Source organism: Brachyhypopomus gauderio, chromosome 1 (genome assembly GCF_052324685.1).
Source record: "Brachyhypopomus gauderio isolate BG-103 chromosome 1, BGAUD_0.2, whole genome shotgun sequence".
NCBI lineage: Eukaryota > Metazoa > Chordata > Actinopteri > Gymnotiformes > Hypopomidae > Brachyhypopomus > Brachyhypopomus gauderio.
Window position 1 is genome coordinate 9,855,088 of NC_135211.1, and position 288,358 is coordinate 10,143,445.

Below are 288,358 nucleotides of genomic sequence, written 5' to 3' on the forward strand. Positions count from 1 at the left end.
TCTGATACTGGGACTAAATAGATGATTCTTCACAAGACAGATTACAGCTGTTCTGAAGCAGAAAGTGCAGATTCTGTCTAAAAATGTTCAAGTAACATAAAAACAATTTTGGATAAAGTTTTGTCCTACCTGGGCCATAAGCTCGTGCTTTTTTGGGATTGAGTTTAGGTTTAAGGGGGGCTCCAGGTTTCAGCTTGGCTTTGGGGAACTGTGACAAGTATGTCATGACGGACTGCTCATCCACACCTGGGTCAATGATCTCTTCAGGTGCAATCACCTGAAGACAGCGGTTGATAGTTAGTCTGCAGTATTAACATAATTCAAGGTACAACATAGGCATTCTACTATGCATAATCAATCATCTGGAAATGAAACTAAGGGCAGGTGCAGTGTGATCTCCCTGTGCCATAAAATCTCTGTATATACAAGTAATAGGGTTCACAAATCTAAAGCATTTCACACTCAAATATCACGTGTTATGACAGACATGACATGTGTATGACATGCCCTCTTAGGTCATCTCAAACATCAATTACCTCCCTGACTGCTATCTGAATACTTCTGATAAACAGCATGAACAAAAAGATTCCAGAACCAAATATGCTTAAACAAGTGTTGTGTAAAGTCCAGCCACTGGGTGTATCCTCAGTTAATTTGACCTTCCCACCTTCCTGTTTGCAGAGGTTTGATTTGGGTGTGAACATTTGTAGCTCATTAACTGAACTGCCTCCTCTTGGGCAAATACAAACGTTCAGTGCAAATAAACATGGAGAACCAATGTTGCATTCTAAACTCAAATATGAAAACTTGCAGAATGATTAAAAGGTTTAGACGTGATAAAACAACTTCGATTGGTCAAAAACATGCTGATCACATTATCCACAACACATTTCACTCATCTGAAAGCTTCTGCCATATTACACGTGTACAGATACAAAAAATAGGATCAAAGTAAAAAAGAAAAAAAAGGTACTAATCACCTGAGGAATTCCAAGCCAGTCATCAGCTAGTTGCATGGCTTCTGTAGCATTTTCTACTGGTTTTACTGTATCCCAGGTCTCCCAGTCAGGACACAAACCTAAAGCATGCGCGTGCACACACAAAACTGTTAGATTAGCAAACAATCCAAAAAGTCACTGTTAAATCCAAATCAAATGTCAACATGCTTTCACAATACATTCATTCTCCTTATGCAAGGAACTCCCAGAACGAACCAGCAGGATCTATAATGAAAACAGCCAGCAAGCACTCACCAGGTGCACAGCTGTCCACCAGAGCTCCCAGGGCACGGCCATCCCGCCAGTCTTCGCTAAAATTGGTGATAGGCAGATCAGACACTTTGTTCTGGATCCAACCCAGCAGTCTTTGCTTGGGGGTGGCCTTCTTGGCATCAACCACCTCCTCATCCTCCCACACAGGCATGGAGATGGAATAATGCAGGATGAGTGTCCATACCATGCCCAGGATCAGCTTCAGGTTCCCATCCACGATGGCTTTGCTATCTGAGCAAAACAGAGAAAGAGACCAGTGTGGACACTAGGGCTGCACGATTAATCGTATTTTTATCGTTATCGCGATGAAGTTTCACGATAAACAAATCGAAAGAGCCACGATAACTCCTTGAATAACAGCAAACTCAAATTGCATTATCCTCGTCCAGCAATAGAGGGAGCTATTCGCACTGCAGACTATGATCACGTGACGTAATTAGGCAAGAGGCAGAGTTGCCAGGTTCGCGGTTTTCACGCCAAATTGGGCTTGTTTGAAAATCCAGCCGCGGGTAAAAATTCTGGGGCCGCGGGGTGCAGTTTTTTGGGCTACTTTTGAGTTGGGCTACTGCGGAAGTTACAAGTCAACACTAAGAATCGATCGCGATAATACATCATTTGTCTCCATTTCACACTCGCCGCCACCCCCCCAGCGCCAACAACTTACACTCGCAGATTTTGTGCGTAAAATTTTTGTAGGACCTGGCAACCCTGGAGTGAGGTGAACACGCTCAGACACGCGATTTGGTTTAAGCCTGGTTTACACTTGATGCGGCGCGAGGGTCCGGGAGGCGAAAATAACGTAATCGCGGTGGCTTCGCCCGTGTGCAATAGCCTCGCGTGCTGTCGATTCACGAGGTCATGCACCTCTCGAATTTTGTAAGTTCGCGCGCGCCACGTCTCAGCGCAATGAGAACAGTCATGTTTGCAGGGTTCATACACCTATACAAGGTGGAATTCAAGCACTTGTACGTCACTTTCAAGGTCCATTTCAATAATTCCCAGCACGTTAAACTTAATTGAATTAAATATTTATACATATACTCGAAATGATTCGAAATAATTCGCTTTTTTTAATCACATCATTTAATGGATATTTATTTTCAAAACGCCCAATCTTAACGTCTTCACGTTCTCATGTTTCGTCCTGGAATTACAAGAGGCTCGTATTTATTAACGTAATACAAGAGAATTGTTCAGTCAGACAGATATTTGTTGTGAAACGAAGTAGTTACAATTTCAAGCATTTTCAAGTACTTTAGCCTAAATTCCAGCACTTTTCAAACCTGAAACACAAAGCAACATTAAAATTGGTCAGGTAAAAGTTCATTCCCCTGTATTTGAGGGGTGTTTTTTTATACTACTAGGCCTACATATCGTTTCGGACAACACTGCAAAGAATGTGACACGGCAAGATTAAACGCTTCCGCCGTTCGCGGAGGTTAACGAGGAGTGCGGAGTCGCTCACTCGTGAAAGTATAAACCTAGATTGAATCTATTGTTGAATAAACCGGCAAAATATTTGGAATTATTCTGGATTCATTACACAGTATAAAACAAAACAAATTAACGTGCTGCTGTTCAGAGCGACACTACATTTCTGTATTTTAATCTTAATTTATCGTGGTTCACATCGATATCGGGATATCCAACAATGTTATCGCACATCGCAATTCTAGTCCATATCGTGCACCCCTAGTGGACACACTGAGTAAAATGGGTCATGGTTGAATAATGCGCTTCGAATCCTAAGACACTCTGGAACACAGGAACGCTGGACTAGCTGTGTTACGTTAAGGGTTAACAGAAACGCAAGACCTGGCAGAACTCATGATGGCTAAACTTCAGACACATTTCTGGTAAAACCAAAACTGTGGAAGAACTAAACTTAAGTCTGTGAAAAAAATAATCTTTTATGTGAACAGGATGGCCTAGTGTTTAATATGACCTGTATAAAAGCTACTTTAATCCCAATATCCTGGGTGTAACTGAACCGGCATTTTGGCATTAGACTTTTCTGTACCAGTTAGGGTAACGAGACATCATGATTCATAACAAGGCAAGTCAAGGTGGTTATGGCCAATTAGGCTATATAAAAACATTGTTAAAGCTTAGACGCTCAGAATATCTGGCCATGGCTTCAATTAGAAAACAATTGAAACACAGATTTAGTAGTAAAACACATTTCTATTAAATAATTTATTGCACTTAAGTAAAAAATAATAATAAATCCTGGTTGTGGACAAGGACGCAAGGAGAAAGTTGTTTAACACATCTCAACATCTCTAGAATGTGACTTAATATTCCTCAGAGGGGCAAGAACACACACTGAGCATTATACCTATGGACAAGTTGGACTCTTTATTGATCAAGACTATTGGTCAGCCTTGAGGCTGGTCTTGCAACCAGCCACTCAAACCTTTGCACCTAAGCCCACTGATATGGCCCACTGGCAGTGCGAGCGAGTGGCACACCTTTCCCTCTTGCAAACATCCTCTAAGCAGCAAACAAACAATGACTCCACAAATGAGTCCACTCACAGCAGAGTAGAGGCACAACACAGAGCCACGCAGCCTGAGGTAGGGACTTCACTCATGTCCTTGCATAAAGACACTAATACTGAAACAGAGAAGGGACACTACTGAGGTCAGCATTGCCTGCATCATGTGGTTGCACAACCAAACTGCATGTTAACTTCAATAAGTAATAAAACACCAATAGTCATTCCCAGTAGGCCAAGCTGTATTCGATTTAAACATCATGGCTGCACTACCAAACGGCCCGACAGCTTGACTGGGTCATGAGCCAGTCTGGAATGCTTTGGCAGGGCTTGAGAGGTCCACGTAGTGCCTGATGGGCTGAGGGTAGGCCAAGATCTGGAGCAGTGGATACAGCCAAGCGGAACTCATTCATACTTACTCCCCTGGGCTGCTTGATGGAATCTCCATCAGGCACTGCCCAGTTACAGGACAGGCAAAAGAAGGAAGATTCACAGTAGCGCTTGTGCCATTGTTGGGTCTCACAGGCTGTGGAATGGAGGACTCCGTGACAGCCAGACATGTGTAAAACTGACAATAACATTTTCTCCTTTGAAGTGGAAAAAGGCTGATGCATTGTATAAATGTTGAGCGTAAATAAACAGGCTGGAGGCTGAATATGTAAAAAACTGTTCGTTTTGGTTCATCATGTTAAGTGCAACTGAAAGATACAGAAACGGCATTTGTTTCCTCCTGTACATGAGGTCAAAAAGATCGCTAGGCTGTGTGAAGGGCTAGGCCTCAAGGCCTTGTTATACAGTATCACTTTTCCTAGCATAATGCTTTTACCTTTATACCCAATGCTTTTTGACCTTTAAATGCAGCAGTCATCAGACCTCTGAAGGAAATTATTAGTTACTTATTTTTTCTCCCCTCAAAGCGTTTTGTTGTCAGGCCAGTGTCTGACAGAGTAGCAATTACAGCATATAAAAAAAAGAAAAAAAAAAGCTTTATTCTCATTCCCAAAATACAACATTTCATATAAAACCATGAGATTAAAGAGTAATAATGTAATAATGGCAGCCCATTGTCTGAGAGCACAGCTCAGGAATGCCAGAAAGAGGAGGAGGGAAACAGGCAAAGGGAGGGGGAGATAGAGGAAGGAAACAGCACAAGGCTCCATTTAAAGATGCCAAACAAAGCAAGGTCACACTTTAAGATGACAGGAAACTGACTATCATTTGACCCACATCTATGCATGCATGTCTAATGCACGTGAAGCCAACTGAAGTCAAAAATGCAATGGAGAGGGGCATCCATGATTAAGTCCCATTTTTGTTTACTTTGATTCATAAAGATCTCGTTACATTTAGTACCGGAGACAGGGAAGTATCATAGAGTCAGACATTCATCCTTACACTAAAGTAGCCTAAAGGCTGAAGTCAAAGGCCTCTTGAAATAAAACAGGGAATGCAACAGAGATCATGGTCACTAGCATAGGCTAACTAGCATTCATGTTCATGTGGTTGGGGTGGAAAGTCAGTAACCACCTCTGGAGATGGCTTGGGTTACCAAAGAGCCTGAGCTGCATAGCACTCTATGGCCGCAACAAACTGCAGCAGCAGCCTTTCAAATCTTTGGAGTAATTCAAGGTTACAAAAGCAAATAAATTGGAGCAGTACAGTGACTGGACTTCTAGGGGCAAAGCAATAATGTCTCTTCCCAAAAAAAAAAAAAAAAAAAAAAAAAAAAAAAAAAAAAAAAAAAAACACACCTATCACCTTTGTTAGAGCTGGGGAACAGGCAGCCCTGGTCAAAAAAATAATTAATTAGGACTAAAAATCACCAGCAGGCACCTTCATCACTGCTAGACTGGCAGCGGTTGGGGGACCTTGAAAGGCAGCTGATGTTCCCCAGACATATTGCAGTCACTGCCCTTCGACCAATACATTGTCATGTCAGAATCGATCCAAGCAAGCTGTGGTGCTGGAGCAGAGAGGCCCATGGGAAGACTGCCTAGAAGAAGCGTTCGAGAGTACGCTCTCCAAGTACTCGGGACTGGTCAGTGACCAGTCAGATGGAGAGCAAGATGACTCCCAGTGGAGGTTGGATGCAGAGATTACACGGGCATGCTCCTTAGCCAGAGGCATTGAGGGAGAGCGAAAGAGAGCCATCTGCAATATCACTGAAGTGGCAGAGAGGGCCTCAAGGCTGTGGCTCAAGAGGGGAGAACCATGGAGTCACGGTAGCCCAAAGGGCACTAGCTGGGGTCTGATCAACCCCAGCTGATTCACCTGGACGAGGGTGCACAGAGATCTGAACTGCTGGAAATCCAGCCATATTCCCCATGTGTTTAGCAAGAAAAAAGTGCTAATGTATGATGAAACGACCATGGAACACAGAGGGCAATACTTAGTTTCAATAAACACACACAAATGAGGACCGATCTAAATCTAGGCAAGGTGACTGTCCAAGAGACTGAAAAGTCTCAAAAAAAAAAAAAAAAGGAACAGTCTCGTCAGGTAAAACATCATTTGGTAAATGGGCTCTTAGGCAAGAAACCCATCTGGAAATGTATTCCAGCAAGATGACTATGCAAATGCTAGACTCCACCCCATGACCGCCCCCCCACCACACACACACACACACACACACACACACACACACACACACACACACACACACACACACACACACACACACACACACACACGCACAAGTGAAAAGGAATTCTAGAAGCTAGGAGAGAAACCAAATCTCTTTCCAAAAAAAAAAAAAAAAGCTTGAAAGTATTTGATGAGCATAGTACCTGATTGACCAACTTGTCATGCGAGTTAAATCTGGTATCACTGAAACTGATAATCTATGAATAGATTATTAAATAAATAAATAAAATAAAGTGGGGGAAAAACCCTCATTATACCAAAGGACTTCTTGGTATTGTAAAGAATAGAATGAAATGAATTCCACCATGTTTTTAAAGCCCATAAATCCCTATATTTAGAGGAAGATAAATGATTATAGGGGAATTTCAAGTGCATTTGTTTGTTGCCATAGAGACAAAGCAAACTCTACAACAACGAAACTCCAGGCGCAGGAGGAGGGCAAGACCGGCTCTTATCACCAAACAACCTTTCCCAAGGCCAAAAAACAGTTTCAGTGCCAGGAAGCATATCGTTTGGAGTTCCATCACCACCTTAAATTCATTTTAAAAACATCAATTTGAACTTTGCTCAGGTTACTGCTAAGGCCTTTACAGAATCCTTGAATACAGAAAGCCTAATAAATAAACTGAAAGCACCATAATGCTCTAAAGAGAGACAAACATCCAGTTTAATAACACTCTGAAGCAGGACATGAGGCTCATCCTCAAAATATGGTTGTAGGAATTTACACAGCTAAGAAAGAGACTACCTCCAAATTAGTGTTGCACGGTATACCGATACTATAGTATTGCGATACTTCGTCATTAAAAACGGTACAAGCATGTGAAGACGGTAAAATGTCACACGCTCAATGCGTGAGACTTGAGAACACTGCTGTACAGTATTGCCAAATATATTCGCTCACCCATTCAAATAATCGAAATCAAGTGGTGTTCCAATTACTTCCATGGCCACAGGTGTATAAAATTAAGCACCTAGCTGGGCTTGATTCGAATTTACAGTTAATTTGAATTTACAGTTGAGGACAATGTTTTTATGAAAATCGATTTTCAGAGTTTTAATTTTCACCACCGACGTTGCACTGTGGGCTCCCGTAGTTCAGTGAGCTTAGCCCCTCCCACCCATCCACCCTCAAAAACACACACAACGGCGGAGCTCGTGCCCAAGAAAGGAGCAACTAGCCGAGGCATAATCACTGGCATGACACGCTGGACCAGCATCAGCAAAACAAAAAAAAAAAAAAAAAGCGCGATCCTCCAATTGAAATCGCTCCTCAACGCTCTGCACTCAGCTCCCGCCACAGACCCATTTTTAAATAACCATAAGGGCTACACGGCGCCGCATCAAGGCTGGATTATTTATTTTGGATTATACTTTCGCGAGTTACAACAGCGCGCGGCTCCGCACACCTCGCGCGAACCTGCACAAACGGCGGTGGCGTCTGAAACGATATGTTGTAGTATAAAGAAACACCCCTCAAAAACAGGGGAAGGAACATTTACCTGACGAAAATTAATGTTGCTTTGTGTTCCAGGATTGAAAAGTGCTGGAATTTTGGCTAAAGTGCTAAAGTGAGGGCAGCCCTGTTCTTAATCAGAATATAGACAGCGTGACTGTCAGTACGCAACATGCAACAATTGTTAAATTGTATTTGTTTTCCATTTTATTAAAAAGGGCACCGTTTTATTTATATCTAATTTTTGAGGGTGTGTTTATTTTAAGTTTGAGGGTGCATTGTGTCAGTGCTTAAACCATGTTGGAGAAAGCCTTCTAAAAGTTACTGGATGTTCTCACTGGTTTACAGTTGTTTTTTGCTTGTTTGTGGTTGCATTTTAACCCCAAAGGGGAAATTTAAGTGAAAAATAAAAACTTTAACCATTCCTTTGTCATCTGTAGTTTTTTTAGTAGAGGAAAATAAATCAATTAAAATCAAAAATCAGATTAAAAAAAATTAAAATTCAAAGATTTTTTGGGGGGGCCATATCGCCCAGCTCCAATTGAACCCTATGGATTAGGAATGGGATGTCACTTAATCTCATATGTGAGTGAAGGAAGGTGAGCGAATATTATTGGCAATATAGTGCATCTTAAATGTATACATTCTACAAGTGGACTGAACTGTACAGCACAACATCGGTTGAATTACTTATTTGACCAGAAAGAACAAGTTTCTATAATAATTTATAATAGAATAGAATAAAATATAATAGTTTGTTTCTATAATGACAAAAGCTTCTGGCTGCCACTTATGCAATCAAACGTTCTTGTCCCAGAAGCAGTAGAGCATAACAAAATGGTACAAACAGTAGCACCGAAATGTTAATCAAAATACAAGGATTGGATAAACATTTAAGCCAATAAATGACTCAGAGAAATGATATAACACCTCATTCTAAACTGACCAAATCTGCCATCAACATTAGCGTGATGGTTCTCCTAAATGCACCTGGAAGTTGTAAACAGGATACAACCATGATCTTGACTGAGCGTAAAACAATGGAGAGTAAAAATAGCTCAGATTAGTTCATATGTTTGCAGAATTGCATGCCAGGTCTCATTTCTTTAAAAGGTGCAAGAAGATTACAAGGCAATTAAAAGCCAAAATATGTTTGTTCTAAATCAGTGAATTAATTGCTACAATGTAAAGTTTGGATACTCCACACAATCACTATTAATTCTGAGATGCACCTGCAAACCACTTCTGAATTTGAAATGACTTCAGTTCCTAATTAAACAGGCCAGGATTAATCCACATTAATGCTGCTCATTTCCTGGGGTTTTGCACATTGTCTCATCGCTGATGTTATAAACCAACAGCTGCCTACATACCAAGAAGCATGAAATTACTACTTTTGGTAATTATGGAAGCGTTAACTGAAAAGGTTTCATAGGTCAGTTTGGGTAATACTACTGAATTTGTTAACCAAGTTCATTAATCTAGTTATTCTTTTACACTCAAGATAAGCACAGATGAACAAGACACTGAACACAGTAATTACTACAACGTGCCTCCCCCACAGAGTCCTCAGACAGTACTTTGAAACCACAGCATCTCCACTATTAAATATGTCAACATGTGAAAGCAACAAAAACCAAGATCTTCCTGGAGAATATAAAAATCACCTACTTGGACCAGCAAACACAGTCACATTGACAGATTACTTCATAAAGTTTACTTTCCTTCTGCTCATGCATGCACTACTTTGGCAGAGCAATTCTTATGAAACTCCTTTACATCACAGCTGATGAATGATATGTTTATGAATTTGTATGTGAACAGCATTTTTCAGTTATACAAAACAAGCTTGTAATGTTCTCAAGGGGACAGGGCAATCAACACCATAATGATGAGTAACAGCATGGATGTGTGTATGCGAATGAAAAAAAAAACCCCTGCGGTGCGCCTGGCTCTGGCAGCAGCCAATGCTGGTAAGGTCACGGGTGCGTTATCCTCCACCCCTGGCCTCCTCCTCGTACCTCATCGTCTGGACTCCCGATGGTGACTTCATCGGCAGCCATGTGTAACTAGGGCATGTGGGCTTTTACCTAGTGGAGGGCATTCCTCCTCTATGAGATCACCACCATCCCCTCCATGACAAGCCAATGAGAAACGTGGATGAACAAAGTCTTGTGCTAAACTCCCCATTAACAGTCCAGTCAGGTCATCCAGAGGGAGTCCATCAATCCAACAAACCTACTTCAGCTTTCATTGACTACTTTGTCACGGAGTTTTATAATGAGGCCACTTAAGGCTCAATGGATGAAAATCATTAACTACTACACTGAAACAATTAAAGAACAAAGTGACTCAATGAGATCTGCAATGAGATTTTCAGCAATAAGTGACACACACACACACACACACACACACACACACACACACACACACACATATAAAAAGCACATCAGTGAAAACAGCTTGCCCATGGGCACTTATTCGACCAATAAGTTATTCAATACAGGCAGTTTACTTTTGCAGAACGACATCATGTAGAAGAGACTGAAACATCCCATAAGCAGAGTCAGAATAAAAAAAAAAAAAAAAAAAAAAAAAAAAAAAAACTTAATCCTTATACCCAGGAGAACCAGACAAGTGCACCTCATTGTCCCCATGGGCAACACTGGTGGCCTCAAGTCACTTGGGTAGTTTACCAATTACTTAGGACCTAGTTCTAGTTTAGGCTTGCAACATCAAATTCAGAAACTCGACCCATAATTAAGAATGGAAGACAAGGGATAGGAAACTTGTGACAATGCAGCTGAATGTATTTAACACTGTGGTGAAACCCTGTCAAACTTGGCTACTATGGACCAGTACTAGGTGTACCAACGTTTTCTCCTGCTCATAATACTGAGGAGCCAGTGCAAAACCCCAGGCTGGTTACAAGACGTCCACCTCCTCATCCCTGGCCATGTGGCGCAAGAAATGACAATCTTGCAGACCTAATTGACTCCTCTACCATGACCACCACCCCCATTTACAACATGCTTTTGCATATTCATGCAAAACAAGAGCTTTTCATCTGTGCTGGAGTGCAAGGAGGCTCTTTGGCGTGCCCCCCCTCCCTCCCTCCCTCCCTCAGATCCTCATCGTGCCTTTATTGTAGCATATGCTTTTTTCCCAAAAGAATGACCTCACTCTCCTAGTGGAAGTGCAAAAGATGTTCCCACTTAACCAGTGGGAGGTCACCATATGGTTTATACAGTTGTGGCATAAATCTCAATTACACAAACTCACTCTGAGCAGCCAAGAAGGTTGATGAGGTGGAGGAAGACAGGACCCACACATGCAGAGGAATCCGTTGTGGGGATGGAGGTGTCATGCGAAAGTTCTTCACAGTGATGTGTGGATTTTTAGGGCACGAAGGACACCATCCAAGTCAGCAATTGAGGCTGCTTCCGCCATCGCTTCCCGCCACTGGCCAGGGATAACAGGCAGCTGCTCAAGTTCGGCAGCCATCCAGAGAGGAGTGCTGGAAGCAATCTTCAGAGCGCACGTTTATGAGGACTATAGTCATTCAAATACGTCTAAACACAAGGTAATGGTTTGGGGGTGGGTTGCTTGCAGAGATCAAGAACAGACCAAGCAGGTGTCTAAACCCTCTCCTGGAGAGCCAGCCTCCTGCAAAGCTAGTGAACACACCCAGGACAAGCTCTTCTTTAGTGCGTTTGGATATTAGATGGATCCCGGCTCTGTACCCAAATGCTGTGTGGGTTTCCTAACTGCCCAAGGAAGATGTGCTGTCGACAACTCAACTACTTCCTATAGTAACAGAAGCAGATAGTGCTGATTGTTTAGCTGCTTCCTTTCAAAGCAGTTCAGTCGATTAGCTCTGGAAAAGGTGCATGGTCACTACAGTCTTCATGGTGAAAGCATCTTACCATACTAATCTTGCAACGTAAACACCACCACATGGCAGAGTGGAACAGCAAAACCTACCTGGCTCGGGTTACCTGTTCTCCAGGACAGACAAAGCAAGCCTGTATGTAGTGTAGTATAGTGTAATCTCAGAACGACCCTTTGTGGAGGGAGGGAAAGAAAGAAAAAAAAAAAAACCTTCAGACTTCAGTAACACTCACAGGAAGAGCATACTGAACACCTTTGTGTGACCAAGCTGACTAAGGCACAAAAAAGCTTTTATTTATTCACAGCCAAGCAAACAGCCTGTGAACAAATCAATGAGAAGCAAGCAATATAATTGAGTAAGCAGAGCTTTCACATCTTGGGTTCTTGGTTCCAAGGTGTAATTAAATTCATACAAGCAGTCATTTTTCTGTTGAATCCGATAAGGTTTCAAGTTGTACAAATTAAGCAAAAGGTCAAGGACTGAGGAGCTGTGTGTATCGTAACAAATTGGATAAATCTGAAATACCTCTTTACAGGATAAGATCTCTTTACAAGCAAACAACAAAATGAAGCTTTTTGGTAGAACTACAGAAACAAAAACGGCCCAATCCATAACGATCCTGGTCAATTCATAACTTCAAAATGCTGCTTTATAGAACTTTGACTAGAAGGCCAGAAAGGATTTTAAAGTTCTTTCATACATCTGCAGTCATCTTGGTTGGCCAAAATAAACACAGAAGGCAGGAACTGTGTGTATAAGCACTTGCAAATCTTTTGAATTACAGCTTTTAACAAATAGGTACAATACACATGGTAATAGTGAGACGACTACCCTTTCAGCTAAAGCTCCAAAAAGGGGTTCTATAGGTCTGCACTTTTGTTCTCATCGCGCACACACACTTCCAGTGCATTCAAGCACAGATTAAACGTGGGACAATTCCTTAAAAGAACATGATTCCTTAATGAGGACTTCGTGGGTGAGGCTTGAGTGATTTGAATTCATTCTTCCTCAACTATTCCTTCTCAGGTGTGTTTCTGCCATCATGACAAACTCAAAAGATGCCATAAAAAGTCAAGACCTCTTCAAATACATCTTGACCTCTGAAAATGTCCATTGTAATAGCTATAAATGGCTATAATTAAATTGAACGTTAAATGAATATGGCAAAATGTCTCATCTGTATGCAGGTTTCTACCGAGAATTACCTCCCCAGGAATTACCCCCTGCCCCTCCCCTGAGACATACTCAGAGGATAAACATTTGAAAAATGTGTGCACTGCAGCTTAAAATGTAGGTTTAGAGAGCAGGGTGCGATTGTGTAATGTGAGGCAGAGATGAGATCAGAACGTGTGCTTTTAAGCACTGGGCCCAACACAGATGGTGTGTCAGGAGATGTAAAACATTAACGTTAATCTTATACTGGTCCATAGGCCTGAAGAACGGCATGACTGATTGGTTTGTTCAAGCTGGTGAAAGAATGCTGTAACCTGGGAGACAGACCCACAGAAAAATGATTTGCAACCCTTCAATTTGGTGCAGAGACTTCATATGTAACAATACTTATTTCAGATGCAAACCACAGATCTTCTGGCAAGAGGATCAATATTCTTTATATATTATATACATTTATTCATTGGACATGCATTTGTTTTATGGGTCTCAAAGTACACCTATTGCTTTTGGCTCAACCATGAGCTTAGCAGTGATGTCAGCACTACAGAGGGCAGGAGTTTCCTGTGCCTGCAGCAAAGACCCAGACTTCTCCAAGGTCATTCCATGCAGCATGAACAACTTTGGTTGCCTTGCTGACAGTCTGAGCGTTTCCTGTGCCGACGGTAGAACATTACTCTTAGTTGGGCAGGGACATGGCCAAGGAGAACAAAGGACAGGCCTACCAAATCCTCCTCCCCTGCAGCAAGTCCTACAACAGGCATGAAAATGGGTCAGGGGTTAAAAAGGTGAGAAGACCGGGGGGCGGGGCATGTGACGTCATGGGGATACGGCGACGGGGGGGGGGGGGGGGGCTGTTGGTGTACGGGGATACAGCACAGGTGATGCCAAATATTACGGAGCCCGTAAGGTGACATCATGTAAAAAAATATAATAACGAGTGGCCACGACTTACTAACGCGTGCGAACAAGATAATTAAGTATTACTTTATATAAAGCCAGATCCTTAAACGCGAGAAGCGGCTTTCGCCATTCCAGATGGGTCAGTCAAAAAACCATTACGTCTTAATGAAACAATAAATACATCAGCGGCGAAAATGAGTGTAAAAATACCAGGTTCACGTGTTTTTATTTTCTAACATGGGCTAAAGCAGAGGGTAGACTCAAATGACAAGCGTTTACAACTTCATCTTCAACGTTTTCAGCCCTGTCACGAATGTTATCCTCACCCGTCCCTGGATTCACCAGTTACAACTACAGACACTACAAAAAAAATCTCGTTTCTTATTTTGTCACCGTTAACTACACGGGGTTGACGCGAACTTAATAGAGTTCTATCTATCTACCTATTTATCACAAGAGCTTGTGGCTCTGACAGTATTCAACGCTGTAGCGAACGGCAGTAACTTTGTTTTATCGCAAAATATGAAAACGATTGAAACCATTAATAACCCAATTAAATCCACTGGTAAATGTACGATCTGGTAAATGTACGCTCTTCTGACTTGTCCCGGTGTAGCACTAGGTCCTGCTTCTCGTCCCGCTTAGCAGTAAATGAATAACATGAATGAAGAACGTTGGTATGATTGAAACGCTATTTGGCCTCTATGATGGTTCTGGGCGGAAACTGCTGGCCACTGTGTCATTGAAATTGCCGATTTCGGAAGTGTTCTGTTTGCTTATTAAGTCAATATGATAATTAAAATATATACATATAACCTCCCGACCCCCCCCCCCCCCCCCCCCCCCCAAAAAAAACAAAAAACTCCTCGGATCTACACGATTCACGTAGGTCACCCTTTTCAACTTCAAAACGGCGAATTTCGCCGAAAGGTGACAGATTATCATGCCTGCTACAAGGTTAAGAAACGCAAAAGGAGCAGCTGAAAGGGGAAGGGACGGGTGACAGAGCTACAGTCCACATGAGAAACCACAAAAGTTTCCAAAATGAAATGCTGTAATGCAGGAAGGTGGTGGGGAGAAACATTTTAGGCACGCTCTCTCGCACTTGCCTTCTGTGTGCAACAGGACTTTGAATGATGGATATTGAATGATGAATAAGAACACTATAGCAATTCAAATATTGGGTCAAGAGCTCAAGGGATTGAGACTCACTCACTCTGCCTTACAGGCAGGCTGCCCTGTGGCTTTCTGAGGAAGCCAATGTGGGGGAGTGTCTCTGCACACTGAGCGGAGGATCAGACATACCAGGTAGCACCAACATTTGCCAAGAAAACACGTGAGGCAATTTTGTGGGAAGACACAAAATTAAGTACAAATGTGCCATTCAGAATGAGAAAGACTAGAAGGATCAGTTCAAGTGACGAGGTGTGGAGACAGAAACATGAGGTCAACATTCACGTCAAACTGCCTGAGTTGACCTTTTTGATGAATGCCAGACAGGTGTGTTACAAAAAAAAGTAGTCATAATTCCAGCCTTCTGGCTTTCCGCTGCAGCGAGCCAGGTGTTCCCATGCATTTCCGCATCCAGACATCGCAGCGCCTGGCTAGTTAGCTCAGGCATTCCCACCTTCCAGGTTTCCTTCCTAAAAATCCGTGTGGCTCTTCCTGTGAACAGCTCAGTCAAATCAGGTGGGGCCCCCGTCTGCCCAAGTTACATTCCCCACTCAGACTATGAGAAGGCTGAACCCCCCCCCCCCCGAGATGGAGTTTGTGACCAGGGCAATAAGAAGCAGAGAATGGAAACCCCTGAAAGGTATTTTAAATACTTCCACAATGACAAATTCTTATTTACAAATAAACCAACCACAAAGAGCTTCATTTAATTCAACATAATCATTCAGCCAGACAGCAAGGGACAAGTCAGCCCTAAAGCTAAAAGCATTTTAGTGGAGCAGAACTCTGGTGAGCAGGGTGAAGCTGCCACCTCCCCAAGCTTTCTGGTGGTCTTTTGCAGGGCTTCCTATAATGAGATGGCCAGAGTTCCCAGTCCTGGACATAACCGTGTTCTACTTTAAAGAGACCAAAGAAGGTAGAAGTGTGTGCGCGCAAACTCTCACCATAGGACAAACCGTGCACAACTACCAAGAACAGACATGACAATCCTGTAAGACAAGTTTTGAGGGACTGGCTTTGAGTAAGAGCAGGGGTCATGAAGTGGATCAGAAGGAAAATCACCCAAAGTCTTTAAAGATTGTGTTTCTATAAGCAAACTAGAAGAAATAAAAAATCATTACTTGAATAAATTCTCAACTAATTTCACCATCAAGATGCACACTGTATCTGTGATCCAACTCTGATCAGATACAGTTCATTTAAGTAAAAGCAATTCACAACAACTAAAGCAAGGTGTCAAATTAAGTGTCATAAAAACCCAATGCAGTATTATACAAGAACATTTTGTGGCCCTTCTGGATCATTATGCTATTCACATCCCATTCTCAAAGTGAAAGAAATGAGTCTTGCACAGTTGCAAACTTGCAGGGATTGGACAGGTGATCAGAACTTCAGGAGTTCCTTCTTATCTGCCATATCGGTCCCCACAGCTGAACAGAGCCATAGCCATGTTCTCCAAAGCTTGGGCTCCAAGTGTTTGAAGCAAGGCCTCAGTGATTTTGTGATAAACTGACCCATGCATCTTTCTTTTTGCAAAAAAAAAAAAAAAAAAAAAAAAAAACTATTGTAAAAAATATTTTTTTTACAAGAAACCAAATACATGAAAATAGCTCACCCAACACAGCACTCAGACATTCAACGTGTCATGTCCAACATTACATAACACTACAGCTAGACCCTCTTTAAAATAAAAGTCTTCAATATGTAAATATTAGTGAACCTTGGATAACCATATAACCTTCATGTAAGCTCAACAGGCATAGAGCCGTTCTATATTCCGTTCTGATCCCTAGGGCAGGCACGTTGAAGACATGAGCATCTCTCTCAAGCAGCAGGAAGGGCAGACAGAAGAAACAGGAGGAATGCTCAATCTAGATCTTCTGCTTTAAAAGCATCCAGCTCTTCGCACTCCGATGTGACATTTCACAGGTAGCCAAAGGCTCTGGACACACTGTAAGCTGGCTCTGTTCTGGTTAAAGATCACAAGGAGTTGGTGGTGGTGGGAACACGAAGAAACCTGCAAAACCACCTTGACTGGTCACAGAGAAGCTCTACAACAGTCAGGAGCACAGAGGTAAGAATAACACAAGATACTCCTACCAATGACCAACATGTGAAGCATTACAGAAGAGCAATTATCATGGTAAGGAGGACAAGAAATGTACAACAGCAAACAGTCTTAAAAAAAAACAGTTGTAACTGACAACAATAATCAATTTCCAAATTTCACTGAAGTTAATCACAGACGATGGTCATCAATAATTTAGGGTATTGTCTGATTTATTGGACTGATTTATTGGATTTGTTTTTAAGCTTAGCTAAACTACATTGATAGCTGTGATGGACAATCAACTTTAACAAATACATAATACACCAGGATTTCTGCTTTTTATCTGCATGTATAACCTAAGCCTCTCTGATGTTCAAGAAGCTGTGTCATTAAGCTAATAAATAAATACCCCAAATCTCAAGAATCTTGTTCAAAGCAGTGATCCCAATATGTTAAAAGTTTGCATGCCTCAGGAATATCCACAAATTCATAGTCATCCCATAAAAGGTGAAGTCCAATCTTGCAATAAAAAACCTGCATCCTCGCACCCGAGAACTTGCCATCAAAACGTGTTCCTGTAGCTCTAGCCTTCAGGATTTGATGCCTTTTCTTTGGGAGATTACCATTTGGCATTGTCTGATTTATTGGACGCCTGGCCACACTGGTTCTGTGATGGAGGCCTGTGGTGGCTTGTGGTCGTCATGGTGATCAACATAAAATACAACAGCAAATTCCATAAGTATTACTGTGCTTTCTGAAGACGTATATTTGTTTTTAAGTTGAGCCCAGAAAATGCAATGAGGAGAGAAAAGCTTTTAACTAAATTGTGATGCTAAGCACAATGGAGGTGTAGACTTGTGCCTCTCCCTGCAGCTGTGTACACTACTGTTGGGGTACAGCGATTTCAGACCATCGCAGAAAAGATGTACAAGAAACATGCTGTTCCTCATTCAGGTGGATGAGTAGCAATCTGGAGCAGTAAAAACAAAGCCAAAGGATACAAAGGCTGAGAACTACAAACACACACCAGTGTGAGGCCTGACTTCAATCTGACCACTACATAAAATCTGGACACTTGTTTTAATTAGTAGCACCAAGTGACAGCCATTTCTCTCCAAATACAGGATAATATAGCTGCAGAACAGCAGTGGAATGATCGAAATGAAAATAAGAATACAAATGGTGCAAACTGCAGAGCAGGCACTGGTTCAGTGCTGATGCAGCAAGCACACCTCCTGTCCTCTTCCCCTCTCCATGATTACAGAACAGCCTCCACTACGTAGGCAGCAATAAGCAATCTGGGAACTTCAAGGAGGTCCATTGGGTCTATTTTGAGATCTTGAGGACCTCAGCAAGATAAAAATCCATGTTGGAACAAGCTCAAGACCTTGCAAATGTTTTTTTTTGAGTGGCGCTTTTGTAGCCTTGTGGTAAAACCGCAAACAAAAAAGTATAATGCAAGTTGCTTGCTTCCTATTCATAAAAGTTAAATAGAATATGCAGTTGTGCACAATCAATATTCGTATTGAACTGCAACATGCATAGATATCAGACGACTTCAAGACATGAAGTACTCATAAGCTGTACAGCTCCCTGGATTCTTCAGGTGTCCCAAGATCAGTTATCTTGCAATTCCCATCCTTCACAGACACACTTAAAAAAATGTTTTGATAACAGCAGTTTGCTTTGAGCACAAGCAGTCACAAGTATTCCTAAATAGCCATTAGGATCACACATGCAGATAGGCTATGGACAAGAGGAGCATCATTCAGGATGTGTGTGCGCAAATCCCACCCATGGAGCTCCATCCACTTCCTGTGTAAATACGTATGATAAGAAGCACAGTGCAAACAAAGCTTTACGCCAAAGAACCCTGCTGGAACAATACATGGTAAGGTGGCAAGCTCATGTGAAGAACCTATTACACTAATGGATACATTTTCTCTCTCAGTTGTGTGAGAACACCATCACATTTTATACATACACACACAGATTGAGTTGCTTGCAACATTTCACACTTTGGGATATTGGAAGATATTTATCCCATGTATATGTGCAATTCAGACATCAAAAGATACTCAAAACCAAGCCCTGGAAACTCCAAGTGCTGAAATCAAAAGAACAGAATTCTTAATTTGCCATGACAGTCTGACCATTATTGGGGGAGTGACCCAACTACTAAGTCCTGCATAGATAAAAGACATGATTCAAGACAGTTCATTCATTTCATGGAGTGAATCTCTTGCTGAGCATAAAAATATGAATATTGGATAGACCACACACTCATAGACAATGTGCTTCCAAGGATAATAAAAGAGCAAAAAGCACATTTATGCTGATGGACCAAGCTTGGGAAGCAAAGTGTTTAAGTTTTCCTTATGAAGGAAAGTACTCCAGTTTCATGCTGTCTTTTGCTTAAAACACACTCATCTGAGGGGCATCTTGACCAGGCAAACAATTTACTTCCAATAAAAATGTTTAATTCATTAACAGCTTAGACGGTGCCCAAGATCTGTGTTAAGGAGGACAGATTAGTACGAGATCTCGCTCATCCCAACAAACTGCGTTATGAAAACTCAAGATAAACGGGCATAAATAAACGAACAAGTGAATAAATTTTTGGTTCGGTGTATACATTTACTAATCCACTTACATTTAGTGGCAACTTAATCTCAAAAAAGATATAGGGAAAACTTAAGAGTGAGAGGCCAAAAGGCTTTGTAGTTGTGATTTTCAAACGGCACCGGCGAACTCCTTTAAAACTTTCATACCTTACTATTTTGGTTAATGTTTCAAAATAGGTTTTTGTATGCAAGGGTGGTTGTACTTGGAATGGGCCTAAGCGCGGTCCTAGAGGTGTGTGGTGTACGCAGATAGTGGAGCAAGACCAGCAGGCAGGTGTACTTCAAAAATGTTACGCAACATGAATCATTTTAGGTCAAAACGTGGACTGTCAAATCAGACCTTCCTGATGGGTAGAAAAGTCTTCCTAAACACTCAGTTAATTCGAGTGGGTATAGGTCAGGTGCGAAAGATAAATGACGTTCAAAACGTGGGAATAGCTATGGAATGGCATATTTTACAGAAAAAAGTTAGCATACCTATTGAAACAAGACGAATGTTCTCCCGATCCAGAAATTCAAGCGCAACTGACACATTCTCCAGTTTCATCTGTCGAAAGGTGGGCCGTGGGTGATATTTTCTGTACATTTTCTTTTGGCTAAGAACCTCCAGCAAGGCGATCAGTCTCAAGCCATCGCTCAGGTCTAGCTGCAGGTCAGCTATCCGTTTGTTCACGCACTTCAGGTGTTCATTACACCAGCGAGTGAAGGTGTTTTGCTGGATTTTCTTCCATGGCGCATCTTCAGCCAGATCTTTCTCTGTTGCTGGCATCTTGTGTTCCTGTCGCTAAACTCCGAGTTCAATTCTACTGCCGTCTAAGCTGCGTGTGTCCGCTTCCCCCGAGGAGTGTATGAGCTCTCCGACCTGCAGTCCTCAACCTTTTCCCTTAAAAGGTTGCGCATGCGTAGTGTAAACGAAAATGACGCCACTTGCGTGTACTTTGGAGAAGCCATGAGTCCGTGTTTATTCAATCACCTTTGAAATGAATTACACCTGACTTTAGTTTAGTTTAATAAACAAAATTCGGCTGAATAGAAAGACTGTTGTATTCATCAATTTAAATGTGATAACCTTCACGCTTCATGTATTATTTTATTTCAAAACTTTTATTATTAGTTAGGAGAATTAATCTCAGCACAGCTTTAACCACTTCAGTCACACCGTTGCCCTGCTGACAGAGCTTCGTGTCATGAAACCAATCATCACAGTATCTCAAATAACTGATCTCCCAGTCCCATCTCTTCTCTGAGATCTGACATTTAGGACTTTGCCTTTCAAAATTGCACTGATGACATTATTTAGCTCATCAAAGATAATAAATAGGCCAGAAGGATTTGCTCAAAACGTCCCAGCTTTTTCGTCTAAGCAGTGTGTCTCACACCACAGATTACCTCACCAAGGTGCTCACGTATGTGTCTCCCCCAGTTTCTCTCTGTCTAGACTTGTCCTGTGCTGATTCGTCAAGGGAGCTGAGTCAATTGCCCCCAGCGTTATGATGCACCTGTTGGCCACAAGCCCGCTAGGTAATTAAATTACCGCTCATCGTTTCCTCCTCCCAGTGATAAGATACAATACAGTCCATAGGTATTTTGGCATTGACTTTGTTTTCCTTGTACTCCCACACCATTGTATTCAAAATGAAATCATACATTTCACACTAGCAGATTAAAGTCATTTGTACGTACATTTATGCATTACGGCCTTTTAAGTGTAGTTTCTACTTTTTCAAGGCCTGAAAGTTGGAAACTCTATTGTAGCTGCATCGGTTTATGTAAGAGCTAGTGACATTTTTAAGTTCATTCTCTATGTGATGAATCATGTCTATTTTTTCACTGTAGAATACTTTACCAGTTATGCAGATATGCTAGAAATTACTGTGGAGAAGCAAATCACTGGTATGACGCAAGGACAAGAAATGCTACAGTTTGCTAGTAAAATAAACATATAAAAAGCCTGCAAAGCTATGGAACATATGGACAAATGTCAATATTGACATGTACCGCAGTGATGGAAAGATGTAAGTGGAGCTCCTTATGATGGTCAACTGTGAAACATGGTGCATGTCCTTTAATAGTTTGTACGCATGTGTCAGAGCACACTGACATTTCTATTTATCTTGATGAATTCTGCAATGTGGCTGTCAGAGCTAATGACACAGCAAGGCTTTAAGAAAGAAGCCCCTAAACGCGCTGAAAATGCTGACACTGTTGGCCACTCAGATTTTCACCAGGGAAAATGTCTATTTACATTTACAAATCACACACTTCATGGATTATAATGCATAAGGAAATCAAGTGCTAAGCCTCAATTTTATATATTGACAATTTGTTCACATCAAAATTTATTTTGGTACACTGAGACTTTATTTTAAAAGGTTTCTGTACAATATGCAGTCTTTTCATGTGGAATCACATGATGGTGTACAGAGTAAAACATCAAAACAAAATAGGCCCATCCAAGATTTTTTTAATTGTACAGCACATCATCTTTAGTCATGTTTACAATTTTTTTCAGTATACAATTTTTCTGACCCCTCATTTAGATTAGTTAGGCGTCATATTTACTTTAAAGAGAATTATGATTAATTTACCTCAAGCTTGTTTTCAGGGTCAAGTTAGAGACGAAAGAAGAGATAATTGTGCAATAATTCTGGTTTCTTACCGACTCCACATCAGCCATCTCCTGACATGGTACAGACTATAATTTAACTGCTTACGATGGATCTTTGAGACATACACAGCTCAAATCTCAGTACTTGGGTGTGTCAGCATGCCTGGGGTGTCATCACAAGGGACAGAGAACTTCCTGTTAGTAAAAGTGACCTCTGACTCAGCACCAGTGTTGCATTCCTCTTCACATTATATATGACCATTATAGGAGGATAGATGCTCTTGTTGAATCAATTGTGCTTCTTGCCTAGATACAAGAAACTAAGCCTCAACAACTTTTTGTGTACCTGATGAAATGTGGCATTTTGAATGTTCAACCCTCTTAAACCACATGGCAACATCATTATTTCTTTATTTTGGTGACAGTTGGGAAGTAAACAAACACCACTACCACCTGACAATTTGTGATGATTATGGTGTAGGGACTGCCATCTTGTGACCATCACTCAACACAGCACTGGCCACAGGGTGATGACTTCAGGATCCAGGTTTTTTTTTTTTTTTTTTTTTTTTTTACCATTTTGCACAACGACCAAGGTTGAGGAAAGGCACTTTTTCTGAGGATCTTTTCTGAAAAATCTGTTGCCAAACTGATCCTTAGATGCAAACTCATATCTGGAACGTTTCATGTAGGCTATTGCCAAAATCTCATACAGTGAAACAAATATGGGCCATCATGTTCTCCGCAGATGGCTTGTGAAGTAATTCACAAAAATTAGGAAATGACCTAATTTTCCAAATTACTAAAAGTAAGGCCTTCCCATTAGCACACAAAAGAGCATCTATAAAGAAAGCTCAGTGGAAGTGTTGAGTTGAGATCTAGTCAATGTGTTTAATTTAATGACATTGTTTGTTTACAGCCTAAATGGCCTAAATTAATGAAAAATTAAGGAAACCGAGGAGAGTAAAAGTTGTTTTATTAAAACATGCACATCACGTGTTAGTGCAAATTCTTATATCTGTTTGCCAGAAACTATTGTAACTTTCCATACTCTTTACAAAATAGAATTTGAACAATTAAGAAAAATTAATTTTGAACTCTTGCTTCTTAAAACAATATTTGCAAATAAAATTATTTACAGGCAGAATGCTGTGTACCACTGGCTTGTGTAATGAGACTGGGCAGTGTGTAGAGACCCCACCCACATTTGGCCTGATAGTTCTGGAATATCAATATGGTAGTTACATTGGTTGCTTAATGTGTGCAGACAAAACTCTACAATACTATGATTAAGCTACATACTCCAAAATCAAAAAAAGGTAACATTCCAGAATTACGCTGCTAACACTACAACCTAATTGTCTGAAAATGAAGGACATGTAACTTGTTAGCAAATTTAGCTAGTGTACTACAACACATGACCATTCATGTTAGCCTGACTTAACAATTTATAAACAAAACCCCTGTTCAGCAAACATTTCTAGGTGAATAACAAACATGCATTGGGTGTGATTGAATAGAAATAATATTTTCTTTGAAAATTCAATATAAGAATTGGTTGACTGAAAACAAAACCACATAAGGTGGAGGAAAACCAAAATAAATTGGTGACAAAAGCAAAAGATTTTGTGTAGATTTCTCAACCCAAATGGGTCTTGACTAATGGCCTATTCATTCAAAACTGAGTGCAGCAAACGCTGGATGGGACCAGTGTCACCAGTATTCAACTTTATTTTGTGAATATTATGTATTTATACACATACATTCATACAAACATTTACAGACAAAACACCTAGATGGATTCTTCTTAGCTTGCTTTCTAGCAGTGCAGTCAAACTATGTGAAGAACATTAAAAGTCCACATTCACAACAAAAGCTCAAGAACGTGTTCTGCTTAGAGAAACTCAGTTAACCTCTGTGCTACACCATGCTTTGCATTTTTGTTTCAATTTCTCAAAGTTTAAGTTAGTTGTGACTGAAAAAATAGCAAGAACTTTACTAAAAAGGTGAAGAGATTAAGCCGTTTGCTCCATGACTGAGTTTATTTACAGCGCAGCAAAGTGAACCAGCAAAACACACATCATTGATTATCTCTCCAACACACACACCACTCATTTCCTTTCACTGATTCCAGTCTAAAAGCAATTGACAAATAAACCTTTCCATTTCCTTCACCATAAAATGAAATAAGTGAACATGTGCTTCAAGTAGTGACAAAAGTACTATCCACAGTTTAGCACGTTTTGCCCAATCAAAGCTTTCACATCCAATTTATTCTGTAAGATAAAGAACCCCGTGTTACAGATAAGGCAAGAGTGCGGAACCTTGATCAAGAGGGACTGCAGGATACATCTGTTTACAGTCAAAGTACTGCAGCGCTCTTGGATGGAAAGTTGTTCAATGATGAAATATTCCCCAAATATTCAAAACTTTAAGTGCCCAACTGATCAGTCTAAGTCCAAAAGGCTGGAGAGTGTGTTGGTAAAAGCTACAATAAATCCCAAGTCAATGCTTTATACCATCTTGCATTGACCAGAGTTCTACATCTCAAGAAATTTGAATGTCAAAATTACTTAAGTACTGTAGTGTCTGACAGGAACATTTGTTTTTAAACTACACAATGCAAAGTCAACAATAGCGTACAATGACATTACTGTGCTGGTCGTCTGTTGGAACATGTCGGTTGGAACACAATTACAGCACAGAGAACTGTGAATGATTTGGAGACGTTTCAGTCGAATGAAATGCCACATTAGTGGAGCATGAGTGGCACTTCACTGAGGTTAAGAACGTCTGGGTTTGTGTGAGTGTTTACACGCATCTAGTAGTAGTAGTTAAATCAGGCACTTCACCTCTATGTGCCCCATCATTTATAATTTGGCTTTTACATCTACTTGGAATACCACATTAACATCTAACATGGCAAACCACAGAAAACATGAACTAAACAGAAAAATGTTTGGTACCCATCAGGAAAGAATAAGCCTAGTTTAGGCCACTTTAATAATAGAGATTCCCATCTAACTGAAAAAGCAGATCATTTTTTTATCTATAATAGAACTTACACTTTGTATTCCCTCTCTTTCTATAATATGTACATTTGCATTTTTACAGACACGGCAGATACCCTGGGGCTGCATTTCTGGAACTGGAGGTAATGAAACTGGAGTAGGTATGGCCTTACAGACACTGGGTCTAGGTGGAGGGTTGCACCATTGTCCAGGTCACAGGAGGTGGTGGTAGGAAGGGGTGTTGTGATTGGTTATTTATCTCAAGAGGTGCTCTTGGATAAGCTGGGGTACAGCACTACCACCGACACAGCGACCATCACAGCAACCACGGGCATCCAGGACATCCAGCCGGTCTGAAAAGAGGAGGCACACAGATCAGCAGCACCAGGGTCAGCAGAGACCTTTGAGAACACCAGAGCAAGCAGCTCAACAGCTCTGGAGCTGAGGAACTGAGTGCAGGGACAGAAAGAGAAGAAAATCAAAACTAGGAGAGCGACAGAAAAAAGCTTAGAGAAATAAAACCCTAGATGAATGAAGAACAGAGGAACTCACATGAGTAAAAACTGTAAGAACAACATGGAAGAGAGGGCAGAAGCAAAGATCTGTACAAGTACCAATTAGCTCAAAGAAATTTGAATAGTGTGGGAATTAAAAATAAAACGGCACTTTCAAAATCAGAAAAGAAAGAGAAGCATTTCAATTACCTCACAAAAAGAGGAGCAAAAGCCAAAAGAGAGAGAGAGAGAAATATATATGGAACAAGATTTTTTTTTATCCACAATGCCTACTGCAGGGATTTACTTACACAGCAGTGGTCCAAGCAAGACAGACACATAATGGGTGACTGATTAGTATCATTGTGAGGACGAGGAAAATGTTAAGACTTCCCCAACTGTTGCCAAGCACCAAAAAGGGATTTTGGGAAAGCACGAAATGGCTCTTCCATGCACTTTAGCTATACAAGATGGTGATTACAGAGGGCAACAAAGAAAAAAGAAACCAAACCAAACCAGGAAACAGACACACAGGACAAGAGCGCTGGGTACCTTTCTACCACAACTGGCCGAAGCACCAATACAGCAAAGCCAGGATAAGGCCGATGAAAATGGCTGGGACAGGCTGCAATATGGATGGCTAGAGGAGGGAAGGGATATTACAATCATCAATCATTAGCCTAATCAACAGAAATTGGGTTTGAAGTGGCAACACAAAAATAAATTAACTCAATAAAACTCAAATATAACTGGTATAAGGAAGAGTGTTTGTAAATCAATACAAACATAAAATCACTGAATGCTCAACAGCCACAGATATATTTTAAGGTCTACAAGCAAGACACAGGGAACAAAGACAGTGAGAGGAGTTAACAGACCACATAACAGAATTATCCATATTAACTACTGCCAATAGTTGGCAAATGCTGTTAAAGGGGCCGTCCAGCACTTTTCACCATGATCACTCCATGTGGTCATCATGTCACCTTGTGTGAGCAATTTCCTTTTGTGGTTAGAATAAAACAAAAAGGAAAAATTAATTAAAGACTATTCAAAATATACTGGTATATTGAGACTTTAGTTTTACATATATTTTAAAAGTATATAAAAACCTAATATCTCTAGGAATTCACCTTAAACATCTCAATGCAACTTCTGCCTCATGCAACACCTATTCTAACATTAGCATGATGGACCACGTGGAGTTCATGCTGGGAAGTGATGGGAGGGGACGTTACATGTCCAGGTTGAATGGTGCTGTGGGATTTCCTTCATCATTTGTGAAGGAGTATTGTTGAGAGGGAGTCTAGTGATGTGGGTCCAGTGTTAACACTGTAAGCCATGATCACTTTGTGTAGCAAAGCCTGCTGGGTCACAGTGCTTGGGTCTCAGTGTAAATGGTGGAAACAAACAAGCAAGCAAACAAACAAATAAATACACGTATGTGCAGATGGGGAACTGGGGACAAATGCAAACAAATACAATTCTGTAACCAAGTTCCAGAAGCCTTCAGAAGGAAAGCAAGACAAGTTTAAAAGAAACTAAGTGCAGATGGTGCATCCATCACTCATTTTACTCCTACCTCTTATGTCTAATTAAATATTTAAGACTTGTCCATGAAGCACAAACTGGTTTTCTACAGGGGGCTTGATCTCTACAATTCCCTGTGCCATGAAAATTAAGGTGTCAGGATGTCAACTTTCTGCTCACTGTAGTGATGAGAAAATCTAAGAACCCAGAAGCTAATTAACAGAGTTCAAGCAAACAGCTTCATGTTGGCAGAAATCAATCCACTGCTGAATACGTTAATGTTGAGCAAACATAAACGAAAATACTTCATGTAGGACATATAGCCATATACAAAATAAAAGTAAGGTCAAACTTTGTAAGGCTACTTTGACAGCCCCCAAAGACTTTTATGCAAATCAGCCTATGCCAAACCATTAGAATGAGAGAAAGAAAGAGAATCTGGATTTGCTGTGGTCTGCTCTGCAACATAGACATGCACCAGAGGCCCAGAGGGCAGGCGTGCACACTCACATTCTGGCCCTTCTCCTGCAGCATCTTCAGGCTGACCTTGCACTGCTCCAGCTCATCGTGAATGGAGCGCTTCTCTTGCTCCGTGCGGTCATACCTTTGCCGCAGGTCCAAGAGCTGGTTCTGAGTGTCCTCATACTACACAGAGAGAGAGAGAGAACGAAAGGGGGCAAAGAGTGAGAGAAAGAGATGAAGGTTTGAGAAGACGAACACATGTGAAGCTATAGGCAGAGCTACAGAAAGGTTCAGGCGGGTGTAAAAGGCAGCACCTCTTTCTGTAGGCTCTTGGTGCGGTGCTCAGCCTGGTTGAGCTGGACCCTCAGCCTGCAGGCGTCCTGCTGGTGCTCGTCGTGCATGGAGCCCAGCTTGATCTCCAGGGCGCCCTGCGACTTCTCCAGAGCATTCAGGCTGCTGCTCAGTGTAGCACTCTGCTCTCTGGTGCTGCAGCAGGAAAATATTAGTTGGACGCATATTATTAAAAAACGAAGAGTTTGATTTTTGATTTATATATATATATAAAAACATCATGGAGAAAAACATCAAGTTTTTGATCTAGTTTAACTGGTCTTTGGGTTTTAGCTACTCGAGAACCTCTTGTAGCAGCAGAATGAGCTGCACATGTTAGCAGTGTTACTGCAGCAGTCATCAATACTTGATGTTGGAGCGTAATGTGCAAGGCACACAGTCAGCACAATAGGAGCTTTCTGAGCTCCTGCATTCTCAGCTGGGATCAGTAAGCATAGACTGACAAAGTAATGGCAAGCCAGAATTTTATGTTTTACTACATTTGACAAGGGGTGCAGTACCCATTGTGAAGAATGGTCTGAATTAGGGATGCAAATTATCGATTAATTCATTAATCGTTAGTTGATTGATCTTATCGATCGACTTTCGATTAATCGATAAGCGGCGTTTTCCACCTGAATTTCATTGTTTCAATAGGGCTTTTAAAAATATTAGCTAAATATACTGCTCAAAAAAATTAAGGGAACACTAAAATAACACATCCTAGATCTCAATTAATAAAAATCTTTGAAATCAGTTGAAAATCTTTCATTTCTACCCGTTGTCTGTTCCATTTGCACAAGAGCAGTTGAAATTGATTCACAATCAGTGTTGTTTCCTATCTGAACACGAAGTGTGGATGACTTGGAGTTACATTGTGTTGTTTAAGTGTTCCCTTTATTTTTTTGAGCAGTGTAGTTAAAACACTTTGGTCAAAAAGTATATATTATATTATGATAATTATATTGTATTATATGATATATTGCTCAAGTAATTATGCATTAGGAATTTTTTATGGTATAACAAAATACATTCTTTCATTTAAAAAAGGAATAAATTAAGGACTGGCTCCGTTCTTGCATTTGAAACATTAGACATTTTTAAAAATGTAAAAAAAAAATTTAAAGAAGAAATTAAATAGAGAGCCAAACAGAATATTATTGAGCCTATGCTTGGACAATGTTTCTAGCGTTGTCGTGAACACGCGCTGTAACGCGACCGGAGAGTGCCCAAGTCTCCACAACATCATTGAGCTTGTCAGCTAAATTGTCAGCGGTGTGTCTGTCCGACATGTTCGTCGTAATCAGCACTGCAGATTTTAGCTGCCAGTTCTCGTCAGTGTAGTGGCACGTCACGGTAATGTAACTTTATGTTGTTAGAGTCGTCCAACAATCTGTTGTAAGGGCTACAGCAGTAGTGGTAGCTAGCTTTGTTTTAGCTCACTCTTCATTTTTCATAGCGAGCTTCGAAAACGCTCGCCTTCCCAGTGTAGCTGTGATTTTAGCTTGACCAGGTGCACTGGTGATATGCAGGACAGCTGCATGCGCGGTGTTCAAATCATAATTGAGTGAGCTAGTGGAACTGTTGTACTTCAATACCGCATTACACAGAGAACATTTGACTTCTTAGCCTAAATTAACAATGTTAAAATTGTAGCGACTACTACTCCTCGCAGCGAATTCCCTAACAGATAGGCACTTGGCCCTTTAAGTGACACTGGGGGAGCGGCGCCTGCGCGCGCCAGGGGAGGGGGAGAGAACAGTGCTGTTGTTTGAGTTGCGTGGAAAATAAAGTTTCCCTCCTCGGGATTTTCTAGATTACGCAGTTTCTGCCTCGTTTCCCGAACCCGCTTCAAAATAGTCCCACACCGCACATCTTTTCGCCCGCTTCATTTTGTTTTCCACTCTGGTCTTTCGCGACACGTGTTCACCTCTCGTTCTTACACTCTGTTCAAGTTACTACAGGAGCGCTCTCTAACGATTAATCGTGATTAATACATTTTGATCGAGTAACGTCTTAATCGACAATTAATCGAAAGTCGATTAATCATTTGCATCCCTAGTCTGAATTCACACAAATTGAGACTGGGGTAGACAACACAAACAGTTCTAAATAAACATTTGGACATTAACATTAAACATTAAAACCCAGAGTGGGTGAGCAGGTTTTTGTTTGTTTTGACTCACCTATCCAGCTCCGCCTCCAGATTATGTAGTCTGTCCAGAAGGACGGCCCTCTCTGAACGCAGACACTCACACTCCCTCTGTAGGCCCGAGCTCTCTGCCTGCAGATCTTCCAGCTGGCCTGTAGCAGTGCAGCGAGGGCATGGTCAGCACAGCACATCCAGCTCACACTTTCATTTGCTTATTGCTTTTCACAGCAGGTGCAGTCACAAAAACAGCTTTAGATAAATTTGGGTCAGGCGTCATGAATGCTTACTGCTAAATTCAGGGTTTACGGGGTTTATTTCTCAAAAATTCTTCAGTAAGGTTGGAATTCAACACATTCACTTTGGTCACTCCAAATGACCTCCAGCACCAGTGGGATGTGCATGACAACACTCCCCCGGCCCAGTTTGCTTCCATTGTTGTGTGCTTACTTGAATTACTAAAAGAACCTCAGGAAATCTTAAAATGACCTCCAATACGTCCAGTAAGGCAATTAAGTGGCCTTCCATTAAAAACAGGGATAGACTATGTTACGCTATGGGAAGCAGACCCCCTCTGAGAAGGCCAAATCTATGCCAGGTGTGAGCATGTCAGCCCACATTGCAGAACCAGGCCGACAAGTCCGAAGACAGGGCCCAGGGCTTTGCTTCGGATACAAATGTATGCTCCCGCATTTGACATGTGCAGTCCTCTGGGGTTTGGACCAATGCATGTGTGTGTAAATAATGGTGGGTTTCCTGATGACTATTTGCATCACAGTTGCAAAGATGAAACAAGAGGTCCCGTCATGTGTTTGTGTGGTGCACTTTCTCAATCCAAAGGGCAAACAATGAACCATGATCACCCGCAGTGACGCAGTCAAGTCACTCTTGTTTACAATTTTTCAAAGTGCCTCACAATATGAATTAGGAAAATCTGAGGCATACTTTTACTGTTCTCTACGGGATTGCGATTCTTGCATATAAATGTTTAAATCCTGTGGATTAGTGGTAGGCAGAAGGTTAAGCAGCTCTCCATGTAAGACCATGAAACTCCATCCCTAACCAACTCTCATTACTTTAGATGAGGTACATAAAACAAAACAAAAAAAATCCAAATAAAGGTGTTCATAGCAGCTGTGAGCAGTACCATGAGCAGTACCTTGTAAGTGGTTAGCACGCTCCTGGTGCTCACTGTGGAGCCGGACACTGGCCTGCAGGACACCGATTTCCTGCTCATAGTCAGCCGCTGTCTTGCGCCACTTCTCGAGCTCCGCCGTAACGGTGCCCAGGTCTCCCTGCAGGGCGGCGATCTCGCGTTCCCGCTCTGCGGCGGCAGCTTCCATGGCGTGGCGCAGGACGATCACCTCCTCCTGGGTGCTGTAGAGCTCCTCACGGGTGCTGGAAATCGTGGTCTCGCGCTGCTCCCGCAGAGCCTCCATGTCTGACTGCAGCTTGGCTAGCTGACCTGGTGGACAACATGGGGAGAGACACTGACATGCTGCACCCCAGTACCATGTCTCAGATGGGCTGCCATGTAGGCAACTTGAAACATGCAGCACAAAATAAAGTTGCCACAGTCAACACAGGCACATTAGACATATCGGTGCACCCTCAGCAGATACGCATGTCTATTTAATGCATTAGACTGATCTAATTGCTTTTCAGCGTGTGGCGGGGAGTCTGTGCTGCTTACTCTGTAGGTACTGGATCTGTTTGGCAGATTCGTCAGTCTGCTGTTGATTGGTTCTCCTCTCTTCTTCCAGTAGAGCTGGGAGGGTAGAGGTGGGTCGCACAGGAGTTAACATCTCATTCATTCACAAATTTAGTCTTGACATTTCTTCGCAATAATAGACAATCATAGTGTCAATTATTTCTAACTGAATTTAGGAGATCTAGGAGTTTCCTCCTACACCAGATCACCAGTCAACTAATATCAGAGCAAACTAAATTAAAGCTGGTAAGAGTATTCATTTATGGCATTGTGGGTATTAAATTATGGCTGGAACCAAACATGGCAAATAGCAGCAGGACTGAGGCTACAAAGCTTGTCGCATGATAAATGAATTAAAGGCGTTACGTGGTAAATGAATCCATCTACAAAAACGTGCTTTGTCAGGATGTTATGCACCTTGTAGCTCCAGACATTTCTGCTTGCCGGTGTTGGCGAGCTCCTGAGCCTCCAGCAGCTCTCTGTGTAAATGATGGATGACCTGCTCCGTGTCTCCAGGCTTCAGGTTAGCACTCTGCAGCTCATCTACACACATCAGATGGCATAATCAATAATCAGAGAACACAGCTGGAAGAAACAGTATGCAGGACACACACACATATCTCAATAAACTAGAATATCATCAGAAAGTTAATTTATTTCAGTAATTAAAAACAAAAAGTTAAAACACATTATATCGATTCCTGACATGGTGATCCATTTCAAGTGTTGATGATCATGGCTTACAGCCAATGAAAACCCAAAATCATTAACTCAGAAAGACCAACTGAAAAAATTATTATTAATTCAGAAAATGTTGACCTACTGAAAAGTACGTCTAGTAAATTTTTACGTCACGTAGGTCCCAGAGTCTGAAGGAAGAGTGGAGAGGCACACAATCCAAGCTGCTTGAGGTCTAGTGTGAAGTTTCCAAAATCAGTGATGGTTTGGGGAGCCATGTCATCTGCTGGTGTAGGTCCACTGTGTTATATCAAGACCAAAGGCAGCGCAGCGTTCTACCAGGAAATTTTAGCGCACTTCATGCTTTCCTCTGCTGACAAGCATTTTGTAGATGGAAATTAAATTTTCCTGCTGGACTTGGCACGTGTCCACACTGCCAAATGTCCCAATACCTGGTTTAATAACGACAGTAATACTGATAGGCAGCTATCAAAGCAACTTGTGTTTCCATAAGACCCCAGCAGTGCTACAGGCTGATTACCTCCATACCACACTACACTGTTGCAGTAATTCATGCAAATGGAGCTCCAACCAAGTACCGAGTGCACTTACTGTACATACTTTTCAGTAGGACAACATTTCTGAATTAAAAATCAATTTATCAGTTGGTCTTATATAATATTCTAATTATCCAAGATAATGATTTGGGGGTTTCAATGGCTATAAGCCAAAATCAACATTAACAGAAATAAACACTTGAAAGAGATCACTAAAGATTCTATGCATATAAAAAAAATGAAAATATGCATTTCACTTGTGTTGAATAACTGAAAAATTACCTTTGATATTCTAATTTATTGAGATGCACATCTCACACACACGTTCCAAGTTGTATGTCAAGATAGAAAGTGACCTTTACACATTGATCCACCTAACCAGAATCTATCTAGAGTGACTTACAATTTCAGACATGCCACAGGGTAGGAGCAAAAAACACACAAATGCCATTCAGGCTGGATAAGCGTGATCAGCTGGTAATGACAAAAAAATGATTAAAAATAGGAACAGTGATCAGAACACAAGGATCTGATCTTCCACAAGGCCATAGAACTGAAGGTAGCTGCATATACCTTGCAATTCTCCAATCACTCAGAATCCATGCAGCAGACACCAGACAGCTTTTCGTAGGTTAAAGGGAGGTGTTCCAGTATCAGTGGAACAGGAACGATAAGATCAAAGCCCAGCCAGGCATCAGATACCCAGCAGGCACAATAAGCTGGCCAAGAGAAGCACTGATTCAAGACCAGAAAACTCTTCACAAAGCACGAGTCCTTCGAACCAACATCCAATTAAACTGGAAATGTGGGGGGGGGGGGGGGGGGGGGGGGGGGTCCACAAAAGTGAAAGATGCACTGTCCAGGGTGAGACTCAATATATCCTTGAACACATTCCAGCAATGACCTCCAAGGATGAGCCGATAGTGGAGTGCCTGGCACATTTTGCCAGATACAATCAGCTAGAAATAACTCGGGACTCATAAAAGGGACAGCAAAAGGCAAGTTTTGATGGTGGTTTTAAAATGACCGCCTTTAAAACTCCTAACACTTCCCCAACATAAAGCAGAGAGGGAGGATCTCCAACGGAGCTGCCACTGCTTACATAAGGCATGCTCGCCAGCGAGGCTATTTTGAGGTGAACACTGCTGGGAGCTGACCACACCCTGCTCTCCGACAGATTCAGCAGGGGGTTCTGGGCTGAGAAGCTCTTCCTCCCCACTTCTTACTGGTTTCCTACAACTTTCATCATCTGGAGTGTCCTTGCCTTAGGGGCCGCTGTGCAGTGTAGAAATGACAGGCTCCAATGAAGCCTTGGTTACATCAAACAAACAAATAAATAAATAAATCGAACCGAATGGACGCCACTTGTCTGAGCTCGGCACTGATGTCATGCAGTAATTTTAGCTGGAGTGACTGGCCTATACATCAGCAGGCTGCCAGGGGAGGTTTTTCACTGGGACTGGGTGAGTTCTCCAGTTGAGCAATGATGTCAGTGCCACTCCCCCTCCTCGCCTCAAGAGTCTCTGATGTGCTGCCACAGAGTTAGTGAGAAGGAACCCACAGGCTACAAGAGTCATCATCTTTATCATTGTGTAGGGTTACTGCCAAGGCCAAGTTACAAAGCTACGAGACCAAATGCCATAATTTCTTTACAATTACTCACTTTACTGCAATATGTTTGGAACAGAAGGAACTTTGTCACTTTGACAATGAAACTGGGTCTCAGATGTAAATTGTGTGAAGCAGTATACTAGTATGTTAGAATCTTTAACTTCCAACAAGCTCCTTTTCTCAGCATTTTCATTTAAAGCAAAAAATAAATAAATACATTTTAACAATGTTAAAGAAAATACAAATCCAAGGACTGTTAGAAATTCAGCAATAAACAGTTAAGAGGACAGTGATCCACATGTGTCTCCCCTCAACTCAACCCAACCCTGCTGCCACGTGTGTTATATTAAAATGTAGTATATTGTAGTATAATTGTTTTTTGTTGTTTTGCTTTGTTTGTATCATAACTAACTTAAACACTGTGTTATATCTATTTTATTGCTCTTTTATATTTGTGTTGTTCATTGTAACCTCTTATTGTTGGTTTTTAGGTAGACAATTTTTAGATCTGTCCAGGGACTACAGATGAAAAATAGCCTTTAGGCTAATTCTGGTACTTTTACAGTTATGTTAATTAATGTACACTGTCCCTGTCAAATAAACAAATAAAAATAAATAAATAAACATTCTGTACATTTGTGTGCATGGAGAAACTTGGCGTAGCCAGGAAAAAAAAGACAGTATTCTAACAAGCCAGCAAGTCCAACAAGGCAGGAGTGAAATCAGACTTGAGGGGGAGCAACAGTGAGAGAAGGGAGGGGGAGATAAAGTCTCAGAGAAGGGCCTCCTGACCTTGGTGATAAAGTCTTAGAGAAGGGCCTCCTGACCTTGGTGATAAAGTCTTAGAGAAGGGCCTCCTGACCTTGGTGCTTTAGCAGAGGCACAAATCTCAGTGATGTTTAGAACAATGACAATAAAAAAGTAAGATGAAAAGGAATCTGAAACAATTAGATTAAAATGTAATAAGATGCACAAGTGAATTCCTTACATATGAATGCATGCACTTCAAAAGCACCCTCTAGTGACAAGCCTTCACAATTAAGTGCACTAATTGAATAGGGATGTTTCAGGTCTGATGGTTCTGATTTACAAAGGCTAGGACATTTTAGCCTGCATTCATTTCACATTCCAGTAACTGGACTGGATTAAATTGCAGGTAGTTTATATGTACTAAATTTCTGATGTTTTACATGCAGCAAACAAATGTTCATGCACAAATCTCATTCACAGCTTCCAGCAACATGAAGCGAGTCCAAACAATAATTTGGACAAGAGCAGGACTACTGTAAAGCCCTCACCTGGACACAAGAAGCAATCCAGTACATCAGATTAGTCGGCTAATGTCTATTCACTGAGGTTTCAGAGCACTGTAAAACAGGTCACTGAAGAAAAATAATACATGTCTAATAAAGCGATCTAATAAATCCTGAAATGAACGAGTGCTCAGGAACATTTTAAATTTGAATGAGCTTTAGTGGCAAATATAGTGCAGAGGCTGAATCGGGTCACAGCCCCAAATCAAAATTTGCTGCTCGATATTTGAATGAAAAGTTAAGATTAAATTAGATTTCTGGGAGGCTCAAATGAGCATCAGTCCATTATATCCATCATGTTATTGTATTATTAAGTTCAAAGTGTATCCCTGTTATACCGGCGTCATGGCAACCAGCCTGTTCCACTTACATGGTCCATCAGCACAAAGAAAAATAAAATATAGCCGCAAGCGGCGATTGGCGGGTTCACACAAAAAAAGGCAAAAAAGCCCAAAGGGTCTTTTAGACCAACAAATTGGCCTCTTGGCCTCAATAGGCAAAAAGAAGCCCAATAGGTCCTTTAGACCCAAAAGTGAATAGAAGCTGTTTGAGTGGAAAAAATGCATAAGTAAATCAATGTGACAAAACATTCAATTCAACTGAGGCACTAAAGGCCCAAAAGGATCAAAATAATGTGTATTGGCAAAATGATTCAGATCACAGAACTAAATCACATGCTGAGATCAGCTTTGTGTGCGTTTGTGTGGTGTTTCATGTGAGCAATTGTTTTCAGTCAGTTTCGGTGTTTGGCCACTAGATGGAGCCCAAGTACTATCATACTGATATCTCATTAATCTCAGTAATGCAATGACATTTTGGTGAATTAAAAGGTTCATTTCTGGTCAGGCAGTGCACTTTTTGTTATGAGATGTAATTGCAATCTTATAGATCTCATTGATCTGAATCATACAAGCCCCATTACTTGTCTGTATTCTGCATAACAAGATTGCTGCGTGAGTTTTTATGATTTCTCAGGTTTTTGGGTACTGTAGCGCCTCCGACAGGCCAATTTGAACCAAACTTGGCATACCTCACAGGGACCTCAGTGTATAAAAGCCTTTCAAATTGGGAGTTGATCACTTACATGGTTTATGAGTTATAGCAATAAAGGTCATTTATGGCATGGCCAGAAGGATATAATGGAAAAATTGACCAATCAGACAAATAAAAATGCAACATTTTTTCCATATGTAGTTAACTACAGTGTCTACCGATTATGCCTATGCCATTTTTGCCATCATTGGATCAAATTCCTAGGACTAGTTCTTAAAGAGCTATTTTCAAACAATTGATAAATGTGACAAAAGTATGCATTTTTTAATAGGACTTGTAATTGCAAAGTTGTCAGGTCTACTGCAAGGAATAAAAAGAAACAAGTTGCATGTTCCTAAGTGAAAATTTGGAGGAGTTATGCATGATTTTCACAAATAGCGCCACCTAGTGGCCAAATGTTTTAAAACTGCACAGCATGACACATAGTCCTGAGATATGCACAGTGGTGAGGTTTCATGTTGATTGGCCAATGGTAAGTCTGTCAAATGGCCAATTAATTCAATTAAAAATTAATTGGCTCATGGCGGCCATGTTTTTTGAGTGATGATGTCATCATTGTGTGTCTTGATATCACTTGGGCCCCTGATGATGCCTGTAAAGTTTTGGCTTGATGTGACTAATGGTTTCTGAGAAACAGTTTTTCCCATGTTATAGCGCCCCCTATTGGACAATCGTGGCCAGCTTTGACCTATGACCTCGGAGTCATGTGCCCTAACAACTGTTAAAATTTTATGAAGATCCGTCAAAGCGTTGCTGAGATATAGCTGTTTAAGTAAATTTGGCCACGCCCCAGAGCTATTGATTGACATGTCACAACGACACTGTATGCAAATGTCACAATTTTTTCCAGGAATATTGATAATGAGATTCTTCTGAACATTTTGATACCAAACTTGTGGTGATCGGATGAAAAACCAGGGACTAGTATAAAAAAGTAGGTTTTGCATATTATGCAAATTAGCAAAAAATCTAAGTAGGCGGAGCTTAATGGTTCTTGAGGCTTTTTTGTTTGGCTTGAACCAAGGAATCCATCAGAAGTGGAATTTTGTTTCTAGGCCCTACGGTTTGGGAGATATGGACCAAAACGCAAAATGGTGCGCTATAGCGCCACCATCAGGCCAATGTGGGTCTCTGTACTTTAGCACGGTCTCGCAAAGAGACTACACCATTCTGCCAAGTTTGGTGTCTCTGGGCCTTACGGTCTAGGCTGCAGTATGCGTTTTATGCGGAGAAAAATAATAATAACTAGATGGAGCCCAAGTACTATCATACTGATATCTCATTAATCTCAGTAATGCAATGACATTTTGGTGAATTAAAAGGTTCATTTCTGGTCAGGCAGTGCACTTTTTGTTATGAGATGTAATTGCAATGTTATAGACCTCATTGATCTGAATCATACAAGCCCCATTACTTGTCTGTATTCTGCATAACAAGATTGCTGCGTGAGTTTTTATGATTTCTCAGGTTTTTGGGTACTGTAGCGCCTCCGACAGGCCAATTTGAACCAAACTTGGCATACCTCACAGGGACCTCAGTGTATAAAAGCCTTTCAAATTGGGAGTTGATCACTTACATGGTTTATGAGTTATAGCAATAAAGGTCATTTATGGCATGGCCAGAAGGATATAATGGAAAAATTGACCAATCAGACAAATAAAAATGCAACATTTTTTCCATGTGTAGTTAACTACAGTGTCTACAGATTATGCCTATGCCATTTTTGCCATCATTGGATCAAATTCCTAGGACTAGTTCTTAAAGAGCTATTTTCAAACAATTGATGAATGTGACAAAAGTATGCATTTTTTAATAGGACTTGTAATTGCAAAGTTGTCAGGTCTACTGCAAGGAATAAAAAGAAACAAGTTGCATGTTCCTAAGTGAAAATTTGGAGGAGTTATGCATGATTTTCACAAATAGCGCCACCTAGTGGCCAAATGTTTTAAAACTGCACAGCATGACACATAGTCCTGAAATATGCACAGTGGTGAGGTTTCATGTTGATTGGCCAATGGTAAGTCTGTCAAATGGCCAATTAATTCAAATAAAAATTAATTGGCTCATGGCGGCCATGTTTTTTGAGTGATGATGTCATCATTGTGTGTCTTGATATCACTTGGGCCCCTGATGATGCCTGTAAAGTTTTGGCTTGATGTGACTAATGGTTTCTGAGAAACAGTTTTTCCCATGTTATAGCGCCCCCTATTGGACAATCGTGGCCAGCTTTGACCTATGACCTCGGAGTCATGTGCCCTAACAACTGTTAAAATTTTATGAAGATCCGTCAAAGCGTTGCTGAGATATAGCTGTTTAAGTAAATTTGGCCACGCCCCAGAGCTATTGATTGACATGTCACAACAACACTGTATGCAAATGTCACAATTTTTTCCAGGAATCTTGATAATGAGATTCTTCTGAACATTTTGATACCAAGCTTGTGGTGATCGGATGAAAAACCAGGGACTAGTATAAAAAAGTAGGTTTTGCATATTATGCAAATTAGCAAAAAATCTAAGTAGGCGGAGCTTAATGGTTCTTGAGGCTTTTTTGTTTGGCTTGAACCAAGGAATCCATCAGAAGTGGAATTTTGTTTCTAGGCCCTACGGTTTGGGAGATATGGACCAAAACGCAAAATGGTGCGCTATAGCGCCACCATCAGGCCAATGTGGGTCTCTGTACTTTAGCACGGTCTCGCAAAGAGACTACACCATTCTGCCAAGTTTGGTGTCTCTGGGCCTTACGGTCTAGGCTGCAGTATGCGTTTTATGCGGAGAAAAATAATAATAATAATAAGAAGAAAAAAGAAAAATTCGAGCAATTACAATAGGTTTCCCACACTACGTGTGTGAACCCTAATAAATATAGCCGCAAGCGGCAATTGGCGGGTTCACACACGAATGGGCTTCTTGGCCTCAATAGGCAGAGGTCCAAAAGGTCCTTTAGACCCCAAAATGTGAAAAGAAGCTGTTTGAGTGGAAAAAATGCACAAATAAATCAATGTGCAAAAAAATGTTCAATTGGGGCACTAAAGGCCCAAAAGGATCAAAATAATATGTATTGGCAAAATTATTCAGATCACAGAACTAAATCACATGCTGAGATCAGCTTTGTGTGTGTTTGTGTGGTGTTTCATGTGAGAAATAGTTTTCAGTCAGTTCCGGTGTTTGGCCACTAGATGGAGCCCAAGTACTATCATACTGATATCTCATTAATCTCAGTAATGCAATGACATTTTGGTGAATTAAAAGGTTCATTTCTGGTCAGGCAGTGCACTTTTTGTTATGAGATGTAATTGCAATGTTATAGACCTCATTGATCTGAATCATACAAGCCCCATTACTTGTCTGTATTCTGCATAACAAGATTGCAGCATGAGTTTTTATGATTTCTCAGGTTTTTGGGTACTGTAGCGCCTTTGACAGGCCAATTTGAACCAAACTTGGCATACCTCACAGGGACCTCAGTGTATGAAAGCCTTTCAAATTGGGAGTTGATCACTTACATGGTTTATGAGTTATAGCAATAAAGGTCATTTATGGCATGGCCAGAAGGATATAATGGAAAAATTTACCAATCAGACAAATAAAAATGCAACATTTTTTCCATGTGTAGTTAACTACAGTGTCTACAGATTATGCCTATGCCATTTTTGCCATCATTGGATCAAATTCCTAGGACTAGTTCTTAAAGAGCTATTTTCAAACAATTGATGAATGTGACAAAAGTATGCATTTTTTAATAGGACTTGTAATTGCAAAGTTGTCAGGTCTACTGCAAGGAATAAAAAGAAACAAGTTGCATGTTCCTAAGTGAAAATTTGGAGGAGTTATGCATGATTTTCACAAATAGCGCCACCTAGTGGCCAAATGTTTTAAAACTGCACAGCATGACACATAGTCCTGAAATATGCACAGTGGTGAGGTTTCATGTTGATTGGCCAATGGTAAGTCTGTCAAATGGCCAATTAATTCAAATAAAAATTAATTGGCTCATGGCGGCCATGTTTTTTGAGTGATGATGTCATCATTGTGTGTCTTGATATCACTTGGGCCCCTGATGATGCCTGTAAAGTTTTGGCTTGATGTGACTAATGGTTTCTGAGAAACAGTTTTTCCCATGTTATAGCGCCCCCTATTGGACAATCGTGGCCAGCTTTGACCTATGACCTCGGAGTCATGTGCCCTAACAACTGTTAAAATTTTATGAAGATCCGTCAAAGCGTTGCTGAGATATAGCTGTTTAAGTAAATTTGGCCACGCCCCAGAGCTATTGATTGACATGTCACAACGACACTGTATGCAAATCTCACAATTTTTTCCAGGAATATTGATAATGAGATTCTTCTGAACATTTTGATACCAAGCTTGTGGTGATCGGATGAAAAACCAGGGACTAGTATAAAAAAGTAGGTTTTGCATATTATGCAAATTAGCAAAAAATCTAAGTAGGCGGAGCTTAATGGTTCTTGAGGCTTTTTTGTTTGGCTTGAACCAAGGAATCCATCAGAAGTGGAATTTTGTTTCTAGGCCCTACGGTTTGGGAGATATGGACCAAAACGCAAAATGGTGCGCTATAGCGCCACCATCAGGCCAATGTGGGTCTCTGTACTTTAGCACGGTCTCGCAAAGAGACTACACCATTCTGCCAAGTTTGGTGTCTCTGGGCCTTACGGTCTAGGCTGCAGTATGCGTTTTATGCGGAGAAAAATAATAATAATAAATATAGCCGCAAGCGGCAATTGGCGGGTTCACACACGAATAGGCCACTTGGCTTCAATAGGCAATAGACCCAATAGGTCCTTTAGACCCAAAAGAAGCTGTTTGAGTGGAAAAAATGCACAAATAAATCAATGTGCAAAAAAATGTTCAATTGGGGCACTAAAGGCCCAAAAGGATCAAAATAATGTGTATTGGCAAAATGATTCAAATCACAGAACTAAATCACATGCTGAGATCAGCTTTGTGTGTGTGTTTGTGTGGTATTTCATGTGAGAAATAGTTTTCAGTCCGTTCCGATGTTTGGCCACTAGATGGAGCCCAAGTACTACCATACTGATATCTCATTAATCTCAGTAATGCAATATGACATTTTGGTGAATTAAAAGGTTCATTTCTGGTCAGGCAGTGCACTTTTTGTTATAAGATGCAATTGCAATGTTATAGAACTTATTGATCTGGACAATACAAGACCAATTACTTGTCTGTATTCTGCATAACAAGATTGCAGCATGAGTTTTTATGTTTTCTTAGGTTTTTGGGTACTGTAGCGCCCCCGACAGGCCAATTTGAACCAAACTTGGCGTACCTCACAAGGACTTCAGGATATAAAAGGCTTTCAAATTGGGAATTGATTGCATACATGGTTTATGAGTTATAGCAATATAGGTCATATATGGCATGGCCACAATGATATAATGGGAAAATGGACCAATCAGAAAAATAAAAATCCAACATTTTTTTACTCAGTTTTTACCTACAGAGTCTACTGATTATGCTCATAGCAATTTTTCCATAATTGGATCAAATTCCTATGACTAGTTTGTAAATAGCTATTTTCAAACAATAGATGAATGTGACAAAAGTATGCATTTTTTAATAGGACTTGTAATTGCAAATTTGTCAGGTCTACTGCAAGGAATAAAATGAAACAAGCTGCATGTTCGTAAGTGAAAATTTGGAGGAGTTATGCATGATTTTCACAAATAGCGCCACCTAGTGGCCATAAGTTTTAAAACTGCACAGCATGACAGATAGTCCTGAGATATGCACAGTGGTGAGGTTTCATGTTGTTTGGCCAATGGTAAGTCTGTCAAATGGCCAATTATTTCAAATAAAAATTAATTGGCTCATGGCGGCCATGTTTTTTGAGTGATGATGTCATCATTGTGTGTCTTGATATCACTTGGGCCCCTGATGATGCCTGTAAAGTTTTGGCTTGATGTGACTAATGGTTTCTGAGATACAGTTTTTCCCATGTTATAGCGCCCCCTATTGGACAATCGAGGCCAGCTTTGACCTATGACCTCGGAGTCATGTGCCCTAACAACTGTTAAAATTTTATGAAGATCCGTCAAAGCGTTGCTGAGATATGGCTGTTTAAGTAAATTTGGCCACGCCTCGGAGCTATTGATTGACATGTGACAACCAGACTGTATGCAAATCTCAAAATGTTTTTAAGCAACTTTGATAATGAGATTCTCCTGAATATTTTGACACCAAGGTTGTGGTGATCCGATGAAAAACCAAGGAGTAGTAGGAAAAAGTAGGTTTTGCATATTATGCAAATTAGCAAAAAATCTAAGTAGGCGGAGCTTAATGGTTCTTGAGGCTTTTTTGTTTGTCTGGAGCCAAGGAATGCACCTGAAGTGGAATTTTGTTTCTAGGACCTACGGGGTGGGAGATATGAACCCAAACGCAAAATGCTGCGCTATAGCGCCACCATCAGGCCAATTTGGGTGTCTGTACTTAAGCACGGTCCCGCAAACAGACTACACCAGTCTGCCAAGTTTGGTCTCCCTGGGCCTTACGGTCTAGGCTGCAGTATGCGTTTTATGCGGAGAAAAATAATAATAAATATAGCCGCAAGCGGCAATTGGCGGGTTCACACACGAATAGGCCTCTTGGCCTCAATAGGCAAAGGCAAAGGTCCTTTAGACCCTAAATGTGAAAAAGAAGCTGTTTGAGTGGAAAAAATGCACAAATAAATCAATGTGCAAAAAAAGGTTCAATTGGGGCACTAAAGGGCTAAAAGGATCAAAATAATGTGCATTGGCAAAATAATTCAGATCACAGAACTAAATCACATGCTGAGATCAGCTTTGTGTGTGTTTGTGTGGTATTTCATGTGAGCAATAGTTTTCAGTCAGAATATGGCCACTAGATGGAGGCCAAGTACTACCATACTGATATCTCATTAATGTCAGTAATGAAATAGGATATTTTGGTGAATTAAAAGGTTCGTTTCTGGTCAGGCTGTGTACTTTATGTAAAAAAAAAAGATTCAGTTGAGGCACTAAAGGCCGAAAAGGATCAAAATAATGTGTATTGGCAAAATGATTCAGATCACAGAACTAAATCACATGCTGAGATCAGCTTTGTGTGTGTTTGTGTGGTGTTTCATGTGAGCAATAGTTTTCAGTCAGTTTCGGTGTTTGGCCACTAGATGGAGCCCAAGTACTATCATACTGATATCTCATTAATATCAGTAATGCAATGACATTTTGGTGAATTAAAAGGTTCATTTCTGGTCAGGCAGTGCACTTTTTGTTATAAGATGCAATTGCAATGTTATAGAACTTATTGATCTGGATCATACAAGACCAATTACTTGTCTGTATTCTGCATAACAAGATTGCAGCATGAGTTTTTATGTTTTCTTAGGTTTTTGGGTACTGTAGCGCCCCCGACAGGCCAATTTGAACCAAACTTGGCATACCTCACAAGGACTTCAGGATATAAAAGCCTTTCAAATTGGGAGTTGATTGCATACATGGTTTATGAGTTATAGCAATATAGGTCATATATGGCATGGCCACAATGATATAATGGGAACATGGACCAATCAGATAAATAAAAATCCAACATTTTTTTAATCAGTTTTTACCTACAGAGTCTACTGATTATGCTCATAGCAATTTTTCCATAATTGGATCAAATTCCTATGACTAGTTTGTAAATAGCTATTTTCAAACAATAGATGAATGTGACAAAAGTATGCATTTTTTTTTAGGACTTGCAATTGCAAAGTTGTCAGGTCTACGGCAAGGAATAAAAAGAAGCAAGTTGCATGTTCCTAAGTGAAAATTTGGAGGAGTTATGCATGATTTTCACAAATAGCGCCACCTTGTGGCCAAATGTTTTAAAACTGCACAGCATGACACATAGTCCTGAGATATGCACAGTGGTAAGGTTTCATGTTGTTTGGCCAATGGTAAGTCTGTCAAATGGCCAATTAATTCAAATAAAAATTAATTGGCTCATGGCGGCCATGTTTTTTGAGTGATGATGTCATCATTGTGTGTCTTGATATCACTTGGGCCCCTGATGATGCCTGTAAAGTTTTGGCTTGATGTGACTAATGGTTTCTGAGATACAGTTTTTCCCATGTTATAGCGCCCCCTAGTGGACAATCGTGGCCAGCTTTGACCTATAACCTCGGAGTCATGTGCCCTAACAACTGTTAAAATTTTATGAAGATCCATCAAAGTGTTGCTGAGATATGGCTGTTTAAGTAAATTTGGCCACGCCTTGGAGCTATTGATTGACATGTGACAACCAGACTGTATGCAAATCTCAAAATGTTTTTAAGCAACTTTGATAATGAGATTCTCCTGAATATTTTGACACCAAGGTTGTGGTGATCCGATGAAAAACCAGGGACTAGTACAAAAAAGTAGGTTTTGCATATTATGCAAATTAGCAAAAAATCTAAGTAGGCGGAGCTTAATAGTTCAAATTTATTTTTTATTTGCCTTGACCCAAGGAATCCAACAGAAGTGGAATTTTGTTTCTAGGCCCTACGTTGTGGGAGATATGGACCAAAACGCAAAATGCTGCGCTATAGCGCCACCATCAGGCCAATGTGGGTCCCTGTCTCTATTTCTCTCATTGCACACCTGCTGCACCTTGTTGCCAAGTTTGGTCTTTCTGGGCCTTACTGTCTAGGCTGCAGTATGCGTTTTACAGGGGGAAAAATAATAATAAGAAAAACTTCAGCAATTACAATAGGTTTCCCACACTGTGTGTGTGAACCCTAATAACAAGCGGCAATTGGCGGGTTCACACACGAATAGGCCACTTGGCTTCAATAGGCAATAGACCCAATAGGTCCTTTAGACCCAAAAGAAGCTGTTTGAGTGGAAAAAATGCACAAATAAATCAATGTGCAAAAAAATTTTCAATTGGGGCACTAAAGGCCCAAAAGGATCAAAATAATGTGTATTGGCAAAATGATTCAAATCACAGAACTAAATCACATGCTGAGATCAGCTTTGTGTGTGTGTTTGTGTGGTGTTTCACGTGAGCAATAGTTTTCAGTCCGTTCTGATGTTTGGCCACTAGATGGAGCCCAAGTACCACCATACTGATATCTCATTAATCTCAGTAATGCAATAAGACATTTTGGTGAATTAAAAGGTTCATTTCTGGTCAGGCAGTGCACTTTTTGTTATAAGATGCAATTGCAATGTTATAGAACTTATTGATCTGGATCATACAAGACCAATTACTTGTCTGTATTCTGCATAACAAGATTGCAGCATGAGTTTTTATGTTTTCTTAGGTTTTTGGGTACTGTAGCGCCCCCGACAGGCCAATTTGAACCAAACTTGGCATACCTCACAAGGACTTCAGGATATAAAAGCCTTTCAAATTGGGAGTTGATTGCATACATGGTTTATGAGTTATAGCAATATAGGTCATATATGGCATGGCCACAATGATATAATGGGAAAATGGACCAATCAGATAAATAAAAATCCAACATTTTTTTAATCAGTTTTTACCTACAGAGTCTACTGATTATGCTCATAGCAATTTTTCCATAATTGGATCAAATTCCTATGACTAGTTTGTAAATAGCTATTTTCAAACAATAGATGAATGTGACAAAAGTATGCATTTTTTAATAGGACTTGTAATTGCAAAGTTGTCAGGTCTACTGCAAGGAATAAAAAGAAACAAGTTGCATGTTCCTAAGTGAAAATTTGGAGGAGTTATGCATGATTTTCACAAATAGCGCCACCTAGTGGCCAAATGTTTTAAAACTGCACAGCATGACACATAGTCCTGGGATATGCACAGTGGTGAGGTTTCATGTTGTTTGGCCAATGGTAAGTCTGTCAAATGGCCAATTAATTCAAATAAAAATTAATTGGCTCATGGCGGCCATGTTTTTTGAGTGATGATGTCATCATTGCGTGTCTTGATATCACTTGGGCCCCTGATGATGCCTGTAAAGTTTTGGCTTGATGTGACTAATGGTTTCTGAGATACAGTTTTTCCCATGTTATAGCGCCCCCTATTGGACAATCGTGGCCAGCTTTGACGTATGACCTCGTAGTCATGTGCCCTAACAACGGTTAAAATTTTATGAAGATCGGTCAAAGCGTTGCTGAGATATGGCTGTTTAAGTAAATTTGGCCACGCCTCGGAGCTATTGATTGACATGTGACAGCCAGACTATATGCAAATCTCAAAATGTTTTTAAGCAACTTTGATAATGAGATTCTCCTGAATATTTTGACACCAAGGTTGTGGTGATCCGATAAAAAACCAGGGACTAGTATAAAAAAGTAGGTTTTGCATATTATGCAAATTAGCAAAAAATCTAAGTAGGCGGAGCTTAATGGTTCTTGAGGCTTTTTTGTTTGGCTTGAGCCAAGGAATCCATCAGAAGTGGAATTTTGTTTCTAGGCCCTACGGTTTGGGAGATATGGACCAAAACGCAAAATGGTGCGCTATAGCGCCACCATCAGGCCAATGTGGGTCTCTGTGCTTTAGCACGGTCTCGCAAAGAGACTACACCATTCTGCCAAGTTTGGTGTCTCTGGGCCTTACGGTCTAGGCTGCAGTATGCGTTTTATGCGGAGAAAAATAATAATAATAAATATAGCCGCAAGCGGCGATTGGCGGGTTCACACACAAATAGGCATATTTTGGCCTCAATAGGCAAAAGGAAGCCCAAAAGGTCCTTTAGACCTAAAAGTGAAAAGAAGCTGTTTGGGTTTGGCCAGTGTGTGCTCTACAGATAGTGTGTGATGACATCTGCGTGTGTCAGAAAGGGAGACACAGAAATAGCACATCTGGCTAGGGCATGGGTTAAAGTTCTCCGTCACTACGACGGATTTCCGTCATTTGAATTTTTTGGGGAAAAAATCCGTCAAATCATAATAAACCACACAGGCGTGCTATCTGTTTTGTGTCCGAAATATGATCCTCTCACTGGATCGTCAGCGCTGGATGGATGACGGCGGTGGCTACTTGGCGCGTCGCATTCTTTGCAGTGTTGTCCGAAACGATATGTGGTAGTATAAAGAAACAGCCCTCAAAAACTGGGGAGGGAACATTCACCTGACCAATTTTAATGTTGCTTTGTGTTTCAGGACAATAAGTGCTGGAATTTAGGCTAAATGAACATGCTTGAAATTGTATCTACTTCGTTTCACAACAAATAGCTATCTGACTGAACAATTCTCTTGTATTACGTTAACAAATACGAGCCTCTTGTAATTCCAGGACGAAACATGAGAGAAGACGTTAAGATCGGGCGTTTTGAAAATAAACAACCCCTAAATAATGTGAATAAAACGCGAATTATTTCGAATCGTTTCGAGTATATGTATAAATATTTAACTTTATTAAGTTTAACGTGCTGGGAAATATTGAAATGGACCTTGAAAGTGACGTACAAGTGTTTTAATTCCACCTTGTAAAGGTGTATGAACCCTGCAAACATGACTTAGCTCATTGCGCTGAAGCGCGGCGCGGGCGAAGTGAAGTTACAAAATTCGAGAGGTGCACGACCTCGCGAATCGCCAGCGCGCGAGGCTCTCGCGCACGGGTGGAGCCACCGCGATTACGCCATTTTCGGCGCGAGGGCGACTCGTCAAGTATACAGGCTTTACTTTGCGTAGTGTGGGTGTTTGCTTTAACCAGGTTTTGTCGGAACAAAGGTACATACTGTACGCGAATAACGTACTGCACGCAGTTATCCTATCCTGACGCCGTCCTCCTGAGGGGTCCTCGGTCTCGAGCCGCGCACACCAAACACCAAGTTCCGTGTACGACGCACGACGTCGTAATAACCCGGGGACCGCCTGTATTTCAGACATCCGAAGAGCTTCAGAGGTAGATGTAAGATAAATTCAGTATTTTATCCTTATTCTGATAAAGTAAAATTTTTATCAGAAATATAAGAGTGTTTTTTTTTGAGCCGGTACAGGTGGTCAGACCGTAAGGCGTAATACAAAATCACATAATTTATGTCCTAATAAACCAACACGAAATATTTATAAAATATTTTATATATTTAAACTAACTATAATCATAATAGTTGCAATACTTTTAAACTTTATTGACATAATTTCTTTGAGTTGTCTTGTATCAGATAATTTTAATAACAGTAATAAATAAATAAATAATGAATTAATCATGCCTACACGCCTGTTTTTATCATATTGTGTCTTAATTGTGTTAACAGAATCTTTAGGTTACAGCGTTTTCTCAGAATATTAATAGAAATGTAGTTTTTTTTATTTCACCATAATGATTACCTGACTTATTTATTAATTAATTTAAAGATTAATCATTAAATATTCATTTGTTCATTCATTTTGAATATTATACTGTCATGTCCATACTATAAAGTGACTACATTTCAAATTTTATTTGAATTTGTAGTGAAATATAGAAGTTATGGTTATTTATACTGAAGAATCTCTCCACCGATCACAGACTTTTCTTCGTTTAGCTTTAATAGTCGAAGAAAAAAGGCGCATTTCTTCCATTTGAAATGTCAACTTTTTTATTTCTAAGCCAGTTTAACATGGATGGTGTTGTTCTGTTTGTATTTAAAAGCTCCATCCAGTGGTGCGATTTAATTTGCCATTTTTGGACATAAAATTTTTTTGTAAGATAAACCAGAATCTTACTGCTTATGTTTTTGCGATAGTGAATCTGATAAAAACAAGAGAGCTTCATACCATTTTAAAACTCACCAGGATTCACTAAATTTGACTTGATCTTTAAACAATGTTCTGGAAGAGGACCCCCAGATAACTCCATTATAAAAACATTTATGTACATTTATAGCTCAGGTGTTGCATTTTGTCGCTTCATAGATTCTCTCTTCTCTCATTACACAGGCTGTTTAGATAAATATACTTTATAAATGTGTTTATTGTGTAGAATTAGACAAAAGAGGCTACACCACATTTTCAGTAATTGCTGGCATTGTCTTTTGCCAGGAAAAATTTTCAGTCAAATGAAAATTTCTTGCTTTAACCCATGGGCTAGGGCTGCATCTATGTGAACAATATAGGAAGGCCTATATTGTGTCTATACATGATTGGGCCTGTATATTACAGACAGAGAGAGATTGAGGGTGCCAGAGACTATGCTTTGTTAATTCACTCCTTGCACACCTTGCACGCCTAACATGACTGCCCGTGTATTCAAAGTATGAATGTAGTCTGCAAAGCCTGGCATTACATGACTGACATGACTGGCATGACTGACATAACTGATATGACTGAAATGACATCACTGGCATGATGAACAAAAGTAATATGACTGATATGACTGACATAACTGGAATGAGTGACATGACTGGCATGACTGTAATGACATGACTGATATGACTGACATGACTTATGTCTGACATGACTGGACTGACATGACTGATATGACTGGACTGAAATGACTGACATGACTGGACTGACATGACTGTTATGACTGGACAGATATGCATACAAACTATACATACATTTAGGTAGAAGTGTGTGTGTGTGTGTGTGTGTGTGTGTGTGTGTGTGTGTGTGGTAGTGTATGTACTGAAACTATGACAACATATACTAATACATACATACATAAGTATACATAGAAACTATACATACATATAGGTATAAAGGTGTGTGTGTCTGTGTGTTTGTGTGAGAGAGAGAGACAAAAAAGAAGCCAAATATCAGTTTGTATGAGCATGTGTTAGTCACTGAGATATGGGTGGGTATGGCTAGGGAAGTGTCATTGTGAATGCTATAGGAAGGCCTGCTTGTGCCTGTATGTGTGTGTGCCTGGTTAATAGACACAGAGAGATCTAGGTAGCCAGAGCAATGTTTACTTAGGGCACAGAGATGGGAGGGGGAATGTGGGTGAGAGTGTGAGAGAGACTGAGTGTGTGAGTTTCAGCTTGCGTGCGTGTGAGAAGGAGAAGGTGACAGAGGGACTTTACATGCATTCTTATGCATTGTATATAATACTGCACTGTAGAGCCATACGATAACCGATTTAGATGAAACTTGACAAATTTGTTCAGGATGGGATTCTGAATGGGCTTGTGCATTTTGGTCAGAATTGGGTAAAATATGAAAGAGCTTTAAGAATATGAATATTATATGTATCGATGCTGTCCATTAAAAAAATATTTAGCAGGTATAAGTGTCCTCAAATTCAAAATCTTTGGATTGTTTTTTGATTTCACACTCTGTAGAGTATTATAAGACTTTGCTTGACATGATAGTATGAAAATCCTAGGAGGAGTATGAAAAATGATGATTTCAAACTATTATTAACTGTAAATAAACTGTGCATTTTTTAATAGGACATGTAATGGGAAAATTGTTCGCACTACTGCAAGGAATCAAAAGAGTCCAATTGCATGTTCCCAAGTGGAATTATGTAGGGGATACACTTGCTTTTTTTGCAATAGCGCCCCCCAGTGGCCAATCGACACCCGGCTGGATTATGTCATAGGGGGCGTGCACTTGTCCACACCCAAGAGGTTTCGTGCAGATCGACCAATGGTAAGCCTGTCAAACGCGTGCCGATCACTGATTGGCCGATTACGTCAGCCATTTTGGAAGTATGGCATGTCTGCTTTAGGACCTGGTTTCCAGAGGCCCATAGATGATGTCTGTCAAGTTTCATGTGGATCGGCCAATCTGAGTGCATGGGGCAAATTTTTGCATGTTATAGCGCCCCCTAGCAGGTGAGGTATGGCAACCACTGCGAGCTGCCCCAGACCCTCACACGGAAGCTGTCTGTGAAGTGCCATCTCATTACATGCAAGTTTTCTTAAGTTAGAGTTCCATATGTGCAAAATTTACTATTGAATTTACGCCCCCTCATTTGATTGGCTTATACTGACTAGGTAGTGAAGAAATTAGCATTTTTGTTGGATACATTTTAAAGTTCAGACTCTTCTGAACGTTTTGATACCACATATGTGCACGTATGTGAAAAATCCAGGGACTAGTTCGCGCTCAAAGATGTGTGTGATTTTGCACATTATGCAAATTAACTCGAAATCTAAGTGGGCGGAGCTTAATGGTTGTATATTAATTGTCCTATTGAATTTAGTCAAGGAATGCATAGGAACTGGAATTTTGGTTCTAGTACCTACGGTGTAGGAGATATGGACAAAAAGTCAATATGGTCTGCTATAGCGCCACCATCAGGCCAATTTGGGGTCCCTGTATGGGAATCTGGTCCTTGGAGGTAACTGAACCTTTTTGCCAAGATTGGGTTTTCTAGGCATTACGGTCTAGGCTGCACGATGCATTTTATGTCAAAAAATGGGCAAAAGAATAAGAAAAATAAGAAAAATACCAGCAATTACAATAGGGTTCCCACACTATGTGTGTGTGAACCCTAACTAGGGCTGCATTTATGTGAACAATATAGGAAGGCCTGCATGTGTCTATACATGATTGGGCCTGTATATTACCGACAGAGAGAGATTCAGGGAGCCAGAGACTATGCTTTGTTAATTCACTCCTTGCACACCTTGCACGCCTAACATGACTGTCCGTGTATTCAAAGTATGAACGTAGTCTGCAAAGCCTGCCATAACATGACTGACATGACTGGCATGACTGACATAACTGATATGACTGGAATGACTTCACTGGCATGATGAACAAAAATAACATGACTGATATGACTGACAACTGGCATGACTGGAATGAGTGACATGACTAGCATGACTGTAATGACATGACTGATATGAGTGACATGACTGGCATGACATGACTGATATGACTGACACGACTTATGTCTGACATGACTGGACTGACATGACTGACATCTGCTTGTGTCAGAAAAGGAGACATAGAAATAGCACATCTGGCTAGGGCTGCATCTATGTGAACAATATAGGAAGGCCTGCATGTGTCTATACATAATTGGGCCTGTATATTACCGACAGAGAGAGATTGAGGGAGCCAGAGACTATGCTTTGTTAATTCACTCCTTGCACACCTTGCATGCCTAACATGACTGTCCGTGTATTCAAAGTATGAATGTGGACTAACATGACTGATATGACTGACATAACTGGCATGACTGTAATGATTTGATTATTTGACTTATATGACTGACATGACTGATATGACTGATATGACTGGACTGAAATGACTGGCATGGCATGCCTGATATGACTGATACGACTGACATTGCTGGCATGAATGACATATACTATACATATACTATAATAATATGCATACAAACTATACATACATTTAGGTAGAAGTGTGTGTGTGTGTGTGTGTGTGTGTGTGTGTGTGTTTTAGTCAAAGAGTAATGGGTATACATGGCTAGGGCAGTGTGTATGTTAAACCTATAAGTAGGTGTGTGTGTGTGTGTGTGTGTGTGTGTGTGTGTGTGTGTGTGTGTGTGAGAGAGAGAGAGAGAGTGTGTTTTCAAAAACAGAAGCTAAACGTCAGTTTGTGTGTTTGTATCTGGGTTACTCATAGCGAAATGGGTAGGTATGGCAAGGGCAGTGTGAAAGCTACAGAGGCCTGTGTTTTTGTAAGTGCATGTGAAAGAGAGAGAGGGGGGGAGGTAGAGCCCATGGGTTGTAAAGTGTTGGAAGCAAGGGGGAGTGTGAGGGGAGTGGAGGAGGGGGGGGCAGAGTGTGTGAGAAAGGCACGTGCGTGTGTGGCTTAGCAGCTGTGTATGCCTCCCTCCACTGCTTTGTATGGAAAATGAAAATATTCACTGTAGAGCTGTTTGTGGACGGATTTGGCTCAAAATTGGCACATCGCACCACAATGGTCATGTGAATGTGGATTTCAATTTCCATAACAATCAGACATACTATGGCGTAGTTATTGAACTGGGAATTTGATTTGTTATGATGGTAGCATTGTGATGCATATGAAAAATATTAATTTGTCAAAAACTTAGGATTTTCTCGCTAATCTTAGCATTTCAAAGTCTGCTGAGTATTACAAGGTGTGATTTAAGGTGATGGAGTTAAAATGCTAGGACTAGTATGAAAATGACAAGTTATATATATTTGATGATAGTGAAAAAGTGGTACATTTTTGCAAAGCACATGTAATTACAAAGTTGCTAGGAATTCTGCATACAATCATATGAGTCCAAGCATTTCTTGATAAGTGAAAATATGTAGGAGAAATTCTGGATTTTCTAGTATAGCGCCACCTAGTGGTGCAATTCCCTTCTAACATGAGTATGTCTTAGAGGGTGTGTACATGAACATACCATGTCAGTTTCATGTGTATGTACCTATGGTAAGTCTGTCAAATGGCCAATAAATTCAAATTAAAATTAATTGGCTTATGGCGGCCATGTTTTTTGAGTGATGAGGTCATCATTGTGTGTCTTGATACCACTTGACCCCATGATGATGCCTGTAAAGTTTTGGCTTGATTTGACTAATGGTTTCTGAGAAACAGTTTTTCCCATGTTATAGCGCCCCCTATTGGACAATCGTGGCCAGCTTTGACCTGTGACCTCCGAGTCATGTGCCCTAACAACTGATAAATTTGCATGAAGATTGGTCAAAGCATTGTTGAGATATAGCTGCTGAAGTAAAATTGGCCACGCCTCAGAGCTATTGATTGACATGTGACAGCCAGGCTGTATGGAAATGTCACAATGTTGGCGATAAGTTTTGATAATGAGATTCTTCTGAGTAGTTTGATACCAAGATTGTGGTGATCAGATGAAAAACCAAGGAGTAGTAGGCAAAAGTAGGTTTTGCATATTATGCAAATTAGCAAAAAATCTAAGTAGGCGGAGCTTCATAGTTGTATATGAAATGTCCTATTGAATTGAGCCAAGGAATGCATAGGAAGTGGAATTTTGTTTCTATGACTTATGGTATGGGAGATATGGGCCAAAAAGTCACATAGTGTGCTATAGCGCCACCATCAGGCCAATGTGGGTCCCTATAAGTGTGTGTGGTCCTTTTGACCTAGAGAACAAGTTTGGCAAGTTTGGTGTGTCTAGGCCTTACGGTTTAGGCTGCAGTATCATTTATAGACAGCAAAATGGGCAAAAGAATAATAATAATAAGAAAAACGCTAACAATTACAATAGGGTTCCCACACTATGTGTGTGTGAACCCTAATAATAATAAGAAAGAAAAAACCCGACAATTACAATAGGTTTCCCACACTACGTGTGTGAACCCTAATAAAAATAGCCGCAAGCGGCAATTGGCGGGTTCACACACGAATAGGCCTCTTGGCCTCAATAGGCAGAGGCCCAAAAGGTCCTTTAGACCCTAAATGTGAAAAGAAGCTGTTTGAGTGGAAAAAATGCACAAATAAATCAATGTGCAAAAAAATGTTCAATTGGGGCACTAAAGGCCCAAAAGGATCAAAATATTGTGTATTGGCAAAATGATTCAGATCACAGAACTAAATCACATGCTGAGATCAGCTTTGTGTGTGTTTGTGTGGTGTTTCATGTGAGAAATAGTTTTCAGTTCGTTCCGATGTTTGGCCACTAGATGGAGCCCAAGTACTACCATACTGATATCTCATTAATCTCAGTAATGCAATATGACATTTTGGTGAATTAAAAGGTTCATTTCTGGTCAGGCAGTGCACTTTTTGTTATAAGATGCAATTGCAATGTTATAGATCTCATTGATCTGAATCATACAAGACCAATTACTTGTCTGTATTCTTTATAACAAGATTGCAGCCTGAGTTTTTATGATTTTCTAGGTTTTTGGGTACTGTAGCACCCCCGACAGGCCAATTTGAACCAAACTTGGCATACCTCACTGGGACCTCAGGCTATATAAGCAGTTCAAATTGGGAGTTGATCACTTACATGGTTTATGAGTTATAGCAATAAAGGTAATTTATGGCATGGCCAGAAGGATATAAGGGAAAAATAGACCAACCTGACCATTTAAAATTCCAACATTTTTTAGTCAGTTTTTACCTCCAGACTCTACAGATTATGCTCATACCAATTATTCTATAATTGGATCAAATTCCTAGGACTAGTTCGAAAAGAGCTATTTTCAAACAATTGATTAATGTGACAAAAGTATGCATTTTTTAAAAGGACTTGTAATTGCAAAGTTGTCAGGTCTACTGCAAGGAATAAAAAGAAACAAGTTGCATGTTCCTAAGTGAAAATTTGGAGGAGTTATGCATGATTTTCACAAATAGCGCCACCTAGCGGCCAAATGTTTCAAAACTGCACAGCATGACACATAGTCCTGAGATATGCACAGTGGTGAGGTTTCATGTTGTTTGGCCAATGGTAAGTCTATCAAATGGCCAATTAATTCAAATAAAAATGAATTGGCTTATGGCGGCCATGTTTTTTGAGTGATGATGTCATCATTGTGTGTCTTGATATCACTTGGGCCCCTGATGATGCCTGTAAAGTTTTGGCTTGATGTGACTAATGGTTTCTGAGATACAGTTTTTCCCATGTTATAGCGCCCCCTATTGGACAATCGTGGCCAGCTTTGACCTATGACCTCGGAGTCATGTGCCCTAACAAGTGTTAAAATTTTATGAAGATCGGTCAAAGCGTTGCTGAGATATGGCTGTTTAAGTAAATTTGGCCACGCCTTGGAGCTATTGATTGACATGTGACAACCAGACTGTATGCAAATCTCAAAATGTTTTTAAGCAACTTTGATAATGAGACTCTCCTGAATATTTTGACACCAAGGTTGTGGTGATCCGATGAAAAACCAGGGACTAGTATACAAAAGTAGGTTTTGCATATTATGCAAATTAGCAAAAAATCTAAGTAGGCGGAGCTTAATGGTTCTTGCGGCTTTTTTGTTTGTCTGGACCCAAGGAATCCAGCAGAAGTGGAATTTTGTTTCTACGACCTACGGGGTGGGAGATATGGACCAAAACGCAAAATGCTGCGCTATAGCGCCACCATCAGGCCAATGTGGGTCTCTGTACTTAAGCACGGTCCCGCAAACAGACTACACCAGTCTGCCAAGTTTGGTCTCCCTGGGCCTTACGGTCTAGGCTGCAGTATGCGTTTTATGCGGAGAAAAATAATAATAAATATAGCCGCAAGCGGCAATTGGCGGGTTCACACACGAATAGGCTTCTTGGCCTCAATAGGCAGAGGCCCAAAAGGTCCTTTAGACCCCAAAATGTGAAAAGAAGCTGTTTGAGTGGAAAAAATGCACAAATAAATCAATGTGCAAAAAAAGGTTCAATTGGGGCACTAAAGGCCCAAAAGGATCAAAATAATATGTATTGGCAAAATTATTCAGATCACAGAACTAAATCACATGCTGAGATCAGCTTTGTGTGTGTTTGTGTGGTGTTTCATGTGAGAAATAGTTTTCAGTCAGTTCCGGTGTTTGGCCACTAGATGGAGCCCAAGTACTATCATACTGATATCTCATTAATCTCAGTAATGCAATGACATTTTGGTGAATTAAAAGGTTCATTTCTGGTCAGGCAGTGCACTTTTTGTTATGAGATGTAATTGCAATGTTATAGACCTCATTGATCTGAATCATACAAGCCCCATTACTTGTCTGTATTCTGCATAACAAGATTGCTGCGTGAGTTTTTATGATTTCTCAGGTTTTTGGGTACTGTAGCGCCTCCGACAGGCCAATTTGAACCAAACTTGGCATACCTCACAGGGACCTCAGTGTATAAAAGCCTTTCAAATTGGGAGTTGATCACTTACATGGTTTATGAGTTATAGCAATAAAGGTCATTTATGGCATGGCCAGAAGGATATAATGGAAAAATTGACCAATCAGACAAATAAAAATGCAACATTTTTTCCATGTGTAGTTAACTACAGTGTCTACAGATTATGCCTATGCCATGTTTGCCATCATTGGATCAAATTCCTAGGACTAGTTCTTAAAGAGCTATTTTCAAACAATTGATGAATGTGACAAAAGTATGCATTTTTTAATAGGACTTGTAATTGCAAAGTTGTCAGGTCTACTGCAAGGAATAAAAAGAAACAAGTTGCATGTTCCTAAGTGAAAATTTGGAGGAGTTATGCATGATTTTCACAAATAGCGCCACCTAGTGGCCAAATGTTTTAAAACTGCACAGCATGACACATAGTCCTGAAATATGCACAGTGGTGAGGTTTCATGTTGATTGGCCAATGGTAAGTCTGTCAAATGGCCAATTAATTCAAATAAAAATTAATTGGCTCATGGCGGCCATGTTTTTTGAGTGATGATGTCATCATTGTGTGTCTTGATATCACTTGGGCCCCTGATGATGCCTGTAAAGTTTTGGCTTGATGTGACTAATGGTTTCTGAGAAACAGTTTTTCCCATGTTATAGCGCCCCCTATTGGACAATCGTGGCCAGCTTTGACCTATGACCTCGGAGTCATGTGCCCTAACAACTGTTAAAATTTTATGAAGATCCGTCAAAGCGTTGCTGAGATATAGCTGTTTAAGTAAATTTGGCCACGCCCCAGAGCTATTGATTGACATGTCACAACGACACTGTATGCAAATGTCACAATTTTTTCCAGGAATCTTGATAATGAGATTCTTCTGAACATTTTGATACCAAGCTTGTGGTGATCGGATGAAAAACCAGGGACTAGTATAAAAAAGTAGGTTTTGCATATTATGCAAATTAGCAAAAAATCTAAGTAGGCGGAGCTTAATGGTTCTTGAGGCTTTTTTGTTTGGCTTGAACCAAGGAATCCATCAGAAGTGGAATTTTGTTTCTAGGCCCTACGGTTTGGGAGATATGGACCAAAACGCAAAATGGTGCGCTATAGCGCCACCATCAGGCCAATGTGGGTCTCTGTACTTTAGCACGGTCTCGCAAAGAGACTACACCATTCTGCCAAGTTTGGTGTCTCTGGGCCTTACGGTCTAGGCTGCAGTATGCGTTTTATGCGGAGAAAAATAATAATAATAATAAGAAGAAAAAAGAAAAATTCGAGCAATTACAATAGGTTTCCCACACTACGTGTGTGAACCCTAATAAGAAGAAAAAAGAAAAATTCGAGCAATTACAATAGGTTTCCCACACTACGTGTGTGAACCCTAATAAGAAGAAAAAAAAGAAAAATTCGAGCAATTACAATAGGTTTCCCACACTACGTGTGTGAACCCTAATAAATACATTTTAACATAATGTTAAAGAAAATACAAATCCAAGGACTGTTAGAAATTCAGCAATAAACAGTTAAGAGGACAGTGATCCACATGTGTCGCCCCTCAACTCAACCCAACCCTGCTGCCACGTGTGTTATATTAAAATGTAGTATATTGTAGTATAATTGTTTTTTGTTGTGAAAACACCACCACCAATGCCCCAGCACACCCCAGCAATGCGAGCACACTCCCTTCTGAACCTGCCATTACAGGCATGTGCTCACCATGACACTGCTCCATCACCAGAATGGACAGGCAGTGACCTCAACAGTGCTCACCAGCAGCAAGAACCACAGCCCTCCTTCAGCTTGGTTTGGAGGGAAGACCCAAATGGGTTTCTCCTGATGGCAGGTTGAGATCAGCAAGAGAAGGCGAGTGGTCTAAAGTAATACAGCGCTAACTGAAACATGTGCACGTTGCTGCAGGTGAGAGTGCCTGCTGAATGCTGAACATTATCACAGCCTTCAGAAAGCAGAGCCAGGATTAGACATGCAGAGTAAATGGATCTAGGCCTCTACTATCAGTGTTCTCAAATAGAGCACATGAAATACAGCATCAGCTGAAAGCTTCAGGGAAGGACGTCATCCTTACCACCAATTCTTCTCTGAAGTAACCAAAACCAAAAAGTGGTATAGGGTGTGTATTTTTAAATTGATAGCACAGCAGGTGGACAGCAAGGGGCCATAACTTCACACCACAGTCGTTGGGGAAGAGTCATGTGACGGGATTCCTCGGCAGCATAGATACCAAACACCTGAATTAGACTGGGAGTAGGGGAATGGGGCTCTTTAATAGAGAAGGTAATGTGCAATGCAATGTGATGATTTCAGGCTCAATAGACCAGTCTTCAAATAGTGATCAGATAGTGGGCTTAAATCCTGCTGGTGACCACAAAACCCAAAATAGGAGGGTTTAGCCTCCTCAAACTCATTAAATTCCAAACACAGTGAAGTCTTCAGTGAAGCTGTTCAGGTATTAACTGCATTGAAGCAATGTGATCAAGACCATGTACAGTGTGGCCAAGCCCATATATAGCGTGACCAAGCCCATATATAGCCCCACATGGACGACACCACACCCGGTAAAGTCTTGCTGGTATGCTACATGCCACTCCACTGACCTCAAATGGGCAATAGAGCATAGTGTACAGAACATGACTAATACACCTATCAGTCTCACACACACACTTAAGAAATAATAAAGTACCTTTGAGCATAGAAACCTTGTTCTGAGGCTCATTAAGATCGTGTTCATCCATTTGTCCGTCTAAGACAGAATAACAAAATTACAGATTAGGTTAAGAATTCTGACATGCTGGGACTGAAAAAATAAATAAAAGCAGTTGGAAAGCACTCATCTACACACTGTTTATTAACATCTGGGACAAAAAAACCAGAGTCTGAATCAGGGATTTTATCCCCGAGTATAATCAAAACATCAGATAAGCGTACAAGTGCTGTCGGAGTGCTTACAATACATGAAAAGTGCAATTAATATTATACTGTAAACACAATGAGTGAAATCTTACAACGTTAGCTCATAATATTTTGACCAAGTATAATTCAACATTTCAGTGTTAATATGTTTAAATTCAAAGAACAAACATCCACATCTAAGATTCAGATTCAAACAAACAAACTTAACAAAAACCAGAAATGCAAAAGGTACCTGAAGTGTCGTCACTGCTTCGGTCCTTGCTGGGGCTAAGCGTATCTGACATATCAGACTCTTTAGCATCAATTTGATTTTCTGTGAGGAGATTGGAAGGCACCATTTAGATGGGGGTGGGGGAGATGCAATACAGAAGTTCAATACAACAATTATAAAAATCAGTCTTCAAATCCATTCTTGATAACGATTTTATACTAAAACAAATAATTAATAGTAAAATAGTTAGAAAAAATGTAAATGGCGCATGCATTTATAACATCTAATTGTTTGAATCAACACCTCCGGTGGTAGACTGTTCCAAATGCTGATGGCTATTCACCACACATGGTCATATTTCCAACCATATTCCCAGAGGTGGGTGGGTGGGGAATGGGGCATTTGAAAATAGTTCAAGCTTTTGTTTGGGGATTGGTACTGTTCCTCTACCCACCATACTAAAAGCAGGCAATTTGTGTAATGGACAACTGCAGTGGCAGGTGGTGGCTACATGGGACCAGTGTCTGACACCAGCAGCTCAAGGCTTGGCGGTCGGTCCGTCAAAATGTGAGCCACATGTCCCATCTCTTAAAGGAAGCAAATTAGAGGGAGGGGAAGGACATTTCTGATGCAGATTCACCAACCCAAAATAGATGCGTCATGCAACTGGAAGGTGTCCTTACATGCCCTCTCTACATTCAACACTAACATAACATGTACTGGGGCTCCATTTACAGAGGGTGAGAGAAAAACAATGGTGTAATGAGGACTGGCACAAGCAAGGTGTAGTTATTAGGCAGCAGTGGAATTGGCCTAATCTGGTTTCTAGGTTTTGAATCCTAGATGATGTCAACAATATGGTGCCAAATGACATTAGTTCAGACCACACACACCAGCAATCACCTGCAGAGCCATCACCTGCAGAGCAATCACTATTTGAGCGTTCATCTTTAGCCTCAAATAGTCCATGCCTGTTATTTAAACCTTGAGCTACATGGTATGGTTTTAGGTTCAGATGTATGCATGTGCACACACACATACAGGTGATAGTGGTACCCGTTTTGTAGCAGTCCTACCACATGTAGTAAGTCTGAGGCAGTCAGTAGTCACTTAGCACTGAGATTTGATTGACAGGTCTGACTCTACATATGTAATTTAACCTCAAATGTAAAGTACGCAAATCCAGAAACTCACCTTTAAGTTTCTCTGGACTGGTCAGGCTGTTGTCATCTGTGGTCTGGTTATTTTGAAGATGTGCGTCTATAACCTCTGGAGAATTTTAAAAAATGACCCGCATCATTCACACCCCATGTTCTTATCATTTAAATAAAACAGGACCTTAACACAGGTACCCATATTCAGTGTAATAATTGGCTGGATTCATTCCCAGCAAATGTAAACTCTGCGTTTATTATACTGCGTGTGACCAGTCAAGGCCCACAAAGAATTAGCAATAATCCAAAAATTTTACTTTATTTTATTATAAATTGATTTTAACTGTACTAACTATAAGAAGACAGATGTGGAAGAGTCATCTTCCACTTACCATCAAAGTTGGACAGCCTGTGAATGGAGGAATCCACAGCACCTTTCAGCTGCTTCACAGCTATTGAGGGAAGAGATACACACAGTTCAGGAGAATGTGTGTAAATGAGACATAGTTAAACCTGATCAAACAATGCCAGGACCAGTCAGTAAGGCATACTTTGCAGTAGCCTCACTGATACAGCTAGAACATTAAGAGGCAGGTGAGCTGTATGGCAGTGGTTTTTCCATCATATAGCACATTACAAGGATGCAGGACTGTCATTCATCTCACACAGCATAGCAAAATGAATCTGTGTTGTAAGAAGCTCATGTGCCTTGAAGGTGTGCCGATAAGAGGCAGAAAGCCACAAAGGAGAGAAACCAAAGAGCCAGTGGGATAGCATGCAAGTGTCTCCGGGGATGCCCGTTTACAGGACAGTCACATGAAGGACACAGAGGGGTTATGGGGGCCGTAAGAATCTGAGTGGCTATAATATAATACTTCCATTTACCAGAGATCTACTGGAATCAAAATTTCAAAAAGACTGAATGCAGAAAATTAAAAAAGGTCCTATATTTAATGCATTTAGAATGAAAAATATAACTTGCAGTATAAAAAATTACTTCTATACTGTTAAAAGAAAAAGAAAAAAAAAAGCTATCCAAGTTCATCGGTTGCCTGCAGCTTCCACGGCTAACTCTTTCACAAAGGAGACCGGAGGGTCTTTTCAATGTCTATTCATAAAGGTTCACCGCATTCTTAATCCACTCCAACAGAAACAAAGCATTGTGCATATTGAAGGGCTACTAATCAGCATTCATTACACTATGAGAGACAACATGGAAATTGGTCCTTTTAGAGATTGTGGCTGTGCAGACAATCAAAAACCAAAAAGGCTGTACAATGTCTCAATTGTTGACCCTTTTTAACCAATGCAAATATAAGAGTATACATTAGAAATCAACATGTATTTGTGTAACATGCTCAACAGTACAATAACGCAACCATAGTTTACTGGCTTGTATCTGGACAGTCAAATAAATGTAATCAGTTTAAAAATTGCCACTGATCAAATAAGTTTTATAAATATTGCAAATATCAGAAATCAATTTGCAACAAAAACCACCCAACCAACTTATTTAAACTGTACCAAACGAAGCATTTTCTGAATCTTGAAAATACTGCAGATAAGGTCAGAGAATGGACAGCGCACGATTCTTTGCAGAGTCCTACAATTTCCTCCGCAAGGTAAGAACAACTGCAGGTTGACGGGTGTGTGGCCCATTATGTGGGCATGGAGCTGTATTAGTGCAGCTGTGGAGGTGGACGAACGCTGTGTACTCACGCTGGCACTCAATGAACTGCTGGATTAAAGTGCAGTCCCCTCCACTCTTTAAGAGAAAGTGGTCTAACAAAGACAGAAAAACCCACCATTAAATAATAATAAAATAATAAAAGAATAAAAGCAACTTCAGGTCAGGAGGTGATTTGATGTAAATCAATATACAATTAAATAAGAGGAAGAAAGAAATCCAGCTCTACAGGGGATGAAATGAGATGGAACCTGACACAGGAGCAGAGGGCTGGACAAAGACACACATTGAGCTACAAATGGCCTTGGACACAACACCTCTCCATCAGCACCGTAACCCCAACCCCTCCCCATCAGCACCAGTACCCCAGACCATCCCATCCATGAAAATGTCACTCATGCACTTCCGGGTGATGCTCGAGTTAAGAGTAGACGTGCGATGCCTCTGCTCCCACAAATTGAGCACATTTGACCTTAAATAAGCATATTTAATTTATTTGACCCCTTTGTGCAGAGGCCATTTTCAGAACATTTTGAGCCATTTGTACTAGTACACTTTAACACTAGTTATCTCAATATGTATGTATAGGAAAATGATCATTCAGGGCTGAAGTAGACAGTTGGGCCAACATATGGATTCACCTCCAGGCTTATATTTCCATAATTTTTGTTCCATTTGAGAGCTTCTAATACAAAACAAAATGTCAAAAAAAAAAAGCAGTTTTGATTTTGGGGATGTGCAGTGTGTATATGTACACTGGTGATGTGGATTTTTTTCATTAGATCATCTATGACTCATCCTTTTGTAACAAAATTTAAAATATTGCGCACATACATTCAAGTACTGAAGAGTTACACATCGCGCATTAAATGTCCCAAGGAATGACCATAGTACCACACACTTGTCCAAAAACAAAACACAAACATTGGACATCTTACAGAAAGACCACAGAATTCCAAATGAAGTTACAATATAACAAAAGCATAATACAACCCCTGGCAAAAAGTATGGAATCACCAGTCTGGGATGAACTCTCATTCAGACATTATATTCTGTAGAACAAACTCAGATCAAAAAACATGATACAATAATAAGGTCATTCCAAAGTGCAACTTGTTGGCTTTCAGAAACACTAAAAGAAAAAAAGAATTGTGGAAACAAAGTAAATGTTACTTTGAGTCAGAAAAAATATGGAACCACTCAAATTGAAGGTAGAAAATAAGGACACACCCAGTCAATTTCCTTTCCCTAAATGGACATCTGCCTCAGATTAGATCTGCTCGTTACGATGCTCGGCTGATTTTCGCGTTTAAGTCCATGATAAATCCTCTTTAAAAGGCATTCTTAATGGAACGCAGATATAGTTACGCGTGAACGCGCTTCTGTCTGAGTTTGTTAACCCCGCTTTCTCGAATACCCCCCAGATCTCAACCTAATTGAAAACCTGTGGTGGAAATTGAAAAAAATGGTCCACAAGAGATTGTATTATTATTATTATTATTATTATTATTATTGAGACAAAAGATGTCCAAGAGGCTAGCTAAGCTAACCATGCTAGCTAAGACCCTAAAAAATGCTAAGTACTACAGTACTTAAATGCTCCAATACTGTTTATCATCTAATGTTTGGTGATATTTAGTATGAATTCTCTTATATACAATTGTTTATTTATACTCAAACCCAAACGAGTCCATAGATCTTCGTAGCCGTTTGTCCTTGCTAACTTACAGTTCAACACTGTACACAAACAACCCGACAAACTCCAACCAAAGTAAGCCTTTTCTTTTTTATGTAGACAGCTAAAAATTGGTATGCATGTAGATGGGATAGGAAATTTAAATTTGATCTGGTTTGTTTGAAAAGTTTGATGTTTAATATGTGATTTGACGTCAAATTCATGCGCTTCATGGATGGCATTGGGCAATTTGCTTACCAACCCAAGGGCCATTAAAAAGGTTTTGAAAAATATTACTCTATACTGTACAAGTCAGAGAGTTCTAATAATGTTGATTTAATGCACTCATTTATAAATAACCTCGTAATTCCTTCCTTAAACCCGCTTGCAACCAGTAATCCTCAAGTTCAAGAGTTAATTGTCTCCTTGGGTGCGGAAAAAGTATTTGATGGCATTGAATTGAATAGACATGTTCTGTGTTTTAGCTACATTTGGGTTTGGTAAAAAGTTTCGTGGGTTACCTTGTATACCACTCCACAGGCCAGTGTAAATGCTAATTCGGTCCACTCTCCATATTTTCCCCTATTCCATGGAACTCGTCAAGATTTGCTAATCAGAGCTTCTGCCACTTTATTCTTCGTTTTGTGGTAGAGCTGTGGAACTACTTTATCGCTAAAAAAGTTACGAGGGTATAACGTACCTTGGGTCCAACATATTAACCATAAACCTAAACCCCTCGCTTTCAACGGAGCTGTATGGTTGTAAATCTTTTGTAATATAACGAGCAATGAAGCTGGAGATCTTCACAGCCCATCAGCCCATCCCAATTATCTGGAAATTTGTCGTATTGTTTCAGAGTTCTCTGGTCTGCTGCTTTGGCCACTTTTCAATGGGACCGAGCATTTATCGTATTTCCAAAGTACTTCAATTTCATTTTATACTCCTTGCAAACAATTGTACTCATATCGAGCTCTTTTCCCTGGGGCATTATAAAATCCAAAGTGTGCCCAATCACTGGCTTTTAGCGATGGTGGGGCACGTTGAATCATGCTCTCCTCATGCTCCATGCTACTTAATTCAGACAAAGAGTCTCGATTCAGAATTGCAAGGACTAGGAATTGCAATCCTTTAAAGAATAAATATTTTCTAGCCCCCCTACTCAACATCTCACACATAAACAGAGTCCCATATATCCTGATGACATCTGTCCATCACCATTCCCGACAGTAGACAGTTTTATAACAGACAAGCATACAGCAATTTTCTCACTCTAAAGATTCTCGCAAAGATATATTACACAAAGTCTTCTTCAGTGTCATAAACCAAGAAGGGTTTCACCTCACATAGCTAGTGAAGGACCTTGGTCCCAGAACATTATGCTTCTTTGGAAACCTTGTGTGCAAGTTTTTACAGGAGGTCCTTCATCAGATGTGCAAGCAAACTGCAAAGTGTAGATCAGCTTTCTCTCCTTGCATAAACTGTATCCCTTTTAAAGCACCTCTACTAAAGCTTTAAGACATTACAAGACAAGACAAAAACAACTGCTTGAGATGAATATATAATTAACACAGGCACTAAAATAACCAGCCCAAAAGGATTAACATTTAACATCCGTTCTTCCTTGTGTAAAACTGCAGAAGCAGTCTATCCCTTGTAAAAGATGTAAAATGACATATCAGTTAAACTAAGAAGGCTCATCATTTCGTTGAATCAGACGTTTGATCATTTTCAGTGGGGAGGCACTGCAATAAATGTCTTTTTTATGCTGCATTGGTGATGTAGCCGTTTGCATTGCCAGTTGCCACTATGACAGCAATGAAGTTGAAATCTTGAGGGAAAAGAATTCATCTAAACTCAAAACACCCCATGGAATTAATGTAATTAAACAATATAACTCGAATAAAAACTTCAGAAGTACATTGCTTGGACAACTGACGATGAATCTTGGCCCAAAATGAACAATTCTAAAATTCAGAATTTTGATCTTTGTTGTCTGTGTCTACATCATGAAAGTTCTTTTCTGTGAACTCAAATTTATGAATAGTCATAGTTAGGGATGCACCGAAAATTCGGCCACCGAAAATTTTCGGCCGAAATGGCTTAAATTTGCATTTTCGGTTTTCGGCCGAAATACTTTCATCACCGAAACAACACGGCCGAAACGATGTGTTGTGATGACGCAAGCAAAAATCGCCACCTGCACGTGCTTATTTGGATTTTTAAAAAGTTTCAAAAGCAAAAAAGTTTCAGTGATGCAGAAAGCAAAAAAGTTTCAGTGATGCAGAAAGCAAAAAAGTTTCAGTGATGGCGCCAAGGCAAAGGACATTACACCAAAAATTATGGAACTCGTTGCCTTAGACGATCAGCCGTTCTCTGTCGTAGAGGATGTGGGATTTCGTAGGCTAATAGAGCACATTGAGCCCCGTTATGTTTTGCCGAGCAGACGACATTTCTCAGAAGCGTGTTTACCTGAGCTGTTTAATGTTGTTGCAACTCACGTCACGTTTTTATGAGAGAATTTATATTTATCTTTCAGGCCAGTCAGTTATAATAAAATTTTACTCGTATAAAATACATATATTTATCCTCTCTGATAAAAACGGTCTGCAAGCGAGTTAAATTTAATTAGTGGTCGTCAGTTGTCAGCGTTATCGCCGTTAACGGCCCACCACTAATTTTATTTTATAATATGCATTACTGTAATGTCAGTGCTAAATAAATATTTTCAAATCAAATTTTGTAGTTGATTTATTCTTTGAATAGCAATGCCTTGATTTTAGTGAGGTTAGCCATAAATCCAATGTTACTAATAATTGGCATAATGTATTTCGGTGTTTCGGTTTTCGGCTTTCGGCCTTGGTTTCCTCATTTTCGGTTTTCGGTTTCGGCTAAGAATTTTCATTTCGGTGCATCCCTAGTCATAGTTCACTCAGGAACACACTTCTGGAAGGCTGACCTACAAGAACCAAGATTCCCGTAGCCCTCTGACTCCCCTTGTTCCATTCAGCAAGCAGTGGCTCGAACTGGAGGTCCAAAGCAGTGTTCCTACTACTTTGCAGTGCTTTGGATCCAGTTAGACTATATCTGCTTGTCACAGAAACCCATTTGGACATGAAACAAATTTAGGTGCTTTCTGAGTTGCTATGCAGCTCCTTTGCAGCCAGAGGCCTATGTAGTGTGTGTAAAGTGTACGCTGAGGGAATGTCACAGCCAGTGTCTCGTTCTGCCAAGGGGCTGGTGTGGTTTGTGGTTCATCACATGCAAGTAAAGGAATGACCACACAGAGTGACGCATGTAACCCTGTTAATTTCACATGCGTTTTCCACTGAGCTCTTACTAACAATGGCGGAGTAAAAAAAATAAAAGTAACTCCCATTATAATAATAAACCACCATTATAATATTGCTTAGTAAAGGCCCATTCAGCCATGTACAGCAGTAATGTAGGTAAGAACAGATCTCAGGCAGGAATAAGTGAGTCATTTTAGCAGTATAAAAAGACCTGTAATGACATCCTGGTGCATTTACTCATAAAAGCAGTTATGGTTGGCATGTTTACCATTAGTCATGGTGTATGATTGAATGATTACCTCAACACTGACTTGCTCAAAATGTTAAATAAAACATTCACATCTATAACACTACCTTCTATTTAAAGTAGAAAAATGTACCCCCCCCCCCTCCTCTTTACACAGTTGTTGTGTCCAGCAACCTAACAAAAATGCAGGTTGGAGTTTGAGGAATCCCTCCCTCTCTACTCTCCCCCAAATCAGCAATACAACAGTACTGAAAACCCCTCCATGCATGTGTTGCCTTCCTACCACTTTTAGCATGTTCGAAAGTTGATCTTACATGACTGCTATTTAATGCATAGAAAAAACACGGCATTGCTGACCTTACTAGCTACCTACTTTTGGACTTGGAGTTTAAGATAGCTGAGCATGACCAGAATATTCACTTTTTGCTCACCTATCCCATCTTTTCCACTTAAAACTATGAGATACAGATTATGTATTGCTATTTATTACATTATTAAAAATATGAAATACTGCATTGTGTACATTTTTATGGCCTACCTTTTAGACTATTATCATACCATTAAACTTTTAAATCGCAACATCCCTACAAAAAATGAGTTACTACAAATTTTTATAATCAGTGTCAAATTAATTACCTTCAAAACCATGATCTGCACTACATGGTAAAACATAAAATTAATAATTTTAAAATACTGATGAAGTAGATGCCTAGCAAGTGCGTGGACTTGACAAACATATTCAAATAAGACATATGGCTACCTTAAACAGACCCGAGTAGAAGTGGGGACACTGAAGATAGACAACAGGGAAAAACAACCAACAAAAGGTAAATGTTCATGCCAAATTAGTAGGAGAGGAGATGCAAAGTTAGCAGAAAACACTAAGCACCACAGGCAGCCCAGACTCACCTAAACTGTTGTTTTCCTTTAGGCTTTTCTCCTGCAGTTGCTCTAACCTGACTGAAAAACGATAATGAGAAGATGTTGGATGACCAAAGGAAAAGAGGTCTCAACTGAAGAGCTTCAAGCTTTACAGTATGGGTTCAAAGCTGCTACTCTCTCCCTTTACAGTATGGGTTCAAAGCTGCTACTCTACAGTGTGGGTTCAAAGCTGCTACTCTACAGTGTGGGTTCAAAGCTGCTACTCTTTCCCTTTACAGTATGGGTTCAATGCTGCTACTATCTTTTGCAAGGCTGCAGAATAATACTAAAGTGCACAATTAAATACTTCTGCAAGTTCCTTAAATCATGCTGTGGTGGCAGGGTCAGTGTATCCCATGTGGTTTTGAGCTCCTCCCACCAGGTGTTGAAATGTGATTACAGCAAGCATCTGTGTGTGCATCAATGCCCATGTGGGCGCCCACGTGGTCATCCTACCTTGTAGGGCAGCAAGTCTCTCATTGGTGAAGTCATTGTCAGCCTGTAAGGCCTCGATGCGGGCCTGTAGAGCCTGCTCCTTCTCCTCCATCTCCTCGATGCGGAGCTGCAGCTCCTTCTTCTCGTTCTGGCCCTTCTGAGTGAGCTCCTCCTGCCTCCCTTCTGCCAGCTGGAGAAAAAAGGAGATTGGGAGGGGAACAATGTTGACAAACACCGAAGTACTGGGCAGGTGGCTGAGGTCAGATGAAATGTTTTGACGGCGGCTGCTGAGCAACCCGCAAAGTGATATGTTGAAGCGATATGTACTCTGAAGGGAAAAGGCACCATCTAGGCTGTGTATGGAGGAAGGAAGGCCATGCCTTGATCTTGTCAGTAAGGTCCTTGATCTCATTCACGGCGCCATTGTACTTGTTGGCGAGCTCCCTCAGCTCCTCCTGCGTGCGCTCATTCATCTCTTTCAGGTGTGTGCACTCGTCCTCCGTGTTGCTAAGGCTCCTCTGTAGAAACACAACAAGCCAAGTCTTAGTATGTTCTTAAGGTTTTTTATTATGCTAATGATCTCATCATACTGAGGGCGTGATCCTGCACACCTGAGGCACGGTAGAGCTTACCTCAACTTCCGATAGCTTGCGGACCACCTCAATCTTCTCCTGAAGAACTCTCCTCAGGGACTCTTTGGCTCTGGTCTCATAATTCAGTTTGTCTTCTGTTAAGGCAACAAGCTCCTTTCGAATGCCATCTTCGGTTTGGTTCTGGAGGAACAGTTGCACATTGAGGCATTTCAATGAAGAGAAAAAAAAAAAAAAAAAAGACAGCTAAGGTGACACGCACTGTTTAAAATAAATGAACAGGAGCTCTTACTTTCGAGTACGCCTGCAACTGATTCCCCATCACTTCCAACCGAGAAAGTAACCGATCTTCATCAATTAAAGCCTACAGGAAACAATGAGCCTGCTTCATTTCTCATGTATATTCAACCCAATTCACCACATAAGAGCACATAAGATCAAGGGAAAATGAACCACTCTCTAAAGAACCGTAGTCTTAAAATTATACTGTATGCAAGACATACAAATAATGATGTTTACAGAGTGAGCTTGGATCTCAGGTGAGCACTCCGTGTAAGTGCAGAGATTGGAGGACAGGGTCCTACCTGCCAGCTGCTCTCTGAGGCCTCTTGTGTGCTAGCCAGCAGCCGCTGCAGCGTGGCCAACTTCTGCTCCAGCATCTGCTCCCTGTGCAAGGCCTCCTGAAGAGGAGGTAAAGACACCCACAGAAAAAGGCAGAGGAAGAACGGTGTTACAGGATCAAGGATGGCAATGTCACAAGATATGATGTGGCATTACAATTTAAATTTGTATTTATGTAATTTCAGTTTATGTAATTTAATAAGCATTCGAGAGTAAAACATAATTCTTTGCTTTTGTGGAGTAAATTGTGCATCCCTCATAATGGCCACCAGAGGTCAGTGTTGAAGCATACCTGCAGGTACTGGGAGAGTTGAAACAGTTCCTGAGAGTACATACTGGGCGCATTTGCGGCAACCTGCAGGGTACATGGGAATTCAATGTAAAACAATGGCGACCTCAAAACAGACCCGAAGACACTGCAGGCTGGATGTCCTACCAAGTACTTGCCAAACAGCTGTTAAGAGGCCATGCTTTATACAAGAGATTAACATGCATAGTATAGGGAATTTATCATGGTATCAAAAACATGAACCATTTTATAAATGAATTGCAGGAGGAAAATGCTGGCTTGTCTCTATAACACATGAACCTTGCAGCAGCTCAAGCACCCTCTTTAATGTTTATTTGGAGATGACTTAGCTAAGAAAACTTCTATTAAACTGGAAATCAAAGCAAAATATCAAGATCTCAGTGGCTAAACATCCTAATTGATAATCTCTCATTATCTAAAAAAAAAAAAAAAAGCTACCCACAATCATCAGTTTAACAATTGGAACCGTATTGTGAAATCTTTAGCATTGCCAATGATCTGTTTAGACAAATCTCAATAAAAATTAAAATTTTTAGAATTAGAATCTTCGATCAGTTATTTTGTGTTTACATGTCCTCCCTCTTGAATAATGTATTAAAACGGAATATAAATGGGAGAAGCAGAGAAATTACCTCTGTAAAGGTAAACATCTAAATGTAACCATCAACACTAAAACATCCCTGAGATTGATATGTGGTGCACCAACTGGAGATTGCACAGATCATTTGCATGGGAGGAGTGAATTCAACAAATCCAAAACCCTCTGAGAGGGTAGACCCCCAGAGCCATGTTATGGTTGCCTGCTGGACACAGCACAGACAGGCCTATGTTGCCAAGGTCTGAGAAGCCAGGCAAACCACAGACCCAATGAGGTAAGTGACTGGTCAAAGGGGAGCACGAGTTGGTGTAGCTGGCTTCTTGCCCATCACAGACGTTCATTAGGGCCACACTTTCACAACAAGAGCACAGTTTATTACTGGTTTAATTATGAAAACAGTAAACAAATAAAGGCATACAACTAGCATACAGTGTTTGCAAATTCTCTTGTTTAGAGAAGTCTTCATTGCATCAGTTGTTCAGATAAGTGGTCACAACCCAGTAGGTGACTGGCTGCCCAGGGGATGACCCGATTTCAACAAACGACTCTTAAGTACAGCTAGAGGGCGCTGGGGAAAGACTAAAGCCGACTGGTTTGCTTGCTAGCGAGATCAAGATCATGATTTCTAAGATGTGGTACTTTGCAGGTCGAGCTCTGTCCACTGAACCCCTGTCCAACATGCAGGAAAAGGTGGGGGGGGGGGGGGGGGGGGGTGAGGGCATGATGACTGCATTATTTATCTTCACCTGGACCACCCATGGACCACTCCCAAAAATTATGCAAGAATATGTCATGTTATCAGCAGCCTTAGTAAGTTTGACTTAGTAAACTCACACGAGAATGTCTTATCAAGAATTTGTCATTCTTACAAAAGAAAACAAATACTTATATTTTAACACACCATGAGGATAACACTTGGCACAAACATTTAAATGAGCAAAAGCTTGGCAAATTCATTCCATCCATGTGCTGTTGGCAATTTCTTCTTCTAAAAAGTAACAACTTAAACTGGACAACGGCTGGAGTGCAGGCGTGACTCGTGTTCTGATGTGTCTCACAGGCCAACAGCACAGATGTCACACTGAACATTCAACAAAAAGGAAGCACCCTGAGGAGTGAGGAAGGAGAAGCCCAGAGCCTTAATCTTACTGGGATTCACCTTCTCACATATATTTACAGGACACCAAACGTGTAATAAGAAGTACAAACAAAAGAAGAAACCAGCAAAAAAAAAAAAAAAAGAAAAGAGGAACTGTCCCACACTTAACACACCTAAAACATGTACAAAATAATAAGACTGAGCTTACCTTATCAACAGGCAGTGGTAGTGGTGCTTGAATAACACTGAGGAAAGAAGAGGGAATAAAGAGAGAAACTAAATGGATCAACAATGACTGATCGAACCTCACAGGCCAAACCCACGGGAGTTCACGCTCACGCCAGCCAAGCCCGTCCCAGCCCTTGGTTTGCAGGCACACGCAGCGTAAACGGGCCTCACTTTTTCTTTTTTTTTTTTTAGGGTTGATCATTAACAGTGACGCAGCTGCATATGAATGTGGCCGAGGAACCGCAGGGCCGTGAAGCTCCCTCCCAGACAAACAGGCAGAGAGGCGGCTAAGGTGCAAAGTGTACTCGTACTTACGAGTGTACTTAATGTATTTGCTGATTTTCACTTCTACTTAATGCGCCGTGAGCAGAAGTGGTCAACTCTTCTGGATTCTTTACTTTCCAGTCATTTTAATGTTCGCTCAAACTGAAGCACACAAAGGTTCACACTAAAGAGTTTGCAACGGACATATGTCCACAATGCGAAGATACAGGTGTTTTTCCTTAAACATAGAACATAAAATGAGCAAAAGCATTTAAGAAATACACTTGCCATCAAAACTGTATACTGGGGGGGGGGGGATCAATGATGTTCAGGGCTGTGGCAAATATGAAAAAGCAAGCCAGCAATATATTAACTTGATCATCTTCGGAGATTTTCTGCCTTTAACATTGAGAGGATACAGTCATTGTATTCTGATCATGCTACCAGCTGTTACATGAGCAGTTGCACAATCTACAATCCATGCAGCAGTCATTTGACATTAAGGGGACTGGTGGGGTGTAATCTAAAGGCTCGGTGCACCAGCACTCTGCTTCCTACGTCCAAAAGAGGGAGCACTGGGCTCATCAACACAAGAACATGCTCTCAGAGTTTTTTTTTGCATTCCTGTGCAGCCATTCTCACAATTCACCCACGTTACATCCCTTTCACCCATATGAATGGCATGCCACTCTACAATCATTGATTGTAACCACCCTCATCGTACAGCCAAGCAAAGAGATACGCACAGTACCTTCAGCACACACGCTCTGGTGATCACCACTGATAAGTAGTTCCCCAGGAGAGTAGCTATCTGTAAAATCGGGTGATCATCATCGCTTTCAATGCCTTAACCCCGTCGTTTCCTTTTAGTCTAAATGTATTCTGCCATTTTTATTTATTTTCACTCGGTTTGTTTTTAAACAGACGCGCAGCTATTTCTCCATGTCTCCTTCTCGGAGACTCTTGACAAGCGAGGAACAAGCCAGTTTTAGCCCTGCCTCTCCTCAATAGCTAGATAAGGCAGGTTGAGGGGGTTCATGCCTGCTATATCAAAGCAAGGCAAGCCTATCCTCTTCCAAACAAAGCAGTATGACTTAAGCCACTCCCTGTGCTGAGGGTCAAAGATAAACTTCAGCACAAGATGTTTAGATTATTGTACATTTAAAGATATACTCTTAAGCCCCTACTAAACTCACGATAAAACTGGTTATTTTCAGAAAGTTTCAAACCTTTTCTGAAATTGTTACTAAAATTGGGTTTCAAGCAGACATATATAAACTTGGCCACGCAAGCCAATCCGTAATGCTAAGCTAACAGCCAACAGGGCTAATGGTCTGGCGAGCAGTGAACACTTAGGCTTGAAATGAGAATTATGAAAGTGCACGTCAGTGTTTTGACGAGGGTGATAAAATGATAATGGAGCCTAAAGGATAAAGATAAAACGGCCCATACATGACTGATTTTCTTAAGTGACAGAAATGTGGCTAGTTACTTATGTGATGTCCCTGATATTTAAAAACCTGAGCTGTGTGAGGTGCTCTATACAATTAAGGCAGCCTTAAGAGAAAACATTCATATATATTATATGTGAAACAAATGCATAAATTCCTCCAATTTCCCTGCTTTTCACAGAAAATTAGGTATTTCAATTTTCACAACCGTGACTTTGGCAGGGTTCCACACATATGACTTAATAAAGAAGAGCCCAGTTGTCACTTTGCGCAGAACTCAGGCCAGAACGATGGCAGAACCTGATCCCCTAGCTGTGGCTCCCATGTCTAGCACTCTGGAAAATATGCAGCAGAAATCAAGGGAGCAGGTCAGGATGCATTCCAGAAAAAAAACGCAAGACCTACAAGAATCTGCATTGTTCTACATAAATGCACTCACTCCAAGTTGAGTCATCCATGGAGTAGATCAAGATCTATGGGGCTTTCTCTATGTGATAAGGACACCTCACTGATTTCTACTTTTAGCGTCTCAACTTCAGGAAACTGTTAAACTGTTTACATGTTCAGCAGAGCAGCAAATGTGAAGCGTTTTTGTGGAAGACATTGGTAGCTATATTCCGCCACACATTATAACTGTGTATATGCCTAGGCACTCTGTCTACTCTGTGTGAGGGCATGTGTGTACACACAGACACACACAGACATGCGTGCATGCATATCTACTCAGGTTTATGTAAGCCGGTGATGAGTCACAGCAGCAGTTCTTTGCCAAGCCTGAAGCAACACACGCTCTCCGCAATTGTTTGGGGAGGCATCTTAAAGCCACCTGGCCACCATCAGCAGAAGCATGCTGTGTCATGGACTCCCCCAGCAATCATATGTTCACTCATCTTTAGTTACCTCAGACTTTCTGGTTCCCACTGAGGAAGCACTCAACGTTCTTCTTCAGAACAGTTTTGGAATTAGGGGAAGAATTTTTCAGTACTGATTTTATCATGAACAAAAAGGGCTTTATTGAGAGGCTCCCACGCGGATGGCATCCACTGAACCAACTCATTCCAGCACAGGCTGAGCCTCTCAGCACTCAAAATAAACCACGTCAGTCTCGGTATAGCTACAGAGATCCTCAAACTAAATACATGTATTGCCACAGTCAACAACATTAAATGAACATTCTTTGTTTTATGGGTTTGGATGGTTTTTCTGTTTGTTTTTAATACAATACCATTTCAGATAGAATACTACCAGAGGGGTTCGACTTGTAAGCATTTCAAGTCTATTTTGCCACGGTGACAATAAATGGGGACAGGCTCCAAAAGGGAAGAGCATGCCATAAAAAGCCCGTGTTCTGAGCAGACTGGAAACATGTCAACTCTTGGTTTCTAGTTTTCTCAAAATCCGCTCAATTAGAGGACAGCGTGCAGGGCGCAGAGCAAAGATGCAGCAGCAGCCAAGATGAGGTCCAGGCGAAACATCACCTGTCACCAATGTCACCGCGCTCAGCCTCACAGCGCCGTTTCACTTCTCCACTCCCCGATATCCCTCCGCTCTCGAGGGGAAATGACCCAAATCACACAGGAACACACTTGTTCCTCCCCAAGAGCCGTGCCTGTTTTTATGTACACTTTTATATAAAAAGTGGAAAATACCTTTAGCAGATGTTTAGACAGCATGCTAGAACGTTGGCGGACTAGTGAAGAACCACACGGGTGGCGAGGCCTCAATCCTCTAGGCCAGGGGTACTCAAATAGAAATGATGGGGGGCCACAATATATTTTTTTCAATGACTCAAGGGGCCATTTATTGTGACTGTGTATGATAACGTATCATAACAATATAACGTCTAAGCAGGGTTGGCAACTTTTCAAGATCACTTGGAGTGAGATTTGAACCATTGTGGGGTGAACATAAATTCATAAATTGGGGGGTGTGTGTGAACATAAATTGATTTTTTTTTTGGGGGGGGGGGGGGGGGGGGGGGGCATACGTATTTGGGGGCAATCCCCAGCCTCGTCTTGAGATCGTGGTGCGCGATTTCAAAATAAGAGCGGATAGCACGATTGAAAAAATAATCATAAGGAAAAAAAAAAAAAAACTACAAAACAGCTCACGGGCCAGAAATAGATGTCCGGTGGGCCTAAAAAGGCCCGCGGGCCGCTATTTGAGTATGGGGGCTCTATGCTCTCAAGCCCCTCAACCAATCTCGCAACAAATAACCACAAAAAAAAAAACCACCACACAGTGATCACGTGTGCAGTCACCCACCCCTTACACTGCAAGGCGTGCATTGAAGTGCACACACTCACAATCAAGAGGAGCCGCGGCTGGCGTCTCGCCCTGACTGGACACACTCCAGGTTGGAGCTCTCCGCAACAGCGTGTGGCATCTATAAATACCTCAATTAACACAGACCCAGCCTGGGAGACGAGCGCGAGAGCATCGGCAACGCGAGAGCTCCCGTTTGGAAGCCTGCTGCAGCTTCTGGACACAATGTGTGTCCGGTCTCTCTGAATGACGTTCCTGTGGGTGTGTGGCACAGAGCAGCGAGCCCACAGTGAGATGGGAAGGAGCGTGAGGCTGAGGAAGAAGTCAGCTTGAGACTAGGCTCAAGTGAATGTGCAAGGTCACAGTAAAGAAGGGATGAAAGAAAAATAGACCAGCACAATATGAACAAATCAATTGCTGCATCTCAAACACAAACCTATCGTTTTCTGTAAAACCAGCTTACACTTTTCTTACAAAACATTTGACACTCACCATCCATTTACAGTGGCATAGACATCTCAGGGCAAAGCTAGCTCAGGCACAGTTAAGACCTGAATCTCTCCTAGAAGGAGAGGGGTCACCTGAGAACCATAAAAGCAATGTGTAAAAGTAAACATTAACAACGCTTCCAAATAAAGAAACAACGCGTTGTTATTTTTTAAGGGTTGCTTTTGGGGGTTTTCTGCTGGGGGGGAGGTCACTTCACTGCACTTGAAAGACGGACCTACAAGGTTACACATTAATTTAGCTGTGTTCACTGCCAAGTGTTGGACTAAATGGGGAGAGCATCTAAAGCTGGCTGCTGGGTCAGAATTAGCATGGATGCCAGTGTACAGTACATAGTGCATTTCCACAGGCCTTGCCAAGGCTGGAGGCCAGAGGCACAGCCCAAGGAAGCCTAGCTCAGCCTGGGTCTGAACCCTGGGAACAGAGTCCTGTGTCCCTTTAGTACACCGTCAGGATATCTCTCTCATCACAAAACAAACAGAACTCGGTGCAAAGTATTGAGACACAAAGTCAAACAGAACGCAAGGGCGAGATTTCGTCTTTTTTCCACCTGGAAAATTTGACAGACATTTATAAACAGTTATTCATTGTGCAATTAATGCTTAGTACTAAAATTGGGATGTGTTTTATTTTTAATAAAACACAATTGTCTACAAAATCATTGCAATATACTGAAAAACAATATTCTTATTCAAAACAATTGAGTGATATCTCGTGGACCCCTTATATCAAATTGTATATTGTAAAATATACAATTAATGAGATGCAGCTTCTACAAACTATTAATTAATAATGACCTACATCTAATGGTGTACACACACAGGTTTGAAAGGGAAAAAATATACTTCATAGGGTTAACAGCACAATTATCAGCAGAACCTCAAGCTGATTTACATGAAAATGCACATTTACATGAACAATCTGAGCATCGTTTTGTAGATATTTGGAGATACATGCCTATTCTCCACATATTCAACAACCTATCATGATCTTAAACTCAATTAAATTCATAAATATCACAACTATTTAGCATTTTATTCCTGTCTTGTTGAGTAACCTATCCAATTAAGCAGAATCAAACAGAATGGCATGAACAATGGTAAATTGTTTAATTAAATCTCGGTCACTATCAGCAGGCTGAGCTGCACTTCAGAGGAAGGCGGCGTTGAGGGGACTCGCATGCAGTGCACCATGTGGTGATGTATGACCATTAGGGCTGAACGATTAATTGCATTTGCAATAATCTCGCGATATTTGAAAACGCAATTCTCTAATCGCACAGGCTGCGATTTAAACTGGTCACGTGACTTGGGAGCGAGCCGAGGACGAACGGAGCAAACTCGAGCAGGAGGCAGGGAGGTGGAGAAGTGAAGTTAACACAGCGCACTTTAACTTGTTGCACAATGGCTTCAGGCTCGACAGAAGCTGACACAACTGAAAGTCTAATACCAAAGAGGGGCAGCACATAAGTTGTGTGAAATTACTTTGGCTTTTAAAAAGATGCTGCTCAACGTCAGGTACTGTGTAAAACGTGCCTTGCTACTGTTACTACGACGCGAGGTAACACTACAAACCTTCTTCAGCATTTAAAAAACACCACAAAGCCTCGTATGATATTTGTAAGGCTAAAATGCCAACGACCAGTGCTGCATCTTCAAATACGCAAAAGTGTTTCTCTGCGCTTATACAGGTTTAGTATGCGGTGAGCAGCGAAATACCGTAAAATCACGCATATAGGCGCAATAGGATTTAAAGCGCGGATGAATCGCAAAAGCGCGGATAGCTTGACCGCGGTCCAGCAGACAGGGTTCACTAACCGAACCGTTTGAAAGTGTATCTCCTTATTGATGTAATTCGAAGCAGCACGCTGAAATAACTCGGGCAGTAACGGAGTTCATAGTGAAAGACATGATGTCCGTTAATATAGTGAACAAGCCCGGCTCCATGGCTTTGTTAAACACACTGGATGTGCGCTACCAAATGCCCTCACCCACATATTTTAGCCAGGTTGCTATACCTGCAGGGCTGCCAACTCTCACGCATTGAGCGTCTTAGATAAAAAAAAGTTACTAGTTCGCTCTGGCGCCAACCACAGGCGATCGATCGATCACAATATAATAATAATACTTAAATTTAGTCAATTTTACACCCCCCCCCCCCAACAACAAATTACGTTCGCCACCTCCTCCAGGTTCAAGTATCACTCCAAGCGATCTTGAAAAGTTGGCAACCCTGTATCTGAGCTGTATAAAAAAAATGCCGAAACAGTTTCCTGAAAACAGTGGGAAAAAATCGCGATTTTAAATCGCAATCGCAATTTATAGATAAAAAATTGCAATTAGATTATTTTCCAAAATCGTTCAGCCCTAATGACCATCACATTTGTAGGCCATAAACAAAAAAAGCTGCCCCAGAATGTCTCAAGGCCAGTACTAGGAACATGAAGGTAAGGGTAAAGCCCTAAGCCAAGTGTCAACTGTTGTTGGGGGGAAGCACTTTGTGTGCTGAGGTATTGTGGTACTGAGGTGAGATGAGTGATCCGAAAACAGCTCTTACTCTGATCGGCGCCGAGCTTCCATGCCATCTGGTAGGAAGAGCTTGATGGTTGACACTATACAACCATGAGTGACTACAGACAAAAAGAAAGCAGGAAAACAAAGTTAGGACAACAAGTTCGTCATCTGTACTACAAGCACTCAAGTACAGATGTATTTGACATCGACCAACAGCACCCCACAGTTTACTTACATCACAATTTATTATGCAAAATAAATATTATTCTGGTGAATGGTGTAGTGGAAAAGTTGATTTGAGGCACTCCCTTGTATAAGCTGCCCAAGTATGAAGCTGACAATATCTAGTCTAACAGCTTCACAAGCCAAGTTTCTTTAGCTACAACACACCTACATGGCACGTAGCTGCCAACACAACCTCGAACAATCAGTGTTCCCATTTTAGTAACGAGGCTCAAAATTCCATAACACCCAGAAGCCCAACACAAAGTTACAGCGAAGAATGAAGCCAAAAAACAGCAACACAGACTCACTTCAAACAAAAAAAAATCTTAATTCACCACTCTGATGAGCTTAGAACCTGAAGCTGGTCTTCTTACAGCTTTTCTCCAACTCTGACCATGTTCTCACTGATCCTGTCTGCTGCAGCAGCATTTTTTCTTAATACGTTCTGCATGACCGAGTTACTTTGCATTCATATCTGATGGTAAAGGCTTCACTTCAGCTGCCATCATTACAACACCTTCAGGGCAGCTATCAAAGTGCTCTAGGGTTTCGAAACCAACATTCTGCCAGCAGGCTTACATCATGCAGCCAGAAAGCCATTTCAAATATTTCGCCATCCTCCTAACAGAGCATCTTCATTTCACGCGCACCAACACAGCGCACAAACAAGCACAACCACAGAAAAGCATGCTTACACACACACACACACACACACACACACACACACACACACACACACACACACACACACACACACAATCGTGCGCACACCCATACAGAGATGCGTGTGCGTGAATGTAAACACACTAGGGTTGTCCCGATCCGATATTTGGATCGGATCGGCCGCAGATATTAGCAAAAAATGCGTATCGATATCGGATCGGCAGACACGAGAAAATGCCGATCCAGACTCCCGATCCAGTTTTTTTAAGTCCGATCCCGGTTTTCCTGCGCACCCATTTAGATAATCCATTCCAGTTTTTGCTAGTGAGAGTAAAATCCGGTCCGCATTTTCCAGCACACCTTCAGCACACGAGCGTAGTTTCTGCCCCAATTTAGCTCCGTGGCATCTCGGACCGCCGTGTTAATTTGAAGTTATCGGTCAGTTGTGTGGGATTATTTTACCTTAAAGGATGACAAAGACGAAGAGGTAGAGTGCAATATATGCCACAGTAAAGTCAAGCGTTGTGGTAAGGCTGTAAGAACTTTTAATACCACCAATCTAATCAAGCATTTAGCGAAATACCACCATAAACAACATGACGAGTTTCTAATGAAAACCGAAGACAAGAAGAAAGGTCCTACACAACTAACACTGGCAGAAACGTTTGAATTGAAGGGAGTGTAGCCTATAGATGGGGATGGAGCAGCAAAGTGTGGAGTAGAAGGCATTTTGCTTTTAATTTGTTTACGATATGTGCACGGATTTTTTTTTAAGCTTTGGTTTACACTTGTTCAAGAGCACTGATGATGTTAATGTTAATAATAGACTATTTTCCACTCAGGTTGTGTGTTTTTTTTTTTTATATAATTTACAATATTATTTGCACTTGTGGCTTTTTAATCCTTGGTTTACTGATGCTATTTCTGTTTGTTATTTAATATTTTGTCTATTTTGAGTTTATTAATTGCTAAATAAACAGGTCAGTTTCTCCTTACCAACCATTGTGTATTATTCAAACACACCTAATTCAGCTGGCTACTTGTTATCAAGAGTAAAACACTTTTCAACATGAGTTTGACAACAAAGTAAGTTGGCTAAATAACTTTAAACTTTAATACATGCTCGGATAGGCCGGTATCGGCCGATATCGGTATCGGATCGGAAGTGCAAATAAATATCGGTATCGGATCGGAAGTTCAAAAAGCTGGATCGGGACATCCCTAAAACACACACAATCATGTCCAGAGGCATGCAAGCTAGGCCTACATGATGAAGAAAATGTGAAATGTGCGATAACATTGTACAACACTAGGATGATGTGACTTGCAATAAAAAAACTGGATAATGTCACTTCTGCACACACTACTTCATGCATATGAAAACACTTACACCTACATTAAACATATATAAACATACTTGTATGCATGTGTGTATACACTACAAACATTTGTGCATGATAACTTACACATGCATATATAGTACTTAATTATGCTTGTATGCATATATTGCCAAATGTGCAGGTTTCAAAAAACAAATAAATAAACTTGGCGTGCCTAGAAGTCATTTGATTTTGATGGTAGATATGCAACATGTATATAGCATGCTTGGAAAGATAATAAGTAGACAACATTTGGAGGACACTGAGAAGCATTCGATAACAACATTCTGCACCACTGTGCTGTCTTAGTCAAACAGTCCAGTAGATGAATTCCACAAAGTAAATGATTACCAATTTAATGTCAATATCCCAAACACCACTTAATATGATCTTTCTTCATCTTAAAATAACAAGCATGCTTTGTACATGTTAAATATCTTCCTTTCTGTTAAAATTAAATGTTTTCTGGGTGCACTGAAAATTCATCAACACAAGCTGCCACACATTAGATAGAAGCATAATTAAACTCAAAGGTTTGCATACTAGTGAATGAATGTACATACTGAATGTACAGTTACAATGCTTAAATCCATTGTGTGCAGGACCTTCACATACACACTCAGGGCGCGGTGTTGATGAACGCGGTCATACCTTTGCGGGTGTTCTCAGTCACGTCCACTCCGAACTGGATGATGTCACCTGAGAGCACTTCACATGGGGGACTCTCCTCAGAACCCCGACTCAGACGCTGGCTGTTTATGAAGGTGCCATTGCTGCTCTTAGTGTCCTGGAGATAGAACTGTGGAAAGTAGCGAGGGGGAAAAAGTTAGGGACAAGCCAGCATGGGGAACGAGGAAGTGCTTGAGCCTTGAACCAAGCCATGATCAGGAAGTACATGGACTGCAGGCCCACCACGGTTAGTCTCAGCACTACACCTTACTACACAGGGAGCCAGGATGTACACTTGAGGCCTTGAGTGCCATCTTTGGGAACCGTTAAAGTTACTGTGCTTATTTGCTTTCATTATACCTTCAGTACAATAGCAGAGTGCTCCAGTTCAGTTCCTACCCTGCCAAGTAACATTTGCCAGTGTTGGAGCCTCAGCATGACTGGACTTGGCTCACCCGCCCGCTAGCCCCAGACAACGGCCATCCCACAGAAGGGCCAAATACAGCTTTACCTCCCAACCATCAGCCTCACAGCCACCCTCTGATACACGAGGGCCATTCAATGGCGGAAACATCGCCCCCAACATAAGCGCTGCCTCTTACAGCCCTGCAGTGTGTTGGCACACGGGCAGAGCTGCTACTCGGCCCTGGTGAGGGCAGTGCTGCTTCAGCATCTGGAGTGGAGTGGTTTATTTACACAGCAGAGGCTGCAGGTTTCAGTTTTATTTTTAATACTTGAATCCCACACTATTAACTAACAAGATAATGTTAATTATTGATTTTACTGTTAAGCTTGTGGTCATTTCAAATGTGGTTTTTCCCTTCCACATAAAGTGCACAGTGCATAGTTAATGATTTCCAAGTTACATTTCACATTTCTTGCATAGTCTGGTCAACAGCATTGAACACATCACTAAAATAAATGAGCACAACTTCATTTTCAGTATTATCTTTTCATTTTAAAGCAAAAACCTACTGGACAACACAACTTGACTTACCAGCATAAAAAATGTCAGAGTAAATAGTTTTTGTAATAATCATTTTGGCTGCCGAATATTCGGTGCATCTCCAACTTAACATTGGGGCTAATATGTTAAGCAAGCAACCTGTTGATAATAAATTTGAGATACTGCATGTGCATAACAGTCATTATATTTAGAATCTGAAGCATCGCATGAGGTCTGTTCTACAATCTCACTAAAATAGGTACATACTGCTCAATACCCGCTACACGCCCCACAGCCAAGCATTTTTAATTAAAACTACTTTTCTCACAAGAAAAATGGACCCAGAAAATGCACTCTGTACTGTGAGGGCAAAGAGTGTATAGCTACCGCCTCATTATTTGAACACCATTACAGGAATGCAATGAAACCAGCCAATCAGCTAGAGTTCAGAACGTAAGCTGAAGGAGGGGGCAGCACTACATCAGGAGTTCTGGTGAGGCCTCAGCCACCGCTTCAGCTGAACCTGTGTTTCATTAACAGCTCAGAGGCATTCCACGCAATTTTGGTTAGACAGCAAAATTGTGGAAGCTCACAAAGCTGAATGTAAACTACACATAACCTACTTTTCAAGCACTAGGAACTAAGATGTCAAATGTATGCAGCCAAATGACTATGGCCTGATATCTGCCAGCATTTTTATGCTAGCTAGCATTTGGGGACTTCTAGAGTCAGTAATCTAATTAACCTAGATTTCTGTTCATAATACTACAATAAATTAGCCCTCACATCTCGTCAAATTTCTAGGAATTTTGTACCCTAAATTTATTTATACAAAATTACAAAAAAGTGTAGGTTACTGTACTGAAAAAATGAATATTGAAGACTAGACAAGAGTCATGCACCTACGTGTTCAATTATATTTCCCTGTTTTATGTCACAGAGACACATGTTAAAATAAACATATCTATATAAGTAGTTATGTCTTATTGGAGTGCCAGCCAGAACAATATTGGCAGTGCTGAATAGCCAACTAAACAAAAGGACAACCAAAACGCAAGTTTGTTGAAATTAACACACTTAAAAATGCAAGTCACAGCACACTGCATGAACCGCAGAGTTCATCACTAAGGAAATTTAAGCAAAAGAAACTGGAAAAAGGAAAAAGCTCTGGTTTAAGTTAGTTCACTACTGTTTAACAATCACAAACTGTGAAACAGCTTAGCATGTACAGATATGCTACTTCTGCAGAAGACAACTGGTGAAAACGGTTGTGAAGTCCACCACTAACTAGTGCTTTTCAGCAGCGCTAGCATACTTGGGGGAAAATAAAGTTATTGTACTCTGCAGAATCATTTCAAATGCTGAATTTAAAACAGGCTACGTCTGGCTATGGGTTACATCTGACCATTCAAGTTCTTATACAGGCTGTATTCTATTATACCTATATGTATGTGGGTAGAGCACATTTCTATGATTTTCTCACATCATGTTTGCCCAATGATCTGGAGTTTGCAGATTTGAACCCTGATGACATCCATCCATGGTTATGAGAGCAAGAGAGTCAATCTAGTTCTTGTCTCCTGAAGGGGAATTATGGCATTACTCACTGGCCTGTCTATTACAGCTGCAGGTGAAAATTGTGGATATTTGTGTCTGGCGCACTTTGCTTCAGCATTGTGAAGTCACTGACAATACCTACAACAAATGGAAAATGCTGATACTGAACACAAGCTAGCATTACAGATGTAATGACACATCATGAAACAAAAATGAAGCAGTGTGTGTCGTGGAGGTGGATTCTGCTTATAATGCAATGTAACTAGGGATGCAAATGATTAATCGACTTTCGATTAATTGTCGATTAAGACGTTACTCGATCAAAATGTATTAATCACGATTAATCATTAGAGAGCGCTCCTGTATTAACTTGAACAGAGCGTAAGAACGAGAGGTGAACACGTGTCGCGAAAGACCAGAGTGGAAAACAAAATGAAGCGGGCGAAAAGACGTGCGGTGTGGGACCATTTTGAAGCGTGTTCGGGAAACGAGGCAGAAACTGCGTAATCCAGAAAATCCCAAGGAGGGAAACTTTATTTTCCATGCAACTCAAACAATAGCACTGTTCTCTTCCCCTCGCCTGGCGCGCGCAGGCGCCGCTCTCCCAGTGTCACTTAAAGGGCCAAGTGCCTGTCTGTTAGGGAACTCGCTGCGAGGAGTAGTAGTCGCTACAATTTCAACTAGGGATGCAAATGATTAATCGACTTTCGATTAATTGTCGATCAAGAGGTTAGTCGATCAAAATGTATTAATCACGATTAATCGTTTTAGCGTGCTACTGTAGTAACTTGAACAGAGTGTAAGAACGAGAAGTGAACACGTGTCGCGAAAGACCAGAGTGGCAAACAAAATGAAGCGGGCGAAAAGACGTGCGGTGTGGGACCATTTTGAAGCGGGTTCGGGAAACAAGACAGAAACTGCGTAATCCAGAAAATCCCGATGAGGGAAACTTTATTTTCCACGCAACTCAAACAATAGCACCGTTCTCTCTCCGCTCCCCCAGTGTCACTTAAAGGACCAAGTGCCTGTCTGTTAGGGAATTCGCTGCGAGGAGTAGTAGTCGCTACAATTTCAACATTGTTAATTTAGGCAAAGAAGTCAAATATTCTCTGTGTAATGCGGTATTGAAGTATAACAGTTCCACTAGCTCACTCAATTATCATTTGAACACCGTGCAGCTGTCCTGCATATCACCACTGCACCTGGTCAACCTAAAATCACAGCTACACTGGGAAGGCGAGCGTTTTTGAAGCTCGCTACGAATAAAGAAGAGTGAGCTAAAAACAAAGCTAGCTACTGCTGTAGCCCTTACAACAGATTGTTGGACGGCTCTAACAGAAAGTTACATTACCGTGACGTGCCACTACACTGACGAGAACTGGCAGCTAAAATCTGCAGTGCTGATTACGACGAACATGTCGGATAGACACACCGCTGACAGTTTAACTGACAAGCTCAATGATGTTGTGGAAACTTGGGCACTCTCCGGTCGCGTTACAGCATGTGTTCACTACAAAGCTAGAAACATTGTCCAAACATGGGCTCAATAATATTCTGTTTGGCTCTCTATTTAATTTCTTCTTTTTTTTAAACATTTTTTTTAATGTCTAATGTTTCAAATTGAACTGAGCCAGTCCTTAATTTATTCCTTTTTTAAAATGAATTATTTTGTTATACCATAAAAATTTCCTCATGCATAATTACTTGAGCAATATATAATATAATACAATATAATTATCATAATATAATATATACTTTTTGAACAAAGTGTTTTAACTACACTGCTCAAAAAAATAAAGGGAACACTTAAACAACACAATGTAACTCCAGGTCATCCACACTTCGTGTTCAGATAGGAAGCAACACTGATTGTGTGCAAATGGAACAGACAACAGGTAGAAATGAGAGATTTTCAACTGATTTCAAAGATTTTTATTAATTGAGATCTAGGATGTGTTATTTTAGTGTTCCCTTAATTTTTTTGAGCAGTATATTTAGCTGATATTTTTAAAAGCCCTATTGAAACACTGAAATTCAGGTGAAAAACGCCGCTTATCGATTAATCGAAAGTCGATCGATAAGATCAGTCAACTAACGATTAATGAATTAATCGATAATTTGCATCCCTAAATGTAACAATTGCATTTCTTGAACACCAGGGGAGTATCAACATTTTGGGAAATTGTTTCCTCGATCCTTTTTGGTTAGGGGTATTAGTATTCATATATGTATTTGAAACATCTGAATCACGTAGGGTTTCTGAGAAACAGGCAACTAAGCATTACCTATTGTTAATTATCTATTGGTGTACACTAGCTTTTAAGCACCACCAACAGGAAGCAATTTTTTTAATGTTTTGCCACAGATTTTCACTTGTTACCGTCTGATGCCTCACGTATAAGAGTCCAACAAAAGTCAACCAGCATATATAGACTCCACTTCCCATGGTACCACTTCTCCATCTCCCCAATGTCTTGGTCGAGCCATTTGCATTGTTTGTTACTGATAGGTCCAAGAGTCAACAAAATCTGTACACAGTCATACATTTTTCATATGAACTGCATGTCCAATGGGTTTGGATGTGTAGACATTCTGTTTGCAGTGTGCAGCAAAACAGCCTTTAAACTTAAGACAGAGGAGTCAGTAAACAGACTGTTTACACTACAGAAAGTTTATCAAATTTGTAATATAACACTTACAAATCAAAGCTGTCAAGATTACAGAAACTGTTCTGTATGTAAAAACAAGTAGCAATAAATAAATAAATAAATAAAATAAAAAAACAGATAACATATGTCCCGCTAAGTCATAGGTTTGATGCAGAAGTTAGCATTAACTTAGCTGAGAAAACAAGGTGTATTTTGGACGTAAAATCTGTCTGTCGGGTTCTAAGTGTGAGCCTCTGCATTTACGTTTACCCTATAAAAAACACTACACTATAAAAATGGGCACACGATTAGTTAGCACGAAAAACACGCATTACCGTTGCTGAAAACACAACTCTGCAAGATATCGCCTTTGTGATTGCCAGTTAATGTTAAGTGAATACTGCAGCGAGTAATGAACATAATTAGGTGAGTTAGTTAAGATATCTAACCTAACTAGAGCTTACTAATACTGAAATATTGAAAATGGACATTGAAAGTGCCATACAAATGCATGAATTCCACCTTGTAACTTCGCCCGCACAAAAATCGAGTGGTGCATGACCTCGTGACGCGACCGCACGCGGGGCCAACGCGCATGGGCGGAGCAACCGCAATTTTGTCATTTTGCCGCACGTACCCATCAAGTATACCTTATGAAGCTCAAGTGTTCAGTGAAGACAGACAGCAGAGTAAAAGGCGGGACGCGACCGGAGCATGCACAGTTTTCTCATAAGACAGCTTAATCGCTTGATCCGGTGACAGCACCAGCTAACGTATCGAAGTAAAAGTATTAAACTAATGGAAGTTAGACTAAACTAAAAGTGGAAGTAGGAGAAAGAAAATACTCTAGTAAAGTACAGATACAGCATTTTAGTACTCAAGTACAGTAGTGAAGTAGTTCTACTTCGTTACTATACATCTCTGGACACTGGACTCCGTGGTCTCACTGGTTGGGGCAAGGTTTGGATATTCAGTGTAATTCCTGATACATTCGTCACAGAAGTAACAGTAAATCACATCTACTCCGTCCATATCATCGGGGTGGTAAAGGGCATGGATGGTGCCTTCAAGCCAAGATCGCAGAAGCAGCACAACTTGCGCAACATGTATGAATATGAATATATATATGAATGTCTTATCCTGATCTTCTATTTGTATCAGAAGTACAGCTCATACACCTTAATTAGTGCAGTAAAGTTCCTTTCCTGTGCCTTCAGGGTGAATTCACCACATACGAAACACAGCTATTACACAACATTGCCGCAACATTTTACAAGCATGTGGACGCAAAGGTTTTAACGCATTATTGAATAAAAAACATTTGATACTCTGACGTAGAACTCATCAGTGCTGCTGAAATTAGGTTACATTGTCATGGCAACGGTCATAGGCGAGGTCAGGTTTGCCGGAGCATGTGCAAACAAGTTGCTGCATGATCAGACGGACCCATTTAATTTCTCAAAAACTCTACACGACAGGTATTGCCATGAAGATTACAGGAACGGCATTGAAATCATCCTATCTGGCACACCAAGAATTATAAAGGAAACAAAAACCTTGTAAACCAGGGTTTTATCCACACAAGCACATCACACGTCATGCTCCCATACACCACAGTATCTATCCTCCTTAATGACTTTACAGCTTCTTCTGTTCTACAATAGAAACTGGTGAATTAAAGATAGAGGTTGCTCCATCTTTTAAATCAGACATGTAGCAACATTTTTGGCTTCCCCGTTTCCTGAAACAAGGTAGCTGAGAAGCCTAAAAGAATGTTCAAATATTGCAGGACAACCATGGCCTATACCAATGACAAACAACAAATATGATGAAGCATTTACAGTGCAAACAATGAAAAGCTTCAGACACTGCCTATGAGGGGGAAAAAAGTGCTCAAAGGCCAGACAGCTGTACAGAGTGCCTTTATAGCTTCACTTATTCAGACTAGTACAAGCCCAAGAAATAACCAAACACAGTGGTAACACTCTTATTGAAAAAGGAACATGAGGTCATTTTCTGTAGTTGATGATGGATTTCAGCTTCTAGTTAACACAGAGCCCAAGAACAGCATTCAATCACATCTGAACTTCAGTTCAGGCATGAAAATGGGTCAGGGGTTAAAAAGGTGAGAAGACCGGGGGGCGGGGCATGTGACGTCATGGGGATACGGCGACGGGGCGTTGACATGTGACGTCATGGGTATACGGCGCCGGGGGGTGGCTGCCGGTGTACGGGGATACAGCGACAGGTGATGCCAAATATTACGGAGCCCGTAAGGTGACATCATGTAAAAAATATAATAACGCGTGCGAACGACTTACTAAGGCGTGCGAACGACTTACTAACGCGTGCGAATGAGATAATTAACGCGTGCGAACGAGATAATTAAGTATACCTTTATATAAAGCCAGGTTTACCTTCCTTGGGCAGTCAGTTCGCGAACATCCCTGGGATCTCCTTGCTTTGCTGTGAAAAAGATAAACTTTGTTGCCGCGTGTGAAAGGCGACATTAGTATCTCGTTCCCACGCGTTAATAAGTCGTGGCCACGCGTTATTAATTTTTTTACATGATGTCACCTTACGGGCTTCGTAAAATGTAGTTTTTTTTGACTGTCATGTCAATGGATTCAATGTATGGAGCCAGATCCGCCATTCCAGATGGCTCAGTCAAAACCATTACGTCTTAATGAACCAATAAATACATCAGCGGCGAAAATGAGTGTAAAAATACCAGGTTCACGTGTTTTTATTTTCTAACATGGGCTAAAGCACAGGGTAGACTTAAACGACAAGCGTTTACAACTTCATCTTCAACCTTTTCAGCCCTGGCGCGAAGGTCCTCACCCGTCCCTCGATTCACCAGTTACAACTACAGACACACTAGAAAAAAAATCTTGATTCTTATTTTATGTCACCGTTAACTACACGGGGTTGACACGAACTTAATAGGCCTATCTATCTACCTATTTATCACAAGAGCTTGTGGCTAGATCTGACAGTGTTCAACGCTGTAGCGAACGGCAGTAACTTTGTTTTATCGCAAAATATGAAAACTATTGAAACCATTAATAACCCAATTAAATCCACAGGGAAATGTACGATCTGGTAAATGTAGTGGTAAATGTACGATCTGGTAAATGTAGTGGTAAATGTACGCTCTTCTGCCTTGTCCCCGGTGCAGCACTAGGTCCTGCTTCTCGTCCCGCTTAGCAGTAAATGAACATGAATGAAGAACGTTCGTATGATTGAAACGCAATTTGGCCTCTATGAAGGTTCTGGGCGGAAACTGCTGGCCACTGTCATTGAAATTGCCGATTTCGGAAGTGCTCTGTTTGCTTATTAAATCTCCCGACACCCCTCCCCCCGCCCCCCCAAACAAAAAACTCATCGGATCTACACGATTCACGTAGGTCACCCTTTTCAACTTCAAAACGGCGAATTTCGACGAAAGGTGACAGATTTTCATGCCTGTCAGTTGCATTGTTTAACAGCCCTGTACAATGAAACAAAAGCAAAGGTGACGCTAACTTTGAAAGAGGCAGACCGTATAGCTATAACAGACGGTCGCACTTCGAGGGCTACCCCAAGCGATATCACTAGAACAGCACATGACCACCGCAGAGTGGGAAATGGCCAGCTTCTTACTCCAAACCCACCCTATTTTCAAATCGCACACCAGTCTAAAGAGGTAATAATATTACTATTGTTATGGACAATGCACGCAAGATAGAGGTAGCAGTGAAAGTGGCTGGGATAGCTCCACAAATTAATTGTTTGCCAACATTTTAAATCTTACATGTGCACCACTTCAGTCAATTGCTGGGTCAAGTGAGATGCAGAGCCACCTTCTTCCACAGAGGTGCCACAGCCACCACTGTTCTCATTCTAAAAAGAAACAGCTACAGATCCCACCGCATAAACTCACCATGGATTTGATACGCCGGAATAGCTCGCTAGAAATGCTATTGTGATTACAGAAATGTGTAGAAATGCCTGTGAAATTGATGCTCTGTATGGAAACCAAGTGTCGCTCATGATGCAACTTAAGTACACTTGGAGTATGTCACTTAAGAGTATGGAGCCCAGCAAGGAAAACTGCTAATGTAGCTAATATTAAGAGAGCTACACTGAAAGGACACTGGGGGACAATTATCTGCTAGAGAGCTTGGCATTAGATCCCAAATTTCAAGCTCTACCCCATCTACTCCACAAGAGGAGTACATTTTTCTTTCTAAAAAGAGGTAGCTGTTTAATTTTCAGTTCTCTGTGCATACTTATTTGAACTCAAGATAAAAAACTTTGATGTATATTCTCTAATACACCAAAACAAACAGGATAACCCTGCATTTATTATTTATTTAAATTACTTACTTTAGTTGAAGCTGGGTTTCACCTTTGTATATGTGAAAATGAGACTGCCTTGAAGATGCCTTTCCATCTCCACCCCTAACCCAGGTTGTGAAGGAATGAGGATTAGTGGGAGCTAGGACCATTGATGGAGGACCCATCCGACAGAGCACACAGAACTGACCAAGTACAACCTCCAGTTAAGAGAACAGCACTTGAAGACCTACATGGGGACAGTCTCAACAGCAGCTCAGCCCAGTGGGATAGACGCAGAAATTCAAATGCACGGAAGAGAGACTCCTATTGAACTGACCAGCTATCCTCTTAAATGGTGGAAAGAAAATGCTCGGCTTTACCCCCTGCTCTCCCCTCTGGCCAAAGCACACCTCTCGATTCCTGCTACTTCTGTTCCAACACTTAACAAATTTAAATAACTAATACTTAAGTTGCAATGTAAAATTTTTAAAATAGCATTATTTCCATTTCCACTTTATTTAACTGAGATTAAAGAGTTTTGTTGTTTACATGTTGATGCCGATATGATGACTGTTGAATTCAGATCGTTTTTCCTTGAGTATTTTTTTAAGATGTGAAGCTACTTAAAAGGGGGAAGGTTTGTGCAAGAAAGCATGCATAGTTTTTTGACATTTCAGAAATAAAATAAGGAAAGGCTTTGATATATTGTGACGATGTAACGTTACATCCCTACCTAGCATGCTATTTTAGGCTCTATGGTAATGCATTAAATTCTCCATCAGCTTCATACACATTATGAATTCAATATGAAAGGATCAATCACTTTTGCCAAGTTTTTCCATTTGTGTAGTCATGTTTGGATAAATTACGGCAGCTTGACTACCTCATAACCACACCATCCTGGCTGGTGTATGGTAGAGCCAACAACAAAAGTGACATAGTATCTTGTGTCAGATTAAATAAAAGACACAGACCAGAATGGCAGTTTGCCTTAAACCAAACTGCCTTCTAATACCTTTGCTCCAGTTCACTAGTATTGCACATGTCAGCAGTAACAAATGACTTCTCAATTAGCAGTCGTCTTCAAGGAAGAAAAAAAAAAAGGGGGGGGGGGGGGCAAAACATCCAAGTACATCATAGGTTTGAAGCCTTTAAAACCTGTCGATGTGTCCAATGTGCCACTTTCTGGACAACAGAAGTGACTACCTTAAAAACCGCAAACATCCAGGAAGTCACTAGATGATTGCAAGTAGCACCCTAACAATGGCTGCAGAATGCCCTCTGTTTCTAAACATGAACATTTCCCCTGCCTTTCTTTGAAGACGTGGTCCCAATTTGAAATTACAATGTTCAGATTTTTTAAAAATCAATACAAAAGCACAACGCTGCAATGCAATAAGTTGACCATGATTATGTAAGAACTGCTTATTAAAGCCAATTTTTTGACACACTGGGTGAAGTCAAAAACAAGCAACTGCTACATACGGTCAGTGCTTTTATAGTTTCTAGTTAGTATGTCAAAACTAATGCCTTACTAGTAAATAAGTACATCTCAAAAACTGAACATAAAAACATAAAACAATTCCACTAAGCAAGTTACATCTTGGTTTCCTTTTAAAGAAATATTTTTTATGTCAATATGCAGTGAACGTGGTTATGGTGGCTTGACTCGGAGATGAACATGGATAGGAGAGACTAAATGTGGCATGTATGGTGTCATGTTGGCTAAAGGCAGACTAACATATCAAGAGGAAGGAGAACGCAGTCATGAGCCAGGTCAATTATAAGGCTTATTGTAAAGTCAGAACAGAGTTTGCAAAGTAAACTAGACTACTGAGCTGGTGTGCACTGCAATTGGGATTTGCATTTGAAAATAACCCAATACTTGTACCGACCATTGTGGAGGTATAGTTTAGATGTTTGGGGTAATCATTCTGTGTGACAAATGTGTTGTTTATGCATCTTCATTTATTTACTTTTTAAGAAAATATAAGAACATTTTTTCCTTTGAATTCTCTTACATTTAATGTCTCTCTTAGACAGATGTTTGCCTTGGTCACCACCTGCCTGGTTCTCAGTTTTACAAGTACACACACAGTCTCTTTGGCTGGCTGACTGTCTCTGCTCAGTACAGCTGCCTAAACAGAATTTTAATCTGTTAATGTTTACAAGATGGTGCTTCCTAACTAAAAATGTAACACACACACACACACACACTACTGACAGTTGAAGTTAACTGATTCAGCTATTTGGATACCAAAATTTCAAAGGGAGGTCGTTGCTTCATCATGCTGTTTGTGCAGTAATTAGCTGTGCAAATTTAGAAAAGTAGAGTATTTATTAAGTTATTATTTCTCCTGCTTATTTTTCTGCTGCTCTTTCTCCAAACTTGCATAACGGCTAAACTGTAAACATCCAGCTGTTATCATGTGACCTGCTAACCTGACCGTTATTGCTGCATTTCATCTTCGGGCTGTATTCATGATGGTATCCGATTAGCTTCCTTAATTTTTCATTGATATTCAAGTCGGTGTTTTTGCCAATATCTGTCTGATTCGGATACATGATATAGAATTAGTGCTCTCTATTTGACATTGCAACTGCTGGAGCAATTTATCCATTTAATGCAGGAGTGGTTAACGACCCCCAACTTCTGGCCAGGACAATGAAACGCCATCAAGCAGCATATTCGAACCAGGAAAAAACACCACATTGTAAATATTGCAAAATTAACAGCTTTAATGTTTCAAATTTCAAAGAATTTCTCTTTAATAATATAAAATGTATAGAATTAAAAAGTCTCCAGAAGCCACCACATCACTACAGAGACAAGCTCAATAATCAGAATGCTTTTCACAAAACACAATTTAGTTTTTATTTTGCCCTTTTCTTTAAATTCTTATGTGCAGTAAGCTGTTCTGTATATAAAGCAAAATGAAAGAGAAGTTCTGCTTTTAACACCAAAAATAAGTAGAAAAGGGAGTGTGGTTAGTGTATATACACAGTTGCTTAGAATACAAAAAGTGAACTTGAGGAGAAAGTCATGCTTAGAATGGCCTGACAGTTTTGAAAAGTAAACACGGGGACTTAGTAACGAACCTACAATTGAGAAAAATACTAAAGTACTTAAATGTCAACGGTAAGCATACTTGACAAAATGAAAAGGCATCTTGTGAATTCCCAAGCATGTTCTCACTAAATCTATTTGTCGGACAAGTGATTAGTGAAAAATTGTGCAGTGCTGGGTATGAAGGAACATCCTGCCATGACTTCTGGACTGCATCACCAAGATGGCTTGGGCTCTCACCTTGCCAATCTTGTTCAGAATTAGAGCAAAGCTAACTTATGCCAGTAAGGTAATTAACTTATTTACTACCGTGCAAAATGACCATTGCAACCACACTTACTGAAATCCGCAGAATAAAAACGAAATTTTTTTTGCGAATTACCACCAATGTGCGGTGGTGAACATGTCTATTTACACATTAATGGTGGGCAGCAGATTTCAGATTCTCTAAACCAGTGGTTCTCAAACTGTGGTACGCGTACCACTGGTGGTACGCAGAGCACCCCGCGGTGGTACGCCAGATGAGCTCGGAAAATAAAAGATGCTTTGAGTTTTTTTTTTTTTTTTTTTTTTTTTTTTTTACACAACACATTTTTTTAATTAAAACAGAATTATGACAAGTCCTGAAATTCAGAAACTAAAAGGGATGACTCGTATTATTTGCGGAGAAAATGTCGCTAAACAGCTCGATCTGGTGCATCTTTCAAACGACACAGTCACTCGCAGAATTGATGAAATGGCGAACAACGTCAGACAAACATTGACCGAGAGAATTAAAATGAGTAAATGCTTCTCACTGCAGTTAGATGAATCCATAGATGTCGCAGATTTAGCCAACTTGCTCGTTTCCGTGCGATATGAGTATGAGGGCATGTCGCACGAAGACTTTTTGTGCTGTAAACCCCTACCAACACGAACTACAGGAGAACTACATTATAACATATGTGTGTAATGAGCAGGGTTGCCAACTTTCACGCATTGAGCGTGAGACACACGCATTTGACCGTCTTCACACGCCACACATCCGATTTCTCACGCCGACAAAAAAAATCTAGTTTATTTACCTCTGATCCACATCTATGATTCAATGAGTTACTAGTTCGCTCTGGCACCAACCACCGCGATATAATACTTATCTTGTGTCCATTTTACATCCTCCCGGTAACAATTTACGTTCGCTAATCCCCCGTCAACAACTTAAACTCGCCAAACAGCTTTTTCTTTTTTTTTTTTTTTTTTTGGGGGGGGGGGGGGGGGGGTACGTGGAGGTTTTTCGTTTGACAGTTGGTGGTACTTTGTGTAAAAAGTTTGAGAACCACTGCTCTAAACAATTGCAGGACAGCAACTGCTCATGAAATAAATCTCTAGCTGCACTAAAATCAGATAACCCACAGTTTGTTGCCATTTGATTGTCATTAATAGTAGCCCTTCAAAAACTGTAGAAGTTAAGAAGGTAAGATGTGATCATTGTAGTATCATTCATTGTTTTTGGAGGGTAATGTGAATCACCAGACTGCCCTACTGAAGTGAAGCAGGGCTGGAGAAGTAGGAACTGAACACGGCATCCAAAATTCATTGGAGTCATCACGTTTGTATGGGTGTGACAGGAAAACGTTGCTGCTACTTATTCAAGTGCCTGGAGCGGCACAGAGTTTCTCAGGAATCATAGCCTAGATCAGTCAGTTTAAACAGACATGTGGCTAGCAGCAGCTTGTTTTAAACACTGATGCAGGTCCACGTCCTGGGCAGCTGCTCCTAAACTGCAGGACAGGGTGTGGGTCCCCATGAGGGGCCCTGTGACCTGGGGGCCGATCTCAGCTGCTAGACAGTTGTCCCCTGTCAGAGCTGCTGATAACATGGAGAGGCTACACATTCCAGCTGACTATTTTCAGCCTTGACATCAGAACTTCTACTTTACTGGGAAAACCGGTAGCAGTCAAACGTTGTCAGATAATCTTTACAGCACCTAGGATTAAAAAGATGGTCTTTGTGTGAGGGAAAACCTATAAAGGCCGATATACAATGAAAATCCAATTTAGAGAACACCACACAATTTCCTAAAAGACAAGGTCATTGTGTAGTCCTATGTGAAATTATCCTAACAGGAGTGAACGAGCAGTAGCTTAAGCTTATTTAATAAATTGTATATATTATAAAGCGCAGCATAAACTTAAACTAGGGGTCCACAATATGACGATATAAAATCGTGAATGGCGATGACGAGTGGAGAATTGCAGGCGATCTACCAAATTAGAGAAATCGTATAGATCGCCTTTGCCAATCAGCGCAATGACTTTATGCTGGTTCCCACCGATGCATCAGACGTAGGGCGTAGGACTGACCAATCACAGCGAACTGTGCGTCTTCCACGCCTCCATGTTGTTTGTAAAAACTAAAAACTGCGTGGACAACGACAGCTGTCAAGTGCTGGAATTTACGCCAAGTAGCCTACTTGAAAATGTTTGAATTTGTAACTACTTCGTTTCACAACAAATATCTCTGACTGAACAGTTGTAACTCTTGTAATTCCAGGACGAAACATGAGAGAACGTGAAGACGTTAAGTTTGGGCGTTTTGAAAAGAAACCACCATTAAATAATGTGATAAAAAAGCGAATTATATTGAATCATTTCAACTATATGTATAAATATTTAACTTTAAGTTTAAAGTGCTGGGAAATATTTAGTGCAATAGTGCACTTTAACAGTTTAAGGAACTGTGTGACGCAGAGCAGGGAGGCGGACACAAACGCTGAGGAGAGCGAGATTTATTGAATGGAACTCCAAAGGTAGAGTAGTAATACCGGGCAGGGGTCATAACAGGTAGGCAGTCCAAACATGAAATATAAACTGGCATGGTGGCACAAAGAACAAAACAAGGCAGGGGAAACAAAAACAGTTACGAAACAGAAACGGTTAAATCCACTAGAGCACGAACGAGGCAAGAGAATAAACAGGTAAGTAGCACAAAATAACAGATACCGACATGGGGACTATAAATACATTGAACTATACTAGAAACAGGCAGGGTTGCCAGGTCCTACAAAAATCTCCCAAACAAAGTCAGTGTAAAACCCACCCTTCAGCAGCCTAAACTAGCCCAAAGTAGTTGACGGGGGGGGGGGGGGGTGTTTAAAATGGAGACAAATTAAGTATTATATTGCGATCGATTCTTTGTGTTGACTTGTAACCCCCGTGGTGGCCCAACTCAAAAGTAGCCCAAAGAACCGCACCCCGCGGCCCCAGAATTTTTACCCATGGCTGGATTTTCAAACAAGCCCAATTTGGCGTGAAAACCGCAAACCTGGCAACTATGGAAAGAGGTAAAGACAATAACGACATGGGCGTGGCAGACGTGGGGAAACCATAGAAACACACAGTGTCACGTGTGTTGTTTAAATTTTTTGTTTACAATGTTTGCACATGGAAAATTGCAATATCATTAATTAAAATCAGCTTAAAAAGAAAGCTTTTTTTTTGGATGGAAGATCCGTGATAAAAATTGAAATCGTGATTTTATGAAAAAAATCGTGATACTATTTTTTTCCCCATATCGCCCACCCCTAACTTAATATTAGGGGTGGGAATGGTTTACTATCTCACGATTCGATTCGATTCCAATTTTGGGGGCCACGATTCAATTTTAAAATCGATTTTCGATTCAAAACGATTTTCAATTCAAAAAACAATTTGATTTATAAAAATGTCTGCTTCAGTCTATAAAATCTGCATGATCTACTACAGTCTGCTTAGCAAGACAGAATGACAAATACAGAAAATTAAGTGTCTTTCACATTTAATTAACAAAAAAAAAGTGCTTTGGTAAAATAAAATGGTTTTTGTTGCGTTACCAAAATTCTTGAGCTTCATTTTGCGAGCTGTCAGGGATGATGCAGTTCCCCCAGCCGTTGCTAGGGGCACCAGTCCCAGACTAAACCTGCGTAACCGTACACAGCCAGGTCCTTGCTTTCTCTGTGATTGCTTATCTCCTGCCTCGCTTCCTGACTCATCTCAAGTTTTCCCAATCCTGTATTTCTTCCTATCCGTTTTGCCTTTATTTTTGGGAAGGGTTTTATTTTGCTGCGGCGTTGTTTGCCAGTTACTTCTGCTGCTGTTTCATTTTCACGTTGCATTTATCCGCGCTGTTTTTTAGTTACTGTTGTTATTTTGTTTCTTCCTACCGTCTCACTACGGTTCAGTGTTATTTTTCACGCGTTGTATTTTCTGCGTTGTTTTTTTGTTTCTATTTACTCCGTGCCCACACGGTTTTGGTTTCCATTCTTTTGCGCATCGAGTCTTCCGTGCTGTTTTGTTTGTTCGTTCTGGGTCGCTGTGCGCGTTTCCCTCTCGCTCATACATGTGCCAAGTGTCAAACGTCTTGATCTTGCGAACCGGCACTTGGGTCCACCATTCTCTATATTATTTCTCACCCTTCTCTATATTATTTCTCACCCTTCTCTATATTAACGCTCCCGTGCTCACCGCGTTACACAAGCCTTGCACACAAGCTACATTGTGTCCAGTTTGGTCTTCCCCAGCATTCGATAAAAACCAAAATGAACCCGTATTTTTGCCTGAAATGAAGACGGGGCAGGTTGAATATCTCTTTCCTCCGTCTGTTTTGAACCTTTTCCGCGCATGAGTGTGTCCCAGAACCTGCTGCGTAAAGTCTCGCGTAATTTTGTAATTACATAACGCGAGACTTCACCACGACCTAGAATCGATTTTGGGACATTTAAAATCGATTCTGAATCGTAGTAAATGAGAATCGATTTTTGATATATGAATCGATTTTTTAGCACACCTCTACTTAATATAATTTAAAAAACCGATCAAGATTAGTGAAACTTCCAGATACCTGCAAGTTATTGGTATTAATCTGGCACCTTGTGCTAGTTTCCTTTTTATTTCAGTTTATTTATTTTAGTTTCCTAATTAAGGATAATTAGTTTCCTTAATTATCTGACAAACCCTATTTTAGGTAACTGGCAGTCTAGCTTTCCGGTTTTTGCTGACTTTGCAAAAATGGTGAGCCGTTCCAAAGTGACTGACACATTCTGGATGCAGGTTGTCCAGATGAAGGTCAAACAATCAGCCATAGCAAGAGAAGTTGGTCATTCCAAGTCTTTTATTCCTAGAATATTTACATCACAAACTCATTCAAGTCCCACAAGTGGGCTGATCACCCACAAAATACAAATGCAAGACAGAACAGGATAATGTGGAGAATCTCCATGGGTAATCGGTTCAACACTGCAGCTAGAATTGCTCGCCAGTTCAGCACTGAACAGGGTGAGGATTCGTCTAGTCATACAGTGTTTTGCTGTTTAAGAGCATTTGGACTGAAAGCCCACTCTGCAGAGACCAACCCTCTCATTAGCAGAAAGAATCAAAAAGCTAGACTCACCTTTGCTGATAATCATGTCAGGCTATCTGCACATTTTTAAATTTCAAATTCAGTGACTTTTAAGACCTTTTTAATACCTCTCACAAGAAAAAAATAATACTATTACTGGGGATGCAGGTGTGTTCCACATCGTTGACGGGGGGGGGGGGGGGGGGGGGGTTGTTGGCGAACAAAAATTGTTGAGGCCGTATACTCCCAACGCTAGGAATCTAGCACTAGGACCCTGGAGCGGTTATTTTCTGCATGGACCTAGCGCTAGATTCGGCAAAGTTCACATCGCGCCAGAACAACTGAACACACACTTATAATAATTTAATGCCTCCCCTCATAAAATTCCAGACATTTTAAGACATTTTTAGGCCTTGAATATGGAAAACTAAATTTAAGACATTTTAAGACTTTTTAAGGACCCGCGGGTACCCTGCATGTTGTGTGGACAGAAGAGAAGTGGTACATAATTAATTTCAGTGATGTAAGCAAGTTTAATTTATTTGGGTCTGATGGGAAACATTGTTTGTCAACAAACTGGGGGAAAACTCCAGAGATGTCAATGCCCACAGTCACACAACAAAATGGGTAAAGCAGTTCCTTGAAACTGAAAACATTTCAACAATGAACTGGCCAACCCAGAATTCTGATCTAAACCCAATCGATCTAAACCCCTGGAAAATCCTTGGTGAAAAAGTAATGGCCAATAAACCCACAACAGTCACAGAACTGTGGAAGAGACTGGAGGAAGAGTGGACCAAAATCACACCAGTGCAGTGTGAGAGACTAGTGATGCCCTGCAGCCACAAATGTGCTGAAGTCATTCAAAGTAGTAGTCTTACTCTGTGCTACAGTCATTGCTGTCCTCCGATTCAAATTTTTTGCTAAATCAAGGTATTATGTTGATATTCTTTGGTTCTTTTGTAAAACACTGTTCTAGTAGCATGGAGTAACCCTTAAAAAAGTCCTCCAAATCTTGATCAATGTACATTACATTATTTATAAAAAAATATCAAGTGATCATTGTAGCTACCATGCTAAACCAGCAGGTGGCAGTACCACTGGCAACACATTGAACAAGCTTGCTTTGACGGAAGTAAGGGTGTGTACAGTTCAGGTGTTTAAACACCCTGAACAGCCATTCATCTCTCTCTCTCTGGTTTGACCAACACGAGGTTAGACCTATTAAAGAGAGGCTTCGTAATATATCTCTCTCTGGTTTGACCGACACATAGGTTAGACCTATTAAAGAGAGGCTCCGCAATATCTCCCTCTCTCTCTGGTTTGACCGACACGAGGTTAGACCTATTAAAGACAGGCTCCGTCATTTCTCTCTCTCTGGTTTGACTGACACCGAGGTTAGACCTATTAAAGAGAGGCTCCGTCATTTCTCTCTCTCCGGTTTTTCTTTGAGAACACGCGAACTTTGCAACGACTAACAGCAAACAGCTGAAAGTCGTACTACTTAATTAACGAGCCTGAGTTACGGTGTAATCTAACCAGCAACCGATCAACGTTACCGCGACAAACGATTCACCGAACGACTTCAATCAAGCTTGCTAACGCGGCCACACGGACTGAAACAAAAGGCGATCAATTCCCTGTAGTTAAACCGTGAACGAGACTCTCATTCCTGGACTTCATATCCAGAAGGACGTTTCCCAGCACACCTGGACGACATCGCTTTATCAACGAGGAGCCTGCGGTGGAAATTCCCTCCTAATTCAGGGAGGACGACGACACTACCCCAAATCCTCAACACGCGAGACTCTTAACGCTGGGCATAGTTTATAAAAGGGCAAAGTTATTTGAACTGTTGAGTTAACCAAGCTTTCTGTTAATACATTCTGAATGTGTTTAACTTTATTTTCATAATCTTCATCAAGATTTGTATACACAAAGCTCTCTTTGCTGTGCATGCCACCATCTTTTATTTATCTGATTAATGGACAACTTGTAGTCTTCCCCATTCTCAGACACACCACATAAATTTTTAGTTATTAAGCCAGCTCCATTACTCTTTGTTCTGACCACGTTGGAATAAACCAGCTGAGCTCATCAACACAGTCGCGCTGCTCTACCGTTTAAACTCTGCGCCATTTTAGTTGCTTTGTTCTCTATAGGAGAACTGAGATTACAGCTCCGTCTCCCCACACGCGCACAAGCGCGTGCACACATTACACTCCTCCCCTTTTTACACACACACACACACACACACACACACACACACAAAGTACCCAGTCTTCACTGTAAATATACTGATCCTTGTTGATGCCGTTTGTTTTAGAGTAGTTGGTTTTAAATAAATGTATTTATGTAAATGTATCATTTATTTTCACCAAATTGTCTGTGTTGATGTCATTCAAAAGTGGTTGTTGCCAAAACCTCCAAAGAATTCATAGTTAAATCCTTCAGATACCAAACCATTAATTACCCTTAGTTAATAACTAAATGTTATGGTTCTGGTATAATTAGAATATGAGACTGATTAATAATTAAGGTAAACAAATTATATCTACTTTAAAGGATTAGTAGGTGAAACCCCTACATCATGCATTGTTCATTAATTGATGTTCAGCCATCTTCTTGAAATACAGTCAGCACACAAAACTATACAAAAGGACTGTTCACAAATACTTCAACACATACATGCTATAATAAGATCTCAGGCATTCTATAAAAACATTAGGCCTACCAGAAAAATTCCCATGTTGTCTATGTTTATCTTATTATAATTAGCAGCATGGCATGTGCCATGCATCATAAAATGTATTGATGCATCAGTATAATGCTAGAATTCTACCAAATTCCAAATTACTAGTTAAAGTCCAGTCAATCAATTGTAAAAGAAATTCCTAAAATAATGATGTTGCCCTTTTGGGCCTCTGCACTGAAAGAATTGCACGAGAACTGCACGATGATTGAAAATAAAAAAGGACAAGCTGTGTAGAATCAAGCTAATAATTCAAGAACCATGTGCCAGCAATGGCATAGAGTGGAAACACCTAAGCCTGTGTTTCAGTAAACACCACTGCTTTCTTATTTACAGTTTTTTTTTTTCTAATTTGTTCTTAGAGTTTTTTATTTCTCATTTCATGTAATTTTCGATATTCTATGTGGCACTGCTAAAATAAAGCTGGCATAAAATGAGACGTTTCATTTAATTTTTTGTATTAAAACTTTTAAAGTCAGTGGGGGATCAAATACTTATTTCCTCCACTGTAAATGTCAACGGTAAGCAAACTTGACAATATGAAAAGGCATCTTGTGAATCCCCAAGCATGTTCTCACTAAATTAATTTGTCGGACAAGTAATTAGTGAAAAAATATGCAGTGCTGGGTATGAAGGAACATCCCGCCATGACTTCTGGACTGCATCACCAAGATGGCTTGGGCTCTCACATTTCCAATCTTGTTCAGAATCAGAGCAAAGCTAACTTATGCCAGTCAAGTAATTAACTTCTTTACTACTGTGCAATATGACCATTGCAACCACACTCCACACTCATTGAAATCCACAGAATAAAAACGAAAATTAATTCACCACTGCTTTCTTATTTACAGTTTTCATTTGTTCTTAGAATTTTGCACTGTGCAATTTTGGTCAGTAGAAGCAAAATTATGGAACCTCACAAAAACACTGCAAGCAACTAATGCAAGCTACAGTTAGCCTTCCATTACAGGATTAGCAATCTTTCAGCATATCCCAAATACGCACCCAAATGAGCATGATGTCTGCTGGAGTATTATGCATGCTAGCTAGTGCTAGTGTCAAGAACATATAATTAAATGTCATTAAAAACACGTTATACGTTATCCATGAGAGTAAAATATCTTTGTTGTCACATTTCTAGAAATTGTGTTAAAATGTATTTACAAAAATACAAAAAGTGCAGACTACTGTACTAACCAAACATACTGATGGTGAATGACAAAACCATCATGCACTCCAAGTCCCCAATAGTTTTATTAAATTTCCCAATTTATTATTAAGGAAAGGTTAAGTAGCATGATTATGCTGAAAATAACAATTTTCCTATTTAAGTAGCTTAATTACGTCTATCACTATTTTTGGCTTTATGGATATAGAAATAACATTTGGATGGTTTGAACCCTTCTCAGATTTTAAAGAAGGAATAATTGACCATTTTTGGGTGATTTTGCCAGCTCTAGGATTTTACTTAAAAATATAATATATAAAAACCAAGCGACTTTACTTTTAAAAACATTTTATTCATATTACAGCAGGAAAACCAAAAATACATAAATTCTAGAGAGATAAAATGGATCTAATAGACACACACACACACACACACACACAGGCCCGTTGACAGTCTTGCTGGGGCCCAGGACAAGAAAGTTTCATGTGCCCCCTCCGCCCGCTTACGTCATTTGAATTTCCTCTGTAGCAGACAATCCTTGTGTTAGGTCATATATAGTATATAATATAGCCACACATCAAAGCTGTTTCTGACAGCTGACTGGTTTATACTTGACGCGACGCGAGGGTCCGCGCGGCGAAAATGACGTAATCGCAGTGGCACCGCCCGTGCGTGAGGGCCTCACGCGCTGTCGATTCGCGAGGTCGTGCACCTCTCGAATTTTGTAACTTCGCGCGCGCCTCGCTTCAGCGCAATGAACAAAGTCATGTTTGCCGGTTCCATACACCTTTACAAGGTGGAATTAAAGCACTTGTACGTCACTTTAAAGGTCAATTTCAATATTTCCCAGAACGTTAAACCTAATTAAGTTAAATATTTATACATATACTCGAAATAATTCGCTTTTTAAATCACATTATTTAATGGCTGTTCATTTTCAAAACGCCCAAACGTCTTCACGTTCTCTCATGTTTCGTCCTGGAATTACAAGAGGCTCGTATAACGTAATACAGGAGATTTAGTTTTAAAATACAAGTACTTTAGCTTACTTTAGCACTTTTCAAACCTGGAACACAATGCAACATTAAAATTCGTCAGATAAATATTTTTCCTTTCTTTTCTGCGCTACAGATTTCTGTTTACTTTAACTATCCGCCACTGTATTTCCCGCTGTTGGGCGGGTACCAGCCGGCTACGATCGGTGCTGGATCAAACCATTTTTCAGTGGGAGGCGGGGGTGTATGCACTTAATGGAAAATATGCAGATAGGTAAAAAAAAACATATATTTTTAGCCATTGAGCTTATTTTAAGTACATAATTTTATATTATTGAAAAATTTCAAGATTATTTAAAATTATAGACTTGAAATAAAAAATAAATTGCTGGGCTCTTTGATGGGCCCCCCTGGCCCTGGGGCCCGGGACAACAGACCCGGTTGTCCCCCCCTGTCGACGGGGCTGCACACACATATACACATACATACATACACATATATATTATATATACATATACATATATACATATACATATATATATAGACTAATAATGACAAAAGAGCACTGTAAAATCTTGTTAATCACTAATCAATTAACTATTACTTTCAATCTTAAACAACAGATAATGTTGCCTTCATCTGGCTGTGGCTTAATATTACAGATCTGATGCCAAGGACCTTACCAATTAATACTCTGGTTTAGACCTGCAAAATGGGGCAATTTCATTAAACTAAAAAAAGTTTTATTAAACAGCTCACAGTGATCATCCTCCACACAAGGAAGCAACATTTATGCAGCATAGATGCAAACCTGAAGCTGTGTTTAAATATTCCCCCTGTCTACTGGCTGTCACAAAGCAGTCGTCTACAGGATTTACCAGTATGTAAACTGGGGGATGGTTGAACATGAACATAAACTGCTCCACAGCAGTTTCTGCCTGAAAGTGCATGTACCTGTAAAAGCATGCCGATGTCGATTCATCAAATTACTGAATACCTGATGCTATGTCTGCCCAAAATACCTGGCGCCAAAGACCACATCAAAGATACTTGGCCACAGTGAACTTAAAAGAAAGACTTCCACATAAACCAAGACGCACATAAAAGCTAGCATGTAAACAACAAACAATTCATTTCTACCATGTAAACAACAAGTAATCAATTTCTGGTTTTTAATTTCAAATTCAAACCTGTATGTATGGACCAATTAAGTTTTCTGCATGGCCAGCCACAACCAGTGAATCTCATACTAGATTCTGTGCCAGTCACAGTTACCCTTGCACACGAAGGCAACAGCGGCACAAACGCAGCCACACGAACACCAAAGTGTATTTTACTAACTTGAATCCAGAATTCAGTTCATGTATACGAGGCCGATGCTAATGGATGTGGATGAGGAAGTGCCAGATTTTAGTAGTGTTTTTAGTGCTTAGTAGACTTAGTAAACTAAATGGTCTGTCCCAATTTAGCACAATTCTAAACAACATCTGTCATGGCCATGTCTTCAACATGGATGTTCACACAGAGTGAAGAAAACTTGCCACTTGTGACAGTGAATCAGGACTTTAAGAGTTCCATACTAAGGCAGACAGGTGGTCATAATGGTATGTTCAAACTGTGTCTGAATACTAATTCTTGACTGGATGGCGGTCTTGGCACCTCAGCGAAGATGGGAAAAATGGAGTCGTTCCTTTTATGTCACCAGCACCATATGCTATCAAAGACACTTCACCCTCTACAGAAAAGGGGGAGGACAACATTTCCAAACCCAGACACCCAGGTGCTGGGGTACAAGAAACATTTCAGTAAAATAGTCACTTGCAGTCCACACATTTGCCAAAAAAATATGTTTCTGCAAGAATTTCAATCTTAGTTGTCAAGTGAAAAAAATAAAAAATTACTTAATACGCTGAACTGTTTTCAGTTTTTTTTTTTTTTCATTTGCATTGGATTTTATTGGAACTTTACTAACCATGACATAGCCCAAAACGCTACAAAGACTATCCTTTGTATTCTTTGAACACAATAACTTCCAAGTAGTAGTACCAAAAAAGGTCCAAGCTCACTACATTACAATTTGTTATATTATAATAATGTTATACAGATTTTTAAAAATTGTTGTTTCAAAAGTTTAGATGTACATAAAGGTCCTTAACATGACTCTGATGTGACATGTGCCTTTGTCTCTACAAAAGGCACAACATTTACAGAATCTGAATATTCAGAACTGTAGCAGATGTTAGATGCCCAAAGCATGTAACTAAAAGCTACATTTCATACCTACAAAAAATGGTTATGCATACACTGCTTGATGGCTGACACACTCTTTTGTGATAGTTTAGTTATAAAGTTTGAGCTAAAATGTATTTTAATGTTAACAATTATACTGCTGCTGGCGTATTAGTTCCATATTAGTTCCACTGATATTGATGTATTAGTTCCATGTTACCTCTTGAAACCGCATCATCACCTGAGACTGATGTGCACAAGCAAACAAGCTTTTCTTGTTACCAGCCAGCCTGTGGCTACAGCCGTTCAACATGTCTTTCAACAGCAGCCAGTTTGTTTACAGTTTGTTTGTTGTAGTTGTGTTCTTCCCCCCCCAGTGTTCCCCCACCCCTTTTATTTGGAAGATGACAAGACTTCAAGGAGGTCTGTTTCCAAAACATGACTGTTATCATGCACCATACTGTAATCTTAGTATTTGGGGTTTAGCATATTGTACAGTATTTAGTATATTTTATTTTTAGTTTTGTATCCTGGTTAGATTGACAAACTTTGAAGACCCACATACTGATTGTTTTGGATAGCTGATACAATGGCTATAACTGTAATGCAGACATCATGATAATCTTAATGACTTTGTTTATATCTAAATCATTTAATGATGTAAAACAAGATGCAAAACAAAATGGTATAAAAAAAAGTGTTTACACCGATTTGTGAAGTCAGTGGAGTCCCCCTCCTCTTGATCATAAAACTACTCCAGTCAGTCTGGCATGCAAAAAATGTTTTACCTACCATAAGGACCAAAGTGAAGCCTTTAGTGTATAGTCTGGTCGAGAAAAGATACCATAAGAAAGTAAAGACTATGCTAAGTAGACAGATGTTTGTACAAAATGTGTCAACAGTACATTATCTGGACTGTATCAAAAAACCCTTGGTACCCTTGGTATCAAAAAATTCAAAACAGTCTAATCCACCATTGCACCATTTAAACTTTACTTCTTCTCAATCTGCTAACATGCAAAGATGAGTGTTCAAAACGTAAAGTGTGCAGCTTTTACGATTCACACAAAAGAACACACTCATTTGTAATCTGTACGTTACACTGTTAGGAAACCTACCTGGGCACAGTTTCCAACAAACTTCCTTTTTGCCAGATTGTGTAAAGCATAAATGCTGCAAGTAAACCTAAAATGTTTCCCAAATGTGCTTAACTGCCTCACCCAGTTCTTTCTACATCTAGCTATATGCTCTCTAAATATCAATGCCACACCTTATTTTCATCAAACTATTTCTCAATACCCATAAAATCCTTTCTCCGTGGTTAATCATGTTAATTCATCTCAACAATAAATTAATCTCTCAGCAAAAACACAGTTATTTGGTGATCTTGAATATGGTGCATCAATTAAGTTGTCTTATTTGCAGTTAAGAGACAATTTCATATACATTTTCTTCTCTATATTTACAAAGCACTTACTTGCAAAAGAGGTACTTGAGTACTTAAAAGTAAACACAAAGCTGCCCATGAAACTTCAAAATCTTAAAATAACTAGCCACTTTGATAACCAGTTGCACCAGCATTGTACCACGGTCCTGATGTTCCAAGCGGGGCAATAATACAAGTGCATTCTGCACATGCTTAAATATTTTGAATATCTTATTATGAACTATGGCACAGAAAGTCAACAAAATAACATTCAATGAACTACAAAAACTTTTGCATCTTTGCAAAGGGAAGCTAGTAAAGAGGGAGTCCAATAAGACACACCACAAAGACATTATATCAAATTGCCTAGGTGTTATAACGACGTCAGCTTGCATATTTTTGTTATTTCATGGCAATGAAAAAGCATAAGATATTAATCTTTGACTGTTAATCTAATGAGAGACCAGAGCTGATCATAAAGACACTAGAAACTTGGAAATTGTTTAGAAAAAAGACTTGATACGATTCTTAGATTTAATTATTGAGCCCAGCTGTGGAATCAAACGAGCAGCGTTGAGAAAGCAAATAAGTTCTAAACACACGCAAATTTATATTTCATACACGTAGCTGCGGCATGTTCCCGCTGGACCTGTTCTGCGTGGTGTCTCGACATGCAAGCAGAGCATGACTTACCTTCCCCGTCTTGTGGTCGAACCAGACAAGAGCGTGGTTTCTTGACAGCACCTTGCAGTCGAATGTTGCGTTGTTTTGGGCAGGGCGACAGCGAGCCACAGATCGCCCAATCTTGACAGGCTCATCCAGGTAGACATGGCGTTCCTGAAATGGGTGTGAATTCGGGCGGCAAGTAAAAACGGCCAGCGCTGAAGGCATTGATGATGGCTTGGGAGTATTACTCCAACCAGAGACGAAAGGCAGTGTTTCTTGATCCAGAATGACAAACCTTGCAAATTCCTCTTTTAATGAAACAGTCGATGTCGTATTTTGTTCGAGGAAAGCAGACAAATGCACATTGTAATAAAGTCAATTTAGAAACCAAGAGGCGCCATTTCCAAACTGACTACATAATGTTCAAAAGACCTTAACTACACGCTACAAGCATCTGACGTCTTGCAAATCCACCATGATGTCAAACAAAACCAAAGGTGCAAGACTGTAGCTTTACACAAACATAAAAATGCATCACTTTTGCTTCAAATGCCAAGCTAAAACCATTGGTCAAAGTGACGCCCCTGGTACAATCCCCCCTCAATCCGCCCAGACTATTCAGACTAGTTAGCACTAGTAACCTGTTGGGTCAGGGAACCTCGCAATAAATCGGCATTCCAACGACACCTTGCCAGCTAGCTATCCTAAAGCAGTTAGCTAGCTAGCTAACAACACAGCCCTTCTTTGGCGTAAAGCGGTTCCTCGAAATGGAGCAGCACGAACCATTGAAGTGCGTTTCGTGTCCTAAACGTGCCACCTCTAAATATTTACGGCCAAACTGCACGTCGCCGCTCCCCTCGCACAAAATGGATATGTATCCTAGCTAGCTACTTAGCTAGCTAGCTACACACCGTCATAAAACCCCAGCCCCGAGAACATAATTAGCTAGCTAGACGCTATCCCCAAGACCTGCTGAGTAGGGCTAATGCCATTTACTGACCAACCAATCGTACCAGACACAGTGTTTGGTCACCATACCAGCTTGTTAGCACAACCCGAGCCTGGCTGAAGTGAGTGACTCGGTCATTAAGAATATATGCGCGCTAGATAAACACAGCTGCTCGGCTCGCGAGGTAGTGAGTCCGTTAAGATTTGTCTCACCAAGTCTATTAGTCAGCTAGCTAAACGTCTAAACAAACTCCGAGTTTCCTAGCCGTACACCTACGTGACAACTGTGCCGTATTGTTTAACTATATTGAGTCCAAGAACTTTCTGGAGCTACTCACACAAACTTACAGCCCGTCGAGTTAGCCGAGCTGCGTTAGCCTCGCAGCTAGCCAGCTGGCTACCTCGCTAACGGACGCGGAACACCAACCGAGTCGACTCTAGTCGCCGCAGCAGCCTCGCGCATCACCTGTTTACCAACGTTTTCCTCACAAAATACAGATAGAGCCAAAGGGTTTACTGGCTCCGGCTTCACAAAAGACTAAGCATATTAAATAACGTACTCCTGTCGATCCAAGTGTCATCAGGGACAATTTAGAATAACTTGTCCTCCTCCGCAACTAATCGTCGCCATAATGGAATGAAATACGCAAACCGGCCCCTACCACGCATGAGCCTTCCAATAGCGACCAAGGGGCGGGACTCTGGAGACTAACCAATCATTGATGAAGGTCGAACCACGAAGTTAACCAATAGCAACAAAGTTAAATTCTGAACCAGGGTTTACTTGTGACCACTTAACCACTGTAAATAGATACTATTATATACGTTTGATTAAATTACACCTATTAAATGACATGGTGTTTTGTTCGGCGAATAACAGATGAAGATGGTTTTATTATTATTATGTCAGTATATTTAAATGTAAGGAGGATTTCAGCAAAAAACTACACAAATATCCCGCTACCTGCAATGATCCCCAAGACCTGTTTTGTGTACTTTGCCTCTTACGTACACTGAAGTTGAACTCACCTCCACTAAAAGTAAATAAAACTCATGACCACGAATAGCATACAACATAGAAACTGTATTTAAATGTTAATTAATGTCGATATAAAATTGAAATCGAAATCAGGTGTAATTTTATCGGTTTATAGACAGCTCTAAAAGTTTCTCAGAAAGTTTGTTTCCCTAAATTCGACTATATTTGACGATCATTAAGGGATGCTATCTAAACATGATCGCTTCCATTATTGTCTTGGTTGCTCTTGCTCAGCTTAGTCTAAAAGCAAAATTTGAACAACGTGGCCAAATTGTCTACATTTAGGTTCCAACATTTTACATTTGCTGCGAAACCACATTTGAGACAGTTGAGGTGGTTCGGGCATCTGGTCCGGATGCCCCCTGGGCGCCTCCCCGGTGATGTCCCAGGAGAGGGAAACCTGGTCCTCCTTGTTTAGGCTATTGCCCCCGCGACCCGCACATAAGAGGATGCAAATGCATGGGTGGATGAATTCATGGAGTATCGTCGTGGCCGATCGCCTTTGCCTTATCGTTTCAGGTTAATTGTTCCACATAGCGACTGTTTTGTATATAAATAAAACCTCGAGATTTTGCGTGAGCTTGGCTGCACTAAGTTAGTTCTGGGTGTGTTCAGCTAACGTAAATCTGTAGAAGCATGCGATCTATATACTATATACAAAATGTCGGCAGTCAGGTCGTGATTTGAAGATCTGCGGATTTGAGCGGCGCAGCGTCGGCGCTCCTCTAGCACGCCTGTCCTCCTGAACTCTCCGCCGCCGCCGTAACCAGCGGAGCCTCCATCCTATGTTTGTGTCTGCGGCGCTGTGGTGTTCTAGTTAGCTATTAGTTTGGTAAACGAACAATATTTGGTATTTAAACATGGACTTTCAAAGATCAGAGGAAACAGAGGAGCAAACCGAAGGACCCGAACACACACAGGAGCAGGATATCAGAATATCTCCGGCGGAGGAAATGCCCGTCGATGGGCCTGGAGAGGAAGAGTCGGAGCAGCTCATCCTCCCGTGGGACAGATTCTCCGCCTGGCTCCACTGTGTCTGTGTGGTTGGATTCGACCTAGAGCTCGGCCAAGCGGTGGAGGTAGCTGGATATCACCACCAACTAGTGTGCAGTACATGTTCGTCCTAAATTGTGCACCATCAGGAGCACAATAACAGGAGTCTCACCTAATGATGAATTAGCTACCTAGCTCGTTAGCTAGCTTCGGCTAAACTAGGTTGTAGGTTTTTAACAACTATAGCTGGCAACTGTCTCATTAAAACTCCACGTGTTAATACTTACTCGCCATTGTTTAGCTAACCTGGTCAGCCGAATTGCTAAGCTATACTTTTTTTGCCACGTTGAAAGCTGAAATACAAACACACAGCTAAGCTACGCTTGTAAACATTAATAAAGGGAGGAACCGATTTTGTCAAGTCACCGCATTGCCCTCATTTAATGAATCTGCCTCGAGTTTCTTTACGACCAACTGTATTAAGTGACTAAGGCTTTAACTGGTAATTACTTTATAATATGCGGCTACTAAATCAGGTTGGCGATAAACATGTGTTCAGTAGTGCGGATCTCAGGAGGCTGGTGCGGAGTGCCGAGGTAGCTAACTTACCAGCTATTATTTACCTCTATAAAATGTCTTTCAATTTCGTGCATCAAATTGTATGTGGCTGTTCATGTTACACAAGAGAAATGCATTTTATTTAAGTAGTAAACGCAATATTGCAGGGAGATTTTTTCCTTAAACTGAGTTGTAGTTCTCTGGTAAAGGAAAGATGTGATTACACTGGTACTTATATTTTTAAGTCAGTAGCAGATCAAACACAAAATGTCACTATAAACTGTAATTCTAATACGTGCCGTTTATCCGTGATATCTACATTATCTTAAAGTAGGGCTGAGGAACGTATATGATTTGAAATATATTTACAATTCCCAACACAAACATTTCTTCGTTCTAATGAACTTATCGTTTCTATTTTTTTAGGTTATATACCCTCATCATTCGAAGCTTACAGAAAAGGAGGTAAGAACGCTTTCTTTCATTGTTAACTGTGTGTATATTTCTTATGGGTAAGTTGCATTTAGGATTTTACTAAATTTGCATGACTACCCTCAATTTATGCATATATTTATTTAAAAGGTACACAGATCAGATGGAGGAAGTCCTAAATTAAGCCTTCCTCCTGAATATGCAAATGTTTTCATAACTTTATATTGCCCAAGGAAGCCATATCCAATGCTTTGTTAATGTTTCCTATTAAAACCATCACAATTCATTTGGTGCTCACTGATCATCCTACAAATAGAACAGAGGCTAATATACTTAAGCACTTGAGAATTATCCAGAATCTGCACAGTCTGTGTCCTGTTTAATGAGCCTCCACTAGTTCCCTAAAGACAAGAAATTAACATGAGACAACCCTGTCAAGAGTGAAATAAATGACCAGTTGTGTAACAACGGTGGTACTGTAGCCTGCAATTTCTCAGTATGTGCTACATGTAAATATAATAACCCAGCCACCAAAATAACTTGCATGAAAGACCAGCTGTTACTATCCATTCCTGTGTATGCATTTTTGCAGAAGTCTCTAGATATACAAAACATGCCCAGTCTCAAGTTGTGACCTACTAAGCCACCCTCTACTAAAGGGTGAGGGAATCCTGGAAGTGTATGTCTAGCCAATGGCCACCCAAGTTTCCCTGTTCAGACAAGCACCTGCCAGTAAATCAGACGATGTAAACCGATGTACAAATAATTTTAATTACCAGTGTTGCATAAAAATGAAGCAGATTGTGGCCTTGGCTGTCGCAGAGGGAGGAGCTCAGTGAAGCCATCCAAAGTGACGTCCGGTCAGCTCTGAGAAGATTCTGGCAAACCGTCAGATGACTCAGGGGAGGAAAGATGTTCCCAACCAATACTGTGTACAGTGTGGCTGGGGAGCTGCTGACCTCAACTGGGGATGTCATTAGGCAGTGGAAGGAGTACTTTGAGGATCTTCTCAGTCCCACTGACATGACTTCCATACAGGAAGCAGAACTACTATACAGGAACGTACATCACTCTTCGGTCATCCAGGAGAGACTGAGTAGAGCTGATGCTCCTGTAGAAAGGAGCCAGTTGAGGTGGTCCGGATGCCCCTTGGGCGCCTCCCTGGTGAGGCGTTTTGGGCATGTCCACCTGTCAGGAGAACCGGGAGAAGACCCAGGACATGCTGAAGAGATTATATCTCTCAGCTGTCCTGGGAACGCCTCGTTATCTCGCCAGAAGAGCTGGAAGAGGTGGTTGGGGAGAGGGAATGAACATGAACTGGTTTCACCTACTGTAATATTCCATTCTACATTTCAGAAAACAAGCATCTGCTATTTGTCTTTCCCAGACTCCAACTCAGGTAAGACAAAAGCCTTGAGCCTTGAACTTATTGTCTCCTCTGTAAGCCTGTCTTTGCCATAGCATGCAAACATCCATCCTGGAACCACCTCACTACTAACTATAGTGGATTATAGTAGTCATTTACAGCAACTAAGCTGTAGAGGACTTGAAGAGTGTTTGTCATGTGGTGTTCACTTGCATGTAGGCATATTTTCATTCCAAATGGGGGAACATTTCTATTTGTGTTGGTGATGTTGGTCCTTTTCAGTCAGGAGGGAGTGTATTTAAGATTCCGGAGGCATACATTTGTTTTGTGCCATTTTTCAAATTGGTGTATTTTTACAGCAAGCATCATTTCTAAATTAAAATCTTTTTGGTTTGTTTGTAATTGCTGATTTGCATTGGATTTTAGCTAGTTTTAAAATGCTTCCGTGGAGTACTTATTTGGGTCAGCCAAACTTTACCTATAGGTGTTTAAAGTGGTAGGTTAATAACATGGTTGAGAGCTAATTGCACAATTATTAGGACAGTTCTGGACTGAGCTCAGTACATTCTAAAACAAGTCACATTGAGTTCCACTTTTTACGATCATGATTCTTGTTCATCCATGAATTTGTATATAATTTGTATATCAAAATCTTAAGATCAGTTAAATAATTACAAGAATTTGCCTTTTGCAGTATTGAATCTTATGAAGGTTCTGTGTAAAGCTTCATAGTGTAAAAAAGAAAATATGGGAGAAAGGCTTTGAGCAGGCAATTTATAGAAAACAACAATTTAACTCAAATAGACTGTTCATCAGCTAATCAAAAGTTTAAGACCACAGCTCAAAAAATCCCAAACCCCCTCTAAACAGAATTGAAAGTGTTCAATTAAGGACTCAGTACTGTGCGCCACCATTCATGCTGACCACTTCAGTACTGAGCAGCTCCACTATTTCTGCTGATCACTTCAAACAGTCGTTTAGGTGCTTTATGCAAGTGTTTACAGGATGCTAGTGGGAGCATTGCTCCAAGTGTTGAAGATGGCTTCACCAAGGGAACTTCACTGTCTGGAACTCCATTTTTGTAAACTTCCCTTGGCATCCATCCCCAAATGTTCCCTATTGGATTTAGATCAGGGGAACACGCAGCATGGTCCAAAAGAGTGACGTTATTCTCCTGGAAGAAGTCCTTTGTCAGACTGGCATTGTCCTGCTGAAAAACCCAGCATCTCTACACAGCCAGCTGCTATCTGATGCCCCTGCACAACCTGAAACTTCATTGTTCCATTGAAGGAGAAAGCACCCCAAATCATGATGGTGCCCTCTTCACTGTGCCATGTAGGAAACCGCTCAGGCGGGATCTCCTCGTCATGCCAGTAACATTGGACGCCATCTGGACCATCAAGGTTAAATTTTTTCTTGTCAGTGAAAAATGTCCCTTTCAATGTCCCCTGTTTAGTACTGACTTGCAAAGTCCAATTGAGCAGTTTTGTGGCGTTAAAGGAGACAAGGCCTTTGAAGACGAAGCCCTTCCATCGCAGATGCCTTTTGATGGTTATTGAGCTGCAGTCAGCACCAGTAATGGCCTTATTTAACTGGTCTTAAGATTTTGCTCAGGAGTTTATGTAATGTCATGTGAACACACTGATGATATAATTAATTTACCATCCACTCTCTAAATTATTTCATTTACATTTGCTAGCCACATTCTTAGGTACATCTGTCATTTATGTGCTGTTTATAAGTGTCCAGTTTGCAGACTGTAGCCCATCTGTTGGTATGTAGCCTTCATCAGCCACTCATTCATTACAGTTCAGCTCCCATCCACTTCTGACAAAAGCTATTTGGATGATGGACAATGGCAGTATCATGTTTGAGGCATGGTGGTAGGCACTGTGCTGCTATGTGTTTTATGCATGTGCTGCTGGAGTTTATAAATGTCACTCTAGCTGCTGGCTTGAGAGCTGTGTGCCCCCGAGGGCAGTATAATATTTTTAATTAATGGTGATTGGTGAAGTGTCTGGTGTTTTGTAATTATTGACTTGTCATTAAATGGGGTCACATGACTGGCATTTGTATTACTGTGCACATTTGCTGCTGGAATGTGGGCTTAAGTCTGATGTCACCAAGGCTTTAAAAAGTGTCATAAAATTGGCAATGTAATATATCTTAACAGCACAGTAGGTTTCATTTATTTGGACATAAGATTACACAGATTAAAATGAGCTATGATTACCTGGGTAAATGCGGATAAATATCTTGTTAATGAAAAGCTGCCAGTGTTTGTGCTCAGAACTTCAACCCTGCTCATCTGTGGTCCTCCCCATCTTCCTTTGTGTTGCACTGGTGCTTGTCTCATCTTACTGAAAAACGATAAGGCGACATTCTGTGTGCATGGAATTGCATACAGGTTGCCATGACAACACCACTTCCACTAGCAGGCTGCCCTTGCCTTCATGTTCCACGTTAACGTTGTCTTGATGAGTCTCCGATATAGTGGAGTCAAAACTGATACCTTTTGCGATGTATGATGAATCGGACTCGGAGAAGTCAAATTTGTTTTGTTGTGCAGTGGGTCCTTTCAAAATTGGACATGTAGGTCTACTGTTTCTAGCTTGCAGGAGGGTAAGGTCAGTGCCAGTGGCACAGGGTTGATGTGGTCAGACCCTCAGCAGACATAACTGTGGATAAACCCTGCACAGGAAAGTGTTGTCTCTCTGCCTCTTTGTCTCTGAGCTGCATGCAATAGGATTATACTGAGTGCATTGTGTGAGCTACTTTTTATAGATGACCGCCCCCCAGGAAGATGAGGTAATCCATCCGTCACACTTTGTAGACTGACCCTCCAGTCACATACACAAATTCCAGAGATGGACATTCGAGTGAGCAACTTGAGACGCAGTCGCATTAAGTCAGCTAGAAAAAGACTTCAGACTTGACTTGAAACATGTCCCTAATGACTCTCGACTCCACTCAGACTCGCCCAAAATAACTCGTGAACAATAAGAGTCAGTCTGTTATCCAGGCACTGTGTGAGAAAGTGATAGAAAAAATACTTCTTTGTCTGTTTATGATGCCGTTACTCCAATAGCCAAAAGACCCATGACTTGGTATGGACTCCAGCCTAAAGTTAGCTTAGTCTCTAGTCTAAAGACTTGTGACTTGACTTGGACTTGTATTTTGTGACTTTTGAACATTTCTGACGCACGCACAGATCACAGCTCCTTTGTCAGCACTGTGGTTAACATTGTCAGAATAGATAAGGGGGTATGCAGCGTATGCGACGCATAGGGGCACTGCACTAGAGGGGGCGCCAAATCGATGCTGGAAAATTATTTGCCGAGTTGGTGGGGTGGGGGGTGGAGTGCGGGGGGCGACGATAGTATGTTTGCATACACCTCAGAAAGTATGTAGTTGCAACCCTGAATAGATACATTGGTGTTTGTGTAGGCACAATTTTTGGTGATAATTTTGAACTCTCAAGTCAAACCTTGTCAAATAACTATAATCGCACATGTATTTATTTTTTCTTGTTTGTTTCCGGTGTAACCATACAGTTAAAATGTTTGGAGATACAGCATAGGTGTCATTGTTGTGGGGACAGTCCATGAATTCTTCTTCTCAATGGCCACGTAAAATGTTCAAAGGATGAAAAAAACATTTGTCCATGAAGACAGAAAACAAATATACATTCTATAATAAAACATGTAGTACTTGCTGGTACATTTAAAGCAAATCCACATTCTATAATAAAATGCGTAGTGCTTACGTTTAAAACAAATATATGTTTTATAACACTACTGAAACAGTAGTGGTCATCTCCAGTTCCCATTTCTTTTTAATAGTTAATTTAAATGTTTACATGGTAATAAAGAAACCATTTTAGGTGATGCGTAGAGCCTGTCAATTCATTGTGTTCCTGTAAGTAACATCTCTGTGGTTGTTATCTTAAATAGTTATGGCCTAGAAGGTTGTTAATAGTGAAGCTGTTGTTGACATCAGCTCTTAAAATTACTGACTGAAAATTAATTAAACATTCCCATTTTTGAACATTGCTTTTCATTGACATGGGGGGAAATGTATATTTTGTTGCAAACTTCAAATGACTTGTTTTTCTCTGCACATTTGCATTAACTTAAAAAAAAAAAATACAATTAGTGTATTTGTCATACTATCAAAGTATTTTCCATACTATCAAAGTATTTGCCATACTATTAAACAATCAAAGTATCATACTACCCACTGTGTACTGTGAATCGTGCAAGAAGTTGTTTTTCGTCAACCCCAAATTGCTGCTCCTGTCCCACTAATGAGCTGACGTGCATGCGTGTAAAGGTATAGTGTCACTTGGATCCCTGCCATGTCATGCCATGTGTTTCCCATTTCCTCTCCCTGGTCATAGGTTGCCTGGGCGACACGCAGTTCTGCTTCCGATTCCGGCAGGCCGCGGGCAGGCGGGCGTCACTTGGGTGTTGTCGGGGTCACTTGGACAGGGACGCACCACTCTGCCTGAAGGTCGGCAATCAGGACAAATGAAAATGGCTATGGGGAAACATGTCTGTCCTCCTAAGTAGCGTCCGAGGTGGAGGCGATGTAAAAGCTCCTAATGTATTTAGTTTTTTAAATGATGTTATATTTTAAAAGTAGCTCTGAAATTTAGGACAGCTTAAGTAATTGAATATATATTTGGAGCTGTCATTTAAAACACATTTGCTATTTTTAAATGACACTTGACTGAAGTGTTTTTTTTCCCTCTTTTCTTTTGACTTTTAGAAAGACCAGGGACATTTTTACGGTTATGTCTACTTCCGACAGGTTCGAGATAAATCACTGAAGAGGGGCTACTTTCAGAAGGTGAGCTTTTTGTTTGCAAAAAGTTCATGGCAATAACCCAGTGGTTATCAAACTTTTTCTATCATTCCCCACCTCAGAAGAAGGGGAAATTCCACGCCCCACGACAGGATGGCGAACGTAATTTGTTGACGGGGGGTGCTGGCGAAAATAATTTGTTGGGAGGGGGGGGGGGGGGTCTGGTGGCGAACGTGATTTGTTGAGGGGGGGTGGCGGCAGCGACCGTTTTAAACATCCGGGGTTTATGAAAACCGAACAGGCATTAAAACGACAGGCTTAAAAAGGTTAATTTCTTCCAATTGCTTGCGCCCCACCTGCAATACCCACGCCCCACTAGTGGGACACGCCCCACACTTTGAGAAACGCTGGACTAACCCAAGGAAGTAGGATCATCGTCAAAGCTACTGCTGCAAAATGTTGCACCGCATGACTCGACCTCTCTGTATTATTTATTTGACAGTTTTATAGTTCATAACCTAAAGATGCTCGTCTGCCAAATCTCAGAGGTGATATAAAGTATAGAACATGGATGCTCTGTTCAGATACCACTCCCTGTTCAGATACCACTCCCTGGCTGGTGCTCACCATCAACGGTCAACCTGTTAGTACAAAGCAGGAGCACGGTTCTTCCCAGCAGTCCTCACACCCTCAAAATAGTACCATAGAGGAAAGGAGAGCACTGAGATTCCTAAAGAGTTTTATTTCTTCTAGAGGATTTCAGTTGTATGAGTCACAGTATTATACAATAGTAATCAGATTTCCACATATGAGATCTCCACGTAGTGTAAGTGGTTATGTAACCTCTAGGTTGAGATCAGAGGTTCGAAGTGGGATAAATCACAGCTGGTGGAATTCACATGTAAATTGAAACATGACTGGGTGTGATATGGGCAAGCATGCAGCATTTTTTCCAGAATTATAATGGCCGTTAATCCATTGCTATTTTATTTTATTTTTAAATTTCTAATACCTGGTCCAATATACCTTGAGTTGGAGTCCTCTGCCCAGTGTCAGGAGTCATGCTCTACTTATTTTGCATATTTCTTACCCTTGCTGTCTGTCTGTCTTTTCTAGTCTCTGGTTCTCATCAGCAAGCTACCTTATGTTACCTTCTTCCATTCCCTTCTGAAGCTCATTGCCCCAGAATATTTTGAGAAACAGGAGCCTTGCTTAGAAGCTGGTGAGTACAAATGGTTGACCAACTGACCAAGTCTGTCCTCATCAACAAATCTGTCCTCCTTTCATTGACGTCCACTAATACCCATTTAGATTTTTTTTCTGTCCATTTTGTCATCTTTACTTCTCTATGCACCTTTGTTGTCTTTGCACAAATGAAGCTGTTCTCATGCAGAGCACTGTGTAGAGTTTTTAATGACTTCTTTTTTGGGACAATAGCTTGCAATGACATTGACCGGTGGCCACTGCCATGTCCAGGCAAAATATTAACCCTCCCAATCATGGGTGTGGTCATGAAGGTAAGGGTTTAGTGTGATTCTTTTTCTTTTACCTTTGACAGCTTGCTGAAACATATCAGTTCATTAATTGTACCATCTGATTTTTCTCAGCTGCGTATTCCTACATGTTATGACAAGCCAGGGACCTCACAGCTTGTGCAGTCCACAACGGTAACGGAAACACTTGCGTTCCCAATCTCACAGACTAACATGTAAAACTTTGCTTCAGTTGAGTTCTGCATGTCTAACCGTTCACTGTTACCCATTTCAGAGTGACAGTCTTGTATCTATAGTACTCCCTACCATCCATGAAGTGGACCTCTTCAGGTAAACTCGAGCCGGTTCCTTCCTATTTATATTTATTTACATTGACCTAGCATTGAAAACACATCTTGTGCTGCCCCCTTGTGGCACCTGTTGGATGTACAGTTTTGCTCTCCTTGAATGTAGCTCTTTCAACAACTGTGGAGTTGAGATGCTGCATGATTCTGCTTGCTGTGACACACTTGGCCCTCGAGTGAGAAGCAGTTCAGAACAGACAATTGGATCCTGGACCTTGAACTTATACCTTTAATTTGTGTTAAAGTTTTTTGTTTTTTCTGCTGTAAACTGTATGTGCTGATCCTGGTGGAAAAATACATAAATCAAAAAAGCATTTAATTAGACAGGATAGCAAAATGAGTGCAGAAACTTACAGGCCATTTCTCTTTTGCTGCTAAAAATACCCATTTTGCAAGCTCTTTACTTTTATTGGATAATCTTTTTCATTTTTCATCCATGTGTACTTAATTATGAATCACTTTTCTTCACACACATGCAAATTAATTAATGACAGTATTTCTCAGTGGCATTCCTCCATCTACTCTTTCATCCATATTGTTGCTTAGAGATCATCTGAAGAACCTCACAGCCCATGGAGTGGACAGAATCTCTGTCACCTCCAAACTTTTGAAAAGCTCCTTACCTGAAATCTTGTACCTACTTTCAGGGCTAATTCTTATTAGTGTAAGATGAAAGTACAGTGTGAACTGGGTTCAGGAACTCTTGGTCTTGTGTTCTTTTGTAGGTGTTTCTACCCAGTGTTCTTTCACATTCAGATGTTGTGGGAGCTTGTTTTGCTGGGCGAGGCAATCGTTGTCATGGCACCATCACCAGCTGAGTCCTCAGACACGGTTCTGGCATTAGTCAGGTGAGCCAGACTCTTCTTTACAAGAGGATTATGTGACCACTATTGCTTCTCCAGGACTGTGAATGTTGTTTTGAACCAAGAATTCTTTCATTCACATTCAGAGATGTCTCATGGTTTTGGACACAGCGTTGTTATAGTGATGTAAAACATACTGTAGCATTCATCTTTTAGACTTTCACCACATGCTAAAGCATTCTTGTTATATCTTTTTAATTATTTCACTATGATGTTGGATGGAACTTTTATAATGCCCAGACAAAACCCAAAAAACAAGTAGCCAGTTGAGTATACAATGTATGTTCCCACGGATATACAAGCTACACCATTTTATCACAAAGTTAGCACCATTGTGTTCAGCTAGGAAGGCAAAAGTGCTTTTATTTCTGAAAAAAATTCTGAATCAAAGTTTTAGTTAAACATTTAACCTAATATACTATGCAGAAACGGATTTTTCACTCATAAATGCTAATGTGACTAACATTAAATTAAGTTCCTGGGAACTGCTTGGTATTGGATCAGATGCACAATGTTAATGGACTCCTGCTAGCTTTAAAACATCATTAGTGTCAGAAATTCTCAGTGCTGGCATATTCCTTTAAATTCAAGGTCAGAGTAGATTGAGCATTTGAGGTTTACTAAATTCACATGTAATTGAAACTCTTCATTGATCTCTGGGTTCCTGTTTGTCATCAGCTGTATTGCACCGCTGCGCTACTGCAGTGATTTCCGGCCCTACTTCACCATCCACGACAGTGAATTCAAGGAGTACACGACCCGAACACAAGCCCCGTAAGTGCACTGTGCCTATTCTCACACAAGTCCTGTAAATACATTGTGCCCATTCGTCATATTATGGCTGTTAAATGGAAATGGGTTTGGTGAGTGATGTAGGAATAGCATGTGAATGGATTCTAGGTTCGCTGAACAGTAGGATCCCACAATGGATAGAACAGTTGTCTGCAACACAGTTTCCCAAAACAACATGAAACCTTCAGCGGGCTCACAGTAAGCCTTGTGACCTTGGAGCAGAATGCTTTCCATTCATGTAGTGTAACGTTCTCTTCCAATGTTTCTACTGACTTCAGAACAGAATTGGAATTAGAAACATTCCAGTTTTATCAGAGCCACATTTCACTTAATGACCTCTTTAATATTCATAATGTATTGTTTGTGATGCAATAAATGACCATTGTGCTTGTGGCTTCAGTATTTGTATTCATAATGAGGAGTGCATATGTTTGTCGGCACACCAAGCATTATATGGAGAATACTGTCTGTTGTATACATTATTTATTTAATTTCTTACTTCTTGTCTTTCTGCTTTGGATAGGTTGTATTTCATGCTTGATCTTTTCTTTCAATATCTGCCTGCGTGATAGCCATCAAATTTAATTATTTTTAATATTTTGTGTGGATAACAAAGTAATATGTTGGGACTTTTGTTATTGTTTTACATATATTGTTCCACATTGTAGAAAGAGGGTAAAACATTGAAATCTGATTTTTAAATCATGATTATAATTCTGGACAGGGCGTAATGGTTTCCTGCCTACTATCTCTCTCTATGGAAGTTTACTTTCTGAGCCTAAATTATACCCAGTTATATCAGTGACATATTTGTTTTTGTCCAATCACAGACCATCTGTCATCTTGGGTGTAACGAATCCTTTCTTCGCAAAAACACTCCAGCACTGGCCTCACATCATCCGCATAGGAGACATGAAGCAAACAGGTAGCCATTTAACAGTAAACACCAGGAACAAATAAGAAAAAGTGAGTGCTGTAGGCATTCAAGAAATATTAACTTTTCTTTCATTTCTTTTCTTAATTCTAACATTTGTCCCATCAGATGCCTAGAAGTGGAGCAAATTATAAGGGCATTTTGGTGGACAAAGTTAAGACGGTGTTGGGCATGTGGTGTTTGCGTTTGTGCCATCACTAGGACGATTCAGTGTTAAATGTGTTTATTTTCTCCCCCAAGAAGAGATGGCCAAACAGATGAAGGTGAAGAAATTAAAAAATCTAAAAACTCTGGATTCTAAACCAGGTGAGGTGTTGACCAGCTAGAGAAACATCATTCAAAAATTAAAATTAAATCAACTGTTACAGCCAGTTTTAGAGTTTTGAATAGTTTTTGTTTGGTTACCTGCACAAATATATAATGTAAGTGGCAGTTAGCTATAAACAAAGCTATCTAGTTTTCATAATTAAAGTTGTAATAAAATACAAACATCTGTACAAACCTGTCCTCATGTGATCAGAGTATCCAGTGGTTACCTTCTCACTTTCATTTCACCAACCAGTCCTGCCTTGTTGTATGATCCAGGTGCCTTTAATAGATCATTGCTGCAGATAATTGCTTATTTCATTACAGGTTTCACTGTTTACCCTAATAAACACAGCCATGTTGTAGAATGTTTTGTCATTAAATGTGGTTGCTGTGACATGGTTAGATGATGTCTATACATACCCTCAAGTTTATATTGATATTGGGTTAATTTATCCATGCTAAGAAGGCAAAACTTGAGTGTATATTATGCAGTTAGAATTTTTTGTCATAACCTTGTCAGATGCCTCTTCATCACATCTGAATATTAAAAATCAATCAATCAAATTTTATTTATATAGCGCTTTTTACAACAGTTGTTGTCACAAAGCAGCTTTACAAGTGCCGAGTCCTAGCCCCCAGTGAGCAAGCCAAAGGCGACAGTGGCAAGGAAAAACTCCCTAGTTTTTTGCATGAGGAAGAAACCTTGAGAGGAACCAAGACTCAGGGGGGGAACCCTCCTCCCTCCTCTGGCCAACACCGGTCACCATGACAACAACAACAATTTATACAGAAAGAAGAGAAAGAAAAGGAAAAATATGTAATAATGTCCATCATGGTGTAGGCATCCGGTTAGGCAGGAGGTGGCTGGCCCAGGATGGATCGCTGGTCTCCTCATCTCATTATTCCTCAAGCAGGCGGGCAGCCATGTGGAGAAATGAAACAGGGAAAATTAGCGCTGCATGGGGACATATACAGGACAGGTGAAATTATAAACATTTCTGGAGTGTGGCAGCAACTCCGGTATTAAGTTAAACTATTACAGCCTAGCTAAAAAAGGTAGAACCAGAAGGTAACAGACTTGGGGGCATCCTGAGAAAATGGCATCCGTCCACTGCACTGTCAACAAACTTGAGTGACCTCGAGCAGTGACAGGATGACAGCACCAGCGCCCCAGTCTACCGTAAAACCCTTTGCCTGTGAACCCCTGGATCTGTACCTTTATCTAAGGGGGGATATTAATTATCAAACGCTAAACTAAATAAGTGGGTTTTCAACCTAGACTTAAAGATTGTTACTGTGTCAGAGTCCCGGACGCATTTAGGAAGATCATTCCAAAGCTGGGGGGCCTTACAAGAAAAGGCTCTTCTCTTTGCTGTTACCTTGTTAATTTTTGGAACTAATAAAAGACCAGCACCCTGTGATCTTAGTGGACGTGGGGGTTCATAATAGGAAATAAGTTCCTGAAGGTATTCAGGAGCAAGCCCGTGCAATGCTTTATAAGTTAATAAAAGAATTTTAAAGTCAATACGGAATTTAACTGGGAGCCAATGCAGGGCTGATAGGACTGGACTGATATGCTGAAATTTTCTAGTTCTGGTCAGAACCCTGGCTGCGGCATTTTGAACTATTTGAAGTTTATTTAAATTCCTATTTGAACATCCTGACAGTAGTGAGTTACAGTAATCTAATCTGGAGCTAACAAAGGCGTGCACCAATTTTTCCGCATCATCCTGTGATAATGCATTTCTTAACTTAGCACTGTTGCGGAGATGTAGAAAAGCTATCCTAGTAGTATTATCTATGTATTTATCAAATGATAGGTCAGAGTCGAGTATGACGCCTAGGTTTTTGGCTACTGTGCCAGGTGTAATGGGGTAGTCTGCGAGATTAAGCATTAGATCTGGAATTTTCTGTTTTGAGACCTTAGGGCCCAGGAGGAGAACTTCTGTTTTGTCCTCATTAAGTTGGAGGAAGTTTAGGGACATCCAGCATTTAATATCTCTTACACAGGCCTCTGTTTTTCCTAAACTGAGTTTGTCATCAGGTTTGGCTGATATGTAAAGTTGAGTGTCATCTGCATAGCAGTGAAACTTGACACCATGTTTGTTTATAACTGTGCCCAATGGTAGCATATATAATGTAAATAAAGCTAATTGTGTCGAAAGCTAAAAAAAAAACGAATTACTTTTAAAACTTTTTAAAAACTAAAACAAATTACGACTAAAACTACAAAAACTAAAACTACAGAAAACAAAGCAAAAAACTACATATTGTTAAAATGAACTAAAATAAAGGTGAAATAAACAAACAGATAAATAAATATTAGAAATAGACCATTTCAAAACTAAACACTGTAATTCTCTTCTATAAAGCCATCATGAATATCTTAATTACATGTTGTAGTGAACCATTTTGATTTAGTATTTTAAAAATTGGCATTTTTTTGTTTAGAGTGCTTATTTTCACTGCTTGTTTTCATTTTGGTTAGAGCTTTCATAAATGATACGACCCCTCTTTTGAACAGTACCTAAAGTGTCTAGTTATGTAGAAGTGGCAAAGTGCTGCTGTTTGTGATGAAGTTTCCTTTGACCTGAACAGGTGTATATAGTGCATATAAGACGTTCCTGAACAAAGACGAAGACATCATTAAGCAACTGCAGAAGGTCAGCATACATACATACAGACATAAAGTTGCTTGGTCTTCATCAGCTCATGTTTGTGCCTGCATGCTACTTTTTCATCCTCATCAGGGAATTCAGCAGAAGCGTCCTTCTCCTGCTCAGAATGCCATACTGCGGCGTTATTTCCTGGAACTGACACAGAGTTTCATCATTCCTTTGGTAGGGAATTTTCCAACAAAATTCTGCAAGTTTACCATTGTCCAAAGATGATGGATGATTAACGTGTGCTATTCACTTGCCATTGCTATGTCATCGCATGTTAACGGGAAAGACCAACAAGCTTAGAAACTGCATAGAAACAACAAGGCTATAATATTTTAAAGCAGGGGTCACCAACGTGGTGCCCGCGAGGACGTCACGAGTCGCCCGCGGGCTTGTTTTAAAAATGGCTCACTATAGTGCCATGCACCAAAGCGCTGCATCGTTTATGTTTTTGCTACTATTACAGATTGTCCGCGGTTGCTAGCGGTCTTCCCGCTTAGCAATTGACACTCGCACACACACACACACACCCCCCCCCAACAACTTTTCGTTAGATTGATGCGAATTCATCTGGTAGCCCTCCGCAATAATTGGTCTCCAAGAAGTAGCTCCCAGTTTCAAAAAGGTTGGTGACCCCTGTTTTAAAGCATTAATATAAAATTTGTTTAGGAAAGTCTTTAAAAGAAATATAGCTCCTCTATAATTAGTACAGATATGGAATAAGTGTTATAGACCACTCGTTATGTCTGAGAATGTGCTCAATTTTGCAGGAGCGATATGTTGCCAGTCTGATGCCTTTACTGAAGAGTATATGTCCTTGGAAAGTAAGATATATTTACGTTGATGTCCAAGTATGCTTTTGTTAATTTTTCACTTGAATTGTTATTGCTGTTGCTATATAAAAGCTCTTTTAGAAACATTGAATATATTCAAAAATATGTATATTTGAACTAGCCATTCTTTTTGCTCCCCTTTTCATCTCTTGCCGTCTCATATATCTTCTTCCAACGTTCAGAGTCCTCCTCAGCTGAAGCCTTTTGTTCAAGAGGAGTTCATGAAAACTCTTGAAAAGGCCGGACCTCAGCTTACCTCTCGCCTCAAAGGAGACTGGATTGGCCTTTACAGGTGCAGCAACTTTTATTATAGAATATTATTCCAAATGGAACATTTGAAATTAGGATTACTCCTCCTGTCACATTAAAATACTGTAGCACCATACTGTAGTAAGTCCATGTTTGAGGGTCTGTTGCCTGGTAGGATACCATACACACATTTTAGAACTGTCCTAAAGTATCTGAATATTGGCAAAACATAAAAGTGAAATTAGAATGTAGAAATGTAGAGGAAGATAATCAGACAACGACAGAGAGTCCTTCTCATTTTTATATACGGTACTGTGCAATTATTTGAGGCAGATGTGGGAAGAAATGTAGCAAAGTCTGAATGCTCCCAAAAGTACAAGTGTTAATAGTTTGTCAATTAACAAAGTGCAAAAAGTGTATGAACTTGAATAAGAGAAAAGTTAAACCAGTATTTGGTGTGAGCACACTTTGCAAGCATCTTGGAGAACTAACCACAGATCTGTGAATGTAGTCTTGGTCAGATCCTTTTGACTCTTTGTGTAATCCCAGACAGACTCAGTGTGATCAGGATTCTGTGTGGGCCATATAATTACTTCCAGGACACATTGTTTTTCTTTACTCTGAAGATAGATCTTAATTAATGGCTGTTTCGTGCTGCAGAATAAATTTGAAGCCAGTCAGACCCCTGTCTGATAGTATTACGAGATTGTCCGTATGACAAAAGGTTTGCTAAAAAGCTGGGAATCTCCATTTGCTTCACTGTTGCCTGCAGATACTCATTATGGTCCTGCTCTCTAGATGTTTGGCGAACAAACTGCCTTCTGTCACAGCCAAATATAAAAAATTCAGCCATTTATCACTTAAACAACTGCACAACACAACACAATTTATTTGTGCTTCTTCAAAAGAGCTTGTACAGCACATCTTGAAACCCGTTTGCTTTGAGAGCAACGTCTGGCTGTTTCTCACCCAATTTTAAGCCTCCTATTTAGCTGTTTATGTTTCAATTAATGTTTTTCAACCAATATATGAAAATGATCATTATCACCTGTTTGATATAATTGGTTAATCATACACCTAACAACAATCCTACAAAATCCCTGAATGTATGCTGTTTTGAAGGAATAGGTTGGTCCCACCAAATATCAATATGCTTAAAATTTCACTTTTCTTTGTTCACTTTACATTTTAATTGACAAAAAGAAACTATTAACTCTATTAATAGTGCTTGCACCGCTGACGAAGGACCTCTGTCTGAAACATAATTTTTTTTATCTGGAAATGTTATGTACTTTACTACAATTTTTTATATCTCTACGTATCTTACAGTCTACAGATTTATACACACTATTCACAAAAAAGGGATCTTTGGCTTTCAGCTGAAATTTATGAACAACATAAGTTCACGCTGCAGTGATTTTCTATTGTCAAAGTAGGGTATTTAAGTAGAAGCATGAACAGCATGAATTGTGATTTTCTCATAATTCCTCATAGGTGATTTCCTCATCTCAAACAATTTATTGAAACAAGCCAACAGTGGTTGGTATACCCCAACAAAAATGTCTTAATATCTTTTCATGTGCCCTTGAGCATCAATTACAGCTTGACAACTACATCTCATGCTGTTTACATGTCGACTTGTTGTCTGCTGAGGCAAGGCATCTCACTCTACTTCTCACTCTACTTGGCCCTCAGGTCATTGAGTTTCTGGGACACAAGTTACAAGCCTCTACACTGTGACTCCATAGGTTTTCTTTGGGTTTCAGGTCTGGGGTACATCCATTTGAGGTACCCCAGTCTCCAGCAGACGTTACCTAATGCGCACCGTTCCGCAGAGCACTGTTCACAATGAAGTGGTCATCAGTGTGGCATGTGGCCAAAGGATGTCCACTTCTATGTCTTTCTGTGACTCTTCCAGTCTCTCTTTATCTCTGTTGCAACCTGCTGATGACACTCTGACACTCTAAGCTCAGTGGCCACTTGGATCTGAGAACATCCTGTTTGAAGCCTCGCAATGGTGAGGTACTGTTGATCAATTGTTAGCTGACACCTTGGTCTCATGATGTCAAAATGTGAACAGCATGATGAGGAGGACATTTTAAATATGAATTCTAATTTAACCAGTAAATGTATTTGTCAGTTCATGGATCAAACCCCTGTTGGGAATTTTACCATTAAACTCCTTTTTTTCTTTTTGTAATCAAGTTTTTATCAAAAAATTTTCAGACAACAGATGAAACAAACAGTATAAACAAAACTCTCTTTAAATCCCATCCCACCCACCCCACTCACATCTAACCCACTAAAACCAGTTCACCTTACCCATAACTATCCCTTCCCACCCAACCACCACACACTTAGCACAATATGTATATGAAAACAAAGTCCATGTACAGAAATTGATCATGACAAAAGAAGAATTTTCACATCTTTAATTACATTTAGCCATATCCTCAGTATATCTGGATTTGCTCTATTAACTCTAGCTGAAAATAATTCTAAGTATGCCGTTAAACTCCTTGAAGAGTCCTTGAAGAGTGCAAAAAGTACTAAAAAAATGAACAGCTGGACATGTGTATTTAAAGTTTAGAGGTCACATGAAGTACACCTGTCAAGGGTGGAGTGTACTTTTTCACCCGAAAGCCAAATATCTCTAACTTTTTGTGAACAGTTTGCATACATACACACAGTTGTGTTCAAAATTATTCAACCCCCATAGCAGTAATGTGTTTTAGCCTGTTTAACATTTCTTTTTTTTTTTTTATTCACAGTTGGATCAACAGGTCAAATAAGGGCCTGTATAATAGACAAATTATGCAACTTAAATTACATTTTTACTAATATACCAACAAATGTCCTCTTTGTGATTTCCTCTTTGACAAAATTATTCAACCCCTTAAAGTTTACCACTCTCAAGGACAGAGGTTTCAATCAGGTGTTTTCAATTAGGCATTGAAAGAACCTGTAGATGTGAACAGAACCACAACTAGCAGCCATTAAGCAGATATAAAAGGACTTGGACACTCAGCTTGTTCTAGACAGTTTATAGTGTTTGTTCAACATGGTGAAGTCCAGAGAATGGTCAAAAAAGTGTAGAGAGGAGGTAATTGATCTTTATAAGCAAGGGTATGGATATAAAAAGATAGCAAAGACATTAAACATTTGAAGAAACACAACTGGAAGCATAATTCACAAATTTAAAGCTAAATACACAGTGGAAACACTACCTGGGCGTGGCAGAAAGGATTCTGTCAGTAAGTGCTGTCCGGTACCTGAAATGAAAGGTGGAGAAAAATCCCTGGCTGACAGCTGAGGAAGTGCGACAGGACTTGTCAGAGGGAGCTACTCTGGTTTCGGGCCAGACAATAAGGTGTACATTACAAGATGAAGGCCTCTGCGCTAGAACTCCCAGACGCACCCCTCTGCTGACTCCAAAGAGTCAACTCTAGTATGCCGAAAACCATGTGGAAGAACCACAAAGGTTTTGGGATGCTGTTCTCTGGAGTGACGAGACCAAATTGGAACTTTTTGGGCCTATGGCTCAACGATATGTCTGGAGAAGGAAGAATGAGGCTTGTACAGAAAAGAACACCTTGCCTACTATGAATCATGGTGGTGGGTCAGTCGTGTTCTGGGGCTGTTTTGTTTCTTCGGGTACAGGGACTCACCACCGTGTGGAAGGTACCATGAATTCTGTTCCACCAGGAGATCTTGGTAGAAATGTCATGAAGTCAGTGACGAAGCTGAAATTCTGGAGTGGCCATCACAATCACAGACTTAAATCCCATAGAAAATCTCTGGTGGGACTTGAAGAAGGCAGTTGCAAAACACAAGCCCAAGAATGTCAATGAATTGGAGGCTTTGCCCATGAGGAATGGGCTAAGATACCTGTTGACCGCAAGAAAATTGTCAAGCTATGTTTCATGTCTGAAGGAAGTTATTACTGCCAAAGGGAGTTGTATTAAGTACTAATTCTGGATGTTTCTAAGGGGTTGAATAATTTTGTCAAAGAAGAAATCACAAAAATTTGTTGGAATATTAGAAGAAATATTGTTGTAATTTAAGTTTCATTTGTCTGTTATACAAACCCATATTTGATCTGATTGTGAAGAAGAACAAAAATGTTTAACTTGCTAAAACACGCTATGGGGTTCATACACACACAGATGTGATCAAAATTATTAAAAAAATAAATAAACATCTAGCCTGTGACTTCTACTGCAGGCAGTTCCTCAAGTCGCCCAACTTTGACAGCTGGTTCCGGAACCGCAGGAAAGAGATGATGCAGAAGCTTGAGGCGCTGCACCTGGAGGCACTCTGTGACGAGGTTACAGCTGTCCAACACGTTCAGTGGGATTTGCTGAAACAGATCCTTGCACTTTTAAAGTGGTGATGTTGAGTGATTAGCTAACACTGTGAGCATCTGTTTGCCTAGGATCTCCAGCTGCGAATTCAAAAACACACAGAGGTGGAGACAGTTGACCTAGTACTCAAGTTGAAGGACAAACTGGTTGGTTTGATAGCCTAATTTGTATTTATGATTTGCTCCGCTATGGTGCCCTTTATTTTAGTTATTTTGTGTTGATTAGGTAACTAGTCCTTCAGTAGGGAGACATTGAGTAGACAAAAGTACTATATTGATATTTTGTTTGTGATAATATGACTTGCAATATTTTGATCAAAATTGTTTTGTTTAGTGACTGGTCAAAACAAACTAACAGTGTTGGTGTGCAATTAATCTAGATGTTTACAGTTAATTATAATATGTATACTTACATACAGTATATAGTATACCGAGTATATATTAATATGTTGCATATACTAGCTACAATATAATAAAGTAAAATAATGTGAAGTTAATTGCATATTACAGCCTTCTGTGCAGTATTACAGCCTTCTGTAGTCCTGTGCAGTAAGGCAAGTTTTCTCATTAATCTTAACACCAGGCCTACATATGTGTCCTGTTATTTTCCAGACGCAGGCACAGAGAGAGCACCTGCCGGTGAGAGCAGGGACCCTGAACAAACTCCAGGCCCACATCGAGTCAGTTATCCTCTCCCTTCCCGAGGACCTGCAGGGTATCCTGCACAAGCCTGCCACCCCCTGACCTTTAAAACACCCAAGCTACTGTATTAACAAGGCCAAGAGGGAAGGGCAAATTCTTTGTGGTACAGGGGTTTAGCACCAGAACAGCTCTGCAAACGACACAAGCTGTGGGGGGGATTTTAACCGGCTCTTCACTCAAGTGCAATTGTTCCTTCAGAACTGTGTGACCTGGAGAGTGGCAGTGCTGGCACTGCTGCAGTCCAGTGAAGACCCAATCAGCCTCATAACATTTGCCATGCTGTACGTGAAAGAGACTTTAGGTGGAGCGATGCACATTATTGCTACTAACAACTTTAATATCCTTGTACCGTTTGCCTCTCACTGTGTGAGACTGACATTGTGCTTTCAAACATGGCTGCCTGGTCATTTTGAAGTTAATCAAGGTGGAGAGACATGAGATGGAATCATGAAAAATTTAAAAGTAAAAAAAAAACTCCTTAAATTATGTGTTAAAAGGGAAAGTGGTGGATGTGTTTTCAAAGCATGTTTTTAAAATTCATTGAACACCTTGATTTAAACTCCCTGGGATATCCAGGATTTTCAGGGACAATATTAAGTCTAGCCATAGACAGAAAAGGACTGGCCATGCAGGCTATTTTTCACCATTTCATAAAAAAGGCTCAAACCGCCCTATTGATATAACATCTTGGTTGGGCAGCCAATAATGAGCAGGGAGTGAGGAGAAAATATGCACTGACTCAAGGAGGTTTATGATTATGCTATGCTTTAAAGCTGTGTTTAAGATCTGAGACTCTTGTTCAAGATCTGAGACTCAACATTAAGACCACATAGGCCCTTAATATGTTAATGAAGAAACACTAATGTGGACCCACATTCATTTTTAACAGGCTGAATGAATGTTGCTGCAAATTTCTGAGTTATAAAAATTTGCTATGAAGATTTTCTTTGCTTTTACAATGCAATGAAAATACTTTTTAAAGGGTGAAAACTAGACATGGGATTCCTGTACTTACTTTGGGGGTGCGAGATTGGACACGAAGTGAATATTCCATTGTGCTTTTAAATTGGCAGTGATTTTGATATCTAAATACTTGTCAGTTGTGTTTATCATTTACAGAACATTATCATTTTAAAGATCTTGCTGGAAGAGCCCAATTCTCATCCTTAGTGCTTTCATGGGGAAAGATTAAACCTTAAATCCAATTAATAGTTTTTAAAAGCAGCTGGGTTAAAACCCCCCTAGTATTTTTCATAAGTAAACAGCCAAACCATCAGCCTGTGTAGTCAGTTGTACTTTACTGTTAATTGAAACTAAAAATAGTAAACCTGTCTGATAGTTTCATTTAACCCTAACTATATATTTACCTTGTTTCCCATTCTGTGCTTGAAGTGAATGAAAGCAATCACACATTCAAAATGAAAATAGCTGCTTTGTGCTTCTGGAAAGTTCCACCGTGGACAGGATTAGCCGGTGGCTGCCTTGTGCCTTTCAACTTGTGTTAAAGTACAGCTTGTGATATTTTTCTATACCCAGGCTATCAGATCATTTTCATACATCTTTCATGTATATGTACTACTGTAACACAGGTGTGAAATAACAGTAGTTAAGGCTGTGATTTAATGAACAAAATTATGAACAGCCCCAGCCTCTCGTCATTTTACTTTTAAATTTTTAGGCAGGTTCAAGGATCGTGAGACATTTGGTATGTACAAGGGTGATTTTATTGGCTAGTTTTTGAAAGATAACTATGAAATGAACTTAATGGGACTCTACACAACTGCATGACTAAATATGTATTTAACATGTAATTCCTTAGAATGTCAGGTGCCTTGTGCTAGTGATCAACACATGAACCACCAAAGCAATCCACAATGGTAGTCTGATTTATTTTTAAATGAAATTCATTGACTGACACCTGGAAGAATGTCAGAGGTTTATGTGGCATTTCTGAGTTGCTTTGCTCCAGATGTCCATTGGCTGGTTTCCCAGGCCCAAAGCAGCCTTTAGTATGTATGTTGGTGTTGTCTTTTAATCTGAGGCAGTAACTACAGAAGGGTTGTGAAACTGAGCCAATCACTGCTATTAGTTGGTGCATGCGTGCTATAACCAATTGTTGGGCAACTACTTGTTTTTCTATTTAAAGAACTTATTTTGACATACTTTTATATAGAGGTATATTCTGTTATTCTACTGTTGCATAAGCAGAATGCCCACTTAACAGTATTTTGTAACACCTGTATTTTTGATCTTGACAATTTCCAAGTTACATGTATAGTTAATTGAGTACTAATGTCATAAAGGGGAATATATGATTATATGAGTCTGAAAACAATTTGTAGAGAATCACGGATGTAATGCATATTACGCCAAGTATGATACAATATTTTGGCGCTCGCACTACATCTCGAAAGACGACTCCAAGGAGTATGTGTGTATGTGTTATATATGTATATATACACAATCTCAGACTGTGCTCAAGATTTTTGTGTCCGCGTGTTTAAATAAAGTCAAAATTGGACTGTTTCTATCCAAAACGTTTTTCTAGATTTCATATTTTTATCCATTGAATAGTAGTTATCATGTCTTTTTCCACCTCTTTTCTAGAACAATAATAAAACCTCAGGTGACCAAAATGGTAATTTATTCATTTATGGTTCTTAAGCCATTCAGTTGTCAATTTGCAGTTGTCATTAGAATCATTGTGCTGTTGCATGACCCACTTTGGAAATGCTTAAGTTTCTGGACATATGGCCTCACATTTATATTAAAATATTTTGGTATGGGGTATTCTCCAGACAGGTTTATGCAAGAAAATTATATTCCTAAAGCAGTTATTAGAGGACTAAATTGATGTGGCCTAAACTTTTTTGCCTCTCAGAAAATTTGAAAATTGTGAAAAGGTTCAATATTGAAGACACGTAGTGCCACACTCTAAACATCTAATTGACTCAAAACACCTGCAAAGGCCTTTAAATGGTCTCTCAGTTTAGTTATGTAGGCTACACAATCATGGGGATGACTGGTGACTTGACAGATGTCCAAAGGCTGACCATTGACACCTTACTCAAGCAGGACAAGACACATTGCTAAAGAGGCTGGCTGTTCACAGAGTTCTGTTTCCAAGCACATTAATAGAGAGGCGAAGGGAAGGAAAAGATGTAGAAAAAAAAAGTGTACAAGCAATAGGGATAACTGCACCCTGGAGAGGATTGTGAAACAAAACCCATTCAAAAATATGGGGGAGACGCACAAACACGAGTCAGTGCTTCAAGAAGCACCATGCACAAACGTATACGAGACATAGTTTTCAGCTGTTCAGCATTCAAGTTTTCAGCATTCCTTGTGTTGAGCCAGCATCAGAAACATCTCAGAAAGACTGGACTGCTGCTGAGTAGTCCAAAGTTATGTTCTCTGATGAAAGTAAATTTTTGCATTTCCTTTGGAAATCAAGGTCCCAGAGTCTGGAGGAAGAGAGGATAGGCACAGAATCCATGTTGCTTGAGGTCCAGTGTAAAATTGATTTGTGACAGTGTTGATCCACTGTGTTTTCTGAGCTCCAAGGTCAATGTAGTCATCTATCAGGAGGTTTTAGAGCACTTCATGCTTCCTGCTGTTGTTCTGGAGATACAGATTTCATTTTCCAACAGGACTTGGCACCTGCACACAGTGCCAAATCTACCAGTACCTGGTTTGAGGACAATGGTATCCCTGTTCTTAATTAGCCAGCAAACTCACCTGACCGTAAGCCTATAGAGAATCTAAGGGATATTGTGAAAAGGAGGATGCAGTGTGCCAAACCCAACAATACAGAAGAGCTGAAGGCCAAAATCAGAGCAACCTGGGCTCTCGTAACACCTGAGCAGCGTCGTGCTGCATTGCTGCAGTACTTCAGGCAAAAGGAGCCCCAACTAAGTTTTGAGTTCTGTACATGCTCATACTTTTCATGTTCATTCTTTTCAGTTGGCCAGCATTTCTAAAAATCCATTTTTGTATTGATCTTAAGTAATAATATATTTTTTTGAGATACTGAATTTGGGGTTTTCATTGGTTGTCAGTTATAATCATCAAAATAAATGAAGACTTGAAATATATCCATCTGAGTATAATTGAGGATTTAGGGGGGATTTTAGGGGATTTGTAGCAAAGTCGGACACATCATTATGTGTGTAGTTCAGCATTAACTGTCATAAACTACCTTAGTTGTGAAGGAGTTATCAGAAATAGCTGAACGGGCTAGTTATGTATATATGTATGAGAGGTTCTGTATTAGAAGACCTCCTGCTGGTTGGATAGCATACAAAAGTGGGATGGCTGAGGTTGTCATGTAATTGTGTAAGATGTTAGATCCAGATGGATTAATGATGCCAGGATGGATTTTTTTAGTGATGGAAAACACTTGCTGCTACAATTGACTGTAGGGCTGGCTATGCCTATAGCTGCTGGGAAGGCGATCATGAATTTTATTGGTCGTGTTTGCTAGTGGTAATGTGCTTATGGGGTGTGGCCTGTTTTAAAAGTAAACTTGAAGGGAGCCTGGGGCTGGGATGGCAGACCTCACTGTTGAGGCTTTTGGATGTACATGGGGTTTAATTCGACACCAACAAAGGGAACCGCCTACCTGATGACTCCGGAGAAGTGTTCAGGATGTTGTAGTTGATAGAATGAAGAGAGGCAGCAGGGACCTATGTGAAGCTCTGATGGAGCTCTACTGGGAAAGTTACAGGATCTCCTGTGTATATGAAACATTATGCACCAAGGGTATCATCTTTTCTCATCTTTATGTGAAGAAGCAATACGATTAGTGATGGGTGAGGTTATTTATTTCATCTGACTGATTTAGTTGTGCTAGCCTACTAACTATACAAATCATGCAGTTGTTTACATTTTCACTTTATTATACTTAGTTTTATTATACTATATTTACTTAGTGTATAAATATTCACTAAGCAGATCTCTGAAATAATAAAACAAACTTCTAAGGTAAAAGTTAATGCAGGCTGTGAAAAATAGCCCAACGGTAATAGGCTAAACTAAATAATAATGTCACTTTGATGAAGCTAAATCCTATTTAAATGATCAATTCTTGGATGACATTTTTGGAAATTGGGACAAACATAAATTTCGTTGAATGACCACGTATCACTAGGTTTTATCTTTGTGTTGTACAGCAGTGCATGAGCACACTGAGGAAGCTTCTTCACAACTAAGCATTTAGAAGATGGAAAATTAATCCTAGCTCATGATGTTATTGCAACTTGTTTCTATTCATGTCCGAAATCTAATGTATGATTTATGTAGTGTATGATTAAGTGGGGATTTTTCCTGATCTCTTCCAGAATGAAATTATTTAAATACTGTGGAATTATTAATAGGTCGGCAAGGTTACCAAACCTGATTACCAGATTAACAATAGGAAAATGTTAATTTAAATTACAAGTAGGCCTAATTACAAGTAATTTAAATAGTTAAACAATGACTATGAATAAAAAAACATAACTTGCACCTCAGTCATGTGACTGATTCCTACCGGGCCTATAACTGAAACCTTATGAGGATTGTTATTACTAATTTTTTGTTGTTTTTATTTTCAGCCTATCACTTCACAACGGAAACACTGAGGCACGTCATTTTGAACACGTTGGATTTGCCTGAAGAGAAAGTTCCCTTCCGTATCCTGTAAGCGTGCACGTTTCCACCGCTGCGACTTCGCTGCTGTCACCTACAAATCGAAAGCATTCCACGCAACGCCAGTAAGTATATAAACAACCGGGAGAGCTATGTCTAACAGAATTTTCGTGACGAAAAGGGAAGACGGCTCCGACTTTATTTTTTTATAGCTAGCAAACCATTTTCTTGTTACAAACTTTAAAATCCAGGTTCTCGCGATGGGCATTATATTCTCTTACATCTTTTCCCGTTTCGTGGGGAAAAAACCAGTAAGATTACTGATGGGTGAGTTCACTTAATCTGACATTTTAGTTTTGCTAACCTATATTTAATTATAATTATATAAAATCTACAGCACTCCATAATATTTTTACTTTTTTGGAACAGACAGCAAGCTTTTTATTTTATTGTTATTAGATTTTGATTTCTAAAATAAAATAATTTGGTAGTTGTTTGCATGCTGTAAATATAATGTGGAATAAATATTTTTCTATTAATTTAAATAATAAATAAGTATTTTACTTCCTCATAGTTGGTTTAGATGCAGCTGGAAAGACTACTGTCCTCTATAAACTCAAACTGGGTGAAGTTGTTACAACAATTCCAACTCTTGGTAAGTTATGTTTTTTAAGCCACATACAAATAAACACTGATATAAAACAACTACATATTTTCATTTATGCTATTGAATATTTCATTGACAATGTTTCTGTTTTTTTTTTTTTTTTATGGATAGGGTTTAATGTTGAGACAGTCGAATACAAGAACATCTCTTTCACAGTCTGGGATGTGGGTGGCCAGGATGTTATCAGACGTCTCTGGAAGCACTACTATCAGAATACACAAGTAATTGATAGTCTTTGTAGTTACAAAAAAAATTCTCCTGTTCCAGTCCTGTTTAAATGATTAATAATTGGGTGGCATATGAGGACATTGGAGAAAACATAAATTTACTTAAATAACCATTTTTATGCACCAAAGGGTCTGATCTTTGTGGTGGATAGCAGTGATTGTGAGCGCATTGAGACAGCTTCTTCTGAGCTGCAGAAGATGGTAAATGAATATTTTATTATGTTGATGCTATTGCAAATTGTTTCCAATAATATCCTAAAATGAATGCATGAACCTCAGTCATATTTTTCTTTAGCTTGAAGAAAATGAGCTGAGGGACGCTGTCGTGCTGGTTCTTGCCAATAAGCAGGACTTACCCAAAGCAATGTCAATCCAAGAAATGACTGACAGACTGGGATTACGTACAATGACAGGAAGAGCTGTGAGTAGATATAATTTCTGAGAATATTATCTAATACAATAAACCATAACATTGCTTTAAACATTCATGTAAATTAACAGCAGCTGCCGTTACTTACATGTCTCCTTTTCCCTTTCTCCTTCAGTGGTTCATCCAATCAACTTGTGCAATAAATGGAACAGGTTTATATGAAGGGTTGGACTGGCTGTCTGATCAGATCTCCAAGAAATAAGATTACTGCACTAATTCATGTCAGCGAAAACTGTATTTACTACTTGACATCTCCTATTAATCCTGGATAACATTTTACAATTTAGCACATATATAATTGCATTGTTTTAGAATTGCCTACTGTGACATTAAATTTATTTTATTATAAATGTGTGATTGGAATTTTTTTTTGTGACTGTAGTTAGAATAAATCTCCTTTTGTCCAAAACAAATATGTATGAAATTATCAGGTCAGTAGTTTTAACAAAACCGAATACAAGATAAACAATCAGAAATCATGGCATTTTGTAAATAATCAGAACCCTGATTAACATTCAGATAAAGAAGTAATTTTATAGCTAACTATGGACAAACATTTCAGAGTCACTGCTGCGCTCAAGAAATCACGAATATATCAGCCTAGCACGAGAAAAAAACTAGCTACATGGCCGCTTAAAGTGTCGTCATTTTGAACAAGAGAAACTTCCGTTCAGCACCTTATCATCTTTCCTGTGTCCAGTGCGACTGCACTGTTGTCACCTACAAATCGAAAGTATTCCATGGACTGCTAGTAGTCTGGATATTGTATCAAGTCAGTAGGATTAACAAACCTATAAAATAAGCAGTGTTTCAATTACAATACAACCATGGCTAAAACATCTGACGGACACCACAACGAACAAGTAATCTAAACATTAAAATGATTTCTAAAGCAGAAATGGGGTAATGTAACGATTTCATGTGTGAAGTCTTCTGGAATGAATGACTCAGATGGGAAACGTCAGAGTTCTGGTGTAGGCCTACAACCAAAGAATTCAGTGACAAGTTCAGGCTTTACCTGTTTTGTTAACAGTTGTAAAGACTTTACTGTAAGGAAAGATTAACAATTGACTGAATACCCATGTGCAGTGATCAGAAGTAGGGGTGCACCGAATATTCTGCAACCGAAAATATTCGGCCGAATAAGTGAAAAGGCCGAATAATTTATACTGAAAACGTAGTTTTTAATGACGATGTAGACGTGAACCAGAGAGGAAATTGTACTGCTTAGCTCCGGGGCCAGAGCTAAATGCTCTAATTTTAACACACCGACTTAACACGTTATATTTACACAGCGAGTCTCATCAGAGCAGTCAACGTTTCCCGGTTATTATTCATTAAGCTATACTTGAAACTGTATAAACAAGCTAAACATAAGTAAAGAAAACAGAACAGACACACGGTGTTCTCTCGTTTCGAGTTCACGCATACTGCTTAAAGAACCGCAAACCCCAATTATACAAGATTATACAAGGATGGCCATTTGCAGACATTGTTCAGGTGTTATGAAAATCTGAGCTGCCCATCGAGCTGTGCTACCTAGTACTACTGCGCATGCGCATGTGACCTCACTGATTATCATCAGTGTAAGCTTGGGCAAATATCAATTTTAAAATCATGCTACATTTAGGCGAATAAAGCACTTATATCATACAGGCTGAATCAGGATAACTATTTCTCAGGAATCTCCCATAATGCCAAAAGAGTTCCATTACTACATAAGATTATGAACCCTTAACTATCATCTCTTTAAGTCTGGACATATTTCACTGCACAATTTTCTTCATAAATCCATTTAAAAACCATAATATCTTTAGGCGAATTAAAGTGTTCATGTCATATTGGCAGAATATCTGTTTCTCAATAATTTCCCAATTCAAACAATTCCACCACTGTAACAGACAACTGTCAAGGTGCATTTGCATGTTGACAGGCTCTGAGATAGCACAAAATTTTTTCCCTAATTTTATCAATCTTATCATTAAAGAATTTCATAAAATTTTTACTGCTACACTCTAGTGGGATTAGTGAATTGATTTGTTCATGGCTCCTCGTAAGGCTGGAAAGTTTTAAATAGGAGTCCTGAATTGTCTTTATGTTTTTCTATTAAGGCCGATAAGTATGAGGAATGTGGAATGTTTTCCCCTTACCTAGAATCAACAAAAGCTTTGACGCATTGCCGGGAACGAAGTTCTTCTCAACAGTGGACTTGGACAGTGCTTACCATCAGGTTGCCATTCACGAACAGGATAATCACGTTACATCCCTGTCTAGGCTATGGAACATAACAGGAAGAGGAGAGAAAAGGAAAACTATAAAGATTTTAATGCATGTGTAATGATGGTGAAATATCAAAGAAAAAGAAAATACAAAAAAATTCTGCCATGACTTCCAGGAAATAAGAGTGAAACAAAAAGTATTGTTTCCCTCCCCTAAGTGGGAAGCATATAAAGAAACATACACAAAGTACTGATGAGCGAAATTGGAATGAGAACAAACAGAGTCATCATCAGAGCCAATGAGAGCACCCCCCCCCCTCCCGTTGTTGTTAACCATTCCCTTTGTAATAAATCATGGGAATCATTTTTCTCCGTGTGATTCTCCACATAGACCAGCTTCAACACCATCTGTATAACATGCAAACACGTCCTCCACACAAAACAGCTTCAACATCTGTACATGCACACGCCCGCCACACATACCAGCTTCAGCATTAACTGTATGACATGCACACATGACCTCCACACCAGATTCTGTACCATTAACATGGCTCAGACTCTGGCCACTCTGAAGAACCACATGTTGCTAGGAGGAAAGGAAGAATCAATGCAATCAACATAAAAGAACCGTAAAATAAACACGTTATGAAATGTAGAACATTTGGCTTTTGTACATGTATTTTCTACATTTTACACTCCTGCAGTACTTGCAAAAATCATTTGTGTAAGCTAAAGAGGGAGTGTTCAAAATATAGATTTTTAAGTCTTCAATTTAAACTATGACATCATGAAATTTACAATCAGTAACATTAACCAAAATTATAGTTATTATCTGTCTGGTTACTGGTTTAAGGCTATTTTGATATTTGGTTTTCTAAAAACACAATAAAAGTTATGTAAAATATGAAAAATTAAATTTCAATTGAATTATGACCTACAAACAATATTTCATTATAAACTCATTTTTTGGAAAAGGAAGTTTAAAATTTGCCATTAATCAACTGTAAGGACCGAAGCCATACTGCTAAGAAGTTACAAAAAGTATGTAAGGGTTCAAAGTTTAAAATAAAAATAATTCTCTTAATAATCTATAGTTTGCAGAATGCTTTTATTTTTGACATATTTATCATCTTAATGCCAATGTCTACAAAATACATAGGTGGGACAGGCTAGGGTCACTGCAGTTTATTACAGTATTGTGGCAGAACATTGAGTGCGTTTACATTCATTTAAAAATCAGAATTTCAGAATATCTGATTGTCAGTTAATCTGATACAGACGTTTATACACGCACTTAATAATTATAAAAATTATAATATCAATAATAAAATCCTCAGGTTTATATGAGTAGTCATAATAGTTTGCAACCAGCCAATAATCTCTCAGAATGACAAACTTTAAACTTCCCATTTATAAACCCACTTTACCAACAAACAGGAATTTTGCTGTTTGTGGTTTCCAATAGTGCACAATTAAAATGTTTCATTTCCTACAGCATGTATTGCTTTTAATTCTACTACTACATTTCTACTACTAACTGGTTATGTTTGCATGCATGTGCACAGTGAAAAAACAAAGAAATAGTATCCATGCACTGAGAAAACAGGCTACTGAGCCAAAATTTACCTGTATATAGGATTTCTTAATGAGTTCTAAGAAATTTGCCTACACCGTTTGACCACTTGAATAATCAGATAACTGGCTAAACACTAGATTTGATAATGTGCATGTAAAGGCACTCATTGTTCCAGCACAGCAAACCCACAAATAGAACTCTCTGCCAAATAGAGCTAATCAAACTAAGCCTCACCTGTTGTCTCACATGAAGCAGTTTTGTCCAAAAGCATGTTGCCATAGTAACTAAGTAACCTTAAGATCACTTTTTGCGGAACTAAAATTGTCCATCCCAATGAGCAAACACTGAAATAGCCCTGAGGTTCTGTACCCTGTTTGTCCATAACAGAAAAGTGTGTGTGTATACAGTCTCAAACAGTAAAACACAATATACATGTTTTTCCAACCAGGTTTTGGCATTTATGTAGTAGCCGTAAGACAAAACCAACTGCCCCATACAGAAAAGTTAAAGTAAAGAACAAGTTCTTAAAACATCCATCTCAAAACAGGAAAAAAAAACAAACAATCAAAAAAAAAAACATATCCATACAATCCAAACATGTCTCCATCATGACCGTGACCCCATACTGTGATGCATTCAGTGTAACAATGTACATCTCACCACAAAATGATTATGAATATATAGACAGCTTTGATCTCTTCGGATTGCTTGTTGCCATCTCGAACGTCCGATCTTGGCTTCCCATAATCATTGTTCTTACTTTGTGCCATAAGGGTGGGAAAAGTCCAGTCTTTCAGCACTCACATGTGATCATTCTAAGGAACTTGGAATGTTCATAAAAAATATAAAGTACCATTTATAAAAGGCACTACAGAAATGCTGTCAAAACACTTCAGTTACAAATACGTTTTTCACTGAATATCACCTGCCGTCCTCAACACAATTAGTTTAAACTCCAATTTATTTAAACTTCAATATCTTAACATTCGCATCTGGACATTAATGGATTTTTTTTTAGGGCAAACAACTTTTAATCAAAGAAAAAAAAAGATTTTTATGAAGAAAATAATGGCACAGTGTGATGAACAGTCTAATTTTTCAACTCTGAAGTCTGTTCATGTCTGTACAGCAGGGGAAACACCGGTGTAGATAGAACTTTCTTAGACAAGACGATCTTTTAAATATAAAATTTTTTAAGATTGTGCATGAAACAACCAAGACCATCTCAATTCACATAGTTTTCATGTTTAGAAAAATATAATTTATGTACAAAAACAAAGAAAACTCATTTAAATTATTTGCTATGACAATTCTATCAAAGCATGATGGCTTACATGTGTTAGCATTAAAAAAAGAGAATAGACATACATTTAATCAATCTTCTCAGCAAGTTTGAACATACGGGGATGCTATACTCTTCCAAACTGGAGAACAATCAAGTGGATGCTGCCTGACCTAATGTAAAGCACCATGCAAAGTAGAACAGTAGGAGACAAACTGCACCCCACTCCCACTCTTAACAGAATGGCCACTTAAACTAAAACCCTGATGCAATAGACAACAGGCAGTATGTCTATGCCAAGTTTAACTTCTCCTTATAGCACCTTCCTTAAAAGCCATTAGTATTTAGGCTTATGGGGTGAAGATCTCCTATTTGCATTACATTAATACCACTGCTTGCTAAGCGTGCAATGCCTTCTGGTGATAATGTCTCCATGGTTATGAGAGTTTGCTGATCTGTCCTTGCCCCGCTAACAGAAGTGTGTTCAGGGTCGACCACAGTGGTAATGCTGCCATCGTTGGGGACGGAGGTCACAGCACCGGCAGGGCCTTTCTTTTTGGTGTGTGTCTTGATGTGCTTTGAGAGATGGTCACTGCGCATGAAGCGTTTGGGACACTCGGGGCATGAGAACTTCTTTTCACCTGAAAATAATTACCAATAAATTGCTTATACTGGAGAAAGAGAAATCAAGCTAGTGTATTCTTTTTTAGTTTTCAATACAAAGAATGTGTCTCAGTTAAGGGCGTTTTTCACACTAGGTTTTTTCCAGACCCAGGACCACTTGCTCAATCAGTCTGGTCTACCTGAAGATGGCAGCCTGGAGTTCACTTCCTGCGTCCAGCACCACATATGGGGTTGCATGATTGTTTCTCTATTGCATCGCTTCCCTTTTCAAAATTCATGACGGCGAGGAAATTATTGCAGTGTATTTCGTTATTTCATGTCAGCTACCCATATGATAACGTGGAACTATCACTATTATGTATCAGTACATGATTACAAATCAATCGTTCTTTTATTGGAGTGGAGCAAAGTGACAGTAATAAGCTCACCTTCATGATGGGAGTGAGTCTACCAAGCGTACCAAATGCATCTTGTGATGTCCTACATGGCTAAAAACCCAAAAGAAGTTCCTTTGCACTTTTAGGTTACATGGTAAAATGCCATATATTCAGTAAAGAATAAATCACAATAAAAAGCACAGTTCTTCTCCAATTCGAGTGTTTGTATCCAAAGACAATAATATAAAGCCGTAAAGAGAAGAACCTAGTGCCTAACATCTAACAAACCTTCGTCCCACAAAAGTGACATGAAACTGAACACTCAAACCTCAGTTCGGATGAAATTCTTCTGTGTAAAAGCAAAACAGCAAAAAGCCCGTCCCTAAAAGGAGCTCAGAATTGGTCCTGGGTGTGGATTCATATATTTGTAAAGTGTGAAAATGCCCTAGACATCTACATAGCAAACAATCCCATAACAAATATAACAAAATGGGCAGCATATGCTATAATTGTGTTGTATTCATATGGTACGAGGGCAGTCATGGTCTGGTGGTTAGGGAATTGGTCTTGTGACCAGAGGGTCGTGGGTTCGATTCCCAGACCTGAGGCCATGACTGAGGTACCCCTGAGCAAGGCCCTTAACCCTCAATTGCTCAAATGTAAGTTGCTCTGGATAAGGGCACATAAATGTAAATGTACAATTTGGTTCCAAATATTACAATACAAATGGTACAATAGTTAAGAAATGCTTAGTACCGACACTCAGTACTGTGCACAAGCTTTGTGGAGGCTTGGAGAATGACAACTGCATTGATGTAGGAATTTAGCCTTGCATGATTAAAACCATGGCACAACCATTTGTATTTTTAAATAATAAAAACATGCATAGCTTCCTTCTTAATAAAATGCACTCTTTGCCTTTAAGAACATTATAAGTATCCAAGGGGAGCTCCATCCTGCTGTGTTTTGAGAGAGATTAGGGTTGACAATGTGAGCTCTAAAGCCAAGTATACTCAACAATATTAATTACTAAAATATACATTGCTCTTTCAAGATATCAATTGCATCTAATATAGTTTTCATAGTGCACTTCTAACTTTTTTGTTCAATGGCAATTATTGGGTTAAAATTAGAAGAATCTCCACACAGGAGTACTTTACACATGCATTAAAATCACCTGTGTGTGTTCTCTTGTGCCTTTGCAGTTCATCAGAGCGAGTGAAGCGTTTTCCACAGTATGACCAGGTGCAGACAAAGGGTCTCTCTCCTGTGTGCCAACGCAGATGTGCTCTCAGATGCGAGGTCTTTCCATAAACCTTCCCACAACCAGAGATGTGGCAGATGTGCTGCTTCTTTTTATTTGGGTCACTGCTACAAATCACAAACACAGCATTTTAGATTGGATTTTAATCCAATTCAGGCACATTCTCCAACAAATTCATTTCAAACCTACATGTTGAACTACTTTAAAAAACACTTTAAACCAAGGGCTGTCAAATTAACACATTCATTTAAATTAAAATCACAGCATATAGAAAAATCTGCAGGTCTTAAAGCAGGCGTGCTTTAACCATACCGCCCTTCTCCATCTTTGCAGTAGGGGCAGGTACAGGCTTCTCTGCGTGTGCGTCGGCTCGGGGGTGTTGGACTGGTTTCCAAACTTTGATCCAAAACTGAGTCCTCCAGGGACTCATCCCCCATACCACCTTGCTCACCTAAAACAAATAATCACCAAAAAATGATAAATGGTTTAAATAAACCATGCCCCAGTCCTGTAAAAGTTTTGTGTCAGCATCATAATATTACTATACACTTAAAACACAATAAATAATGCTGAGAAACCTGTCTGGAGAAAATGTAAGTAAATTATTATGCAGTTGTGGTCATTTCTCGATATGGCACATGCATTCATAGTGCTATTTATCTGAAATCTGAGCAAAAAAGTTCCCAAAAAAAAAGGTACGAGGTAACTGATACGGTCATGTGTCACCTGTGAGCTGGAATGAGTGCCATGGTATACAAACGAACCAATAGCCAGATCGATTTCAGCTGTGTGTGCGCCAAATACGTATGTTGAGTGAGGGGGGGAAAGTCAGCTTTCTCTCCATTGCTTTCTCTCTCAATGCAAAGAAGCCATTAGACCTTAGCCTCCGCCACGGTTTGGTTATAAAAGAGACAAAAGCTGAGCATGGTTCAAGTTTTATTTAAAGCAGTTCTGTCCTTCACCCTGCATTGCCACAGTCTAGCACTTTCATGCACATTCCATATAGCTACATAAACCTGCCTTAATTCACATTATACCTGCTCTGTGCACAACAGTGTTGCACTTCCCACTACACATGCAATAAACACTATGGGATACCATGACAACAAAGGCAAGAGAAACACCAGCTAAATGGAACCTTGCATATCAGTGTGTACCTCACTACACCCGCACAGAACGTGAGGTCAGTCTGCAATTTTCACATGTGTACACAAGAACAAAAATTAATCCTTTGTTGTGTATTAATCTCTTTGTAGCTCCTAGTTATGGCATTGGTTCTATCCAAATGAGACACCTGCTTGCAATTATGTGTAATGCACTTTTTATTTTGTACGCTATTAGATGGCTAAAATGCTGGTTTGAACAAACATTACTTCATTTACTCATTCATATTAAACAAATTCCTTAATATAACTACCATATTTTCCAGACTATAAACCGCTACTTTTTTCCCCACGATTTGAACCATGCAGCTTATGCTGAGGTGCGGCTTTTCTGTAGATTTTTTTCACCCGTCAGGGGGCAGAGCAGAAAGTGAATCAGGTGGAAGGTCAAAGTTGTAAATCAAAGAAGAAAGTGCTCAATTTTATTTAGCACATGCAAACAGCAGGCACGATGGAGAGATTTTTTCAAACCAACATGTGTTCCGAGTCCCCTCATTTGCACAAGCATAAAGACGCTACAGATGATATTTGGGAATTAGTGATTATAACTTAGGACAAAAGTAGTGCTCAATTAACTAACTAGATATTTAAACATAATACTGCCGTAATACTGCAAAGTCGTGGTCAGAGGTGAACTTCGGTATAGCAATTGTGTAGCAATAGCAATTTTATTTCAAATAATTAACACTCTTGAGCCATAGATAATATAGATAATGCCGTCTGCTGATGGATAATTAAAGTCTAGCTATTATTTATGCATAGAAACGTAAATCGACAATATAATCTGTAGCGTCTTTATGTGCAGATAAACAAGGGGAAACGGAATTCGGCACAACACCATTCAGAAACTGATCAGTTCAGTTAAATGTAGGAATGAATGAATGAATGTTCGATTTATATGTGTACAGTGAGTCCCCGCTTAACGATGTGGTTAGAGACTGAAAAGTCCCTCGTAAAGGAGTTTTCGTCATTAAGCGTGACCCTAGATTTAGATACTATTTGATTGTAAATACAATATAGAAAAAACAAATGCGCTCGTGCGTGCGTACAGCGTGAGAAAGATCGCGTTTCCGAGATGGGCTGCGGTGGAGGCTGCGCTGCCTCAGCTTATCATACACAACACTCCACAGTGCTGCCACTGCTCCTCCACACACTACGCGGGGGGGAATAAATAAATAAATTTTTAAAAAGTCGGTCGTAACTCCGGTCTGTCCTCAACCAGACCCGTCGTTAAGCAGGGACTCACTGTATTCAGTTCAGTAGATATATGCGGCTTATAGCCTGGTGCGGCTTAAACAACATTTTCCATTTTTTTTTATAAACTTAGTAGGTGCAGCTTATATTGAGGTGCACTCTATAGTCCAGAAAATATGGTAGTAACTGTGCAATGGTTAGATTTAACTGGAAGAATGCAGTATTTCGCCTTGTGAATGAACAAATAGTTTAAAAGAGCTTCCTTCATTTTTAAACATTGGGTTCCATAAGCTTAATTAACAACTACTTAATGGATGAATGACCCACTAACTATACAAGAGAAAATGCATGAAAGAAAATGTTCAATTATGTTGGTTCATCACTCAGAGCTGGATTCATCTTAGTCATAAAAATGTAGTATTTGTAGCTGATTGACTGGGCATGCAAACAGATTGGCTGTGGCTGTTTACCAATATGACACATGTAACTAATAAAATGGTTGACCAATATGACATATGTAACTAATAAAATGGTTGATGAGTAGGTGAGTCTTTTTCTAAAGTGGCTGGTGAGTGCAAGTGACAGTGATAATCCCACTAAACTGCATAAAGCAGGAAACCACCCCCTGTGACAATGGCTTAATATGGAAGCTAATTCGATTTCCTTTGCGATTTAAAATGACAACCTCTTGTTTGTCCTCAGTTATACAGAATTCCAGTTCACAGAATATAAATGCATCGGCTCACCATTAAAGAAATTCTAAAACACGCAACATTTTCTCTCCATATGGATCAGACTAACCTGTAGAGTTGGCGATGGTGATAGGAACTCCCTGGAGCTGGTGCATCTGCAGCCCAGCAGTGCCCAGGTTGATGGTCTGAAGGCCCGGCAGCTGTACTGTGGCACCTGATCCAGTTTGAGTCAGTGGAGGAACTGAATGAACTGGTGCCAGAGTAATTTGAGCACCAGATGTGCTCTGCAGCTGTACAGTCTGCCAGCTGACTTGACCATTAGGGCCTACAGTGCGCAGGAGAATGGGGCTGTTGGGGATAGTCTGAATCTGCAAATTCTGCGAGCCATCCTGAGAAAGGGCGTGTGTTGCATACACCTGACCACTGGAAGCAATCATGCTCTGTGGAATGCCTTGCAGTGTAGGTGTTCCCTGAAGGAGCTGCTGAGGCTGAATAAGAATTTGCTGCTGACCGTTTCTGCCGTCAGACTGGACTGAAGCTCCTCCAGATGAGGTCTGCAGAGTGGCTCCTGTCACACTGTTGCTCTGGGTGGATATCCCACCACTATACGAGGCTGCAGACAGAGTTGTGGAAGTGGTGGAGTTACTGTGGCATTCAGATGGGGATGATAAAGCTGGTGTCTGTTGGGATTGGACTGACTGCTGATTGACATCTGTAGATGCGCCAGATATGTCCTCAGATTTAACTCCATTAGTCCCGGTATTCAGTGGGAGAAGGGTGACATTTCCATTTAGTGATATAGGCATGTTGGCAAAGAACTGTGTCTGATTAGGCAGCACAGTGTTTCCTAAAGCCAAGTTATGAAGTGGAATGGCCTGCTGAATGAGGCCGGGAACAGTCAGGATGTTGTTCGCTCCAGAACCTCGGTTGGATGTAGCTGCAATTAACTGTTGGCTACCACTGGGTGAGGACATGAGCTGAATCTGGCCTGCTCCTGCAGAAGAAGAATCTTGGGATGACTGAGCAAACTGGAGCTGCTGTCCATCCACCGTCTGAAACTGAGGAATGACTTGATATTGGATATTGGGCATCACACCAGACAGCGCGGTAAGAACTTGCTGGCCCTGCAGGTTTGGGGATCCCATGCTCTGCCGCTGCGTCTCTGTGCCAAGTTGGTTTTTGTCTTGTGTTGCAGGGCCTGCTCTACCAGAGCTGCTACCTGCCTGGGCATCAACAGGAATAATCTGCCAGCCACCGGTAGTGTGAGAGAGTTGAGGCTGGTTTATTTCAATACGATGGTGTTGATTCACGGTCTGTTGCTGCGGCTGCTCTGTTGGGTCGGTCTCATCTATCCGACTGCAGGTGGCTGCCAGCAGGGCTAAAGGTGACTGCTGCGGAGTGTCCTATAGGGGAAAATAACCTCTGAAACATCACATCAAAATCACCATGTACAAGGAAAGTAGAATGAGAGCTGTTAAGATTCTCTCTCCTGTGCCCATTTTTATATTATACCACAAACATTATATTGTATATAATACATTATACCTTTGCACATACGACTGCATATTTCGGCAAATAAATATTAAATAGCCATTACCATTTGTTGAAATAGTTATTGTTGAAAATGATAATTTATTACACTCCAACAATTCCAAAGGTAAAAACAAGAGTGTTTAGATATGGGATGGGTGCCATTTAACTATTGTACTATATTCCTGTATATTAGAAAATCAGTATTACAAATGCTTTTCATTATATATTTATAAATTGTCTAGGCTTACATTGGGACTGGGAAACTAGCCCCATTTATTAATTTCTTACAAAACCTGCATTGTATATTTAAAATAAGTTACTTGCATCATTGCAGGTACAGTTTTCCTAAAACTACAGAGGTCAATATCAAATGACACCAAACTATCTGTATAATGTGAACATAACAGACATTTTAATCATAATTAAAATTTGTTATATTAAAGTAATATACCCATCAACCAAATATAACCAAGTGGATCAAATACCATAGGAAACTGGGGGTTTTCTGAAGGTTTAGCTTCTTTTCCCCGCCCCTAAATGAACCGACCACTAATGTGCAGTACAAAGATGCTCAATGAAAACTAAGTGCTTGTGTAGACCGTATCCCTCCACCGAACAAGACATGAAGTTGCATCAACATTGCACAAATCATTTCTGCATTTATGACAAATCGACACGATAGTCCCCATAGTTACTACTGCCCATGTCTACATTGTAGGAAGGCTGTTGTATTCACCTCAGTGCTATGGGCATTTCCCACATCTATTCTACACTCAAAATACCCTTAAATGTTCTTGTAGCAGAAAGCCATTCTTTTCCTTTTTTAAATATTACCCCCTTTTCTCACAACGTTATCCTATCAAATGGTAAGAAGTACTTTTGCCGAAGCTACAAATTTGAAAAAACTTAATTTAAGGCCATTATCCAAACACTTGAATGCCAGTATGAGCTACCTGAAAGCGTCTGACAATACACGCTGCTGTCAAACTGCAAATAATAGCTATTCACTGACAACAGATATGTAGCCATCAATGAACATGACACCATCCAGGTCAACCGACCATCCACTCACCACCAGACTGGAAATCACAAAAGGCCTAGAAACGTTTTTCCTAGAAAGTCACAGAGATGGCAACACTGCTGGCACGCTGGGCGATGCACTCTGGGAATGGCAACTGGTTGAGAATAAACTCTTGGCTCTTACTACCGATAACGGCGCCAACACTGTAGCGGCCATCAAGCTTCTGCAATGGCCAGGGCTAAACAGTTTCAGTCAGTCAATGTGGCAGTTTTGAGTGGACAGTAAGGTCAAAGACAAAAATCACATCATGCTCGTCATGCCATCACTGGGCTTTTCCCGCAGCCAGCATGTGAAAAACCCATTTGACTTTTAGGATTTCTTTAACAGTCTGTTTGCAGAAAGGATCCATTTTTCTACAAGCCTATATTTTGTAGGAGCCTACAGAGTCTGTAATGGTTGCTATACTGTATTTTTGTATTGTTTAATATTTATTGTATAATATTGTTTATATTATAAGTGTTTCTAATTACAATAAAGCTCGTTTATAGGATGAGTTACAATTGGCAGGTGATCAGATTTGGGGCGAAAGAACGAGAGAAGGGAGATGTGCCGCCCAAAAAGAAAACAAATGCCCCATGGTAAATGTCAGCAGTCACATGACCTTTGATGTCCACGGAGGAGCAAGCAGCATCGGAGATTTCTGCTTACTGTCGCAAGCTTGTAATCCAAGGAGACAAAGACGCTCTGATCTGGAGGAACACGAATTAAACCCGCTTCTCAGATGACGTCCAAGGTATCCTTGAAATTACCTGTGCGTTTGAGCCACGAGCTCACTATCAGAACCATTGTTCAACACAGCAGGCAGTACCATTATTCCTGTGCTTGCTCACCACCAGAGCAGCAATTCAACAGTTATCCCTGTTACTTGCTCAAGCTGCAATGTGAGCCTTAAGCAGGCACAAGCTAAGCACTGAAACTACTAAAATATTTGAATTTGGGCACTTTAAATTCTGCAATATGCAGATATTCACATCAGAATTTAAAGGCAAGTGTGCATTCGAGATGGAGAATGAGGTGGGGGAAAAACTTTTTTTTTTAATGGCCTCGGCTGTGGCATCACCAATACATTCAAATTAAAGGGGCAGAATGCAGCTTCCTCAGTCAACATTGTTAGTTCCCAAAGCATGCAGTTAGAGATGGGAAAGAAAAAGTGGTCAGCAACATTTTCTGGATAGTATGGTCATCTCCCACAAGTCAATACAAACGGGACAACAGAATGCATGCTTTGGGAACTAACCACAGCATCTCTCCTCTGAGCCATTTGGGTTACAAAATGGTAAGGAGCTAGTGCTAGATGCAGTCACCTGCAGGATGGAAAGCAATACAAGGTGTAGTTGATTTGGGAAAGCAGACATTGCTGCAAATGGTGCTTTAATGGTGTATTCACCCCAGGGGGGGAACCGTCAGGGCCCTCTACACCCTCTCAGAGGGCCTAAGATATTCTTAAAACAAATAATATATATATATAATTTATCCAATTTTATTTTTATTTGACAATCGACATCTAAACAATTACAAAAATATAAACAAATTATTCACCCATGTCTATTCAATTTGTGTTGGAAGGTGAGGGGTTAAGTGGAAGCCTGTGTCTCCCCCCCATCAGGACTGTGATGCCCGCTGTTCGTTTACAGAGGGCCTGGCAGTTACAATTCAACGCAATAGCCGTTTCAAAAGACAGTAAAATTGACCAGTCATATCTTCCCTCTTAGTGGGCGGGTTTAACTATGATAATTTCCGCCCGCTGTGGCGACGCTAGCTGTCGTTAGCGTACCCCCGCTAGCTAGTTTAGATTCATTCCTTTGATGCCCTCGTGCGCGTTGTTTACATATTCTGCTTCCGAGGAACACGGAGCAGTGAACCTTATTTTGTTGGAACCTTATTTTGCTTAAGAAGTTATCTAGTACGTGTTATTGTTTATTGCGTTTCTAAAGCTGTACTGTCGTCTCAATTTTATTTATTTATATTTATATATATATATATATATATATATATATATATATATATATATATATATATATATATATATATATATATATATATATATATATTAATTACACACACACACACACACACACACACACACACACACACACACACACACTAAAATGTAGGCTACTCGTGTTCAACGGTTTATTCAGTTAAACATGAATTTGTAAGCCTACATACTGTACATTAAATAACATGTTTATTCAGCTAAACATGATATTTGAAATGTAAACCAACATTTAGTACATTTAACCTCACGGACGCAATTTTCAAAAGTCAGTTTTGGTCCTCTGTAGTTTTAACGGTTAAAAAGAAATATTTAAATAGCGACGAATCTAGCGCTAGGACCATGCAGAAAACGACCGCTCCGAGCTCCGTTCCGGTAACACTTTACGTTCCTAAAAATGAATTTTCCATGAAGCAAACCTGGCGACTTCGTGGCTGCATCCATGTAAAAACACGTACGATTTGTAATTCACAGGTTTAAAAACTCGTTCTCGCCCCTACTGTGCAATTTGGTTAGGAATACAGCTGAGCTAAACTATCAAGTTGAAAGTCATCATAGTTTGCTTACCCATTTTGACCCAGTTCCCAACCCAACTTTAAGAATAGATTAACGGCAATAATTTTTATATCGCCCGATAAGATTAATCTCACTGAAATCTTGAAATTAATCTAGATTAAAATGGCTCATATGCGTGCTACCCAAGTAATGACAAAGTCAGTTTTTGAGATAGGGTTTCTTAATACAGGGGGTGCATTAGATCAGGGGCTCATCTCCTGTTTCCAAAATGCATCAATGACTGCTTGAGAAAGCTGTTCTACTTGAAGAAGAAAAAAAATATGCTCAATAAAATGTAGGCTACTCGTGTTCAACGGTTTATTCAGTTAAACATGAATTTGTAAGCCTACATACTGTACATTAAAAGGGGTTGATAACATGTTTATTCAGCTAAACATGATATTTGAAATGTAAGCCAACATTTAGTACATTTAACCTCACGGACGTAATTTGGGGGGGGGGGGGGACTTTTTCAAAAGCCGGTTTTGGTCCTCTGCAGTTTTAACGGTTAAACAGAAATATTTAAATAGCGACAAATCTAGCGCTAGGACCATGCAGAAAACGACTGCTCCGAGCTCCGCTCCGTTCCTAAAAATGAATTTTCCATGAAGCAAACCTGGCGACTTCGTGGTTGCATCCATGTAAACACACACGTACGATTTGTAATTCACAGGTTTGAAAACACGTTCTCGCCCCTACTGTGCAATTTAGTTAGGAATGCAGAAGAGCTAAACTATCAAGTTGAAAGTCATCATAGTTTGCTTACCCATTTTGACCCAGTTCCAAACCCAACTTTAAGAATAGATTAACGGCGATCATTTTTATATCGCCAGATAAGATTATCAAATTAACGAACGCCGTTAACGGCCCATCACTAATATTTATTTATTTATATATAACATACACACATATATACACACACACACACACTTTTTAATTGCAGTTAATTAGGGGAAACAAATTAGGGAAAAAAAAATTTTGGGGGGGGAGCGGGCCCAGGTTTAATGGTCACGGTTCGCTACTGATTCACCCCCCATATAAGGACATAAGTATTATGTCAGTTTAATTTATGCCAAGCAATACAACTGGAATGATGGAGCTCAAAATCATTTAATTCCATCTAAAAGCAATCAGTTGTCAAAAATCTGAAAACGTACAGGTATTTCCCAGTTCCGCAAGGCTGGTCTCTCTACAACAATATAGAGGTCAAAGTGAATGGTCCATTAATCGTTGGTTTGCTTCTATGTAGGAATTGGTTACCCAAGTCTGACTAATTTTTGCACATATGCAGTTGAGAAATGGAGCTCCTGATCAAAGTAGATATCTACACCACTCAGAGGACACGTTATAGGAAAACAACATATTACTGTTCAAAAGTTGGCTGGAATTGGAAATTATTGGAAGTTAGCTACTGCTTCATAATCAACAAGCAGGAATTCTTAGCCAAACTAGGCAAAATAATTTGAGAATTGGGAAGCCTGCACCACATTCTGATCAATTACAATTTACTGCATGCTTAACATTACAAGGGTTAACTGAACCTACACACAAACAATGTGAACATGCCTGCACACAAGCTCCAACCATTCTTGTAGCAAGGTCTGCTAACACCAGTAGCATTACGCTGCATCAGAAACTGCTCTCATTGTATAGGTCACCAAAGGATAAAAGGTTCAGTCTCTATTCAAAGGTCACCAATTGCATCCCTAAACATTCCTTCCCGAAACTACTAAGCATTGAGCTGCTGGACTGAATGCGTTGCAGACCATTCAGGAGAAGATTCTCGATCAATCCACTTATAAATGGCAAGCAACAAGCATGCCCTGCGTGAACGACGTGAATCATTACACTCACCCGTACACCTGCTGGGAGAGTGAAGATCAACCCTTAGTTTTCTCCTCAAAAAGAAATGCAATCATTGCTCCTCTTGAAATGCCCAGAAAAGCCTAGGCACAGAGAACAAGACAGCATGAAACTTTGTAGTTTGTCGCTGTCTACATGACATCAAAAACTTCTGTCACCATCAAAAAACACCTCGCTTGTACCTACTCTCACTGGCCATCTCATGTCCATCTTTCAAGTACACGTTGAGGCATGAAATTACAATCTGACACTATGCATTTGTCAGCCACTGTCTACCCATTCAACAAGGGTAAGCTTCAGAACTTGGAACCACCGCTGACCATGTATTATGACAAAGATTGTCAAATTGTGCAGAACCACAAAAGCAATACAGATTCTAATTAGGCACCTAAAAATTTCACATGTAAAAGCAGTGGTGAAGTTTATACTGCCCACCTCCCCTTTAAACAGATACATGAACAAGCCAGACATACTAAGCAGTTTGATCCCACAAAGCCAGAGCACAATATTACAAAAGTCAAATAGCCTTTTTGACTTGCCTCAAGCAAAGAAACATTAAGTAGGTTTATAACAACTATAGTATATCCACCTATTCCCAAAAGTATATGGTCACAGCTGACTGTTACTCTCAGCATTGTATTTCTCCCCTTGTTAATGTAACATCTCAGCGATGTAAATCAACACACAGGCAAACTGAACACTACCAATTTTTGATGGTATTTCAGCTAAAAATGTTAACAGAATTTCCTTAAAGAAAATGTTTTAGATGCTATTCCTGCACTTCTGCCCACTCATAGACGAACATGAACTTTTAGTTCAAGTTAAGCTTCAGATGTGTGCAATCAAAGACATTTGTTGAACCGAAGTGTGCACACACCTTTGCAAGACTGGAAGGCACTGAACTTCAAAAGGTCTTTTTTTTTCTAGACACGAATCAGTTGCTCCCCACATTGCAATGACAGAAAAAACAGTCGAAGCAGGTTTTCCCATCAAACTGAATACCTGACATGCTTTAGTTCAGACAGAAAATGTACAAAATGTTTCTTAAATGTAAGCTCACTGAACATCCTTATCACCAAGATTAACCAAATGAGTTCAAGTACAACACAAGATGTTTAGGAACAACTGAGGAACCTGCAGCTCCAGCCACTAGTGTAGATGTAACCAATGTAACCAGCAAAGGAACCTAGTAATGTTTGTTTCTATATAAACATCACACCACACCCCAAAACTGGTGTCTCCTTCTAAACGTTGCTACCAACATTCATCACATTCTCAAATTTGCAACCTCTACTGCCTTCTTTTGCTACCAGCATAGAAATGAGTATTACCAGAGCACTTTCGTGACAACAGCGTTGCTTGAGACGTACCGTTTACACTGGAGAAATGTCAAGTCTAGCAAATATCAAGTGTAGCATTAGCTTTATATTGTGACTTTTCCCCAGAGCAACCTAAGACTACAAGTTATTTTAGGGGCATCTATAGTCGTGCATACTTTTGAAGCTGTGCCAAGCATATTTCCAAGACAGTAATTTAACAGAACAAATTTTGATCAAAGCAGGACATTTAAAGTATATATAGGATACACACATTACATTTTAAAAGGGGTATTTAAGTTATATATAGCACATACACCGCTGCATGTTAACATGATAAAAAAATTTAATGCACTGTAATGTAATAATGCACCTTTGTTAAAAGTGCTGAATGGACAGGTATGCGTGTACCCTCCAGTACACTGAACATCAGACCTGGGCACTGTACGGTCCGCGGGTCACATCCAGGCCTCTGACCATCTCTATCCATCCCGTGCGAGAAGTCTAAAGTAAATGTGGAACTATGATGCCCATTACAATGTGACTGGTATTCTAAATACAACTACAATGATTTTACTCTGAAAGCAGCAGTTTGGCTTTTGTTTTTAAATGTGTGTGTCCGGTCACTGCACTTGTGTACCTCCACTCAAATGCAGGTATCTATTGAAGCCAAAGGTAAAGTGTGCTTAGTGTGTGAAGAATAGGATAACAATTTGGATCGCCATTATGAGAATAAACACGCAGTGAAATGCAAGAATTAGACTGATGCAGAGTGGGCACGGGCATCTGAAGATTGGCGAAACTGCAAAGGCATTAAGGATTAAGAGCTCCACTTATTCAGAGATGCAGCGGTCAGGACCAGCTGTGTGATATGCCACAGAATTGCAACAAACAGTACACCGTTCTCTGTCGGGGAGTTTGTCAAAGAATGCTTGGTGTACTCTGCAACACCAATTTGTCCTGAGAAACAAATATGAATAAACACACACAGAGCATATGTGATTGTGTACATCACACCTGTGTATACGACATCTGCTTTAAAAAAAAAAGAAAACTGTTGTACACAAACACATGTTAATACATAATGGATGTCATGTTATTAAACATCAAATGAAGATAAATAACTAATGGTAATTTTGTATTACGTATTTATAATAGAATGCTAGTTAATAGACTAGCAATTTATTTTAAATATGCAACACATTTATATATTCTAATTGAATGTCTTCATTAACTTGAGTATTTCAACTATCATGAGCTAACCAATGTTAGGTTTAAGATGTCCCTGCAAGTTATTTCTGGTCTTTTTTCATGTTGAATACAGAGCTGGAAGTTGCACTGTTGCTATCATTTTAGCTCCAATAATTTTAACCACGATCTTGCTTTAGAAAATATTTTGAATGCTCCCACACTGATCCTATTTTGACACCATTTTCTAATAGTGGCTAACAAACAGGAAGTTAAAAGACAAAATGAGGAAGAGTCACACCCCCTATGATGGGACATGGTGATCATATGTTGGAAAACTTCGCAATCATACATGCGTCTTTCCAACTAAAATGATATACAGTGCATTTTAAAAGGATACTGTTCCCTGGCAAAATTTGGAACCAATTCCTGTTCCAACACGTTGTTTGGGCCTAGTTTCAAGTGCATTAATCAAAACAGGACGCCAAGTCATTCTTACCACCAAAAACCATTTAGGCACTGAAAGTCCACCCACATTGACAGCTATTTTTAACTAAACTGCTGTATAACAAATAATTAAACATTGTAGTGCCAATGACTTATAACTCCAGCAACTGGTGTACTGATACACATGCATCAAGACAACCATGCAACTACAAGATCAGAGCTAATGTACCCAGTCATCTTTAGCCCATGATGAAACAAAGGTTAAAGGATTGCTGATACTTTGCTGCCCATTACTGCTTATAAAATGCATCTATAAGACATAGTTGAAGTGCCCTCTGAGTAAGTATGTGGTTGGCTATTATATAAAGTGGCTGCGATTTTAAAAGTATGAGTAATCTAGATGTCGTAAAACAGTCATTAATAACACCTTACTAATTATATTCTGTTCCACCCAAAGTTCCTGCAATTCAAATTTATATCCACACATGCATGGAAATGGCACGCATCTTTGGACACACCCTCATTATTTAAAACCTCGTCTACCTATCTTATGGAATTAAAGGGACTGTAAACTCAACTTTGAATATTAAAAAATGTCAAACTATGTGACTTGATCACTACATTAGCTACATCAAAAATAAAATGCCTTACCCATAATTCAGAGTTAAATTAGGGAGTGCTTATTCAGGAGTGCATACATTTTAGACTGAAAGGTGAGCACGGATAACCCACACAACGTCAACAGCTTTCATAAAAGGAGTTCTGCCAAGATGGATCTGTAGCCCATTTCTCTACAGCTCACTCCATGTACCATGTCTTGTCTATGCTGGACTCAGAAAAGCAACAAAGAAATGGGTGTGAATCCACTGGCACAAAAAATATGTCATGACAAAATGAATACAGGGAGGGGTAATTACATAAAATAGATTATATTGCTCAAACCCTGGCTAATAATGGAATTTCTTTCTCCTGCTGCATTTCTTAGGTAATACTTAGTAATGAAATCACCTTCATCACAATATGTCCCCCAGTAATATGATGTCTATAATGTAGTTCTAAATAACATTTCAACATTTAACAGTGTATGCAATTTACAATTTATGCTACACCTTCAAAATGTTCTACACCACATACTACTTGGTTCACACAGTAGAACTGCAAATACCAAATGTGTTAATTGTTATAATCACACTTTAAATCCGATAGAAAAGCTATTAAAGCATTATTTAGTAAAAGATAGCAAAAGGCTTGCCAAAGGCAGAATTAATATGTATGCAGTTAAGGTTATCTGTGTACATGTAAGCTAGGATGTCATATGGAGCAACCATTTGCAATACAGCAAGTGAAAATAAAGGGTCAATCAATAACAGCCAAGGTTTTACAAGGATTTTCTTTTCATACCATAAGCTGAGGGATTAAACTATGACTTAACATCACTTAAATAGAATATAATAAACACTTTAATACTGCAAACATGTGTGTGGGACACATCTTACTGTAGTTCTAAACAACACTAGTCATTCATAACATGAGAATTAAGTAATCCATCCAGTTTGGTTAAGGTGACATCACATGTATTCATGTTAGCAAGTGACACCGGTGTTGGAAAGGGGAATGTGTATAGAAACAGCTGTACTGTGTGTGTAGTACAAGACTGTGTGACGGGTCCACTTTGATATTTACAAAGCTGATAGGTATTTTTGCATTTATTATTAGTTATTCTTATATTGCAAAGCTATTAACAAATATATAACATTATTCAGCCCATTGTGATGTTTTTGTTTTAAAGTAGTGTGACAATGGCAAATGCAGAGTTTAAAGTTATTTATTCTTCTATTAATAACCCATTTTTAGTTGTGGAATTGTTCAGGTATTGAAGAATAAAAATGCTATTCATGGAATGTAGATTTTTACAAGTTACTAGGGACATATTTTCTTGCAACTTGTGGTGAGCAAAGAAAAGTGGACTTGAAAGACATGTCCAAGCTTCACATCTACCAAAGACACAATTACCACCTGTTGTACCGCCATTTGACTAGTTCAAAGGACCAAGGCCTTGGTGTAGTCTACAATCACCTAGAGATCAGGGCTGTACAGGAACCGACTGGCATAGTTAGCCTCCACCACAGTGAACTAACTACATGTGCGCAGTGAGCCTAATAAACTACCACATAACGCATCTATATAAGCTCTCCACATTAGCAAAGTTCAGCAAATTACTATTTTATAGATTAAACCAAATATAAATTTCCTCACGACCGTGGAAAGGCAGCTTACTTACGTGGCCTTTATTGGAGTTTTGCTTTTTAAGGAAGTCTCCATCACTCTCCAAAGCGGCCATTTCATTTTGCTGCTGCTCTGTTTGAAGAGAATCAATGTCTGAAAATGAAACTTTTAGAAACTCAAAACCTGAAGTGCGCAAGTATTTACTAAGCTAGTTGCAAATATTATTGTGCATAATGTTAATCATGGAGCACGCAAAAAAAAAAGCCAATAGAAAAAAGACGAGCTGCTATCTGCCGTTTCTAATAACTCTTAGCTAGAGATAGCTAGCTAGCTACATTAAAACGTCGGTACTGAATACTTGACTCTAGCTAACTACAGAAATGGCTCTGTGAAACAAGTTTATTGGCTATAGGTTCTAGCGTCACAGCCAGCTATCTAGCTAGTGAAACTATGATCTAAAGTAGAAATGTTGGCTACAGCTAACAGATTTTGCTGCAATGGCTAAAGACACGAAGCCACTAGCTAACTTGGTATGATCTTGAAAGCTGGCCAATTTAAGTTAACATGCCAATCTTGGTGTTAAAACTGGCTGCTAAAGTCGAAACTCCTGTCCAACTACTACAGAAGTTAGCCAACATGCTAGTTAGCTAGTAACCCAACATGAAATGCAAACGATGCAATTCTGTGATTAGTCTTTCTCTACTTTTGCTGGAAAGTAGAGAAACAAAAATGTTTTTAGCTTACACTTTCAACTGTCATCAGGAAGCGTTAGAGACTCTTGAAACTGGTTTTACGAGCTAGCTAGCAGGTATGATAACGCTAGCTAACTAGACAAGTTAGCTATCCTAGCTAGCTATACAAATTACAATATCGTGCTGCTAAACGACTTTGGGACCTAGGGAGCTACCAAAAAGGATTACTAATTAACTACCAGACAACTTTTATTACACTATACAATCGACTATAAAACAGTTTGGATTTCAGCCATTATGATTTAACGAACCTAGCTGACAACTCGTTTTACAAACAAAAAAGTACACTCACCACTCATTTTAAGACGGGAGGAGTTCCTCAAGCTTCTTTTGGGCTGGCATCGAGTAACAAACAATTCGACCGAGCCTGCGAAACAGTGATGGACAGACAAAGTAAAGGAAACCAGCCAATCAAAACTCTTTATCCTCCACTCTAAACAAATTAGAGCGTTTGGTATAAGCCACGCCTACCACTGGCTGTGAACCTTAGTCACAAATGCGTACGAACAACGCAATCTCTGTGCATGTTTTACGAGCTACGTTCCATGCGTATGATCTAGTCACTGTTACTTTCGAAAGTCGGTAAAACTACGAAAAATATTCAGAATTTCTGCTCCACCGCGTCTGGCTACGGGACACTACTTAACAGAGCAGAAAGAAAACGCGTATTAAAACGTGTGAATTTTGGGCCACATGTCAGTCTAATGAGTAGGCTACTGCAGGCTATTTCAACATGATGGCCTGTGGGAGAAAGTTGCCACAAAACCAGTGCCATCTGCAAGAAGACAGCAGTTAGAGCAGACTGTGGCTAGGGCGGGCATAGACATTAGGGATACTGTTTATCTTCCTCAGAGAGCACTGGGTAGAGAACCTTAACCCCAGTGATGTTTTAGGCAGTCTATGCCACTATTCACGCAGCCATCAAAGATGGTGCTGTTCCCATACCATACAGTTATACAATTGGAATTCTCTCAACAGTAAAAGTGTAAATTTATTTGACGGAAGTACTTGAAGTTCTTCAGCAAAGAGCAATGCTCATCTGCTGGGTAGGGGACTTGTTTATATGGACAACTCATCTGCTAAGGTGTTCATGAGTCTGCATGGAGATAAACAACAGCTTGTGAGTGCTTGTTGGTAGTCATACTGCTTGGCAGTTACTGTAGCAGACTAGTGCTCTGAAAATTTTTCTTGCTGATTTGATGAGACTGCTGATGTGAAAAGACATGGCAAAACTACATGCAGCAGCACAAATGTTAAGAACTTTGATTTCTTAATACTGCAGGTATGATAGTACAGGTATTACAGATAAACTGAATTATTGCAGTGGGATATGCTTGCTTTGTAAGCTAGTTGCTCAAAAATTAAGAGATAATTCAAGCAGAAATGCATCATTTTGATAAAAGCTATGTGGGTACGACAAGTGATGTCAGTCTTGTGAATGTTGTGACAGCCTTGTGAACATTGTGACTGACCTGCCCACATAATGGTAAGGTGTTGACCAGGTAAGTCCCAAGGGCCTACTAACCCCCAAATAACTGGAGTCAGATCTTCATCACAAGTGTGAGAATTTTACAATTAGTGTTGGAACTTTTGCATCCTTTGTGCTCATATTCATTTCACACTAAGCAACACACTCATGGTGAGAGCTACTGTTCTGGCAAAATTATGTCGCATTTCTTCAAATAGTTGAAAACTCTAGATAGTCGATAACAGTTGGCGAATGGTTTGAAATGAATGTTGGGACTTTCAGAAAATGTTCTGAAACAACATGTCATTACCAGCAGGCTGCAGTAATGCTTCTTGTGTTTTATTGTCCAGCAAATAGACCGAGTGACATTTGCTGAACCTGCTGTATGTTAAAAACACAATATGGTTATGCCAAATATGGTGCATGCTGCTGAAAAGATTTTTGGGATGGGATTTTTGAAACTAAATCAATCTCTTAGCATCCCCAGAATGGTCTATTTTAATTCCATCTATTTTGAACTTGGTTATGTTCCATGGATTAACATTTTCTGTCTGAATGTGCTTATTGACTGCATGTTAAAATGAATTGTTCACTGTAGTTGCTTGAACAGCTCCTACTCTTCTGGTTGTAATTAGCCACGCCCTCTTCAGAAAGGTTTTGCTGCCATTTTCCCTCTGTGACTTCCTTTGTGACTGTCTGTTTGAACAAAGTCCTGGGGGCCACTACATTGTGGCTGCAACCATGGCTTACCAACAGAAATTGGCAGAAAAGCTCATTGTTCTTAATGACAGGGGTCAAGGGGTTCTAATCAGGATGAATCACATCAAAAAGGTGAGAATAAGGTTTTAGTAGACATTTTTGCTAGCACAAAAAAGGGAAAATGGAGGTCTGTAATTCGGACTTCTGAATATACATACTTTTTTATTTGGTATGCTTTTACATGGTGATCTTAAACTCAAAAATCCTACTGTTCTTATTTTGTAAATTCTTTTTAACCAGCCACTAAGGTTTTTTGGCTTTATCATATTAAGGCTCTATAATTAGTTTTCGTTTAGAAGAGAAATGTATGTAATATATTCTTAATTTACATATATTCTTGCATGCAACGTTAAATGTACATTCTGAATTTGTTTAAATGTTACGAAGATTATAACTCTGCATTTCAAAGCAGAAAACTGAAGAGGAAGTACAAACAGGAAACCAACAGGGACTGTCAGCCCTCTACTTACAGCCTACATCTTAAATTGCTCATTTGTCACATGGTGCACTGTTTTGGGTGTCAGACATATTGTAGGGCAGTCGGAAATTTAGCTGGAAAAGAAAACCTAAGGGCTTAAGTTTGAATTCTGGCAACTTGACTTACGTTTACCTAAAGCATTTAAATATGCTCAATTCAAAATATTTTGTGGAAAGTTTAGCTCTTGCTTAAAAAGACTTCCATCCATTCACTTTTCAAGATTTATTTAAGGGATTACATTTACAGAATAGGATCAGTTTTCATTTGTTAGGAGGTTCACTTATTAGTTTCACTATTGGAAGGTTTTTTTCATAAGGCTGTATCACTTGTGCTGTACAAGGAAATTACTGCTGGCAATGCGCTCTTCAAATGTCAGCATATGTATCAGCCAGCATAGCCAAATCACTAAGTGTTACATTTTGAATTTCTACAGCAAATAAATTATACTTCACAATATATATTAAGCAATGAAGAAGTGACTAGAGACTGGAGTGAGGCCATAATAAAACATTTCATAAAATTGTTTAAAATAGCTTAAAAGAGGAAGCCATTATTTTCTTGGTGACACTAAATATATTCCTGACAAATCAGAATAACAACAATAAAAAGAACAAAGGAAAGATTTGTTAGAAAGCTTGTTGGGAGTATTGGCGTGATTGTGTTGGATAGCATACAAAACTCCACTTATACTCACAGCAAGAGGAAGAAGAGCAGATGCAAAGGAGCAGATGCAAACAGAAGGCTAAAGCAGTATTATGCACTGGTCTCATGTACGATGTAGATGGGGTAGGGTTTGAGGTAACCAGTTCATACATTAAGATTGACACCTTTTAAAGTTATTGGATACTGATAGATCTACAGTGCTCATTGCAGTATATAGGTCTTGTGTAAACAGTGAAAAGCACAGTGTAGCACAGGCATCTGGGCTCCTCAAGATGTCAGTGGTCTTCTACCCAACTCCTAGGGTTTGAGTAGAGTTAGTTTTGTTCATATACATGTTAACAAAGTTCAATCAAGAAAGGCATAATGTATCTTAAACAATTTGAACAAATTGAAGTGTAGACTTCAAATACACAGGTACAACACCTAAATAAAATTTCTTAAATACTAAAGATATTCACAGGTAGCCAGTGTAATGTGACCATGTTCACATTTTGGCAACTTCAACTGATAGTTTCATTAGCAAGGATTGTAATTTTGGCCAAAAAAGATATGGGTGATAGCCTATAACAGTAACATTTTAATTTGTTAAATCTCTCTGTGTCCACAAACTCTTGTCAATATATTAGAATACCCCCTGTGACCATGTCCGAATTGGTGCAAAGGTAGTCGCGGATGACCTCCCTCTCGTGCTCCAAGGCCTGGCCCGGGGCATGACTGAGAGAGCCAGGGGAAGACTCATGCTGAGACACTGGAGAGAGCACACAACAATGCTTTTCCCATCTTCTTCCCATGCTCATTGGCTCTCTTGCCCGTGCTCCAGAATCCTGGCATCCATATCAGCTCGTCTTTTTGTAACGTGGCAAGGATCAGTGTAACATACAGACAAGGATTCACAAATGACCACGAACGATCAACAACTGATGACACACACTTAAAATACACAGACCACAGCAAGTGCAACATATAGCAACAAGACAAGGGACAGGTACTGCACATAGCGCTGCCACACACACACAAACACGCAACACCTATGGAAATACATATATGCATATAGATGAACAAAATCACAAAGACATGCCCCAAAGGGGCTGTACCGTAACAATAAGTATTATAATGCATAACATTTGTGGAGGACTTGGCTCAGGAGAATAGATCATTCTAACAGATAAGCATAACTAACATAAACCAAGGAAAACAATAAAACAATTATTTTTCTATTATATGAATTAAGAGTTGATTCTATAGTTAAATGAAAACCTTCACTAAACAAAGGATTACCAACAAGTAAATAAAGATTTTGAGCAAAATGTCAGACAGGGTAAAGGCCCCAGAAAGGGAAATCGAAAGAGGTTTAACAGACTAGGTTTAACAAAGTGATGCTAGTCCTACTGAACAGAGTTATGGAGGTGAAAGAAAAATTAAAATGACGTTTAAATGGCAAAACGAGTAAAAGCAACGTAAATGAGTTCAGACAAGCTACACAAACTGAGAGACAAGACTAGGTTATTTTTCTTCTTCTCGAAGAGGCTTTGACTTGAATTTTCTTGAAGCTCTAACTGTTAAAAACTATACTATTTCATTTTGTGAAGTGGTATTTAACATTTTCGGGGAGATATTGTAATGGAGGTGATTTGTCAGATATAATCTGACAGTCTGAAACCTGTTTAATGAATATGTATTAACTGTCTTGATGGGGGTTTAGGTAGAGAGAGGGAGATTCCTTGACATTCCACGGAATCCCAGTTAGTACACAAACTAACATTTGGTAGAAAGCTCATATTGGTGTTACAACTTAGCAGGTTTATTCAATCCTTTACTCAGCATTACGCCTGTTATTATGGTGCTGGTTTCATTACTTATATTTAATCATAATGCTGGGATGGTACACTGATCTTTTTCCTAAATAAATGCACAGCTCACCAAAGGGGAAAAGCTAGCATACATCACATACAAAATCTGTTCACATAGTGTTCAAACAGTACAGATATAGGATTTAGTCTGGAAATTTAACTTTATAGAACTGTGACTCCAAGACCAGATTGTTTTATGTTCTTCAATAAGGATCCTTCCCCTGGTTAGAATAAGGTCAAACGTGGTGTCCCTAGACTGGTCTCGAAGAGCTGCTTCCTTAATGTATCTGATAAGGTTGGTCCCTCAAACTTTGTGAGAGTAGGTCATGCTTGGGTCTCATGGTTTGCAGAGTGGAAAATTTGGATTATTCTCCACTACACTGGTCTACAGGTTGGGTTAGATTAGAGGTTGGGTTAGGGCAGCGTTTCTCAAAGTGTGGGGCGCAAGCAATTGGAAGAAATGATAATAATATGATACTAATACAGGCTTAATAATGCGCCCCCCCCCCGGTAAACAAATCACGTTCACCACCCACCCCCCCGTCAACAAATCACGTTCGCCACCCCCCCCTCAACAAATTAGGTTCGCCACCCGTTCGTGGGGCGTGGAATTTCCCCTTCTTCTGAGGTGGGGAATGATAGAAAAAGTTTGAGAACCACTGGGTTAGGGTTTGAGAGTTTGGAAGGACTCTGTAAGAAAATGCTCCACAACCCTAGCATTGGAATTGGGGATCTGGACCCATGCGTTTGTAAAGCTGCTTTGTGACAACAGGTGTTTGTGACAGGTGAGGCAAGTGTAATAATAAAGGAAGTGATCATGCCGGTCTCAGGGTTTAAGGGTTTTATGATAAGTGAAAAGTGCACCAAGGTAAAACTCGTGACAAATCCAAACAAAGAAACAATAACCAGCTGTTCACTGGTACAGAGACAAGACATATATAGACAGACAAACGACGTCCAGGTGATGAACTCCCTAATGGGAAACGCCCACCTGAGGGACGAACAGCACGCAACCAAGACAGGACAAACATAGAACACTACTGCTGCTGATGGAGGCAGCCACCAGGGGGCCTCTGTACTGTGACAGTGATGTAAAAAGCAATATGTTGTTTTTAAATGTGTAAATATAATTTAGCTTGCACAGCTGTTAAAGAACACATGGTAACACATTTTTAATAAATGACATGCTATATTCAAATAATTAATACCTGCCTGAATATTAATGTGTGCATTGTTTTAGACTTGCACAGATCCTAAACGAAGACCATCCTTTCTCACTGACAAGTCAATGGAGAGTGCTTTAAAATACATAAACAGAAAATTCCCCAACATAGATATAAGGGGAAGCAGTGTAAGTATTTTTATTAAAATCAAACCCAATCACTGTTCAAGGATTAGAACAGTATCAGTGGTTTCATGAATTCACTTGATTTTCTCCTCATATGTGTGTGCAGCAACAACTGAGCAGCATACAGAAACAGAAATCTGCAGTATTGGAAGGATTGAGCAGTTACTATGAGTCTTTCCTTGATGTCATGGATTTCAGGGTAAAAATATTTGAACACACACACATGCACACACATACATACACACACATTTTTCTTACTATATTCTCAATTTAAAAAGTAATATCAAACATGGAATTTTACAATTACCAAAAGAAACCAGCAAAACAAAGCAAACACACAACCAATTTGTGATGGGAGTTCTTCACATCTATGTCAGGGTCACGGTCCAGGTTCAACAAGCCTACACTGAAATTCATAGTGAAGTAAACAAAAGGAAAACTAGGCAGACTAAACAGAATATAAACTAGAAGATAACAAACAGGCAGAGTTTACACAGTCACAACAAGAAAAGATACCAGACTAACTCATAACACTCAGATGAATACGTGCATTCTATTCATTCAATAACCAGCACCGAACAAGACAAAGAACAGGGTTTAAATACACTGGACCAACAAGAGAAACAACTAGAAACAGGTGGGAATGATAATCATGGGGTGGGGTTATAAGTGACATGGGCGTGGCAGGAGAAACACATGGGGAACCAATACATAGACACATGGCTAGAAAAATGAAAGGTACACTTGACAGGTGGGGGCGGGGCTAGACGTGACACCCGCATGTGCCTGCGTCCAATACTGTGCATTTCCCCAAAATGCCTGACTTCGTTCAAGATTACATTGTTGAGTTTGCATCCCGAGCCTAAACTACAAAGCTGTGTTTTTTTGTCTTGGTTTTCACTTGCCTTTTGCCTAGATCAACACTGTGCTTATTTTTGTTCAGGAGTTCAGTACAGACAATACAGATTCCCCTTCAGTGTACCTCATTCTAGTTTGTACTGTGCTGTTAAGATAATTGCAACTATTTGGATATGAACATTTAACACTTACGTTTACAAGCATATGATAAAATTTGGTGTAAATGAAGTGAAATCATTCACATTCACAGTTCATGTCTATGTATCTTGTTGTTAATGAGTTTGCTGTAAATTGTAAAGTGCATTGTGCTATTATCTTTTCTTCATTGTAAAATAATAAATCAGTGTTAATTCCACATATTCCTTTCTTTTTCACTTTAGGACCATGTTTATGAGTTACTCAACACCATAGATGCATGCCAATGCTATTTTAACATTGTAAGTATTGGTTAGGTTGAAGTGCTCAAGGTCTGTTTTATTTATTACTATGATTCATGGTATAACAGGTACATTCATTGTTTCAGACTGTGAATTTTGATTTCACCAAGAACTACCTGGACCTGATCATTACCTATGCCTCAGTCATTTTAATGCTGTCTCGCATCGATGATAAAAAAGCACTGGTGGGAATGTATAACTGTGCCCATGAGCTGTCAAATGGAAGCAGGTAATTAAAGCTTTATTTGATATTTCATTTGTCTAGTGGTAAGTAGCTTGAGAGAAGTTAATCATCCACATAATATAATAATATAGATTATGATATTGTAATATTATAGGTTATACACATAGAATATATATTATGATTATATATTATGATAATATAGAATAATAATATGATACTAATACAGGCTTAATAATGCTTTTATTCCATTAACACAGTAGGTATAACATATTTATATCCATTTATATCCATACTAAAATTATTGTGACATGGGCGTCGGAGAGACGGACGAGACACGAGTCCGAAGATTTACGCACACTCACTTTTATTATTCGCACAGGTATTGCGCAATAAGCGCACGAGTAACATATACACGGTACACAACGTGCAGACTTAGACAACGACGAGCACAGGACACTGCGCGAGCGCACATTAAATACACAAACCACATTAGCCCCACGTGATTACGAGACAAGTCACAGGTGAGACTTATTAATCACACGACATATCCCCAACCACGGATATCCACAGACGCAGACAAAGCACGTGGACTACGTATACACACGCCCAAAAGGGAGGGGTCGGGGTCCTCTACGTGACAGACGCCCCCTCCAAAGGCACTACCAGTCCCGGGGTGCCAACAGGACAGAGTGCCCCAAACCCACGACGATGGGCGGATCCGACGCGCTCAGTCCTGCGTCTGGGAGGTGATTGCCCCTGGCGAAGCGTCCGTCCCGAATCGCCTAGCACACCCCCCCTGGGAAGACCGGGGAAAAAACGTTTGACACATTAAACGGAACGGACACGAATACACACACCGGCACATTAACACATAGAGGAACGAGAGGGAAAAAGGGGTTTGGTAAACATACGGGTAGACTTACTTACTGGAACAAACAAACACGTAACACGCGCCAGACTACGTGCCAGGAGGAGAGATAGGAGTGGAGAGAGGCCGGGAGCTGCAGGCGCTGCAGGGGACGTTCCTCCTCCAGCCTTCGCTGCGGACCCTCCACTGGGTGCAGCGCGGCTGTTGTACACGCCGGGTGCAACGTGAGGGAGCTCCTCCGCCGTGTCCATATTCTCCTCCTCACCCTCCAGGATCCCCTCCATGGACTCTGCCGGGCTCTCACCCCGGGAACAGTCCATGGGGCTGGCCCTGGAAGACCTGGAGGACGAGTTCTCCCCTGGAGTCCTCCGCCCCTTTACAGTCCCCATGGAGGAGGGAAGGCTCTCTTCCTCATCCTCCGTGTAGGGGTCGCTCTCAGTGTACTCCGATACACCAGACCCCACGGACGGGGAATAGTCCTCCGCACCGTAATCCACGGTGGACGCGTCGTCCTCCTGTACCATAGGAGAGGGACCTACAGGCGGAGGGAGGTAGTCCTCCTCTTCTGACTCCAGCTCCTCCTCCTCCTCACCGTAGTCGTCGTTGACGGAGGGAGGGTACTCCTCTTCCTCCTCCCCCTCCCCAACATAGTCAACGGTAGGAGCGGAGTAAATGGACGGAGGGTAATCCTCTTCTTCCTCCCCCTCCTCCTCGTAGCCCGCGCTGGGAGAAGGGCACACAGGTGGAGGGGGGTACTCCTCCTCCTCTGACTCCTCCTCGGACTCCCCCTCTCCAAACTCCTCCTCCGGGGTCGACCCGGTCCGACTCCAGCTGCTCCGGTGTAGGGGCGGTGTCTCGGCGCGTTGGAGGGGAAGAAGCGCGGTGATGCCGCTTACTGGGGCGCTGACTCTTTTTTGGCCGAGTCGTGTAGCCTGGCATCTTCCTGGTGTCTCTTGTCGGCTCGTCGTTCTGTGACGTGGGCGTCGGAGAGACGGACGAGACACGAGTCCAAAGATTTACGCACACTCACTTTTATTATTCGCACAGGTATTGCGCAATAAGCGCGAGTAACATATACACGGTACACAACGTGCAGACTTAGACAACGACGAGCACAGGACACTGCGCGAGCGCACATTAAATAGACAAACCACATTAGCCCCACGTGATTACGAGACAAGTCACAGGTGAGACTTATTAATCACACGACATATCCCCAACCACGGATATGCACAGACGCAGACAAAGCACGTGGACTACGTATACACACGCCCAAAAGGGAGGGGCCGGGGTCCTCAACGTGACAATTATATATATATATATATATATATATATATATATATATATATATATATATATATATATATATATATAATACTCTCTCCCATAGTACAGTAAGATCCAAACCAGGCCTCTTTCTAAGTGAATTTTAGAAAAGAAAAGAGCTTCAGTTTTTCAGAGGCCTCATTTTAGGTTAGTGATAGGATAGCTTTGGTAACCATAACCTTGACCCTTACACTTACCCCAACCCTAACACTTACCCTATCTCTTACCCTAACCCTAACTCTAGGCACTCTGGTTCCAGATCACCTTGTCAATAGCTACTCTTCACTTAAATGTTGAACTAGTTGCCCACCACCACCTCAATGTTTTTACATAATCTTAACCACCACCTCATTGTTTTTACATTATCGTAATAATATATAATATCAGTCTGAATTGACATATAATCTAAACCAGTAGCGAACCATGGCCATTAAACCTGGGCCCGCTCCCATTGATCAGACATGGAAGTATAATCCAGCCTTTAGTATTAGCAATAGTGCATTAGTGCTTAGCAAACACAAAACAGGTATGACAAAGAGGGACTCTAACAAAATTCAGGGAAATATCTGGTGTACTTGTAAGAGCAAAAAAAATGTAGAGCTAATTGAACTCACATATGGCCAATCACAAAACACCTCTGAGGTCATTGGGAGGCACAACTTGCTGCCTAGTTACCTGTAAGGGTCCCTGTTTGGCATGTGGCAGCAAGAAGTGGCCACTGTGCTACCCAGAGATGGCACCTAATGGCAGGTGGCAAGTAACTTTTCATTGTTCTTCATTGTTTGTGTTATTGTATAGTGACCCGGCTTATCCTCGCCTTGGACAGATGATTCTGGAATATGACCATCCTTTGAAAAAACTCACTGAAGAGTTTGGTCCACATACCAAGGTAAGTTGTCCTGAGATAAAAAAAAATCAATGACAAATGAGAGAAACCTAAATGAGACAAATGAGAGAAACTAGAATTTCATCCATAAATACAGTTTTATTTTGATCACATTGAACAGCAGAGTATTCACTAATCTACTCTAAACTCAGTAATTTGATCGTTAGCATTACTAAAGGGTTAGATGTGTCCAGGCGCTTTGGTGTAGGACCATCTGCTGTCCTTATCTCTAAATGTGGAAAGAAATCAAGAAATGAGGAAGTGCAGAAGACGATAGAGATGCCACATTATTAACCATGTAAATAAATAGTGTGTAGGAACAGATCTCAAACAGGAAAACAAGGGAGATAAATTCACAGCCAGATAAGAGTATGCAAGTCACAGCTGCAATGATAGGAGGAGATATACATTTACATTTACATTTTACATTTACGGCATTTAGCAGATGCTCTTATCCAGAGTGACTTACAAAAGTGCTTTGCATCTGATCACAGAATACATCCTAGGTAATAGTACGGATAGGCCAGAATTCAAGATACTATTGAGTCAGACTACTACTACACTACAGGAGTCAATATCATTACCTAGTGTTTTGCAAGTTAAATGTTTGCCAAGAAGCACAAATAACCATAGACAGACATACAATTTAAGAACAGCAGACAGTGCCGAGTTAGTGCTCTGTTAATAACTCAACAAACAGGTAAGTCTTCAGTCTACGCTTGAAGATAGCAATAGACTCTGCAGTCCGAACAGCTAATGGAAGATCATTCCACCATCTTGGAGCCAGGACAGAGAATAGTCTGGAGCTTTGTCTTTCATGAGACTTTAAGCATGGAGTTTCGAGTCGAGCCAAGCTTGAGGTTCTGAGTGCTCACTGTACGGATATACAAAACAAGAGACAGGGCAGAGACTAAAGTTGGGTTCATACTGTGCGCTAATGAGCCCAATTTTGTTGTCATAGGCCAAATTGTGCATCACATACAAATAGCTTTGGTTGTGAGTTAAGATCAGTGGACAAAAAACGTAGTGTGGTATACTCTATGGCTGCCAATTTAGTCCCTAAACCTAACCCTCTGACCAAAGACTTTTGAGTTATCACCGTTTCAGATAATTGATTTAAAAATCACAGTGTCTGACCACACTTATGAGGCTTGTCTACAAGCCACCAATGAGAAGACATTGTGGGGGATGTCAAACTAATGAGACAACTGTCCATGCCAAAATGTAAAGAGAGCATGTGGGACTTGAAAGAGATCAGCAGTTTCTTGAGGAATAACATTGCAACTAAGGGCTAAAGCCTTGTTTTTGTTTTCATGACCCCATGTTCTGCTGGACTCCAGAGTGCGCTCAATGATGATGTATGCTGAGCATCATCGTTTCCTTTGGCGTTTTCTTACTGTGTGACTTAACATTGGTGTTGGGCAAGTCAAAGCCAACAAATACAACAGGAAAGTGGTCATACACAGAGAGTTACAGAAACCAAAGGCTTAGTTTGCAGACTAGAGATAGATTGTTCGCATGTGTCGCATGTGTCATATATAGTAAACAAATGGGAGAGTGGAAACAGGTGAGTATGTTTAATATGATTAGGGACATTCAGAACTCAGGAGACGAGGACTTCTGGTGGTCAGTGGTGGGATTTTTTGGTTCATTTCTGACAATCTTCTGACAAACAGTCTGGCATTTAGTTCAATGAAATCTGACTGTCTCTGTGGATCTTTGTGTTCTCTGCTGTTTTGCCTCCTGATCAGTCCGTAACAGAGGCCCTGCTCTCACTGCATTCAGTGTATCCACGTAGGAACCTACCAGCAGAGCAGTGGCGCAACGCCCAGCTCCTCAGCCTGCTCAGCGTGCCTGCTGCCATGCTCAGCCCTGCCGTGTGCGACACTGTGAGTGTGCTTTCTTTTCTTAGGGTACAACTAACAAAACGTGCACAAATGATGAAGTGATAATGTGTTAAGTCTCCTCGTTCTTTATGTCTATGAGTTCGCCAAAATAAGAGTTGTAACTTGTTTAGAGAAGTACTGATTTAGATCATTTAATATCCTGTATGTGATATATTGTGATGTGCTCGTATGTTGTGCTATTTGTCTTTGTGGTCTCACAGATGGCTTGTGAATATCTGTCTATGGAGGTGATGGAACGCTGGATAATTTGTGAGTATCAAGATGCAATAATTGTTACTTTGTTTGAAGTAATTGTATTGGCACAATTGCTGCATGCAAAATATTATTGCTTTATTAATCCACCCATCCCTGGTTAATACATTTTCAAAACTCGTTTACTACTGTCACGATACGGCCCCTGACTCCTCCCTGGGCAGTGTCTCTGTGTGTGTGTCTGTTCATGTTCGCTTGTGGTTACGTGTATGAATGAGCGTGTGCTCATCTTTGTCATTCATCTCACCTGTTCCTTGTGATGTGTTACACTTGTGTCTCATTTGTATTCGTCGGTATGTTGTGTAGTCGTATATCTGTATAGCACTAACACAAATGATCATTACTGTAAATTCTCTCACAAGTAACAGTAATCTTGTTGAATTATCATTAGTGTAAATTCTGTCTCACGAGTAACAGTGATCTTGTTGAATTATGCCTTGTGATTATCAGTGGGCTTCCTGTTGTGCTACAACAGTCTCAGCACAAATGCTGCCTCTCAGGAGTTATGGAAGATGGGTTTACGCAGTGGTCTCTACGTCACACTCATCAGGGATGAAGTCATTAATATACATAAACTCTCAGAGGAACACCTTGATGGGCTCAAAGGGTAAGTGAAGTTCAGAGTACAGTGTATACTGTATACTACATGTAAAGTGAGACACACTTACCCACACAGTATCTTTATATATCGTCAGTTGGCAGCTTTGGAACAAATTTCAACCGAGGACAGTGGTATAACCCTAACCCTAGATATTGGTATAACCATAACCGTAGTTATTGGTATAACCATAACCATAGATATTGGTATAGCCATAACTCTAACCTTAGATATTGGTATAACCCTAACCCTAGATATTGGTATAGCCATAACCTAACCCTAGATATTGGTATAACCATAACCTAACCCTAGTGGTGTAAATAAATGGAATGTCGTGTGTGTGTTCTTCATAGATACAGCAAGCGTCTTGCTGATATTAAAGAGTGTAAAGAGCACACTATTGCAAACTGGTGAGTAGTACAAATACACTTCAAATACAATGAATCATGCCGTGTAAGGTGCATTAATCAGTAAAGCTAAATGCAATAATTTGTCTTTCTATATATCACAGCGGAGCAATGCACAGAGAGAGGCGCCACTATCTGAGGCAGGCACTGAAAGAACTCACCAAGGTTTTAGAGGATGAGCCTGCGCTGCTTGGACCCAAGGTCTCCATCTTAGCCTACTAGAGGGTGATCGCAAAAAAACAAAGAAAGAAAGTCATGTCTCTTTGTTTCTGTGTATAATGTTGATGTTATATTACCTGCGTAATGTTCATGTTCATGTATGTATATAATGTTCATGTATGTGTATAATGATGTAATGATGTATGATGTTGATTCCCATGTTCCTCTGGTTGATCCCTAAGGCGTTATTTGTGTTCATGGCATTGTCATTCTCTCGGGATGAAGTGCTCTGGCTGGTGCGTCACGCTGAGAACATTCCTAAAACCAAAACTCCTGAAGACTTTGCTGATTCGTAAGTTTAAAGTGTGCAGTTTGCAGACTCATAGCTAAAAGTGTGTGCTCAGTTGTAAGTGTCTTTTAAACAAATTACTTCTAAGTTTATTTTTTAATCTTTGGGTTTTGCAGGCATATGGCAGAGCTACTGTTCTACATGGAAAAGCTGCAGGCACTCTTGGGTCGCTATGGCTTTGTTATTCAACGGTATCATCTTCAGTATCTGTCCCAGTTTGATGCACTAATTCTCAATGACACCATACAGGTATATCTTTACATCATTAAATTAAACATAAATCTATCAATTATATCAATTTAAAATCAACATTAATACAAAAATTATGTAATGTCATGTGACCTTCATTAGTCAATTCTGTTGGTCAATTTACCTCTTTTTTGTTGAGCTGTTTGTGCATGTGAAATATCAGTGTGCAGTTTTTGAACTGTATCCACCAAATGTACAGGTAGAGCTGTTTGGTAACATGCAGTCTTTTCTACATATACCTAGTCCCTGCCCTCTTGGTTTGATTTCAGGTGTTCCTAGTTATTAAATGCAGTCTGTGAAACCAAGTGTCATGAAAAAGAGGCAGGTCAAAGAATCATAGAGGCCACAGTCTGAGCAGGTTTTATTGACGGGGTTGACATACACAATACTATTGGGAGCCATTTTGAAGTATTGCAGCACACTGTCCTATCCCATGATTCAACAGGGACAATTAAGTATGCATGGTTGAGCGAAATGTGCCATTATGGATTGAGCAAAGAAATATATACCAAACTAATAATACATAGGAACACCTGAAATCAAACCAAGAGGGCAGGGACTAGGTATATGTAGAAAAGACTGACAGGCAGGGCGGATCCAGACGTGACAAAAGTTCTAATCGACAGTCACATGCCTTCTGTATCTAACACATCTTAATCAATTTTCAGAGTATCTATGTCTGTCCTGAAGAGGAATCAGTGCTTATGACATCATTTGTTTCCACCCTTTCTGCACTGACACTCAAACAGTGTAAGAAACTGTATCTAATTTTAAAGAGTTTGTGAAATAATGTATGAATGTATGTATGTGTGTGTGTGTGTATGTGCCGCACATACTCAGTTCTTCTTCTTGACATTTTTTTTCACCATCTTGACCAGTGGAAGGTAGTGAAGAATTTGATTTCAAGCCTCTCAGACTGGATTGGTTAAGATTACAGGTACTCTTATGAATTTTAATGTATTTTTTAACTTGACAACTGGAATACTTGGTAATAATGCATAAGCAATACTATATTTTGGTTGTGACTGACTTGTATTTAAACCCCAGGCATACGCTAGTATAGGCAAGTCCACTCTGGCGCTGAAGGACTACCCCGACCTTGCCAAGATTATGAACATGACACAGTTCCACACCAAGATGTTGGATGACATGGATGGGCTCCTCAGTGAGACAGCAGATCTCTCCTCTTTATGGTAATTTTAAATAAAAAGTTACATATTATATTATAGATAATAACCTAATCTATAACCTAAATACAGTAAGTGTTGTAAATATGCCACCAACCTGCCTAATGCTGCTTTTGTGTCAAAAACTCACCAATTGTTTCAGATTTGCTGTGATCAAAGGCAGATGCAGGTTTGATGCCGATTTTGTATTGTTTATTTACTCTTTCAGTTTTTACCCACGTGTGTTTGAGAAACTGTTCTCTCAGAGCAGCGAAGAAGTCTCAATGCAGCGTTATCTTATGGCTTTCCCAATGGTCTGTGCCCACTTCAGCCAAAACACACACCACATGTGCCCTGAAGAGGTCAGTAGTAAACAATGTTTTGAGCTTGTGAAAGTTGCTTTGATATGACTGTTGTGAGATCACTGATTGGTAAAGGTAAGACTAGTGGTGTGAAATTTAATTTGAATTAATTAAATCATATTTGTATGATTATTAATCTTTATATGTTTTTGGAAATTCACCTGGCATTCAGTTGGAATTTAAAATAGGAAATTGCTGCCATGCATTGTTGTATGCCCTGCTTTCCATGGGAGGGATTGGATAGAGTACCGGTGTTTGATTGCAATGGAAAATACGTTATCCCTGCCTTGCACTGCGTGTGTGTGCAGACAGAATTGATGCAGAAACAAGCTCTGTGTGTGTTGTCTAAGAAACATGGAGAAACATGCTCTGACTATGTTCATGTGTGTGTGTGTGTGTGTGTGTGTGTGTGTGTGTGTGTGTGTGTGTGTGTGTGTGTGTTGTCTAGGCGGAGTTAATGGAGAAACAATCTCTGCGGCTGTGTGTAACGTTTCTGGAAGAGATTGCCATTCAGACCTGTACAGTTGTGCTGGAGATTTCTACTGAGCAATGCAACCTTCATGAACAGGTTCTTAAAGCATGAGGTCTTTAAGATACCATGTGTCTAAAAGTGCAAGTCCAATGATCATTAATTAGCTAAAGCTTGTTCAACAATGGGTGAACATATGTGTAGTAATTTATATACTGTTGAGGGCTTTCATTTAAGTGAACATGTCATCATTACAGTCTGTCACCTGGACTAAATGTACAGTGCTTTTCCAAAGTTTTCTTGAGTATTCTCTAATCTCCTTCTTTAGTTATTGCCAAAGCATTCTGCTGAAACCATAAGTGCAGCCCGCAACAAGAAGATGAAGAAACCACCTCCAAAAAAGGGAGATGTGCCTAAAGATAAACCAGGAACTGAGAGTCACAGGAAGGACAGGGCTGTTGTTACCAAGTGAGTCTTACAGCAGCCACTGGGTTACAATTACATTTAGAGGAGTCCATTAATAACTTCAGGTCAAGAATTTCACTTACAATTTAAAATAAAATGAGAGAATATGCATTAAGTATACACATAATATATACATAAACCATGCCAGTCTTAGGGAAAAAGGAGGACTTAATGAATAATGTACACCAACATAAAGCCCGTGACAAATCCAAATGAAGGATACAATGACCAGCAGTCAACTGGTACAAAGACAAGACATATATAGACAAACAAACTACCCTCAGGTGTCGGGTTTCTTAATGGGCCACACCCACCTGAGGGACGAACACAACATCACAACAACAGGACAACATGAAATACTCCCACTGCTGACGGGGGCAGCCACCAAGGGGCCTCCGTACCATGACAGGAATAATATTGTCAAAATAAAACTGTAAAATTAGATCACACAACATAATCAATATTGTTACTCAAAATATTGGTTTGGCAATATAAAACCAAAAAAATATACCGGTAGATTTTATTCAGCATTTAGTACTATAGTGTTTCTGTTAGAGAACAATTGTTCATTGAAATTATGTCCTGTAAATGTTTAAAGGCATCATAAAACCAATATTATTAATTTAAACCCTGTATGAAACAGCCTGGCAATGCAGAATAGGGTGGGTATATTAATAGACTAACATATTAACATAACAAAATGAAGGCCATTGTCATGATGTGAGGAAGACAGGATTCAGAGACGGGTGTGCATAAACATACAAGGTGTTTTATTAAAGAATAACGTTAGCTGCTTAGTCTATAAGATGAGCACGGGACAAGACTAACGCACACAATATATATATATATATATATATATAGCCACTCCCACAGGAAGTACATATATAGACAAGGACTACACATACACACGCCCAAAGGGAAGTAATGTGACAGCCATGGGTTCTGTCCCCAGGGAGCACACTCTGTTATTCTGATAAAATATGTAAATTAATTTTAAAAAGACATTACAAATTCTGTAAGGTGGCCAGTGTTATAGAGTACTTCTGCAAGTTTTAGAGAGTCTTTCTGCAATCTAGAATGCATCATTGTATGAGAATGTGTTGCTTTCCTAAAGAAACATCTTCCAAATGAAGCGTCCCTCATTTTGGTATATAATAAACTCTAAAATATAATGTACCTAATTAAGGACCATGTACTCTTATTCTCAGTATGGACAAGATGCACTTGACCCTTACAGAGCTGTGCACTTCATACAGTATGTGCTCTGATTTCACCGTTTTTAAACACATCATTGTGCCCTCCGAGTTCCTGCTCTCACAGTTGGAAATACGCCTCAACAAGTAAGCACTTCCTGTATTCTTAATGTATACACTAAAACATAAATTCAAATAGTAAACCCAATCTCAAACATAAACATAAATACACTGATGTATAAACAACACAAATGCATAAAAACACCAGACTTAAATACTAAATACATCAGACAAGACAGAACAAGAAACATCTGAACATAATACTAACTAGAGCAGGCTAACAAATAAGGAGGTGTGAGAGATTACTAGAAATATCAAAATAGACAGAGCAGCTAAAATGAACACAAAACAATGAGGAAGATTATGATTGACAGGGAGGAGGAGACAGATATGAGACCGATATTCACTTCACAGAGGAGTCATTTAATCTGTTCATTTAATCTGGGGTGGGTTTCCCGAAACGTTCGTAGTGCTAAGTACTTCGGGAAACCCACCCCTGTTCTGTTCACCTAAATACAATGATACACAATCTCTCTGCAGCATGCATACAACATGACTAACCAGCATATGTTAACAGGAGCTTTGTACGCATGGCCAATTATAACCAGAACTCCCAGGAAATCACCCGACCCTCTGAGCTGCTCACTGGGATCCAGGCCTACATGACCAGTCTGCACACCCTTACTCGGTACATCAATGTGGACATTACCAGACTGGTGAAGAACGTCCTCCTTCAACAGACCCAGCCACTGGATTCACACGGAGCACAAACGATCACCACTCTCTACACTAACTGGTGAGAAGAGATTCAGTCATAAGAGCAGTGCTTAATTTGTAAATCAAACGATGCCGGAACGCAAACAGCGGACAACATAAAATGTTACCGGATCGAGGCAGACAGTTACTAGAACGCACGCTTCAAAATTAAAGAGTTCCCGGATCCTGTTCCGGCAGGATCCGGCTCAAATTAAGCCCTGCATAAGTATGGAGTCAAATTAGGGTCTTTAATGGTGACGAAAAAAAAATAATATCGCAAATATAAGATTAGCATTTTGCATTTTACGTTCCTAATTTGTTTCTGCAATACTTTCCCTCTTTTGCGTTTCTTTCTTTTCTTTGCTCCGGTTTTACCCTCTGTGTGGGGGCGGGGAAAGAGGCGTGGCCAAGAGCGAAAGGCATGCTGTGAATGTTCAGCGTCAGTTCAGCTTCCTTCCACTCGCTGAACTGAACTGCTGCTACAGCGCATCTGGTGTTAAAGGAAGAGAGAGGTCGGGTGTGTGCGAGGTGGTGGCGCATTTCAGGGCATTGTTTTAATTCGCTCAGGTTTTCAAAAGATCATTTCAAACCGACCTCAGTAAAATGTTAATAATAATAATAATAATATATATTTTTTAAATGAAGTTTTAAAAGGGCACTTTCGTTGATAAAGGGCAGAGTTGGTGGTGCTTTAGCACCTGATGTCTATGTCTGCACGCATATACCTGTGGTCCAGCTGGGCGACCGTCTGCCATGATACCAGTAACGAAATTGCTGCACTGTGTGACGGTTCAACTGATGATGCTGAACGTTCACAGCACGCCTTTCGCTCTTGGCCACGCTTCTTTCCCGGCCCCCACACAGAGGGTAAAACCGGAGCAAAGAAAAGAGAGAAGCGCAAAAAAAAATTATGAACGTAAAATGCGAGACGCAAAGAAAAGCAGTGATGCGCAAACAAAAGAAAGAAACGCAAAAGGGAGAAAGTATTGCAAAAAAAAAGCAGCAACATAAAATGTGAAACGCAAAGAAAAGAAAGAAACGCAAAAGAGGGAAAGTATTGCAGAAACAAAATGCTAATCTTATATTTGCGATATTATTTTTTTTCGTCACCATTAAAGACCCTAATTTGACTCCATACATAAGAGTATACAGTAAAACTGGTTTCAGCATCACCTCAGCCTAGACAACACACACATACACATAGTACAGTACAGATCAACTTCAATCTGAAAGCAAAGATTTACATTCAGGATGGAAATGTCCTTATTAGGGGTGGGAATCGTTTAGTATCTCACGATTCGATTCGATTCCGATTTTGGGGGCCACAATTCAATTCAAAAATCGATTTTCGATTCAAAACAATTTTTGATTCAAATAACGATTTGATTTATAAAAATGTCTGCTTCAGTCTATAAAATCTGCATGATCTACTACAGTCTGCTTTGCAAGACAGAACAACAAATACAGAAAATTAAGTGTCTTTCACATTTAATTAACAAAAATTAAGTGCTTTGGTAAAATAAAATGGTTTTTGTTGTTACCAAAATTCTTGAGGTTCATTTTGCAAGCTGCCAAGGCTGGCTCGGATGCAGTTCCCCCAGCCGTCGCTAGGGGCACCAGAGTCAGTCCCAGACTAAACCGACGTAACCGTACGTTCTCAGCCAGTCTCTGCTTTCTCTGTGATTGCTTATCGTTTAATGGTGTCTCGCCACCTCTCTCTGTTATGCTTTCTCTTTACTTATTCGAGTATCTTATGCGTCGCTTCCTGACCCATCTCAAGTTTTCCCAATCCTGTATGTCTTCCTATCCGTTTTGCCTTTATTTTTGGGAAGGGTTTTATTTTGCTGCAGCGTTTTTTGCCAGTTACTTCTGCTGGTGTCCTTGGTTTCGTTTTCGCTTTGCATTTATCCGCACTGTTTTTTAGTTACTGTTGTTGTTTTGTTTCTTCCTCCCGTCTCACTACGGTTGATTGTTATTTTTCACGCGTTGTATTTTCCGCATTGGTTTTTTGTTTCTATTTACTCCGTGCCCTCACGGTTTTGCTTTCGATTCTCTTGCGCGTTGAGTCTCCCGTGTTGTTTTGTTTGTTCGTTCTGGGTCGCTGTGCGCGTTTCCCTAATACATGTGACGAGTGTCAAACGTCTTTCTCTTGCGAGCCGGCACTTGGGTCCATCCTTCTCTATATTATTTCTCACCCTTCTCTATATTATCTCTCACCCTTCTCTATATTAACGCTCCCGTGCTCACCGCGTTACACAAGCCTTGCACACGAGCTACATTGTGTCCAGTTCGGTCTTCCCCGGCATTCGGTAAAAACCAAAATGAACCCATATTTTTGCCTTAAATGAAGACCGGACAGGTTGAATATCTCTTTCCTCCATGTGTTTTGAACCTTTTCCGCGCATGAGTGTGTCCCAGAACATGCTGCGTAAAGTCTCGCGTAATTTTGTAATTACGTAACGCGAGACTTCACCACGACTTAGAATCGATTTTGGGACATTTAAAATCGATTCTGAATCGTAGTAAATGAGAATCGATTTTTGATATATGAATCGATTTTTTGGCACACCTCTAGTCCTTATACCTCTTTCTTTTTTAATTTTCAAGTTATAGTCTAATTTTGATACTATACTAACTGAAACTAATTATGAAAAAGGTTCATAACTTAGCTAGCAAGTACTTTTGTAGCAACTGATGGATATGGATAATTAATATTGTCATAAACCTCATATGCTGGTGTCTACATTTAATGATTTCATTATGCTATGCTTAGTTAATAGTAAGAACAATGGCTTTTCTCTCTCACACAGGTACCTGGAGAGCTTGTTACGTCAGGCTAGTAGTGCCTTCATTGCTCATTGTCCCACAATGCACTGCTTTGTCAACCACAATGTTGAAAACGAGCAGAACTTCAAAGCAGAGGAGTACTCAGATATTTGTGGTAAAGTAAAACTTTGAATGGCTCTAAGAACATTTAGACTCACTGTTACACAAAGGTTTTATTATTAGATTGTTATTATTTTATATAAATGATTTTGTTTGCAGTTAAAATAACTTTCTAAACTGTTTAAAAAAGTAAATGTTTAATATTTTAAAATTACATTTGTATATCTGCTTCTTTAATTTTACTTGAGTAATAATTAATGATGCATAATAATTTAGCAAATGAATCATATGTTGAATTGTAATGAGGATTTATGTATTTACTCTGTTTCAAATCCTAACTTGTGAACGTCTGAATGTTCACTGGTGTGTGCAGAGCTGCGTGCACTGGCAGAACTCACCGGCCCCTACGGACTGAAGTTTCTTGGCGAGAACCTGATGTGGCACATTACTTCCCAAGTCAGCGAGCTGAAGGTTTGACATATGAGTGGAACATAAAAAAAATGTGTTGATGTTGAGGGAATTGGGTTAAAATACGTATGTTTGTTTCAAAATCGTAGCAAACATCTTTCTGTGAAGTTAAATAAAAGTAACCTGGTCAGGTGTAGAAGATCACAGAGAACAAGAATCCAATACATTTTATTGCTAGTTTTATGAGTGTGGAGAGAAGGAGAGCGAGGTAAGCGGGGAACACAGGGGACTTACAACAACCACCGATGAGGAAGCACAGAACTAAATACACAGAGATAGGGAAACGAGAACGAGACACAGCTGAGAACACTGAGGGCAGGGGTGTGGCAGACGGAGGAAACTATGGTAACGGGGAAACAAGGCGGGACAAGGGAGGAGGGCGGGGCTTGGCGTGACTTAACCCCCCCTCAAGGCGTGCAACACCGGGGCACGCCAAAACAGATAGGGGAGAACAGACATTGGGGACACAACAACTGGGACGCAGAGGGGACCCGAGGGGCGAGGCAGGGGCAGGGACAACAGGCACGGGGCAGGATGGGGGTACGGAACAATGGGCCAAACCCATGGGGGGACTGGGTTTCCACACCAGTCCACGTATGTGTTCATATAAATTTTTTAAATGCTTAAACAAACCAGCATCAGCAGTTATGTTGTTTACGCTAGCAGTGGACATGGGATGTGCTTACGGAAGTATCATGCAGTGTGCAGTAAAACTATCATAAAATGTTAGCGTTCATTGTTTATAAACTGGATGGTTCAAAATTCAAAATTCACAAACAAAAACTTTAATACACAATATTGGTCAATGGAACAGCAAGTGCTTTTGATTCACATTTAACATGCTGTTTATGTGCTGCCACTGACTACATAAAGCATTAAAGCTGGTGTCACGTGGCCCCCGTTTACAGCTGCAGATGTCCGGTTTTTGGTCACGTGATGTTCGTCCCTCAGGTGGGCAGGACCTGTGATCCGTTTCACCTGAGGGTCGTTTGTTCGTCTATATATGTCTTGTCTTTGTACCAGTTGACTGCTGGTTATTATTTCCTTCATTCGGAACAATGCACGGGTTTTTGGTTTGCACACTTTCTATTAAACCATCCTATTTCCCTGAGACTTGGCGTGATCGCTTCCTTTTTAGTTGCTCACCCCGCCCATCACAGCTGGCAGAAAACACTACCTGAACTTGATTCCCATCCACTGTTTAAAGTCCTGGGAGATAAGAAATGATCAGTAATTAAAACTGATGTATTCAGTTAGTTACAGTGTTGGGGAGTAACGAATTACATGTAACGACGTTACGTAATTTAATTACAAAAAAAGTGTAACTGTAATTCGTTACAGTTACAATGAGAAAATATGTAATTCAGTTACAGTTACTTCTGGAAAAATGAAAAATTACAATTTTAGTTACATTTTTTAAATATAAACAAAAACCTTTGCGAAATATTTAAAGATATTTTTATTGCTTTGCGCCCTATATCGCCGTTTTCCGCTTGTTTCTGTGCTGGAGCAGCAAGCGCGCGGTTCAGTTTCAGCTCAAGCAGCAATGATGACAGACGCCTTCACTGGACATTTAAGGAGCATTTGTTTTGTTTTCGTGTTGTCAATAAATGTGAACCATGTGCCACCATCGGCAACTATTTGTGATTATGCCAAGCCTTTGTGTAAATTTCGGAGTTTGGAGGTTTATTTCCGATCAGAAGGGTTGCCACCTAGGTCTGACAAAAAACAAGAACACCGTCACACGCGAACGTAAATTGTTGACGGGGGGTGGCGAACGTAAAATGGACACAGCGAGAAAAAACAGACGGATTTAAAGTGTGCAGAAACAGTCTAAATAGTCGTTTGAACTAACTTAGTGAAAACTGGGACATTAAATGATTTTTTTTGCCTGGACCGAATATTAAAAAGAAGGAAAACCGAGACAGCGACGTGAAAACCAGGACAGTCCCGGGAAAACCGGGACAGGTGGCAACCCTAGAAGGCAACCACTATTGAGGTTGTAAGCGAGCTAACAGCAAGGTATGCTGACCGTCACACTGTGGTTTCCACAGTTAGCTACCTGCTAGGCTAGCTACTACCATTCACTTGAATGTGTTTGTCCTTTAGCATGCTAGCTTGATTTACAGGCTAACCAAATTAGCTGTTTAAAGTCCTAAACAGGTATTCGTTGAAATCATACATGACTATTATAGACAATGACAGACGGTATCAAATGAATATTTATGACTGTTTGGTGTTGTAAAAACGTTTGTCGATGTCTAATACGACCTAACCTACCCAATTGGTATCATTGGACCAATCTTAGACCTATAGTTCGACAAGCAATACATTTAAATTAAATTTGTATGAAGTAATGAAATGCAGTTTGGTATCTAATCAAGTGCAACACGTGCAGATTGTATAGAATGCAGTATTTAGAGATACAATGCAGTTAGTTACAGCTAGTGTAAGTAAAGATGGTTAATATATATGTGCAGAGTAGATAAATTACCTAGGGAAATGCATGTGTGTGTAATGTATGGCAATGCACAGGGCAAAGAAAAATATATATAAATAAATGTGATAAATACAGATGGAATCATACAGAGATAACATAGCTACAGATTATCCAATACCACTGTAGATAGGGCTATACAGATGTGGATCGAAGAGGAACACTACAGATGTTGTGTGGATGGTAAGGTATGGATAGAGGGGAAGGAAAGAATGGTCTTTGGGAAGAGTTCAATAAGGTGACCGCTGTGGGAAAGAAGTGGTTTCTGAACCTGCTTGTGTTAGTCTGCAAACTGAAAATGGTAGAGTCTGGGGGAGGAGCAGACGAGTATGGCCCGATGACAGTAGTCTGAGAATCTTACATGCCTGGTGCAGGCATCTCTTCTTGTGGACCTCCTGTGATTGCCTGTCAGCAATTCCCTCTCAGCTTAGTACTCTTTTAAGGTTCACACTGTTAGTTCTCAAAAATTAAATGTTGATCATGAGTCAATACTCATTTAAACCGTAAAGTAATCAAAAAGTAATCCAAAAGTAATTAGTTACATTACTTTTCAAAAGTAATCAGAAAAGTTACACTACAATTACATTTTAAACAAGGTAACTTGTAACTGTAACTAATTACTTTTTCAAAGTAACTTACCCAACACTGGTTAGTTATTAAATTGTGGTCTCAATTCAATTTGATTTTATATGTATGATTTTTTCTTTTCTTTTACAGAAACTTGTCTTTGAAAATATGGATGTCCTGGTGCAAATGAAAGCCAACTTTGATAAACCTGAGACAATGCAAAACCTTCAAAAGAGGTTGGCAGGTAAAATCCTCAACTACAAACAAAAGGCTGATTACATCTGCTACTAGCTGGGCCACCCAATGGAGTATGGGTTCCCTTTTGAGTCTTCTCAACTCCCAGTGTTTCTTCCTATTCCCCACCTAGAGTATTTCCTTGTCACTGTCACCCTTGGCTTGCTCATTAGGGATATGAACCCATGCGCTTGTAAAGCTGCTTTGTGACAACATGAGTTGTAAAAAGCGCTATAAAAATAAGACTGACTTGACATCTGCAAATGTCAAAATACACACCTACACTCACTGGACACTGGAAACTATAGCACATCTTAGTGGAGGTGTTACTGATGGAGATTTGTATCGTTATCACTGCTGGATAACAACATAGTTGTTAACTTTACATGTTTTCTCTTCTCATACTTCTTCTTTTGGAAGTTCCTATTACTTGGTAATTACTTGCTGCATCTATCATCACTGCCATGTTCTGCATCTTTACCTGCTAAGACGTCTGATTGGTTAACCATGTTTATGTGTTTGGACCTGGAGATCTTAGTCTTGATGTTCTCCACCACTGTCTGTGGCTCCTCCCATTGGGACGTGTGGGTGCCAAGCTCATATGTTCTGCATATGTTCCTGTACATGATTCCTGCAAATTGGTTATGCCTTTCAGTGTATGCTATTCCTGCCAGCATCTTGCATCCTGTTCCTAGGTACAGGGTTATGATACATCTTTGTTTCTTAGTTCTTAGTGCTTGATGTATGTGACACTCTTGATATGCAACTATCAAATGCTGATAATATCAATATCATAAAGTACCCAAAATGTAGGAATATCAAACGTATGAAGTACCTCAAAAGCAGGGATATCAAGCTTACAAAGTATCTCTAAAGCAGGGATATCAAACTTGTAAAGTACCTTTAAAGTAGGGCAATCAAACTCCAGCAATTCAAATCAGTTCACTCGTTAATTATCAAGGTCTGCAGGTGAGGTTGGGCATGGAAATCAACAAATGAAACTAAACCTCTTCACTATGCTGATCACTACATCACTAGCCTCATTACAACATCACTGTGTCCATCACTACATCACCATGCTCATTACCACATCCGTATGTTTATCACTATATCACTATGCTCATCACTATATCACTATGCTCATCATGTGAAACACAATGAGAAATGCAATTATTATGTGCGCAAGTGACAAGGAGATGGGAAGACTGAATGACAGTTTTGAGAATTTCAATTCTGATCCGAGAAATGAACCAAATCGACTGAGAAAACCTGTAACTGTAAGTTTAAACCTTGCAGTGCTTAAATTTATTTTTAAAGTGGGTATAATTGTTTATAGTTTGCCAAAAGTAAAAACACAGGAAAAAAAAAATCCAGCACTGTGGAAATTTCCTGCCCACTTTCCAGAATAAATAATTTGGTTTCTCTGTTTGAAAAGGTTGCGAGAATGTGCTGAAGAGAATGACGATCATTGGGGTGATTTTGTCTTTTCGGACAATGGCTCAAGAGGCATTAGAAGAGGTAACTAACTCCACTTACATTACTAATTGTTCCACATTATTAATTATATGATATGACCTGTGTTATTGTGTGTGTGTGTGTTTATTTGTAAAACATATTGACAGCAAGCGTGTGTGTGTGTGTGTGTGTGTGTGTGTGTGTGTGTGTGTGTGTGTGTGTATTTATAAAACATATCGCCTGCTAGTGTGTGTGTACAACATCCTAATACAGCGACTTCAGATTTGAGAAATTTACAGTGATATTTAATCAAATGTTGTAAAGCTCTTTTTGTATCTGTTCAATTATTTGGGCACTTTCACCTTCAGGTCATGCATAGAAATTGCCCATTTCTAATGGGGCCCATTGAATGCCTAAGAGACTTTGTCTACAATGATACAGACATGAAGGTAAGAAACCTCAATTTTTATTACAAAAATAAAACCTAATACAGTGTACTAAAGGTTACTGCAATAATACAAGAAGCATACAAATGAAAACATATTTTTTTTACCGTAATGGCAGATTTTCAAATTTTATATAACACAATTGTACTAAATCACATTCAGAATGGTCAGGGACATATATGCAACAATAAGGGTAACGTGCCCTTCTATACCACTGAACCACCTACTGAAAAGTAATCTACTAGAGAAACACATAACCCTTGCAGAAAAGGGTCGAAAAGTGCTAAGTGGTCACTGTAGGCACATTGAAGAATTTTTTTTAATGCCCAGTGTAAGTGGCTGTCCATCTTAGCTGTCTACTTGTGAACTATTTACTTGAGATAGATGTTAATAGTAGTAAACATCCGTTAGCTCAAGTATTTAATTCAGTTCTGAAAATAAACAATTAAACTGCAATAACTTTATATGTTTTCACTCTACAGTAAACTGTGTTACTCCTTTGCCATTCTATATAGCACCTTTTATGTTGTTGACAATGTATAGGTGGCACTCAGTATATATGAACTAGCATCTGCAGCTGGGTTATCGTGTGATATTGATCCTGCTCTGGTTTCAGCAATTGCAAACATGCGTACAGGTAAAACCTTGACTGTTTGTTTTTAACATTCCACAAATTCAGTAATGAGGGGTTTAAAACATGTTAATGTTTTAAAACATCTTAACATCATAACATTTTTAAATTTAATTTCTCATTTCTAGACAATTCATCCAATGACGAAGAGTACAAAATCACTTGTCTGCTGCTAGTGTATATTGCAGTTTCTCTGCCTACCCTGTCTATGGATCCAAATTCTTTCTACAGCCGAGAACATGGAGGTAATTTAATAGATACTATTAGACTAGCTTTACAGAGAGGAATTAAAACAGAATGGTTATCAGGATACTGTTAAGACTGGCTTTAGTGACAGTGTTAAAAACAGAGTGATTATCAGTTATCAATATGTCTGTTCTGGCAAGATAGAAGATTATCTATCTGAGTCAGTATGACACCCCTCTCTATCAGCCTGCCCCAGTAACCTGCTATATCAGTGGGTGTTTATTTATAACTAAAGTTGCTTCTTGAGATGGCCAGTCAAAGTCAAACTTAATTATATAGCACTTTATATATATTAATGTAGTACTTTATATACATAATATAGCACTTTTACAACTGTTGTACAAAGCAGAGCTCAAGCCTCCAGTGAGCATGGCAAAGGCAACAGTGGCATGGAAACACTCCCTAGAGCATAATGAAAAAACCTGGAGGGAACCAAGATTCAAATGGATCTTCCTCTTGTTGACAATGAGACGCATTGAGGCTCAGCAAAACCATGACATCGGGAGTAATTGTACCTTGGGAGAAAGAGGGGCTAGATTATTAAGCATGTCCTAGTACAAAGGTGTGAAAATTAGGGAATGATAGTGTGTAAGGATAGACTGTAGCAGATATAACTATGGTATCACAGCTAAAAGGACAAGCAGAAGATGCATGGGGGCCCCCGGGCATGGGGGCCCCCGGGCATGGGGGCCCCCGGGCATGAGGGCCCCCGGGCATGAGGGCCCCCAGGTCATCACCACTCTGCTGTTCTCTGTCTTCAAACATGAATAACAAAAAAGAGGTGACAGCAACAGTATCGTAACATCCTAGTTTACCCAGTTGAACTCTCAAAGCCCATGACACCCTAGCTCTACACCTTTATCTAAGCTGACTAAGATAGTATGTTCCTAATCTTTCCAGTGTTCCTGAGGTGGAAAAGGGCTGTACTGGAAATACTATTTACATGAAGTTTGAAGAAGAGACTGGGATCCATAATTATACCAAGATCTTTATCTGTTAAATAAGGTGTGATTTGGAGACAATTAGCGGTTTATTATAAAATTAGAGAGCATCATTCATTAATTCATACTCCTAGCTGACATGATCAACAACTGACAATGAACAAAGACAAGTCACGAGTGCAATACATAACCTCAACAAGACAAGAGATAGTTGATAGGAATAACACTAACACATGCACACACCCAAGATAGTACATACATAGACATAGATGAGTGAAACAGTAGGCGCAGGGGACACATCATGGGCTGGACCGTGACAGTCCTCTGGTTTGGATGAGACATATGAGTCTCATCAGCAGAGCAGTGGAAACTAGCACAGTGTTTATGTATAATGTCACCTAGACATAGCATATACAAAAATCAAGGGCTCTATAGGACAGATCCTTGTGAGACACCAAAGCTAACCTTGGTGCATTTTGAAAAGTGTTGACAAACTAGTAACAATGGGTAAACTGGTAAACTAGGAAAACGCTATCCCTGCAATCCTAATTACAGAAGGAACAATGTTCCCTGATGTTGTTAGAAATGTTTGCCTTTTGCTTAAAGTGTCGGTCCAGGTTAATAATAACCAGCTGCCTGTTTTCACATACATAATTCACCTCTATATGTGCTTAGTTTATATAAGGAAAAGCAATTAAATCAACATACCCAACAGCAGGACCAAATTGGTCAAACAGTTAATACAATAAACAACAACAAAACAACAAAAATGTTGTTACCCTTAGTGGTAATTTTGCCAGTTATTTAGCTGAACTTAGTTGTGCTGTCCAATAATATAATGCAAAAAAATTAAATTTGCTTTATCAAGTCTTGATGTCATGAGTACAATAAGTCTCAAAGGTATTCCAAGATGATGTTAACAAGATCAAAAGTAGTCAACATACAGATAGAACATACAAAACCCACCAATGGTACAAGAAGGGCTGGACAGTTAGTGATCAAAACACAGAGAAGGCAGGAGCATATGGAACAGATTGGTAATACTTTCTAATGGTGGAGGCAAAACTTTGGTTTAGTATGGTACAGGGCCGGCGCCAGGGCAGGCGAGGTGTCCCGCCCCCTCAATGTAAAAAATAAGACCCATTTATTTTACAACAATCGCTACATGGTGCCCCCTAGGCCGTTCGACAACTTACGTTCGCCATCCCCCCACCCCCCGCACAACAACATTACAAGATTATATTATTGTCTATTTATTTCTTGCCTATAATATGTATATTGCCTGATTTATGAACAATTGAGCAAATGATACATTTACTGTTTTCTTTTATATATATTTTGCTTATAAAAATAATGGGGTGTAATGTTTGCAATGGTTTTAATTTGAAAAGTTTAAATATTTCTAATATAAATCTAATAGTTCCATGTTTGTTTTGTTCATGCCAGGACACCAAAACAATATCCACTGTTTGGCAACTGCAGTTAACCATCTATCAGCAGCCATGTTTACTGTTCAAAATAAGAACATTGAGCAGCATCTCAAAGAGTTCCTTCTGGTGAGCTTCCCTGATGACAGCTAGAAATTACCAGTTGTTTTATATGATGCAAGCCAAATCGTTCAGAGACACATTTTGCTACAATGTATGCACATTGACTCATCGTATATATCAGGGGTACTCAACTGGCGGACCGCGGTCCGGATCCGGACCCGAACGCAGTCCTGTCCGGACCCAATCTCATTCCTGATTAACTGGATACGGACCAAAACAAAACCGTAGCATTTATTTCAGGGCTATTGACAAAACACTCCGTCGCGAGTGTTACGTTTGCCACCCCCGCTCAACAACTTACGTTCGCCACCCCGCTCAACAACAAGCCTGCCTGGTTGACGCTTCGCGAGCGGCGCGAGGGTCCGCGCGGCGAAAATGACGTAATCGCTGTGGCTCCGCGTGTGCGCGAGTGTCTCGCGCGCTGTCGGTTCGAGAGGTCGTGCACCTCTCGAATTTTGTAACTTCGCGCCGCGCTTCAGCGCAATGAACAAAGTCACGTTTTCAGGGTTCATACACCTTTATAAGGTGGAATTAAAGCACTTGTACGTCACTTTCAAGGTCCATTTCAATATTTCCCAGCATGTTAAACATAATTAAGTTAAATATTTATACATATACTCGAAATAATTCGCTTTTTATCACATTATTTAATGGTTGTTTATTTAAAAAACGCCCAATCTTCACGTCCTCTCATGTTTCGTCCTGGAATTACAAGAGGCTCGTATTTGTTAACCTAATACAAGAGAACTATTCAGTCAGACAGCTATTTGTTGTGAAACCAAGTAGTTACAATTTCAAACATTTTAAAGTACTTTAACCTAAATTCCAGCACTTTTCAAAACTGAAACATATAGCAACATTAAAATTGGTCAGGTAAATGTTCACTCCCCTGTTTTGAGGGGTGTTTCTACCATCGTTTCGGACAAAACGCCTATCGTTTCGGAGAACACTGCAGTGACGCTCGCGAAAGTATAAACGCCTCCACCGTTCGCACCGTCCCCCCCCCCCCGCTCAACAACTTACGTTCGCCACCCCCGCCGCACCGGACCTCAGGGCACAGGTATCTGCCAAAATTGGACCGCGGACAAATTTAGTTGAGTACGCCTGGTATATATGATTTTACCACATAATAATAACAACAGGTAAAAAGATATTTACCAAAAGCCCCTTGAATGTTCTCAATAGATGGCATCTTCAACCTTGCTGCAACTGGGACAGAACATGGATAAAGCTGAAGTAAAAAACCGAGACTCGGTCTGTCTCCTCCTGGACATGGTACCAGAATTCACCCACATATTTTCAGTATTGTTTTGCTAATTTCACTTCGGTTTGGGTATCTCACCTACACTGTTTCATATTCATCTTGTTTTAGATAGTGGAGGAGTCACCATTCCTCAGCCAGGACATGTTGGAGGACTGTTTCCCATATGTGCTCCTGCGCAATGCTTACAGAGAGGTGCACAAAACCTTTATCCACACTGTGGGCTAAATCTCAAGAACATATAAGTGCATATAAAGGCAACACTTAAAGTTTAACCAAACACAGTACAATTTCTTACTATTTTAATGCCAAAACCTATAATTTTATATGTTTATAATTTAATAATATTTTCTGCAGTTAACATTCTTATATTACTAGGTTAGCAAACAGGGCTATGATTCTTAACAGTAATTTTGAAACTTGAAAATTTATTTTCAATCAAAATCCAATGAGCTATTGATATTCATTGTTGGTCTGATAATGTAGTAGCTTAAACCGTATAATGCTGAAATGACAAATGGCTTGCAGCAAATATTTATAAACTAACATTATTGAATTTTGCTAATTATATTGTACAAGACTGTTCTTATAAGTTCTTATAATGTTCTTATAAGTAATTACTTAGTTTGTGACATTCTCTTTCAATAAAAATCCAGTTATTGATCACTTTAGGCTTGATTTTCTAAAAATGCAGGGTGGAAAATATATACTTTTTAACCCAGAACCCACAGACATTGCCCCCTTTCTATCTCCTGAATGACTTTTCTCATTGATTTAAACATATAATTATTTTACAACTTTTTTATGTGCACTCCGTGGAAAAAGATGTGTCTGGAGAGTACTTGGATGTAAGACTCTGGGGAGTGGAAACATGAGACCAGGAAATCCCAGTGTGACACAGGCACAAAAAAACAATGCCATCACAGTGTAAGAACTGTCTGAATGGTTCTGTATAATCTATCCAATCTGAAATGTTAGGCACAATCTACTCAACTCAATAATCTTAAATTTTAAACACAGATCAGTTTGACCTAGGTATTTACTTAAGGGAAATGTACATCTTAATGTCAGAAACTTGAACTTCATGAACATGAGTGATTAAACAGTAGTCCATGCCAAACTGTGCTGTATGCATTGTCATTCTTATCTTCCCCCACCACTATAGACACATTGTCCTGCAGCTTTCAGACAGGGGTATAGTATACACTGCTGCTATAGAATAGTATAGTATACATTGCCATCTTGTGGTGAAATATAAATTTTTTTTTTTGGAGACTACTGCCATCTCCTGGTGAAATCTAAAATGCTGTGGTCAACAGAGGCTGTGGGCCAGAAAATTTGAACGTGAGCAAGTGAAAATTTGAATGTGAGCCGCAGTTTGGACAACCCTGATTTAAGGTAAAAGTTTAGCGGGTCAGCCCGACCGCTTTAGCTGATTAGCCCAACCAAGTTACAGACATCCCAAGTTGCAAAAGTTGATTTCAGGGAGGTAACCCCCCTGAGTGTAAGTTGGGGGGCACTCGTTCTGAATTCCGGGAGATTATATGTGACTCGCGGGTATCAGGGAGCCACTACCGAAATGCAGGAGACTTCCGCAGCTTCCAGGAGACTTGGGATGTCTGAAGTTAACTCTGTTAGCCAGCACTGTGTCTGTGCCTCAGCTACAGACAACAACTCCACACGTGAACACTTGTAGTAACTGTCTTGTTACAAATCCACAAAATTTAATGCACACTTACAAGTTGTAAACTGAGGTGGAAAGTAATGGATTACATTTCCATGCGTTACTGTAATTAAGTACAGTGGGGAAAATAAGTATTTAGTCAGACAGCCAGAAATCTTGCTTGTTTGTAGGTGACCAAATACTTATTTTCCACCATTATTTGCAAATAAATTCTTTAAAAGTCAGACAAAATGATTTTCTCAATTTTTTTTCACATTTTGTCTCTCATAGTTGAGGTCTACCTATGATGTCAATTACCGGCCTCTCTCATCTTTTTAAGTGGGAGAACTTGCACAATTGGTGACTGACTAAATACTTATTTTCCCCACTGTATTTTTGTGTGAGCGTGTGTACTTGTACTTTTTAAAGTAGATTTTTACAACATGTGTTGTGAAAAGCGCTATACAAATATATTTGATTTGATTTGATAACCTGTACTTTGATTTTATGTAAGATTATTTTGTGTTAAGAATCGTAATTCACATTCGTTACTGAGTAACTGAGCCGCAGTGAATACTGGGATTGCTAAACTTGTCACTTATAAAGGAAGATGACTACAGATTTGTCAGACCCTAAGCAAATGGAGCGAAGCCCTGGGCATCTGAAGGACCTGTTTGAATTTTAACACAATTAAGGCAAAGGCTTTAGCATGCAACGTAATCTGTATTTGCACCGAGAGACTGAACTACACTATATTGCCTAAAGTATTTGCTTACCTTCTTTGACTCACATATGAGCTTAAGTGACATCCCATTCCTAATCCATATGGTTCAATATGACATTGGTCCATTCTTTGCAGCTAGAACAGCTTCAACTCTTCTGGGAAGGCTTTATGGGGATTATTTGACCATTCTTGCAGAAGCACATTTGTGAGGTCACATACTGATGTTGGACGAGAAGGCCTGACTCTCAGTCTCCGCTCTAATTTACCCCAAAGGTGTTCTATCGGGTTGACTCTGGACTTTGTGCAGGCCAGTCAAGTTCATCCACACCAGACTCTGCCATTCATGTATTTATGGACCTTGGAATTCACTAAGAGCGACCCACTGTTTCACAAATGTTTGTAAAAACAGTCTGCATGCCTAGGTGCTTAATTGTATACCCCTGTGGCCACGGAAATGATTGGAACACCTGATAATTTGGATGGGTGAGTGAATGCGTTTGGCAATATAGTGTATCATCTTACAAAAACTTGACGTCAAACCTGTGCAATGTAGAGGTAAGTTAATACAGTACCATTGCAATCATAATCAAAATCGTAGTTTTGCAGCACAAATTATCCACAAGACATTAATGCCTGATAATTATGAAAATAAGATGTCACCCACCACGACTCCTCAGGGACACGGCCACCACGGGCCAACTCCTGTGAGGCTCTTGGAATAATCATCTTTAGTGAAGCTGTGTATGTGTGTGTGCGCGGGCGATAGGGGGGTTGGCCAAGGGTGAGCCTTTGGATGTTATATGATTGACAGATGGGTTTTTTTAAAGGGGATCTTTACATGTACATTGTACATTTATGGAAATACTGAACAAGTTGGATTCCGTATTGGTTCAATATGGAATGCAACATTTAATTGCCAAAAAAGAACAATTCCATATTTTACGGGATGGGTGGCAACCCTACTGCCATTGCTTAGACATCAGTAATGTTAATTACGATTCGGGACTATTGTAAAGTAACACAGTATTGTGACGCTCGAGATATGAAGCACGACGAACGTCAACTGTGCAACACTGAACGTTTAATGAAAACAAACAAACACGTGAAGCGCCGTGCGGAGTGCAAACAGACAACACACCTCTCACACAGGCACGAAACTTTAGACAAAGACGAGCACAAGACACTGCGCGAACGCACATTAAATAGGTGAATAAACCCTCGTGATCTCGAGACAAGGCACAGGTGCGACTACGAACACGCTCACGAACAACCCACACCCACGGAAGTACATACATGGGCATAACGACACGCAGACGACATAGTGGCACGCCCACAGGGAAGGGTCCGGAGCTGTGACCGTGACAGAACCCTCCACCAGGGGCTCGCTACTCCCGGAGCTTCCCGCGTAGCTGGAAAAGCCTGAACCAATACCAACGGGCAGGTCCGGAGCCGCCGGGTTCACGAGCCTCCGAGAGCCGTCTCCCCCGATGGTGGGAACCGCCGCGAACAGCTCTAGAACACCCTCCCTGGGAAGACAGGGGAGAATACGTTAAACAATGGCACAGTCACAAACATGCACACAGGGACGCTGAACACAAAGGGCACAAACGGGAACAGTGGATTAGGGAGAAACACTGGGACTGACAAAAACACCGATACACAAACATTCATCATCGGAGCCAAGCTCCCCGCCTTAGGCAAAGCCTGCAGCGGAGAGAAAGCTCCGGGGACTGCAGGCGCTGCAGAAGGCGGGTCTCCCCCCGCCTGTGCTGCGTGCTCACCGCCAGGTGACGCACGACCGGCGGACGCGCCAGGAGCAGCGCGACTTGGAGACCGCTTGGGGGCAGCGCGACTGGTGGCCGCGCGAGGGGCAGCGCGACTGGTGGCCGCGCGAGGCGCAGCGCGACTGGTGGCCGCGCGAGGCGCAGCGCGACCTGTTTCCCGCTTGGAGGCGGTGCGACCAGCGTGTCTCGCGGCAACTGTCCTCCCTGGTCCGCGGCTACCTCCTCCGGGAGTGCCGTAGGGGCTTGCCGCCCTATAAGCCTGCTGGCGCTCCTCCACCCTCTCTGGGAACCTCCCGTAGGAAGCCCTTCCTCTGCCAGGCCAGCCTCCCCTGGTTCCGGTATCGGGGGTGGTGTCCATCGCCGGCTCCTCCTCCTCGGCCACGCTCCAGTCCATGGACCGTGCGGGGGTCTCACAGCGAGCGTGCTCCATGGGCTCCTCACCGCAAGAGTCTCCACTGTCTGACGTGGGCGGACTGTCCGGTCCGCTCCTACCCCCTTTGCATACGGTCGAGAGGGAACTCACCGACCGAAGACTCTCCCCCTCGCTCTCCTCGCTCTGCCCGTCGGTTCCCGACAGGGCTGGGTGCAGCGACGAAGGGGGACTGAAGTCTTCCCTCTCCTCGCCGTAGTCCGACGGTGGAGGACTGACGTCTCCCTCCCCGTAGTAGACCGTGCTCTTTGAGCACACTGACGGGGAATACTCCTCCACCTCGTAGTCCATCCCCTCCGCCCCGCCTTCAAACGGTGGGAGACTGCCCCCCTTCCCCCCGTAATACACAGTGCTCCTTGAGCAAACTGAGGGGGGATACTCCTCCTCCTCCGAGCCGTCCTCCTCGGACTCGTCCTCGGGAGGATTGGCACGTACCATCCCCGCGTAGACGACCAGCGGGTCCTCCGTGCCTTCTCTGGTTTCGGCCAGGGGGTTGGTCTCGCGCGTCATCGCGCGGAGTCCCTCTCTCCACGCCGCCTGGAAAAACACCTCCTCTCTCCTCTCCTCGGCGCTCTCAGGAACTCGCTCGGGAGAGGGCGCGCGCCGGGGCATGTTTCTCTCCACCTCCGAAGCACAACCGCCCACAGCCCTGGGTGGTGGCTCTAGGGACGCGGTGGGGTGTTGGTCCTCCCATATACGCACCGCGGACTGACGGAGGTGTTCGGCCATCTCCGCGTCTTCCGCACTCCGAGCGGCGCAGAGTATGTAAGCGCAGATGGGGCTCTGCATCATCTCCTGCTCGGAGACGGGGGCTTCGGGACGTCGGACTGGAGAAGAGCCGTGGTGACGTCGGCTCTTTCTCCTACCTTTAGGCGCCCTGGTGGCATATCCAGGCATACCTTCTTTTATTCGGCTCGTCTTTCTGTGACGCTCGAGATATGAAGCACGACGAACGTCAACTGTGCAACACTGAACGTTTAATGAAAACAAACAAACACGTGAAGCTCCGTGCGGAGTGCAAACAGACAACACACCTCTCACACAGGCACGAAACTTTAGACAAAGACGAGCACAAGACACTGCGCGAACGCACATTAAATAGGTGAATAAACCCTCGTGATCTCGAGACAAGGCACAGGTGCGACTACGAACACGCTCACGAACAACCCACACCCACGGAAGTACATACTGTACATGGGCATAACGACACGCAGACGACATAGTGGCACGCCCACAGGGAAGGGTCCGGAGCTGTGACCGTGACAAGTATACTAAAGTAACACAGTAATGGAGTTACTTGCATTTTAGATTAGTTACTTTTAACTTTTAACTAGATTTTTAGATGAATAACTGAATTTGTACAAAAGTAAAAATTCATCAACGTACAATATTTTTCCACCTCTGTTTGTAATCTAGAATCTTTCATTGGAATACAAAAAGATGGAAATGACCCATCCTTCAGGGCTGATAGTGAAACTCCAGCATTGGACTGCACACAACTCAGTACTCCATGAAATGCTGGGAACACAGTAGAATAACAGTGGAGGGAACAGTAGACAGTACTATCTACTTAAAAAAAATTTCATCTACTGACCTCCTAGTAACACCTTTCATCCCAGTCTCTGTATATAATCTACAAATCTACCACCATGGTCTTCACCTACCCACTGTCCATGGTTTTGGAGAGTTGATTGTAAGTCGTTCCAACCACAAATGTAATTGAACTCACATCCATCATCCACAGCTCTCTGCCTGTGATTGGCTGCTACTCTAAAATTTCCCAATGAAAACAAAGGCCCTGCTTTTTCTATCATCATTTTAGCTGAGCTTTTGGACCATTGCTTTTCTATCATACAAGAAAAGATTACACGTTGTTTTCATCTCCCTTTAGTACATGCTTATACAGTATATAAGCATTTATACATGATTAGTATACCTGTATGCTGTTCTGTATATTTAGTGGACCATTATAATTGGCATCGTGTGCTTTGAGACCCTAAAGCAGAACCAGTTTATCTGGTTCACAGAGCTCTCTCCACAGGGACTCATGATGACGGATGGAAATTAAAAGGTGTGACCAGGGAGAGGTAAAGTGTAGAACAGTTCAGATAGAGACACACGGAATGGAATAACGACACCAACGCATGGAAAAACTCTAAACCTTGATATCAGCATGGACACATGGAAATCCAGCATCATGCTGTAAGATCTTTTTGCTGTCATATCTGTTTGGTTTGTGAATTTGCTTTATGGTACATACTGATGTGAGAAATTGATAAGCTTGAGAATATGTCTGATTTTTAAACCCAAATGGTGGAGATGTATAACCTAGTAAAAATTCTGGAGTGTTCTGGAGCGTTCTGATGTATTCTGACCCAGTAAATGTTTCCACTCCATAGTGCTGTAGCGTCTGTGGTATCACAGCACATGGTATCAGGGGAGCATGAGAGAGGCCAGCCTGTTGGTTGTTTCCCACACTGTACTGCCAGGCTGCTCTGACACACATACATAAATAAGATCTTTTATATATTTTATGTCGGCCTAAATCACAGCTAGTAATGCAGCATTTTGCTTTACCAACAGATTCAGCATGAAGAGTCATGGTATCTTATATCAGTTTTCATGTGTCATTCATGGTGTCATGTGTCATTCAAAGTACAGATGCCTCAGGGAACAGGAAAAAATCTAGAAAAAGGCACAGAACATAAAACAACAAAAACATATCTCTTACTGATTATTCTAGGCTAGCCATAGACATGATCTATTTTTGTTCTATCTAGCAGTTATTATGTGGTGATACTTTTTTGCCTCAAGTCACACAAATCTACAAACTCCTTGAGCCAACTGCAGGTCCACTCCAGTAGGAGGTGGCTTAGGAGACTTAGCTTTTTTTTGCATAGTCATTTTTTTGCCTTTGCCCTTAAGAATCTTTCTTTATTCCTTCTTTCTTTCTTCAACTCTCTTTCCTTACCAGTGCATTTATAGTCATTATACAGGATTTTGTGTTCATTTTTTATCCAAATGGCTGAGCTAGTCAAAGTAAAAAAGAAACACCTCCAAACCCCTCTCACCAGGTAAGAAAAGTGTTAATTTTGACATATGGTTTAGGCAGCAATGCCAAGGGGTTGGGGTTAGGGTTAGACTTAGGCTGAACTTTCATTTAATTATTTTAATAACTTTCACAATAAGGAAACCACCAGGCTGTTTTGCTATGTTAGATTTATAGTATTAAAGATTTTACAGTTATCTTCTGGATAGCTGGTATTAATGTATGCAATGTATAAAATGTGTTGCTTTCATACAAAAGTACATCAAAATTTATTTTTCTGCAGGTGGTAAAAATATTCTAAGGCTAAAATGTGTTTTATATCATGATCAATTCATGTTTTAGTAAGTATACTACAATCCTATAATTTCTAATTCTGTAAATATCCCAGAGTCATTGCCAGCGTTGGTAAATATAAATACTAATTATTAATGCAGTTCTGACTTAAGTTTATACGACACTAAAGTACAAACTGTCACACTAAGAGTAGAGTGCCTTAGTAAAATCAAAAGCCCTTATATGAAACTGCACCAAAAACATACTTGCAGAATGCAGTTACCAAGTAGAGGTGTTTCTAATACAATGACTAGGGAGGGTGTTCTGAATACATATTCAAACTGAATAATATATTTAGAACTTTTAGTTAAACCGTTCAATGCAATACATTTGTGATTATTTGTTGCTACAAATTTCATGGTGAGATGCAAGAGATGTTTGTTCACTGATTTATGGTTATAAATGAAGGGAGAAAACACATGGGTGATAAACATAACTATGTTTATTCATATACATCCACTATAACAAAAACAATGGTTAATCTAGTACTTTGTCTCCTTATTTGTCTCTTTACTTCTTAGGTTGCCCTTAGAGTGGGTGGTCATATCTTTTTTTAGGTTTGTTCCACACTCTGGCATTCTGCCAGTACTAGAGTTTGAGAATGTGCCAGTATTTTTGCTGTTCCTAAGCTTACACTGAGAACTGAGATCATTGTTGTCATTTTTTGAATCTGTAACCCTGTCACACTGGTACTACCTTGGCCATAATCTTCCACATTCTCAATATTTCCTCTTTTCAGTCCTTTGTGTTTCTACTGCCACTGCTGTTTTCTGCATTTTATCTACTACCACAGTGTCTGGGTGGTTTGCCTTTATTTGTTTATCGGTGAAGGTCTCAAGGGATCTTAGCTTTATTGTTCTCAACCAGCCTCTGTGGTTTCTCTCATTCGGACTTGGTGGCGTTCTGCTCATAAGCCCAGCATATGTTCCTGTAAACAATCCCTGCCACGTGTTTCTCAGCATGTGCTGCCCCTGCCAGTATCATGCATCCTGCTGCTAGGTAATCTCAGAGGTTCCTTTGCAGAATCTGCATCTTGGGTTCTGACTGGTGTTATATGCCCTTTCTTCAACTGATATAGTCATCATGGTTTGTTACTGTGCTTTCATAATTACTACCTCTGTGTCCTTCTTTCCTTCTGTCCTGCTGACATATTAACAGATGCACAAATGTCATAAATGACTGTTGGATAGTTTTTAGGGTTAGCATAGGATTAAGGTTAGAGTTAATTTAGGGTCATGGTTAATTTAGCAAGTGTTGAGGATTAGGATCGGGATTAGTTTAGACAATGTTGAGTGTGTCTTGCAGACCTTTAGGGGTGGACAATCAATTTAAAAGCCAGACCAAATGTTTGCGGTGGGGCAGTGGCAGCCTCCTTCCACACACACTGCTTTTAGCTTTTTTCCATTTTGCAGTGTAGTGTTCTTCCTACAATAATCTGACATTCTGAAATGCTGCTGCACAATAGTTTTGACTTGTTTCAAACCCATGCTAGCAAGAATTGTAGTTTTCTAAATGGTGAGACTTTGCTACTTTCTGGCAGAGCACTCTGATGGGGCAGAGTTGATGAGATAAACATGAGTACAGTAATCCCAAATACTGCAGACAGTCCAACCATCATTTCATGTCAGTGATTCATTGTGCAAATGTATGTAAAGGAAAGCAGAAAATAAGAATAATATGCATTAAAGTAATAAGCTCACAAATGTTTGTAATTCAAATGAACCAAATGCCTGTAGTGTTCTTGAAAACAGATGTGCACCCAGTAACATGTAATGGCACAGCCATAAAGAGAGGAGGCAGTCCTTTGTCATGGGAAATCTAACACTAATGATTCTTACTCACTGCCAGCTGTCCTGCAACAGACTATGTTTACACTGATTTATTTCCTAATTGTTTCCTTCACAGTTAATTCAGCATAAAACATTTCAGAAGCTTTATACAACTTCAATGTGTCCATAGAGTTGGTGCAAACTATTGTTTCATGTTCCACTGGTTAAAAATACAATAGAGCTCAAATATATAGCACATTTTAAAGGATTTTAAAATGAGTTATTTAATTTGTACATTATACACCAGTGCAGTTACTAAGCAACAGAGCAACTAAGCTTGGTTTTGTGGTTTTTTGACACTAATTGCGACACTGACACCTAACCCTAACCTGTTGCACATCTCATCATTATTCAGACAATGAAACCCAACCTTAACCATCATCCTTATATGGACCTTTCTTTCCATTACATTTTTTTTTGCAGTTTTAGCTCCCCCCCCCCCCCCCCCCTTTTCTTTCACAGCCTGGTGGTTTCAGTCAACTGCTTTTATATTGCTTTTTCCAGGCTGAAGTGCATGATTTCACACATTGAAGAAAGTAATGTTGATTATGAGCAGCTTAAGAAGAACCTAGAGTACACTGCTTCCTTACTGGAGGCTGTTGTCATTGATGGAACAAGGTAAGGTGTTTTTCGACTGAATTATTACAGTGCATTCCATCATCACAGAACATTGGGCATAGGGTAGCTGAAGTCATGTTGGCTTGTACATTAATGAATGAAAAAAAATGGCCACAAAAAAAAGCACATAAACTCTTACATGCTGTAACAGGCAGACCCTGGATATGGAAGATCACCTCCAGCAGTTTAAAGCAGATCGTGTGCCCTCAGAGGTTCAGGACTGGCTGGCCTCAACATTCATGCAACGAGCAAGCAGACCCATCCGCTACCCAGAAGAGAAGCCAAGGTTCCGCAGCATTGTTCATGCAGTGCAGGCTGGGATATTTGTAGAAAGGTGTGAACAGTGAACATTTTATTTTTAATACTCAAATTGTTATTTTTATCTATGTACATTTCTTAACGCTGCATTTTTTTATTAGTGGGGAATGTTCTAGAATACATTTCCAAATGACTGACATTTGTCCATTTGTCATAAAGATATATAAAGATATATTATATATATATATATATATATATATATATATATATATATATATATATATATATATATATATATATATATATATATATATATATAATCATATTCATTATGCAGCATCTGCTCTTTCCATGTTTTATGGTTCATGTAATACTGCAGGATGTTCCGCAAAGCCTCTTCTCTCTCCATGCCAGACCAGCCACCAGAAGTGCTCAACTGTCTGAGGGTGAGACGTTTACTCTCATAAACTGGTAGTTTATCCCCAAAGAGTTGGCTTATGTAGAATGATCTATGGTTAGGGTGTGTTTTAATGGAATTTACTTTTCCTACCATTACTTTTTGGTTCTCTAGGATGTGGATCGGTGGAATTTTGATGTCTTTGCCTTAGATGCTGGCAGCTCAGGACATGCTCTGAAGACACTCTTTATTGAGCTGATGATCAGATATGAGCTCACCAATCGATTCAAGGTCTGCTACTATGTTCTGTAATTTTATCATATAACATTAAACACCACAGGCAAATTCAGACTACATATCTGTCTTCACATATCTTAGATAGCATTGAGTGCCCTCTATTAGAGCTGGAAGGTTGAAGACACAGTTCTAGTTTTGCTGTGTAGTGAAGCTCTTTGGATTTACAGACATAAAGATGACTATGAGTATGACTCTTAGACAAGTTCCAGATGTACTTAAGGAAGGCAGTCAAGCACTCACTTGCTTGAAATAGGGTTAACAATTTTTGTTTAACACAAAAAATATTTTTTTAAACTACTAATTAATTGTATAGCAAAAGATTGTAATTGTCTGATTTCAGCTCCTGAGCTACAATGCTTGCCCCTAGTACAACTTTCCCCCCACCTCACCCCTTGTTCTCTAATGCTTCAGGAAATTTTATTGCAAATTGTGAATCTGAATCTGAATCAAATATGTAAATTTGTGTTGTTTCATAGGTGCCCATATCGTGCTTGATGTCTTTTCTGTGTGAACTGGAGCAGGGTTACAGCAAACACAACAACCCATACCACTGCCAGACACATGCAGCTGATGTCACACAGACATTGCACTGCCTTCTCCTGCGTACTGGCCTTGTGGTACAGTATTTAGATAACAAATATTTCTAATAATTAAAACAAAAAAGTAAGAAGTAGTAATAGTATTTTTTAACATTATGATGTTTGTAGAATGGAGCATTTTAGTAACAAATCCAGGCAGAAATCTCCAGAACACTCAATCAAAAATAAAAATGTATTTATATAGCGCTTTTTACAACAGTTGTCACAAAGCAGCTTTACAAGTGTCCGAGTCCAAGCCCCCAGTGAGCAAGCCAAGGGCGACATTGGCAAGGAAAAACTCCCTAAGAGCATGAGGAAGAAACCTTGAGAGGAACCAAGACTCAGGGGGGAACCCATCCTCTTCTGGCCGACACCGGTCACCATGTCAACAATTAAAGAGATAGAAAAACAAAGAAAAGATGTGAAGGATAAATAAATTCCATCTTGGTGTTTATTTATATACATGAGTTCTCTATGTAATTCCTATTCAGTCCTAAGTCTTGATGGTTGGTAATGGTAGTCATAGCAGAGGAGAATTCGGGGCGGTGAGAGGGCCCAGTGCAGTGGGTTTATCCTTCATCCACACTGGTTAGTCAGGGCAATGGGTTGATCTTACATCACAGCTGGTTAAGCAGGAGGTGGCTGGCCCAGGATGGATTTCGGGAAAGGCTCATCTCTCCTTGTCTCAGTGTTTCTCGGGTAGGCGGGCAGCCATGTGGAAAAATAAAACAGGGAAAATTAGCTCTGTATGAGGTCATATGTGGGACAGATGAAATTTAAACATTACTGGAGTGTGGCAGCAACTCCGGCATTAAATTAAATTATTACAGCCTAGCTAAAAAGGCAGAACCAGAAGGTAAAACAGACTTGGGAGCATTCCCAAGAGACACTGGCATCCATCCACTGCACAGTCAACAAATTTGAGTGACCACAATGACAGGATGACAGGACCAGCGCCCCAGTTTACCATAAATCCTTTCGCTCGTGAACCCCTGGATCTGTCCCTTTATCTAAGGGGGCACATTAATTATCAAACGCTAAACTAAATAAGTTTTCAACCTAGACTTAAAGATTGAGACTGTGTCAGAGTCCCGGACACATTCTGGAAGGTTAATCCAAAGTTGGGGAGCCTATATAAGAAAAGGCTCATCCCCCCCGCTGTCACCTTATTAATTGTTGGAACTAATAAGAGGCCAGTAGTCTAGTCTAGAGCTAACAAAGGCATGTAGCACTTTTTTTGCATCATGCTGTGATAATGCATTTCATTTTTGCATAGCAGTGAATGTTGACACCATGTTTGTTTATCACTATGCCCAATGCTAGCATATATGATGTAAATACTAGTGGTTCTAAGATGGAGCCTTGCGGGACCCTATATTTCACTTTTGTGCGTTTGGACAGAATATTATTGAGCTCTACAAACTGATAGCAATTAGTTAAGTAAGAATTAAACCATGAAAGGGTTAATACATAGCCTTGATCTGAGGCAAGAAGGAGATCATTTGTTACTTTAACTGTTTCAGTACTGTGGTGGGGCTTAAATCCAGATTGGAACTTTTCAAATATGTGATTCCCATGCAGATATAAACATAATTGCTGGGCTACAGCTTTTTCTATGATCTTGGATATAAATGATATGTTTGAAATGGGTCTATAATTAGATAGTACTGTCGGATCAAGATTTGGCTTCTTGATCAGAGGTTTAATTTACAGGATTTGGGCATGTGACCTATTGTAATGGATGAGTTAACTACTGTTAGAAGAGGTTCAGTCACATCTGGTAATATCTCTTTTAATAATTTTGAGGGAACCCTATCCAAAGTGGTAGGAACTTGGTAGTCAGTAGAATGGTAGACAGGTAGTCAGTAGATTTGTAGACTGGTAACAAATAGATTGGTAGTAGACTGTTGGACTGGTAGTCAGTAGACTGGTAGTCAGTAGGCTGGTAGACATGTAGTCAGTAGATTAGTTGTCTGGTAGAAAGTAGATTGGAAGTCAGTACACTGGTAGACAGGTAGTCAGTAGATTGGTAGTCAGAAGATTGGTGGGCTGGAAGTCACTAGACTAGTAGTCAGTACATTGACCAAACAGAGTGCTGGAGCAATATTGTTATATAGTGATATTTTTGCCTGCATTAATGAAACAAGATCTCTGAGCAAATTCTGAGCAATTATTTTATTCTATAAAATTTCCATTATGGGATATAAGATATGACCAATACCTATTATATTGTCAACCAAAATATAAAGTTGATTTTAAGTGCATCAATTGCATGAGTCTGTTGTTGGAAACATCAAAGTAGGTTCAACAGCAGGATGACTGAAACATTACCATAAATAAATCAAAGCCAAAGCCTTACAGGTACAGTATTAAACTACACTGTTGACCTTAGAAATATGAAGAGCATTCATAGTCACATACAAAACCAGTTTTATAACACTTTCTATGACATAAGCACAGAGTATCTGCGACCATATAGACAAGAATAAAGGGGTTTACCACAACATGCAAACCACCAATAAGCTCCAGTAAAGCACCACCAGTTCTGGTGACAGCAGGCCTAGAAGGCCATGAAAAAGCCTGATCAGTTAGGCAACTGAAGTCTTATGAAATTGTGACTCAAATGTACCACACTGCTGGAATGAAGAATGTGAAGGGGAAGGGAACCTGGTCAACTCATGTGTGAAACATAGTGGTTTAGGCATGGATGGCTACTGGAGTAACTGGCTCATTTCAGTGAAGCGTCTGAAGGCAGTAGCAGGAAGACCTCTGAATCTCTGAACCATTCTTCGCCAGGTGGAGGATGGGTTCCTTTTTGAGTCTTGGTCCTCTCAAGGATTCTTCCTAGTCTGTATATATAGGGTGTTTTTCTTTGCCACTGGTTGTGCCTGGATTACACATTAGGGATTTGGACTCATGTGTTTGGAAAGCTGCTTTATGACAACCCATGTTGTAAAATGCACAACTTAAATACATTTGTCTTTGAAGTAGACTGAAGCATCTGCCCACAACACCCAGATGTCACAAAACTGCACCTTAACCTTTCAGCAAGACAATGACATGAATCATACTGCTGAGGCAACTATGGATCAAAACGTGTCTGGTCAATAATTTAGGGAGAGAAAAGACAGGCTTAGTAAAACTGACAATTTGCACCTTAATCTTAAAATCCTGTTCAAGATACAATGTCCTGAAGTACAGAGTTGATACAAGTAAATGCAGTATCCAATTACTTCCAGATAGCAGTGTATACGCCTTTGTTAAATGTGATAAGCTGGCCAGAATGGTATTCAATATTTATTCAAATCAACCAAGCAACAGCTTTGCCTGCTGTTGAAATTAAATGAACTTTGAATTTGTTTGACTTATTTGTTAAAATAAAACTCAAGTTTTAAAGCACTTTCAAATAAGCCTTAATAATTAACAAGCACATAATATTATCTGCTAACCCTGCTTTCCTATTTTATGAAAGGGATTTTATACAGTTAGTTTGCTGGTTAAATATAGGAATACATTTTTAAATGTTTACAATATTTAATTCTGTGTAGCTTATAATTAAGGCACATGTAAGGGGGAAATGTGCTTTGAGCTTTACATTAAACAACAAAAAACAACAGAGCCTTATTGTCTTTACAGCACTGGCTTACAGAACTGGAAGTCTTAGCATCATTGTTCGCTGCTGCCATTCATGACTATGAACACACAGGAAATACTAACACCTTTCACATTCTTACAAGGTATGTTTTTCAAATCAGAATGACTATACTCAGAGACAACCTGGAAATTCAAAGGGTTTCAAATGTGTGTCAAACTAGGTTATCTGATGTTTTTCTTATTTGAAAAAGTTTTTAAAGCATTACAGTATTGTTTTCTGCATCCTGCAGTTGTGATGGGTATATGTACTGCAAATTAAACCCTGTCTACATGTATTTCATGTTTAACTTATCTTTATGGCAGGTCTGATTTGGCTATAACCTACAATGATCGCTCAGTCCAGGAAAGCCATCACCTGAGTGCTGCATTTCAGCTCTTACAAAATGAACAAATGAATATTTTCACCAATTTCTCACGAGAAGAATGGATGTAAGTAACTGAAAGTTAAGACAAGCATGTAAATGTAAATCAAAGCTTATTATGCAAAGCTTATTGTGGTGTTAATTACAGGTACATTCATTTTATTTACTTTTATATATTTCTGACTGGAAATGACGCAGCCATCTCCCAGATGATATTAAGATGAAGTAGGCCTACAAGAGGCATCATTGTGAAAAAAAATATTTATTAGCTTTTATTTACATTTGAACTAGAAGTGGCATGTCCAAAATTATTTACAACCTTCTCAAAAATCAATAGAAAAGCCTGTATTGGATATTACAACAATCAAATGCTTCCTTTAATTGCTGACCAGCATTTTGCATGTCTCCAATGGTATTTTTGTCCATTCATCATAAGCGATGAACTCCAACTCTTTCAGAATGGAAGGTTTTCTTGCCATCATCCTGATCTTTAGCTCCCTCCACAGATTATCAATTGGATTCAAATCAGGACACTAGCTAGGCCACTGCAAAATGTTAATGTTAATTCTTCACCACTTTTGCTGTGCATTTTGGGTCATTGTCGTGTTGAAATGTCCACTGGTGCAGATTGCCTGATGTTGATGTTGAGAATCTTGATGTATTGCTCTTTTTTCATAGTGCAATTTATTGTGATTAGGTTCCCTGGTCCACTGGCTGAAAAACACCCCCAAATCATTAGGTTCTCACCATAATGTGTGACAGTGGGGATGTTTTTTTAGTGTTCTCCAAATGAAGGATACATCATTCTGGCCAAATAAATAATTTTTTTGTTTCATCTGACCATAAAACAGACATCCTCTTTGTCCAGATAAGCATTTGCAAAGGCCAAACGGGCTTTTGTGTGCCTTTTCTAGAGAAGTGGCGTCCTCCTTGTTCATTCTGATTGACCAGCATGACCTTGGTGGTGATCCTTGGACACTTTTCCACCTCTCTCACTACCTCCTGGCCAGCACATGTGTCACTTTTGGCTTCCGACCACAGTTTATTAAAACAGCTATTCTTAATGAATCAGGGTAATCAGGATGCTTTAGAATAGCTTAGATATTTAAAATGGTATTGAACTTTGGATTTTCCCATAGACAGTGACAGTTTACAAAGGGTATGAATCAGTTTGGACATGCCACTTTTAGTTCAAATGTAAATAAAATAAAATGTAAATGAATGCTGAGATACCACATTTTCCGTATTAGCATCTTCTGGGAGATGGCTGTTATTTCTGGTCAAAAAATTGTTGGTTGAATAAAAATATGCCAGGGGTATGAATAATTTCAGGCAGTACTGTATATATTATTTTTGTTACTTTTTTTTCAAAAGGGAACTACGTTCCCTGGTTATAGAGATGGTGCTGGCAACAGATATGTCATTCCACATTCTTCAACTCAAAGGAATAAAACACAGTTTACAGCAACAAGAACGGTAAAAGCAAATTACTATCTATTTTTGGAGTTTGGAGGGTCCAGAAGTCCAGCGGCAGCATCTTGGAGGCAAAGCAATTGGAACCCTCATGGGTTCCATGGTGTGGCGGCACTGTCATGGGGCTGGGTACATCTGAATCAGCACCTTCATGGGAACACAGAATAGCAGTGCAGGAGGCAGAAATGGGAGTCACTGCCCACGTGGGAGCCAAGACTGTAGTAGAAACTGAATCTGGAACTGGAGACAAAATAGGAACAGCAATGGCAATTGGGATGGGGTTAGGGGCAGGAATGGCCCACAGGTTAGGTCTGTGAGGTGTGGTAGCAGGCTGGGGCCACGGGCAGTGGCAACTCATGAGTCCAAGGACCCAAAAGTTATTTTACCTTATGATATCTCTTAATATCTTGAGGTACCTGATAAAAACCTGATAAAACTTAGCTAGGCTAGCGTTTCCCATCATCTTGGAACTGAACCTTTAACAGCATACAGAAAGCACAATCAACAAATATCTAAAAATGTAGGTTAAAGTCTTTAAAGCAGTAATATTAGAGTCTCAATAATGTAGTAACAGAATAATCAGATATATTGTTTTTGATGTTGTTGAAAAGATGGTTGGTGAAAAGTGATTGTTAATGAGTCGATGAAAATGTTGATTTTGTTTGTGGTTTTTGTTTGTGCCATATGCATGAATGTGAGAGTCCAGAATTGATAAAGCCAAAGCACTGTCATTCCTCCTCCATACTGCTGACATCAGTCATCCCACCAAACCCTGGGCACTGCACTCACGCTGGAGCAAAGCACTTACAGAAGAGCTCTTCAGACAGGTTAAGTACTGTCTATCTAATATAACAAATGGCCTTTAATCATATGTGCCAATATGTTGGGGCAGTCATGGCCTGGTGTTAGGGAACTGGTCTTATGACCGGAGGGTCATGGGTTTGATTCCCAGACCTGAGGCCATGACTGAGGTGCCCTTGAGCAAGGCACCTAACCCCAACTGCTCCCCGGGCGCCGGGCTAGGGTTGCTCACCGCTCTGGGCACGTTTGATCCACAGCCCCCTAGTAATCACTAGTGTGTGTTCTAACTGCACAGATGGGTTAAAAGCGGAGGACAAATTTCGATTGCGGTGTAAAAAATCACAATTGACAAAATATGGCACATTTACATTTTTACATGTAATCTTATTATGAGTTCTATTCTCAGAATGGCTTCATTTACACTTTGAATTAAGATGTGATCTATATTTGGATATTTTTAATACATTGAAAAATACATGTTAATGAAATGTATAAACACATTGTATAAACACATGAATGAATGAAATGAAATGTGCTTGAAAACATTACTTCTTTTTTAATGCTTATGCACACAGCACACTTGGACTAAGGTATCAATTTCTGGTTTATTTGTCTTTTACAGGGAGATAAGGAAGGAGAACTGGGTTTAACCATCTCGCCGCTCTGTGACCGAAAAACCGCACCAATAGCTCAGTCTCAGATTGGTAGGGAAGAGCATTATTAGTTTGTAAATATTTCTATATAACTATGCTTGTCTTAGTTTGTATGTAATTAATTTGTGGGTCATAAATGCACCCAGGTGCTAAAAAATATGTTGACCCAGGTCCGGTTCACTGGGGCAGTAGTTCCTGGTTTCCCTCACCATAGCCATCTCTTCTGGGAGGATACTGAGGCATTCTCAGGGTAGTCGAGAGATCTCTGCAGTCTGTCCCGGGTCTTACCTGGAGTCTCCTCCCAGTGGGCCCAGTACCCTATACTCCTGGAGCACCCCCCAGAGGAATCCCTGAGGGACACGGTCTTCTCCAGAATGCCTTCTCCAGATGCAAAAAAACACATGAGGACTAGAGCAAACTCCCATGCACACTCCAGGACCCTCGCAAGGGTAATGAGCTAATTTAGTGTTCCTCAACCATTATGGAACCTGCATTGTTCTTCTTGTAACTGAGATTTGACTATCGACTGGAGGTGGCTGAGAAGTGTGATCCACTGATAGTTAGAGAACATTCTCCGGTCCCCTTTCTTAAAAAAGAATCATTACCCCCATTTGCCAGTCCAGAGGCAAAGTGTCAGTCAGGACAGTCCCTCAACATCCAAAACTTTCCATGGCCTAACCAAACTCCTCCCACACCTGAGTTTTTGCCTCTGCAACAGATGAAGCTGTGATCCGCTTGGCTCACATGCGAGGCAGGCCTGATAGAAATCTCTTCAACTTGACAGCCTCCCTTACCCAGGGTGTCCTGCATCAGGTTCGGGATGGACACCTTTAAGCTTGAACATGTTGTTTGTTATGGATAGACTGTGACAAGCACAGAAATTCAAAAACAGAACACCACTCGAGTTCAGATCGGAGAGGCCATTCCTCCCAATTACGCCCTTCCTGACAGGAAGCGAGCTGAGGAGCTTTGAATAACCCTACTCCTGCCCTCCACCTTCCAACATGGGCAACTCCAGAAAGAAGTCCAGCCTCTCTCAGAGCCATCCATCCATCATCCGCTTATGCGGGTCCAGGTCACAGGGGCAGTAGCCTAAGCAGAGGCCCAGGTTTCCCTCTCTCCAGCTACCTCTTCTAGCTCCTCTGGGGGATACCAAGCTGTAGGTCCTGGCCCGATGATGCCAACAGGACCACATGATCTGTAAAAAGGAGATGCGTAATCCTTAGTCCACCAAACCGAACACCCTCCACCACTTGGCTATACCAATAAATTCTGTCCATTAAAGTTATGAACAGAATCGGTGACAGAGGGCAGCCTTGACAGTGTCCAACTCCTACCGGGAACCAGTCTGATTTGCTGCCAGCCATGTGAACCAAGCTCTTGCTCCATTTGTACAGGGACTGGATAGCCCATAACAGTGGGCCCAGTAACCTATACTCCCAGAGCACTACCCAGAGGAATCCATGAGGGACACGGTTGAATGCCTTCTCCAAATCCACAAAACAAATGTGGACATGCACTGTCTATGAACCTCACAACGATGAAACACTGGTCCAGTATTTCACGACGGAACCTACATTGTTCCTTTTGTAACCGAGATTCGACTACCAACCAGACTCTCTTCTCCAGTACCCCTGCATCGACCTTAGTGGGAAGGCAGAGGAATGTGATCCCCTGATAGTTGGAGCACACCCTCCAGTCCCCTTTCTTAAAAAGGGGAACCACCACCCCAGTTTGCCGGTCCAGAGGCACTGCCCATCATGTCCATGCGATGTGCAAAGACGTGTCAGCCAGGACAGTCCCACAACATCCAGAACTCAGGGCGGACCTCATCCACCCCGAGAGCCTTGCCAATAAGGAGTTTCACAACTACCCTGGTCATCTTGGCCCGAGTGATGGACAGACTCGTCCGAGTCCTCCAGTTCTGCTACCTCTATGGAAAGCGTGATAGTGGGATTGAGAAGGTCCTCTAAGTATTCCTTCCACTGCCTAATAACATCCCCAGTCAAGGTCTGCACATCTTCAGCCTCATTGTATACAGTGTTGGTCGGAAAATCACTTTACCCTCCTGAGTTGCTTGATGGTTTTCCAGAATCTTCTCAGAGCCAATCAAAAATCACTTTCCATGGCCTCCCCGAACTCTTCCCACACATGAGTTTTTGCCTCTGTCGCGATCTGCTTGGCCCTCCTGTACTTGCCTGCTACCTTCAGAGTCCCACAAGCCAACCAGGCCTTCTTCAGCATGGCAGCCTCCCTTACCCGAGGTATTCACCATTGGGTTTGGGGATTGCTGCCACGACAGACAACCTTACAGCCACAGCTACAGTCTGCCGCATCGACAATCTGCTGTTCTGTGCTCAAACATGGTGTTCGTTATGGATAGACTGTAATGAGCACAGAAGTCCAATAACAGAATACCACTCAGGTTCAGATCGGAGAGGCCATTCTTCCCAATCACACCCTTCCAGGTCCTACTGTCATTGCCCACATAAGCATTGAAGTCCTCCAGCAGAACAATGGAATCCCCAGAAGGGGCACCTACCATGTTATTTATTTATTTATTTATTTATTTATTTATCTTGGCACAAATGAATCTGTGTAGAACGACTTTGACAAGCTTAAAAAAAGAGGAAAAGCTGGAAAAATTGACCAAGAGTTTCAACACTGTTTAAGCAAATAAATATTTACTGCTAAGATAAATACTCAACACAATTACTGTTTACTGAATAATGTTGAATGTGATTTTTTGAGAAATGCAAATGTTTAATCGAGGAAATCCACTGTAGTATAGTAGGGATATTATTCTAATTACTAACATATTACTTATTTTAATGTCTTTGCAGGCTTTATTGATTTCATTGTGGATCCCACATTCTCATTGTTAATGGACATGGCAGAGAAGATTATCATTCCCCTGGTCCAAGACAACCCTGAACCACCTGAACTCGTCAACCGACACAGGTGCTTTAGAATGAAACTATCACCATCTAATTAACCTTGTTTAGTTGTGTATTTATACACTGTGTTTTATCTCTCTTGTTGTTGGTTATTATATGTATGTACGTTCTCATTTGCCTAATCTCTGGTTTGCTACTTAAGCCTGTTCATGTATTAGCTCTATTTTCGTTTAGCTATATTCCCTCAGTGTGTGCATTCCTCATATTCACCTTGCTTGATGTCTTAGTGTCTTCAGTTAGCTGTTTGTAGTCTGCATCTTTGTTTGCTCCTCCTGAACACACAGTTACAGCAATAGTTCAAATACTAGTAGACATTAAGAGTAGACTTTGTTTTCTAGTGTATACTCAGTACTCAGAACCTTTCTTGTTCTTACTTTGTTACAGTGATTTTGAATGTGATTTTGGATTAATATAATTCCCATTTTTACCCAATGTTCTACATGTAATTACTCACAATGAGAAAGTGATTAGGTGCATTAAGGGCCTTGGTCAGGAAAGAGTCCTCAAGCCTATGAACCTATAGAACATGGTGGTGGAAGCTTTGGAATATGGTGGTGAAACATGAAACATGGTAGTGGAACCATTGGAACATGGTGGTGGTAGCATCATGCAGGTGCTTTTCAGTGGCAGAGACAAAAAAACCATTAACAACTGAAGAAAGAATACATTTATACAGGAAATCCTTGAAGAAAACCTCTTCCAGAGCATTCACATTCACAACAGGACAACAGTTTACCTTTCAACCCAACAATGACCTGAAACATGCAACCAAAACAACCCTAGAGCAGAATGTGCTTCAGTGGCCCAGCCAAACCTTAAAGATTAAACGTTAAACCTCTGTGGAGAGACCTGGAGATGTCAGGTTAAAGATGCTCACCATCCAATCTGACAGAGCTTGAGAGGATCTGGTATGGAGAATGGGATATGTTCATCCAGTTGTGAAGAGCTTGCAGATATAATTGCTGCTATCGAGAATGTATCGAATAAAGAGTCTGAATACTTTTTTTTTTTTTTAATGAATGTGCCATATTTTGTCAATTGTGATTTTTACACCCCAATTTGTCCGTGCAGTCAGAACACACACACACACACACACACACACTAATGATTACTAGGGGGCTGTGGATCACACGTGCCCAGAGCGGTGGGCAGCCCTAGCCCGGGGAGCAGTTGGGGTTAAGTGCCTTGCTCAAGGGCACCTCAGTCATGGCCTTAGGTCTGGGAATCGAACCCACGACCCTTCGGTCACAAGACCAGTTCCCTAACCTCCAGGCCATGACTGCCCATGTGAATATTTTGTGAATAGCACCTTTTACAGAGGTTTTTTTTAACTTTTTTACAGAAAGTCTGTAAAAATATTTTCCACTTCATTATATAACATATGCATTTATCCTGGCCAGTAAGTAAGCATTGGTGTAACATGGTGGCTTGTCAGAAACAGGGATTGAACCCTGGCTGTCTTAGACGGTGCAATCGAGGTCAACGGGGTGAGCCACCACAGATGTTTTGGGAAGGTAGAACTCAAGTGCTGAGCTTAAAACACAATTGGGAGGTGAGATGGAAAATAAAGTATTTGTTATGGGACACCAGGATTAGAACCCAGGTCATTGTGTTAGACTGTAGAGGCCGAGTTGAACAGTATAGGGAAGGTTGACTCCAAAGGCAAAGGCAAGAGGGAGAGCAGAAAGAAAAGGCAGAAAATAAATCCTCTGCTCGTTGTTTCCATGGGAAAAAAGGAAAACAGGACAGCAGGAGGAAACTGGCTTTCTCAAAAGCTGAAGAAGGATAAACTCAGAACAAACAAATTTCCCAAACAAAAGACTCAGAAGTGGAAAATGAGAAACCGACAGACTTGTCCTTTGTCTTGTATCTCACAAAATGATTATAAACGAAATAAAACAACTTGAGGGAGGAGAAAACCAGAAAGAGACAACTTGAGGGAGAATGGAAGAATTATAGCAGAGAGAAAGAGAAAAGGAGTTTGAGAGAGTATGCTCTAGGGTTAGAGTTAGGGTGAAATTCAAGCCATTATTCAACACATCCAGCCACCTAAGCATCTTATAAATATTCCCAAATGAGCTTTTTAACTATGGTCAGAACACATGATTATGGAATAGTGTACTTCAAGTCAGTGTTCCACAGGTCATAGTGTACCTAATGCCAGTGTACTGCATGTCATTGTGTATCTAACATCATAGTGTACCTAACGTCTTAGTGTTCCTCATGTCATAGTGTACCTAACATCATAGTGTTCCTCATATCATAGTGTACCTAATGTCAGTGTACTGCATGTCATTATGTACCTAACATCATAGTGTACTGCATGTCATTGTGTACCTAACGTCATAGTGTACCAAACATCAGTGTTCCTCATGCCAGTGTACTGCACGTAATTGTGTACCTAACATCATAGTGTACCTTGTCATAGTGTTACTCATGTCATAGTGTACAAAACGTCATAGTGTTCCTCATGTCATAGTGTACCTAACATCAATAGTGTACTGCATGTCAATGTGTACCTAACATCATAGTGTACCTTATATCATAGTGTTTCTCATGTCATAGTGTATCAAACATCCTAGTGTAGCTTATGTCATAGTGTTCCTCGTGTCATAGTGTTCTTCATGTCATAGTGTACCTAACATCATAGTGTACAACATGTCTTTGTACACTATGATGTTACTAGAAGTGTACTCAATACATGTGGAGGGTGTGCTATGCTCTGTTGTGATTCTTTCCATATCTATAAGAAGCACTGTCTGAGCACTGAGCAGGCTTCATTACAAAGACCTTTGCCTTCCCTAGTTCTTCCTTAAATGCATTACCACTGTAAATATGCTTTCCATGAAAAATTTTCTTTATATATTTGAAGAAGGGCTGTAATGTGTGCAGCACATAGAGTCCTTGAAGATTTCAAGATTTGTGATGGTCAGGCCTTTTCGAGGTGGCAATTCCAGGTTCAGAAAGTAAAAGTCCTCACTAGGCTTCCTGGATTGTGTTGATTCCACTATTTTTACCTGGATTGCACTAAATAGAAAATCTAGCAAGCTTGAGCAAAATCCTGGTGAGGACTTTTACTTTATGAACCTGGAATTGCCACCTCTGGGCCTTTGGTAGATGGGTACAGGTCACAGATGCTTCAGCAAACTAACAGCGCTCCCTGTTATGTACATCTGAGAGATATAAGTATGCAGTGGTATGTTGAACTGCCCATAACTAACCTTAGCTCTAACCCTAACACCAGAGGTGGGGACTCGAGTCAGATGACTTGGACTCGAGTCAGACTCGAGTCATTAATATTAAGACTTTTGACTTGACTTGAAAAAATATTCAGAGACTTAGACTTGACTTGGACTTTTACACTAATAACTTGGGACTTGAATTGGACTTGAACCTGTTTACTTGCAAAGACTTGATTTTTTTTTTACCCCAAATCTAAATTTTAAAACGCATATTAATATTTATAAAGTGCGCCCCATTAATTTTATTTCCGTCCTTCTGACGCAGACCAGTCCTCTGCTTTTCCACACTCTGTACGTGTGTGTGTGCATGAGCTGCAGCACAACCAATCAAATGGGGGGTTGGCGAACGTAAATTTTTACCGGGCGGGGTGTAAAATGGACACAAATTAAGTATTATATCGCGATCGATCGATCGCCAGTGGTTGGTGCCAGAGCGAACTAGTAACTCATTGAATCATAGATGTGGATCAGAGGTAAATAAACTAGATTTTTTTCCGGCGTGAGAAATCGGATGTGTGGCGTGAGAGCGTGTGAAGACGGTCAAATGCGTGTGTCTCACGCTCAATGCGTGAGAGTTGGCAACCCTGGGTTCTGTATCTGAACTCGGGGAAGAGAGCCTCTCTCTGTCACCATCATAATATCCAGTTCTATCTCAGCATGGATTGTGTATTTGAAGACATCTACGTCGAGAAAAAAATATATTGACAAAAGTGGAGCGAGTTTTTAGCTATGGGGACATCATTCATCGTGCACAAATGACATACAGACTTTTGGCCAGCAAATGCAATGCAGAATAGTTTACTGAAATGTCTTAAGTTGCAGATTCCTGTTAATTGTTCAGTTCTTATATTTGTTTGTCTTGTGTCACTCACACATGTTCTCCAAGAAACCAGATAAGAGAAGAGAGGGAAAATGCTGTTATGGTTCTTTTCTGGAAAATTGTAGTTTAAAGTATGAATATTTTTGCAGCTAAGTTTAACAAATTGAACTGTGCAATTTTTTTATACTTCGTGTTTTCAGTTGCACATGTTTTATCAAGATTTGAGGAGAATACAGATTTAAAAAAGAATGCATGTCTATTATTTACATTTAAAATTTAAAATATACCTGCAACATTGGTAAAAAAAAAAAAAAGACTCGAAAGGACTTGAAATTCCTAGTTTCAGACTTGGGACTTGACTTGACTATTGCCTGTCTTGACTCGAGACTTGACTTGACTTGAGTGTCTTTGCTTGAGACTTGACTCGGGACTTGAGGTATAAAGACTTGGACTTACTTGAGACTTGCAAAACACTGACTTGGTCCCACCTCTGCCTAACACTAATCCTAATCCTAGTAAGTGCAGTGGTATTTGGAACAGTCAAGCTTTACAAGTCATGGATAATGTCTTTCCATCTTGTCCTCCTGCCTCCACATGCAAATAGGAATACTAGCACTTTAAATAAAAAAAATTAGCATTTTATTAGCATTTGTGAAGATATTAAGTATATAATAATCTTAGGAAGAAAGATTGAATCTATACTGTTTACTTTCTGGATAGAAAATAAGGTACTGCAAAATTCTAAATGCCACAAGAGGGCGCCCAAACACTCCTTGATAAAGTCTATAACCATAGACTATGAGGTTCTAATACATACTGTAGTGTCCCTATTAGATCAGTTCAAGAAACAAAAAAAATTATTATTTTTGTCATGTTCAAAACATTTAAATCAGTAAGACAGTTATTTATTCTGATTAGTCTCCTTTCACCACAGCATCTTATCAAACGTGCATAAAACAAACACATTATTCTTATTACGGTAAAACAATATATATAGACTGGAGTGATGGTTTTACTGATGAATTAATGTGTTGAAAAGAATGTGATTAATAAACTAAGCTTGCATGACTTAATAGCCTGCATTTACATTAGATGAATTAGTTAAAATTATGTTTTATGATAAAATTTTAATAATGTTGTGGTAACTTTATAATAAAGGAGTCAACTGAGGAAGGAACATGCACAGAGTGAACAGTTAATGTCATTAAATGAATTCATGTCATTATTACAAAGAGAAATATCATAGTGCTGTAGCTCCCCTGCCCAGGGCCAAAGCATTTCCTACACTGGTTCTGTATGGTGAGCTGTGATAACTGTGTTGTCTCCATTCCTCAGTTCCCTCTGGAAGGAGAGCTCCAGGGGGCTACAGTGGAGTCTCGCTCATGTCACCGCGGAGCTTGTTAGCTTTAGGTTGACATGGACACGACACACAGAGGACAACAAGTTCAGATGGAGGGAAATCAAAACAGAACGTACGTAGGTCTGGGCTACACAGTACACACAAATGAGGTAGAGGTAGGTCTGTAGTGCACAGTACACACAAAAGAGGCAGATGTAGGTCTGTACTACACAGTACACACAAAAGAGGCAGAGGTAGGTCTGTACTAAACAGTACACAAAAGAGGCAGAGGTAGGTCTGTATTAAACAGTACACAAAAGAGGCAGAAGTAGGTCTATTGCACAGTACACACAAAAGAAGCAGAGGTAGGTCTGTACTGCATAGTACACACAAAAGAGGTGGGTCTGTACTGCACAGTACTTAACACAAAAGAGGCAGAGGTTGGTCTGTACTGCATAGACTGCACAGGCAGAGGTAGGACAAGCATGAGGACGTCTGGACCTCTGAAACATCAGGACCTGTTCACTCTGTCATCAGCACACCTGAATTAGCTCATCCAACTGTCATGATGGCACTAACCTCTCAATTCATTACATCCCCATTACATTTTTGTATCTAAAACTTTTATTATAGATTGTTTAGTCTTATATAGATACACATGCATAATATTTTAATTTGACATTTGAAATATCAATTCTAAATTTACGTCCACCTCACAACTAAGAAATTTAAAAGGTCTGAAGAAGAAACTGATCAGCAAACTTCTTTCAGATAGTTGTTTTCTTTCCTTCCAGGGACATCTGGTGACAGCTTCAGTGAGGACCCTTCCACCAGTGCAGTAAAACCATTACAGGAATACTCAGATCACTAAAGACAGTCAGGGTACATATGTATATACAAACCACTCTCTTCAAAAGCTATGGCTGACAAAGCATTCAGCATTAAGCATTAAGCAACTCAAGATACAGAAGTGATGCATGATTTCCTTGGTGAGTGATTTATTTAGATTGTTTATTTATGTAACCAAACTATAGAATAGATACTAGAAGAACTAGAATATCTTGAGTCTTCTTAATATGACATGGAAAGGACTGAACTTTCACCACATACAAAATACTCTCCAAATGTTATAAATTGCTATACAGCACAGTGAAGCATAATCTGAATTTTGTATATGGCAAAATAATATCATTGTTACTTTGTATTTATCGTTAAATAATGTTAAATATTTTCTTTCCCCCCTTCTTTTTGCTGATAAAGGGGTGCTCAGTACAGATGTTTCAAATAGTGTTACTTTTAGTAGCTAGCAAATAAAGATAGCAGTTGAACAGCAGTTCAGAAATGACTGTTTACACATGAAGCATAGTATGTTATACTCGTGTTGTGCTGAATTCAGACCACCTGCAAGTTTGCCTTCATGTGATCACATGCTGACATATTCTCCTGACAAAATGAGTGATCATACAGACCCCACTGATATTGATACAGACGACAGTCATATTTAATCTTCATATAGGCTTCGTCACAATTCAATCATACTCATAGCATTGAGAAGTTTTGTTCAGTGGCCGTTTTATTCATGGCTATTTGAGATAACTGGGCTGTATCAGAGCTTCAAGTGCTTGAACTGCCTTCAGGTATATGAGCAGTAGAAAGCATTTAACTGAACCAAGGGTTGCATAGACTCGTCGACTAGCACTTCCACTGGTCGCCACAGTGGGAAGCTGTCGACTAGTTGGAGGAAGAAAAACCAGTGAAGATGCATGTAGAAGGTAAAGAAGGCAGCTCTTTAAAACTGATTTTAAAAATCGGTAGTACGGAAATACTTCAATAAAGACGAATCCAGTTCTACAGTCAACTGCACAATATGTACAGCCACGCTAAAGTTAAATAAAAAAAACATCTGCGATGCATAATCATCTTACAGGAAAACACACCGTGCTAACCGCTAACTCCCATGGTAGCAAGACAGAACATTTTGGGAAAACGCGGGCTAGTGTATACCAAGCGTCCATTCACAGACGAAAGACAAATCACGAATTTGCTTCTTAACCAATTTCTGCTGTTTTTGGTGAGGGGTTCACGTAGATAAAACTATTTAACAGCATCTCCCTGCAGTACAGCGCTCTAAAGGCGAGGATTTCCACAGAGGTTCAAGGACGGGGTGTTTCACTCAACACCGATCTGTGGACTTCATCGTGGAGCACAATTTAGATCTTGTTCAGCTGTTGTTTAAAAATAATATTTGACGTATTTGTTGTCAGTCAGCATTAAACGCAGCTAAAATAAACAAAGAAAATAAATTAGTAGCGATCACCCGATAGGCCTATATGTTTTTGTTTAAGGCTTAAAAATTATTTTAAAAAAAGTTATTAAAAATGTATTTATTTGAGCTGTTTCCTGACTATATACAGAAGCAACATGTTAAAACTAGTATTATATCAATATTAATCAGCAAATAGTTACTGGTAGTTGGTAGTTACTGATGGCTGGAAGACTGGTGAAAAGGGTAATCATAAATCTACCTTCAAGAAAGGTAATCCAGGACAATAAACAGAGGGTATGAGGTGTCTATATCTGCAACAGTGGACTCCTACTGGGACACTAGTGCATTATTATTATGATTGAAATAATTAAGAAGTCACCCAAAAGCTGTTGCTACCAAATGCATTTTTATTTTAAAAGTGCTCACACTTAATAAACTAAAAGTATAAAATGTAAACGTGTATTTTTCTTTAAAGTGAGATTATAACAACAGAACTCTCACGTTACGGTCCCCGACCCCTCCCTGTTGGGCGTGTGTTAACGTTGTCTGCGTCTACTCGTCTGTGTATCTCCGTGGGTGCGGGTGCGTCTTGTGATAATCCTCACCTGTGGCTCGTCTCGTCATCACGTGGGGTTTGTGTGGTTTGTCTACTTAATGTGCGTTCGCGCAGCGTCCTGTGCTCGTTGTTTGAGTCACACATGTTCTATGTAAACGTGTTTTATGTGCGCTGTCTGCGCTTCGGTAAATGTAATAAACGTAACGATTTGGAAAGTGCAAAGGATTCTGTCTCGTCCATCGCCTTGCGCCCAACGTTACAAGAGCATTTTTAACTTTTTTAAACTGTAAAAACACTGGGTAAACTGTCCGTGACATGGACTAACTGTAAATAGTCACTGACACTGGATAAACTGTCCTTCTGTTTTTAGATTGCCGATTTGACGCCATGTTGTTTTACAGTTAGTTAGACCGAGCACGCCTGCGTGAATTCAGTGACGAGGCGGGGGTAAAAGTTCACAAAAAAGTCGATCTTTGGACATACGAATCAATTATCAGATCATCATATGCGAATCGATTCTGAATCGGAAAATCGATTTTTTCAACACAGGCCTATAGGTCAAACAACTAGTAGACTAGTAAAAATACTAGTCATGCAACCCCTAAACTGAACACTATAAAAAACCTGAAAGACCATAAATTCACTGCCTCACTGACTTTCTATTCTATTCTGTCTGTCTCACAGTGGCACTATAGTCATGGCCAAAAGTTTTGAGAAGGACACAAATATTATATTTTCATATGATCTGCTGCTCTGATTTTTATGTATGTTTGTCAGATGTTTTATCACATACAGAAATATAATTGCAACCATATTATGAGTAACAAAAAAAGCTTTTATTGACAGTTAGAATGAGTTAATGCAGCAAGTCAATATTTGCAGTGTTGACCCTTCTTCTTCAGAACCTCTGCAATTCTCCGTGGCATGCTCTCAATCAACTTCTGGACCAAATCCTGAATGATAGCAGCCCATTCTTGCACAATCAATTTGCATTTTGTCAGAATGTGTAGGTTTTTGTTTGTCCACCCGTCTTTTGATGATTGACCACAAGTTCTCAATGGGATTAAGATCTGAGGAGTTTCCAGGCCATGGACCCAAAATCTCTATGTTTTGTTCCCTGAGCCATTTAGTTATCACCTTGCTTTATGGAAAGGTGCTCCATCATGCTGGAAAAGGCATTGCTGATCACCAAACTGCTCTTGGATGGTTGGGAGAAGTTGCTCTCGGAGGACATTCTGGTACCATTCTTTATTCATTGCTGTGTTTTTAGGCAAGACTGTGAGAGAGGCGATTCCCTTGGCTGAAAAGCAACCCCACACACGAATGGTTTCAGGATGCTTTACAGTTGGCATGAGACAAGACTGGTGGTAGGGCTCAACTCGTCTTCTCCGAACAAGCTGTTTTCCAGATGTCCCAAACAATCGGAAAGGGGATTCATCAGAGAAAATGACTTTACCCCAGTCCTCAGCAGTCCACTCCCTGTACCTTTTGCAGAATATCAGTCTGTGCCTGATGTTTTTTCTGGAGAGATGTGGCTTCTCTGGAGAGAAAGAGCTTTTTTGTCAACAATGGAACCTCTCTCCTTGGAGTTCTTGATGATGCGATAGATTGTTGACTGAGGTGCAATTGTTCTAGCTGCGATACTGTTCCCTGTTAGGCCATTTTTGTGCAGTGCAATGATGACTGCACGTGTTTCTTCCATGGTTAACAGAAGAGAAACAATGATGCCAAGCACCAGCCTCCTTTTAAAGTGTCCAGTGGTGTCATTCTTACTTAATCATGACAGATTGATCTCCAGCTCTGTCCTCATCAACACCCACACCTGTGTTAATGGAGCAATCACTGAAACAATGTTAGCTGGTCCTTTTAAGGCAGGGCTGCAATGAAGTTGAAATGTGTTTTGGGGGATAAAGTTCATTTTCTAGGCAAATATTTACTTTGCAATTAATTGCTGTTAAGCTGATCACTCTTTATAATATTCTGGAGTATATGCAAATTGCCATTATAAAAACTGAAGAAGTAGACTTTGTAAAAATTAATATTTGTATCATTCTCAAAACTTTTGGCCATGACTGTACATCAATATTATCCATACGCATGGCTGATTTGATAATGTGGCTGAACTGAACATATCGCCAGTGGGTTAATGAGCTGTTTGAGTAGTTATAATGCTAGTTTGGTTTATTCTTTTGTGGAGGTCAGATAGCCTATATGATGGACACTTTCGTGGACTTCCACCCAATAAAATTGTATTTAACCATTGCAACATTGTTTATTGTTTTGTGTGTTTTCTAAATCTGAAGGATCTCAAGAACTCCCAAGTAATCAAGCCATTTTGGTAATAATTCACGAAAAAAAATGATGCAGACTCCAATACTAATTGAAGAGGGTAGTATGTTTCCAATTTTTATTGCAGGTCAACATGGTGTACATTTGAGACACAGACATCCAATGAATGTCTGAAGAGCGCAGGGCGATTAAAGGGGATTCAAGTTATATGTGTGACAAGCAGGGAGTGGGAAATAAAAGTGGGAAATAAAATGGAAAATTAAGGATACAATGACTAGCAGTCAACTGGTACAAAGATCAGACATATATAGACAAACGATCGTCAGGTGAGGCGGATCATAGGCCCCGCCCACCTGAGGGACGAACACAACGCAACAAGACAACTGCCTCTGTATATGGGGGCGACCAGTAGGGGGCCCGCTGTACAGTGACATATGAACTTTCCAAGGGTGATAAAATGATAATTCCACCTTTTTATTGCAACATTAGAGTGTGACACCATTATGTCCAAATTATGTATTATTTATTATTTGCTTTGATACTATTATATCCAAATGAGAAACTTCTATTAAAATATACTTACCTCTGTCTTATATAAATTACCACATACTAAATAAAGCTTTTGACCTGTGCCGTCTGATGCATGGCTAAGAAATGTTATACCTCACACAAGGACCCACTGGGGCCAGTAAGCTGCATGGGCCAAAACCCCAGTAAGATAGATGCCACCTATGTAACGCGGGGTGTACAGACCGGTTCACACGCGTAAGAAAACGAAGGGAGAATAGAACCCAAATGCCGTTAGGAACAAATAGGGAGAAGTGCTTATCACAGACACGCGCGAACAAACAGAAAACACAACAGAATACCACTCCGCATACACTCAGAAGTAAAACGAAACTCACCAGGACGCGGAAAACTCAACGCGTAGAAATGCAATACTAAAACCGTGAAGACACGGTAGGAAAATAAAGGTAACTGAAAGAACGCGGAAAAAGTCAACGCGTAAAACGAACTAAGGAACCCAGGGGAAGTGGCTGGCCAGAGGCGTACGCCGCAACAAAACAAAAACCCTTCCCAAAAACAAAAGAGTAACTGACAGGAAGAGATAAGGTTGGTGGAAAACTTGAGATGGGCCAGACGTGGCGCAGGAGGTAGGAATAAGTAAAGGTAAAAGATAGAGACAAGAGAGGGCTAGAAAAAGCAAGAGTAAGGTGGCGAGACACCTTAGGAGCGAGACAAGAGAGAGAAGGCTGAGTACGAGACGGCATGAGACCAAAACGAATCAGCAATGATCTGTCTCCAAACGCTTCCTTATGAAGCCATGGCAACAGGTGAGACAGATCATTGCTGATTGCGCTGCTGGAGTCTAGGACTGGTTCGGGTGCCCCTAGCGGACGTGGACGGCACGGCATCCGAGCCAGCCCTGACAGAGCCCCCCCCTCTAGGCCCGAGACCTCGCGGGCCCAGAGCGACAGCCCTGTCACGACGGAAGTCACGAATGAGGGACCGGTCGACTATGCGAGAAGCGGGAACCCAGGAACGTTCCTCGGGCCCGTAACCAGTCCAGTCTACGAGGTACTGGTCCCGACCCCGAACACGGCGGTGGTCCAACAACCGGCTCACAGTGTATACCGGGCCACCAGCAACCATGCGGGGGGGCGGCGGGGCCGGAGCACGGGGCATGTGACACAGAACAGGGCGGAGGCGCGACACGTGGAACACAGGATGGACCCGCATGGAAGGGGGAAGCAACAGCCGGTAAGAAACCGGATTTATCCGCCTGTCAACCTTAAAGGGACCCAGATACCGGGGGGCCAACTTCCTGGTCCCACCCCGAACTGGCAGATCCTTGGCGGACAACCACACCCGCTGCCCGGGACGGAAGGACAAGGCCGGGAGACGGTGCTTATCCGCACTGCGGCGGTACCCAGCAGAGGCGGACAACAGAGCTTTGCGAGCCTTACGCCATGCCAACCGACACCGCCGCACCAAGGCTCGAGCTCCCGGAACCGCCACATCTTTTTCCTGGTCAGCAAACATGGGAAGCGCGTACCCATAGAGGCACTCATAAGGCGACATGCCAAGAGCAGAATGCCACAAAGTGTTGTGGGCGTACTCAGCCCACAAGAGCTGGTCAGACCAGGAGGACGGATTAGATGAGGCCAAACACCTGAGCGTTTGCTCAAGGTCCTGATTGGTCCTCTCAGTCTGACCATTAGTTTGTGGGTGAAATCCTGAAGAAAGACTGGCCTTGGCGCCCAGAAGATTCAAAAAAGCACCCCAGAACCGACTTGTGAATTGTGGCCCCCTATCGGACACCACGTCAGATGGGAAACCGTGGTGCCTGACGATGTTATGGAGGAATAAGGTGGCCGTGTCACGAGCGGAGGGGAGTTTAGGCAGGGCCAGGAACCTTGCTACTTTAGAGAAACGGTCCACAATAACCAGGATAGTGGTGTTACCCCGAGAGGGGGGTAACCCAGTGACAAAATCTAGGGCCACATGAGTCCAAGGCCTAGACGGGATGGGGAGAGGACGCAGCAGACCGGACGGTTTGGCGTGAGAGACCTTATTACGGGCGCACGTCCCACAAGTTGAAACAAAATTCCCCACCTCTTGGTCCATCCCTGACCACCAGAACCGTCGCTTAATGAGCTCAAGGGTGCGACGTGCTCCCGGGTGAGCAGCGAAGGGAGAGCTATGACCCCACTCCATCACCGTCTTCCTCATAGACGGGTGCACAAAAAGACGGCCAGAAGGGACTCCACTAGGACCAGGATTACGGGCAAGTGACCGTTTTACAGCAGCCTCGACGTCCCACTGAATGGGAGCCACTATCTTGGATGAAGGTATGACTGTGCTGGGCTCAACTGAATCGGAGGGCACCTCCCACTGGCGAGACAGTGCATCGGGTTTGACGTTTTTGGTGCCAGGCCGATAGGAGAGCGTAAAATTGAACCGACTAAAGAAAAGTGACCACCTGGCCTGTCTAGGGTTAAGACGCTTGGCCTGTTGTAGGTAGGCCAAATTTTTATGATCCGTCCACACCAGAAACGGTTCTTTGGCACCCTCCAACCAATGCCTCCATTCCTCTAGCGCCAGCTTCACTGCCAACAATTCCTTGTCACCAACGTCATAATTTCTCTCGGCAGGTGTCATGCGGTGTGAAAAATAAGCACACGGATGAAGTTTCTGGGGAATACCTGACCGTTGAGAGAGGATGGCTCCTACTCCGTAATCGGAGGCGTCTACCTCAACAATAAACGGCAGGTCAGGGTCCGGCATCCGCAGAACAGGCTCGGAGGTGAACTGCTTTTTTAGTTTATCAAAGGACTCCTGGGCCTCCGGAGACCACACAAAGGGACCTGGGGTTTTCTTGGTGAGATTAATGAGCGGGGCTGCCAGAGTACTGAACCCCTTGATGAAGCGGCGATAAAAATTAGCAAAACCCAGGAACCGCTGGACTTGCCGTAGTGAAGAGGGAGTCGGCCACTGGGTGACTGCCCGAATCTTCGACGGATCCATAGCAAGAGTGTTAGGGGCTATTCTGTATCCTAAGAAGGCTACTTCCTGAATATGAAAGAGTGATTTCTCCAATTTAACGTATAGGTGGTTCTCGTGCAAGAGTTGGAGGATCCGCCTTACATGTTTGATATGTTCCGACAGAGAGTTGCTATATATGAGGATATCGTCCAGGTAGACGAAAGTGTACCTATCAAGGGCTTCTCTGAGCACTTCATTTATGAATCGCTGAAACACTGCAGGGGCATTCATTAAACCAAACGGCATAACTAAATATTCGTAATGGCCTGACGGGGTAATAAAGGCGGTCTTCCACTCGTCACCTTCTCTGATCCTCACCAGATTGTAAGCACTACGAAGGTCTAGCTTTGTGAATATAGTGGCCTTTTGTAACGCTTCAAATGCAGTAGCCATGAGGGGTAATGGGTGGCGATCCTTGATCGTCACCTTGTTGAGACCACGGTAATCTATACATGGCCTCAACCCACCGTCTTTCTTCCCTACAAAGAAGAAGCCAGCACCGGCGGGTGAAGTGGAGGGACGAATAAACCCTGCAGCAAGCGCCTCCTTGATATATTCTTCCATAGCCTTGCGTTCCGGGACAGCCAGAGAGAAGAGACGGCCCCTGGGAGGGCTCGCTCCGGGAAGCAAGTCTATAGCCATGTCATAAGCTCTGTGAGGGGGAAGGAAGCCTGCCTTTTGCTTACTGAAAACCTCAGCAAGGTCATGATATTCAGTGGGGACCTGTGTAAGAACTACATGTTCATGCGGGGAGTTAGTAGGAGACCCAAGCCTCGTCTTTAAACAGGTCTCTTTGCATATCTGACTCCAGTTTCTCACAGAGCGAGATAACCAATCGACTTCCGGGTTATGACGTTGTAACCAGGGAAATCCTAAGATAAGCCGCATTTGAGGAGCACTGATAACATAAAATGTGAGCTGCTCGCGATGCCCTCCTATACTCATGTCGATGGGCACAGTTTGTTTGGCCACTTCGCCCGAACTCAAACTCCGCCCATCCACAGCGGCCACAGTGAGAGATTTATCTAGGTCTATCAGGGGTATGCCTAACTCTTTGACGAGAGAAGCGTCAATGAAGCTCGCAGCAGCCCCTGAGTCAATGAAAGCCATCAAGCGTTTTCTCTCTGACCCCCTCCATGACAGAGAAACGTGAAGAAACAGCCCATTACCAGGAGGATTCGACATCGAACCCGCCAGTGCCTCCGTACTCACTGGCGGGTTTGCCCTTTTCCCTGTAGCTCAGGACATTTGGACCTTTGATGACCCTCTCCACCACAGTATAACCACCTGCCTTCCTGGAGACGTGCCTGTCTCTCTTGACGTGATAATCGTGTATGACCTATCTGCATGGGTTGAGGGTCAGTACCGGATTTGCAGATTTCAAATATACGTGACTGCGTTACTGCTGGTGTGTTGTCACGATAATGTTGTTGTTGTTGTTTAGTGTGTCTGCGTTCGCGGCAACGGTTGTCAAGACGCACTGTGTGTGTTATCAGTGTGTCGAGATCAGCCGGAGGGTCACGGAGTGTTAGCTCATCTTTCAATTCTTCGCATAACCCCTCCTGGTATATGGCCATAAGTGCCTCTGGACCCCACCCACTCTCAGCGGCCAGCGTTCTGAATTCCAGAGAATACTCAGCGACTGACTGTTTTCCTTGACGGAGCCTCAATAAACGCGGACCAATAACTCCTCCTGACGATGGGTGATAGAAAGCGCTTTTTATGGCGTTAGAAAAACGTTCATATGAAGAACAGGTCTCTGTCTGCTTCTCCCAAAGGGGCGTGGCCCAAGCTAATGCTTTGTCAGATAGTAGTGCCACAACATAAGCGGTCTTGGAACGTTCTGTTGGGAAACGCGAGGGTTGTTGTTCAAATATGAGAGAACACTGTAAAAGAAAACCTCGACACCCATCAGGATTCCCCGAGTATCGAGCTGGAGGCGGTAATATTGGCTCATAATGACTCGCGGCAGCGGGTGCTGTGACCGAATTAACGGGGGGTGGATTGCGAGACACAGGAGGTGAGTTGCTCACGGTTTGCAATGTAGCTGTGATGTTAGTAACTTGCTTCATGATCTGGCGGAGTATTTGATCATGGTTATTTAGTATTTGCTCCTGGCTTACAACTGCAGCTTTTAATACTGCGGTGTCGTGAGATTCGGCTGGGTTCATGTTTAGGCTGATTCGTTCTGTAACGCGGGGTGTACAGACCGGTACACACGCGTAAGAAAACGAAGGGAGAATAGAACCCAAATGCCGTTAGGAACAAATAGGGAGAAGTGCTTATCACAGACACGCGCGAACAAACAGAAAACACAACAGAATACCACTCCGCATACACTCAGAAGTAAAACGAAACTCACCAGGACGCGGAAAACTCAACGCGTAGAAATGCAATACTAAAACCGTGAAGACACGGTAGGAAAATAAAGGTAACTGAAAGAACGCGGAAAAAGTCAACGCGTAAAACGAACTAAGGAACCCAGGGGAAGTGGCTGGCCAGAGGCGTACGCCGCAACAAAACAAAAACCCTTCCCAAAAACAAAAGAGTAACTGACAGGAAGAGATAAGGTTGGTGGAAAACTTGAGATGGGCCAGACGTGGCGCAGGAGGTAGGAATAAGTAAAGGTAAAAGATAGAGACAAGAGAGGGCTAGAAAAAGCAAGAGTAAGGTGGCGAGACACCTTAGGAGCGAGACAAGAGAGAGAAGGCTGAGTACGAGACGGCATGAGACCAAAACGAATCAGCAATGATCTGTCTCCAAACGCTTCCTTATGAAGCCATGGCAACAGGTGAGACAGATCATTGCTGATTGCGCTGCTGGAGTCTAGGACTGGTTCGGGTGCCCCTAGCGGACGTGGACGGCACGGCATCCGAGCCAGCCCTGACAACCTAAATGCCACCACTGTGCCTCCCGAGGCCTTACGTGTGCGCTCAGATTTCCACCTAGAGATACAATTCTTTCTGCCTTTTTCACTGTAAATATATACGCTCTCTCATTTGCTCACACAATCAAGACCTGCATGTGCAGATTCCTTATTCATCTAGACATCTAGCGTCGCCACAGCGGGCGGAAATTATCATACAGTTAAGCCCGCCCACTAAGAGAGAGGATATGATTGGTCAATTTTACTGTCATTTGAAACTGGTATTGCGCTGAATTATAACTGCCTGGCCCTCTGTAAACGAACAGCGGGCATCACAGTCCTGATAGGGGGAGACACAAGCTCACAGGCTTCCACTTAACCCCTCACCTTCCAACACAGATTGAATAGACACGGCTGAATAATTTATTTGCTTATATTTCTGTAATTGTTTAGATGTCGATTGTCAAACTGTAAGTGGATAAAAAGAGGGCGTAGAGGGCCCTGACGGTTCCCCACTGATCAAAACAGACTAACAGAATTCATCATGTATGGCTCCCGCATCTGCCTATCATGATGGTTTCAATCCCCACATGCTTTCTTGTTTTGCTTTTTCTTGTCATGTCTTCTAGTTTATTCTTCGCCTGTGACGGTCACTTTAAGTGCCTTAGACCACACACATGCACACTACAACATTAAACATTAAATCCTGGTAGTGATGCGAATAGATATGCATACATGGTAGATAGCTCTAGCTTATAGCCTGTATGTTCTACCTAAAGTTATTCGGATTGTGATGAGAGTAGTGTGAGTGCTTCCCAGCCTAATTAAAGGTCTCCATTGTACCTCACCTGCTGACTCCTGCGTGTTCCCTTTGGAAGACAGTGCAGGTACCTATCCACCCAGTAGCACCTATCTCCCCACAAGCGTTTGCCCACCAACCTCCATTACACACTTGTCATTATTGGTTTCACATTTGACTCGTTTTGTTTCCTTGATAGCATGTTTATATATACCCTGTGTTTTCAGTATTTCCAGGTCATTTATTATAGGTCACATATTTCCATATTTCCATTTCCAGGTCACATATATAGTACTGTGTTTTTTGTTATCATGTCTTCTGGATTTTTACATGTTGGCAAACTAACCCTAGATAGTTGTAAAGATTCTGATTATGAATTTGCCCCGAATAAATCTTGCTATTCTCAGCGAATGTGTCCACCTTGTGATTGCTCCACGTTACAGAATTGATCAATGTATGTGAGATGATAATATCCCAGGGGACTTGTAACGCGTTGATGTGTGGATTAGAGGGTGAGGAGTTGGGCGATCACATGAACCAAAAATGCGGGCCACAAAGAAGTATTTAGTAGATAAACCAGTCATTTATTAACTGCCTTTATAGTTGATCATCACAAGAAGTCTTGTTCTAATAAAGAAATCTCCTGTACTAGGAATTCTTTCCTTGTTACTTCAGTAAACCTGTTATTCATGGCATGCTCACACCATGACACTGAAAGGGTCATTGCTCTCTGGCTGCTACAGACTCTAGACCAGCCTTGTGACTTAGGGGCCCCAAACTTGGCATGCATAAAGGCCTTCAAAATGGTGTATGCTAAGTTTGAAAACACCTAGATTAAAATGTCAGTGTGCTGTCCCTCATGCGATCTCACGAGGAGCGATTTGAATTTCAAACATGTTTGATATTCTTGCGACGCTGCGATTTCTGATCGGGAGTTGGTCGTGAGGTGTGAATCGCTCCTCGTTTACCTGTGTAAACTATACGATGCACGACACGCGATTGAGCCGAAACTTGGCCCGATCGCAAAAATAGTCGCACGAGTGAAAAATCGGCTGAAAATGGGCCAAAAATCGCACAGTGTACGCCCAGCTTTAGATAATCTCATGGTTTTTGCCCCAATTACAGCCCGCTATGAGTAGGGGATTATGGGATACTCGCAGCAGAAAAGTTTGTGCACTGCTATAATTAGGTACTTCTCGCCGCTGCTTTGAAGCTAAATGATGATTTGATGTAAAATTAGGTCATTAATGAGTCTCCAAATTGATAAATACAAGAATATACAGGATTAGGATGAAACAGGCATTCCTTTAAGATTTATTTAAATTTTGCAATCAATATTTTCGATGCTAGTTTGGCTAACTTTAGCTTCATTTGTATGCGCAGACCCTGCATGCTGAGATGTGATAAAAATAAAATTATTGAGGCTGTTACACTTATCGCAGGTCTCCTCCATTAATGCTACACACTGCAGAATAAAGGACACAGCAGACATCGAACATCCGTCACATATGTCACTAAAGCTTTCTTTTTCCATTTATGTGATATTGCCAAGCTGTGACATTTCATTTTGAGATGCATAGAAACTGGTTCATGCTTTTGTCTCTTCAAGATTGGACTACTGTAATTGTCTTTTAATTGGATGCTCTAACTCCAACTCATACAGAATGCAGCAACCAGAATTCTCACCAGAGCTAGAAAATTCAATCACATTAGTCCTACTCTCTCAGCATTGCACTGGCTCCCGGTTACAAATCTAATTGATTAAAATAATTTTCTGTCGACCTAAAAAGTGCTAAATGGTCTTCTTACTCCACGATATCTGAGTGAACTCACTGCATACCTCAACCAATCTCGCCTGCTGCGCTCTTAAAATGCATGATTTCTCTGAGTTCTGAAAATAAGCAAGACTACAGCCGAAGGCAGAGCCTTCTCCTTTAGAGCCCCTAAATTATACAACAGTCTTCCAGCTCCAATCTGAGATTCAGTTTCAATCTTTAAATCTAGGTTTAAGACTAACTTATTTAATCAATGATTTGATTTGGATGGAAAGTAGTGGCTCAGTAACCCCTCCAGGACCCTCCTTTTAGTTATGCTGCTATAGATAAGCCTGCCAGAGCCACATGCTAATCACTGGCACGTGTGCTATATATGTGTGCTATATATATATGAATGTTTAATTCAATGTTTATATATTTAACCTGTATTTTGTATTCTGGTTACATGTTTCTACAAAGACAATTCCATAAAGCACCTGGAAACTGCCCTATCTTGCCTGAGGACACGAAGATACTGACACCAGTACTGTCACCTACCTGATGCCCAACATCCACATTTGGAGTGAATGCTCGGCCTAGAAATAAAACTATAAAATGGACTGCTACTAGCTGGGCTGCCCAATGGAGGATGGGTTCCCTTTTGAGTCTTGGTCCTCCCAAGGTTTCTTCCCACCTAGAGAGTTTTTCCTTGCCCCTGTCGCCTCTGGCTTGCTCATTAGGGACCCATGCGTTGGACCCATGTTTTATATGTTGTAAAAAGCACTATATAAATAAAATTGACTTTGACTGTTGTGTGGACAGTGATGGTTATTTGCAGTACATGGTCACAGACAGATACAGAAGGGTATCGCATTCAGGGTGAATTTCTACAGGTTTGTTGTGTTCCATAATTCAATCAGGGTAATAAATGGACATCAGGTTCACGTCTTCATTTCTCTGGTCAAATGTGCATGCATTAGCATATCTGCAATCCTAAAGCCAGATTATGGATGACATCACTGAAGCTGCAAGAACTGCAGATCATATGCAGCTGCACACGCAGTCTGAGCACCCACTGCAAGCTTTGAAAGCTCATCAGTAAATCTGACCTAGTTTCCTGCTGGTTTTGGACTGATTATTGCTTAAGCTTCATAAGCATATGGGACACCATAGTGATTAGTTTGTTTTATTACCATATTTTTTGTTAAATACAAACTTGTCTTATGCCTTAACAACTGGAATTTATTTTACAGCAAATTGTACAATATATAGGCAAAAGAGTGAATAAAGTTATTTTTTCTAAGCCCACACATTACAAATGTGTGCTTGCAAATGTATACATACAGTGTGCACTTCTGTTGTGCTGCCAATGATCAGGCCTTTATTCAACATAAAAATTTGTTCTCATATATATATATACTCTCATATATATATATATATATATATATAGTTCTATAGTTCTGCTCAGAGGTCAAAAACATTATTTTGGGGTAAAACATCAGAAAAGGCTGTCTTTCAAAACCCAGTTGCACAAAAAGCACTATTTTAATACTACACAATTCTATGAAAGCACTAAAGACTGTGTGAAGGTTCGTGCCACAATCACATGTGACTGCCACCCCTGGTTTCATTCATGACAGCATCAAGGATGCCTGTAATTGCGATGAGATATAAACATGATGAAGAGTAAGTTGATGAAGTTAATTTCAGAACATGTTGGTCAGACAGATAGGTGTTAGTCTCAATTTTAATGATTCGATAAACCACAGTTGCCTGCAGTAGTTTATGGCAGTAACCTATGCTAATAGTCTATACCTTCTATCTATGCTAGTAGTCTGTATAAGTCAGACTTTGTATAAGTCATCTGAATGAAACAGTAAGTTCAGAGCAATTGTTGAAAGGCCGGATGAAAAACACAAAGGTTTGCTGAATCTAAGACATCAGTTAGTTGATGATTATATAGAAGGGTTAGAATAGAGATTTGATACGTGAAATGTTAATATAATCCTGATCTATTACCTGAAATTTCATACCAAGGTTGTTCTTGTACAGCTTACCTGGTTTGACTTCCAAGGAGCAGACAAAGTGTCATATATGCAAGTTACTCTGGATGAGGGTTCATTTAATTGCCCCAAAACACCCCCACCCCACACCACCAGAGAATGGATATTAAATCTTTTAGAAAGCTTTACCTCCAAAGTGGTAGCATGATGAAATAATGATATAATGAAAAAAATATATATAGAAATAATGAATTTGCCTTTGTCAAGAACAAATCTCAATTCTCTTATGTCTTCATTAGTAAATAAAAGTAATCGGATTGTCAATAGCCTTATTCCATGCTCTGGCAGGGTAGAGAGGCTTTCTTTGCTTTCATCTTAAAACAACTCCTAGTCATCAGAGTGCATCTTCTCAGTGCTGTACGTCTGATACTTTTGTTGGGGCTGGACTCCCAGCAGATGAGGAAATAGCTAAGACAGAGGGATATAGGGCAAATAAACACACAATAAATTATATTAGAACCACACATATATGACTTAAAAATACAAATCATATTATGGTTAGTCTGGTGTTAGGACAAAAAACCCAACTATAGGCTATAGCAGTATTCAGTACTGCTGAATACTTTTATTTGTCTCCTGACTCAGTAAAGTGTGATGTAAAAGGAAGGAACATAAGCCAGTTTAAATGTTATTAAAGTGATTGGTTTGGTTTTATATGTTAATTTTAAGTTGAGTGAGTTTACCTGCTTGTCTTTGTTGTTCAGTTGTTGTCTGAGCAACACAGGTGGAGCCTACCTCTTCCTGAGAGAGAGGAGGTTCTGCTCCTCCTGCAGCTTCTGATAAGCTTGCCTTTGAAAACTCTAGAAAGAGTAGAAAACTGAAATAGTAAAGGCTAAACTGAGCTGTTTTTAAAGACAAATGTTTATTATATTATATATTGTATATATATTATTATATATTAGATTATGGGGACATTTTATATATGCATGCTGACTCCACTGTACTTCGCTGTTTGGATTCGGTTTATCATAGTGCCCTACGTTTTATATCTAACTCATTTAGTCGAACACATCATTGTGTACTTTATGAACTTGTTTCTTGGCCTTCCCTAACACTAAGAAGAAAATGGCACTGGTATAATTTTATTTATAAAGCCTTACTGAGTATACTCCAATTTTATCTGTGTACATTTTTGTCACAAGTTAGGAGCACCTATGACACTCGTTTGTCTAAGAGATGGCTCCTTGAAGTACCTAGAGTTAACTCAGAATTGGGGAAACCAGCCTTTTCATATTATGCTCCCTGGTCTTGGAATAATCTGCAGAAAGCCTTACAGATGGACAATGCTGTTTCTTTAAAAGACTTTAAACTCCTAATAAAAAACTGTATAACAGAAAATGCAACTGTTACATTTAAGCATGACCCTGTGTTGTATTGTTTGAATCTACTGTTATTATTTGAATGTCTTGTTGTTATAAATTTTGTAACTGGAAACGTTGGGCTGTCTTGGCCAGGTCTCCCTTGAAAAAGAGATTTTAATCTCAAGGGACCTCCTGGTTAAATAAAGGTAAAATAAAATAAAAAAATAAATATTGTATTGTTTAATGCTTTGAACAATAATAATGCTAAACATTTAGAAAGACAATTGATAATGTACAGTTCTAATATTAAAATGTATTTAATACAGACTGAATACAGAACTTCATAGTGAAATACTCAAAGCCCCCACAGTTCTGGCATTTGCAGTTAATAAATGTCACGGTACAGCGGGCCCCCTACTGGTCGCCCCCGTGTACAGCGGCAGCTGTCCTGTCATGTTGCATTGTGTGCGTCCCTCAGGTGGGCGGAGCCCGTGATCCGTCTCACCTGAGGGTCGTTTGTTTGCCTATATATGTCTTGTCTTTGTACCAGTTGACCGCTGGTTATTATATCCTTAATTTGGATCAGTTAAAAATTTAGTTTAATTGAAAAAGTGCAGTTTGGTTTGTGCACTTTTTCAATTAAACCATACTTTTTCCCTGAGACTTGGCGTGATCGCTTTCATTTCATTTCGCTCACCCTGCCCGTCACAATAAAGAAACAGGTCTACATGCTTAAGCCCACAAGGTATCAACATGAAATTAATAAATGTAATAAACGTGTGCCTTATGAGCAGTGTTGGGAACGTTACTTTAAAAAAGTAATTAGTTATAGTTACTCACTACTTGTTCAAAAAAGTAATTGAGTTAGTAACTGAATTACTCTATAATAAAAGTAACTCGTTACCAGGGAAAGTAACTATTTGCATTACAGTAAAAAAAAAAGGTTATATGCCAATGAATAAGGATTTTTTGAAAAAGCAGTTTTCACAGTCAGTTGAAATGAGTAGATCATAAAGGTGTTTAACTTTTGACATTTATTGCACATCAACAGACCAGTGCAGGATAAAATCCGTTAAAATCCCAAATCTTTGAAAAAATAAGCAAAAGTAAACAGTTACACTATATACACAGTAAAGTGCACTTACATCTATCAAATTAAATTAAATTCTCTCAACCTGAGACAAATGGTTTGTTCACAACAGAAGTAAACTTAACAATTAAACCTCTATTCTTAATTAAATAAATCAAATACCCAGTCTGGTAGACATTCAGGAACTTCAAGTATTTTCTTAAATAATATTTATATCGCCACCTTGAAAATGATAATTTTTCTTCGGCTTACTCCTGACTCGCCATTTCTGCCTCTTCTCCGTTTGTGTTGTGTGTTTCGTCACGCGTGTAAAAACACTGGCTCTGATAGCTACCATAACGCTGCCTTAGCCAATCGCTTACTGACTTGTTAAGTTAAACAGGCGTTACACCGAGAATCTGTTACTCCTCACTAGTCTGGGCAGTGGTCCACTTGGATTACTGTTACTATATCAATATATAGTAACGCACCGCTTTTAATGTCCAGTAACGTCAACGGCATTGTAACGACAGGAAAAGTAATTAATTATATTATCCCGTTACTGACAAAATGATGCCGTTACCTAACGCCGTTATTTTTAACGGCGTTATTCGCAACACTGCTTATGAGTTAGTGTATCACTAAACACTAATGTGGCAACATGCCATGATGGTAACTCAAATGGCCAGTGATTATAATACTGTGTATGTGTCCTTGTTAAAGCATTGGCTCAGCAGAAAATTAAACTGACAGTTTGCCCAAATGTAGTCAATCAGCCAAAACATTTTGGTGTGAAACATTTCTTTTTTTTGTCTTGCCATAAAGATTACTATAGTCAGCAAATATTGAAAGCTATTTAATCAAAATTTTCATCTAAATATATAAATGTAGATATATCCACGTTCTTCACATCACATTAGCTCATTCATAAAATGATGAATTAATTAATAAATTAATGAATGGAATTTTTATTTATTTTACAATGTTATTTGCAAAAGGGGTTATCTATAATATTCTACCTAATCATTTATTTAAAAGGGCATTCTGACCATCATAAGAGTATCTTAAGATTTTAAAGAAAGAAAATCTAAATGTAGATATGTATTTTAGAAAATTATTAGGACAAATAGTTCCAATATTTTTTTAGCAATAGTTGTTAGTATACATCTAGTGCTAGATTAAACTGCATTTGAGGCAATTTTTAAAAGTGAAAATTTTTGCTGAACTAGGGTTAAGGTTGGTTAGGATTATTTAAGGGATTTTTTAAAACTGTTTTTCTCATCCCTGTTGAGGTACATTGTGCACTCTCCATCTCTTTTTCTTTTTTTTACATTTCTTACCCTCCATTTGGCAGCACAGTTTCTCAAAAGCCTCGGCTGTCTGCTTGTCTGATGTACTCCAACTCCCATCATCATCTGGAAGCTCCTCGGCCTCTGGGCTTGGGCGGTCTGATAACCAGCTCTCCGAAGAGTCATCTGCTGTACCCTGCTGCTGCCGGTACAGCTGGTGTTCCACCAGAAACTGCAACTCTAAATGCAAATAATGAATAAAGTTCTTCATTCAGCACATGTGAGAACTTATTCTATTCAAATGTTTTTAATTACTTCTGAAATCTCTTAGATAATAAATGAGACTTAAGTATTAGTAGAGCTGGAGACATGTTGCTTAACCTAGTATGACATAGATTTCAAATTGTCAGCAAGTATGTAATAACTTAAAATACTTCAAGAAGACCATTAATACAAACAGCAGATAATGGTCTATATTAAGGCATTGTCAACTCTGTGTAATGTATGCATCAGAAGTATGCAAACATACAGTATCCACTGTTATACTATATTACTGTCACAGTATGGAGGCCCCCCGCTGGCCACCTCCGTAAGCAGTGGCAGTATTTCACGTTTGTCGTTGTGACGTCTTGTTTGTCCCTCAGGTGGTCGTGGCCCATTAGGAAACCTGACACCTGAGGGTTGTATGTTTGTCTATATATGTCTTGTCTTGGTACTAGTTAACTGCTGGTTATTGTATCCTTAATTTGGATCATGGGTTTTGCATTGGTGCAGTTTTCGTCTTTATATCTTTCCTTTTTGCTGAGACTGGCATAATGACTACCTTCTTTGGCACTCCCTTGCCTGTCACAGAATAACCACCCGGCTTTCGGAAGCCGGCAATCTCCTTTTCTATTCCCTTCATTTGCGGTCATGTCTCGGGGGGAGAAAAGCAAATATTTTGTCGTTTGTCACCGGTGGCCACGTCTTGTGTTTTGTCCTAGCCTCACCCTTGAACGGCTTTTGAGGGGGGGCTAGTGGGGCTCCTGGCCACGTGAAGTGCCCAGGGTTGTATATATGCAGTATATGTGTTTGTGTAAGCTTTGGCCAGGAGGGCCAGGGCTGCTGCACAATTAATGTATGTACATGTGTGTATATTAGGTGCAGATGTTTCTTCCTGGATGAGCTCCTGTCACAGACTGAGATACCCCCCTCATGCTCGGGGGGATCAGGCTATGGTCCCTCGCACTCCTGGGTAGGGTGGAGCAGTACTTTGCACCACACCTCTCCGAAAGTGGGCGGACTTCCCAGGAACCCAGGGTGGGTGGAGTAGTCCACTTAGAGTGGAGCCTCCCTGCAAGGGGATGTCTCCCCAGGTGGCTAGGATGACCCCATGCTAGGGGCAAGGATTAGCCCCGAGCAGTGATGTCAGTAATGCGTTACTTAGTAACGCGTTACTCTAATCTCACCACTTTTTTCAGTAATGAGTAATATAACTAGTTACTATTTCCAGTCCAGTAATCAGATTAAAGTGACTTATCCAAGTAACTGTGTGTTACTATTTAAAATTTCCTTAGTAAAAATATAAATTTTTGCTTTCTTCTTGGCTCAGTTATACTATATCTGCGTGCAAATCTGTGAGAGCGGCGAGCTTGTTTTACATGTCGTTCTTTGCAGTGTTCTCTGTAATGATATGTGGTTAGTGTTGCCACCTGTCCCGGTTTTCACGGGACTGTCCCGGTTTTCACATGCCTGTCCCGGTTTTCCCGGGCTGTCCCGGATTTTCGTCTTTTTAATATTCGGTCCCGGCAAAAAAACTAGGTTAGTTCAAACCATGATTCAGACTGTTTCTGCACACTTTAAATCTGGTTTTTTTCTCGCTGTGTCCATTTTAAACCCCTCCAGTAACGTTTTACGTTACGTTTACGTTCGCCACCCCGCGCTCAACAACTTACGTTCGCCGCCACACACCGCAATCACCCCCCCAACCCCCCCCACTCAACAACTTACGTTCGACACCCCCCCCCCCCCCCCCCCGTCAACAGATTACACTCGCTCAGTATGACAGTGTCCTTGTTTTTTATCAGACCTAGGTGGCAACCCTATATGTGGTAGTGTAAAGAAATACCCCTCAAAAACAGGGGAAGGAACATTTACCTGATGAATTTTAATGTTGCATTCTGTTCTAGGTTTGAAAAGTGCTGGAATTTTGGCTAAATGCTAAATGCTTGAACTTGTAATTGTATTTCGCTTCACAACAAATAGCTGTCTGACAGAATAGTTTGTTTGCATTACGTTTACCAATACATTTACAAATAATACAGCACAGCCACACAAACATAATGTCAGGAGATACTTTATTTAAATGTCAGGAGATATATTGTTACTGTTTAAAATGCACTTCCAATAAAGTGAGTATTTGAAAAACTAATTTTGCTGCTGAATGTAACTACTAAAGTAAAGTAATGTGGTGTGTTGTGTGTTTTCCCAGTTCCAGGACTACAGGAGGCATGTCTCTGCCTTGTCCCCATTCCCCCGCCCCTTTGTTGGTGTGTTTGTTGTGCTGCCGCTGCTGGCCACACTGCTGTGGGAGTGTATGGCTTGGTGGGGGTTCTGTCATGGTACGGAGGCCCCCTGCTGGCTGTCTCCATCAGCAGTGGCAGTATTTCATGTTTGTTCTTTCGTTGTAACGTTGTATTTGTACCATTAGGGAACCCGACACCTGAAGGTTATTTGTTTGTCTATATATGTTTTATCTTTGTACCAGTTAACTGCTGATTATTGTATCCTTAATTTGGATTATGTCACAGGTTTGCGTTGGTGCACTTTGTTCATTAAATCCTCCCTTTTGCCTGAGACTGGTGTGATTGCTTCCTTCTTTTTCTGCACTCACTAGCTCATCACAATTACTTACTTTCATAAAGAGTATAAGTGAAAAAGTGAAGTTCCTGCTCATCAACAACTGCTGTTGTCATAGACAGCCCCTAATATTTACAGTTCCTTACATAAATCACTGCACTGAAACCTTAACACTAGAGCTCCTAGAGAAGCGAAAAATTTCACAGGGCTTGGTAGGGTCCATGTAGCCCACTCCCCTGCTGTGAAGGGATTAACGCCCATTGTCTTGGTAATGCGGTGGAAGCGGCTCACCCCCAGCTCATACGCTTGCCAAAGCACAAGCTGGCTCACCCCCAAGCTCATATGACCAAAACACCAAACGTGATACTTCACGAAAAAGTTGAAGTTACAAGCAGACTGTATGTTACCGATACTACAACAAACGGCAGAAAATTTGTAGACTCGTGTTTCAAAAGTTACAATTCAATCGCACGTAGAGACGACAGTTTCTCTAATGAGTCCCGTCAAACAATAAAAATAAATAAAATTGTTTGAATCTTGCTCTTTGTATATTTCATATACTATACTATATAATATTTGTTGTAATCAAACACTTTCTGTTTCCGCGTTTGAATTCGCGTTTGAAAAGCTAAGAAATTATATGGCGCAAATTAGCTTGATGCTAATGTTATATAGGAAATCCCATATCATTGCTAGCGAAAATTAGCATGGTCGCGTTGCATCACTGCATCACTGATAAATGTTGTGATCTAAACAGCAGGCTGGAAAAGTAGAGAAAAAGACAGGAAAAAAATTCATGTGCTCTCTCTCTATCTATCTATCTATCTATCTATCTATCTATATTTGTGTTAGAAGCATTTGATAGAAGCATTTGTGTTTCTGCTTGTTTGTGATCTAAACAGCAGGCTTGAATCTTGCTCTTTGTACATTTCTTATACTATCTATCTATCTATCTATCTATCTATCTATCTATCTATCTATCTATCTATCTATCTATATTTGTGTTAGAAGCATTTGATAGAAGCATTTGTGTTTCTGCTTGTTTGTGATCTAAACAGCAAGCGTGAATCTTGCTCTTTGTACATTTCTTATACTACCTCTCTCTATCTATCTATCTATCTATCTATCTATCTATCTATATTTGTGTTAGAAGCATTTGATAGAAGCATTTGTGTTTCTGCTTGTTTGTGATCTGTGATCTGTTTGACTTCTGGGTGCAGAGACTTTCTGGGTGAGGCTGCTGCCTCAGTCTTGCTCTGTGAATTAACATAATAAAGGGTGATGTTTGGCTTTGCTAATTGCTGGCAAGAAGGAGAAGAAGGAGGGGTGATGTCCTGAGAATCCTGAATTCTCAGGAGCTCTAGTGTTAAACAATAGCCACTCTATAGTAAATAGATTTACAGTATATAGATTGATAGTATATAGATTTATGGTATATAGATTTACTGTATCTTGTGCTTCTTAGAATTTCCACTTTTCTAACATAGTCAGTCTCTTCCCACAGGCCAGGCCTATTATCATCCTCCCAAAGTTTGTTTGAGCAACAATTAAAGAAAAGCAGGTTTTGTGACATAATTAACCATAATCCCCCCCCCACCCCCCCCCACTTTCACGATCACTCCTCCTTACCATTGCAGTTCCCATGGCAACACCTACTCATGTACTTGTTTTGGTTTTGCTTCTTGGTATTAATTTACTTGTCCTTTTGGTTGTTTACTGTTCAGGTTTGTGTCACTTTCTTTGTTAGTTAGAGTCCGTGACATCCTTGTTCCATGTGGTCTATTTCACGTTAGTTAGTTGTGTCCCGGGCGGCACGGTGGTGTGGTGGTTGGCACTGTCGCCTCACAGCAAGGCGGTCTGGGTTTGACTCTCGGTCTGGGCTGCTCTGTGTGGAGTTTGCATGTTCTCCCTGTGCCTGTGTGGGTTTCCTCCGGGTACTCCGGTTTCCTCCCACAGTCCAAAGACATGCGTGTTAGGTTGATTGATCACTCTAAATTGCCCGTAGGTGTGAGTGCGTGCGTGTGTGTTGGCCATGCGGTGGACTGGCGACCTGCCCATGGTGTACCCTGCCTTCGCCCGGAGATGCTGGGATTGGCTCCAGCCCCCCCGTGACCCGGACTAGCGGGATTAAGCGGTTCAGATAATGGATGGATGGATGGACAGTTGTGTCCCTGTTTCTGACTAATTCCTGGAGACTGTCACACTCACACTTGGAAAATCACTGTACTTTCAAGGCTAATACAATACTTAACTAGTCTGTGCATTTAAACATGCTGAATTTTAATAGAAGCTGGCAAAAACTTGAAAAATCAACATGTATATGTCACGTTGAGGACCCCGGCCCCTCCCTTTTGGGCGTGTGTTCACGTCGTCTACGTCTTCTAGTCTACGTCAGTGGATCTCCGTGGTTGCGATTATGTCTCGTGATTAGTCGTCGCACCTGTGGCTTGTAACGTCGTCACATGGGGGTTGTGTGGTTTGTCTACTTAATGTGCGTTCGCGCAGTGTCCTGTGCTCATCGTTGTCTACAGTCTACACGTTGTGTGCATTGTGTTGCTGTTTCTCATGCGCTATTGCGCAATATCTGTCTGAAATAAAAGTGACGTTTGTCGCCACAAGAGGGATCCGTGTCTCATCCTTCACCACGACCCCATCGTCACAGAACGACAAGCCGACAAGAGACACCAAGATGCCAGGCTACAAAAACAAGCCGAAGAAGGGCAAGAAGCCCTGCAAGCGGCACCACCGAGCTTCGTCCTCCCCCCAGCGCCGTGACTCCACGCCGACTCTGGCGCAACTGAAGGCGGACCCCGATTGCGCCTACATGTTGTGCATGGTGCGGGAGACCGCTATTCCTGAGTTGGCGGCGGAGTACCGCAAGGAAGCGGTTCGTGTGTGGAGAGAAAGGCACCCCTCGCCTTCCCGGGGACTCTCGCCCATACGGGTAAGCGTCCCTGAGTTCTACGAGCCAGGGACGCCCCCAGAGGGCGGGCTTGCGGAGAGGGAGGACTCACCCCCGCACGGCGATGTCACGCCGACGTCGGAGCAGCTGGAACGGGACCCGCTGTGTGCGGACCTGCTGAGGTTGGCTCGGGAAACCTCCAGTCCCGAGTGGGCGGTGGTCTTCCGCCAGGAGGCAGTGAAGGGCTGGCTAGCCAGACACCCGTCTCCTTCCCGCGTCCTCTCGCCTCTGAGGGTGGGCTCCTGCGTCATTGGTGCTACCGAGTCCACCCCAGAGAGCGAGTTCGGGGCGGAGGACTCCGAGGAGGAGGAGCAGGAGGATGACCACGAGGAGGGTTACCCCCCCTCGATATGCGACGCGTCTACCGTAAACTACGGTGAGGAGGAGCAAGACGATTACCCTCCGTCTGAGTGGGAAGCGTCTACCGTCGACTACGGGGAAGAGGAGGAGGAGGAGTCGGAGGAAGAAGACTACCTCCCTCCGCCCGTAGGTCCCACTCCCTCCGTAGAGGAAGGCGGGGAGGAGGAGGAGCGAGATGGCAATCCTCCGTCCGTGGGCTCGGGAGTGTCCGAGTTCGCGGACAGCGACCTCTACACCGAGGAGGAAGGCTCCTACACGGAGGACGAAGAAGAGAGCCTTCCCTCCTCCGTGGGAACCGTGAAGGGGGGGTGGACCACGTCCTCCAATCGCTCCGGAGGAGAGAGGATGGACTGCTCCCGGGGTGGCAGCCCGGAGCAACCCATGAGTTAGAGCCGGGGCAGCGAGGCGACCGAGATGGAGGTGGACGCGCCCACTGTCAACTCCAGAGGGCGGTCACGGAGCGAGGTGGGCGTGTCATACGGTCAGCTGGGGGGAGAGTCCAGCCGCGCTGCACCGAGCTCTTCCACCAGCCACGCTGCACCGAGCGCTTCCACCAGCCGCGCTGCACCCAACGGAGGGTTCGCAGCAAAGGCAGGAGGGGGAGTGCCCACCGCAGCACCCGGTCTCTCTCCCCTGTTAGCTCTCCTCCTGGTGCGCAGCCTGGCGCCTGTTTCGTGTGTGTGTGTGCCAGTGTTCATAAGTCTGCCCGTATGTTTACCAAATCCCCTTTTCCCGTTTGTTCCTCTGTGTGTGAGTGTACCTGTTTGTGTGTTTGTGAACATCCCGTTCAATGTGTCTAACGTGTTTTCCCCCGTCTTCCCAGGGAGGTGGTTTTAGGAGGTTCGTGGCAGGGCGGACTCTCCGCCGAGGGCGGTCATCTCCCAGACGCAGGACGGAGCGTTGCGGATCCGCCCATCGTTGTGGGTTCGGGGTACTTGGTCCTGTTGGCACCCCGGGACGGGTAGTGCCCTTGGTGGGGGAGTCTGTCACGTTGAGGACCCTGGCCCCTCCCTTTTGGGCGTGTGTTCACGTCGTCTACGTCTTCTAGTCTACGTCTGTGGATCTCCGTGGTTGCGGTTATGTCTCGTGATTAGTCGTCGCACCTGTGGCTTGTAACGTCGTCACGTGGGGCTTGTGTGGTTTGTCTACTTAATGTGCGTTCGCGCAGTGTCCTGTGCTCGTCGTTGTCTACAGTCTACACGTTGTGTGCGTTGTGTTGCTGTTTTTCGTGCGCTATTGCGCAATATCTGTCTGAAATAAAAGTGACGTTTGTCGCCACAAGAGGGATCCGTGTCTCATCCTTCACCACGACCCCATCGTCACAGTATACAATTTTTAAAATTGCATACAAATGGATATTTTGTACAATTGGCTTTTACAAATCTTACAGTGAATTGTAGGTCATTTATACCCTATACAAGATACACAAGCTTATGGCACCAGATAATAAGATGGAGGGGCACCCTTCCTAAAAAGATACTTTAAAATAAATGGTTTGAAATATATGGTTTAAAATAACAAAACATTTATCAGTCAAGTAAAACAGTGCATTATATAGCTATTAAATACTGTTTGTAATGTGTGTAATAAAAATATTTAATATCTTAGACAACTCCCATAAAACATGTAACTGGTAACACATGTAACACAAAAAGCATGTAACAACTGTCTGTTATACAGCACTGTTACACTCAAATTTCTGGGTAGATGATGAAGCACATTCAAAAGTGCAGTTTCCTAATCTAGTCATTTTGATCTTCCTAATCCTGTAGGCTATATGACCTCTGACACATGATTGTCTCTTAAGTGTAATTACAGTCTAGCTTGCACATATGTTCACTGACAATTTCAACCTTCCCCTGACAAAGTCTATATTTCTTTAAATGTTTTTTTATATAGCACTTTTTGAAACATTTGTTGTCACAAAGCAGCTTTACAAACGCATCGGTCAAGATCCCTAATGAGCAAGATAGGGGCAACAGTGACAAGGAAAAACTCCCTAGGTGGGGATTAGGAAGAAACCTTGGGAGGACCAAGACTCAAAAGCGAACCCATCCTTCGTTATAATTTTGATCCCTACAAAATTCCAGCTGGAGCACCCCAGAGGTATATCCCAAGGGTTCCTAATGAAGAATCCTTGTTGGGATCCATTATCTTCCTATCTTTGGTTAAGCACTACCTTTATATTATTTTGCACTTATATATACATTACATCCATATACCTTTATAATTAAACATTTTTAGATGTCCTATATATTTCTTCTGTTTTCTTTATTGTGTTTGTACAACAGAAAGTTGTACTGTGTATATAACTATGTATTTGACAAATGACATGATTTGAATTTGAATGACATCTGATTGTCCTCGCTGTAGATCCTGGTCAGGTGGACTAGTGAGTCAGTGTCCATTGCCGTATCAGTGTATAGCCTGTGTGTATCCATACCCACTCTTATCCACACACCCACTCTGAAGCTGTTTTTCTGTATCTCAAAGGAGCTTTGTTGGGTGTCTGAGCCCTGGGTGACTAGCGGTTGGTTTGAGACACTCATTATAGATAGATCCACCTATAAACTGATACTTCATGTATTAACCTAGTCCATCTATAGTTTCTTCCCTTGTAGTCCCATGTGCAAATATAATTATATAAGTAATAATTTACCTTTTCTTGTTGGTGTGCTCTTTACTCCTTTCCGCCTCTGCCGAGGTGAGTTTAACAAGGCTTGCTGAAAAACGAGGGATAATAAATAAATAACTAAACCAAAAGAATCTGTCTCCATGTTCCAACTGCATTACATTTTTCAATAAATCCTGAGGCAAAATATACGATGTTATATGATGAATTACAATAAATGTGCTACACGATGAATTAAACATCTATCAGTAACCTGGTTCTCTGGCCCAGAGTCACGAGCTGCACTAAACAGCACTAAAGCCACTACTGAATCAGCCCCACTGCTACAAACATGGTCAACAAGTGTGTAAAACTCCCATTGTTGTTTTTCTCCTGTTTTATCACTCCTGACTAATAGAATAAAACTGAATGAAACCGTGAATCATATAGACAATTAGAGTCCCCAGTCCACTACAAGCCCCACCCATACATATTTAAACTAGTGGCCGCACCCACTCCTCCTGAAACCACTGTCAATCCCCAGTAGGTAATTAGGCAAAAATTTCACCAAAATGAACACTAAGGTTATTTGCCCAGTAAAAACAACTGCCTATAAGTGCCTGTTAAAATGCACAACAGTCAACAGCGTTGTTCATTACCGTACAGGTCTGTTTTTATGAATCAGTCATAAGGGCATCTACAGAAGATTTACTGTCTTCACAAAACTGCACTCAGAGTATACATGCACAAAAAGGATGGGTAATGTTAAATATTCATTGGAGAATTCAGTAATTAATTCATATCTTCTCCACCAATCACAATCATCATGTCTCCCAACTATAATCCAGCTGACTAAACACGGAAATGTTTAAGGCTGCACCACCGGTGGTCAAGACAAAGATGCACAAGGTGTACAAGGTGAAGCACAACACAAGCACCCATTTGGAACTGCTGTAATGTATTAATTAATTTATTAATACATGGTTGTAGCTATTTATTAATTATTCTTATGTATTATGAATAAATAATAAATACGATTTATTAAAAATAGTATTAGTCTATTAAAGCACAGCAGCACCCACAGCAGGTCTGGACCAATTTCTCTGTGCCAATCTTTCAGTCTTCATGAAATATATGTGAAATGCATGAAATTCACAAAAAAGCACTTTCATTAAAAAACAAACAAACAAAACCAATATGTTATTGTGCCGTGTGCAAGTAATATCAAGTCTTTCCGCATAAATGAAATTTTAATAAATTACCATAAATAAATTAAACTAAATCTAAAAAACACTGACACAATTTAAACATAAAAAAAACTATAGAACAGAAAAGGTTACCTTGTATAATTGGTTGGGAAGGCGGTCCTCATCTATTTCTGTAGATAATGAGAGAAAGCTTGAATTTAGGCAAATTTTGTACTAAATCACTGGTTAACCATATGTTTACTGGAGAAAAATGTGAGAAATGTGTCTCAAAGCAATGTTTGAATTGTTACACTAAGAAAACCAGAACACACCCATTGCAAACATCAAGACAATGCAACAATATTTTTTTCTGTCATTAACTTTTAAGATTTATACCGAGCTGTAACAATGGAATGTTCTCTATTCAGTGCAGGGTAATGTTAATGCAGAAATAATGTTCATTAGTCAGGTCATGTTAGTTCAGGTTGAGAGCATGCTTCTTCTCTAACAGTTTTCTTGTCCCCTTGCATTTGCCAGGTTATTTAAAAATTGTCCATCTGGGATTTGCAGTTATGTTTTATGTTTTTACATACTGACAAATGAATTATTATCTGGCTTTGGTGTTTAATTTTGCTCGTCTATATTATTATTTTTTTTGGACTACATGTTCACCTGACACTGTTGCTGCTTCAGGTTCCTTGACCTGAATCGACTCTCCCACTGCCATCCCCAGGAGTACAGAACCACATGCAGTTACCACGGTGATGAGTAAGTCTTCACCATTAGCCACACTCTGTCAGAATGTCTGGAAATTTCTGGATTTATGCACTCCACACTTTACAGCCTGGTGCTGGGCAGCTACCATTGGCTATTTGTGAGCCTGGAATGGGCACAGACTGTTTGTTATTTATAGCAGACCTACTTGCTAATGGAACACTGTCATGTCATTTGCTTGCAGTGATTGGTCTGTTTCTGTTTTCTAAGGGTGGCTCTAGTTCTACAACATGGTGACACCCTTGATGATTAGCTGCTCCCCAGCTCATCTTTGGAGATCCAACACTCTTGGCCACTTTCACATCCTTTGTAATGATACAAAAAGCAATTGAAGATTTACCTGTTTAAACAGGCCTTTGATTAATTGTTCAGGTGTATTGTGCCATTTTAATGCGTATGAAATTTCCATTTTATTTCATTTTATTGTTTGTATCCTTTGTAAAGCATTTTGTGACAATTGTCTGAGATAAATGCTATATAAATAAATTTTACTTAATTACTTTCATCTGGCCACATACGAGGACTGTCCGTCAGTGTCAGTTACTCCACATTACTCTGGACTCTACATTACTCTGTGTGACATCTTATCACTCATAGTTGACCTCGTCTTAGACTTCTATCCCAATCATGATAGCAAATTCACGCTGCGGAACTATCACCCCATAGCCAATAAAGCTGTCCTGTTGAAAGATTTGATTATTGATGATGATACATGGACAAATTATCCTGCTCACTGAAATCGGACAATACCTCAGTTACTTTAAGAACTTGAATATGGTGCTTTCTCCTTGCTTTAGTCATGTAGCTAAATCTGAATAATAAGACATTCTTTTGGCTGTTATTTTGTGGGGGCAGACCATGCTTTCCATAAGTACTGGAATAGAGGTGATTGTTGGGCAGGGGGTGTGGGAGGTCTGTAAAGAACTGATTTAGTACACAGATGTTGTTTTACTACATAGATGATGTTTTAGTGTACTAGAAGAAGAGTACCACCTGAAAGGCCTCAGTGTTTCAATCAAGCAGGACAGCCACTTAAAATGTAACACATCATATTAAGAACAAACATTAAAACTACTCCTGAGAAACTGAAAGCTGTCTGCAACATGCTAGTTCCAAAAATTGTCAAAGTCATTTAGAGATATCTTGGTCGACCAGGATTGTGTCATCAATTTCTATTAAAAAACCCATTTCTACCCAAGAGGCAAAATGGAATTGGACAGAGAGTTGTCAAAGGGCCTTAGAGGGCAAAAACTGCATTGGTATCTACACCTGTGCTAGAACCACTGAATTGCCTAAATCCTTTTCAAATACAGACTGACACCAGTGACATGGACATGATGTGGTCCTAACAGAGGAGTAGGATGGAGAAAAAAAGCTTTCGGCTATGCTTTAAGATGTGTTCAGGGGAGCAGAGAAAATATTATGCGGTATCAGAAATAGAATGCCTAGCCATGGTGTGGGCTGCGCAGAAATGAAGACTTGGAAGAAATGGAAGGGAAGGGACTCTCTTCAATGTATTGACTGACCACATGGCACTTGCATGGGTCTGCAACAAGCTCAATCCATTATATAGGATTTTCAGATGGGTGTGATTTTAGGGAGATATTTTGGAAATATAAACTCATGGGCTTTTCAATTAGGGCTTAAGCCACAGATTATTGTTTTATTTTCTGAATTATTATAGTAATTCAGCAGACCATGGGTCAATGATTAAAGTGTTCTGGTGATAATTGAAGAAATAGATGTTTAAAAAAGGTACATTTATTTAAATCTTAGAGGCACCCTAAAAGGCTATTGAGTTAAATCTCTAACAATAATTAATATTGTTTCAGCTGATCATACTCCTTTCAGTAAGATGTAAAACAAAACAAAAAAACTTAGTACGACAGGACACCTTGTTGCTTGGCAACCACAGCATCCCTCAACACTGAATGTTGTATTAGAATGTGTGGCACTGCTCAGCATAAGTAGCATGCTGAGATTTAGTCTGTATGCCAAAATATTTTTTATCAAATATTTGGTTACTCTTGATAATTTTGATGATAGGTTTAATTTAATCTTATATAGTTATTTAACAAAAAATCATGTAGATTGTGAGGGATGGAAGAAGGCTGTTTAGTACATACAAAATGTTTGCTTAAAGTATCTACTTTCCTTCTTAGTCTAATGATATCCAGCTTTTGGGAAGCTTTGCAATGATGTTCCCTTGATGCTCTGTCCTGTGTGTGTTTTAATGTAATCACTTTACCTCTGCCATTCCCTCTGATTCTGTGTTGGCACGTTTGCCTTCTCTTCTAGGCTCAGATGCTCTGGGTGGTACCATGTCAGTCTGTGGTATTTGTGGAGTCTGAGCAGTTTGGGCAGTCTTGGGAGTCTGTTGATGCCTATGGCTGACACTGGGGAACATTTTACTGATGGTTACGCTGCTCATACATTAATTATAATTAGAACATGCTTATTTTTATATGTATTAATAAAGTGTGGTGTGGATAATTCTTATTTGTCTGATGTTCAAATGTATTTTGAGTGCTAGTCACATTAAGCACATTTTTTTCTCCCTTTTCTTAGGTTCCTCTAGAGAGGTAAACAGGATACATTACTGTTTTGCTCCTATTCTGTTGGGGCAGCTAGTACTGTGGAGCTGCTATAAGATTTGTTTATTTGTTTTGGCAAAGTTCCCACATGTACCACATGGGCCATCATGTTACACAGTACTTATCTGTAATACAATACTTTGCATACTAATACAGTCATTACAACAACAGCAGAGACCGCAGCTCTATCAGAGTCTACAGTGGTGGGCTGTAGCCCCGCCTCTGCTGCCAGTGTCAAGGATCTTACACAGAACAAAGTCGGTGCAGTCAAGCTTTTAGCATTTTTGCATAAATGAGGTGGGTGGATTTGAGGTTTCATGGACATAGAGATGTTGAAGAATTAAGATATTTGTTGTGGTCCTTCAGCTTACACACACTTGTTTGACAAAAATAAGAAGAATGCTGAGGCACCTTTCGCTGAACCTTCTGGTTAGATGATATCAGTAAAGAGGAATTGATGAGAGATGATTAGTAAAGAGTTTATTCATGACTGTGTTGCTCTCGGGTTTCTCAGTGCACTGGAATTGGGAACTATATATGAACTGGGGCAGAGTAATCTGCAGTTTTAAATAAAGTAGTTATCTGTTAGCTGGGCTACATTACTGCATGCCCTAAACCCCCCCCCCCCCCCCCCCCCCCCCCCCCTCCCACAAACAACTCACAAGCCTCCTTCTTCACAATCTCCCTTCTTTCACACACTCATTTCTTTGTTTCCCTTTTGGAATGTGTCCACACCTACTCCTTCAACTAACTTGGTTCTTTCTTGTTCCTCTAATGTGCTGCATTTCATGCTCTGTCATCAGACTAGTTTGCTGGCCCATTTTCTACCTTTGTCCGTTGATTTTTTAGTTGGACACCGTGATATTTGAGACTGTGTAGAGAATTCCCTCAATGAAATATCCAGCCCCAATCTCAAGCCAAAGTTGATATCAATACACTGTTGTAACGATTTGTAACCAAGCAGACACTAGCAGGTGAGGGTTTATTAATAGTGAAATGTAAGCAGGAAGGAGTCGAGGTACTGAGGGGCCCATACAGTAGATGGGAAGTCCAAGCTGTAGTCCTATAATCAGTCCAATAAATTCAAAAACAAGAAAGCAAGAGCAAAACCCAGCAAACAGAACAGAAGGGGTATCCATAACATCAAAAAAGTGTAAGTCAAACCCAGAACAGGGTTCAGTTCTGCTCAAAAACTGCTCAGTAAGCACAGGGAAAACTGCAGCAATACTTTGTGGTGAGAGAAACAAACAAAAGGTTATTTATATATGAAAATTAACAACAAGTGAATTTGATCAGAATTTTGGTGAGCAAGATATGTGAAGGGTGTTCTGCGAGTTACAGTCTGTGTTTGGGTTTATGTGCGGGGGTGTGACAACTGTACTGTTTTTGAGTCTTACCCAGGTATAATAAGTGAATTACTAACAGGCTATGAGAACCTGATTTATGCAGTGTAAATAAACATTTACTACAGTGTTGCTGTCACGTAGGGCTACGCCCCCTCTCCTAGCTGTCACTCCGGTTTCCCTTGTTCCCTTGTGTCTGTGTTGTTCCCTGCTCTGCTTGTCTGTTTCTATGGTTTCCCATTGTCTGCCATGCCCGTGTCATCATTGTTATCACCTGTTCCTAGTTTAGTTCCATGTATATTAGTTCCTGTGTCTCCCATGTTTGATTATCGGTTGTTTTGTGCATTCATGTTCGTTAGCTTCCGTTTCATGCATCGTTGTTTTCCCCGTGATCTCCGTGTGTTCCTGCCTGGTTCGTGAATCCTCCCTGTTTGTGTTTTTCGTCATGTTCGTTCGTATTTCATGACCTGATTGCCCTCCCGTTATGACCACTGCCTGTTTTATGGACCATGTCTTTGGAATTCCCTTGAATAAATCTCGCTCTCCTCAGCATTTGTGTCCGCCTCCCTGTTCTGCCTCACGCAGATCGTTACAGTTGCCTACTTTACTATAGCCCTGCAGTAGATTTTCAGAACAAAACCTGGATTACCCCAGAGGGAATAGCACAGCCAATAACTGTGCTGTCTCCTGTTTTTGATGTTTCTCTCACTATCCCTAAGTCTGTTCTTTCTGATCATTCTGGCAAGCAAGTTTGCTGCAGTGTGTTAAAGTTTACAATTTTTCCAGCTTAGTTTATACCAATATATTATAGATTTCTGGCCAACAATAAAGGGCTTGGTGCTCTCGGGGAAGGAGCTGTGCACTTGGGGGAGGAGCTGTGCACTTGTGGGAGGAGCTGAGCACTTGTGGGAGGAGCTGAGCACTTGTGGGAGGAGCTGAGCAGAGTAGCTTGCTGCAGTTGGGGAAATAGTATGCGGGGGTAGCTTGCTGCATTTTGGGGGAGAAGCTGAACTGAGAGGAGGAGCTGAGCTGTGAGCGGAGGAGCTGAGGTGTGAGGGGAAGAGCTGAGGTGTGAGGGGAAGAGCTGAGGTGTGAGGGGAAGAGCTGAGCTGTGAGGGGAAGAGCTGAGGTGTGAGGGGAGTGGCTGAGCTGTTGGGGGGGGGGGGGGGGGGAGGGAACTGACCAGAGAGCCCCCCCATTAACCACATAATTTGGTAGCTGGCATGGAATTCATAGGAATATGTAACATTTCATCAAAGAATATAAAATGACAATTTCACATGTGAGCATAATGGACACTGGTCACTAAATATTTTACAAGCCTGCAAAATGTATCAACTACAGTTAGTGAGTACATATTTGCCAGTAAATATTCTAACCAATAAGGATTAAACTCTGACATCATCAATCATCGCCTGTCTCATACAGAACTTTAACAACTTTTCTGAAACCTGCAACTGCTCCACTCTCATGAGATTATACTGGTGTGTTATCATTCTCAAAAGATTATACTGGTGTTTCATCACTCACAAGGTTTTAATGGTGTGTCATCAGTCTCATGAGATTATAATGGTGTCATCAGTCTCATGAAATTATAATGGTGTGTCATCACTCAAGAGTCGCTACATCAAATATATGGTAGTCAATGTTAATGCATATCACAAAATTGTAGGGCAATTATGCAGCCACAACTGGCTCCTGTATCTAACCAATTTAAACAACTAATGAGTGTGGGTGTAGTACTGGCAGTGTACTGACACTGGTGAAAGGATAAGGTTAAGCGGTAAGACTAATCACAAGGCCAAATAAACAGCAGCTCATTGTGAGATGATCACTGCAGTGATCATGGGTGATTGTACTGAGATGAACATCACATTTAGCATGCTGATCATGGGTGATTCCACTGCCAGGGACACAGGAAGCAGATCGGTGCTAATACACTGCCTATCTCTTATGTCTGTGAACTAAACAAGGACATTCCCAACAATCACAACATTTCCAGGATTCTCCACCACGAGATGATTCAGATTATTAAATCAGATTATTGTCCATATGGGCAAGATGATGAGAACAATCAGAAATCATGAAACAGGACAATATTTAACTGTTTAATACACCTGAGTCGATAGTTGTTGAAGCTGACAGTTACAATATTCTGCAATATTCTCTTATGTACTCATCTCCACAAGTGGCTCAGCTGAACCCGTGTCTCAAAAACACTGAAACACATTGACCATTTCTGTTCAGGTAGTTAATATTTGGACTTTTTAAATAATGTTTTGTACTGAGGTGGTTGCTGCAACAACCACCTGCTGCAAATACAGTAGGATCTGTACTGGTGGCCAAGATGATGCATCAAGATGCCCTAGAACATATGTTGAGCTGTTTGAGTAAATCATCACAACAATTGGGCGACCAAGCAGATGATCTCCAGGAGGACTGTGGCTCTCTGGAGAACTATCCTGAAAGGGAAACTGTATCTTGGGACCAGATGGGCGAACTGGTAGGTGATTTCCCTTTAGTGCAGTCCAGGGATGAGACCTTAAGGAATGTCATTGACTAGGTCATCTGGATCTGATCTGTCAGCTGCTTGTGCAACAGGACCACAAGGAATCTAAACTATGGGTTAATGGTAGATCCCACAGATCTCTCTCAGCTTCCCCTCCCTCACTCACATAGACATAAATGAATGTGTATGCAATAACACTGCTTTAGACACAGCATCATTGATACTGTTTAGTAATTTTCTGAGCTTAAATGCAGATAAAACAGAGCAGGACTGACGTCAGCTCCTATAATCCTCTATAGGGATCTTACACATCACACCATACAGAAATGAGAAAGGAAGGAAAAATAGAAAATAGGGTCAAAGGGAGGGGTATGGATGACTCATAAAGCAGCACTCCTGAATTTGCTGATACACTCAAAAATACCCTCAAAATTACAGGAGGACCATCCAGATATGTTTGTCCAATAAACATGTAAAAAAGGTCCTAAAATGGAATATCGCTGAAAGAGTGTTGAATTTGTGGCTGTGTGGCATTATTATTATGTAAATATAAAGAGAATTTCACACTTGCTGACCTACCATAAAGAACACATTACATAATATATTGTGGCTCTAAAAAACTGCTTTGTACCTGGAGAGGATTGGTCACTGGAGGCTACCAGTGTAGCCGGAGTTGGCCGCCTTCTCCTGATCTATATAACAGAAAACAGTAGAGATGTGACAATGGTATGTCTTGAAATTTGGCATAAGAGTTTTTCATAAACATAATTTGTATATGGCAAAACATTTTGAGAATGCTTAACAAAGATAAGAAAGGATTTTTAGTAATTCAGTCATGTTTATTTATGTAGCCCATTTCAAACCACCATAGCTGAACAATGTAATTTGCATTCAATAAAAAAGCAAAAGAAAAGCAGAGAAAATGATGCTTTTTAGTGGAGAGAAGAGATTTGGAGGAGAAATTATCTATTGAGGAGAGGTTCTTAGAGGAGAGAAGAAATTAGAGTAGAGATGATCTTTATAGGAGAGAAGGTATTTAGGATTTAGTCTTTCTTCAGATGAGACTAGGTCAAGAAGGTTGTTGACATTCCAAGCAAGATTTTTTTGGAGGAGAGAAAGGATTTAATTCAGTATTGTTTGAAGCTGACATGAATTTGTTAATAAATCAGACTTGGGTTCAACAATTTGTAGCAAGAAGTATTAGCTTGTCCAAACAAGATGATCACTATTTGTTTCTTCATTTAGATTTTCTTTATAGTTTAGAGTTGGTATACAGTTTATAGCTATTTCAAGGCACTGTATGTATGCATCATTGAGTCTGTAATGTATGGGGTCCCCCCCTGGCATCACTGTTCCCATGGTGCCTGCACCACTTGGATTGTTTGTCTTCCTGTCTCCACCCTAATTCTGACTGTTTACCCAACGTGTTGACGTAGACTTATGCAAATCTATTATTTTTTATTGGATGTTCTCAGCATGGAGCCAACACATGTGCCCGACAGCTCATTATTTGAAGTTGGTTGAACATGCGCACAGCGTTTCTAACTGCTCACTTGGTATGGAAGTTGTTTGGAATGTATCGGCCAACAATACCATTATCTTATGTCATAAAGGCGCAACAATATTTCTTTTAAAGGAAATGTATGTATATTACTTATTACATTGATTTATGGATCATGTCGTGCACTGATCCACGACATATGGTGGGTCCAGGCCCCACTGGCCCCTGTTATGGAATTCACAGTATTGTTATAAAAGAAATACCATCAAATCTGTTATTTTCAGTATTTTCAGTATATAAATTTCTGGTAATTAGATCTTAATTTTTCAGTTTTTCTTGTTTATCTATTTTGGCATGTTTTGTTAACAATGGGATGGGACATATACTTTAAACTAAACAAAAAAAGGCATTCAAGTTATTATTATAGCATTTTTTTATTTTAATGATTTTAGATATATGATTAGTATGATAGGCACTAGTAATGTCTCACCCCAAGCTAGATTCAATCTCAGGGCTTGAAAATCAAACCAATGGAAGAAAAGTAAAACCCCAGGTCCAACTAGGATCTGTTTGGGAACTTCCCTGATGAAAAAACTAAAACTTGGTTTAAACAAGAAGGTAAACAGCTAAAGAAACCAGAAGGCTGGGACACTCAAGAGGCGGCCTTTGAGGTCTCTACCTGAAATAGCAGCCTTGTCTTTTACCAGAACACTGCTCAAAGACTGAGGACCTGCAAGCGGTAGAGTGGTTGATTGGAGGCAACAGATATTGCTGTATGGTAATGATACAGGGGTGGAGATCACAGCTTCAACACCTTGTGGTCTTCACACTAATGAAGACCTCACAATCACTAAGCAGACCTTCCATAACATGCAGGATATTTCACACAAAACAGTTCTCAGAAAAACCTACAATATTATTGAAGACCCTAAACACTCCCATAGCGTCTGACACATTATTGTCAATGATTAAATGGTACCAGAATGTGAAATGCAGGACCCCAGGCTTCATGGGTTTTTCTAGAGTAGTGAATGATTCTCACTTGTTCCCTCCTTTAACACGTCCCATTTCTCCTAACATCATCTCCCATTTCTCTAGGACAATCAATGACTGCTCAGGTTCACTTCTCACCTTCTTTCCAATTTCGTTTTTGCATGTTATTTCTAAATCAGTTTATGTTCTTACAAGGAAGTACAGATAAAATGTGCAATACTCAACCTTTGAAGCCATTACATCTTTGCATATGTCAATATGTCTGCTATAGATTTACAGGTCAGATTTGAAAGCGTGGTATGTTAGGGATTGATTGATTCCTTTATATACTCTATGCCCCTGGACATGTAATTGGTGCTAACACTTTATGAAGGTCAGTACTGAGTAGGATTCATGACAACTGAAACACAAATGCTTATTTCAACAAGCATCAGCTTTTCACTTTACTGTGAACCTGACATAACAACCATGTTATGGTGGTTATGGTGACATTACGATGTGTCATGACACACACATACATTCTAATAATAAAATAACACTATTAAAAAATTATTAGTCTGGTAGATGTACAGTTGTTGATTTCATCCTAAACCTTGAATTTTCCTTAAAGGACGCACCAGATTCTTACAACGGAAAGAAAGAATATGTTACAATCTAATTTAATATACACAAAATTTCATTAAATAATAAAGCAACTAATCTTTGTACAAATGTAGGTAGTGAACCAAACTTTTAAATCTTCTACAGAAGAAAAGCATAACAAGCTTAAACGTGCTACATAAATAAATTATTATTGTTGTTGATGTTAGACACACAAAGGAATCAGCTAAAGGAAAATAGACCTAGGGTTGTATTAGAGATTACAAAAAGCAAAACTGAACTGCTTTATATAATAATTACATAGAATAATAGTATTCCAACACATTCTGGCATAATTAAACACCAGAGCTTACCATCCGAAATATATTTATTATGTCATACCTGACATGGCTGAAATAAGAATTCTTTATGACAGAAAAGACATTCATCAGAAACAAGAATGCAAGGGAAACTGGTAGATAGAGTTAATAGAGCTGGAAAGACATTCTGTGCACCGTCTTAAAAGAGAAACATCTCAGAAAAAAATGTAAAATATAAAAAATAAAAAATTGCAGAAAGATTTTGTAATGTGCAGGAGAAGGAGAGAGAGAGAGATAGACAGAGAGAAAAAGAGTGCCTTTACATTTCATGTTCAATTAATACTAATTAAGTATTTAATTTTGTATGTTTTTTTACACAATATATAAATGCAAGGAAATTTGATCACAAACTGCTGCTCTATCAGTTCTACAAAAACAGATCTTTTTGTCAACACTCTTCCGTAGAAAGCTTATGATTCATGTACACATGCACATACATATTCACACACACACACACACACACACACACACACACACACACACACACACACACACACACACACACACACACACACACACACACACACACAGCTGAACTCACCTGTTCAGCAGCCTCTGGGTCTAAGTGAGAATCAAGGAGGGGGACAGTAAACTGAATTTTTCGCGGGCTCCCGGTTTCCATAGTCACAGTGAAAAAGGAGGCAGACAGGCAGAAACTGAAGTAGGAGTGAAAGCGGAGGAAAAGCTGAGGAGGAACGAGTGAGATCAAAGGTAAGACGGTGATGATGTGAAAGAACCTTGTGAAGAAACGTGAAATATGAACGTCTTCTTGTGCTCTCTTCCTGTGTTTGGAGTATAGACTTGATCCTTTATGTTCCAGTCATTCTTCCTCTCTCCTCTGCGGTAAAAGGACACTGTCAGACGCTCGGTTGCCACACCCCCTTTTCTGTCTCGCTTTCTTGTTTGCAGCTTAAACCCTCCTCTCCTGCCTCCCCCATCGCCCCTCCCCCTCCCTCACGGTCCAGTATTCCACACATCTCTACCCATACTGGCTGCTTCAGACTGGGCTCATCTCTAAACACAACCTTCAGAGGAGAAGCTATTTTTATATGTAAAAACGGGACTGACTGAAAAATGCTTCCATACGATTTTTCATTTCATTGCCTTCAACACACATGCAAATTATGTTGCCCAACCAAGGACACAATAGCTGGTCTGTACATAGGTCTGTACCTTTAAATAGGTGTTCCTTTAAAATGTTTGTTGATAAGGTGGAGAGAGAGAGGATTAAGGTCGGGGTAGTCAATCAACACCTTGCCCTTTGATGCTCATACTGTGCACTTCTTTCTTTCTTTTAGAAACAGTTGTTTTCTAGAAACAGTGAATAAAAGGCTGCTGACGATCGAGAGAAGATATTTCACTAAACATTGAATACTCCCGGTGAACGTGTATGCATTTACATTACAACCTGCATTTAGGATTGTGACAAAAATTTAATAGGGCTGTCTTTATGGACATATATTGACTCACTCAATTATAACTATATTATAACTATGAACAAGTTATAACTAGTGTTAACTAGAAGCAATCGGGATAATCACAGAGCAGTGGACTAAGAGAACTTGTTTTGGATACATATTGTGATTGGATATTGTGTTATTAGATATTGTGTTATTGGATACATATTGTGTTTGGATATTGTGTTAGGATATATGTTCTTATCTGATATTGTGATTGCATACATATTGTGTTTGGATATTGTGTTATCAGATATTGTGTTCAGATACATATTGTGTTATGGGATATTGTGTTTGGATATATATTGTGTTATCAAATATTTGTTTGGATACATATTGTGTTAGAATATATTGTGTTATGTGATATGTGATACACAAACACATTTGTGTTTGGATATTGTGTTATTAGCTATTGTGTTATCGAATATTGTGTTTGGATACATATTTTGTATGGAAATTGTAATCGGATATTGTAATTGGATACTGTGTTATTGGATATTGTGTTATCGGATATTGGGTTTGGATACATGATGGTTTTGGATATTGTGTTAGTGGATACTTTGTTTGGATACATATTGTGCTACTGGATAATTTTTTTTTGTCTTTGTGTAAAATGTTTTCTGTTCACTTGCATTGCAGTATTTTTTTGTTTTTACATGCTCAGCAGAAACAGCAGTGCCTTTGCTGATCCCGCCCTCTAACAGCTTTGGAGAAGTCTACAACTGCATAATAAAACAGTAATCAAATATAGATAAAATTTGCAGCATGTCATGGCATCGGCGCAGATGGAAATTCTGAAGTGAGGGGGACCAAGCTGTACAATATATACGTTTATGCTTGTAGATGCTAGATTTCGGATGGGGTCAATATAAATCTGGAGGGGACATGTCCCCCCCGTCCCCAGTGCCATCTGCGCCCCTGTGTCATCGTGTATGTTGTAAATCATAATACATATACCCCTTTTAAACTTTGACTTTTAATTTTTAAACTAAGATTTTTACTCTTGTTAAAATTGAAGAATGAGTTAATGGTACTAAATACACAGTCTACTGCAGGAAAATCTGCTTCAGTATTCTCTAAAACAAAAACTTTGTACTTGGCACCATCTACGCATTGCTTAATCCAGTGGTTCCCAAAGTGGGGGGCGCGCCCCCTAGGTGGGGCGCGGAGCTATTGCAGGGGGGGCGCGGAGCATCCCTAATGTGTCAATATTAGGGATGCACCGATTCCGATATTAATATCTGAAAAAATTCTAGATCGGGTATCAGTGACAATGTGACCGATCCATTAAAACAGATCTATTCAGTCTGATTCTATGCTTGTAACGCTTTTCGGAGTTACACTCCGACACGGACAGAAAACTTGGACAGTTAACAGGCGAGTGAAACACGAAGCACACAGAGAAGAGGTGAATCACTCACTCGTACTCGCGCTGGTGCTATTCCACTTAGTCCGTTTATGTGCTGGTTAACCAAAATAAACCTGGGCTCCATCATTACTTGACTGTTCATACATGAACTGGTGAGTTGTCCAAAGCTCATTGAATGCGTTACTTACAGAAATAAAATAAAGATAAAATAAAGAGCAGTGGTTTTCTACGGCAGAAAGCTAAATAACAACAATATTCCATACGCGCGCTCAACTCGCTCCCTTAAAGAGACAGTACACATATTTCTGGCCGTTACATGCTTTGTGCTCTGCGTGATGTCAACGCTAGCAAACTAGCCGCATAGGTATTGCTGTTTCTCTTATTTCATCTCCTTATTTATTTTAAATGATATTTAGAATTCTTGAACCATTTCAAAGGTTTCTTGCAGTTTATTTTTTTCATGTTTGACCAAAGTTGTGAACCTATTGTTTTTGTAAGTTTCAGGTTCTTTGGTATTATTTATTTTACATTCAATGTTATATTCATAATTGCCCTGACTGAACAAATGCAAGTTGTGCTGTTTTTACATGTTTTTATGTGTGTTTAAGTGTGCTATACTGGTGCAGAGTTTTCAATAAACTTGTAATTCAGTATGTCTGTGTTTAAAAAAAAAATGTTTTAAGTCGATTCAGCACTGTTTTATCAGATCGGTATCGGATCAGTATCGGCCGATACCAAGCCTCAGATAGATATGAATGGGTATCGGAAGTGAAAAACGTGAATCGGTGCATCCCTAGTCATTAGGGGGGGGGGGGGGGGGGGGGGGGCGCAAAAATATTCTCATCTACTAAAGGGGGGCACGGCAGAAAAAGTTTGGGAGCCACTGGCTTAATCTTTGAAGAATGTTGTATTCACCTTTCCTTTGTTGTATTTCTGAATGTAGTCTTGGCTTCCATAACCTGATATTATATCCATTGTTACCTCAAGATTAGATTGTTGCAACTCACTCTTTGTAGTCCTCCCTGCACATGCCACTGGATCCTTGCAGATGATCAGATCACTGTTCCCTCTACTGCAAGCATTAGTCTCCCCCTCTGTCTCAGAACCATCTATGCCTGTAGTGCAGCAGCACCTCATGAGAGATGGAGAAGACACACCTCAAGCATCTTTTTTTGTGATCTTGTGATCGTATGTGATTCTGAATGGGGGTTTCTAATTTTACGTATTACCTGAACACTAAGAAAATGTTACTGGAATTATAATGAGGCCAACCTGAGATACTTCTGACAGAATCTGACTTAAATAATTGGCAAGTATCACAACTGAATAATGCACAAAGGATATGGGGATGCTTTTTTAAAGACTTCAGCTCTACCTTCAATATGGTCATAACAGACACACTGGTCACTAATCTTACTGACTGCAAGACCAAGCACCCACCTCTCCTCAACCCCTACAATGGATTGTGGTCTACACAACTGTGGTTGGACTAATATCAGGAGAAGATGAGACAACATAGAAGGAATGAAGTCCAGTATGGCAGCATGGTGGATTAAACTCATCATGAACTCCACAAACAAACAAACACACACACACATACACACATACACACACACACACACACACACACACACACACACACACACACACACACACACACACACACACACACAAAACTCAAAATAGACTAAGCTAACCACAATCCATTGTAAATGAATGGGGTCTGTGTAGAAAGAGTTTCTGCCTTTATGTTCTTGGGTTCACACATCTCTGAAGATCTTTCCAGGACCACCAGCACCACATCAGCAGTAAAAAAGGCCCAGCAGTGACTCCAATCCCTGGAGATTCTCAGGAGACAACAACGTGCAGGAGAAGTTGCTGATATGCTTCTACTGCATCATGGAGAGTGTGCTGACGTACTGCACCCTAAGACAAACAGACTTAAGAACAGCTTCTACCCCAGGGCCATATTGCCAAAAAATGAGTCTGACAGCTGAGACTTGTGTGATTATCAGCACAATACATATAATTATATTTATAGAAATACTGCGGAAACGATACATTCTAATGCCATCTTGTATGCACACATTCCTAAACTGCACAATTTGTTCATAGGGGCACTGCTTTTTAACTTTTAATATCTCCCTCACTGTATACAGTTTTTTTTGAGTGTGCAGTATTTCACTTGATTTATGCACTGATTATAATTTTTTTATATTTCTCATGAAAATCTCACGTTAGCCCCCTGCTGTATTCCCTCCACTGGTTCCCTATAGTGCAGTACGTTACTGGACCATATCCCACATACCTAAAGGTACTAATCAAACTCTGTACCATGCTGATTTTAAATTTTTATTTAAAAATTTTATTTAATATGCTATCAAGCTTTTTTCCGCTAGTATTCCTTTCTGGCCACTAGGGGCCAGTGTTTTCCCTCCGAATGTTTGAAGACTGAAACGTGGCTTTGTAGCAAAGCATTTACTGGTATTTTGTTTACTCTCTTGCTATAAATGGCCAGACAGTTTACCTAACTTTAAAAACGCTACTGTACTTATAGCTCTGGGTGCCAAGTTTCTTCTGGTTTTCTTCATCTTCATGGTTTACTCATGTTTTTTAACCTGTGAAATGCCCATAGAGGCCAAGAGCAGGTCTACAATGAATGACCTTAAAGGTGTTTTATTGTGGTTAATGGTTTTGTAGATTAATACTAATGCTATACCATGTTTTTATGAAGCTGGTCTTGCTTAATAAAGTCATGGTCTTTGTTTAATTTATGCTGTTCTGATCTGAATTGTCAAGCCAATGTAGAGTAATTTAATGTGTAATGCCTGTGTTAGCATTTAGATGCATGCAGATGTCAGCATTTAGAACTTTTTAGTTACAATTGAAGTTTAGCATTAGCCATACTCCAGTTTTTTCTAAATCTATTTGTAGACTTCTGAAGTAGTGTTAGTTGTACATGTGTGTATTGTCCTTTTCTCAGAGTACATTTCTAGAAACTTAGTGTCTCAGTAATAAAAGCATAAACCTGCATTTTCTTTTATCAGTCTGTTGGTGTTGTACCATTTGGTATCCTGTACGTTGTCAGAATTGTTCATCTATGCTGAACTGACTGATCAGAGAGGTTAGTGGCTTATTAGAATAATGTGACTGAAAATACAAAAGGGTAGTGGTCATTTGACAGTGATGGTGGCGAGAAATGGGAAGCGAGAGGCAGGATAAGTGTAAGAGAATCTTCATTCGCTATAACTGCACAACTCAAGCAAACTCAAACAATAAAGCTGACAAGGCAGCAGTAGCATGTAGCGTGATGGGCAGCACAGGAGAGGCATAGAAAAAGTATCTTTTTTTATCAATAGAGCTAAACAAAGGTGTGTGGCCAGCACAACTCAGATGTTATCAGAGATTATCAGAGATAATGAAGTAAGAAGGTTGTTGTGATGAAGTGGGTGCTTGAGGAAGGGTATATCATTATGCGTGTGTATGAGTGGGCGTGTCCCTGGAGCGTCAGGCCTGGTGTCCCGTCACAGTCTAATAAATGCAGAAACAAAGGAGCAGGTACTTCTTGCCTCATGCAAGAACGGTTTCCTATTCATGAGGTCATAAGGTTGTTTGACTTTCGTGTTCTCAGAAAACAACAACAATTTTGTTCTGAGCTATCTGAGAAAACTCTAAAAAAGAATAAACTTGTGAATGTGGAAAAATAAGTAAATTATGGAGAATTTGATGCTCATATTGACAACTTGAAGAGTGGCTCTTGCAGGAGACCCAAAGTCCCGGTTTGGCCTTTGTGTTTTAGATCCCACAGCACCCACACCATATGGGTTTGATCTCGGTTTCAGTTTAGTGTCTGCCTCATGCTCTGTACACCCTGCTCCTAATGTTCCACATTTCCACATAATTTACTGTATTTCTACCTCTCATGTGCCTGTTATTATTTGCTAAATCTCTCATTTAACTGAATCAATGTTTTGTTCTGCTTCTCATGTTGTGTTCTGAATATAGCCTGTTCTTTAAATCCTCTGCCAAATGCTTTCTTAGCTCACTTACTGTTTAAATGTGATCTAACTTTTGGATTTTGCTAGTTGGACTTCTCATCCTGATTGTTCAATAAACCCCACTGTGCTCTTGCATCCTGTCCTTCAGTTTTGCAATCTCTCTACAGAGTGAAAAATGCATGCTTTTACTGTATGTCCTAATGCCAAGAGACGTTATCTGGTTACTTGTATTCGCGGTTTATTCTTCTTTCTACTTTTACAAAACACAAGGTCTTCTGAGCACAACAGATCTAGTACAACAATGACAAAGCACAGTGTCACACTAAACATATGAGAGTAATATTTTTATGATGTCTCAGGAACACAGACACACATGGGTGTATTTAAACATTTATTGCTTTCTCTTTATTGACGTTTTTTGGGAATTTGCAGACTGAAAGAAGACTATTGGAGTGCCTGTGCATAAGAGATTCCCAGAGGTTCCCAGATCTTACACCAGAGCCGGAGTGGCTAATCGGGAGATTCGGGAGGATTCCCGATGGGCCGGCTCATGTCAATCTCTAGTTTGGGCCGATTGGGAGGGAAAATAATTTTGGGCCGGATTTGGGCATGAAACTCCCGGACTGAAAAAGGGGCCCACTCCGGCCCTGTCTTACACCAATTATTAATGTTTCTTAGCACATCCTAAACAGACACCAATAAATACAGGATGGAAAGAGAGTAAAGAACAACAAAACGGTTGTCTGTGATTCATATACTCTGCTGACTAAGGTTGAATGAACTCACACTACACCATCACAGACATGCCCTGCTCTGGACATCTCTAGAGAGTAGTCTTGAAACCCTGAACCACACTTCCAGAGATGTACAGACTGCCGTGGCCCAAGGCCAGAGACATCCACAGCCTCCCTTTCAGAATGGTCAAATACAGTATTGCCCTAAAAACAGCATGCTGGCCCTGGGGGCAGCTGCAAGGAAACACACTGAGAGTGAACTCACATAAGATCCACTCAACTCGTCATTAACCTTCTCAAAACCAAACACAGTCTTCTAACCAAAGATCGGAAATCCTGTATATAATTTAAGATTAATGGATCGGCGATCAGTGAATGTGTAATATTCCTGTAATGTGTAATAAGTTCACTACTGTTTGTGACAGTGGCCTCCCCCTGTTCATCACCAATGACATTCAGCAGCAGTCAGGCACATGGACAATTGTTTGCAATTGTCTTCAGTTGCCTGTCACTTGCTTCTGTTTATGTTCGTCCACGTCTTTGCAGGTGTTTGGATCTGCACTATGCTGCAATGTCCTTTATAAGGCTCCTACACTCTCCCTCCTGACCATCATGCACCTGTTCCACCTGTTCCACTATAGCAGCGTCGTCCGTGAACTTATGCATGTGGCATGACTCCGAGTAGTATCTGAACTCAGATGTGTACAGGGTGAACACGCCCCCCTGTGGCATCCCCCTGCAGCTGATGATTGTGTCAGACATGCAGTGCCCGAGTCTGACATGTTGAGGTCTCCCAGTGAGGTAATCCATAATCCGGATATGTGTCCATCTACATCTCCATCACCTTGTCTTTCAGTAGGATGGATGGTGTTGAAGACCCTTGAGAAGTCACAAAACATGATTCTCAGAGCACCTCTCCCCTTGCCTAGATGAGAGTGAGCCCTGTGCAAAAGATACGGAATGACATCTTCCACTCCTACCTTCTCTCGGTATGCGAACTGCAGTGGGTCCTCAGCATCGCAGGTTTGGGGTCTGAGGGGGCTCAGCATCAGTCACTCCATCGTCTTCATCACATGGGATGTCAATGTGACCGGTCTGTAGTCATTCAGTTCCTTAGGCTGTGCCTTCTTGGGAACATTGATGATGCAGGATGTCTTCCGCGAGACACGGACCTTCCCAAGATGCATGCTCAGGTTGAAGATGTGATGGAGGGGCTCTGCTGGTCAGTACATGCATTGAGCACTCTGGGACACAGCTTGTCAGGGCCTGCTGACTTCCTGGGATGGAGTCTCCTCGGCTCTCTTTTAACCTGGTCTGTAGTGAGGGTGGGAGGATTGTGGGAGTGAGGTGATAACAGATGCAGAAAGGGAGAAGGAGGGGTGAGGTGAGGGTGAGAGCTGGTCTGCTGGGGGTGCTGGTGGAGTTGAGGTGATAACTGCAGGAGGGGGGGATGAAGAGGAGTGTACAGCAGTAGCAGGACAGTCAAACCTGTTGTAAAAGTTGTAAAACTGGTCTGTCTACACCATCATGTAACGTGTAACATGAGGGTTTGTTTGTATGTTTTTTTTGTGGTGTTTGTCGTTCTGTTCTGATTCCAGGTTCGGATTTTACCCCTAACCTTCCCAGTCCAGTTTATCCAGTCTTTACCAGGGTTGTCATCATACCTGACAATGAGGATAAAAGGAAGGAAGAAGTCGAGAGGGGGGGGGGGGGGGTAGGAAACAGAAAGTGTGCAATAATTGTCTAAACAAAAATAAGCAGGTGCATAAGTTTGGGCACCCAAAAAAAAACCCCTTAACTTAATATTTTGTAGATCCTCCTTTCGCAGAAATAACAGTCTCTAAACGCTTCCTATAGCTTCTAATGAGAGTCTAGATTGTGGCTGAAGGTATTTTAGACCATTCGTCTTTACAAAACATCTCTAGTTCATTCAGGTTTGATGGCTTTCGAGCATGGACAGCTCTCTTTAAGTGACACCACAGATTTTCAATAATATTCAGGTCTGGGGACTGAGATGGCCATTCCAGAAAGTTATACTTGTTCCTCTGCCTGAATGCCTTAGTAGATGTTGAGCAGTGTTTAGGGTCGTTGTCCTGTTGGAAGATCCAGCCCCGGTGCAGCTTCAGCTTTGTCACTGATTTCTGGACATTGGTCTGCAGAATCTGCTGATATTGATTGGAATCCATGCGTCCCTCAACTTGAACAAGATTCCCAGTCCCTGTACTGGCCACACAGCCCCACATCATGATGGAACCACCACCAAATTTTACTGTAGGTAGCAGGTGTTTTTCTTGGAGTGATGTGTTCTTTTTCCTCCATGCATAAAAGCCCTTGTTATGGCCAAATAACAAGTTTGTTTTCATCAATCCACAGCACCTTACTCCAAAATGAAGCTGGCTCGTCCAAATGTGCTTTAGCATACCTCAAGCAGCTCTGTTTGTGATGTGGGTGGAGAAAAGGCTTCCTCTGCATCACTCTTCCATACAGCATCTCCCTGTGTAAAGTGCGCCGAATAGTTGAACGATGCACAGTGACTCCATCAGTAGCAAGATGATGTAGATGTTGTAGGTCTTTGGTGCTGGTCTGTGGGTTGACTGTTCTCAACATCCTTCACTTCTGTTTATTCGAGATTTTGCCCCCCCCCATATTGACACATGTGCACATGTTTTACTTCCAAGCTCCGCGCCCCCCACTTTGGGAACTACTGCCCTAAACCAGGATGGTTTTCAGGTCATTTGAAAGTTGTTTTGAATCTCCCATGCTGCAACATACAATTGCTACCCTTAACTACCCTTTCTCATAATTTGAGTCACCTCTGTATGGAGGTCAAGGGTCACTGAACTTACCAAACCAAATTTGAGTTCCAATAATTAGTTCTAAAGGTTTTGAAATCAATAAAATGACAACGGTGCCCAAACTTATGCACCTGCCTATTTTTTGTTTAGACAATTATTGCACACTTTCTATAAATCATATAAACTTCATTTCATTTCTCAAATATCACTGTGTTTGTCCCCTATATGATATATTTAATAAAATGTTTTTATCCAAACATTCATTGATTTATAAAGGTAAATCAGGAAAATTAACAAGGGTGCCCAAACTTTCGCATCTCACTGTATGTGTGAATACAAGGTTAACTTGTCATCAATTGTTGCTTGGTTGTCCAGTCCCTTTTTCATTCAGCCTCTATAAAAAACATTAATCTCCGTTACTGTTCCTCTAGCCTAGACGAGGATGCTGTTTTTTTCTTCATGCTGTTTTTTGCAGCTTCTGCTCTACTTTCATCCTGTAGGACTTCTCAGAAAGTCTAACCATGAGTTCCACCTGTACATGCCTGAGCTCCGTCCTATCTCAGTCTCTGAACGCTCTCTTCTTTTGGTTGTGGGGGTTTCACTCTAGAAACCCTGGCTCCGCCTATGAGTACCTGTGTGCCACCTCCTCTGACATTTAGCTTACCAATCAGATAGGTGAGGGGTGGGACATCTGAGAGTAATGTGTGGTTTTATGTTGTAGAGACTTGGCAACATTTACCAGAGTATATGCAAAATATATCAATGGTAGAGGAATCTAAGGTTACAGAAGATAATAATTGTCATTTGGTTTGTAGTAATAATAGACTGTTTTACTTGTATGTTACGAATTGACCAGGCAGAGAGGGATCCAAATGCGGAAGAACACCGCTTTTATTGAAATGAGATGCTGGTACAGAAACAGGCAGGGGAATCACGAGTACTAGGATAAGTAACAGCGTGTTCTTGGCGTGGTCAGGACGGTCCAGGGTCATACCGGGGGAGCAGAAGCAGTGGTGGACGAAGTACACCAATTATGTACTTGAGTAAAAGTACAGTTACCTTGCATTGAATATTACTCAAGTAAAAGTAAAAGTATTCACCTCCATTTTTTACTTGAGTAGAAGTACAAAAGTATCTGCCTTCAAAAATACTTAAGTATTAAAAGTAAAAGTAAAAACCTTTTTTTTCTTAGCGTCACATCAAAACCCCTAGGCCTACTCGATCAAAAGGTGAACAGGAAACAGTGCCTTATTTGCCTAGCAAACACAAAATACACAAAACTAGCCTATATTATCCTCACAACATTCATCTCCAAACTTTATCCATATTAATAATTCACACTAGAAAGGTAGACAAGTGGACAAACAGTTTAATATTCACCACCAAACAGAACAATAATTTCGAACCGGCCACTTCAGTCCTAGCTTGGGGGACTTTTTCTGAGGTTCTACGTTGTCCACCACATGGCGGGACAGGGAAGCTAGAAGCTCTAGCACCTAGAACTAGAACTGTGTGCAGCCCAACCAACTGAACTCATAATATTAAACTTGGCCGAATAATTAATATAATAATAATCAGAGTTGCCAACTCTCACGCAATGAGCGTGAGACACACGCATTGACTGTCTTTACCAGAGACCGTTTTCACTCGCACTACACTTCACATACATCCGATTTCTCACACTGAAAAAAATCTAGTTTATTTACCTCTGATCTATATCTATGATTCAATGAGTTACTAGTTCGCTGTGGCGCCAACCACTGGCGATCGATCGCGACATAATACTTAATTTGTGTCCAACAATTTACACTCGCCGCCACCCCCGCCAACATTTTACACACATGCCGCCGCCCCGCCCCCCAACCCTGATAATAATAATTTTAATAATAATTTTAATAATTTTGCTTCGCTCATATTTACTTGCATTCGCCTCCCTCATATGAATAAATTGTGAAGTTCGCTTCGCTTAGCCAAATTCGCGTGTATGTGTCCCCGGCTTTAACGTTTGATGTGGGAGTCTCCTGTGTTAAACTGGCGCTTAGCATCTCCACAGATTGCAATTCGGGTACTAGCACATTGCTTTGGATAAAAGCATCTGTTAAATGTAGTGTACTTCAATGTGATATAATTAACCGGGGTATATAAACCTACTAATCTAATGGTGAACTTACTTCGATGTGTTTTTTCAAGTTTGACAGCGAGTTCATAAATGATGACAGCGATGTGTTCTTCGGAATGCAGAGGAGGAATACGAATAATTCTTCTTTTCGAGGAATACAAACACTTCGGCTAAATAAGGCCAGGGGTGTTGGGGGAAGACATCTGTTGCAGCCATGTCAGATCCTCAGCCATTTAGCGTACAAATCTTAATCTCTTACTGAGCGCTGATTGGTTATAGTCTGTGACATGGTACACTTTTACCTTTCGGTATTTTATTAAACGTTGATTTAAAAATGAAAAAGGAACGACATGTTTCTGTAAATGTAACGAAGTGAAAAGTACAAATTTTCGCTTTGAAATGTAGTGAAGTAAAAGTATAAAGTCTTACCAAATAAAAGTACTTGAGTAAAGTACAGATACATGGAAATGTTACTTAAGTATAGTAACGAATTACATTTACTTAGTTACTGTCCACCACTGAGCAGAAGTCAGGAGGAACAGAGGGACTAGGCAGGAGACAAGGTCGGGGACGTAAGCAAGGGTCAGAACACAGGAAAGCAGACAGGTAATAGAACGGCTTGGTACGCGGCATGAGTCGGCAATACTTCGCGACTGAGACGTGCTGGGGAAGGTGTATAAGTGTGACTGAAAGGGGGCGTGGTAATGAGGGGCAGGTGAGGCTGGTTAGGGAAGATCAGGTGGCATTCCTTACATTGTAGTGTTGTTTGCAACTGTACATGCTAAATGTAACTAGCAATTAGATTGTGTTATTATACATTGATACATATTTAAACGTAGTAGCTTAATGTTACTAAATGGGTAAATGTGTTAGTACTGTATGCTTTTGAACTCAGAGTTCATTGTGCTCATGAGCTCAAAACAGAGGATATAGATACAAGTGATTAGGGAATGTGTGTGTGTTTGTCAGAGGACAGCAGCTAGAGGCTGCAATGAAACAAAAAAACAAAACAAAAAAAGGAAAATCCTTTCACACCTGGTAATGAACTGAAGATGAGCAATGTGAGTACACAAAAAAGAGAGATATTGTACATGGATTTTTTTCATTTTGCTTGTCTAAGTGAAGTGATCAGACCTCAACGATCACGAGCATCAACTCAAGCATGCAGCATTTATTTTCTGACTGTTTTGAGTTCATGTATTGTATGTGTGCAGAGTTTACACTGTGAATTGTAAACTGCAGTACATATTTACTTATATTTCTAAACCTTACTCTAAATATTACTGTGTATGTACCACGCCAAACCATCAGGTGGCAGCACCACCAGCAACAAATAGAATAAGCTTGCTTCAATGGAGGAAAGAGGGTGACTAAAGCACACAGAATTGAAATACCTTGATCAGCAGAACATCTCTCTCTGGTTTGCCCTTCACTGAGGTTAGACCTTTTAAGAGAAGCTGGTTTTCTCCATTTAAAGCATGCAAACAGCTAACAGCTGAACTTCTTAATTAACTAGCCTAAGTAATGGTGGAATCTAAACAACCTACTCAGGCCCGTTGACAGTCTTGCTGGGGCCCGGGACAAAAAAGTTTCATGTGCTATTTTAATGTAATTAAACTGTCCTGTATTTTATGTTTGTTTGTTTGTTTGTACTAAGGTCACAGTTTAAAAAAAGGTAGTTTTCAGCATTTGTGTACATAACATGTTTATATACTGTATATTTTAATGCAAGTGTGACGGGCAGGGGTGAGCAACTAAAAAGGAAGCGATCACGCCAAGTCTCAGGGAAAGAGGATGGTTTAATAGAAAGTGTGCAAACCAAAAACCCGTGCATGGTTCCAGATTAAGGAAATAATAACCAGCAGTCAACTGGTACAAAGACAAGACATATATAGATGAACAAACAACCCTCAGGTGAGACGGATCACGGGTCCCGCCCACCTGAAGGACGAACATCACGTGACAAAAAACAGGACCGCTGCCGCTGTAACCGGGGGCGACCGGTAGGGGGCCCCCCCACAACGTGACAGACCCCCCACCAAAGCCGCACTCCCCTCCGGATGTGCGGCTTACAGCGGCAGCACACAAAACACAACAAAGGGGCGGGAGGGCGGGGACAAGACATGGACCCGTTCCCTGCCGTCCTGAGCTGAAACACAAAACACAAGCTCCTCGTCACAGGACGCAGACCAGGCAGAGACCCGTTCCCTGCAGTCCTGGAGCTGAAACATAAAAACACAAACAGGTTAGCTCACCTCCTGGGCGGGACCCTGGACCGACTGGGCCGTCAACAAGACGATAACCATGCCCCGGTCGGTCACAGGGCCCTCGCGCCCTAACCGGCCTTAGGCCGCTTAAGCCCCACCGCTGTGTGTGGACCGGGAGCACATGGCCCAACAAACGTCATAAGTGTGGATGTGTGCAGGCCGCCACACTGGGGTGCGGCCACGGCTTCTACCGACCACCTCCCGAACCTACCTCCTCGCTGACCCCTGCCCTTTTGCTAGGGGTCACCCCAGACTCCTGAGGAGTGAACCCCTCCCGGGGCCCCTCATCTCAAGGTGGACTCCTCCACCCAACCCAGGAGCGCCAGAGACCAGGGCCCTGGCAATCCGCATCAGGGACACGCTGGTCACCCCGAGCTTGAAGGGGAGGGTCTCCGCCTGGAGACCCCACTAGGTCCGGGAGTGCCGCAGTCCACCTCCAGGAGCAACCTGCAACACATCACACACACGCACACAGACAACATACAACACATAACGTGCACTGCCCTGACCTTTGCACCCCCTTATACCCAGGGGGGAGGGGACCCCTTCTTGGCATGAGGAGACACCCTGTCCATACACCCCAGGCATCCTCAGCCTACAAAGGGGTACAGGGGCTCCTCCCTGCTCAGGGGTCCCTCCCAAAGGCCAGTTCTCCCTAAGGAGCAGCGCCTTCTGAGCCACATGCCGTGGCTCAGGAACCCCATAGCTCCCCCCCAAAAACACATTTAGGGGGGGGCCCTCTGGGGAATAACAAAACAAAAAACACAAACACAACATATAGCACTGACGCACCCAAGATGCCCTCGGCACGGGACCTCAAATGGACCCCTCCCCACACACAGTGAAGAGGGGCGCAAGAGAGGAATTACATAAAACAAAGCACGCTACACTCTAGGACAAAACGAACACGCAAAGACAGAGAACACTAACAAACGGACAGGACCCACCGATGCGCGCGCTCTGTGGAGCGCGACGCGCCTACTCCAGCTCTCTCTCTCACCGTTCTCCCAACAGGATCCGCAGATCTTTGGAGAGAGAGAGAGCTATACGTGAGCGGCTTACGCGTCACGCCCACAGCGACGCGTCTCTCGGGCTCGCAGTCGCTCACCCCCGTCACCACGGGATATCGGGTGAGCGAGGCAAAAGGCGCCGAGAGACCCTCGCGTCTAACGCGGTCTAGCGTGCAGCACGCACCGGTGGACCCGACTACATACACACACGAACACCACCAGCGAAACACACACACCACGGCACACTCACACATTCGCTCACGTCCGCGTCGTTATTAAAACAAAACACTACAACGTACATACACACACACACATATACAGATGATAACGGACAACGGACGTGCGCAATGTGAGTGTAACCCAGGTTATAAAAGCTTAGTATTTTTAAAATTAAATAAGCTAAGAACATATAAATAATAAAGACACAAAAGTAACTTTATAAAAAACTTTATTCAGTTGATAAATAATAATTATTTAATAATTATTATTAATTTAATTCCCGGCATATTTCACATCCCTCCATAGTACGTCACACGCTACAGCCAATAAGGTGGTTAATTAAATCGATAGGCGCGGGAAATACTGCCGACCTGGACCCAGTTCTTCCTTTTGGTTCGAGCAGCCATCGTGAGCAGAAGGCATTTCTGTAAGAAAGTTAACAGAAATGGGATTTGTGATAAAAACTGCCGTGCTGGCAAGTAAAGCCCTCTTTAATTTAAAACGCGGAGCGGGTGGACCCAAGAAGTGCTTTGTATTGAACGGGGAGTGTTTACTGCTGGGATACACGGAGTTTTGCATTGGTGAGTGACTAGTAATTACGGCGCTAGCCAACTATGCTAAGCTAACCATATAAGTTCTATAGGATTTTCGTGATGTCTGCGCTTAAATGTGTCAGCATAATCACCTAAAATAATTTATGACCTGTCTAACTAAGACGAGGCTTAAGAGTGGCATCTATAGAGGCTGTGAGTGTGTATTTTTATGTTTTATTAGAGATTTTAGGCCTGTGTAACCACAAGCTGGCCTGTGTGTGCCCGCTAGAAGTGTGCACCATAAGTTCGCGCGCTGCACAGATACGCGCTGCAGAATTGTAACCCCTTGTTTGCCAGTCGTTACATTTATTTTGATTTTCGCTGTAAAGTAATTTAAAAATGTTCAGTTAATTGTTAAAGGAAGTCAAGATGTTGTGAATATGTGTAGTTAAGTGTGAATTGTAATGTTTAGAGCTGATATGTGTTCATATAAGGCTAAACCGTGATATTGACGGAGTTATATGACCTATTATAGGTCAGGTTTTTTTGCTAGAGTTCAGATTGGATCCCTTTTTCCATTTGATGGCGAGCCTCCCTGGATTTCGACCCTGGACGCAGTATGCAAGTGCTGTGGACAACTGTGATTAGTGAGAGTGAAACTATTCGGTTGCTGTTGCTGAACTTTAATTCATCTTCAGAGCGGTAGGAGAAACGCGTACCATTCCACAGACTGGATATTCCAACTGCACCTTAACGGACATTAATTACACCTACACACAGATCACAAGGGAAATTATATTGTATAACTATTTGAAACATACATAGATCTTTTATTGCTGATTGTAATTGACACCAACTAGTGAATATATATATATATATATATATATATATATATATATATATATATATATATATATATATATAATATTATTATTATATTATTATATGCATAATCTACCTAGAGATATTATTCATATTGGATGTTATGATCGTTTTGTTTTATTTTTTATTTTAAAGAAAAAATTATTTTTGCTTACCTTGTCATTAAAAGGAGGTTACCCTAGCCTCCCAAATTCCAAAACAGTGGTGCAGTGTCATCTCTAGTGTGGTGTAGTCCTTGGCTCCGTAGACGATCCTAGGTCTTCTGATTGGCCCACAGTATTCCCTTTATATTTCCTATTAATTAACCTCAAACACTTACCTTTGGTATTCAGCACTGGTATTTAAATACTGAAACTAGTTAACTTATTGCAACTTCCTAGTCAGTCCGTTACATGAGGCACCGGTAGTTTCGCTGGGCAAGAGCGGAGTCTACTGGTCCCCAGCTCTAGTCACCGCCGTTTGATTTTACGGGTTTTACACAAACAACAGTTAAACATGGCGGGACGAGTGGGGACAGACTCAACACACTCTCGGACAATACACGACAAACACACAGCACGTAGACAAACACTTACCACGAGACATGACCACGAACGAAGGAGAAAGCAAAGGAGACTGGCGGCTTCCGAAAGGTGGCTGGTTATTCTGTGACGGGCAGGGGTAAGCAACTGAAAGGAAGCAATCACGCTTCCAAACCAAAAACCTGTGCATGGTTCCAGATTAAGGAAATAATAACCAGCAGTCAACTGGTACAAAGACAAGACATATATAGACGAACAAACGACCCTCAGGTGAGACGGATCACGGGTCCCACCCACCTGAGGGACGAACACCACGTGTCCAAAAACAGGACCACTGCCGCTGTAACCGGGGGCGACCTGTTATTTTTTCAGACCCCAGGATTGGCGAGAGCGGCACATATGGCAGGCTGCTGCTCCAGAAACCTGTCGACCATCTCGTATGCGCTATTCCATCTGGTCTCGACATCCATTTGCAGCTTGTGATCTTCCAAACCAAGAGCCTTCTGACTCACTTTCAGGGCCGCACATGCCGTGGTGCTCCGATGGAAATAGCTAGTGATTCGCCTAATCCTCCCTAACACCTGTGACACAGTTATGAGCTTCAGAGCTCGCCGAGCTGCGAGGTTGAGTGTGTGTGCAAAACAAGATACATGTGTTAGGTTCTCCTCAAGCTGCATAGCAGCAAGCATGTTAGATGTGTTGTCTGTAACAATCACCAAGTCCGCGAGCGTTAGCTTCCATTCCTTTGCGACTGATTGAAAAGTTGCATGAATGTTTTGAGCAGTGTGGCTTTCGTGCATCACCCTAGTTTGCAGCACTTGAGACTGGAGCTGCCATTCTTCTGTGATGTAGTGCGCCATAAATGTAGTGTATGATTCGGTTACCCTAGAGGTCCAGTGGTCACACGTAAGCGCTACTCTGGTTGCGTTTTTGGCCACAGCTTCCCCGACCTTTAGCTTTGTATCTCTGTAAAGTTCAGGTACAGCAGTGTCTGTAAAGTATGTGCGTGAAGGTATGACATACCGTGGCTCAATAGTCTTAATCATGAATTTGAAGCCGTCTCTTTTCACGGCGCTGTATGGTCGCAGGTCTTTTGCGATGAAACAAGCGATGGATTTTGTTATCTTCTTTGCCCGTTCACTATTGTGTGGAAGTTTTTCAAAGTGGTGAAGCGTGCGCCGGCTAGCTGGTAGTGTTGGCGCTGTCTTCACTGGATTATCAAATTCTAACAACAACTCTGGGTGATGATTCCAGGTGAGAACGGGGATTTGAAGTATTACAGAAATACTTTATTTTACCTTTGCAATTTCTGCAAATTGCATGCGTCATGTCAAGCCCACTCTTACCTGGGCCGGGTTGACGATAAAATCCAAAGTATTTCCAAATTATAGCTTTTAAAGACCACGGAGCTGGGTGGATTTCTTTTTCTTCATCCTCCATCATTTATCGGTGTAACAACAAATACTGTACACAACCCTCTGTAGCCTAGGCTTGCATGCGTCAACGCTGCTTCCTTGTTTTGCCTAGCAATACGGTGGCTGAGAAGGCACACCCGCACCGCGCAAAAAAAATCGATTTTTTGAAAATGAAAATCGATTCTGAATCGTTCAATGTTAGAAACGCGATTCGAGCTCAAATCGAATTTTTTCTGCACCCCTACCAAGGTTATAATAGTTTTGGATTTTTCATTATAGTTTAGTTTTTATTTCATTGTGACTTTTTTTTCTAATTCAGTTAGTTTTAATTAGTTTTTAGAGCATGTTTGCTAGTTTTTATTAGTTTTAATACTTTTTAAAGCTTAGTTTTAGTTTAGTTTTCATTAGTTCTAGTATTAGTTTTAGTTTTTTTATATACTTTGGGTTATTTGTCAAGTGCAGGATTAAAAAAGTCCAAAGTAAATATTGTGTAATAAAAACTCATCAAAAGATACCATTTTTGTAAGGAATGCCGTCTGATATGTCCCTCCCAGCTACACCTGCTACTAATTACCACGCCCCCTTTTCAGTCACATATATACACCTTCCCACCACTTCCTTGTCGCGAAGTATTGCCGTTCCCATGCAGCATACCAAGCGTTTCCATTGCCTGTTCGATCTCCTGTGCTTTGACCCTTGCTTTCTCTCCAGACCTCGCCTCCTGCCTAGCCCTCCTGTACCTCCCGGATTCTGCCCCCCCGTTATGACCCTGGACCGTCCTGACCATCCCACGAAAACACTGCTGTTATTACTGCACCTAGCGCTAGTGATACTCGTGCCGTTTCTTGTAAACGTAACTCATTTGAATAAAAGCGGTGTACTTCCGCAGTTGGATCCCTCTCTGTCTGGTCAATACGTTACAGAATACTTCACCTATAACATGGATCCAGCAGAAGTTTTCGACACTCACTGAGACAATTCACCAACTCGCGAAGATCGTACAGGATCAAGGGATAAACCTCACTACGCTCCAGGAAACTGTCCGTCTGGTCACCGCTGCTGCTTCTACAACCATGAACGTCCCCGTGGCAGAACCTGAGCGTTACGATGGGTCTCCTGACCGCTGCCGAAATTTTCTCATGCAGTGTTCTATATACTTTACATACCACCCTGCCCGATTCCAAACCGAACAGCAGAAGATTCACTTCATCCTGTCGTTTCTCACGGGTGTAGCAGGTACTTGGGGCACAGCGTTGTGGAACTTTAACGACCCAGCTCTCCAGTCCGAGAATCAGTTCACTGCCTTGTTCAGAGCTGTCTTCGATCATCCCGCAGACGGCCGTGACGTTGGGGACCGACTTTACGAACTCCAACAAGGACAACGAAGTGCAGCCGACTATGCAAGGGAGTTCCGCACACTGGCCACAGGAAGTGGATGGAGTGACTCGGCCCTGAAAACGGTATTCCGCCGCGGTCTGAAAACGGACGTACAGGTCGAACTCGCCTGCAGGAGTGAAACCCTCACGTTAGCAAAATTCGTCCAAGCTGCCATACAAGTTGACAAGTTGTTGAGAACTTACCGTCCAAATAGTGTTGACTCCCCCCTCGTCGCATCCTGCACACCGCCATCCCAGACGTGTGACACCAGTCTTCATGCTGCTGACGAGTCCTTGCGGCTGGATAGATCCCCAGTTATGTGTCAGTCCGTACTAGCTACCCGAAGAGACAACCAAGTAAACCTACCCGTACAAATATCCTGGGGAGGTATAGTCACGCACCTGTCAGCTTTGGTTGATTCGGGAGCTGCCGGTGATTTTATAGATCGGGATCTAGCCCATAACCTACACCTCCCCGTCTTACCTGTCGAACCTCCCTTGAAGGTGAATTCGCTAAACGGTCAACCTATAGGCGAGGGTATAATAACGCTTCGTACCTGTCCCGTTGAACTGCGAGTAGGCCTGTTCCACAACAAAATGCGGGAATTCTTCCTCATCTCCACACCCCGAGATCCCATCATACTCGGATTCCCGTGGCTGTCTACGCATGACCCGGAAATCTCCTGGAAAAGACGTGAGCTCATACGGTGGAAGGCCAGCTGCCTCAGCGAATGCATGCACCTACCCCTCCGGTCCTCCTCGGTGGAAAGCCCCGAGTCTCCTCTGTCTGACGTCGTCCCGGAGCAGTATCGAAGCTTCGCTGACGTTTTCAACAAGGATAGCGCCTGTCGTCTGCCTCCTCATCGTCCCTGTGATTGCGCAATAGACCTTTTACCTGGAGCCCCCTTACCTCGCAAGACAAAACCTTACCCTCTGTCACGTCCTGAAGATCTGTCGATGGAGTCCTATGTCACTGAAGCTCTGCAGAAAGGGTTTATTCGACACTCCACTTCTCCAGTAGCGGCCGGTTTCTTCTTCGTCGAAAAGAAGGATGGGGGATTGCGTCCTTGTATAGATTACCGTGCCCTGAACGCCGTTACATCCAAGTATGCGTACCCTCTCCCTTTTATCTCCGCGTCACAAGAACGCCTTATGGGAGCTAACGTGTTTACAAAGCTGGATTTACGGAGTGCTTACAACCTGATCCGTATCAGAGAGGGCGATGAGTGGAAGACTGCCTTTGTTACCGCCAGAGGGCACTACGAGTACTTAGTAATGCCGTATGGACTGACAAACAGCCCCTCCGTATTCCAAGCATTCATGGATGAGATCTTCCGCGATATGATAGATAAATTTGTATTCGTTTATATTGACGACATCCTGATTTACTCATCTTCTGTCTTGGAACACGTCCGACACGTCTCTGCTGTACTACAACGCCTACGAGAACATAATCTCTATGTAAAAGCAGAGAAGTGCGAGTTTCATCGCTCATCGATGACGTTCCTGGGGTGTACTCTCCCCTGGTCAGATCTCCATGGATTCTAGAAAGGTGGAGGCTGTCACGACGTGGCCGACGCCCCACTCCACGAAAGAACTGCAAAGATTCCTGGGGTTTGCGAACTTCTGTCGCCGTTTCATCCGTGGTTTTGGTGAGTTAGCAGCCCCTCTGACTAATCTCTTAAGGGGTGGGGGAAATCGGCGCTTCATCTGGACGGCCGAAGAGGACCGAGCGTTCTCACTCCTCAAGAAGGCTTTCACGTCCGCTCCCATTCTGCATCTTCCCGACCCACAGCTCCAGTTCATCGTGGAGGTAGATGCCTCTGAAGTAGGAGTAGGCGCTGTTCTCTCACAACGGCAGGGGAACCCCCCTAAGTTATACCCCTGCGCCTACTTTTCCAGAAAATTATCACCTGCTGAGATGAACTATGATGTCGGAAACCGAGAACTCCTGGCCATCAAACTCACTCTTGAACAATGGCGTCACTGGTTGGAAGGAGCGGAACATCCCTTTATAGTTTATACTGACCACAAGAATCTCGAGTACTTGAAGTCGGCCAGACGCCTAAATCCACGACAAGCCCGGTGGGCACTGTTCTTTTCCCGTTTTCGCTTCACCGTATCTTACAGACCGGGGTCTAAGAATGTCAAGGCTGACGCACTCTCACGGATCTACGAGAAGGACGAGGCAGTCAAAGCACCTGAGCGAATTCTGCAAGATTCCTGCTTCCTCGCAGCCATAAGATGGGACGTACAAGAAGAACTGGACGAAGCTCTACGCACTGATCCTAGTCCAGATGAATGTCCTGAGGGTAAGCAGTATGTGCCCGTCTCTCTCCGGGGGCGTTTACTCCAACTCGCCCACGACACAGCAGGCACAGGCCATCCAGGTATCACACGCACACGAAA

General features: G+C 40.7%; 8 protein-coding genes across 20 annotated transcripts in view; 4 read left to right on the plus strand and 4 right to left on the minus strand.

Annotated features, from left to right (window-relative positions):
* Positions 1-20,572, minus strand: part of flnba (filamin B a) — a 59,488-nt gene extending 38,916 nt beyond the window's left edge. For 2 of the 3 annotated variants that reach the window (XM_076988487.1, XM_076988404.1), the window contains exons 1-4: positions 20,157-20,571; positions 1,254-1,502; positions 981-1,078; positions 130-277 (exon numbers count right to left, since the gene is read on the minus strand). In XM_076988487.1, coding sequence (XP_076844602.1) covers positions 130-277; positions 981-1,078; positions 1,254-1,502; positions 20,157-20,448 — 787 coding nt within the window. In that variant the 5' untranslated portion in view covers positions 20,449-20,571. Of the gene's footprint in view, positions 1-129; positions 278-980; positions 1,079-1,253; positions 1,503-20,156 lie in introns of all 3 variants that reach the window. The other variant, XM_076988566.1, reaches the window with a different exon arrangement.
* Positions 20,573-23,246: 2,674 nt separating this feature from the next.
* Positions 23,247-112,478, minus strand: slmapa (sarcolemma associated protein a). 7 transcript variants are annotated; one of them, XM_076988774.1, is made up of 24 exons: positions 110,906-112,477; positions 83,729-83,876; positions 80,854-80,926; positions 73,791-73,827; positions 71,868-71,930; positions 71,539-71,634; positions 71,247-71,318; positions 70,997-71,137; positions 70,745-70,882; positions 70,386-70,554; positions 69,918-69,968; positions 63,829-63,891; positions 62,502-62,561; positions 62,150-62,224; positions 60,977-61,057; positions 60,515-60,574; positions 32,392-32,517; positions 31,957-32,031; positions 31,423-31,728; positions 30,301-30,418; positions 28,099-28,270; positions 27,833-27,967; positions 26,345-26,432; positions 23,247-25,651 (listed from the first exon to the last, which is right to left on the minus strand). In XM_076988774.1, the coding sequence occupies exons 1-23, from the start codon at positions 111,101-111,103 to the stop codon at positions 26,349-26,351; spliced, it is 2,541 nt and encodes an 846-aa protein (XP_076844889.1). In that variant the 5' UTR covers positions 111,104-112,477; the 3' UTR covers positions 23,247-25,651; positions 26,345-26,348. The 7 variants fall into 7 exon arrangements, with proteins under 7 accessions (XP_076844889.1, XP_076844880.1, XP_076844798.1 ...); XM_076988765.1 differs by lacking the exon at positions 26,345-26,432 and having other exon boundaries at positions 110,906-111,186; positions 112,387-112,469; XM_076988683.1 differs by lacking the exon at positions 26,345-26,432 and having other exon boundaries at positions 110,906-112,478.
* Positions 112,479-113,322: 844 nt separating this feature from the next.
* dennd6a (DENN/MADD domain containing 6A) lies at positions 113,323-135,087 on the plus strand. 2 transcript variants are annotated; one of them, XM_076988948.1, is made up of 20 exons: positions 113,323-113,944; positions 114,843-114,881; positions 116,205-116,247; positions 120,614-120,726; positions 120,985-121,065; positions 122,137-122,242; positions 122,458-122,537; positions 122,628-122,687; positions 122,788-122,843; positions 123,583-123,705; positions 124,399-124,494; positions 125,343-125,437; positions 125,690-125,752; positions 128,354-128,418; positions 128,506-128,595; positions 129,189-129,242; positions 129,434-129,543; positions 133,725-133,827; positions 133,936-134,010; positions 134,476-135,087. In XM_076988948.1, exons 1-20 carry the CDS (start codon positions 113,726-113,728, stop codon positions 134,605-134,607), a joined length of 1,803 nt encoding a protein of 600 aa, XP_076845063.1. In that variant the 5' UTR covers positions 113,323-113,725; the 3' UTR covers positions 134,608-135,087. The 2 variants fall into 2 exon arrangements, with proteins under 2 accessions (XP_076845063.1, XP_076844982.1); XM_076988867.1 differs by having other exon boundaries at positions 113,324-113,944; positions 125,687-125,752.
* A 5,075-nt stretch (positions 135,088-140,162) lies between these two features.
* LOC143526665 (ADP-ribosylation factor 4-like) lies at positions 140,163-141,869 on the plus strand. Of its 2 annotated transcripts, XM_077021215.1 has the most exons (7): positions 140,163-140,318; positions 140,445-140,520; positions 140,768-140,848; positions 140,972-141,081; positions 141,217-141,288; positions 141,383-141,508; positions 141,633-141,869. In XM_077021215.1, the coding sequence occupies exons 2-7, from the start codon at positions 140,454-140,456 to the stop codon at positions 141,717-141,719; spliced, it is 543 nt and encodes a 180-aa protein (XP_076877330.1). In that variant the 5' UTR covers positions 140,163-140,318; positions 140,445-140,453; the 3' UTR covers positions 141,720-141,869. The 2 variants fall into 2 exon arrangements, with proteins under 2 accessions (XP_076877330.1, XP_076877338.1); XM_077021223.1 differs by lacking the exon at positions 140,163-140,318 and having other exon boundaries at positions 140,330-140,520.
* Positions 141,870-144,827: 2,958 nt separating this feature from the next.
* Positions 144,828-165,273, minus strand: sp1 (sp1 transcription factor). Of its 2 annotated transcripts, XM_076989137.1 has the most exons (7): positions 165,158-165,209; positions 164,169-164,245; positions 158,928-159,019; positions 152,018-153,311; positions 149,172-149,310; positions 148,773-148,966; positions 144,828-147,235 (listed from the first exon to the last, which is right to left on the minus strand). In XM_076989137.1, exons 4-7 carry the CDS (start codon positions 153,051-153,053, stop codon positions 146,922-146,924), a joined length of 1,683 nt encoding a protein of 560 aa, XP_076845252.1. In that variant the 5' UTR covers positions 153,054-153,311; positions 158,928-159,019; positions 164,169-164,245; positions 165,158-165,209; the 3' UTR covers positions 144,828-146,921. The 2 variants fall into 2 exon arrangements, with proteins under 2 accessions (XP_076845252.1, XP_076845243.1); XM_076989128.1 differs by lacking the exon at positions 158,928-159,019 and having other exon boundaries at positions 165,158-165,273.
* A 1,732-nt stretch (positions 165,274-167,005) lies between these two features.
* nckap1l (NCK associated protein 1 like) lies at positions 167,006-198,684 on the plus strand. Its single transcript, XM_076989068.1, has 31 exons — positions 167,006-167,164; positions 171,324-171,434; positions 171,538-171,630; positions 172,670-172,726; positions 172,813-172,955; positions 175,903-175,993; positions 177,742-177,879; positions 178,098-178,146; positions 178,600-178,756; positions 179,101-179,157; positions 179,259-179,355; positions 179,556-179,665; positions 179,779-179,911; positions 180,580-180,661; positions 180,790-180,848; positions 180,959-181,104; positions 181,307-181,439; positions 181,888-182,007; positions 182,237-182,376; positions 183,582-183,713; positions 184,204-184,422; positions 187,193-187,323; positions 187,642-187,739; positions 190,951-191,044; positions 192,470-192,552; positions 192,858-192,938; positions 193,479-193,572; positions 193,695-193,811; positions 196,200-196,309; positions 197,489-197,578; positions 197,676-198,684. Exons 1-31 carry the CDS (start codon positions 167,075-167,077, stop codon positions 197,790-197,792), a joined length of 3,372 nt encoding a protein of 1,123 aa, XP_076845183.1. The 5' UTR covers positions 167,006-167,074; the 3' UTR covers positions 197,793-198,684.
* A 5,599-nt stretch (positions 198,685-204,283) lies between these two features.
* Positions 204,284-229,771, plus strand: LOC143490779 (dual specificity calcium/calmodulin-dependent 3',5'-cyclic nucleotide phosphodiesterase 1B-like). 2 transcript variants are annotated; one of them, XM_076989353.1, is made up of 14 exons: positions 204,284-204,367; positions 207,881-207,994; positions 208,146-208,328; positions 208,632-208,698; positions 208,824-208,940; positions 209,423-209,563; positions 213,161-213,261; positions 213,482-213,607; positions 214,915-215,016; positions 215,720-215,840; positions 216,437-216,518; positions 219,311-219,428; positions 224,822-224,958; positions 225,620-229,771. In XM_076989353.1, the coding sequence occupies exons 1-14, from the start codon at positions 204,339-204,341 to the stop codon at positions 225,694-225,696; spliced, it is 1,515 nt and encodes a 504-aa protein (XP_076845468.1). In that variant the 5' UTR covers positions 204,284-204,338; the 3' UTR covers positions 225,697-229,771. The 2 variants fall into 2 exon arrangements, with proteins under 2 accessions (XP_076845468.1, XP_076845390.1); XM_076989275.1 differs by lacking the exon at positions 204,284-204,367 and adding an exon at positions 205,118-205,239.
* A 10,314-nt stretch (positions 229,772-240,085) lies between these two features.
* On the minus strand, positions 240,086-269,125 carry LOC143490888 (uncharacterized). The gene is made up of 9 exons (XM_076989466.1): positions 269,088-269,125; positions 265,992-266,092; positions 265,796-265,815; positions 262,433-262,493; positions 254,735-254,772; positions 253,443-253,506; positions 244,675-244,863; positions 241,648-241,764; positions 240,086-241,372 (listed from the first exon to the last, which is right to left on the minus strand). Exons 1-9 carry the CDS (start codon positions 269,108-269,110, stop codon positions 241,314-241,316), a joined length of 672 nt encoding a protein of 223 aa, XP_076845581.1. The 5' UTR covers positions 269,111-269,125; the 3' UTR covers positions 240,086-241,313.
* Positions 269,126-288,358: the final 19,233 nt, after the last annotated feature.

Coding starts and splice junctions, on each gene's coding strand:
- slmapa (XM_076988683.1), bottom strand. CDS start 111,103: ATGCCTTCAGCGCTGGCCGTTTTTACTTGCCGCCCGAATTCACACCCA. Junction 70,555..70,744: donor ACCTTACTGACAAGATCAAG/GCATGGCCTTCC, acceptor TTTTTTCTCCAG/CTGGCAGAAGGGAGGCAGGA. Junction 25,652..27,832: donor TGCAGGAGAAGGGCCAGAAT/GTGAGTGTGCAC, acceptor TCCTCTTTTCAG/ACCGGCTGGATGTCCTGGAT.
- LOC143526665 (XM_077021215.1), top strand. CDS start 140,454: ATGGGCATTATATTCTCTTACATCTTTTCCCGTTTCGTGGGGAAAAAA. Junction 140,521..140,767: donor ACCAGTAAGATTACTGATGG/GTGAGTTCACTT, acceptor ACTTCCTCATAG/TTGGTTTAGATGCAGCTGGA. Junction 141,509..141,632: donor GTACAATGACAGGAAGAGCT/GTGAGTAGATAT, acceptor TTTCTCCTTCAG/TGGTTCATCCAATCAACTTG.
- sp1 (XM_076989128.1), bottom strand. Junction 149,311..152,017: donor CACCATCGCCAACTCTACAG/GTTAGTCTGATC, acceptor TATTTGTTTTAG/GTGAGCAAGGTGGTATGGGG. Junction 147,236..148,772: donor GCACAAGAGAACACACACAG/GTGATTTTAATG, acceptor AATTATTTTCAG/GTGAAAAGAAGTTCTCATGC.
- dennd6a (XM_076988867.1), top strand. CDS start 113,726: ATGGACTTTCAAAGATCAGAGGAAACAGAGGAGCAAACCGAAGGACCC. Junction 116,248..120,613: donor TTTCCCAGACTCCAACTCAG/GTAAGACAAAAG, acceptor CCCTGGTCATAG/GTTGCCTGGGCGACACGCAG. Junction 122,243..122,457: donor GGAGCCTTGCTTAGAAGCTG/GTGAGTACAAAT, acceptor TTGGGACAATAG/CTTGCAATGACATTGACCGG.
- nckap1l (XM_076989068.1), top strand. CDS start 167,075: ATGGCTTACCAACAGAAATTGGCAGAAAAGCTCATTGTTCTTAATGAC. Junction 182,008..182,236: donor AATGCAACCTTCATGAACAG/GTTCTTAAAGCA, acceptor CTCCTTCTTTAG/TTATTGCCAAAGCATTCTGC. Junction 182,377..183,581: donor GACAGGGCTGTTGTTACCAA/GTGAGTCTTACA, acceptor TCTTATTCTCAG/TATGGACAAGATGCACTTGA.
- LOC143490888 (XM_076989466.1), bottom strand. CDS start 269,110: ATGTGCAGGGAGGACTACAAAGA. Junction 262,494..265,795: donor ACCCAGAGGCTGCTGAACAG/GTGAGTTCAGCT, acceptor TCTGTTATATAG/ATCAGGAGAAGGCGGCCAAC. Junction 241,373..241,647: donor TGAACAACAAAGACAAGCAG/GTAAACTCACTC, acceptor CCTCTGTCTTAG/CTATTTCCTCATCTGCTGGG.
- LOC143490779 (XM_076989275.1), top strand. CDS start 205,187: ATGGCTGAGCTAGTCAAAGTAAAAAAGAAACACCTCCAAACCCCTCTC. Junction 215,841..216,436: donor CAGAAGAGCTCTTCAGACAG/GTTAAGTACTGT, acceptor TGTCTTTTACAG/GGAGATAAGGAAGGAGAACT. Junction 216,519..219,310: donor AATAGCTCAGTCTCAGATTG/GTAGGGAAGAGC, acceptor ATGTCTTTGCAG/GCTTTATTGATTTCATTGTG.